Source organism: Pyrus communis, chromosome 17, assembly GCF_041283825.1.
Source record: "Pyrus communis isolate YQ-2024b chromosome 17, ASM4128382v1, whole genome shotgun sequence".
NCBI lineage: Eukaryota > Viridiplantae > Streptophyta > Magnoliopsida > Rosales > Rosaceae > Pyrus > Pyrus communis.
In genome coordinates this window covers 24,840,769-25,129,126 of record NC_142581.1, presented here as the reverse complement: position 1 = coordinate 25,129,126, position 288,358 = coordinate 24,840,769, and the positions used below count along the sequence as shown (strand labels likewise).

The 288,358-nt window shown below is 36.3% G+C and overlaps 15 protein-coding genes, 3 long non-coding RNA genes, 2 other non-coding genes and 6 pseudogenes across 34 annotated transcripts; 12 read left to right on the top strand and 14 right to left on the bottom strand.

Moving 5' to 3' along the window:
* The first annotated feature begins 5,392 nt into the window (after positions 1-5,392).
* Positions 5,393-5,503, top strand: LOC148689680 (small nucleolar RNA R71). Its single transcript, XR_015958867.1, has one exon. It is a non-coding gene; the product is annotated as a small nucleolar RNA R71 (small nucleolar RNA).
* Positions 5,504-17,181: 11,678 nt separating this feature from the next.
* LOC137708738 (uncharacterized) lies at positions 17,182-18,103 on the top strand. The gene has a single exon (XM_068447883.2). The coding sequence runs from the start codon at positions 17,278-17,280 to the stop codon at positions 18,019-18,021; it is 744 nt and encodes a 247-aa protein (XP_068303984.2). The 5' UTR covers positions 17,182-17,277; the 3' UTR covers positions 18,022-18,103.
* Positions 18,104-18,565: 462 nt separating this feature from the next.
* LOC137708592 (mannan endo-1,4-beta-mannosidase 2) lies at positions 18,566-23,450 on the bottom strand. Its single transcript, XM_068447706.2, has 5 exons — positions 22,419-23,450; positions 21,808-22,005; positions 20,764-20,886; positions 20,238-20,449; positions 18,566-19,241 (listed from the first exon to the last, which is right to left on the bottom strand). The coding sequence occupies exons 1-5, from the start codon at positions 22,809-22,811 to the stop codon at positions 18,836-18,838; spliced, it is 1,332 nt and encodes a 443-aa protein (XP_068303807.2). The 5' UTR covers positions 22,812-23,450; the 3' UTR covers positions 18,566-18,835.
* A 5,779-nt stretch (positions 23,451-29,229) lies between these two features.
* Positions 29,230-30,008, bottom strand: LOC137708830 (uncharacterized). The gene has a single exon (XM_068447985.2). The coding sequence runs from the start codon at positions 29,896-29,898 to the stop codon at positions 29,389-29,391; it is 510 nt and encodes a 169-aa protein (XP_068304086.2). The 5' UTR covers positions 29,899-30,008; the 3' UTR covers positions 29,230-29,388.
* Positions 30,009-31,043: 1,035 nt separating this feature from the next.
* On the bottom strand, positions 31,044-36,417 carry LOC137708179 (soluble inorganic pyrophosphatase 6, chloroplastic). 3 transcript variants are annotated; one of them, XM_088688909.1, is made up of 7 exons: positions 36,044-36,417; positions 34,859-35,152; positions 34,083-34,243; positions 33,766-33,866; positions 33,481-33,662; positions 32,951-33,049; positions 31,044-31,400 (listed from the first exon to the last, which is right to left on the bottom strand). In XM_088688909.1, exons 2-7 carry the CDS (start codon positions 35,111-35,113, stop codon positions 31,308-31,310), a joined length of 891 nt encoding a protein of 296 aa, XP_088545035.1. In that variant the 5' UTR covers positions 35,114-35,152; positions 36,044-36,417; the 3' UTR covers positions 31,044-31,307. The 3 variants fall into 3 exon arrangements, with proteins under 3 accessions (XP_088545035.1, XP_068303290.2, XP_068303291.2); XM_068447189.2 differs by having other exon boundaries at positions 34,859-35,185; positions 36,044-36,391; XM_068447190.2 differs by having other exon boundaries at positions 34,859-35,158; positions 36,044-36,313.
* Positions 36,418-38,779: 2,362 nt separating this feature from the next.
* On the top strand, positions 38,780-44,597 carry LOC137708207 (putative serine/threonine-protein kinase At1g54610). The gene is made up of 8 exons (XM_068447228.2): positions 38,780-40,102; positions 40,339-40,623; positions 40,816-41,133; positions 41,891-42,118; positions 42,426-42,526; positions 42,604-42,712; positions 43,442-43,915; positions 44,047-44,597. The coding sequence occupies exons 1-8, from the start codon at positions 39,683-39,685 to the stop codon at positions 44,242-44,244; spliced, it is 2,133 nt and encodes a 710-aa protein (XP_068303329.2). The 5' UTR covers positions 38,780-39,682; the 3' UTR covers positions 44,245-44,597.
* Positions 44,598-48,563: 3,966 nt separating this feature from the next.
* On the top strand, positions 48,564-49,743 carry LOC137707805 (L-type lectin-domain containing receptor kinase VII.1 pseudogene; annotated as a pseudogene).
* Positions 49,744-54,812: 5,069 nt separating this feature from the next.
* Positions 54,813-55,583, bottom strand: LOC137707471 (ubiquitin-like domain-containing protein; annotated as a pseudogene).
* Positions 55,584-63,895: 8,312 nt separating this feature from the next.
* TRNAG-GCC (transfer RNA glycine (anticodon GCC)) lies at positions 63,896-63,966 on the top strand. Its single transcript has one exon. It is a non-coding gene; the product is annotated as a tRNA-Gly (tRNA).
* A 14,444-nt stretch (positions 63,967-78,410) lies between these two features.
* Positions 78,411-79,957, top strand: LOC137709542 (uncharacterized). Its single transcript, XM_068448625.2, has 3 exons — positions 78,411-78,710; positions 78,922-79,150; positions 79,321-79,957. The coding sequence occupies exons 1-3, from the start codon at positions 78,486-78,488 to the stop codon at positions 79,749-79,751; spliced, it is 885 nt and encodes a 294-aa protein (XP_068304726.2). The 5' UTR covers positions 78,411-78,485; the 3' UTR covers positions 79,752-79,957.
* A 9,993-nt stretch (positions 79,958-89,950) lies between these two features.
* Positions 89,951-91,200, top strand: LOC137749404 (transcription factor bHLH162-like; annotated as a pseudogene). The gene is made up of 3 exons (XR_015958323.1): positions 89,951-90,190; positions 90,321-90,697; positions 90,813-91,200. The product of XR_015958323.1 is annotated as a transcription factor bHLH162-like (transcript).
* Positions 91,201-115,559: 24,359 nt separating this feature from the next.
* Positions 115,560-160,524, top strand: LOC137707485 (transcription factor bHLH162). 2 transcript variants are annotated; one of them, XM_088689045.1, is made up of 3 exons: positions 115,560-115,859; positions 115,987-116,334; positions 160,372-160,524. In XM_088689045.1, exons 1-3 carry the CDS (start codon positions 115,728-115,730, stop codon positions 160,522-160,524), a joined length of 633 nt encoding a protein of 210 aa, XP_088545171.1. In that variant the 5' UTR covers positions 115,560-115,727. The 2 variants fall into 2 exon arrangements, with proteins under 2 accessions (XP_088545171.1, XP_068302464.2); XM_068446363.2 differs by lacking the exon at positions 160,372-160,524 and adding an exon at positions 116,443-117,302 and having other exon boundaries at positions 115,566-115,859.
* On the bottom strand, positions 121,190-124,085 carry LOC137707483 (G-type lectin S-receptor-like serine/threonine-protein kinase At2g19130 pseudogene; annotated as a pseudogene). Its single transcript, XR_015958203.1, has one exon. The product of XR_015958203.1 is annotated as a G-type lectin S-receptor-like serine/threonine-protein kinase At2g19130 pseudogene (transcript).
* Positions 131,263-137,232, bottom strand: LOC137707484 (wax ester synthase/diacylglycerol acyltransferase 11). Its single transcript, XM_068446362.2, has 5 exons — positions 135,832-137,232; positions 134,472-135,026; positions 132,343-132,690; positions 131,831-131,968; positions 131,263-131,642 (listed from the first exon to the last, which is right to left on the bottom strand). Exons 1-5 carry the CDS (start codon positions 136,012-136,014, stop codon positions 131,475-131,477), a joined length of 1,392 nt encoding a protein of 463 aa, XP_068302463.2. The 5' UTR covers positions 136,015-137,232; the 3' UTR covers positions 131,263-131,474.
* A 10,199-nt stretch (positions 160,525-170,723) lies between the features above and the next one.
* LOC137707486 (wax ester synthase/diacylglycerol acyltransferase 11-like) lies at positions 170,724-175,674 on the bottom strand. Its single transcript, XM_088689044.1, has 5 exons — positions 175,159-175,674; positions 173,413-173,967; positions 172,231-172,578; positions 171,719-171,856; positions 170,724-171,163 (listed from the first exon to the last, which is right to left on the bottom strand). Exons 1-5 carry the CDS (start codon positions 175,339-175,341, stop codon positions 171,005-171,007), a joined length of 1,383 nt encoding a protein of 460 aa, XP_088545170.1. The 5' UTR covers positions 175,342-175,674; the 3' UTR covers positions 170,724-171,004.
* Positions 175,675-180,904: 5,230 nt separating this feature from the next.
* LOC148689679 (uncharacterized) lies at positions 180,905-182,032 on the bottom strand. Its single transcript, XR_015958806.1, has 3 exons — positions 181,885-182,032; positions 181,703-181,799; positions 180,905-181,545 (listed from the first exon to the last, which is right to left on the bottom strand). It is a non-coding gene; the product is annotated as an uncharacterized LOC148689679 (long non-coding RNA).
* Positions 182,033-182,223: 191 nt separating this feature from the next.
* LOC148689678 (uncharacterized) lies at positions 182,224-183,485 on the bottom strand. Its single transcript, XR_015958685.1, has 2 exons — positions 182,811-183,485; positions 182,224-182,719 (listed from the first exon to the last, which is right to left on the bottom strand). It is a non-coding gene; the product is annotated as an uncharacterized LOC148689678 (long non-coding RNA).
* A 5,241-nt stretch (positions 183,486-188,726) lies between these two features.
* LOC148689677 (uncharacterized) lies at positions 188,727-189,956 on the top strand. Its single transcript, XM_088688748.1, has 4 exons — positions 188,727-188,912; positions 189,033-189,131; positions 189,207-189,284; positions 189,367-189,956. The coding sequence occupies exons 1-4, from the start codon at positions 188,727-188,729 to the stop codon at positions 189,580-189,582; spliced, it is 579 nt and encodes a 192-aa protein (XP_088544874.1). The 3' UTR covers positions 189,583-189,956.
* A 3,991-nt stretch (positions 189,957-193,947) lies between these two features.
* LOC148689676 (uncharacterized) lies at positions 193,948-195,496 on the top strand. The gene is made up of 3 exons (XR_015958707.1): positions 193,948-194,284; positions 194,756-194,839; positions 194,931-195,496. It is a non-coding gene; the product is annotated as an uncharacterized LOC148689676 (long non-coding RNA).
* A 13,597-nt stretch (positions 195,497-209,093) lies between these two features.
* LOC137749465 (wax ester synthase/diacylglycerol acyltransferase 2-like) lies at positions 209,094-210,007 on the bottom strand (annotated as a pseudogene).
* Positions 210,008-212,645: 2,638 nt separating this feature from the next.
* On the bottom strand, positions 212,646-219,935 carry LOC137749464 (wax ester synthase/diacylglycerol acyltransferase 11-like). Its single transcript, XM_088689662.1, has 5 exons — positions 219,742-219,935; positions 216,400-216,955; positions 214,449-214,796; positions 213,937-214,074; positions 212,646-213,248 (listed from the first exon to the last, which is right to left on the bottom strand). Exons 1-5 carry the CDS (start codon positions 219,921-219,923, stop codon positions 213,069-213,071), a joined length of 1,404 nt encoding a protein of 467 aa, XP_088545788.1. The 5' UTR covers positions 219,924-219,935; the 3' UTR covers positions 212,646-213,068.
* A 6,620-nt stretch (positions 219,936-226,555) lies between these two features.
* On the bottom strand, positions 226,556-227,487 carry LOC148689675 (uncharacterized; annotated as a pseudogene).
* A 20,422-nt stretch (positions 227,488-247,909) lies between these two features.
* LOC148689674 (uncharacterized) lies at positions 247,910-254,447 on the bottom strand. 8 transcript variants are annotated; one of them, XR_015958105.1, is made up of 13 exons: positions 253,400-253,932; positions 252,869-252,917; positions 252,641-252,695; positions 252,480-252,566; positions 252,258-252,382; positions 251,519-251,644; positions 251,218-251,372; positions 251,057-251,109; positions 250,017-250,094; positions 249,738-249,831; positions 249,039-249,120; positions 248,726-248,959; positions 247,910-248,372 (listed from the first exon to the last, which is right to left on the bottom strand). XR_015958105.1 is itself a non-coding variant. In XM_088688411.1 (8 exons), the coding sequence occupies exons 5-8, from the start codon at positions 250,029-250,031 to the stop codon at positions 248,931-248,933; spliced, it is 249 nt and encodes an 82-aa protein (XP_088544537.1). In that variant the 5' UTR covers positions 250,032-250,094; positions 251,057-251,109; positions 251,218-251,409; positions 251,519-251,644; positions 252,248-252,357; the 3' UTR covers positions 247,910-248,930. The 8 variants fall into 8 exon arrangements, 3 of the variants coding, with proteins under 3 accessions (XP_088544537.1, XP_088544538.1, XP_088544536.1); XR_015958106.1 differs by having other exon boundaries at positions 247,910-248,959; positions 249,709-249,831; XR_015958104.1 differs by having other exon boundaries at positions 247,910-248,959.
* A 1,796-nt stretch (positions 254,448-256,243) lies between these two features.
* On the top strand, positions 256,244-263,212 carry SWI2 (switch 2). Of its 3 annotated transcripts, none has more exons than XM_068447316.2 (8): positions 256,244-256,922; positions 257,832-257,938; positions 258,930-259,857; positions 261,125-261,372; positions 261,764-261,890; positions 261,963-262,238; positions 262,334-262,601; positions 262,754-263,212. In XM_068447316.2, exons 1-8 carry the CDS (start codon positions 256,563-256,565, stop codon positions 263,089-263,091), a joined length of 2,652 nt encoding a protein of 883 aa, XP_068303417.2. In that variant the 5' UTR covers positions 256,244-256,562; the 3' UTR covers positions 263,092-263,212. The 3 variants fall into 3 exon arrangements, with proteins under 3 accessions (XP_068303417.2, XP_088545367.1, XP_068303418.2); XM_088689241.1 differs by having other exon boundaries at positions 256,273-256,922; positions 262,714-263,212; XM_068447317.2 differs by having other exon boundaries at positions 256,280-256,922; positions 259,212-259,857.
* A 75-nt stretch (positions 263,213-263,287) lies between these two features.
* LOC137708275 (F-box/kelch-repeat protein At3g23880-like) lies at positions 263,288-264,744 on the bottom strand. Its single transcript, XM_068447318.2, has one exon. It carries the CDS (start codon positions 264,654-264,656, stop codon positions 263,511-263,513), a length of 1,146 nt encoding a protein of 381 aa, XP_068303419.2. The 5' UTR covers positions 264,657-264,744; the 3' UTR covers positions 263,288-263,510.
* A 5,506-nt stretch (positions 264,745-270,250) lies between these two features.
* LOC137708895 (uncharacterized) lies at positions 270,251-270,968 on the top strand. The gene has a single exon (XM_068448057.2). The coding sequence runs from the start codon at positions 270,444-270,446 to the stop codon at positions 270,966-270,968; it is 525 nt and encodes a 174-aa protein (XP_068304158.2). The 5' UTR covers positions 270,251-270,443.
* Positions 270,969-288,358: the final 17,390 nt, after the last annotated feature.

Here is a 288,358-nt window from a genome sequence, read left to right as displayed (position 1 = left end):
CCTTTTGAGCCTTTTCAGCCTATTTTCTTTCTTAACCACATCACCCCTTACCTAGCCTAGAGTAGGACTTTCCTATACCCTTGTTCTTGAAGTATAGTGAGCATGACTTAAATGAATTCCTTTTGATTAATATGTTGCAGAAAATAAGTGTGGGGGAAGGGATTTTTGTGTGTATGTATGTGCCTAAGTCTTAAAGGAGGCACGGGAAAAAGAAAAAAAAAATGTGAGAAAAAGAAGAAGAAAAGAAAGAAAAAGAGTGAAAATAAGTGAGAATGGACTCACAAGTGTGATTGTTGAAGAAAGGGCCCAAAAAGTTTGAATATGGCCCTAAGTTTTGTGTGACTTCCCCTTGGGTGTTCAAAGTTGACTTCTGCGTTCTAAAGGGAATTCTAAGTGCCTAATTCAATACTTTGCTCACTATTGCTTTAAGAACCTTTGTTTTACTTTACCTTTCTTTGTTAAACCATTACCCTTAGCCCCGTTACAACCCTCAACTTCTATCTTGATGTTATGTGTTCAATTTGTGGAGTTTGAATTTGGTATGAGCTTATGGAATCACTGGTTCTCATTCTAAGTAGTAGCATTCCATTCATGAGATCATATTCATGTCATTATCGTAAATCCAGAAAATGCTTTCTTTGTTATAACATATGTGAGATACTAGTCTTTCATGTTCACATCAATCTCTCACATATAACTAGTGTAGGGTGTGTAGTCAGACAATCTGTGTGAAAATAGAGTGCATTCTAGTAAGGAATTGAGGAAATTCTCTAAAGCATGTTACTACATTCAAATCATGGTTTTAAATGCTTAATTGTGAACTAGTATGTGGTGACTATGATTAAGAATGTATTTAAGTGTAAAGATGGCTAAAATCTGTGGGAATAATGATTTTTACTTGTCATGTGCATTGGAAATCCGTAAGACGATTGTTGGAAGGTGTAGGTGGTGTTTTGTTCGTTTTGTCTAGTTTCGTGTTCTTTTGTTGTTTTGTTTTGCTCGAGGACTAGCAAAAGATAAGTGTGGGGGTATTTGATAGGAGCATATTCATGCGACTTAAATGGCTTGTTCTCGTGCATTTACGTTATGTTTCTTTAGTTATTTTAGTACTTTAAGCTATTTTCGTGTGTTTTTAGGTTCATATGGCTAAGGAAGCAAAAAGATGCATTTTGGAGCATTTTGGAGCAAAATTGGACTTGGAATGGATAGCTTATGTTTGGTGCAAAAGGAATGGACGAAATTGAAGGATTCCTAATCCATTGCAGCCACATGCACCCATAATCATTCACACCTTGCAGCCACATGCATTCACTCTTCATAAATCAGCCACATGCACTCATCATCATAACCTAGCTGTCATGTTTCCCCTTTCATCATTCCCTCACATTCTTTAAATCAGCCAACACATGCATCCACCTTTCTCCCATCAGATTTCCAACATTGCACATGCATTCCCCCTACAATTTCAGCCATCCTAGCTGTTTTGCACATGCATTCACTTAACCTAGCTGTCATGTTCCCTCTCCCATCCATTCATCTCCCTATAAAAACCATACACACTTCACACAACATATATTCATTCTCATTCACTCTTCCATATTCCAGAAATTCGTCAAAACCTCTCCACACCCTTGCAGCAGCCACCAAAACACTTTTCTCCTCCATTGCAGCCACTCCAACCACTCCCCAAACCATTCACACCATCAAATTATCCTTAGACCTTGTGCTACAACGAAGAGGAAGATAAGAGGGCCTAAACGTTCATACAATTCAAGTTTGAGTTGTTGGAATGTTTAGGTGTTTCTTTGATTTCAATGTTTAATTTCAATACTCTTTGTTTTGTACCATGAGGAACTAAACCCCCCTTTAGCTAGGGGGTGATTCAAAATATATGTTTATGCTTGCATTTTGATTTGATTACTTCTAATTGCGTTTCATAAGTTGTGGATTCAATTTGTTTAACCGTTTGATTGATAACTTATTTATGTATGTTTATTGAGAATGCGCGCTTAATTTTCATGCATGAATATGACGCTAGAATATAAGTGAGTTTCACCTAATAGTTACGAACTTATATTCACAAGTAGTGGAGGTTGCTTATAAACAATCGCGTTAAACGAATTCTTGGCATAAGTTTCATGCAATCCATAGTAACGAATGCCTCGTCAACACTTATAATTTTCATAGAGCGTAATGATTCTTGCTTGTATCTCTTCTATGCATTCATGTTGAGGACTTGTGGGGAATGTTTTGAATTGTCGCATGCATCATCCAATTCAATAACGTTAGGAAGATTTGAAGGTTAATTAGTGCATCACGGTTAACTTGGGGTGTTGAGAATTCATGGTTTATTGAAATGCAATTGGAAATCATTTTATTATGCAAGTGTAACATGTATGGAGATGAACCCCTTGGCTAGCATCCATTCATTCCATTTCATCAATTTCATTTTTACATTCTGTTTTGTTTAGAATCTGTGCATTTATTTCAATTCGTTCAAAACCTAAATCCCCCTTTACTTTAATGTCAAATTAGTTAGAAATCAATTTAGTTTGTGTTTTTAAGAGTTTTGATTCATTTTATTTCCCAATTTCGTCCAAATTCACCAAAGTGCTCAAAACTGCCCAGAAAGTGATTTTAAGGCAGTTTTGAGTGTTTTGGGTGATGTTTGAGTCTTTTGGTTTGTCTTAGTGTTTTAAAGCTTAGTTTTGCATTCTTTGAGTCTAAGTTAGTGTTTCATATTGTTATTTTACGTTTTTGAGTCAAATCCAAGTGGTTAACAATCCCTCCTAATCCCCGGTCTAGAACGATCCCTACTTACATACTTACTACAATTTGACGAAAAGAGGGTTTAATTTGTGTGCGTATAAATCTCGCATCACCATGTCAGAAAAGATTGCCAACATGCATCTTTGGAATGTTGCTGGAGCATTGCAAAGTCCAAAAGGCATTCTCCTATATGCAAATGTGCCAAACGGGCAAGTAAAGGTAGTTTTCTCTTGATCCTCCGGAGCAATTGCAATTTGATTGTAACCTGAGTAACCATCAAGAAAACAATAGTGTGAGTAACCTGCCAATCTCTCAAGCATTTGATCTATGAAAGGCATAGGAAAGTAATCTTTTCTAGTGCTAGAATTCAACTTCCTGTAATCGGTGCAAACACGCCAACTAGCCGTGGGCTTTGTGGGCACAAGCTCTTGGTTTTCATTCTTCATCACCGTGATTCCCACCTTCTTAGGTACCACCTGAATAGCACTCACCCATTTGCTATCAGAAATGGGATATATGATCCCCACATCTAACAACTTCAACACTTCATTCCTCACAACTTCCTTCATGTGTGGATTGAGCCTCCTTTGTGGTTCACGGGTTGACTTTGCTCCTTCTTCCAAAAGAATCCTATGCATGCACATGGTAGGGCTTATTCCCTTGATATCTGCAATAGACCAACCAATAACTGATTTGAACTCTTTTAACACCCTAATTAGTTTATCTTCTTCATTTGGGGTGAGGTCAGAAGTTATGATAACTGGAAGAGTTTCAAAATCAGCTAGATATGCATACTTTAGATGTGGTGGAAGTGGTTTAAGTTCAAGTTTTGGTGCCTTAACAGTGGAAGGGGTTAAATGTGACCTCGATGGTTCTAAAGGCTCTAAAAGAGGTAAAATATTCAAAGGATACGGTGCCAATGCTTCCAAGGCAGCTACCTCTTCCATGAGTGCATCTTCTTCATCAAACTCATCTTGAGATTGACTCAAAACAGTTTGTAATGGTTCATTAGATTGTGTCTGCAAGAACTTAGAGAAAACAAGCGAATCAAGCACATCAATGACATAACAATCAAGAGATGAAGAAGGATGTGAAAGAGACTCAAACACTTTGAATTGAACGGTCTCTCCTAGCACTGTCATAGTGAGGAGTCCATTTTGCACATCAATGATGGTTTTGGCCGTGGCCATAAACGGTCTCCCAAGCAAAATAGGCAACTCTCGGTCATGTATAGGAGCTTCTTCCATGTCCAACACTACAAAATCCGCAGGCAAGATTAGTTTATCAATTTGAACTAGAATATCCTCTACTATACCTCTTGGATATTTCACGGATCTGTCCGCAAGTTGTAATGAGATGGTGGTGGCTTTCAATTCCCCCAAACCTAGTTGAAGGTACACGGAATAAGGCATTAAGTTGATGCTAGCACCTAAGTCAAGCATCGCCTTCTCTACCTTCTTGTCCCCTATGGTGATGTTGATAGAAAAACTTCCTGGATCCTTGAGCTTTGGTGGAAGTTTTCTTTGCAACACGGCACTTACATTCTCGGACACCACTACTTTCTCATGTGGTCCATACTTCCTTTTGTAGTTGTTTAACTCTTTGAAGAACTTCCCATAAGCTGGCATGTTCCTAATGACATCAAGCAAAGGTAAGTTAACATTCACCTTACTTAGAATATCAAAAATCTCCTTAAATGACTTATCCTGCTTGCTCTTGGCAAGTCTTCCAGGGAATGGTATTGGTGGAGTGTAAGGTTTCTCGGCCTTGTGAAGATTTGGTGCTTCAAACGAGGAAGTAGCATGGCTTGGTTCCTCATTTTCTCCTTGAGTAACCCCTGCATTCACATGATCAGATTCATTAGTAACTTCATTGCCAACTCTATTATTGATAACCTTACCACTTTTAAGTGTAGTGATTGCTTTGGCTTGCTCTTGGTTCCTTTGGAGTATCACGGGTTGGCTTGGAAACTTTCCAACCTCTCTTTGGCTCAAGGCATCTGCAATCTGCCCCAATTGTGTCTCCATTTTGGTTAGAGCCGCCGAATGTTGTTGGAGAGTGCTATTGGTGGTTTGTTGGAATTGCAAGGTATTTTGGGCTAACAATTTAACCGTATCCTCAAGAGTAGGTTTTGGTTGGAAGTTTTGGAATTGATTGTTGTTCTTCCACGAAAGATTGGGATGATCTCTCCAACTTGGGTTATATGTATTGGAATACACATCATTCCTTGGCCTTTGATTGTAAGAATTCATGAGGTTCACTTGCTCTTGGACATACTCGGGGTAAGCCTCCCTAGATGGACATTGATGAGTAAGGTGGCTTGGTATGTTGCAAATGGCACACACTTCACTTGCTTTTGGCACCATGTTGAGCACGGATTCAAGCTTCTTTTCTAGGTTAGCTACCTGCAAAGAAAGATCATGATTAGAGCTTGTTTCATATACTCCAACTCTCTTACCCCCTTACATCTTTGTGTTGAGCATTAGATCCCAACATCTCATAAATGTTATATGACTCTTGAGCATTCTTTTTCTTCAAGGCTCCACCTGCTGCATTATCAACAGTTGATTGACATGTTTGGGTTAGTCCATCATAAAAAATTTGCATTTGTAAGTGAAAAGGTAACCCATGGTGTGGACATTGCAACAAAAGGCCTTTAAAGCGCTCCCAACACTCATTGAAAGGTTCTCCATCATCTTGTTTGAAGTTGAAGATTTGTCCCCTTAATGTGGCTGTCTTTTGAGTGGAAAAGAACTTCTCCAAGAACTTTTTAGCCACGGCATCCCATGTGGTGAGGGAACCTGGTGTTAGAGTCATCAACCAACTCTTGGCCCTATCTTTCAAGGTGTAAGGAAACACTCTCATCCTCAAATTTGCTTCACTTACTCCCTGCAAAGGTAAACCACTCACAACATTGTAAAACTCTTTAATATGAGCTAAAGGGTCTTCATTAGGTAAGCCATAAAAAGAGGGAAACATATGGAAATGTGAAGATTTAAGATCATAGTTTCTAGCTTCTGTGGGCAGCAAGATGCATGAAGGTGAATTTGGTATGATTGGTTGAGCAAAGTCCTCCAAAGCTCGAAGCTCATCTTCGTTGCCCGCCATCTCTTCTTCTCTTTCCCAATTAAATTGCTCAGATCCTTTACTTGTTGAACTAGGTGAATTCTCTTCCTCTTCTTCACGGATAATGGAGGAACTTGATGGCACAAAGTTGTCCAAAGTGTGGCCCTTTAACCGTTCAATTCTTTGGCCTAACTCAACAAGTCTATTTGACATATACTACCTGAAACAAAATAACACAAGTTTGAATGAAAATCAAGAATCTACCTACAATGAAAAGAACAAACTTTAAATAGCAAACAAGCAATTACAAGGGACTGAAATCAGTCCCCGGCAACGGCGCCATTTTTTGTTGTTGTCTTCCTTCCTAGTGCTAAAATAGGTTTAGTATAATGGCACAAGTAAGGGTGTCGAATCCACAGGGACTAATTGGACCTATATAATCACTTGTTTTGCAAGAACTCTTTACTAGAGAAATAAAACTAATCAATGTAGGCAGATTTGTTGTTGTAACTTGAAAGCATAAGGAAATGAAGTAGACACAAATAAATGAATCAACAATTAATAAAATTAGATAGCACAAATGGAGATGAAGCTAGGGATTCGGTTTCACCATTGCTAAGCCAAGTCCATGCTTGTTAAGTCAGATTATACTCATCCCTCTACCTATTTCTTGAGTTTGTTTCACTTTAGATATGATCAACCATATGATGTGTGGATTTGATCAAATGTCTTTAATCATGAGCCTAATTGTGATGTGCAACTTTGGTTCCTAATCAAGAATATGTAATGCACAAGAAACTTTCACAAAACCAAAGGGAACACTCGGCATGATGTTTGCAAAACATTCCCTTCATTCATTCACATATCCACCAAGATTATGCATGATGTGTGCTTTAATCTTGGCTAAACAACCTGTGGTTAATTCAAATGATGATCAAGCATTAAAATCAACACACTAAGTCACAATTAAATCGGAGAATGAAACAAGAAATAGATAAATTAAATGAGAATTCTGAATTAACTACATGGCAATCTTGCAAGGCTACATCGAATCCCTAGAGAGAGATTAGTTACACTTCATGTTTACAAAAGGTTTGACATAAAAATATATAACATGAGTGAACATAGGATTAAGAAGAAAGAACCCTTGAAGCAAAACTGATGTCGAAATCCCTTAAGAGTTGCCTTCGGTGTTGGTGCTCCAAGTGTGTTGTAAATGAAGGTGGAGCGGCTAAGGTTGAATGGTGAATGGGAGAGTGTATGGAATGGAATGAAACCTAGAAGAGATTGTGTAGAAATGGGAGGGGATTTGCGGCAAGGGGGATGTGCTTGTGGTATCTTGTGTATGAAAATGAGATGTGTTTTTGTGTATGAATGCATGGGTTTTTATAGGGGGAATAAGAGAATATGTGGATGATTGTTTAAGAGTGAATGTGGCTGTTATGATTGAGAGTGCATGTGGATGAAATAATGATGGAAAAACAGCTAGGTTGTTGGTGGAAAGGCAAGGGAATGCACGGCATTGTGTGTGGAATTGCATGTGAATGCTGTTTTGGTGCTGAAAATGCATGTGAGTGCATGTTTTGGTGCTGGAAATGCAAAAGGGAGTTGGAAAGGCAATGGGAGTGCACGGCATTGAGTTATTGTTGGTGTGTGAATGCATGTGTTGAATGATTAAAGTGCATGTGGGTGAATATGTGGCTGAAATGATGAAGTAGGAAGGTGGAAATGCATGTGAAATGCTGGAAAGGGATTAGGAATACACGGCATTGAGTTGTTGTTGGTGTGTGAATGCATGTGTTGAATTGGTGGTGCAATGATGAAAGAGTAAATGCATGTGTGTGTGATTGGTGGTAGCTAGGGTGAATTATGATGAATGCATGTGGAATAAAGATGGAGAAGGTGGTGTAATGATGAAGTGGAATGGCTGAAAATGCAAGGGGGAGTGCAAGGCACGACAATGGGTGTTTCTTGATGGTTTTGGGGTTGTGATGCATGTGAATGCATGTGGCTAAGGGTTGTTGATTGGGCTAGAGGTTTTGCATGGCTCAAAGGATTGTTTGATTGGGCTAGGCCCTTTGTTTTATGTCCAAAGTGCATACAAGGCTTTCAAATTCGTCCAACACTTTGGCTCCAAGCATATGCAATCCATTCCAAGCCCAAATTTGCTCCAAAATGCTCCAAAATGCATCTTTTTGCTTCCTTAGCCATATGAACCTAAAAACACACGAAAATGGCTTAAACTACTAAAACAACTATGAATTAACAACATAGATGCACGAAAACAAGCTAAGTAAGTCGCCTAAATAGGCTCTTATCAACCCTGCGACGTACTTGTGAGTGGGCAGTTTATTTTATACCTATACGTATTTATAGTTTCCCTTAATGCGTAGTTACTCCACCTTTACGCTTATATTGCCAAGTGATAGGAGCATATTCATGCGACTTAAATGGCTTGTTCTCGTACATTTACGTTATGTTTCTTTAGTTATTTTAGTCCTTTATGCTTCTTTTGTGTGTTTTCAGGATCATAAGATGTGTTTGTCGAAAGGATGCATTTTGGAGTAGTTTGGGGCATTAAATCGGACTTGGATTGGATAGCTTATGTTTGGAGCAAAATGAATGGACGAAATTAAAGACCAAACTATCATAACCACCTATCATCACTTATCATCACCACATATCATTCATTTATCACTTATCATAATCATTCATTTATCACTTATCATAATCATTCATTTATCACTTAACATATCATTCATTTATCACTTATCATATCATTCACTTATCACTTAACATATCATTCACTTATCACTTATCATAACCATACACTTATCACTTATCATACTCATAATCATCTACACATTTCAACCATTTAAACACATGCATTTCAACTCACATGCACACCCACCTCTTTCCACCTAATCCACATGCTTTCACAACCTAAAACACATGCACATTCACCCTAAATCAATCACATACACAACCTGCCATCATTTCTCCCCCCTTTGCCGTGCATTGCACATCAACACATTCCAGCTTTTCTCCTTCTCTTTGCAGCCACACTTCCACATGCATTCCCTCTTTTCCTAGCTGTTTTTCCATCATTATTTCAACCTAACATTCACCCACATGCACCCTTTAAACAAACCCAAACATGCAGCCACATATTCCACCCTTTGCCGTGCAAAGCATCTCCATTTCAGCACACTCCACATGCAATTCCAGCTTTCCAACCTAGCCACATTCACATGCATTCACTCATAATCATTCACCAAACTTGCAGCCACATTTCCACCTATTCCTAGCTGTCATGTTCCCTCTCATTTACCTATAAATAAGCATGCATTGCAGCCACAATTCATTCATTCCATTCACCACACAACACACAACACAAACACACATCTTGTGCCGTGCATTACCTTCCATTTCTGTGCAGTTTTTCTCCTCCATTGCAGCCACCATCCAACCACTTCCCATCCCTCCAAAACACTTCACACCATCACACAACCTATCCTTAAACCTTGTGCTACAACAACGAGGAAGAGAAGAGTGCCTAAACGTTCATACAATTCAAGTTTGAGTTGTTGGAATGTTTAGGTGTTTCTTTGATTTCAATGTTTAAATTCAATTCTCTTTGTTTTGTACGTATGAGAAATGGAAGAGAAGAGTGCCTAAACGTTCATACAATTCAAGTTTGAGTTGTTGGAATGTTTAGGTGTTTCTTTGATTTCAAAGTTATGAGGAACTAAACCCCATTTAGCTAGGGGGTGATTCGAAAATATGTTTATACTTGCAATATGAATTGATTAACTTTCGTTGGAATTTCATAAGTTGTGGATTCAATTCGTTTAACCGTTTGATTGATAACTTATTTATGTACGTTTATTAAGAATGCGCGCTTAATTTTCATGCATGAATATGACGCTAGAATATAAGTGAGTTTCACCTAATCGTTACGAACTTATATTCACAAGTAGTGGAGGTTGCTTATAAACAATCGCGTTAAATGAATTCTTGGCACGAGTTTCATGCTCATCATAGTAACGAATGCCTCGTCAATACTTATAGTTTTCATAATGCTTAATGATCTTTGATTGTATCTTTATTGTGCTGTTCACGTAAAGGACTTTTGGAGAATGTTGTGAATTGCGTTGCGCAAACCCATCCAATTCATTAACTTAAGGAAAACTTGACGGTTAATTTAAGCGGACCTAATTAACCCGGGGTGTTGAGTTTCATAATTTATCGAAAGACCAACTGAGAATCAATCTTGTATGCAAGTGTAACATGTGTGGAGAAGAACCCCTTAGCTATTCCATCATCCATATTTTCATCACATTCATATTTACATTTTGTCTTTAATTACAATTTGTGCATTTTATTTAATCTCGTCAAATCAAACTCAATCCCCCCCCCCATCTTTTGTTAAGTCTTAATCATTTGATTTGTTTTAAGTATTTTACGTTTGTTTAGTTTTGCATTCTTTGAGTTTAGTTTAGTGTTTTAAACTTTATATTACGTTGTTAAGTTTTGCATACTTTGAGTCTAGTATAGTGTTTTATATTGTGTTTTTACGTTTTTGAGTCAAATCCAAGTGATTAACAATCCCTCCTAATCCCCGGTCCAAAATGATCCCTACTTACATCATTACTACAATTGTCAAAAAGAGGGTTTAATTTGTGTGCGTATAAATCTCGCATCACCAAGTATTCGTTATTGTGATATTAAATGTGATAATTGTTGCTATATGTTTGAGATATTACTATTATGACATTCATACATATTTGTACATGCTCATCTTGCTGCACCAGTGTTAGTACTCGCCCCAGGGCCAGGGCTAGTCCTTCACGTGTATGTTCACATCGCACCATTCGCTCACCTTAGATCCAAGTTAGGTGTCAGTCTTGTCGGGCAGATTGCATTAGGCAATCCGACTTGTATGTGACCATGCTTTTGCACCAGCCTTCACGTGATCGTAGTATTAGAGCGTATTGATTACACCCAATCCTATTTGTGTCAGAGATTTTCTGTTCGAACTCGTGTGTCAGCTTAGATGGATGAGCACTTAGCTATACTTGATTATCACATGATTTTATTACTGTGGCATTGAAATATCATGACTTAGCATATTTCTAGTTATATTGTTGTTGTTTACATACCTACGTGCTATGTTTTAAGGAAACTATACTTGTTTTACGGCAAGGGGTTACTATATTCGAAAATAAATGTTTTCGTACAAGCATTATTTTGCCGACCTACTCAACTTTGTTTTTCGCCCCTTCATGACCTAGATAGTTGTACTATTTGTGGCATTCGAGGAATCTCGGCAGTTCTGACATTCTCTTTGGTTTAGAAGTATGAACTTTATCCACTGTTGTGTAATAAGTGTACTTAGCTACTTTGACCACTCTACGATAGTCGTACTGTCTATTATGCTCTGAATAATTGTAGTGGGTTATTCCCACGATTGCGCACTCTTTCACTGTTTAGTATAATTAGTTCTAATTAGTTTTAAATTTATCCACTTTTTCACATCACTTACCCTTATGGTTACGTCACCTCACGGTAATGGCCAGCATGCTTGGACCTTCCTAGGTTGGGGTATGTTAGTTTTGGGCCAAGGGTTCAATGGGTCTGGGCTACAAGGTTGGGTCTGGGCCTAGGTTTGGGTTTGGGCTTTAGGGCTATTAGACTTGGGCTGGGTTTAGTGGGGCGAATGCCTGGGTTTCCATAGCCCAAAGGCCTGGGTTATAACTGGGTTTCCGGGTTTAGGTCGGAACGATCTGGTTTTCAGGCCAAATTCGCAAAGGAGCAAGCTATAGCTTCCATAACTCCTTTTAACTCCGATTCTCCACCCTAGCATGCTATTTTCCCACCAAAATGAAGACCAGCAAGAGTAGATTAGGATTTTACCATTTTCAGGTCCAGTCGTGGTCGAGAAATGGCTCGAAGCCGCCAAACTCGTCGGAGGGGGCTGGGTAGCCTCTGTGCTTCACAGAGAATGAAGTAGGGAGAAAGTCGACACTGGTGGTGGGTGATGGTGGTGGTGTTGCCATTATTGTCACTGTATGGGTGGGTGATGTAGCTTGAGGAGAGGGATAGGAGGTTGGTGCGAGAGAGAGAGAATGAACTTGGGGGAGAGAAGAGAGAATAAGAGAAAATGAGGGGAAAAGATGAGAAATGTCCACGTGGCAGCCAAGAAGAAAGGAGGGCCGGGGGACAAAAAGGAAGGTGGGCTTCGCCCGACTTACCAATTAAGGCCCAAAAAAACAATCCCCAAAATATCTTTCACCTGAGAAATGTCCAAAATGCCTTAGTTCCAAAATCCGTAAATTTAATCGGGAGGAGTTGTTACAGAGAATGCTAAGAATTTACTAGGATTAATTTTTCAAAATTATGCCTTTTTTTTTTTTAATCATATTTGAGTTGGGCATCCTAGAGAAGAAGAAGATGGTACCAAATTCATATTTCAGTTGGGTGATAAAGATTAGAGTTTCGGATGGGTGTTCATATTGGTGGGCGTGATGTGGTTGTGGGTAGACAACATCAGACATCGAGTGGGTGATCTTAGCGGTGGTCGTGGCAAACGTTTGGATGTAGGTGGTGGTGACCGTTTTGGTTGGAAATTGGTTGGTTGCCAGTGTGCATAGAGACTGCGAAGGGAGGGAAGAGAAAAGGCCTTAGTTGTATTAGTAAAAAGGCCTTTCAGTTTCCCAAAGAAGGGAGAGAGAGGAAGGAGAAACTAAGGGTCCAAACTCCAATATATATTACTTTAAAGATGGACTGGTGTAAAAAATGTGTATAGGTGTCAAGTAATGGTTGATGGAATTCCAGGTCAGTAAATAAGCTTAATATTTGGAAAATTTTCTTCGCAATGAGTTAGCAATAATAAGGTTGGGTAGATGGAGTTATAGATGGAGGGGGAATGGTGGGTGCAGACGAGAGAAGGGAGGAACTAGGAATGGTCGGGAGGGGTGAGGGAGGAGACGACCAAAAACTTCTTCCTTTTTTTTTATTTTAATTTTTTTAATTTTTTAATATTCACGTAATGTTCAGTCATTATTCATGTGGACGTCATGTCACCAATTAACGGTTGATTTAACAGTAACCTTAACAAATATATAAAAGCGTCCTAAAATTATGACTTCAAGTACCACTCTAGATGAAAAAAAAATTGATTTACCAAATGTTGAAAACCAAGAAACTTCAAAATAACAAGCCAACATAACTCCAAATTTTAATTTGACTACACCATACAATTGTCACAATGTGGTTTCATATTCTGATATCATGACACACCTTGACCCAAAATGTCTACTAGGACTCTGAATCGAGCTATGCTGGCCGACACCTGGAAGGTGATGAAGCCATAAAGTATAGTGATGTGGAAAATGTGAATAAATTTAAACCTAACAGTGCCTAAAGACAAGAATGCGCTGTGAGCGGGAATGAACCCATTTTACACATGATGTCAGAGCATAAGTAAAGTACAGTAGTGTGGGTAAAGATCATACCCTCAGAGGTAGCCACCTATAATGAGATTTGCCAAGAATCCTCATCGATAAGAACTTTCAGGTATAACCTAGAAGGGCAAAAAATAAGGGTGAGTGGGCCTAAAAATAAAGTTTTAATAAAAACCTTTTGAAAACGTTATAACCCCTCGCTGTAAAACTCGTATAGTTTCCAAAAAATAATACTACTACATAGGTATAAAAATCAATGGCCAAGAGCAGCGAAAACTAAAGTATGCCATGTCATAATATCTCAGCAATAATAAATGTAAGCTAGGTGTGAAACCAATATAAAATAGTATGCCAGTCGAAGTCACCTAACGTGACATGTACGATTGGATCTGTAGCTCATCAATCTAGGCTAGCACACGAGTCAGAGTCACCTAGTGTGACATGTACAACAGGCTGGGTATAAATATGTACGCTCAAGTGCTACGATTATGTGAAAGCTGTGCGATAAATCACGGGTCACCTACAAGTCAGAACCACCTATTGTGGTATGTACGACAGGTTGACACAAGACTTGGATCCAAGGTGAGTGTGAAGTGCGGGAGAAGAACAATCACGTGAAGGCTGGTCCTAACCCCGGGCGCGAGCACTAATACTGGGGTGCAGCCATGATGAGCTCTAAATAAATGTGTGCAAACCAATGCAATTCAACCCATTCAATCACATAATACTCACTTGAAGCTTACCTGAGTCTCCACAGCATCACACAATACAATTCACAAGTGTAACAATGCAATATTTAAAATGTAACTTATTTACGACATGGCAAGCAAAGCATAGTTTCATATAAATAAATGTTTCTGGAAACTGTAAAGTTTATATATATATATATATATATATACTGTAAAAAGGAAAAAAAAAAAAAGATCCACTCACCTGGAGTCCGTGCTACAACTCCCGAGCACAAACATCGAGGCGTCACGAACAATCGGCGGCTGCTTGGAGTCCAAACGGTGGCCGGAGGTGGTTGGAAAATGGTCTGAAAGACCATCTGCGGAAAAAACTGGGTTCTCGCCAGAATTTCTGAGCAACCTTTCCCAATGACTAACTCACCGTGTTTTGGCTGGAAAATGGTCTAGAAGGTCACGAGTTCATCGAAAACTGTTTTGAGTTCAAAAGATGGCTGAAAATTGTTTGAATCACGCCTAGAAGTCTCGGCCTAAAACCTTGTTCTTCGAACTGGTGTTTCGGGTTCGTTTTCAATGAAACAAAAATCATAACGGAGTTTTATGGTGGTGAGGACATGCAAATAATGATGGTTTTGGTGTTCAACAAGCCAAAAAATTTGGTGGTGGTGGTGGTTTGTTTCACTGGAAGAAAGGGAGAGCCGAGAGAGAGTGAGAGAACTCTCTAGAGAAAGAAAGAATGGGAGAGAAAAGGGAGGAGAGAGAGAGTTCCTGAATTTTTTTGGGTGCCTATGTGGCACTCACCCAATAGTTAGACAAAAATATCACATGTACAATTAATTATCAATTTACCAAAATATCCTCGACGTTCAAAACTTCATAAAATCTTCGTTATAATTTCGAATCACATTCTGTTTGCGCCCATGCGTTCGTAGCAACGAATACTACAATGATACGCCAAGAAAATAGATCTTACATGACAGGACAAGGTGGTCAAATAAAGTCAACGCATTTGCCTTGAATAGCATTTTCATAAAGTTACTTATTAAAATTATAAAAACCGTAAAATTGGGAACGGGTCGTTACATATCATCAATGGTTCAAATAGGTAGTTAATCAATATTTTTTCGATACATATTAATCAAGTTATTATATCAATCAGCATCAAACAATCCACCAATTTTGTCTTTAAATTTCAATCGTGGATTAGGGTTAAAATTCCTACTTTATATAAGAATAATTGATTTTGGAGCAAGAATTAGGAAGGGGAATTGGGGCTGAGAGGTGCGCCAGCGAGATGTGGTGGTGGACTGGGTTTGGGGGTTAAAGTTTTGAAGGTTGAGATAGAAGAAGATGGAGGAGATTTGAAATTAAGAAATGGAGGGTCGATGAAATGGCGACTCATGTCTCTATATTTTCTTTCCTTCTTTTTATTTTATTTTTTAACTTGGCTTCAAATGACGACGATTAAACATGTCATTTAAAATACAAAAAAAGCTCAAGGTTAGCTGATGAAGCTTGTTGGGACCTTTCATAGAACAATTGGTGGGCATACCACTGGATCAGCTCGCAGCCTCGCTCCATTTTGCTGCGTGTCACCAACTTTTTTTTCTTTTATTTTTTACAGTTTTATTTTTACACACTTGTATTTAATTTGATTCTTTTTATTTTGTTTTTGACAAATGCCCTTAGGAATTATTATCCTTTCTTTTTTGCCTAGTTTTTTTTTTTTGTCCAAGCATGTTTCATTGAAATATAGGCTTGATTTTATACTAGTAGAGATAGATAATATATTGGCTTCTATGATTTGCATTAACTTAATTGTCTTGCACTCATAATCAAAGGAAAAAAAAAAAAAAAAAAAGGATTTTAGAGCAAGTCCAGCGTTGTGCATTGCCATGGGGACCGGCTGCTCAGAAACCCAAATCGCCGGCCTTCCTTATTCTAGCCCAGGCGAACAATTGGGCTAGGGGTGGGCCCATGGGAGAAGGGAGGCAGGAATCCACAGCCCGAGCGCCTGAGGCGCACTGAGGCAAAGCTGACGTAAGTCACGTTATAAAATTAATAAAAAGTGTAAAAATTTAATAACAAATAATAAAAAAAATAAAAAAATCCGAAAAAATTAATAAAAAAAAGATTTAATTTTTCTATAAATATCTTATCATTATCTTCCAACTTACACCAAAAGTTTATATTTTCTCAAATACTTTGGGTTGTAATTTCTTATTTAATGACACGTGGTACAACGAGATCGATTAAAAATCATATCCGAAATTACAAATAAAATTATTTTTTATTATTTTATAAAATAAAAAATACTAATATTTTATTGCCTATTGCCATGACTATTCAGTTTAGAGGTGGAGATACAAAAGACAATTACTGTTCATTAAATAAGTTACTATTCATTGGACGGGATTCAATAGGCAGTTGACTTGGGGGTGCCTTCCAACACTAGAAGTGCTCTTAGAAGGTAGGAGAAAGCTTTTTGAATCCACAACTGAGAAAACTAGAAAGTTAAAAAGTAAGAGCATCTCTTTGGAGATGTCAAATTTTGAACGTAAAATTTTTATTTAACAGAATGACCTATGTGGCACTTTAATAATGTTTAAAGTTTTATTCTCTACTCTCCTTGATATGTCTAATTAATGGGATGTGATATTTACACATCTCATTTTATTTCTCACACATCTTTTTAATTTTTGGCCGTCGGATCAGATAAATTAAAGAAGATCAATGAACATAAATTATCAAAGGGTGTGCGAGAAGTAAAATAGGGTGTGTAGATAGCACACCCCTAATAAAATAATAATAAAAATAATAAAATGCATTTAGCAATTAATTAAAAAAGATTTGAAACAATTTTTTATTTTTTATTTTTTGTACATTGATATATTTGACAGTTCGACTAAACCATACAATGATCAACTTAATTTGATATCAAATTTAGAAACTAGTCTTAGCAGTGCTGATTTAAACATTTTAATATCTCATTTGGAGGTTGCACTAACTCTGCATTTTGCCCAAATGATGGCGCCAAAAATATTTAGGAGATCTGGCTCCCTCCCATAACATCAGAACTTAAAAACCTCGAAAATTTTTAGCGCGAAAATTATGCCGCCCAAAAATTCCCGCCACTCCACTCACTCCCCGCCACACCACCTTCTTTATAACCCCCTTATCAAATCTGAAAAACTCCAAATCCATTAATTATATTGCTTCTTCCTATTGCACCCCCCCACCTGTTTGTCGAAATTCTCGAACCAACATTTCAGCCTATTCATTCAGCAGCCATGGTGATGAAGCTCAAAACAATTAGCCCCGCCAAGTTCTTCGGAAACACCCTCCCCCGGCCCCGCTTCTACACCGATGTCAAGTTCAATGACCACCGCGTCGACCCGCCTGCCGACGTCCTCGACCCCTTTCTCTCTTGGGCCAACGAGGCCCACTGGTCCATGGGCGGCCTCAGCTTCAAGCGCCTCAGGCTCCAGGGCCGCATCGAAGGCAGTGTCGGCAAACTCCGCGCGCAGAGGGAGAAGATCGAGAATGAGAAGCAAAAGCTTGCGAAATCTGCAAATGGGTCGGGTCGTAATCAGCCCAGCGGCAAGAGGGCTTCCTCCGATTCGCCCCCTCCGGCTCCGCGTGTGACAAAACGCCGGAGGTTCTTGGATGTGATCAGTGAGAGCGATGAGGAGGAACAGGAGGCAGAGGTTGTGAAGGGTAAGAAGCTTGTGAAGAAGCTGGCGGATGAGTTTGATAAGGTGGCTATGGAGGCTGAGAGGGGTAACAGCGTGAGCCCTTCAAGGGGTTTGAGTGGTGGATCGGAGGGAGTGGCCACAAGGAGGACTCGGAGCCGGAGATCCGAGGAAGACGAGGCTGGGGAGACTGTGCTGAAGGTGGCGGAGGAGGTGAATAAGCTGAGTTTCAAGGACAAGAAATTGAAGGGTAAAAGCAGCAAGGGGAAGGAAAACAAAGAGAAGGCCTCCGGTAATGTAAATGGCACTAGGACTTCGCCCAGATTGGCAAAACGTAGCTGAATGTTGATGTAGTTTCTTTGCATTTTCAGATGTATGAAAAAAAAAATCTGCTTTATATACATATTTATTTATTGGTGTTGAATTGATAAATTATACGGTTAGCCATTTTATTGCTCCTCTTTCCATTAAATTGGGGTTATGCATCCGGCAAACATACACAACGAAGTAGTATTGTTAATTTCTTCATGCTCGTTTCAAGTTACAAGTTGGAAATCTGCCCATTCAAATGTGTCGAATGCATTCGTTGGGAAGAAATAAGATTAGATTGTACCAAATGTGTTGTATGCATGAGTAGATGCTCTTCAATCTCGGTTACAGGACAAGAACGGGGGAGGTTGATGCCAATTTTTCATCTAACCAGTCAATTTTTTCTTTAGCATATGCACAAGTCATGACAGGAGGGAGATAGGCACACGGGAATAATTTCCGCGAAATGTATAATTTTCGTGTGATTGCATAACAAGAAGTATAATTTGCATCAATTGAAGTTCTGAAGACGAAATCCCACCAGAACTAAAGCGGTTGATCAAAAATCAAACCGGAGTAGAACAATCATGCAGGTTGGCTGTAAATATCAGATAACATTTCTTACAAGCAAAGCAACCTAATTCAACTAATGAAGTAGAACAATCAAGCAGGTTGGCTGTAAATGACTTTTCTTTTGGCTGTTAATCTGTACTCTTTCATCGTGAAAATCTTTGAGAACATCACAACCAATGCAGTTTCTATAACTCGTTTAAACACTGTCAAACCGTAAATATATGGACCCAACTCCCCAAGGAAACAAATTTTTCTGCTGACAAAAATAAGCATTTCACTGTCTTTGCGAACACAAGTCTTTCAAATTTCGCTGTTGTTGAGTTGGTCCCTTGAGTCTAGCCAACCTGCACGATTGTTCCATCATCATCTCATACTCAGACGGACTTTCCCACGGAATTATCCCAAACTCATCATTGTACTCGTCCATTCCTCCAACGAAAAACTGCCAGGCTAAAGCACCTGCTCCAGACTGGTTTTTCTTGGCAGATTTGTATATCACGTCTAAAATAGTTTTGTAAAACCTCCCACGCTGAGATGGTTCAAAGTCCTTGTTCTGGTTTGACAATCCATATTCGGTGAACATGACAGGTTTGTTCAGTTCACTGTCCCCGTCTTCAATGTGAGAACGCATCCACTTGGAGACAAATTTGAGGTTATTGTGAAATTCTTCATCATGGAACCTACCCACAAAGTGAGGACGAAGTGAGCACTCGTTAGATGTACCATTATACAAGGGCAAACATCCTTTCAAAAAATTATGACAGACATGAGGTTGGGGACGAGCTGAACTAAAGGATAGAAAAGACCGAATTACATTCTAGAATGAATCAAAAGAAATAGGGCACATTAGATGACTTAATACTGAACAAAATCTACAATAGACTACATAAAATACTCTTGCCAAATAGTTTGAGATATCATGTTAACCTTGACCACACATTCAATCACGAATCCACCTGGTCAATAATTTGAATTCGAAGTACGGAGAAAATGAACATGTTCCTATATTTATAATTACTCTCATAGTTCCTAGGAAGACTTGGAAAAGACTATAAGAAAAGATATGGAGTACTTGGAGCTGGCGCAAAACCGAGCAGTGGTGTTCTAGGATTCATACAGCGGACCCCATTTAGTGAGATGAGGCTTGGTTGTTGTTTATTTTTTCATAGGCCACTAAATCAGTTCATTCTTTTATACCGTTTCAAAATATGATTGATGAGTTGTATCACTGTACATCCCACCCGTTCATATCTAAATTAAAGACTTAGAGGATGGTACTTAATAAACCTTATTTGATATATAGTCATGATAAACTCATGGGTGTGCACAAACATCCATGTCAACTATTGGATCACAATTAGTTTACATTTATTCAATAAAGGTCCTTTTTCAAGATTTGAATTTAAAAAAGGTGGACTTAGATCCAAGGTTAGCATGGATTGTTTGCTCAAGTGAGCTTTTAAGATAAGACCCCAGTTAGGTATATGCATCTCCATCGTTTACTCAGTTAGTTAAGATACATCTATATATCCTCAAGTATCCATATCTGATTATGTACTTCATAGACAGGGACCGTGCATGCATTCGTAAGATTTCTAAAACGTTGGTAAGATGTGACGTCCCTCATATCGACTTGAGAAATTTCATGCAATGTAAATAAACATGCAAAAGCTTACCAATGGTCAGGGTAGACATGAACAGAGGCAAAATCAATATTGGGGATCTTGGAGTTGCGAATAAAATCTGAGCCAATTCTCGATGCCCACATTTCTGGATTCACAGTTAACCTTTTAGGGCTTTTAGGACCATAAAACCCTTCAAGGCCCACAGTCAGTAGATGGTTCTTGTCAATTGCTTTCACAAAAGCTGACATTTCTTCTATCCAATCCTGCAACATTATAACATACAATTAATTCATGTTCTAATAGCAGAGGTTACTGAGCCCCCCTCCCCCTCACCATCCCACCACATCCCACCCCACCCCACCCCCAACGAGGTTCGTTTTACACATACCAAATTTGGTTAAAAAATGATAATAAATAGATATATTTAATTAAATTATTGTAAAATGGTTAGTTATAGCCATTTTATTAGTTTTAGTTATGGCTATTAATTTAATTTAAAATTGATAATACTCAAATCTTTAATTTAAAATTAATATTCATAATTGTAAGAAGGCAGTATCGATAGTTGAAAACATACTTGGAGAGTGTCACCTGAAGCATCAGTTATGCAACGAGGTTCGTTTATTAATTCCCACGCGAAAATGGTAGGATCATTTCTATACTGAATTCCATTGAGAGTATTCTTCCTTGTTAGGAGAGTCTGGAGGAAAAAAGGGGAAATGAATTAGAATTGGCTATAAACCTGTAAATCTTCATAACACAAAAATTGATTAAAACAAAGTTTCTTGCGGTTTCTGTTATTGTAGAGACACAAATCACTGAAGGAAAAGTAATGACCTATTCAGGATACCAAAGGTACAGAATCATTTAACTCATAACATTGAAACACTTTAGAATCCACAACAGTTAAACATGCCCTCCATAATATTATGTTTACAAATGGCTACCAAAATCCAGAGACATGACATGTATCTCATAAATCTTAAATGCCACAATCCTATTAATGGTTGCTCGGTGCTTTAAAATTCATAATTTTCCTCAACTTCATGTGATCATGAGTAAAAAAATCTGGCACTCAGTTAGATCCTTCCATTTGTATCTTAGTAGGAACAGGGGAAAGGGAAGCATAAGAAAGTTAGATAGGCCAAAGAATGAAACATTTCAGGTTCTTCTATCCACACGATTCTGTATGAGATCCAAATGGAGATTTAGAACAATCTTTCCAACTGATCAGGACATTAAGAGGTTTTGCAGTCTTAGTAGTTATGCCTAGTGATCATTTTGTGACTAAAAAGCTTACGTTACATTATGTGAAACCAAATGTTCAGCAAGTAAAACCTAGTAGTGTTTAGTACGTCATCTTGGCAGCAAAACTTTTTCCCCATACCTCACCTTCATAGCAACATAAATACTTCTGGGTGAACTGAAGTATCCTATGAAATATTAGGACTCCCAAAGTTTAACCGCATACCTAAATTCGTTTCTTCATTTCAAAATATAAATAAATGTATCAATGGCATTACCATAAACAGTTTTCCATTAAGATTATGAGCTGTCCAAGTATAATCAAAGAGCAGTCAACTTTTTGTTCCTGGAAAGTAAAGCAACAAAACAAAATTACCTTGACGTAGTTCTTGAAATAATTGCGAATAGATGGATCGAAGAAAAATGAGTCATTGGAAGCGCTCAAACCAACACCTTCTTCCCATGCCCACTTTACATACTGAGTCTTCCCGCCATATGCTTGCAAGTTATTAACTAAGCAAAGAAGCAACCTGATGCCCTGTTGTCTAGCTTCTACAATGACATGATCCAAAGCCTGCCACCGGATCAAGCTGTTATGAAAAAGAACAAAATACGGAGAAATATCGCTAACTAATGGTACTTCTTAAGATAACATAAGGAATGTCAAAAAATAACTAGATATGGAACCGTAACTTTACTACTTTCGTTACACTGAACCGTAAATTTACTACTTTAGCAGCAAACCTTACTGATAATACATTCATGTATAGATATGGCAAAGCAGGATCACCACTTAAGTAAGCCCCCAAATTGCACCACCCAATCAAGTACGCAGAGAAAGGTTAGAACTCGATCGCAGTAAACAAAGTCTCTAAATTTATGTTCAATGAAATCCTAATCCAAAGGTTCCCACCTCCCACAAAACAGCAAATCAACATTTTAAATACGAAGAAAAAAAGATTAATATACATGGATTATTAATATTACCTTGAACACTTGCTCATTGAAGTGACCAGGGGAAATCTGGAGGGCATTGTAGTCGCCGTCGTTAAACGCCCAAGTCCGGCAGACGGTGAGGCCCATTTTTGCACCGGCTTGCAGTATCTGCCGGACCCTCGGCTTTCTATGCTCATCCACACTATTATCCATCAGCCAATAAGAATTCCACCCATTAATGTAAAATGCCTTGCCATCCAACATGAACTGAGTCCCATTCCTCCCCACAAAACTCAATTTCGTTTGGTTGCCAAAATTCGACCCCAAGTTACCGAAAGACATGTAGATGAAGGCCACACACGACGCGAATCCGATAATTGGGTAGAACAGGCCATTTCCTGCAACTACCATTTTCTTCTTCTTTGCAGAGGACCCCAAGATCATAAAAAGCCCCAAAATTTCGGCGGATTTGAAGGATTTCAGGACAACCTTTTGGCTAAATTTCAATAAAATTACGAAATTTATTGGTACCCAGATGAGATTATTATCCTCAGAACCCAGATGGGAACACCCAGATCCTTCTCTTGCTAAAAAATGTACATTGGTGTCCTGATATATATAAGTGGAAAAGGAGAAAAGGGAAGTTTATGCAACAAGCGTGGAGGAAGGTTTGAGGGCATGTGGGGAATATGGTAGAGAAATCAGAGCTAACATGTTCAACCAAGAAACCAATAGTCAAAAATGGAAAAATGGAAAATTTTTCAATGGAATGGAGAGAGAGAGAGAGAGAGAGAGAGAGAGAGAGAGGGAGAGCGAGGTGGGTGTGTGGGGTGGCGTGGGGTGGTGTGGTGTGGTTGCAGTGTTGATATCAAGCTGTTTGCAACTTTGCTGCTGAGTTGTGTTGTGTGTAGATCTGACTCGTCTGAGTACCTGAGTTCACTGCTTTTCTTGAATTTTAATATTTCTACTGAACAGGTTTGTCCTGTTCAACTTCAATCTCACCAACGCATAAAAGGAGGGCAATTAGCAGCAATACAATGGTTTGAAGTTTTGATCACAATTTTAAAATGAAAAATTAGATTCTAATCATCATCCTTTATTTTTTTTATTTCATTAATTAATTTTTTATTAAAATTCTTTAGTTTCTATCCACGTCATGATTTGAATAATATAAATTGCATATTTAAGTTTTATAATTAAAAATTATTTACGTTACAATTGGTATATTAATAGTATTTATAACTAAATTCTGTATCAAATATTTTACTTTTAAATTTGTAACTAAATTTACAACTATATTTTAATTTGTATCAATTTTTTTTTTAGTTTTAATTTGTACTCATATACTTAATATTTTTTTCTATGTATACTTTAAAACTTTTTTAATCATTTACTGTACCCATAATTTTAAATTTTGATATATACCCTAAATCAGGTCAGAGTATATTTTTGTGGGTACTTAACATTTTTTCCTTTCCACATTGAGATTGTGTAGATTTTTTTGAACAAAAATAAGAGTGGTGCATTTTTTTGACATGGAGAATGTGTATGGTGCATATATTTTTTGACATTGAGAACTATATATAGATGTGAGATTAATTTTTTCAGTTTTTATATCCCACAAGTTGTGGGTCTTAAATAATATCCCATATTTCCAATAAAAGAAAGAAGAAGAAAGGATATCCCATAAAATGGGGATTTACAAATTTCATAATTTGTAACTTGTCTAAGAAAAATTAATATGGAATAGATTACATTTAATATGCAAAAGTGTACAAAGTTAAAGAATTTTAATAAAACTGAAAACCAATAAGATTTCAGTAAAAACAGTGATGATTAAGGACCGCATTAAAAGTTAAAACATTGCTCTTTTGATCAAATTTGTTTGTGAAAATTCCATATTATCTTTCACTAATTAGAAAGAAGAAAAAATCGTAGCGACGCCCTAAAGGCACCCAACGAAACCCCCTGACACTGATTTCAAGACACCATACAACATTTAATTGAAGAAACTGTCTCCTCCTTCATTTTCTACCAAAACAAAACACTCAAAACAGAAACCTCTCTTCCGCAGGAGTGACGGACGGAGTGTAACCGTCCAAATCGTATGCTGTTGCATTCTACTATATTATGCTTTACCCACTATCTATTTTTGAGAATGATTCATTTTCATAATTTTTTAGTTGAACTCATTGAAAAACCTGCAGTTTTGGACCTTTGAATTTGTGTAAATATAGCATTTAGAAATGTAGTATGGTAGACCTTGAATTTCCAAATTGGCGACAAGTTTCGGAGTGGCTTGAAACGTTTGTTGTCAGTTTTCATGAAAGTCGAGGTTAACTAGAAGTACTGATATGTTTTCATGAGATGCAAAGTCCTACATGACATCTGTGAACAAATGCCATTGTTCAGCAGAAAGAGATGGAACTTCCATGCTGCTGTGTTACAATGGGGAGTTGGTTAAGGAGGAACACCGTTTTACATACGCTGGCGGTTAAGAAAAACAGTTGAAGTTTTCTGCAGCAGGAAGCAAATCAGTAGCACTTGAGGCTGTTGAGGAGTTCAAGATTTCTGCACAGTGCACCAACAGTTTGGCACACCGTTGTGATCATGGACATGTAAAAGGAATGGCGCAAGGTTTCGAGGTTTTTCGATAGTCTGCAAAGCGGGAGGTATTTTGGTACTATAAATATTGCTCTCTTTTAATCTCCTTAATCAAGCTGTCTTTAGTTTTTTATTATTTATTTATTTATTTTGTCAAAGGGTAAAATTCATTTTTGGAATCCATTTCAACATCACTCTGAAAAAACTCAAACCGTTACTCCCCAACAGTCTTACATAATGTTTAAGATTGTTAGTGAGTGTCACTACCAACACTCATCCGTTCTTTTTTCCTGCTCACTTTGTATGTATTTATCATAAACATTTACACTTATAACTGAGTGAGAAAATACGACAAGTGAATGGACACAGTAACACTCTTATCTGTGAAGTATACATGGCCTTATATTAACATTTTTGCCCCTCAAATGTTGATGAGGTGCACATCACGTGAACAAACCAAAGTGATGATAAGGAGACAAATGAGGCATTAAAAGAAAGTTGGAGAAGTATAGTATACAATAAAACCAATTTAGGAACTAAAGTGATAGACTGTTAATTATTAAGGCAATGTGCTGGAGTTGGTAGATGCTTTGTTCTTCATTGGAGAAATCTTTGGTCTAATTTAAAAAAAGAAAAAGAAAATAAGGATTGAAGTTGAGGGTTCTTTCCCTTTAGCAAAAGAAAAGAAAGGGAAGAAGAATGATTCCTTACTTCCTCCTAATTGTTATACATAATTTGAGCCCTTATTAAAAATTGATAATTGTTCCGTCCTAAATCCTAATCATTTTATTCCAATTATTAAGTGGTTACTGCCACTTAGCACTACGGTCTAGTGATATATTCCCTCACTTGTAAGTGAGAGGTTTTAGGTTTCATTCTCGCCAAATACGGATTTGAACCATATTATTGTTAGCTCACTATGAGGCTAAGCCCACCCCTCATTTCCCTTTAGTGCAGATAATATCGTTTATTAAAAAAAATGGTTATTTTTGAAGGAAATTTTAGAGGTTGAGGGTAGGAGAGGGACATCAATAGAGAGAGAGAAAGAGAAAACTCAGCACCTGTTCTCTTGTGGCTTTATGCCTTTATTTATACTAATCAAGTGGTCTTTACTTGCCTCAAAAGTAATACAAGTCATAAGAGATTTTATCCCCCAAATCCTATTTGGATTATATTTCTAAATTTACAAAATCATATTCCTAAATAATATTAACTGCAATAATTACTACTTTTTAGAGCTTGCGATTGCGATTTCGCACCTTTTTATATAACTTTGTGTGTTTAGATTTTAGAAAATAAATAATAAAGAGATGAGAGGTGTGATAGCCAAAAAATCATCTTTTTCATCCATGTTAAAAGAAAACATCACCTTCATCATTCCATTATTTTTCAGACAAAATAATTGGCACAAATTATTATCTCCATCAGTTTAAAAAGTAAGGCTAAGCTTACTACATATTTACACAATTATACAACATTTCAATATCGCATTGTGGTATAAGATATATTCAATTAACATTTGTTTTTTGAAAAGGGATGCAGCTATGTTGAATAGACAATTATTTCACTTGCAAACATATTTTGATGGAATACATATATGATGGGGTTGCTCGGTATTGTAATAAGCGTTGGTCACTTTATGACGCAAGACAAAATTTATGTTATTTTATGTACAGAAAAATCAAAAGAAAATGCGACATTTAATAAAAAAAAGTGTTAAGAATTGGTAATTCATATAAGAAGCATGAATAGGAAGCGAGAGCATGGGATTCGGGGATTCACGAAAACTCAAGCAACCTCTCTTTCTCGTAAGAACTAAGATCTAGTGAAAACGAAAGTCTTTTCAAAATTTTCTGGCAAATAGGACGGCGTTCTTTTCTTACATGGTGATTCGAAGCCGTTTCCTGTCGTGCCAAGCCGAATCCTAACGAGTTCTGCTGCTCTCGGTCCCACTTTAGGTCCCCGAGCGCAATTCGCCACTATTTTGACAAACTCATGCTTCATAGTAATTGATGGGTTAAAAGGTTATTTGCTACTAGTATATTCCAGAAGTGAATATTTTGACTTTTTAGGTTGTTCGGACTAACGTAGCTTTCGTTTGACGTGTCAGTTTTGAGCTCATTACATATGGATTCAAAGAAAACGATGAGATCTACAAGATAACAACAAGCCTAGTAAAAATTGGCCGAATTCCAGCGTTTACTAGCCCAAAACGTGATTTAAATATTTTTGATATTTTGTTATTTGTTTAATTTTTTTTCTCATTTGGAGTTAGGGTTTGCTAAGACTATTTAAACGACTTTTAGGGTTGTATTTTAATTATCTTATCATATTATTTATCAAAATTTGAGATTTTTTTTATTAATTCTCTAGTGTTCCAAAAACCTATTTAAGGGTAACCATTCATATCCTTTCTATCTATAACTTCCGCCGTGTTACTTTGAGAATTCTAACAATTTGTTTAATCAATACAAGTTGTGATCCAGATCTCGCAGATATTTCGATTCAAGCGAATGATGACCCTATAACTTTAATCCCATTAATTCTTAACAAATTAGTATTTGCAATTTGTGAGGGTCGGTCTAGCTATGTATGAAATTGTTGATTAAAAAGAACAAAATAAAAGAAATATATAAAAATCAACATTCAATGAGATACAATCATTGTGACATGGCAATTTTTACTCATCACTTATCACATTATATGTGATATTATATACACATAGGCAACAATATATTTATACTAAAAAATGAAAAAAATAACTTAGTATTCAAACCTAATTACAAGTAAAAAAATTATTGGCGATGAGGTTACTATTTTGTGATAATAGTACACTATCCACCCACCTTACCCAAATGCACCTCTATATCTATGCACCCTCATAACATTTGTAAATCTAAAATCGTGTGAAGAAGATATTAGGATCAGTCGTGCTCGCACACGTGTTGATCTGTCAGTCGAGAGAATGTGTGCCACTGATCCTATCATCCTCAACCAATCCATTCATCTCATAAAATAAAATTACCAACAAAATTAAGTTGCAGTAATGTAATTTGTTCACCATTACATTGTTTTGTACTGATGTATGCGGGTGACAATTTGGCAAGTAATATGATCCAGTGGTGGCGAAACTGCTCTCTTTCTGGTGCGTATTTGAGCCATTGAGGCAAGAGTGAGGTCTCTTGAGCCATTCAGATCCAGGGATTGATCCGTCAACAAGGATATTACCAAACACAAAGGCCAAAGGATGAGATGCTTTGTCATAAGACAGGTGACATGCTATGACTAGCTAGCATATGGAAGTTTCCATTGCCTGTCGGCATCATGCCCTACATTTGCACTAATGGCATTGCACTTTCAATGGCTCTCAGGCAGTGTAGCTTTAAGCTTAGGGAAATGATATAATTACTAATATTTCTTTTTTCTTTTTCATTTTTATAAATATAATAAGTTAAGTTAGAATCAATGTGATTCTCACCTGCAAGTGATAGATTATCTTGATGGTTAGAACTTTCTTCTTCAATTCATTGCATTCTGGTATCAAGCTCTCTTCTTTGAATGTAGATTAGAGTAGAATACCGGCACATGGGTCAGAGTTTTGGGCCTACTTCGAGGACAACAAACTGTCTCCGATATTATGTTATGTACCTAGTTCTAGGACGGCTTTCTTGAATTTGATAGTGTAAACTTGACTGGCGTTCGATACTCTAGGGCTTACCAGACTCGAATTGTCCTCGGTTGGTCATCGGGCACTGTCGTCCTCACATTATGATTCGGTAGTAATCTCTTGGTAATCAAGCGGTTCATTTCAAGGGAACCAAAAAACAGCAAGCAAGCACAGAGAGTGCTGGTTACCGATTACTGGGTAGTCTGTAATTCAACTCTACCTCCTGCGTTAAGCAGTTTTATACTGTTGGGGTTGGCTATGTTTGGGGAAGCTTCTAAGTTTGATATCTTTAAACTTTAAAGGCAAGAAAGACACAACAAATTCAACAAACTTCCCTCGCCCAAATCATTTCAATGCCATTTAACACATTAAAGTGACACCAAGTTCAATATTTTGGTCCATCGGATGTCGGATAACGAAGATTCGAGCCGGATATCATACTATCGGGAGGGAGATTTGAACTTGTATTTGTGGCTTGAAAGTTAAAACATTTACTCCCTTGCACGCTCAATTTTTCAGCACAACTATTCGAAATTTCCCAAAACACACAAAGCCTTTGTGTTATTATAAATTGGCCATAAAATTGCTAAATTTGGGAAGGATATAGATAAACACAACAAATAATTAACAGTCAGATACCACAGTAAAATCAAAACAACTAAATGTTATGTTACAAAATCCAAAACCCCAGATCCCTGAAATCTTCACAAATTAGAAAAAGACCCCGAACAACCAAATCAGTCAGTCACTTCACTCCCCATTCCTCCTAAAAAGTGCAAAATACCCCAAAACAGCACAACAAGCAGCCACCAAATTCCCTTCCTTCAACAAAATCCTCATCACAATCCCAACAATCTCTCTCGTAATCTTCCCCCCGTCCACCACCAACGCCCTCCTCGGCTTCCCGAAGAAGGCCAGCAGAACCACGATGGCGATCCACGTCACCAGAGTCACCGGAACAATCACTGCAAGCGCCGCGAACATCGAAAGCAGCCCGAAAACCACCCCCAGAAGAACCGAGGCGTAAAGGGCAGGCCATCCGTACGACGGGGCAGACTGTTGGGCTTGCAATTTGTGCCAGGAGAGCAAGGATTTGAGGAAATTCCATGAAGAAGTTAGGAGGAGGGCGTATACTAACACGAATATACATACCCATGTTCTCCTTTTGCTCATAATTCTCAGAAACACCGTGTAGTACGATGGCTGCGGCTGCGGCGGCGGTGCTTCTTGCTCTTCTTCTGCTGAGGTGGTGTCCGCCATTGAAACAGCTGGGATTTTTGGATTTTTTTTGAAAAGGAAATCTGCGGGGAATTATTCCAAAATCCTACCTGGCCTTTGGGTTGGTTTTGGGGATCTTGTTAAGCAATCTGTCTGTCTGAGTCGATCGGAGAATTGATGATGGAAAAAGGTTGATATTAAACATGGGGTGGGTAAGTGGGATGATAGTTTGAAACGCGCACTTGAAGAGCGTGGGGTTATTTCCAGACGATCATTGATTCCGTACGCGAAAAGCGTGCGGACGCGCTCCTTGTGTGTTTACAAGCCCAAGGGAAGAACAGGGTTTAGATTGGTTTCCAATGGAATTGGATCTTATCCGGATTCACTTAGCAATCTTAAAGATCTAACCATTCATCGTGTATCGTGTAATTAAAAATCATTTAACTTTTTTATTTAAAATTAAACACAAATAGTATCTGAAAAAAACTAACCACACGATATACAATGAACGATTAGAATATGAGGATCCTTACGATCCCCACAAAGTGGATCCGAAAAAAACCCTCTTCCTTAATGGATTGAGAGGATTTCTTTTTTAACATATAAAATTTCAAACTTTTGATTAAAATTATTAATATCATAAATCATTTTGTAAAAATTATCGTTATAAAAATAATTAAAAAAATATGAAATAAATGTATTCAGTAAAAGTATTATGGACTGTTTGTTTATTTGTTGAAATTGATTGACAAAATGATTTTTACAGAGGTATATGATATAAATGATTCCGATTAGAAACACAAAGATCTATGAATCGACTACGATGTAAACTGCAGATGAAGGAACCAAACATTCCTTATAGAAAAATTGCTAAACCAAATACTAATCTTTCTTAAGTTGCTTTAGTTGCAAGTCACAGTTCTAATCATATTATTATTATTTTTTAAAACAAAAGCGCAATAGCCAAATCGAAGAGAAAGCCTTCATGTCTTTATTTTGATCGAAGAGAAAGCCTGCATACCAATATACAATGAAAATCGGCGTCTAACGAAATATTATTTCATTAAAAGTAAAAGAAGGGTCTTCTTAGAAGATTAGTACGTTATTTTGGGTATCCAGAGAAAAGCGTTCAAGTAAATTGGGTGTCGAGAGAATCAATATGGGTGTAAACACAACAGCTCAAAAGATAAAAGAAGTGCATGGCAAATTAACCATTACTTAAGCACCAAGCATGATTACCGTATAAAGAAATAAGCTCAAGTGCCCAGTAATAAAACCAAGCTATTATTAAATTACTCACCGTGCTTAGTCCAGCTGAGTGACGAAAAAATTGACATCGAATCAATATTTCCATTTTACAGCACCACCGGTTCGCCAAAAGGAAAAATCTCTAATGAATCACCATGAGTGCAAGATGATAAACGCCTGGAATTCCAATTCTACCAATGCATCTATGCAAGTGACAGTTCTCCGGCAGGAATCGATCTCTTGACAAGCTTGGCCCATGATTCATTAGTTTCGGTTATGACCTTAAGAGCATAATCCTGTTCATCATACGAATAGTTTCTAAAATTAGATAAAAAGTACAACAAACACACAGACAGACGAAGGTAATTTGTGACAATAGGTGTTATACTACTGTCTAGCAGACAATACCGAACCACAATATATCCGAACACTAGATACATCTTTCCAGCAACAAATAGACAAAAGTATGAGCTAATAAGTAATAAGGTCGAAGTTGGAGCATCAATACTTAGTTCTAGGGGCAGAAACCCAAACAGAGAATTCTATAATCTGAAATTTATGAATATGCTGCACAAAGCCTCTTAGGAGGGTAATTACTAAGATATATAATCCTATCCATAAAAAGAAACAATAAACGATTCAGAAAAAGAAATAGGATGAAATTGGAATGTCGATCACTGAGTTCTATCGCAAAGATGATTTCGTTGGGGATAAGTTAGATAAGAATCTGAATTCAAATCCTCTTGAAACAGTCTAGTTATAGCAACCCAAGAATCCTACCCGTTCATTACTTAAATAATTATTCAATCCTCACCTTCCAAAATACTTAAATAATCACATTAACTGTTGGATGATTACTTAAACAGACTACGAGTATCATTATCATCTGTCAAACTAAATAAAACCTCATATTCAAACAAGACAGATAAAAAAGAAGAAACCACTAAAACCCAAAACTAACTAGAACCCAAAGCAAAGTTCGCTACCTAATTACGTGGCAGTTATATTTTCCTTCATGCCATGATTACCTCCCACTAATTCCACATCGATGCATGAATAGACTTGCAATTACTCCCCAGCTAAGGTAGATTTGTGTATCGTGTGTCAAATGTTTCGACCGCCTTCATGTTGTGGATCATGTGGAATTGTGTTTAAAGCATGCCTATTCCTAAATATTGACTCCAACGACATATCAAACGTATCAAAGTCAGAAATAACTGAACTGCATAGAAAACAAATACCTCACCATTGCTTTAAACCCTCCAAACTGCACCCCAATCCCACTGGCTGGTTTTTAAGTCAACTCGTTAATACACTCAAGTCCGAGTGGAATTGTGTTTAAAGCGTGCCTATTCCTAAATATTGACTCCTCCGACATATCAAACATATCAAAAGTCAGAAATAAATAAACTGCAAAGAAAACAAGTACCTAACCCTTGACTTAAACCCTCCAAACTGCACCCCAATCCCACTGGCCGGTTTTTAAGTCAACTCTTTAGCACACTCAAGTCCGATTACCATAAAGAGACATTCTTATATTAATTATGTATTATAGATGCAAATATTGAAGACTTTGAAATCAGAAAATCAGATTTTAATTGGACAAATCTTGTCATGCCTCCTTGCAACACTTGCATTTTGCATGAAGCACTATGCTACTAGGCCAGAGGGTAGGGCCCTTGAAAGCTAGTGACTGAATCGATAAAGGAACCAATCAGGAGATAAAGGAAAAATAGTAATTTGGCAGTCAAGATAAATTTAAAAAAAAAAAAAAAAAAAAAAAAAAACAAAATAGTACCCAAAAAGGATTCGTGGATAGCAACTGAAGAGGTAACTGTAAAATTACCTTGTTTGCTGCTTTGTTGCCAAGACCAAACTTGTTAGCCGGCTTTCCATCTGGTATCTTGTAGTCTCTAAACCAGTCCCTTATTGCAGTGAGAGTCCCCTGAAGTAAACCATACATCGCTAGCAATTAGTAAAATCCAAAGGTAATGTGGTTAAAAGATTCATTACGATTAAAATAAGATCTGATATGCACAACAAAGCCTTAAGTTGTTGTCTTCCACAAGAATTGTTTCCTCAAATACAGTCTCTGTGAATAACATTTATCATCATTTACTTCATTTCAGTACAAAATTTTCTCAAACCACCACACACACACTGTGTCCCTTCAAAAAAAACTTACTACTTAGTTCATCTAGTTTATGAAGATAGATACATTGTAACTAACTATCCATTCTCATTTAGTAAAAATATCATGTAACAACGAATTTAAAAACTGAAAACACCTAAATAATAAATACAATGATTAAAATGGCTATGGTGGTGTGTAATTATGGAAATCTTAATAGTGCTTGATTAGAAAACAGTACATACTGGGAAATGCTTCTCAACATCATCAATGTCATTAACGAGAGAAGCCCTTGGATCATCCAATGAAATTGCAATAATTTTCCAATCAAGCTCCCCTTCATCAATCATAGCTAAAGCAGCCAAAGGCTTTACTTTGAGAATCTCGCCAATCCTTCTCCGACTATTGCCTATCTCAACAACATCAACTACAAGTTGTAGCAAAAACAAAGGTTTTATTTCTCCTTCTAAAAGTGACACTTGCCTTAGGAAAAAAAGCGGCAAAAAAAAAAAAAGGACAAGCAAGCATACCTGGATCATTATCCCCAAAGGCTCCTTCAACTTCAGCATTAGCAAGGGTTGGGTCTTCCCAAGTTTGCGGAAGCAACCCATAATTCCAATTTATATTGTACCTGAGAATGATTTGCTGAAGGTATTCACAAAAAGATAACTTTAAGGAATTTAAAAGTAAATCAATAAATAAAAAACTAGCAACAACAGTGGCTTGCGTCTAATTCATGATGCACTCTTAGCCAAAAATTATATTGATCCGGGTAACATATCCAAGCACCAGGACAAGAACAAACACTATAAAATAACTTTAGGAAAAGAAAAAAATTAATTCTTACGGGTAGTAACGAAGTTTCCCCTTCTTTGTATCCTGCTTTATCGGGGTGTGTGGCTCATCAGTAGCAACCTCCATCTTTGCACTTGATTCTTTGGGTATTTCAACCACAAAGTTGAATGCACCATCACCCACTTGCAAAGGTATGTCAAGCCAAGGCGAAACCTATGTATAAACCAACAGATTGTTATAGCAAGTTGAGACAAAAGTGAACTAATTAGTGTGTAGAGACCAACCAGGACTCAACACCCCTAAATTTTGAAATTCCCTTTACAATTACATTTACATATGCTGTTTAAATACAAGTTCGAACTACGATTACACACATATAGTCAAGGACTTAATCTCAAACTAAGAAAACACATAAACATATTCCTATAAGCACAAACCAGGGCATTCCATCGGTCGTGTCTAAGGCCCTAACGTGGTTACTGAATGTCTCATTTCATTTCATCGACTCCATTTTCCCGAATCCCGCCAAAACAAAACAACATAATCTGGAAAATTGCAAATTTAAAATCAAGTTCAAAGTTTTGAAACAGAGAGGCCTCAATGAAGCAAACGATATATGCCACTTGAAATTAATATCAAGCCCTTAGCTGAAAAAATTGAATATCTATAAATATATATATATATATATATATGTAAACATTTAAATCCCTCAATCATAACCCCATATATGCACATATGGGAAGCTTTCACATTACTTACTTTTATCCTGCATTTTTCTCATAATCCAAACAAAACACAACAGAAAATGGAAAACGGGAAGAAGATAACCTTTTGACCAGAGCGATCGACGAAGAAGAGCCGGTAGTCTAGGGTTTCAGGCTGGCCTTCCTCCCTGATCTGAACTTCGGGTTTGTAGATAGCTGTGCAATTGAAGGACCTTCTGGAGGAAGACGACAATGAGGCTACTCTTCTTCTAGTAAAGCGAAGGCTGGTGCCGTAGGGACTCTGCTTCACCGGGCACGACGTCGTTTTGGAGAGTAAGCAGGAAGTATTGGAGACAGTCAACACTCTAGCGGTGGCCATGGCTCAAGAGATGAGTGAGCAGAAAGTTTAATGGAGACGCTGCAGCTAATTTAGGTGAGCAAAAAGATGACTCTGCGTGCTTGCACAAATGGTTGGGCAAATTTATCCATATACAGAAATGTTTTAGGCTATTTAGCCAAAATGTTTCTCATATTGGTACTCCTGAGATTAAAAATTAATAAATGTGTTTACATTTACAACCGTCAATTATTTTGATTATTTCGTAAACAAATTTCTTTACATAAGGACCAATATATTAACAACACTCTCAATTTTGTCAAATTATTTTGGCATATTGTTTATTAAATTGAATGTATATTTGTCATTTTGGTCCTCATTATCGAATACTTTTCATAGAATGATCAAGATAATTGACGGTGAACAAACTGACAAACCACTTGTTTTGATTTTAAATCTTAGAGGCCAAACTGATAAGTTATGTTAATCTCCCAACGGCTAAAATGCCAGGGTTAAAAGAAAATGGAATTAATGGCTCACACCACATTGAATTTTAATGATCCAAATCGTCTATTTTTCAAATTGCGTTTCATGAATCATTATTGCAAAATATTAACCAAATTGAAAATATTTGAAGTATCTAATTAAGTTCAAAAAAAATTGACGAATACCACATTTTAAGAAACATCTAAATTACATTATGACAATTAAATAGATAGATAATTTTAAATTGAATTGAATTTTTGCAAAAATAACTTATAAATCGTGTCTTATAAAATAAACTATTGACATGGTTGAAGTTGAATAAGCTGTAATTCTCTTTGTTTTAAAAAAATGGGGCTGAGGCCATGTATATTTATGCATAACCAATTCCCGGCGAATTTAACTCACTCATCATGCATTAACAAATCCCTAATTTCCACTGAAACCCCAAATCAATTTGAATAATTTTCCCTAAAAATAAACTCATACCTTTCTTTCAAATTTCAGGTAAGGCTGAGAGAGAGCGTCTGAGTGAGGAATGAGGATGAGAGAAGGGCAGAGACGATGTCGACGCTTCAAACTTCAAGTGAGAGACGACGGAAGACGGAAGAGATAATGGTGGAGGATGGGTGGTAATCGTAGAGTGAGACGTAAAGAGAGAGACGGTGGCGGAGATGGAACGAAAAGAAAGCAGTCCGGTCAAATTTAAACGCAGAGATAAGGACTTGTGGAGAGTGATACTTCTTGACCAGTGGCTTCGTTGAATCTTTACCAATAAAACGGATTGATAAACACAATTACATCATATTAAAACGGATTGATACAATTACAATTACATTAAATTTGATAAGCAAATTTAGACTAAATATCAATGTCGTTGATTATTAGGCTAAGAAAACTTTGTGGGTTAAAACTTATTTTTGGGACAAATTTAGGTTGGAAAATGAGTGAAAAAGATCATCTCCGACTCTTAGGTTAAAATTTAAAATTTTCAACTCATAAAATTTAGGTTTTAATTTAGAAACCTTCTGGGTTAAATTTTTAACCCGAGATTATTAAATAATTAATTTAGAATAAATTTTTTTTTCCTTAAAGTAACTTTAAAAAAAAAATTATGTAGACTATTCTAACTTAATTTTATGAACATTTTATTCCAAAAATATTTAGATTCCTATAAATATTGAAAACTCACTAAACCGACACCATGAAACTCGTAAAACACTACGAAAGAATATGAAACACATAATATAATTTTTTTTTAATTATTTTAGCCGTTGGATTTAAATTTGGACCATTATATATTTTTTTTACCATTGGATTTGATCAAATTAGATCTTAACCGTTGGATTCAAAGAATTTATACATACTAAAAAAAATATATACATATATAGTGGGTCAACCCCACTAACTCAGAAGGAATCATGGGCTAAATTTGACCCAAAAATGAGTTTTAAATTTTAACTCATATTTGTCTCAAGGGTTGGACCAAGTTGAGGTAACCTTAGAACCTAAAATTTAAGTTTTACTCCAAGGGTTGGAGTATGTCTAAGGATAATGGATGGAAACTAGTTACTGACGTTATCGACCACTTGTAGAAAGACGAATAGAATATTTTTGATTTGACAATTCACATGGTTGAACTGTTGGTTGATACAACAGTTCAAATTCAAATTCAAATTCAAATTCAAATTTATAAATACATTAAATAGAACAGCAAAGATCGACAATGAGATCAAACAGCTAAAAATTAAATTAAACAGTTAAAACAATTTAAAAAATTATTTGAATCAAAATTCATCCAAAAACTCTATAAATACTTATGTATTTGTTCAAACATCTACACAACATTCACTTTCGTCATACAATTCTTCCTTTTTCTTTCTACCCACCTATGTATTGGACGATGATTCTCTCCCCTCCTCTTTCCATCCCCTTCCATCCCCTCCTCTCACATTCTCTATTTTGTCTTTCTATAAATATATATATATAAAATGTTGACATGGCATAACCGTAACTGTTCAAATACGAGGGAAGAGAAGGGGAGAGAAAAAAAAGAAAAGAGAGAATCCTACTCCCCATGTATTTGTGTTTAATAATGGGGTAGTTTGTGCGGTTTTTCATGTTCTTTCATAGGTTTATTGATTTTTTTATTATTTATCAGAATTTAAATATTTTTAGTTTAAAATGTTCGTAAAAATAAATTAGGATAATCTATACAAATTTTATTTTTTAAAAAGTTACTGAATTAAGCTAATATCATTATGTAATAATCTTGAACTAAAATTTTAAGTAAAAATCATTGAAGAAGAAAAACTGTTTCTTGGTTAGAACCTAAATTTTATAGGCTACAAATTTAAGCTTTAACCTTAACCGCGAGATCAGTTTAGGGACATGACTCATGAAATCGTCAATAACAGATTCCATTTTGTCATAGTCCTTAAATGGTGACGTGAAAGTAAAAATCATTGAAGAGGAAAAACTGTTTCTTGGCTAGAACCTAAATTTTATAGGCTACAAATTTAAGCTTTAACCCTAACCATTGGAGTTGGTCTAAGGATAGTAATCCTTGTAAAGCTGGGAGAATTCTAGTGTAAGTTCTAAGAAAAGACTTTCTTCCTTGTAGGATGAAGATTGGGACGACTGTCAATTCCGTTATGATTGGAATTCCTAAATACTCAAGATACTTCCCTAATCAAGGTATGAATAGGTTTCCCTTTCTTGGTCGACAAATAGGTCTTCCTTAGGGAAACGGATCTTGCCTACCAATTCAAAGTGTATCAGACCGACATGCTTCAATACCTCAATTCGGTGAACCTAATATAGCTAGTGTGCTCACTCTGGTGCTTGCTAGCCAATCTGGTTACATTTCGGGATCTTAAAAATCATGATCCCACAATCGTCTCTAACTATCCTCTTTTAAGACGCATCCCCTTGAGAAGGGGCAATTACTTTCAGACCATGCCAAGTCCACTACACAATGATTTTCAAAGATCCCAGAGCGTGTTTTGTTAAAATGGTTGAATCTAGCCATATGCATTTCAGGTTCGACGCTGCACTTTGTAAATGAGACTTTCCAAATTCACGCTGCGTTACATCAAAATAACGATTATCCTTACTAATATACCCCTAAATATATTAGTCCTTGAATTTATCATTTTCGTAAAAATCACCCCAAGGTGAAACAGATCATAAAAAATGACCTTTTTTTTTTTGGCTATGCTCCTTGAACTTCACTTGAATCTCACTTTTGCTACTTGAAACTCAAGTTGAGTTGAGTGAGGGTTGTTAATCGTCGGGAGGGAGGGTTTGAATAAAAAAGGATTGATGGAAGCATTATTAACACCTAATTTGTTTGTTTCTTCCGCTGTTTTCTTCAGTTTGAGTAAGTAGACTGTAGGCCTGTTGATCTAGAAGAGAAGAGAGACAAGTATGCGTGCGTGTGTTTTGTTGACTGAGCAAAACAGGCGGTAAATGCCGTCTGTATTATGTTAATCATTTTGTATTAAATATTTAATCTTTTGAATGCGCGTTGAACAATCAACCCAACAATACGTCCACAAACCAACCACAACCCACAATCAAGCCTGCTGCTTCTGCTTCTGCACTTTCTTGGTAATTTAACACTCTTTCTTTCTCAATCGATTTCTCAATCGTTTTTTCATCTGTCTTTTTCCAAAATTTCCATACTTCAATACAGTCCTAGTCTAATCGGTATCCATAGCACTGAGCCCAAAGCCTTAGCCTTTCTGGGTTTTTCTCACTTTTTCATCTTTCATCAAAGAATTGGAGATTCTTCTGCAAATTCGAAATTTTGGATTGAATTTGGGGATATGGGTAAATTTGAATTTGTCAAAAAATAGCATTTTTGGGGGTTTTTCCCAAGTGTTGTATATAGGGTGAATATTGAATGTTTGTGAGGTGAAGTGGGTATAGGGTGAAGTATGAGTTCTTTGGAAGGTGAATTATGGATGGTTGATTCTTTGGTTTAGATTCTTTGTGATGGAGTTGGGTAAAGAAGGAGGTTTTGTGAAGGTTTGGATTGGTTTTGGCCCTTTGGGGTGGTGAATTTTGCTTTTGGAGGAGGGTTTTGTGTTTTGTGGGTGGTAGTATATTTGTTTCTAGTTCAACATGGGTTTAATATGTACCAAGCCGTCGGCAGTCGAAGATAGCCGGGAAACCCCACCAAAAAGGACATCTTCGATTTCGAGCAGGCACCACTCCGAGCTTAAGGTTTCGCGGTTCGGTTCTTCGAAAAGAGAGGATCCAGTTTGGATTAAAGATAGATTGGGTGGTGGTAGGGATGTGAAAGTTATGTTGGTGGATAAGAAAGTCAATGGTTCAATGCGATCATATGATCAGACTAAGAGTAAGAAGATAGACAGGGCTGAGGCTACTTTTCTTGATCATCTGGGTTCGGGAAGAATTCCCAACGCTACGGTGGCCGAGCAAACAGCGGCAGGATGGCCAGGTTGGCTCGCTGCGGCAGCTCCTGAAGCTATCAATGGATGGATACCACGACGCGCTGACACGTTCGAGAAGTTAAATAAAGTATGTTCAAATCTTCACTTGATACGTATATCTCTTGTATTATTGTATAACTAAGGCTATTGTCTAGGGAGTCAACTAACAATATTTCGAAAAAGAAAATTGGCGGTTTTCTAAATGCTGTGGCAATTCTTTCTCTAGCTACTATGATTGTGCGGTTAATTACTCTTGTTCATTTTAAAATTTATCAGTTCCTGATCTTTGTTCTTTTTGCATATTGTGGCATTTTCTTCTTTCAGATCGGCCAAGGAACTTATAGTAGTGTTTACAAGGCTCGCGATGTCACGAATGATAAATTTGTTGCTTTGAAAAAAGTCAGGTTTGATAATCTCGATTCTGAGAGTGTCAAGTTTATGGCAAGGGAGATCCTTTTCTTGCGCAGGCTTGATCATCCCAATATAATAAAGTTGCATGGATTGATCACAGCACGGTCATCTAGCAGCTTGTACCTTGTTTTTGAGTATATGGAACATGATCTTACAGGGCTTGTATCACGCCCAGGCACTAAGTTCTCCGAACCTCAGGTAGTCTATCACTTACGGTTCTCTTACGTTCTTATCTTTACGGTACTTTCCTCTAAAGGAGAAATGTTGGTAGATCTTTTTGATGGGCCTCTCTACCGCAGATTGATGCAAATAAAATAGCCCATTTATACAGAATGAAAACGAGGACCCTGTACGATACCTAATTTTAGTGTTGCTTTTATTTCATTTTAGGTGAAATGTTACATGCAGCAACTTTTAAGTGGTCTTAATCACTGTCATAGCCATGGTATTTTGCATCGTGACATAAAGGGGTCAAATCTTCTTCTTGACAACAATGGCATCTTGAAAATTGCCGACTTTGGCTTGGCAAGCAATTATGATCCTCGTCACAATGTTCCATTGACAAGCCGCGTTGTGACTCTTTGGTATCGGCCTCCAGAACTTTTACTTGGAGCCTCTAAGTATGGTGTTGCTGTGGATTTATGGAGCACTGGTTGCATACTAGGAGAATTGTATTCTGGAAAGCCTATCCTGCCAGGAAAAACAGAGGTAAGATATTGAGGAAATGTACCCTCTTAGAATCCATGCATTTTTATGTCCTTATGGTTTAGCTTGAATCATTATTGGACTTTTGACATGTCTTTGTGAAGTTATTACGGATTACATTGGGAATTGTTATTGGCACTCCAAAAATCTCATTTTGCACTCCTCACATGTGTATTTTTCTTTCTAAATATTGAAAGTTTGGAGTGCCAATAACAATTCCCATTACATTATACTAAAATGATAAAGAACTGATCTCTTAGCTCTTGATTTTTATTTTAAACTTGCAGATGATTTTGAGTATCTGACTAATCATGCCCAATTCTTTCATTGTAACAGTTTAATTTATGACGTAAATATGATTATCATCTTAGAATATTTGGAGTTTCTATATATTAAACACATCAGGTGAGAGAATAGCTAGAGTACAGAGGTGAGAGAATAGCTAGAGTACAGTCTTGATGTATCTCGAGGGATTTATATGAGCCATAGATTTGAGTTGCAATTTACGTCCTTGGCAAGTGTTTCACATATTCTGTGGACTTAGTGTGAGGCATTGGCAATGCTGCTTGTTCTTCACAGCTACATTTCCCCCACTGTTTGTTTGACTTTAAAGTGAATTTCTCTTCTTCCTCCCTCGTCTAACAGATAAACCATAAACACATATGTTGGAAAATATTTTGCTTAGCCTTTCCTTGAATGTGTCAGTAACTGTACATATTCAGATGGTGCCTATTAATTTATGTATATTTCCTTGTTAAAGGTTGAACAGTTGCATAAGATTTTCAAGCTCTGTGGTTCACCAGCTGAGGATTATTGGCGTAAATTGCACTTACGAAATTCAACAATGATCAAGCCTCCTCAACCTTATAGAAGATGCGTGGCAGAGACTTTTAAGGACCTTCCTGCTTCAGCTCTGCAGCTTATGGAAATTTTACTTTCTCTTGACCCTGCTGATCGAGGAACTGCTGCAATTGCTCTCAAGAATGAGGTGTGCACGCTTTATTTTTTGGAAAATGCAAAAAATAAATAAATAAATTGGTACCAACGCTGATATTTTAGTTATATAATATATATATGTGTGTGTGTGTGTGTGTATGTGTGTGTATCCTATTTATTCCTAAAAGTTTGTGTACCTGATTTAGGCTGGGAGAAGGATGTGTGGAACAGAATTAAATTATCTTTCAGAAACTGTGCTTACGATTGTTCCTTTTCCTTTAGAACCTTGAAACTGTTTTGTTTAATCATCTAAGAGGCCTATCCTTTCTCTGTTGTAATTATGAATGTTCTTTCAACAGTTCTTCACCACAAAGCCTTTTCCTTGTGATCCTTCAAGTTTGCCCAAGTACCCACCCAGCAAAGAGATTGATGCCAAATTGCGAGAAGAAGAAGCTAGAAGGTACGTCTTATTGGTAACACATTAATACTTTTTGACAAAGATGATACAAGGTTAATCTTTTTTTGCACTTTTTTTAGGCAAGGAGCCAGTGGAGGAAGGGGTCAGAAGGTAGACCTGGGCAGGAGAGCACAACCTGTAGCAGTTACAGGAACAAATACTAACTCCGAGTCCATTGCGTCATTGCAGGTAATTAAAATTAAGTCTTATATCTTCGTGTTTAAGGTAGGATTTTGTTTGACATTGAAGTGAGCTGCTAAAGACCAAAGTCATCTATAAGTCCTGGTGAAAATTGTAATTGTAGTTTTGTATACAAAAGGATATTTGAAAATGTCCACAATTTCAAAATTTACGGATTGTAGTTTTGAGTATCTTTTAGTTCCCCCATGACTCGTAATTAGGGCCCATTTCATAATGTCTAGAAGTTTGGTTTATAGTTTTCCTTTCATGTAAGGGAAAATATACGGAAAGAGGAAGAGGGAGATGAAATTGGAGACATGTGACGAAGAAGTGAAGGAAAATCCATAAAACTAAAACCTAAAAAGAATTATTTAGGAATTGTTGTTGTTTTCATTTTATTTTACGTACATTACATTGGAGGGTAGCTGCCTGTTCTACCGGCACATAATGTATTAACTGTCTGGATTCACTTTTGAATCAAGTAGTTCATATCTGCTTGGCGGAGGAGGAATTTATGAACTGTGTTTCAACATTGTGTGTTTATATTAGGGGACGGTTCTTACAAAAATATTTTGGATGTACATTTTTGTCGAACTTGTGAAGAAGTGCTTGCGAAGATCTTTCTTTTGAAACTGAATTCTCTACTCTGTTCACAATCACATACACTGTCATTCTTATATAAATGCTTCTTCTGCCTCTGTTTATTTCTTTATGATGACATTTGCTCTCCAATTACAGAGAGGACAAGGCCATTCCAACCCAAAGATCCGAAGTGAAATATTCAACCCTCATAGGGGGGAAACCCTTTCTGGTTTTCTGGTTGATCCACCCAAACATTTGCGAAGCGATAAAGACGCTAGAAAAGATTTCGCAGAGCAGCATAGTATGAGGGCTTCAGTTTCAGGACCGCTAATCCATGAACCTGGACGGGCTAAGTCTGGAAGGGAACACAATGATTCTTTTTTGAGTTCAAATAGAACCCACTTGTCGAAATTATCTGGTTTAGTAATGGCTAGGACTGCGATGTCCGACAACCAACAAGAAAAACCTGGTCCCTCAGGACCAGAAACAATAAAGCCAGTAGGCAGATTTCCGGGGTCATTTGATCAGGAGGAATCCGCAAAAAAGCAGGAGTGGATGCAGTACACACAGAGAGTTACCAGTTCTCGTCAGATGGAAGATGAGACGGCCTCTATTAAGGAACCAAATATGGTTAGTTTTGTTTTTCTCAATAAAACTATCTAGTTTGTGTCACAAATGTTGCATACTCTAGATCCTGCCAGAGCTCTGATACTTATTCCAGTTAGCTGAACCTAAATTCTTCTTCAAAATTCTTTCTGCAGCATGGTCGTGGGCCCAAGGGAAACAAAATTTACATGTCCGGTCCATTATTTGCATCTTCAAACAATGTGGATCGGATGCTTAAAGAGCATGACCGCCAGATCCAAGAATATGCTCGGCGTGCTCGATTTGATAAGAGCAGACCTGGGGCGCAATTGACAGAAAATCCAACCTTTTCTTCCAGACATCGAGCTGGATAAGCTATGAAATTACACATTTCTATTCATGGTCTTCTTGGAGCTGGATTCCTGGAACCCCATGACGTCGGCATACCACACATACACAACACAGAGAGAGACGCTCTTCCCTGTACAGTAAATACTTTCTTCAGTCCCATACTATTTTACTAGTTAGTAAATGAAACATCAGATGGCCAATTTTGAAGTGGATTTTTCATTAGAACATACTCTACATATACTTAAACCAGTATTCAAGTCCGGGTCCCTCTCGAAGCCATGTTAGGATGAATCTATTGTTGTCTGCACCAAATTTATTCGTCGTACATACAGTTGAAAAAAAATTATTGCTAATGTAAATTAATGTCTCCATTTTATTCGGTTTGTTGCAATGTATGCGAATTTTTGCTGTTCTTGAGAATAGGGTGAACACTGGTCGAATGCTCGACTAGAACTTCTGAAGAATGATGTGCACTTTTGCTACTCGTATGAAAACATATATGAACGAAAGGTTTATAACATGTTTTAGAACAAGGAAATAAGAAATCTGAAGTGTTTTTGACAGTTTAGTGTGTTCAGCGACTATGAATGCAGTAGACTGAGCACCGAAAAAAGGGCATATTCATCGATTGAGGTTTGTACGTAAAAATTAGGCTTATTTTTAGCGTTGTCGCATGTATTGTACACGAAATCTCATTTTATTCTTTACATTCTGTTTTGTCCGACTTTATCCACTGCTCATCCACCATGTCCAACTTTACCTCACCTCCATGTCTCATATTATCCTCATTCTGTCAACTGAGTTGAAGGAAAGTGTAGTTTCGTTGACATGAATGTGAAAACGGGCAAAGAAACTAAAGAGCTCCCAACACGTCAGCCAAACTAACACGTCATTTAACTCAATTGACGGAATGAAGTAAAGAGAGACACAAATAATGAGCGCATGGATTACATTGAGCAGAACAAAGTGTCGAAAATGAAGTTAGAGTTTACCTTTTTGAGCTACAAAATATAAGTGGTAAAATCTTCAAGCCCCGCCAGCCGCGTGCTGCTGGCACGAACAAGGGGAAAAAAAATGTAATTTGAAACCAAATCCTTGGATCCAAACACGGTCTAAAAGTAAAAGCTAAATTATCTAATACAAAATGGACATTAAGCACACAACTTGGTTGGTTTTTCTTTGGCAGCCGTCAAATTTGGCATGAAAGTCAACAAGGTCACCTTCAAATATAATTTAACCAAAGTTGAAGGCGGCCGCTATCAACCACGACCACACTGTCCAATTATTTGACACCAAATTAAACACTTGCTCCGTCTTTTCTAGAAATCCGATTTTGATCCCATCCTATTTTGACTTCTCGTTAATTTAATTTTGTTTTAGTTTAATTTTTTCAATTGTGATTATAAATAAGTAGTTTAGTTATTAATATAGCCAATCAAACCAAAACAAGAATCGATTTTCAGGTTAACATCGTCAAGGAAAAGTAATGGACCCATATCTTTTGAGCAGTCCCTTTCTTCTAGATCTTAGAGCAAGTCCACCGGTGCTCAAAATGCCCAAACAATTAGGTTTAATTACCCCTAATCCCACAAAAGTAGCTACACCAACCCAAAATGAAGGAGGCAATTAGTGGGCTCCGGCAAGCCCGTCGGACTGCCCAACTAACAACTGCCAGGCCTTGAGCTCGCTGGCAATGGGAATGTCAGCGCTGACGTCACCATGCAAACCTAGTGGGCTCCCATGTGCGAACCACAGAGCCTAACGGCTTCTTATTCCTTGTGCAACAGTCGTTGGATTTCCAACGGTTCGTTGATCTGGACTATTAGATTTCCGAATGTAAAAAAATTAAAAAATTCTCCTATTGTGCTACATGGCACAATTGGTGTATCTAATTGTAAAACAGTTTGAAAATCAACGATCAGGATTAATCCAACGGTAACAATATTCAACCATCTTTTTCATTTCCCCCTCACAACTCTATTCATTTTTACTACATCTTCTCTGTTTGTTTTCCACTTTCTAAATTCTATTTTTTTTTACCAAAAAAATGGGTGAGAAGGCAATTTGGTCGATTGCAGAAGACGTTGCTTTACTTGAGGGTTGAGTGTGTGCTAATCATGACGTGAACACGGAAAATAAGATGAGGGTGCAACAAAATGTAATTAACAATTTAACATGTTATAATTAGTTTGACCTTTATTGGAATCAAACAAGCATTTTATTTTCAAGAGATTCTACTTATAAAGTTCACACTTCAACAAAACATAAAAAAATAAATTAGCATAAAAAATAAAAAAATATTTGTGAATAGTAATTGCTCTTGTCATTGCCTTTTTTCTAAACGAGTGGAATTGTACAAAGGCAACTACTATTTAGAATGAATAGTAAAGGCAGCTTACATGTCATTGTCCTTGCCTTGCCTTTGCCCTTCTAAAATGAGTAGACTTGCTCTTAAAGTCTAAGCAAGTTATGGTTACTTATTATTCGATCTTAATCTAAAACGGTGGAGGAAAATAAATCTTCCTTTAATTATATTTATTTTACTTTCTTCTGCATTGTTGAATTAATACCTTAGGATGGATTTGTACATATGATTAAAAAATGAGAAAACTAATGAAAAGAACTTCAAATCTTTGCATTTTAATAAAAATCATCTACTAACTTTATTTAATGATAAGGACAAAAAGATTAAAACAAAGACACAAAAAACCCAACTTGCGTTGGCGCGTCCCCCAACCCCCCCCCCACCACAAACCCAAAACTCTCTCTTTCCACACTCCCCTCTTTTCTCCCATTGTCAGATACATTAAGAGGTTTTGTTTTTTTTGTTTTTTTGTTTTGTTTTGTTTTTGTTTCGTTTCTCTCTCTCTCTCTCTCTCTCTCTCTCTCTCTCCACACTCCCCTTTTTTCTCCCATTGTCAAATACATTAAGAGGTTTTGTTTTTCTTTTTGTTTTTTTTTGTTTTGTTTCTCTCTCTCTCTCTCTCTCTCTCTCTCCCTCTCCCTCCCCTTAGAATAAGGAAAAAAACATCAAATGGAATTACATTCCCCAATTTTATTTTTGTGTATTGTTTCCCAATAGTAGTCAAGATAACGAGAGATATTTCAATATGCTCGAAACACTAGATGGTTCACCACGTGTTTCTATACAAGTGATGAGATTCTTGTGTTAAAAAATGAATAACATAAAAAAATAAAAAAAAATAAAAATTTCCCACCACTTACATAATAACAAGTGATGTACCACTTGTGTTCCGGGCACAAGGAAAATTTTCTCAAAGATGGCACCCAAGATCAAAAAATTGGATGGAGAGCTACATTTATTATTGTAGATATGTTCAAAATGTGAGGGAATTTTAATTTGGTAATTGAAAACAACTTTTTAAATATAATTACTGAGAACACAATCTTCTCAAGGTTTTTATCTAAACGATCACTTCTGGGTTCATCGTTTTCAATGCAATGGGTGCTTTTATAGACCAAAAAGGGTTTAAGTTTCAAACCTTATGAAGCTGAACCAAGAATTAGACACTATTTATAAACCTTGACCAATAAGTAGACACTATTTATGAAATTAGACCAATAAGTAAACATTATTCATGAAACTTGAGCAATAAGTAAACACTGTTTATGAAACGAAACCAGGAATTAGGCACTAAAACTAAACCAATAGGTGGAGACTATTTATGAAACTGGACCAAGAACGAGACACTATTTATGAAACATGATCAAGAACTAGGCACTATTTATGAAAGTGGACCGATAACTAGACACTAATTATGAAACCGAACCAAGAAAGAGACACTATTTATAAAACTGTACCAATTATTATACACAATTTATGAAATTGGACCCAATAACTAGGCACTATTTATGAAACATAACCATGAACTAGATTACGAAAGTGGACCAAGAACTAGGCACTATTTATGAAACTGAACGAATAAATAGTGTAGTACCGTTCAATTTCATAAATAGTGGTAAGTTTCATAAACAGTGTTTGTGATGGACACACTTGTCCCTGTGCGTCAGTTTTTTTTTATATAATTTTAAATATATTAAAATTGTGTCATTTTCATTAAAGTTTAAGTTCTTTTGTCATTTTTATTAAAGTTTAAGGATTTTTCATTATTATTTAATTCTTATTTATTAAATAAAGTTATAGCATGGTTTTTTTTATTAAAATAAACTTAACCTAAGTTCTTTTCGTGAAAGTTCCATTAATTATGAAGTCAAATATCCTACACAAGACTTAAAATTGCGGCCATGACCACAACTTTCAAGTTCACGGAGGCCTTTGACAAGTGAGGTGGTAGATCTTTTTGGGGTGCTTTTGGGTGAAATGTAATTGGGGTTTTGTGCGGCAACTGGAGCATTGGCTTAGAGCCATAGGATATTGGCTTGGAGCTTTAGCAATTCTAATTTTTCCATCACCAACACTTTGGTGACTCAGAATTTTCCTTCCTTTGCAGTGTCGGAGAAAGGTCTATTTTCGGATCAAAAGGGTTTGTCATGGGGTTAGTATTGCCGAGTTTTTGGTTGCTTGGTGTGAAAGGAAATGAGGAGGATGTAGAGAAAGTTGAAGATTGGGAATCAGAGTATTGGCCTCACCCGATCGATTACAAAGAGATACATGCCACGAAAAGAGGGATTTTCCGAGAAGAAAGTGATCGGGATTGGAGGACATGGGAAAATGTATATGGGGTATTAGGAGGAGGAAAAGTAGCAGTTAAAAGAATCTCACATGAAGGTGAACATGGGTTGAAAGAGTTCGTGGCCGAGGTTTCAAGCTTAGGAAGATTGAAGCATAGGAATTTGGTAGGACTAAGAGGTTGGTGCAAGAAAGAGAAATGCAGTATAATCTCGTTTTATGATTACATGGAAAATGGTAGCTTGGACAAGAGGATATTTGTGTGCAAATAGAGAAACTTGTTAAGATGGGAAGAGAGAATTAAGGTGTTGAATTGTATTTGCATAAGGGTTGGGAAGCTAAGGTTTTGCATAGAGATATCAAAGCAAGTAATGTGTTACTTGATAAGGATATGAATACTAGGTCAGGGGATTTCAGATTGGTCTGAATGCACAAACATGGGGAAATGACTGGCACGACATAAGTGGTTGGGACGACAGGGTACATGGTGCCAAAAGTGGTTCGAACGGGAAGAGCCTCAGCTGAGATTGATATGTTTGGTTTTGGGATATTGGTACTAGAGTTGGTGTCTGGATGGAGACTAATGGAGAGGGGAAAATTGAACTTTGCGCTTGATGAATAGCTCAAGGTGAAGGGCGGATATAGTGTGGAGAAGTCGAGAAGTTGCTTCATTTGGGTTTGTTGTGTGCATATCTAGAAGCTAATGGAAGGCCAACAATTAGGCAAGTTATAAAGGTGCTTTGAAGGAGCAAGCGACGATGATGGCATTGATGGTGATCAGTCTCAAAGGGAAGGAATGCATCTAAACTTGTTGCACAAAATTAGAACAACTCTAATGTGGTCGGGTTATCCATGGAACACCGAAGGGTAGGGACACCTTACTTTTGAAGACATGAAAAATGCTTTATCTTCTACATCATTTTTGTCTGGATCATATATCAATAGAGTTGGTAGATGATAAATTTAACTTCACTTTGATTTGTTCTTTTTTTTTTATTCAACTTTTGTGTTCTACATTTAGTACTTGTATACATTCTTTCTTGTTAGTGTTTGATTAACTTTTACGCTAGATTTCTCTATGTATTTGCAATCAATTCAACCAGAAATTGAAATGAATTCAAAGCTTGAATATCAGAGATGAACTTTCGAGAAAAAGAGTACGTTGCTCCCTTCGAATCTATGTTAGATTCAATCCATGAAACTCGGCTATAAACCAGCTATATAGCTGTTGCTAATTCATCAAAGCACCGTGACTATGATCATGTGCAACACACATGATTTCAATTAAACATTTAACAAATTGCATATGTGTCAAGTTATACACCATTGATATGATATAATCTTGACCGTTTATTACACATAAATATATAGGCTTAATCTAAGAACAACACTTAGACAATTTTTGAGCTTCACTTATTCTTCCTTTCTTCAGTTCCACTGCATCAATAATTCAGTTGCCATGTTTATCCACCAACACTCCCTTTTAAGCTGGTAGCTGGTTTAACTCTAAGCCTCTTTCTGAGTGTGCAGAATCAATATTTTGGAAGTGCCTTGGTGAAAATATCAGCAAGTTGATATTCTGATTTGCAATAAATTAGCTTGATGATGTTTGGCTGCAGTGATTCTTGAATGTAATGATATCTTCTTCCACTATGTTTTGTTCTTTGATGAAACACAGGATTTCTTGTCATAGCAATGGCAGAGGTATTGTCACAGTATATAGGAGTAGCTTCACCTTGTTCTTCACCAAAATCTTGAAGCACAAACCTCAACTACACAGCTTGAGTGGTTGCTTCAGTTGCACTCATGTACTCAGCTTCAGCTATTGATAGAGCTACACTATGTTGTTTAACCGAGGCCCAAGAGAAAACCCCACCTCCAGATGAGAAAGCATATCCAGATGTGTTTTTCATATCAGTTTCATCCCCACTTCAATAACTGTTACAATAGCCTATGAGAATTGATTCTTTGCCTTTCTCATACTCAATCCTATAGTTTAAAATGCCTTGTATATATTTGGGCACTCCCTTTGTTGCTCCCAAATGCTTCTTTGTTAGTCCATGCATGAATCTAGTAAGTAAGCTAGCTGCAAACATGATATCTGGTCTGGTTGCAGTCATATACAAAAGGTTTCCCACCAATTTCCTGTATACATTATCATTTATTTTTTCACTCTCATCATCTTTCTTAAGTTTGTCACTCACCACCAATGAAGTACTAATAGGTTTACAGTTCTTCAACCCAAAGTTTTGCAATAGGCTAACTGCATATTTCCTTTGGTTAATGAAAATTGCAGATCCATATTGAAGAATTCCCATTCTAAGGAAATGATATAGCAGTCCCAAGTCTGTCATTTCATATCTTCTCATCATATCACACTTAAATTCTTCCAGCAACTCAATGTTACTGCCTGTGTAGATAATGTCATCTACATAGATAGAGACAATGATGCTTTCATTTTCTCCCATTGACTTCATATACAGTGTTACTTCACTTGGACTTCTGGTGAATCCATAGTTGTGTAGATGAGCATCAATTTCTTCATACTAACCCCTTAGTGCTTACTTTAATCCATACAAAGTTTTCTTAAGTTTGTAGACCTTGTCTTCTGCACCTTGCACAATATAACCCTCTAGCTGATCAATGAAGACTTCCTTTTGCAACACACCATTTAGAAAAGCTAATTGCACATCTAGTTACTACAACTTCCATTTTTTTGAGCTGCTAAGGCTATGAGTATTCTGACAGTATCCAATCTTGCAACATGAGAAAAAGTTTCATTGAAATCAACCCCAGGCTTCTATGTATACCCTTTGGCAACCAGCCTTGCCTTGTGCTTTTGAATTGTCCTATCCAAATTTAGTTTGGTCTTGTAAATCCATTTTACCCCAACAATGGGTTTGCCTGATGGTCTGTCAACCAATTCCCAGGTCTTTTTTTTCTCTATCATCTCAATTTCAGCATTCATTGCTTTCTTCTAAGCTATATTAGTGGCAGCATCATTGAAATTCACTGGTTCAATCATGCTTACATTACATCTAGCATAGATTTCACTAAGTGATTTCTCTTTGACTGGTGTAGCTTTAGCTGTGCTTGACTCACCACTCTCAGTTTAAGAGTCAATGAATTCATGTGTTACACACTTGATCCCTTCTAGCTAAATGCCATGATCAATCTCAGGTAGATTGAGATTAACAAGAAATGATAGCTTGTCAGAATTTTCTGCATTCCAATTCCAAGTACCCTTCTCATTAAGTACAACACTCATTAACAGAAAGATCTTCTTGGTACTCAAATCGTAGATCCTGTATCTTTTCTCCATCTTCCTATATCCAGCAAATATACCTTTCATAGTGGATTCATTAAGCTTTTGTCTTAATTGTCGAGCCATGTGTCCATAACAGATACATCTAAACACCTTTAAATGTTGAATACCTGATTTTTTGCCACTGAAAGCATCAAATGGAATTTTGTGCTCCACAGCCTTGGTTGGACACCTATTGAGTAAGTACATAACCGTGTTTACAGCTTCTTCCCATAATTCATAAGGCAAATGCTTGTCATGAAGCATACTTTTAGCCATTTCAACAATGGTTCTATTCTTCCTCTCAGTAACACCATTTTGCTGAGGGGAATAAGCCATTGTCAATTGTTTCTCAAGCCCCAAATCTTCACAAAACTAATTAAATTCATGAGAGTTATACTCTCCACCTTTGTCACTTCTTAACTTTAGAATTTTGTAGCCACTCTGCAATTCAACCATGGCTTTGAATTTCTTGAACACTTTAAACACTTTTGATTTGTGATTCAGAAGATAAACCCAACGTATTCTGGTTGTATCATCAATGAAAGTTAAGAAGTATATGTTTCCTCCAAATGTTATGACCTGCATTGGTCTACAAACATTTGAGTGGATTATTCCATAGGCTTGTTTGCTTTCCAAGTTAGCTCTTTATTGAAGGCATCTCTGTGTTGCTTTCCTGCAATGCACCCTTCACATACACCATATGACTTCTTGAGTTTTGGTAACCCTAACACTATTTCCTTATCTGATAACATCTGCAAGCTGTTAAAATTCAAATGTTCCAATGTGCCATTCCCAAGCATCACCCTCACAACTGGCTTTTAGTGTAGAACCATTCATATGTTCCATAAGTAATAGAAAACACGTATTGCCAGTCATTTGTATTTTAACAACATGACTCACCAAACTTCTATCCTCAAAGATTGCAACCTGATCATCTCCAAATAATAAAAAATAACCATGCTATATCATTTGCCTTACACTTAGGAGATTTTCATGTAGTCCTGGAACAAGCATTACTTCTTTAATGTGTCTGGTACCCTTCTTGGTTTCAATCACCAAGGTTCATTTTCCACAAGCTTGAACAATCTGTCCATTCCCCATTTTGATTTTTGTTGAGACACTTTTGTCCAAATTAATCAACAAAGACTCATGTGAAGTCATGTGATTGCTACATCCACTGTCAATATACCAAACATGCTCATTTTTGACAATTGCAACATAATTACAAGCAAAGAACATTGAAGTTTCGTCTTCCATTCTTTATGCAACTTGAACCTGTTAAACTGATTTACTTCTGCAATCTCTAGCAAAATGATTGAATCTGCTACAATTGTGAAACTTAGGCTTCCCTTTGAATTTGCATTTTCCATAGTGTATATTCCCACAGATTTTACATGCCTCTTTTGTGGGCTCCTTGTTAAACCAGGGTTTGACAGCATTTTGAGACCTATAATTACCCTTCTTATCTCTAAACTTGAAAGGTTTCTTCCTTTTGTACCCAATGGTCTGTGATCCACTTTTATTTTGGATACTAAGGCTGTTGAATGCCTTATCACTCACTTCCTCATCTTCAGTATGTCTTTTCAATCTCTGCTCAAATCCTTTCAGAGTTGTAACAACCTCATTTGGATCAATCTCATCAATTTCTTAGTTTTCTCAATAATAGAAACACTATTATCATATGTAGGAGTTAGACTAATTAGCATCACCCTTGAATTCTTGCTTAAGAACATTCCAAACATCATTTGCAGTATATTGGTTTTCAATTATGGAAAAAATCTCATCACTCACAGCTCCTTGTATCAGTCCCAACGCCTTTTCATCTTTGGTGATGAGATCCTGATCAGCAAGGATTTGCTTCTTATCTGTCTCATTCCCTTCCTTCGACAATGTGAAGCCATCTTCAACAAAGCTTCACAGATTATGAGACTTGAAAATTGTTTTCATCTTGATACACCAGAATTCATAATTGACTCCAATGAACACTGATGCACGAAGATAAGTGCTAGATCCAGCCATTTTTAAGCTTCTGAGTTATTCGTTGAAAACCCAAATAAACACTCACAAATTCATTAATCCACTCCCAGATTCAAATCCAACCTGGCTTTGAGGACATGTTAGTGTTTGATCAAAATTTGCATTAGATTTCTCTGTCTTTGTAATCAATTCAACTAGAAATAAAAATGAATTCAAAGCTTGAATATCAGAGATGAACTTTCTAGAAGAGGAGTACGTTGCTCCCTTCGAATCTACGTTGGATTCAATCCATGAAACTCGGCTACAAACCAGCTGTATAGCCGTTGCCAATTCATTAAAGCACTATGACTATGATCACGTGCAACACACATACATATAATCTTGACCGTTTATACATTGAACGCGTGTCAAGTTATACACCATTAAGATGATATAATCTTGACCATTTATTACACATACATATACATGCTTAATTTAAGAACAACACGTAGACAATTTTCGAGCTTCATTGCTTCTTCCTTTCAGCTGCACTGCATCAATGATTCAGCTGCCATGCTTATCCACCAACATTTCTTTTATTAATGCAAATTTATTTATTCATTTTTTTCCTTAATTAAAAGCTACGTAGTATTAAGAATTTCTGGACAAATTTGAGTTCAATATCCACTACGACAAACAGTCCCTTTAAATACATATAGGAGATCTCCATCACCAATATTATGCCATTTGAGGCTACAATTGTCGTGCATGATCCTCTGCTTGTGTATAAACAAATAATCATCCGTTGGGAGAATTTTCCTGCTCAAAAGTAATTGCCTCAACTTATTAACTGTTCTCAAGTCCTTCACTTCCAATGGAATCGTTGACGCATTGAGTAAACTTGACGCTGTTTGTACCACTATACTCAATGTTCTTGCTACCGGCTTATCTCTTAATCGACTCATAGTCTTGAGGAACACAACAATTTCTGAAAATGCATGTATCCCATACTCACTTAAATTGCGAAAATCTTCGTTCAACTCGGTTCTACATAATGAGAGAGGCATCATCTTGATGGGGGTACCGTCCATGATGTGTATTTTTTCTTTAAGGCTATGCACTGTTTCGGGTGTGTCAACCTCCATGGTAAGTTGCCTTGCTGAAAACTTGATGGTAATATGAATTTTACTACTAGCACGGTGTAAATTTAAAGGACTTCTGAATCCCGTCCATTTGATGGTGAGGTTAATTGTAGTACCCTCAGTGATAATTGGGTAATCTTCCATGTCTAAACCATCTATTAACTTCTATCCACAAACCGCAAGGGTTTGGGAATCCACAGGGACACCCAACACTTGTTTTATCTTCCTTTTGATTTCAACAATTGGTTCTATGACATGCACTTCTATGCAAATTTTGTTTCCTAGTGAAGAAATAATTACTTGCATCCTGGCCCCTGTTTATATGATTAAGAACACTAAAGAGTTTAGGGTTTAGGTTTCAGAAAACTCAAATCACCGTTCAACGGTTGGTAAATGAGCGGTTTTTATGTTTGGATTTGAGGGAGAATAAAATTTTGGTGTCAATGACATGTCAAAATAATGAGTTTTAATCTCATACTTTAATCACATATGCATGAATCCATATTTGTGGATGCAAATTTCTTCCCCCTTGCTCTTGGACAAAATTGCACCTACAAAATAAATAACACCTTAGGTTAAGACCAAGAGTCTTACGTGCCCATGATGAATGTTGGGGGGGAGGGGGGCTTTGGCAGAAGAACCTTTGATGCCAAAGTTAGAATTTTGACGGAAAAGTGTTTGGAGAATTTAGAGAGTTTAGCAAGAGAATTGGAATTGAGTTTTGGAGAGAATGAAAGGGCTTATATAGGGATGTGGCCAGCCACCTTGGGAGGAGATAGATCGGCCACTTGGATGGTTTTGTGGGTTAGGTTCTTGATTTGTGGTTAATTAGCTAATTAATGGAATAATTATTTAATTAATTAGCTAATTACTATAATAAAAGAAGAAGGATTTGGGGATTACCTTGTGGAGAAGATTCATGAGGATGGAAGAAATAGGTTGTAAATAAATATGTATTTAGGCACTTTTGACTTGATTGAAGGATGATTGTTCATTGCTCGCGCGTAGGAGTTCCGGTGTGTCTCGCCGGTAATTTTGTCGTTTTTTACCCAAAAATCCACATGTCGCCTCTTTATTATTTTTGGCTCCATAAATGCCCCCATACCTGTTGGGCTGCTCGTAGGAAAGGGCAACAGGTGTAGAGATCTTCTTGGTTGAGGAAACATAAGATTGTTTCCTATTTTGATGTAGATTCCTTCTTTAATTGGAAATTACATCATTCTAGGAAAGGGAAATAAATTTCTCTCAAAGCCTATTTAAGTCCAACTTAAGTGGATTATTAAATCAACTTTGGAGAGCGATTTATTCTACCTTACAAGAGAGAGAGAGCTTAAAGGATATTTGTTCCCTCTCCTTTAGCAATCTTTTACATCTTGCCTATGCAAATGATTGTCTTTCGTTGCTTGCTTCGTCTTCTCTGCGCCGCACTGAGGTAAGAAAAATTTAATTTTTCTTGTCTTTTTCTTGGATAGTGCTGTCTTTGGGCAGCCGTCGAGGTGGTGCGGCACGTCTGTTGGTAGAGGCTAGGAGTCGGCTTAGCATGGGCCGATGAGGTGTTGTGGTAGAGACCACTGCTTGGGTTGTATGGCTTGGCTAAAGCCAAGGGTAGCTTGTGAGGCTGGGGTCTTAGATTGAGGCGCTGGGGAACAGTGCTAGGTGAGCCGCATGGCTCATGTCATTTGGGCTCTTAGACCTGACGCGGGCTAGGCTGGTTATTGAGAGAAATAAGGAGGTCGCGGGCCTTATGAGTTGCTAGAATGCTGGGCATGTAGGCCTCATGCCTACGAGTTCGAGAGAAAAAAAAAGGGGGGAAAAACCAGTATGGGTTGATCTCCCTTGCTAAGTACTGTGAATGGTGTTTGCTGCTTAGTTCTCTTCGCTGGGAGAAAGGTAGGCTACTTCCAAGAAAAGAGGTAAAGAGGATCAAGGTGGATGCATTGGCTCGTCTGATCGCTGTTGTGGAGCCTACTATGAATGAAGATGGAAAGAAAAGATCTTCCCTGCCTGCTCAAGAGATACCGGTTGAGAAAAAACTGAAGACTTCCTCTGTCTACTGCCGAGAGTCCTGTGATTGATATGACTTCTTCTAATGGGAAGAAAAATGAGGTTGCTAGATCTGAGCCTGTGACGCCTGCCATGTTGAGAATGGCTAGTGTGATTGCTGATAAGATTGCTCAGCGTAGATGTCCTGTCATGCCCCTAGTGCCGATGTTTTACCAAGATGTCCGTTGAGAGCTAAGTTCGGTTCACATTTGGAGAGGCTTGCTATTATGAAGAGCGATAAAGTGGACTCTACTGCTAAACTGGCGCTAAGGCCCACTCATTTTGCTACTGAGATTGATTCGCTTGTTGGGAAAGATGAGACTGCTCGCGTGGGCAGCTGTGAGAAATCCACTAAGCCTGCTTCTGGGAAGGCTGCTGAGATCTATGTGCTTTTGAAACCAGATCTGCTTGAAGACATGAACGCTTGTTTCTCTGTTTCTCTAGAAGGCTTGCTTGCGTTTCCTTTTGAGGCTTCAATTAGTGAAGTAGTCGGAGAGATTAGTGCCTAAGCTGGAGCAGCCGGTGGTGAAGCGCTGGATGGTGTTGTTGCTGAGAATGTTGCAGCTGCCGAATGTGTGGCAACCGAGTAGTCGTGGAGTGCCTAAGTTGCTGAAGAGTAGTCTTTTAGGTAGTATTTAGGATTTTCCTTGTGTTATTTGTTGTTTTTGCTTTGCTCGAACTCCTTTGGTCTTTGTTAGTTGTTTATCAATTTTGCTAGAAAATTTAATAAACTTGTTTCCTTCATTTTTCTCCATCTTTGCTTCTTTTATTCATGCCTTAACCTTTAGACTCTATAGACCAGTGGCAGACATGCTACTTTTCTATAAGCAGACAGGCCGTGTAGCCTATGTAGCCATAGGTGTTGGTGTAGAACTTTGCAAAGTTTTTAGCCATAGGGTCAGCAGTCAGATGCCTTACTTACAGAAGCAGACAAGTCCGTGTGACCACTAGGCTGTTAACCTTGGCTTTCTCTAATTTCGTAGGTTGCGTAACAAGTATCACAACACTTTAGGAATTGGTGTAGAGCGTTCCGCACTTGGATAAAGCTTTGTATATGCATGTTAGCTTGTTTAACCTTTCATAAGAATATGCGGTTGTATAAGTCTAGCACGGCTTTACTGCTCGAAAGGCAAGCCGTAGGCGGTCTTCCGGAAATTGTAGGCTACCTTAGTGCACTTGGTAGCAGCTTTAGGGTTCTAGGGCAGCCGTCTATAGGGCGTACTGCGTAATGTGCCTCATCTGTCTCTGAGGCCCGATTCCCTATGGATTGGGCCAATAGACCCAAAATCCTTCATTTAGCTAAGCCTTGAAATAGACTATTGTGGCTACTTCTAGGAATCCCGGCGTAAGCCATCGTGCACCTAGTTATACCAGGGCAGCCTGACTCATCCACGTCTAGATATTCAGAGTATAAGTTTATCCTCCCGCATTGGAGAGCAGACCCATGTGGGTGTCGGGGAATTGGTTTACCCTTTCTCACTGGAGAGTAATTAGTTTATCCTCTCACACTCGAGAGCAAACCCATGTGGGTGTCGGGGAATTGTTTTACCCTCTCGCACTGGAAAACATGGTTCGTCTCTCGGGGGCGCAATTCTTACGATGAGTCCCTAAGAAGAGCGATATCTTCTTTTGAAGTGCAGGAGTGATCAGTTGTTGTAAGCATGCATCCAAACCAAGTTGTAGATTACTTCTGAATTCCTCATTGAAAAATGAGTGAAACGAAATAAAACTTTAGCTGTAAGGTAGGAATTACATAACAACTGGATAGTTCTTAGCTGGTGAGGTGGTCACACATGGCACTTCCTCATATTGTAGGCGTTCCATTGCTTTTCGATCTCTTTGTCGTTCTTGGTGGCATGGGTGTAGCTACTCTTGCCATATACTCTGTTAATCTTGTACGGAACTTCCTAGATGGGATCCATTTTTTTGGACCTTTTTTGCGGTCAATGATGAAGGTTTTTCTTAGGACTAGATTTCCAGGTTAGAGCTGTCGGATTTTGGCCTTTTTGTTGTAGCTGGAGAGGAGCTGCTGCTGGTAGGCTGCGATGCGGGTGATGGTTTACTTGCGCTTCTACTTTGCCAGATTTAAGCTTGTGACCATCTCCTTACTGTTCGGTTGCTTGTCTTTTGGTGGTGTGATATGGCCATATACATCTGGGGAGTTCATTTAGCCATTTTCCCTTCTTTTCTATTAATGATTTCTTAAGGCAATCGAGGATCGTCTTGTTGGATGCTTTGAAGCCTAGATTGATCGATTACTTGGGCATCGAACTATCTGGGGTGACAAGGATCACGCCTGCTCTAGAACCATTGTAGTTGGATATGCCGTTGACATTCAAATGCTAGAAGTCTCCATTGGGTGGAGTAGGTGGGGCTAGGGCGTGCTCGGCTATATCCGGGGCATCGTTAAACTGCTCTGTTGTGTCGTCTAGGCTAGGCGTGAAGGCGTAGTAAGGAGCCGTGGAGCTAGGGTCATGTTACACGCAGAAGGAGATGCTCAACTGCTGGTATTGGGCCACTCTAGAGTTGAATTATCAAGCAAGGGTCGGCTGGGTCTGTGTGACATATAACAGAGATGGTGTTTAACTAATGGTATATGTTGCTTCTATGTAGAATTTTTTGGGGCGATGAGGACAAAACTTGCTTCCGAGTGTGTCCTTCTAGTGTTTGTCTGCCCTTGGTACGCCTTTTGGGCTGAGTTGTTGTGTTTGTCAGAAAGCTTTGCATCTGCCAGTGTCTATGCCTTTATCATTGTGCGTGTGGATTGGGCGGAATAGTGCATCATGAGGATGACTGCGTGCGTCTGAAGGTAAAAATTGAGCTTTCGGGTTGCAACAACAATTGCCAAAGTTAGCTTTTGAATTTCTGGTAGAATTAAGAAGAGTTTTTGAACTGTGAAATACAGGTAGTCGGGCCCCCAGCTCTTCTCGTATGATGGTAGAGCTTATTGCTGCTTCAGATACAATCAAACATGTGAATAGGTCATCTGCTGCTTCTGGTTTGGATAGTAAGGAGGTGATGTAAGGTTCTTTTTCAAGTCCTTGCATCTTGATCGACGAGCCTTGTCCCAAAGTGCATGCTTGTCTGTCAGAGCGAAAGAATCTGCCAAAGTTAGATGATCAATTTTTCGAACAGCGGGTGGTCTGCTAGAAGTCCTTTTTAGAAGGCTGCTCTCTCTGCTCGATCTCGTCCGTGAAGGGTGACATTTTTATGTTGGTCATGTCTCGTCGTAATGCCTTGTCGGTGACCTAATTACGTTGGAAATCGCGCAATCACTTGGTCAAGAGTCTCTATACTTCTTCCTGAATTTGCCTTTATTGGAGGTAGCGGAGCTTTTGGTTGCCCCCAGTCGTGACCTGCTTGTCTAGGCTGCTCTTCCATGTATTTAGCTCGTCTATGCTGTGGTTGCAGTGTATGTGGTATGTTCCTAGCAGACGAGCAAATTTCTCATAGGCTGCCGATTGAACTGAGCTGGATTGAGTGATTGCTTCTCTTCATCCGTCGTGCTGCCTACTCCGATGTGAGGTGGAAGATGCCCATTGCGGGCTTAGCTGCGAATGAACACTTCGCCTGGAAGGTTGCTCATGTTGAGTATCAGAGTGTGACCCCAACCGTGAATATATGCTCGTCCGTGGGCTTAGTAGAAAGTGCACGTTCCTTCGCACACTAAGACAAAAGTTTATGCTATTTCGAGGGCCCAACCAGGAATGTACACTGCCCAAACGCTCGGTTCGTGGTTGGTCAAGTGGCTGCTTACCGGGATGCTGTTGGAGAGGTTCTTCATCTGCCCTTGACCTACTTCGGGACACCTCGTCTGGGGGACGTTGCATCTCTGTGCGCTGCAAGAGCTGGTTCACCAAGGTCGTCTATTGTGCGAGGGCGCTCGTTAACTCTATGACTTGTCGAAACAAGTGTTGTTCTCCATTTGGGTTGGAAGGGCTTAGAAGAAATGTATCTCCTTGAGCAGTGGAAGTGTGGTAGACTCTGGGTGCCAGATTTGAGTTGGGAAATGTCAAATCTGTAGAAAAATATGATGAAAATGTTCTTGGTTCGATTGTCGGTTTAGAAATTTGGAGTTGGGATGGTTGAACTATTCCTGGACCAATTTGGGCTACTTGGAACACCACGAGAGCAGGTTGGGCCACGGAAGCAGGCTAGGTCGCGGAAGCAAGCTGGGCCGCTAGAGTGGGTTGCTCGGTGGGAGTAGGCTGGGCCATGGGAGTGGGTTGGTCGGCATGTGGTGCATGTGGGTGCGAGGCTAGGGCTTGGCTTGGCAACACTTGGGTCTGCGTCGGGTTTGAGTGGCTCGGGCTGTCTTGCCTTGGCTTGGGCCCGTGTGGGCTTCGGCAAGCTTGGATGACACGGCTTGGGCCATGGTGGTTGCCATGATGGAGCCTTGTGGTGGTAGTGCCACTCCACTTATTGTCACGTTTACCCTCGTGGATCGTTGTGATCCCATCTCTTGAACATTGGAATTTTTGTTCGTTGAAGTTTCCAAATTTCTTGCCATTGTACTTTTCTTTTACGTTTTACTAAAGAATTTTTGCAAATAAAAAATTCTAAAAATAATAACGTATGAAAAATCTACAAATGGACAAGAAAATAGAAAACCTTGGATGCCAGAGTCATCTCCAAGTATGGGGCTCAACTCTCAATGAAAGCACCAATTTGTGGATGCAAATTTCTTACTCCTTGCTCTTGGACAAAATTACACCTACAAAACAAATAACACCTTAGGTCAAGGCCGAGCGCCTCACGCACCCAAGATGAATTGGAGGGGGGGCTTTGGCTGAAGAACTTTCGATGCCAAAGTCAGAATTTTGAGGGAAAAGTGTTTGGAGAATTTAGAGAGTTTAGCAAGAGAATTGGAATCGATTTTTGGAGACAATGAGAGGGCTTATATAGGAATGTGGCCAGCTACCTTGGGAGGAGATAGACCGGCCACTTGGATGGTTTTGTGGGTTAGGTTCTTGATTTGTGGTTAATTAGCTAATTAATGGAATAATTACTTAATTAATTAGCTAATTACTATAATAAAAGAGGATGGATTTGGGGTTACCTTGTGGAGAAGATATGATGAGGATGAGTGAAATAGGTTGTAAATAAATACCTATTTGGGCACCTTTGACTTGATTGAGGGATGATTATCCACTGCTCGCACGTAGGAGTTCCGGTGTGCCTCATGGGTAGTTTTGTCCTTCTATATCCAAAAATTCACATGTCGCCTCTTGATTATTTTTTAGCTCCACAAAGTTCATTCTCAATTTTCTTCAAATTCTCTCTCCCCTCACTCGAAATTGTGTCGCGTAAAGACAATTGTGTAGTTAAATTAAAGAAAAACACATATAGCAAGAGCAATGTGATTTTCTCTATACCCTAGTTCGATTCTCATTCGTTACAGTTTCAATTAAAGTAGAATATTGCTTGAATACACACAAAGAAAAAAACTAATCTGGAAAAACAAACGAAAACATACTAAGAAATACTTTCCTTTTAAGTAATGGCCGTCTTATTAGCCAAACCACCGCTGCTATTACTCCGGACGTTTCCGTGTTGTATTATATGTATTACCATAGTCATTAGCAAGTTTAATATACAAAATGTTCCTTATGCAACATGTTTATCACGACATTGGTAAAACAAAATTCAGTGTTATGTGACTTTATTTTAGTGTCATTTATTCAAGGTCGCTAAATATTTTAAAATTAATTCAATCGACATTTTGTGATTTTAAGGTTAAAGATGAGAAATTTGAGCAAGTGGTGTTAACACAAGGTCTTCTATTGCCCTATTAAAATAATGTGTAGTTGCAATCTTCTAAGATGAGCCTCAACAAAAAGCCTATAAAGGCCTACAAAATTAAGGATCAGACTACTAGGCCCATAAAGCAGCCCAAGAGCTTCCAACACAAATCAATGCATCAAGGACGACTGAAGGGCACCGCCACTAACCCCTTAACCATTAAACTATCAATCCTCATCACCGACCAAAAGAAGCGAGTGCTCAGCTTAAAATTCCGGGGACTAACAAAATCAAGCGCTTGGTTTGGCTACTTTCGACGCGGAAACCAAAGGAGTATACCTAACCAAATGTCTTCTATACACTTTGTGTGTTGTTCGCTCACAAGAGAAATAGCCTGCAACAGAACCGACATCTGCAACCCACTCACCAAGTAGGACGGTCTGAGAATTGAAGGCCCAAGACTTTTTGGGCTTAGGACATGCCTATATAAAGAGGAAAGACACTCTTTAGAAGGGGTTGGATCCTCAAGAGATATTTGTTACCTTGTATCGAGTATCCTTGTGACTCTTATCAAATTTGTAACATACATACTCAGTAGACGTAACGCATCTTTTTGGGTAAACGGCTTAAATCTCTTTTTTTTCCCTCACATTTACCCTCTCATTACACTCTTCCAGGGCCTCCCATTTTTAGAAAAAGTGATATTGACCTTAATTGGTGAGGAAAATTATATTTATTGACCTTAAATGAAAGAAGAGAATTCTGATATTTTGATTGACTTTACTTAAGTGTAAGTTCCTTCTTATATGATTTAAAGAGCCAACGTTCAACAAGCACCAGTGGTCTAGTGGTAGAATAGTACCCTGCCACGGTACAGACCCGGGTTCGATTCCCGGCTGGTGCATTTGAACGTTTTTTATTATCCCAATCTTTTTTTTCTACAGAATCCAAACAGCCCGAAAACCTTTTCGTTTTTATAGGTATCCCCGTTAACTTCAAAACCAAACACAGGCATCCCTCAATCCCAACTTCCGACATTTTGCATTGAACAAATTGTGTTTGGTCAGATCAATGGTAAGTTTTCAAACCTGGGTACCAATTGCTTTGGAGATGGTCTCGGTTTTTCAGAACATTTTGAAAGTTGTGTGTATGGGTTGCCATTGTTGATGATGTTTTGTTGGAAATGTCTTGTTTGATTTGCTACCTGGAAATTCTTGCCTTGTGTAGATTGTTTGCTGTTGCTGCTCAAAATGTGGGCTCGTTTGGGTTTATTAGTTTTACAAGTAGAATGAATGCATGGTGGGAGAACATGGTTTTTTTGAAAGAGTGTCTTCTTTCCCTGTTAATGTAGGACGTTCACAAGGAATGCATGGTAGTTTCATGTCTTTTGTCATAATACATATGGGTCTCGTTTTGTCTTTAGGATTGAATTGGATTGGTTAACTCGGTATCTTCGAGGTGTATTGAAAGTAAAGGTAAATGATCATTTTGAGGGGATTTGAAATGGATTATACATGAAGGAAACTTATCCCCTTTAATGCCTATCATTTTGTGAGAGATTGGAATGGATAAGGTTCCTCCTTAATGAGCAATAAGTTGGACCCATTTTTTTCATTTCTTGCTTCAAATACCTTGGAACATAATGGAGTGGATTATCCATTTCAATCCAATCCAAAACACCAAACGAACCCTATATTCGTGAGCTTAAGGAGTGGTTGGTTATCCATTACTTTCGCCTTCAATAATCTTCTGAATGCATGCTTCTTCTGCTAGTTTTGTACTTGTAATTGCTTAATTTTATATCAGTTGGATCCCACCCTAGGTAGCTAGAAGAATTTTAATAATCAGCTATTAAGCGGACTTAGACAGGTCTTGTTTGGTAGAAACGATTGGATTGGAAGGGATAATCCTCGACATTCAAGGCATATTCAAGGTAGATGAGAATGATTTTTCCTTGTGAGAGGATTAGACATGAATAAAACTTCGTCCACCTAATCCTCCCATTAAGGGGAGTATTGGAATGGATAACTTATCTTCTTGAGTAATCATTCTTCTATAATGCGGAACCAAAGTGAAGGCTGGCCTAAATCAATGGGTGTTTAGGTCTTTTAATCACTACGGTTTTAGTCTTTTGATTTCCTACTTTTATAAGGTTTAAGATTCTTCCCAGTTTGATTAGGTTTAGATTTAGTTTCGCATTCTATTTTGGTTTAGAATTTCTTTCCTATAATAAGTTTACTTTCTTGCGTTCTTTAGGTTCAAGGCATTATAAGTATCCTTGTAATTCAGTAATAAAAAACAGTAAATAATTTATTAATAGAAAAGTTCTGTTTGTCGATATTGAAATTCTTCTCCTGCGATGGGATTATTTTGGTGAGATGCCAAAAATTCTTGGTGACAGGATTACATCATCCTACTTCTAAGTTGGTCACAGTTTTTTCGTTTCTTCTTTCTAAATACATTTAAAATAATATTATCCATTCCAAATTAATCACGTGTACCAAACGAGGCCATAGATACTAGGAGACAGTTACTTCGGTTCAAATATTGCGATGACTTTATTTTTCTCTGGAAACCATATTGGATATTTCATCCTGTGAAGACCTGATGAGGTTGAAAATTTTCATGTATGGAATTTAATGCGCGCGGTCCTTATTCTACAAATGCTCGAAAGAGTTTTCGAATTTTTTTCTATCTTTTAGCAACCGTTGGTGAAAGTTGAGTGTGCGCCAATCTTGGTGCACAACATGCTACCATTTACAACTACTGAAAATGATCAACGTCTCTTTCCCTGCATCATCTGCAATAGCCAAGTTGTATTTTTAATTGTTGCATCTTCTTTCAACAACATATATTTTACAAATAGTTATAATTAGAACATGATTAGTCTGAATCTGTCATCGTCTACCCATTCGCGAGCTTTCAAATTTTAAATTAGAGAATGCTCTTTATAGTTGTTTGGTGACTAACCTACTATCAGCCAAAAAATACTTTCCAATGCCATTACAAGTAAAAAGCTGATGACTCACTACTTTCCAAGAACTTTCGGGCAAGAGCAATGCCCTGACCCACGAGCCAAATCGCCTATAAAAGGAAGAAGAGACAATAGAGATAAAGACACTCAACCAATCAAACAAACATACAAACTCTGCTATCAAGCCAGATTTTCATCCAAAAGCTGAAATCAACCCAGATTTAGTCCTTTTAGCGATAGTTCCTTAGAAAAGCTATCTCTTGTCTAGTATAAAAGCTCAGCTACCTCCCTTAGTGTTGTCGTATCGATTCTCTCGTGTAAACTTGTTTACCATCCACCCATTTTTAGCATAAAACCCCTGTAAACTCATAGAAAAGTGGCTGCAAGAGGTTCAACCTTGCCAGACAAGGTGAACTCTTGCCCGAATCTATTTGTTTGTTTTCTGAATTAGTAGATCTATTACTTAATGCATTCAAGTTATTTCCACCTGTTTTTCTATTTTAAGAGTCTCATTTGCATCTTTATCTGGTTAACTTAATGAATATTTTCATTAAGAGCAATTTGGAACCAAACGAATGACTTAAGGGGCTCTAGACTCCCTCTATTCAAACATACAAGATCATGAACTAAAAGTCCTTGTTTACAAGGCAAGAAAAAGAACTTAATATAGACCTAACTCATCTGTGACAATCCTTTGATAACAAGAAGTTTGAGTAATTTGGGACGCAAGTAATCGACTTAAAACACACTTGTTCTACATCTGCTATGCTGAGATAGCAGTGGCACGCTTAAGCACTTAGTTAGTTTTGATTGCAAGCCTCAAGACCTACACCTAAGGCCCCACAAAGGCACATTTTAGAACTAACTTCAAGCTCTTGTTGCAGCACATAAGGCAAGCAAGAGCCCGACTACCAAATATACACGTCCAAAGTGCCAATCCCTTGGGGGAGCTGTGTTGAGGTCTAGAGACCTTCTCCAGCGAAATCTTTGCACGCCCGATGGGATCTCAGTAGTCTTGTATGCCAAGAAGGAAGAAGAATGACAAAACCTTCAGGTGGAACATAGAATACAGGCCACCCCAATGTCTACCAAGGTCAGAAATGACAGATCATCTAGAAGATTTCCCGTCCCTACGAGGACCAGCCATCCTGGGAAGCTTGACTTCATCTTAGAAGTCGAGAGGAAAAGTGACCAATGAAGACTAACAAGTCACCATGGTGCAAGTGTTGAAGAGTATGGGAAAAATCTCTCTGGAGACCAGATGAGAGGTGAGTAGACTCTGTTCCTTAATAGGAAGTTTGCAGAGAAGACTAGATCTGGAGTACTCTACTCTAAAATACAATTATGCTTAAGAAATGATGAGAAAGGCAAGCCTTGAGAAGGAACCGGTTATTCCCCTATTTCCCTTACTCGAGGAAGAGAATGAGAGAGGAAAGGAGAAAGTAGGGCCTGGGGCTAGCCAACCAATTCTAGAAGAAATCTTGGAGACAATTTTGTCCAACCCACTACTGTCCTTACTAGATAGTAGGGGGCAGGCTGGGCAAGACAAGAAGAAGTATGGAATGAACCCACAAGTTGGAGAATCCAATGGAAAAGTTACGTCCACAACTGTGGGCAAGCCTTTTCCTTATAGGCCACCATCATCGACTAACAAGGGATGAGGGGCCAGATGAAGACAGCCTGAACCAAAGAAGGAGACTTTCTCGAGCAATAATCGTAGATTGAAGTAGGAACCTCTTTACACCCCTACATAATAATATAGCCAACCAGCAACTTAGAGATAAGTTAGTCGAGTTGAGAAGAATGGTGGTCCAGAATGCTCAACCCCAGGCCCGACTGCTATTTAGATCATATACCAGAAGCCCTACCCCTAGTATATTAATGAACAGAATCATTTTCCCCTCAACTTCAAGATGCCCGCGTTTCCAACTTTTAGTGGAGAAGATGGCAGTGTGTCATCTAGAAATCATATCTTCAAGTTTGCCAATTACTGTGTAGCATTTGAAAAAATACTAACTATAATTTAAGATGGTTTGAAAACTCGCTGAATGGCCTAGCATCTCAATGGTATTCCCTTTAGCCCCTAATTTCATTACTAATTGGGGGCAAATGGAGATGGCTTTCCATGAGCAATCCTATATGGTGGAGCCCGAGATGATTATCAACGATCTAGTTGAGGTGAAGCAATATGAGCATGAGTCCACAAAGGACTTCATGATGAGATTTAGGAAGACAAGGATGAGGTGCCAATTTCCTATCAACCATGCCGAACTTATATCCATTGCTCAGAAGGCATTGAGGCTGCCTTTAAGAAATAAGTTTTATGATGTACAATTCAGTGAGTTGCAAGAGCTGGCAATTGCTGCCACAAAGTATGAGAAGATGTTGAATGAAGAACAACAAATGAAACACTCATCCAAGGTGCCTCATTTCCACAAAAATAAAGCTGTAATTCACCATCTAGAGTTTGAAGAAGCAAAGCCAAAAGAAAGTGATTGTCATGGAGGAGAGGAAATTGAAATGTGTGCAGCAAAAATGAGTACTCCCTTTAAACCTTTGATGGTAAATGGGTTAATCCAGCCAATCAAATATCAGAAAGTGGTGATGAAAGATGGAGGATTTGTCCCTATAAAGCCTCCTAAATACCAGGGTTATTCTTTTGATTTAAGCAAGGCTTCAGAAATCTATGAATAGTTGGTGCGGGCAAGAGTAATTGTGCCCGACAATACCAAAAAGATGCCTAAACCAGAAGAATTAAGAGGAAAGAAGTATTGCAAGCTGCACTATACCTTCAACCATTCCATAACTAATTGTGTCATGTTCAGGGACTGGATACAAGACCTTATAGTCAAGGGAAAGTTGCTCTTGAAGAAACCCTAGGCTAATATGATGATTGATACAGATCCCTTCCTAGAAGCTCTAATAAACATAATTAACCTAACTTAGGCTGAGAAAGGGAAGGGAAAAGCCACTTGGGAAGTGAAAGCAAAAAGTCCTTGTTTACAAACATACAAGATCATGAGCTCAAAGTCCTTATTTACAAGGCAAGAAAACGAACTTAATACAAACTTAATCCATCTATGACAATCCTTTGATAACAAGAAGTTTGAGTAACTTGGGACGCAAGTAATCGACTTAAAACACACTTGTTCTACATCTTCTACGCTAAGATAGCAGTGGCACGCCTAAGCATTTAGTTAGTTTTGATTACGAGCATCAATGCCTACACCTAAGGCCCCACAAAGGCACATTTCAGTGCTAACTTCAAGCTCTTATTGCAGCACGCAAGGCAAGCAAGAGCCCAACTACCAAATATACACGTCCAAAGTGCCAATCCCTTAGAGAGCTGTGCTGAGGTCCAGAGACCTTCTCTAGAGAAATCTTTGCCCAAACAACAGTCAGTTCTTGGATTGCTACCTTTGTTTTACCCGAACTATTCTCCTTGAAGAAAAGTTTTTCCCAATACATCAAAGTATTATTCTTTTGGCACTTTTGTGTTAAAAAATGTGATGCTTATCTTGGTTTGTTGATGATGTAAGCTTTCCCTTGGTTTCAGATTATCATGGGATCAATTATATCAACTTGCTAAGGACTCAAAAACAAATTAGGAGAAGAAATACAATTTTACAATTATTTTTTATTAGTTTTCGTAAGACCAAATCTACTTGGTAGCATGCTATCTCATTGTACTATTGCAGGTTTACTGCAAATGTATGATCACTGTACCAAGCATTCGTTATCTTTCATTTTCCTTTTGAAGTTCTGGCTTCCAGAAAGGAAAATAATCTCTAAAATTAATTATTTGGAATGTTCGGTATTGAAAAGAAAATGAGAAGTGTTGGCATCTCAAGTTCATAACAAACCAAGAAAGTTAACCTGACTTTGTTACTATGAACATTCCAGCAGCCTCGTAGTTATTTGAACAACCTACATATTTTATTTAGACGGGTAACTTTTCTTGTCAATTTGTAGCCATCGTGTTTGACATTTGTGTGATGAAACATTTGATTTGTTATTAGGAATTCATTCGTGCTGACAGGATTACTAATAAATACTAATATGTTTCGAGTTCGACATCCTAACTAAAGTAAGCATGTCGCTGCTAAACATTGAGACACAGAGATGGCGATCGTATGCAGTGCTATCTAGGCAGCTAAATAATCTTGATTCGTATTATTCCCAGTTAGGGTTGCTTGTTGTAATTAATTAACAGTGAACAATTTAAAACGATATCACAAAACAACAAATGAAATATGACTACTCTGTCCCCAATCTTCGTTAACTATAGAGCATCAGTACATGATGCACCGATATATTTAGATCGATTTTCTTACATATTTTAATATTTCTGTAGGATAAAGTTATTGTAATTTTACTATGTAGGTTTACGCCGCTGATGTGAAGGATATGAATCAGAAGAAACTAACAGCAGGATTTCAATTTCGTATGTAAAATTTTTTGAGAGAATTTAAAGTAATTGCGAAAGTCTCCTGGAAATATTGAATTGCAGTGGCCCTTTTGCAGCTTGTCATGTACAGGAGGTTAAAAGCACAGCCTGTACGATGTGATTTGATTTTTTAAGACTTGTGAAAGTATTTACTTTCAAGCTAAAGCATCTAGAGAGTGAAAGTTAAATCTTGTAATCATTTCTAAATTAATTATTTGGGTTAAAAATAAAACTTGTCCTTATCATCAATGTGTGTGTCAGTGTGGACATTATCAATATTGTAGGCACTTTTGCGTTTGATTATTATCAAGTTTAGTGATTGTTCATTAAGTAAATGGAACCTGTCAATTTATGGCTATCTTTTCAGTTTTTTTTTTTCACATCTGCTTGGCCTCAAGTTTATTTTAAAGAAGTTTTAACGAAAAGTCTGTTGTACTGTTTACTTTAATGAAAAATCATATTTTTACACTAAAAAGTCAAACCTCGTACTATTCATTTTACCATTTATTTTGTCTTTATCGTTAAAACTCAAAATTTTCAAACCATTTTCATTAGTTTTCCTCCATTTTAAATGTCTACAACCTATCCTAATTGGCTCCCCAAATGGGCCATAGTGATCAAGTAGTATAGTGATCAAGTAGTGGTGTTTGTTTCAGACTTTCATTTACACTTTTTACCCTTCATTATCTTGAGTAACTGTCAGTAACTTATTTAAAATGACTTGTTATCATGTACCAGCAGGCTTCCACGGACTATACAGCTGTGTCTTTTTCAAGGTATCATGGTTCAAAATTCAGCAATAGGATCAACTTTCCGGTCACAAAATCAGTCGATGCCATAGTTGGTTAATTATACACCCCAAAGCCTTCTGCTGGAGAGACATGAAGGTTTGTCTGAGTAGTAGAGCAGGGTAGATAAAGAGTAGAAAAGGGTAAATAAAGTAAATTAATGATCCTGCTCTTAGTTAATGCTTATCAATTAATGGTGCTTAAAGTTTGTGGATCCTATGACATGGCCAGTAAAACAAATCTTTAATCCTAATTTAAGGTTTCCTTTAAAAATTAGCAAATCATATATGTACTCTGGCAGTTGTCTAGTGTTTACGGATAATGTATACCTAATTTTAATTTATCTTATTAGATTTCTTTGAGTTGCAAGTTGGCTAGCTTTGCGTTCCATGTAACGAGAAATTCTCTCAAAGTTATCAGTTTATCACATGATAAGTGTCTATTAGACAATAATTCACTCTTTTAACATGTGATAAATGTTTATTAAACAAGTAAAACTATTATGATTATATCTTTTTTACAAGCACGAATCATTAGATAGGGATTTATTATGATTATGTCTTTGTTACATGCGAGAACTGTTAGATAGGGATCTGTTTGTGGTAAAAGGAAAAAAATTAGGGAGTAGATTCTCTACCCTCCTATTCTCATCCCCTTCAATCTCCTCTTCTCACATATTGTTTTTTGTCTTATTATCTCTATAAAAAAAATCAATATAAGATGTTAACGAGACTTAATCGTAACCGTTTAAATAAGAGTACATGAAAAGGTAAAGAGATTAGAAGAGTAGATAATCCTCCTTCAAAAATTAGATCTCTGAGCTGTCAAAAAGTGCAGAAAGATATCGACTTGACATCAGATGAATTTTCTGTTTTATTATTTTTTATAGCTAAATAGTAAATTAGGCAAAGTTGATTTAAACTAATTTATAATGGTCATAGATTGGATTAGATCCGTATCTGTTTATTTTAAGGAAAATATGTTCTTTTGTGAAGAAAAAGAAAGTGTTGTTTGTTCTTTTACATTTTCTATATTAATCTACATGATCAAAGTAATAAAAGTTGTTTATGCGCACTTTTTACCGGAATATGAAAGAGAATATATACTCAAAAAAAATTAAAGGAACTAAAACTGATCAAATTTGCATCGCAATGATTTCATAATTTGGTTATGCTAGAATCAATCACATAGGATAAAATTTTATACGAGTTATTTATGTCAACTAACGTTGTATACTGGTAGAACAGTATAGTTGAAAAAATGACATGTATTATAAATTGATGATTAGTTTTTTACGCAATATCTTTTAATTGGAGTCACAAACTCACCGCTGCCGATGTTACACATTGTAAGAGTAGGCTTGTATAAAAGCATTTTGAATGGTGAGATGCAAAGACTACATCTACATCTTATCAATATTTTCGATATAAATTTGAAATTTCATTTACTTTTCTCTATTTAATTGGAGGGCTCACCTCCGTTCATTTTACACTCCCTAAAAAAACATGTCTATTATAAGGCTCTCCAGCCAACAAAAAACGTAAAATGTCTATATTAATTCACCTGTGGATGGTTGTGATTTTAGTTCTTGGAAGAGAGATTTTTTTAGAATAGCTTGGCTCTTTAATGCTTAGGAGAAGTTCCTCTTCAAAATATAGAACTTCGTGTTTATGATCAGAATTATTTATATTATAATTCACATTGTAAATATCATCTTTACAAAAAAAAAAAAAAAAAAAAAAAAAAACGAAAACGAAAACGAAAACTAAGGTTGTTTAGTCAATCAATTGTAGCAAATAGATACATGGTTTGTAACCTTTTTTTTCCTAATCCATCTATCTGTTTTTATACAATTCGACGATCAAATGATCTTAGGTTTAATTGATGTTTTGTAGAGATAAATTTTTACATAATGATTCATAATAAAACTATTCCATTCACAAACACGAAATTTCGTAAACAGGTCATGACATATTTTGAGGAGGAATTCCTTCTCAGTCCTTGAACAGCCAAAGTCTTTCTTATATTTGGTTCTGTTACATCAACCACTGAGAAGGACAGTAATTGTTTTGCACAAGAAACAGGAATGTAGGACGCCTTGGCAGCTTGGCTGATACATGCCAAATGCCATACAAGATTCCCCGAATGCGAATCATATGCAATATGCTTAAACAAACATCAATTATTTATACAGAGAGGATGATAGCATCAATCCTAATCCAGATTCACAGGATTCACAACCTACCAACAGGATATTTAATATTAGGAATGTACACATCAAGTTCTTCGTTTTTTATAATTCTACTTTATTGGTTTTGTACGTTTTTTCCACACTGCCCCAACACTTTCCCATTCATTTTCCATTGTCTCGTTTTCTTAAGACAAATTGTGGCCTCCTTGAATTGACTGAAAGTGAAATTCTGGCCAACCACATAGCTTTTGCATCCATCACTTCCACAAGTGTGAATAAAATATCAGGCATCCATTATTCTATCAAGGTTGGTTTCCTGGTCTACCTCTAGATGGTCTCATCATTTACCCAATGACTAATGTAGGTCAGATAGCAGAACAGAGTTAGTAAAATAGATCGAAGAGAAAGTCGAAAAGCGGAAATTAGATATCAAGAACAAAGCTCTATGTTTCGTAAAAAACAGCATCACACTAGAAGATATTATTTCAAATAGAAATGTTCACATCCTTTACCAGAACATTAAACAACTATTATAGGAATGTCATATCTCATTTATGGGAGACTTTATTGTATTTACAAGGAAATTTATTTAGATTTTTTTATTTTCTTTCTAAACCCAACTTATCATATTTTATCTTGAAATTCCGACTCTAGGCGACAATTCTCTTTCTACCCCTAAAAAGAAAAAAAAGAAGAAGCAATAGCTATGGCCACCCCATCTTTTCAAACACCAACACCCCCAACAATCCCCCCACCAACCCCCCCCCCCCAAACCAACAACAAAAACAAGCACCCAGCCATCACTCCTGACCTTTCGACCCTTCCCCCGCCACACAATAGCTCATCCTTCCACAGAGTCCTCCAACCACCCCCAATTTATGCTAGTAATGTAAACTTTTTTATTTGAAACAATAGAGACTAAATATGTGTGTGTGTAACTATTCTGGGTTCTCCAAGTTTGAAGTTGTTTTCTAAATGGGTCACGAGGTTTTAATTTTCTCAGATTGCACCTGAAGTTTTGAAAATGTATTAATTTACACCTTTTGTCTCTTTGAATGTCTAAATCTCCATTAAATTGACAAGCTTTTTTTTGTCAATTTGTTGAAAATCCGACTTACACCTTAGCCATACAAAGGTCTCAAGGTAACCACGTCATTAATTTAAAGAATTATCATAAAATTAAGGAGACAAAGGCACAATTGATATGCAAAATTAGAAAATTGAAAATTTTATGGCCAATTTTAAAAATCACTACAAACTTAAAGGGTGTAAAACGTAATTAACCAAACTATTTTTATAAGGTGGAAAATCTACTATCTTTATGCGTGAAACTATATGGAAATCTTACATTGTGTCTTACACTCGAAGTTAAATTGGAAGTAGTATTACATATTAGATTGAATGTCTAAATTTTATTAATTAGACTCGCTACAAGAATACATAAAAATAGAACCCAATGTCTTCTTTGATACAATGATATTCTACTACAGGAGAATTAACATTTAGGCTAAGCTACACAATAAGTCAATTATAATGAGGTATCAAGCTCGTCATTCATGTGAGTTGAACTTGAGACCTAACAAGGAATACCAAGACCACAATGCTAGTGGAAAAAAAAAATAGAGATTGACATTATATTTACCTAGTATCGATGGATAAAAATCTGGCCTATGAAAGACTTACATAGAACGGAGATGTCAAAGTGACGGTATTCTAAATTTATAATATGTCTTCATGCGTTTTAGCTTTATACGTGATATTACATTATTGGTTTGGGACACAATTACTCCAACGCCCTCACTTAATGTAATCCATCTCCCATCAGTAGTTAATGACCCAAATTAGCAACTGATATATCAAATTTTTTTTTTATCAAACGATAGATTTGTTAGATTACATGTTAGATTAGGAAGTTGATGGAATTCAAACTCACGCCGTAATGCAAATGCAACAGTCATTTCTACTATTATGGTAAAGGGTCACTTGCGCAAATGATATATCGTTAACCCACCCTATTAGCCACTGATAGCTTTTTATTGACATCATAATTTGCAACTAGTATTATTAGTTACTATCATCAATTTTTAAGGCTAACATGCAACTAAGTTTGGCCGTTTGACATCGATAAGCACGACAGAACTATGAATCGGTTCAATTTTTGAGACTCAAACTTGCATATCTCGTTGACCATAGCTGCTAGTTGGTGCCAAATTTGGTGTTTGACTGAGCTACAAACAACTCTCGAATTGACTTTACTTGGGTATTTGCAGTTTTTTCACCCTTGGCAACAGAAGTTCAAATTTTCAGGTATTACCATTTGCGACGGGAATTTTCTATCTGCGTCCACTTCTTAAATTTCAGGTACCGCTCAAATCCGGGGTTATGATGGGTTTTGGTGACAAAAAAAATAAAGTTTTTTTTTGTGGGCAAATCAAAGATCACTTCTATCGGTTTTTATTGTTAATGACCAAAGTAAAAATTTATGTTAGTTTCATGAACTATTTTATCTAAAAGGTCTAAAAATAAATCTGGTAATTGTGAAAGGAAACTTATACATGAATCCACTTTGCAAATTTCAGTTATATATTCGTCCAACAAAATTTGGTAGATTGAATTGGATCAGAATTTATTTGTTAATTGTTTTTCGGTTGGGTCCGATGAAGAAGGCAACAAACTTCTTTTGTACCCACTTTTCATATTTTAGACATGGTGTCCAATAAATTCGGTATCAGGAATTGCGAAAGGCTTTGCATTCACACAATACAACCTGTTATCTAAAATCCTTTTTTTAATAATCCTGATAAGATGATAGTATTAGTGATTAGATATTAGATTAGGGAGCCGACGAAATTCGAACCCACGCCGAAATGCAAAGGTCCAATTCCTTTCTTGCACTATTGTAAAAGGTCACTTGTTGTTAAATAAAATCCTTGACTAAATTTTACCTTGACTAAATTTTATGTTACATTGATACCCCTTAGATTACTAGAGAAGTAAAAAGTTTACAAACTGTTTACGAGACGCTTGACTATGTTGCATGCTCACCAGTACCATGTTGGATGAGAATAGCCTTCATAATAAATGAAGACAAGTGAACGACTTAGATAAATTTAACACGCTGTCATAGTAACATAATGTTACATGTTAATCTCATTCTATATCTTTATTTTACTAGATCAGAATGCCACTATATAAGTCATTATTAATTTTTCAAACTGCTCATGATACATAAAAGATAATATGATTACAAAAAGACCAACTAAGTCGTATTTTATTCACGTTGATAATGATTGCTCTATTCCTTTATAAGAAAAGAAATAATAAAGAAAGAGAAAGTGGATAGTATAATTTCATGATACTAAATTAGATGCTACTTTCCTTAATTTTCTATGCTAATTATCCCTGCACCCACGAATCAATTGCAGCACACTTTTGGAATATTCGAACAAGCTCAAAGCTTACTGAGGTTTGAAACTTTAAGACGAGAATAACATGCACAAAATGAATTAATTGTTACGAAACATTTTGAATAACTTGATTAAGTGATGTTGAAAAATATAAAAGAAAGTATTTTAGAGATTTTTTATTTAATTAAAAATTTGAGTGATTTAATTTGACTTAGATCTAAGGTTCCTTTCTGGTTTTTTTGCTGAAAAAGAGCATACATTAAAGAGAGTGACCCGAAAACAACTAGTTTGCATACAATCAAATAAAAACGCTCTATGAGCAATTTGGGGCAGAGATCTGTCCTAACTGTATAGACCATTATATTGAAACCCAGTGCTAGTAGTGTCATTAGCCAGAAAGTTTGCCTCTCTGAGAACATGACTTCACACAATCTCATCAAAGGATCCTGCCAATCTCTTAATATCGTCCATGATTGACTTCAATCTCCAAGGCACAATGGTGTCAATCACTAGTTTAGAATCGCCTTCCACAATAATTTTCTTGAATCCTCTACTCCTAGCAATCCAAAGGGCATCTCTAAGGGCTAAGGTTTCCGCAATTGAGATTGTATTGTCCCCCAGGCATCGAGCATCCGCAATAACAAGATTCCCATTTTCATTCCTAACAATGAAGCCTGCAGCTGCACCATGGTTCATCTTATGCACAAATATTTGATTTGATTTATTTTCTAATATTATTCATTTGTAATCTTAGAAAAACCTTCTTACGAAGAAGAATAACGTATTCCAAAATTACTTCTATACATAACGGTATATGTGGCATGAGATATCATAGTGAAATTCATTCCAATCTCTCTATTAGTTAAACATCGATCAACTTTAAACCAGATAAGATTAGGTAAAGCATCAACATTCTTCAATATGCACGTGTATTTTGTACTTCATCGTGCCCGCTCCGCTGCCCAGCTGACCGCCGGTCAGATTTTACCTCCAAGCTTCGGAGTGTTGACCAAAACCTCCATAAAAGCACCATAATAATCATGATAAAAACACACTATTATTAAATTACTAAAAATACGAAAAAGCAAGATTAGAATATTCGAAAATACCCAAAGGATAAGTCTAAGGGCTTGAAGCTCAAACCTTATTGGTTAACAGATGACGTGGAATCCAGCTGTCCAAACCCGAAATGCACCGAATACTTCCACCCAACAAACGCGAAAAGGATCTAACGCAGGTCATTTTCTTAGGAATCTTAGGGATTTCGTGATCATAATCGTTCATTGTATATTCTACAGTCAGTTTTCGTTAGATATGATTTATATTTAATTTTAAATTTTAAAATAATTTTTAGCTGCACGATATATGATGAACGGTCACGATCTCATGATCTCAAAGATGTTTAGGAAAATGATTCGTTCCTTTTCCCAACGAACGTAACAAGTAAAACGACAAAATCTTCATGTTCGTAGCGTCCTGTTAGTCCACGTCGGACGAGTGGGACCCATCCATGAACCTATAAAATGGACCACAGATTTCATTTGGGGTCCCCAAACCATTCTTTTTTGCCACAACCAAGTGAAGGGAGGAGGAGAGGGAGATTCCACAAATAGAATATGGCCGGAGCAATGGTTAGAATTCCGGTGATTCGCCGGAGCTCCGACGATATTTTTGAATTTCCCGGTACAACTGTAAGTCTAGCCGACATGGTTCTGGGTTTCATTGAGGAAGTCGAGGTGTCGCCGGAGAATACTACCTCTGGCTCCGATGAAGATGACGAGAATTCTTGCAGTGTGGAAGAGAACAAGGCATTTTGGGAAGAACAAGACCAACTTCTGCAGGTACTTTTTCAACACGACTTTTTTCTCTTTGTACACCTCCTGTTTAATCATCTCCATTGTTTCCTTTTGATTTATTATATCTGAACACGTCAAATAAAAGAGGAATATATGAGAAGTTAAAAATGATGTGTAAAATCAGCTTTCTTGATTGATTTCGTAAATATATTCAAACATCAACTTTCGTTCTAATGTATGGTATTTGGAATTGCAGGCAATATTGTGCAAGACCAGTAGTGTTGAATCGAAAATTCGACAAGCCACCAAGGAAGCATTAAGGGAAATAAATTCATCAAGCGCAGAATATTGCGTTTGCGTGAGACCTGTGGCCGGAGGTTGCCGGAAATGTTTGCGTACCGAAATATGCAAACGGCTAATTGATTCTGGATACAATTGTGCCATTTGCAAGTCTAAGCGGAGAAGCTCAACAAATGCCCCAGCAGGTACCCTCAAAAAATCCAACCTAGCTATTACCTTTCTTGTTTTTCGAATCAGGCACGAACCCAGGATTTTAAAATGGGGTTGGCTGGAAATATATACATGCTAATTGATTTTGTTTTTCTTTCTTAACTATTTACTAAATTAAATATGGTGTTTTTGTGTTAATTAACAGGGGAGCATACTTATTTGGAAGTGCTGGACAAAAGTTCAAAGAGAGGGGAGATTAGGGTTGTAATTGAGCTAAATTTCCGAGCTGAGTTCGAGATGGCAAGAGCTAGCGAAAACTACAACAGATTGATTAGCTGGTTGCCTGAAGTGTTTGTTGGAAAAGCCGATAGACTACGAGCTTTGATCAAGATTTTGTGCTGCGCTGCAAAAACATGTATGAAGGAGAAGAAAATGCACTTGGGACCATGGAGGAAGCACAAGTATGTGCAAGCCAAGTGGTTTGGGACGTTGGAGCGGTCAACGCCAGGGTCGTTGCCTGTCGGATTTTCGCACGGGCCGCCGAAGCCTAAGGCCTCGATTTTGACCTTTGATTTGTTGGAGGCGGCTATGCCTGCAGGCTTGCATTGCGCTGGTACTGCAGTTGAAGTTGTGTGAATGATGATGATGCATGAGAAAACGAAAAAAAGTTTTGTACGCGGTTTTGGTGTTATGCTTGCGAGTGAGTATATACATATATGTATATTTATATGTAATGGAGTGAGGTTAATTACTGAGGTTTTTTGCAAAGTGTGGTTCAATTGAACCCCTTGTTTTACTGAGTTAGCCTACAATTTAATAAACTCTTATTTCCTTGCCTTACACTTTTTTTTTTTTCCCGAAAAAACCACATTCGATACTTTAAAAGTGGTAAAAGTACAAGAAGACCTTAAAAGCAAAGGATTGAGAGATTGCTTTTTAGGGTAATATTAAAGGGATTAAATTTATAGACAAAATTTGTAAATTAAATGATGTGTCGCTAATAAGGATGAACATGTTTATCAATGCTTAAACAATAAACCAATCATCAACTTCCATGTCTTTTAGTTTTTAAAATTTTGTTTATAAATTTAGTCTCTCTTGTATTATCAATCTTTTTCATACATACGATTTTATTTACATTATGAGGTAGAAATTGAGCTAAACCTTATAATAATCAAGTCATAATAATATAAATACTATAAACTGTAGTACTTGATCGTATTTTTTTTTTTAACAAAATATAAACTATATAGCTAAGTTCTCAACTCATATGTATTAAGTCCATCTAAATATCACAGATCCAGGACTGAGGAATTAAACAATATAAAAAATAAATGAGCTTTTCTCTAGTGCACATAGTGCATCAAAGAAATTTCATAAAATAAACAGGTCACAAAAGCAACAGTAGTAGTAGCTCAAGATAAACAAAGGGAAGCCTGATCCAATACAGACAATTACTCAATAATTAAAAAATAACAGCTAAAAACCCTAATCCCCATCAAGGAAAAGCAACTCGTCGTCACTTGTTTCTCGAGAACGACCACTAAATTGGTCTCCATTTAGATTATCTTTAAAAGAAATATCAAATTATAAGAGTCAAATTACAATTGATGACTGATGTGGTAATCTGAAGCTTTATATTAAATTTTGTAATTCTCCAACCGAATTGTCAAATGTTATTTTATTATTTAAATAGAGCTTTAAATGATTGTAATTATTAAAAAAAAATGTTGAAATAAAATTTTTATTGGTTGAAATGTTAGTGGAATAAGAGACCCACTATTAAAATGAATTAAAAATAAATTTAACATTAAATCACTAAACCTTCAAATCCAGTCAGCAATTAACACTTCAGTTGGAGAGATTTTTGATCAAATATGCACAATGACATTCCACGTAGGATTTTGACATCTTTCTTGAAGATGCTCTTAGAAACCAAATCGATGGTGGATTAAGAGAGAGCAAAGTTGTCACATTGTGGACCCGGGATCGGTACAAAATTCCTAATCCGAAAACGCAAGGTAATATCAAATAAAAATAAGAAAAATAAAATATGGGTGAAAAAGATTCCTCTTATCATAAATCTTTTACAAGACTACATGAAATTATAAAAATCCAAGCCTAAGTGTATGAATGCACAATAACCATTCTTTCAAACTCATTATCCTAAACCCCAAAAAAAAAAAAAAAAAAAAAAAAGAAGTTTCCACCTCTCTTTTGCTAGTACTCTTGCCTAACTCTTTTTTGTCAGTTCTGAATTACCCTAATTTTATTGGCACTTTGGTCGTCGCTGCTGTTGCTACAATTTTGATCTGAGAGGCTGTGACAGGGGCCACGTGAGAGGCAACCGTCTAGCCTCCATTTTCTATAATGAGGAACGACAGAGCAAGGACGGGGCCTCCTTATTGGTTCCATTATTTGGTCAAAATCTAGGCACTTAGGAAGGACCGTTCGTTGTGGTTTTAGAATTTTCAATCATGTTTTTCTTTCCTAAGGCACACGAATCAAAGAATTAAAAAATTCGGGCATGGGGTGCGTTTAGAAAAATTAAACGAGGTAGAAATTTGAAAAAAAAAAATATTGCAAGAGCTTCTTTGAGATTTAAATCAAGCTCTCAATAAAAAGCACCAATTTGTTGTAGCAAAGTTCCGCCGCCTTAGGATTTGACGAAATTGTACCAACAAAACAAATTAAACTCCTTTAGTTATGGCCAAAGCCACACGCCTATTTGGGGGGAGGGAGGAGGGGTTAGTCAGTTTCTCTGAGAAGAAAGGGAGATTTTGAGTGGAATTGCATAGAATCAATTTACAGAGAATGAATAGGTGATAGGGTATTCATGGGAGCTAGTGGCCAACCATGGTATGTGGGAATGCCCACATCACATGTTCGCGTCCAATTAACCAAAGTGTGTCATATGTTGGATGCAGTAGGAATGAAAGTGGGCCTTGCCAATTAATGACGACATTTTTGTGAACTATGAATATAAGTTTGTATGTCAGCTTTGGTATTTTCTAAATTATTTTTGGCTCCACAATAAGGATGACAATTCAAAACGTTAAACCTGATAACCGTGGATAACCGTCCGAATGGAGTGGATTTGGGTATGAAAATTCGGGTAATATTATGGATATGGGAAAAAACCATGAATTTTGTTCAGTTATGGTTTTGGATATGGTTATAAGGGTCTCTAATCCATATACATCGCCGAATCTGAACTAAATTGTAAGATCCCACATCACCCAAGGAAGTGGATCATGTAAGCCTTATATGTATATTCACATCTCTACCTAGCACGAGGCCTTTTAGGAGCTCACTGGCTTCGGGTTCCGTAGGAACTCCAAAGTTAAGCGAGTTCGGGCAAAAGCATTCCCATGATAGGTGGCCCACTGGGAAGTTCTCGTGTGAGTTCTTAGAAACAAAACCGTGAGGGCATGGTTGAGTCCCAAAGCGGACAATATTGTGCTACGGTGAAGTTGAGCTCGGGATATGGTGGGGGCTCGGGCATGGATGTGACAATTTGGTATTAGAGTCAATCCTTGGTCGGAAGTATGTCGACAAGGACATCGGGTGTCATATCCCGGCCCCGGCTCACCATATCCCAAGCTCGACTCCACTGTAGCATGATATTGTCCGTTTTGGGCCCCGACCACGCCCTCACGGTTTTGTTTTTGGGAACTCACACGAGAACTTCTCATTGGGTTACCCATCCTGGGAATGCTCTCGTCCAAACTCCCTTAACTTTGAAGTTCCGATGAACTCCGAAGCCAATGAGCTCCCAAAAGGCCTCGTACTAGGTAAAGATGAGAATGTACATATAAGGCTTACAAGAACCACTTTCCTGGGCGATGTGGGATGCTACATCGGGCCCCTAAGGGGGGTGGATTGTAAGATCCCACATCGCCCAAGGGAGTGGATCCTATAAGCCTTATATGGATATTCACATCTCTACCTAACACGAGGCCTTTTGGGAGCTCACTAGCTTCGGGTTCTGTAGGAACTCCAAAGTTAAGCGAGTTTGGGCGAGAGCATTCTCATGATGGGTGACCCACTGGGAAGTTCTCATGTGAGTTCCTAGAAACAAAACTATGAGGGCGTGGTCGGGGCCCATAGCAGACAATATCGTGCTACAGTGGAGTCAAGCCAGGGATGTGGTAGGGGCCTGGGTCGGGATGTGATAGAAATGGTAAAGGAGAGGTTGTGAAAGAGGCTGCAGGTGATGGATGGGTGTAGTTGGCCTGAAAAAATGGTGAAGGTGATCGGAATCACTCCAGGTCGAACTACGTTGCCGTGCGGGTGTACGGGTCGAAGGTCGAATTGTATGTGTGAGTGAGTGTGTGTTTGAGTGAACCTATACCATTACTACCATATTCATTATTCACCACATAATATTTAGTATATAATAGAACAATATTCACTGAACCCTATACTATCATAATTATGCACCAAACATCATGCTTATGGAAGATATCAATAGCCAGCATCATCAATTTTTTATTCAATACTCTTATTTTTATACTCTATCAAATTCATTCATTGTTATGTTTTTGGTTAATTTTTTTTTTTTTTTTGTCAAACGATAGATTTTTTTAGATTAGTCACCCTACGTAGTCATGCAATGGCTTAACACATTTCCACCACTGTGGTAAAGGGTCACTTGCATGCTTTTTGTTATTGAACGTGGCTATTTAATGACGAAATTAGTATCTACTAAATTATTATGCGTCAATTGGATGCATATAATTTGATGGATATAAATGTTAACCAATGTGAAATCTGTTACCCGATGGGTATGGTTATAGACAATCCCCGATAGTTAGTTTGCGGTTATGAATATGGTTAATTTTTGTGGTTATGAGGATGAATATATCATTTTTGTTCCCAAACCAAATTGTTGCCATCCTTACTCGTCAGTGTTAGCTAAACTAACTTGCTTGGAGCATCCCCAAGGGATGTTGTAAAAGAATTAAAACTCTTTATTAAATGGCAAACTTAAAAAAAATAATAATAATAACAAAATAAAAAATAAAAAATCTCCAACAGACTCTATAAAAGAATCTTCAATATAGCAAAATGAACAATTACTCCTTAAATTTAATAAGCAACTCTTCATAAGCCAAATATTGAAAATAAAAGTTTAAACAAAAACTAAAATAAAGTTTTTGAGTTTAACAAAACTTAGAGCTTTTGGAGATGCTCTTAAGCAAAATAACCACTAACTTAAGGTTTTGTTTGGTAGCTCGGAATGTACTGACTATTTCAGTCAGATATGATATTTGTACATTGGATGGTTCTGACTAAATTAATTGAATGTTTGGTGTAAAATCAGACTAAAAACCGCTTGTGCAATAATGCATTATATTTTATGAAAGGCAATGTCAAAAATTGTAAATGAAATGAAAAATAGAAGAAAAAAATTGATAGAATAATCCAAAAAGGGGCACTGCCCTTTCTTTGTAGTTAATCCTTTGCAAACAATCCGTTGTCATTGATCTTTTGCACATAACCCAGAAAAGTCATGGGCGACTTGCAGATTGTCGAGTTTCAGATCCTTTGAAGGAAATCGATTAATTGAATTTTCATCGTGGTGGGTCGTCGCAACCACAGAAATTGAGCCAAGAAGCTTCATCTTCCAACCCAAATTATTTCACATAATTTAAATTTTGTCTAACCCTAATTAAGTTCACATAATTTAAATTATGGGGTTCAAAACCTTAATTTTGAAAGGAACTGTAACTTCACCAAAAATTTAGAGCAGAACATAAAGAAGAAGAAGAAGAAATCTTGGTGAAGACGACGGCTGAACGACGGCAACGGGAATGAGTTTTATGCACGATGTGAAAGAGAGGGACGCGACGGGAGAGAGCGGGAGAACACTGCGTGGTTTTCCTACCCGACTAATAATACAGAGGCTTTGGGTTGGATAATTTAGCAGGTGTATACCGTATAAGGATGTGGGCTCAGTTTAATTAATTCGGGTACTATTTAGTACAAACCTACATCAAACATTTGGTTTCGTACTATTTATCTTATCCGGTTCGCAATACGGCTTGCCAAACGAGACCTAAGAGACACTATTTTAACAACTAAAATTGAGTTGACACGCCTCCAATTTCTCATTGACATCTGTAAGCAAGAGTATGTTGACATGTCTATTACTCCCTCAAGACTCTTCAAAATATGAATTGAAGATCCCACCACCTATCAAAAAATTTATCTTATCCGGTTCGCAATACGGCTTGCCAAACAAGACCTAAGAGACACTATTTTAACAACTAAAATTGAGTTGACACGCCTCCAATTTCTCATTGACATCTGTAAGCAAGAGTATGTTGACATGTCTATTACTCCCCCAAGACTCTTCAAAATATGAATTGAAGATCCCACCACCTATCAAAAAATTTATCTTATCAGCTTGCCAAACGAGACCTAAGAGACACTATTTTAACAACTAAAATTGAGTTGACACGCCTCCAATTTCTCTTTGACATCTGTCAGCAAGAGTATGTTGACATGTCTATTACTCCCCCAAGACTCTTCAAAATATGAATTGAAGATCCCACCACCTATCTAAAGTTTTTGATAACTATTTTTATTCTCCGTTTCTTCTGTTGATTTTCTCATGCTAAAGTTTTTTTCCTATGATTGTTTCAAAGAAAAAATAAGTTCGCTTTCCTAACAAATGAAGTATATACAAAAATAAAAGTGATAAAAGAAAGAGTGTCCTTAACAACCCAAATGGATTCTTATTGACTCACATGCTGTCGTCCTTCTTAATGGAAAGACATTTTTTTTTTTTCCCAATAATGGAAAGACTTCAAAGTCCAAGTCATTTTGTTCTTCCGCCGAAATCTGCAGAGTCCCCACGCCATTGCTCTTCTACCATTAATCAAACTTCATCATAAAAAAACACACTGAGTTCGCGACTTTACGAAGAGAGATCCTCGCAACCGATATATCACTGAAATAGTATATATAATTTCAAGAGTGACGCAGCACAAGCAAGAGGGGTACACATTGTTGCAAAGTCACTTTGCGCGATGAAATTTTGCGCAACAAAACACACATCATGACGCAAAGTCACTTTACGCAACGAAACTTTAAACTTCATCGCACAAAATCTTTACAAAAATAAATAAAATAAAAAAGTTATTATTTTTTAAATATTTGTGCAACATAATCCAAAAATTTCGTCGTCTAAACCAATTTATTTTCGTTTTTTATTTAATTTTATATTATAAATTTTAAAATATAGTTATTTTCATATGTTTTTATTATTTTTTAAAAACTTTGGTCGACGAATATCAATATTTCGTCGCCTAAACCTTATTTACTTATTTTTTTATGTATTTTTATATTGTTAAACTAAATTATTTCTTTATTATTTTCTTTCTGCGACGAATACACATTTGGTCGCCTAAACCTTATTTATTTTAATTTATTTATATATTAAATTGTAAACTAAAATTATTTTCTTTTTTATTGTTTATAAAAATTATTTTTATAAATTTTGCACGACGAACAATATTTCGTCGCACAAAATCAATTTTTTTTTTAAGACTTTGCACAACCAATCATTTGTCACGCAAAACTCTAAAAATTTGGGCAGGCACAAAAAAAGGGATGCGGGAAATTTTTAAATTTTTTTTTAAGACTTTGCGCAACCAATATTTCGTCGTGCAAACTCGTATCTTTCGTTGCGCAAAGTATTTCGGTTTTTAAAACCAAAATAACTCCTCCACAATTTTCCCAATGTCTTTCTTTATTTTCTTACCTCTCCTCTCTCTTTCCCTCTCCCCAAATCTGACCCTCTCTCTCTCTCACTCCTCTCACTTAATCTCTCCTCTCGGATTTGGGGTATACCAATTTTAGAGGAGATTATGCTAATTTTTTGTTATTATTTTATATTGTTTTTTTTGGTTATTTGACCATGTTTGTTTTTTTGTAGGGAATTGTCAAGACTTTGACGGCTAAAGTTGAGGATTAGGATGCTATCGAACCATATCCTCTGCCACTACAACCATAATAGACTTGTATTAGGATTTTAATATTGTACTTGTTAATTTGTGTGTACATTTTGAATATATTATATATATTGGATAATTTGATCAATATTTTTCATATGTAATTTTATTTTAAATATGTCAATTTAAATTAAAGTAATTAAATAAAATAAAATCATACAATTAAATTAAATTAAAAAAGTAAAAATTTGAAAAATCTTGCGCTACCAAATATTTCGGCTCGCAAACAATTAATATAATTAAATTAATATAAAATAAATAATAAAAAAAAAGTCAAAAATCTTGTGCGACAAAATATTTCGTCATGCAAACAATTAATTTCGTCAAGCACAATATTAAATTAATTAATTTAATTAAAAAATAAAAAATCTATACGCGACGAAGATTAATTTTCGTCGCATAAACCCTATTGTCACGAGCTTTGCGCAACGAACCATGTGCGACCAAAATTTCGTAGCGCAAGGTTTTGAGCAACAAAATTGTACTTTGCGCAACAAATTTATTTTGTTGCGCAAAGTGTTTTTTGTAATAGTGGTACGAACATAAGCCCTTGAAGAACACAATTTCTGGAGTCCACCAGATTTTAGTTGAAAACCCAAAGATTGTTTTGTTTAATTCTGAATTGATGCTTACAAATGAACATTTGTTTAATTCTGAATTGATGCTTACGAATAGTCAAATGGCTTAAATAAATATAATACAATTGTTGGGACAACTCAAACGACTAATAAAATAAATTCGGATGACAAATGAAAAGTCAAAATTTTTATTACAAACTTAAAACTGCATTTTGAAGGTTGAAACGACCCCGAATGGCCGAAATCTATTGTATATCATGACAAAGTCGTGAGTTTGATTCATGGCTTCATTTTCTTTCCGAAAAAGTATCATGAGCCACAGCTCAGACGCCAAAAAGACAAACTCCCATTGCATCCTTTTGTCTTCCGCGTTCCATCGATTCTTGATTCATTCTGGTTTGTGTCTTCATAATAGATAGAGAGGCAGAGGCAAATGAATATGCACCACATGATGTATAAGAAAAGGCCAAGGGAGCTATAGTTCTCCACTCCACTCCACTCCACTCCACTCCATCATTGAAAATAAACCATTTACGATGTATTATCATCTTCATCATCATAGACATAGAGATCATGATCAGGTTGTGTCAATGTCAACTGAACTGAATGGATCGAATTTCTGTGAGTAATTTAACCACTTGCATTTCGTGAGTGATGAATTATTGATGATGCTGGCAACAAGAGATATTCGATGGCGATCCTTTTCATTTTTGTTTAAAAATACTCAATTGCTTATTTGACGTGGAGGAGTTATGTACAGAATTTTTTAGACAACTTTTTTATCCTTGTCAAGGGAAAGCATGACCAAAATAGCAATACAAACATGGACAATTTTAGCTGCACAACAGCTAACTAAAAACGTGGAGAATATCATGGTGCCCGCAACAGATAAGAATTGCCACTACTCTTGACAATACCATGCGTGCCTCTATCCTTCACGAATAAGCTATTTTCATGTTATAAATTTAAACAGTTTAAAATTTTAATCATTATTTAAAAATTATATTTATAAAAATAATCATTCAAAATGAAAAATGTGTATTAAATAAATAGGCAGTTCATCATAACATGTTACTTAATGTTATCTACACTTACGTTATGCTTCATACATTTGGATGACTGAAAAAAAATCTGAGTCAAATGATTTTTTTTTTGTAAAGATGATCTTCAAAGAAAGATACAAAAACAACAACAATATATGTAAAATAATTCTTAGATACTCAAAAGATGAGGAGAAATTCTACCTTAAAATACTTCATAAGCGTTCCACATAAATTCATATTTGTGTCAAACCAATAATATTGTAAATTATTATGTGAAGCTCGTCTATGTTGCAAATAAATTAAAAAAAAAATTATGTAATCAATAATCAATTGTAATAAATAAATAAAAAAATTTATATTATTTTTCACCCATTTTCATAATATATTTTACAGTCAATGACAAAATATCTTATATTTTATTAAAGATGACAAAATATATCGTATTTTATTAATAGTTTTTCAAAAAAATAAATTTTATAAAATAAATTATAATATAAAAACACAAAGTTTTATGTACCTTCAAGAAACTTTTTGAAGAAAAAATCTTCCTCATCATTTAAGTTTAGCAACAAAAACAATCATATCATAACCACCTTAAAATAGGCTTATGGGGGAAAAGGGGGAGGGCCCCCCCGCGCCGGAGGGGGAGAGGGACGGAGGGGTTGTGGTGTGGTTCTTTTTCAAAAGAAATGCAAGATGCTAATAAAGCCACGTGACAACATTACAATAGAAAATTCAAACCTGACGGCTGGCTTTCTGACTTTCTTGGAAAAGTAACAGTGCTCTCTGACCCTACTCTTTCATTTCCTATTGGAACATCATTACAATATACAGAGGACAGACTTGTCATCTTTCTTTTTCATTTTTAAGTTTGGGATCAAATGCAATCTTATATTTTATCTCTAAAACATTGTAATGTTATGTCATGCACAAACGTACAAAACTTACAAGTTCATTGTAATGTCATATATGCCTTATAATTTTCGTCAAATTTATAATTAGTTGATGATGTGGCAATGTGAAATTTTTTTCGTTAATTGATGACGCGGAGAATATAGATGCATGAAATATTACAACGTAGTCATAAGTTTGTGGGCGACGTTTAAAAGATGAGACATAAGGTTGCAATTACATATAAACTTGAGATTACAAACTGTAATATACCATATGTATAAATACATACCATGATCACACCTATACCAACCACCTATCTACCTTTTCCAATTATAAGAGAGAGTAGCAGCGCTAACTGGAAGTTGTTTCATGGGAATCTCTGTGGCCAACTTGCCAGAGAAAGTTCAATGAATAACAACCAAGCAAGTCAATCTTCTTCAACCAAAGTTGAAAGGAGGGTTGTAGAGAAGAACAGGAGAAATCATTTGAAACTTCTTTACTCCAAGCTCTACTCTCTTCTCCCTAACCAAAATCCTAAGGTCTCTCTCTCTCTCTCTCTCTCTCTCTCTCTCTCTCTCTCTCTCTCTCTCTGACACTATCATTGTCGGAATGAGAATCTGAGCCATTGATTCATGGCTAATGTTAAATGTGATGTTTGATGTTATGCAGGAGCAACTGAGTGTGAACGAACAAATAGATGAGGCCATCAACTACATAAAAAGCAAAGAGTCGAAGCTGCAGAAAGCAAAGGAGAAGAAAGAGAGCTTAACGGGCACTAGAAAAAGATCAAATGCTACAGCATTCGTAAACTTTGAGAGCATGGAACCGAAAACCTAAACATTGAGAGCGTAAGGAGCACAAAAGCACCCCAAATCCAAATCCATGAGACAGGATCCACAGTTGAGGTAGTACTGACTAGTGGCTTAGACAATCATCAGTTCATCTTCTACGAAATTATTCGTATACTTGACGAAGAACAGGCGGACGTCGTGCATGCTAGCTTTTCAACTGTGGGAGACACTATATTTCATGTAGTACGCGCAGAGGTATGGAAAATTAACCGAATTTTTCTCCCTTTGTTTCTCAAGAAAATATATTTGATATGATTCAGTACTTTTGGATCTTCATTTGGAGTACTAATTTGGCTTTCATTTCATGTAGATGGACAAGTCTATGTTGGATTTTGGGGCTGCTAGAATAACTGAAAAGCTTAATAGATTTGTGAATGGATCCATCAGCGACCAAGAATTACGGCAAGATTGCTTTTGGGACTTCAAATTCGAGCCTGCGGCAATAATAGGGGATCAGGTCTGAGAAGTAATCCACAAACAAATAAATCAATCGTATTTCCCCGCTGACCTATGTACATTGAACAAAACTATAAAATGGGGTCGTTTTTTATGCAATGATGTTAGGGGAGTGAGATTTCAGCTAAATCATATGAATATATGATGTGCCAGCTTAATATGCGGTTATTAGTCAGTTATAACATTAGATAGATTTGTATTATAAATAATCAAATTAAGGGTGATTATATGGTGTTTAAAAATACCCAAAATTACTCTCTTGCTAATGCATAGCTCCGCCATAATACAATGCGACCTTGAAATTTTTTCAACGTGTCGGGAACAAATTTCTGTACATCAAGTATCATAATACATATAATTAATTTTTTTTAAGTATCAAACCACTTATCTTATAACACAATGTACCGAAATATATTCTCGACACATTAAAAAATCTATCTTGACGTTGTTTAAGAGAAAGACGAATAGTAGTTTTTAATAACGACGATTTTTATTAATTTGGCAAAAATAATAATAGTAATAGGACGTGAAATTTAGCGAAGTGAATACTAGGTAGTAATATTTTGCATTCCGTAAGAAAGTATTGTATCCGAGTTCTACATTTCCTCTCCATGATGTTAAAGCATTTTATTGGCACGGATGCATCATATTAGAATCCTATATTATATTGGACAATTAGGAATGATCATTTATTTCAAATTTTAATATATATTTTTTCAAGTGTTTCTAATTTTTTAAGCTATTTTTCGTAAAAAAAAAAACAGTTGAGATCGATAGGTTGAATAACCGTTCACATCAGAAGGCTAAATAATGTCCCATGGCAAATACCGTTGTATTCCAACTTTTAATTGGGCCCCTCTGGCATTTCACACGTCTAACGTCATCCTTCCACAGCTGGCCTTGGGGCTCAAATTGCCATGGCAAAAACCATGGCTGCCAGTTGCCAACACTCGCATGTGTATTGGAGTGTTCTGTCATCTCGGAGTGATTTGTCATCTTGCCATATCTAGAAACAACGGGTGGAAGTGCTCGAATCTGTGAGGTCTAAATTGCCGTGGGGCTAAAACTGTCATGGCAAAAATCATGGCTGCCAATTACCAACACTCACGTGTTTTGGAGTGTTCCATCATCTTGGAGTGTTTTGTCATCTTGCCATATCTAGACACAATGGGTGGAAGTGCTCATGGACTAGAATTCTCTTCTCTTCTCCTTCTATTTCCTTTTATCCTCTTCTCTTACATTATTTATTTTGTCTTTTTTCTTTCTAAGAAGAAAATTAATATAAGATGTTGACGTGGTTGAATCGTGATCATTCAAATAGGAAGAGAGAGAAGGAGAGCAACGACAAAACAATCCACTTAGGGCCCAAACCGGAATGAAAGTGTAGGAAACGAAATTGCATGAATTCCAAGTTATTCCAACGTTTACCAAACCGTAAGGAATCAACATTCACGTGGGACCCACCCAAAATCCGGAATACAATTCCTTAAATTCTTGGAATTGGAATCTCGAATTGGAGGTGGGAATTGAGTTCCTGGAAATAGATTCATCAGGGATCCAAGTTTTCTACCAATATTATCCTCATGCTTTTTCGGTAAACCCAAATACCCCTCACAATTTCACCTCCTTAGTACCATGATCAGTCTATAGACCCATCTCTCTTCTCCCCAATCCCAATCCCACGAATTCCTAACGGAGGAGCTTCAACTCCAGGGAAATCCCAACCCCATTCTCCTTGCCTTGTTGCCACAGACTAGCAGACTATCCAAAACCTATGCATGAACTCACAAAGAGAGGGAAAAATGTGTGGCGTGGCTACATGATCATCTAAGAACAAGGGGATGGGGAGAGTTGTGATAAAGGTGGTTTTTTGGTTATTTATATTTTATATAAATTTGTTAATTATTTATTTTTCTAAATAGTTCTGGTTTCATGTAGCTAATTGTATATTATGAGCATATGTGGTTATCAAAATTAACCATTAACTAGCATATAAAAATATTATTTATAACAAGGGTAGTTTAGTAATCAAATAGGTTTCAATTCCGATTCATGTAAGTTAGTAAACAACTTTTATGTAATCAACATCATTTTTACTCCGATTTTAGATAGTTTAGTAAACAGCTTCAACATGAATTCAATTTTGATTCCACCCCATTCTATCTCCTCCTCAATTCAATTCATCCTCAATTCAATTCCTCATACTCTGATTACGGATCAGTAAACGAGTCATTAGACATGAATACATGGGCGGAGCCAATATAGCCTCATAGTGGTCTCAATTTAATTCCTCCTACTTTAATTACGGATTAATAAACGAGCCATTAGGCATGGATGCATGGGCGGAGCCAATATAGCCTCATAGTGGTCAATTGACCCTGTGTACTTCCTATCTTTTTGCATCAAGTTAACTTTGAGCAGACTACTGGTAATAAATCAGATGAAGGTGAAGATGACATCATATTATACTTTATTAAAAATTAATTTTGTACAATATATTTATAATTTGACCTTTCTGCCCACTAAAAATTTCTACCCCTGAAAATTAATTATGTACAATATGCTCATAATTTCATTATTTACATTTTTATCTTATATAGAATTACCAAATATTATACTTAAACAAATCAATTAGCAATTCAAATCTTAAATCTTACCTTCTATTCAGATGGTCCCTTTTTTGCCAATTGGTTTTGGCATCTCTAAGACAGCATATTTCCCTCTTTTTAATTCTTCTTTGAATCGGTGAATCATGTAATTAAGTAATCATTTGACTACAACTTTACAATTTTCTTTGTACAAAATACCATGAATTAGCTTGTTTCGTGTTTTTTTTGGGTTATATGTTGTTTATTGGGATGAGATTGTTTTTTGTCAGAGGATTTGTATTTTTATATGATTTTTTGTTATTATACTCGATCCGTATGGTTATTTAAGATGCTTTTTGAAATAATTTCTGCTTCTGCCATTGCAGAAGATGTGTCAATAACTTTAACATCCAACAAAATGTGAGATTTAAATTATAGGCATCTCTCCACTTAGTAATACATTCTTGTGTTTTTTTTTTAATTGTTTACTTATAAAATTAGCTTCATCGATTCTATTGATCATCTTCCTCTTTCAGTTCCTAGTGAGTTGGATGTTTCCAACTTATTATCTTGCTTGATAGGTCTGCAACACGTGCTGTGGTTGATGAATAATTATGTTTAATGTAATTCTTAGATATTAATGCAATTTCATGTCCTTTTAAGAATTGTTATTCGTGAATAAAACAAAAAATAAAACATAAAGTAAACGTTCCTCTCGTTTTGTTTTTGGGCAACCATTTCTGTGGAGCCAAAAATAATTAAAAGGTGACACGTGGATTTTTGGGTAAAAAATGATAAAATTACCCTCGAAACACATCAGAATTCCTACGCGCGAGCAGTGGACAATTATCCCTTAATCAAGTCAAAGGTGTCCAAATAGGTATTTATTTACAACATATTTCATCCATCCTCATCATATCTTCTCCACAAGACAACCCCAAAATCCTTCATCTTTTATTATAATAATTAGCTAATTAACCACAAATCAAGAACCCAACCCACAAAACCATCCAAGTGGCTGGCGCATCTCATCCCAAGGTGGCCAGCCACACCCCTATATAAGCCCTCTCATTCTCTCCAAAACGCAATTCCAATTCTCTTACTAAATTCTCCAAACACTTTTCTCTCAAAATTCTAACTTTGGCATTAGAGATTTTTGGGCCAAAGCCCCCTCCATTCATCGTGGGTGCGTGAGACTTTTGGCCTTGACCTAAGGTGTTATTTGTTTTGTAGGTGCAATTTTGTCCAAGATCAAGGAGGAAGAAATTTGCATCCACAAATTGGTGCTTTCATTGAGAGTTAAGTCCCAAACTCGTAGAAGACTCTCGCATCCAAGTTTTTTATTTTCTTGTCCATATGTAGATTTTTTGTACGTTCTTATTTTTAGAATTTTTTTATTTGCAAAAATTCTTTGGTAAAACGTAAAAGAAAAGTACAATGGCAAGAAATTTGGAAACTTCAACGAACGAAAATTCCAATGTTCAAGAGATGGGACCACGATGATCAACGAGGCTAAACATGACAATAAGTAGAATGACACCACCACCACAAGGCTCCATTATGGCAACCACCGCGGTGGCCACCACGGTAACCACCCACAACGAGGTCCATGTGATGCGAGAATTATACGCACACAAATTAAACCCTCTTTTTGTCAATTGTAGTAAGTATGTAAGTAGGGATCGTTCTAGACCGGGGATTAGGAGGGATTGCAAATCACTTGGAAACTGACTCAAAAACGTAAAATAAAGTTTAAAACACTAAACTAGACTCAAAGAATGTAAAACTAAACTTTAAAACACTAAGACAAACCAAAAGACTCAAAACAACACAAACACACTCAAATCTGCCTAAAAACCACTTTCTGGGCAGATTTGAGCACAAACACAAATTTGGACGAAACTAAGTTGTAACTTGACTCAAGACTCTTAAAAACACAAACTAAATGTATTTCTAACTAATCTAACACTTTAAAACACTAAGACAAACCAAAAGACTCAAACATCACCCAAAACACTCAAAACTGCCTTAAAATCACTTTCTGGGCAGTTTTGAGCACTTTGGTGAATTTGGACGAATTTATGTAACAAATTGAATCAAAATACTTAGAAACACAAACTAAGATACTTTCTAACTAAATTGGACAATAAAGTAAAGGGGGATTTGGTTTTGGACGAAATTAAATAAAATGCACAGATTTAAATTAAAACAGATAGTAAAGATGAAATGGATGGAATTGAATGGAATGAAGGCTAGCTAAAGGGTTCATCTCCACACATGTTATACTTGCATAATAAAATGATTTCCAATTGCGTTTCAATAAATCATTAATTCTCAACACCCCAAGTTAACCGTGATGCACTAATTAACCTTCAAATCTTCCTAACGTTATTGAATTGGATGATGCATGCGACAATTCAAAACATTCCCCACAAGTCCTCAACATGAATGCATAGAAGAGGTACAAGCAAGAATCATTACGCTCTATGAAAATTATAAGTGTTGACGAGGCATTCGTTACTATGGATTGCATGAAACTTATGCCAAGAATTCGTTTAACGCGATTGTTTATAAGCAACCTCCACTACTTGTGAATATAAGTTCGTAACTATTAGGTGAAACTCACTTATATTCTAGCGTCATATTCATGCATGAAAATTAAGCGTGCACTCTCAATTAAACATACACAAATAAGTTATCAATCAAACGGTTAAACAAATTGAATCCACAACTTATGAAACGCAATTAGAAGTAATCAAATCAAAATGCAAGCATAAACATATATTTCGAATCACCCCCTAATCAAGGGGGGTTTATTTCCTCATAACTTTGAAATCAAAGAAACACCTAAACATTCCAACAACTCAAACTTGAATTGTATGAACGTTTAGGCACTCTTCTCTTCCATTCCTCATATGTACAAAACAAAGAGAATTGAATTTAAACATTGAAATCAAAGAAACACCTAAACATTCCAACAACTCAAACTTGAATTGTATGAACGTTTAGGCACTCTTCTCTTCCTCGTTGTTGTAGCACAAGGTCTAAGGTGAGGTTTGGTGGTGTGAATGGTTTGGGGAATGGTGTTTGGATTAATAGGGAAGAGAAAAGTGTTTTGGTGGCTGCTGCAAGGGTGTGGAGAGGTTTTGACGAATTTCTGGAATATGGAAGAGTGAATGAGAATGAATGAATGTTGTGTGAAGTGTGTATGGTTTTTATAGGGAGATGAATGGATGGGAGAGGGAACATGACAGCTAGGTTAAGTGAATGCATGTGCAAAACAGCTAGGATGGCTGAAATTATAAGGGGAATGCATGTGCAATGTTGGAAATCTGATGGGAGAAAGGTGGATGCATGTGTTGGCTGATTTAAAGAATGTGAGGGAATGATGAAAGGGGAAACATGACAGCTAGGTTATGATGATGAGTGCATGTGGCTGATTTATGAAGAGTGAATGCATGTGGCTGCAAGGTGTGAATGATTATGGGTGCATATGGCTGCAATGGATTAGGAATCCTTCAATTTCGTCCATTCCTTTTGCACCAAACATAAGCTATCCATTCCAAGTCCAATTTTGCTCCAAAATGCTCCAAAATGCATCTTTTTGCTTCATTAGCCATATGAACCTAAAAACACACGAAAATAGCTTAAAGTACTAAAATAACTAAAGAAACATAACGTAAATGCACGAGAACAAGCTATTTAAGTCGCATGAATATGCTCCTATCAAATACCCCCACACTTATCTTTTGCTAGTCCTCGAGCAAAACAAAACAACAAAAGAACACGAAACTAGACAAAACGAACAAAACACCACCTACACCTTCCAACAATCGTCTTACGGATTTCCAATGCACATGACAAGTTAAAAATCATTATTCCCACAGATTTTAGCCATCTTTGCACTTAAATACATTCTTAATCATAGTCACCACATACTAGTTCACAATTAAGCATTTAAAACCATGATTTGAATGTAGTAACATGCCTTAGAGAATTTCCTCAATTCCTTACTAGAATGCACTCTATTTTCACACAGATTTTCTGACTACACACCCTACACTAGTTATATGTGAGAGATTGATGTGAACATGAAAGACTAGTATCTCACATATGTTATAACAAAGAAAGCATTTTCTGGATTTACGATAATGACATGAATATGATCTCATGAATGGAATGCTACTACTTAGAATGAGAACCAGTGATTCCATATGCTCATACCAAATTCAAACTCCACAAATTGAAAACATAACATCAAGATAGAAGTTGAGGGTTGTAACGGGGCTAAGGGTAATGGTTTAACAAAGAAAGGTAAAGTAAAACAAAGGTTCTTAAAGTAATAGGAAGCGAAGTAATGAAATTGACACTTAAACTCATTTTTAATGGCAGAAATCAACTTTTAAACACAAGGGAAGATTCATGCAACAACTAGGGTCAAATTCACTCTTTTGGACCCTTCCTTCAATAACCAATGCTTGTGAGATCATTCTCACTTATTTTTCAACTCTTTTTTTCTTTCTTTTCAACAATTTTTTTTTCTTTATTTCATTCTTTGGCCGTGCCCTATTATCTTCCCCCACACTTATTTTCTGCAGTATATTGATCAAAAGGAGTTCATTCTAAGTCATGCTTCACTATCCTTTAAGAACAAGGGGTTAACAAAGAAAATAAGCTTGAAAAGGCTCAAAAGGGTTAAAACTTACAACAAATAAGAAATATGAAAAGGGATAGGCTTTTTGGCTTTGGCTTGACTAACAACTTCATCTTATTGTATGTTATGCAAACAATATCATGCTTTGAATGAATTGGGCATGAGTTCTAGTATTTGGAACTATAATGAAATGCATTCCAAGTAGCAACCAAGCAAAGAATGATGAGATCATGCAACGACTTTAGAAAACAAGAAATCACAGAGAATAACTCTCCAAAGAAAGTAATGGCTCGAGTCTCACAGGGTTGTAGCGTTTGTTTGAGTTCCTTCCTTCAAGCATGTTACAAAAACGAATTTTTCTTTTATGATTGCATGTGAAGTCATATATTATAACCATAACCAAGCATATACCAAGAGTAAATCAAACTTTTCTCTATGTTTATAACTCTTTTTAACAGTCATGCAATTACAAACCAAATCCTTATCATTGTGTTGGAAGGTATCCTAAGACACAAACACACAAAAATGACTCAAAACACTCTTTTTAGGCTTTTCAAAACATATTTTTCAAATTTTTATGTGATTTTCAGAGTTATAAAAACAAAACATACTAAAACACTCTAAAACATCTTAAAAACACCTTAAAACAGCAAGGAACAACATTTGAAGTTATGGGTGATAAAATCCCACGAATTTGCATTAACAACATTAGTTACCCCCCCCCCACACTTAAATCAAACATTGTCCTCAATGTTTTAAGCATATATTCACACAAAACATAAGTAAACACACAAAAAGCAACTAAACATACTAAACATGGCAGAATGTAATTAACAAAGAGAAGAGTTTAGGGATGCAAATCTGGTTATAGAGTGTAAATTCCATCTTCTCCTTGGTAATTGCATTGAGGCTTTGATCTTTGTGATTCCACAGGCTTACTCTTGAACTGCGCTGCTCCCATCGTTGATTTTCCTTTGTGCTACTCTTGAACTGGGCAGCAGGCTTCTTTTGGTCTCCCCCGAAGGTCTGAGCTTACTCCTTTGGTCTGTTTCTTTGTTCAATCTTTCCAATTCGTATTGAAAAGGGTTGGAGGATAACTCAGCCTATGTTTGTCTCCACATGCTTCAATGTATCATTTTCACTTGCCTTGCTTGCTCCCCTTGCAGAAGTGGTCCCTTCTCCGGAAGTGTGTCAACCATTGAAGATGACTACTCGAGAGCAACTCTAGGTAAGCAATCAGGAATGGATTCCAGGCAGTCGGTTCCAGAACAGAAGACTGACTCCAAGTGCCTCTGATTGCTTTTGTTTACTTTGCCATGCGAGTAATAACAAGGGCAAAGGAAAAGATAGGGAAAGAGCATGATATGAGATACTTTTGCTTTAGACCTTGATGATATGAGATACCTTTGCTTTTGAAGAAGCGGTGAATGAATCAGCACATGTATTTGTTGTGCTGTTTCCTCCTGGGTCATATGTACTCCAGGCATCTGGTATCATCATTGGGGAAGAAGGAAGAATTGAGTATTTCGAAAGGCTTTGCTGGGAGTGCGACCTCAGAGGTGAGGAAGAGTTGGGCATTTTTTTCAGGTTTGCCTTGCCATAAAAGACGAAGGTCGACATATATAGAGATAATATCAAGTGGTGGTATTGTTCTTTTACCCGTGTCGACAAACGTCTCTTCGATTTCTGAACGGACGCCTCTTCGATTTCTGCACGACGCCCCTTCGATTTCTGCACAGGCGCCCCTTCGCTTTCTGAACGACACGTGGTAGTGCGGATGCGGCTCTGTCAGAGCTCTTTTGACAAAGTCGCACGCGTTTTCTGAAAAGCAGAGAAAGCGTCGCCGAAATTTACGCTTGTCGGCAAAAGTGTAGCTGCGATGATGACCTTCACGTGAACTTTTGACAAAGTTGAACGCGTCTTCTGAAAAGCCGAGAACGCGTCGCCTAACTTACGCCGGAAATTCCGGCTTTTTGAATTGATGGACGCGTCGCCTTGGCTTCTTATAGATGCATTGATCACCGCAACAAACACACTCTGAAGATTTCCCATTCTTTGAAAATCGACTCCGGCCCTTTGAGAATTCTCTCCATCCACCCCATCTCTTTGAACACTTTTGAAAAATGGCAAACCCATCGAACCTTAGCTTAGATTTGAGTCTCAGCAGCGATCCAGTTGCTCCCCGTCAAGGTAATGTATGGCGTCCTTCTTTTTTATCTTCTAACGGTCTTCTTACAGGTGAAGACTCCGTGATGCAGGACGCCACAACAGCTACAATAGTAGCTAGAAACCTCCTTACTCCAAAAGATAGTAGGCTGCTGTCAGGACGGTCCGATGAGTTGGCCGTTCAAGAGTCCCTCGCACTTAGTGTTCAGTGTGCGAGTTCTGTGTCCAACATGGGCCAACGCCTGCTTGCCCGCTCCCGTCAGGTGGAATCATTGATGGCAGAGGTGGAAAGTCTTAAGCAAGAGATCAAACTGCTTAAGTACGAGAATAGAAGTTTGCATGTGCTTGCAAACAACTATTCGACGGGCATGAAGAGGAAGCTGGATGAGCTGCAAGAATCCAATGGTCGTATGCAAAGTGACCGTCAAAGTGACCGTCAAAGGCTTGCGGCTTACTTCCAGAGGCACATTTTTCCTGGCTCGTCCAGCGCTTGGCCAAGTATTGAAGCCTGGAATGCTCTAGCTCCGATGCCTTCCGCTCCGATGGCTTCCGCTCCGATGCCTCCCGCTTCTATGCCTCCCGCTCCGACGCCTCGTAGTGGGGCTTCACGTAAACAACCTTTGTGAAGCTCCATCTTTCTCCATGTTTAGTATCCTTTTTTTTCTTTTTCTTTTTTTTTTTTTTTTTTTTTTTTTTTTTTTTTTTTTTTTTTTTTTTTTTTCTGAATCAATCGGCATGGAATTTATCTTTGAATGGGCGGTGATACTTGAAATGATCCGGTAATGGTTTAAATTCAAGATTGGATGCCTGAATCATTAACAACATGTTAGTATAAAAGAAAATTGAAATTGGAGGAGGTGGCTTACTTATGTGCTCCGACATGAACTCAAGGATAAACACATCTTCTTTGAACATTTCAGGAACTTTGCCCTTGGACAGATTTGATGTGAGGATTGGTCCTTGTCTTGTGTCATAAAATTCAACTTCTTTGGGGTTGTTTGCCTCAAGAACGTCCTCTTTGATGAATTCATGAAATTCCCTACTTTGCACCTTTGGAAGTGCTTCCAAGATGTCTTTTTCACTTTCTTCTTCCTTGGAATTCATGAACCTGCAAGGAATAGGGATATTAGGTGGAATGGGGTTAGAACTAATTAAATTTGGAACAACCTTACTTGAATTAGATGGCGTAGGAGCAATAGGTGCCTCCGGCAAAGGTGTTTCCACTCTTGCCGTGGGTTGGGTGTATTCCTCTTCCTTGTGATTTGATTTTGATGGTTGAGGGTCCGTTCCAACCTCCTTGTCACTTTTCAACATGATAGCATTGGTGGTTTCAAATTCTCCCTTCGGATTTGCAATGGTTGAACTAGGGAATTCGCCTTGGTCGCAAATTTGTTCTACAAACTCCGCTATCTGCCCAATTTGCTTTTCCAAGTAGTCCAACCTTTTGTCTTGATTTTCCCTCTCTTTGTTTTGAAGTTGGACTCCCTGCGTCAAAGTAGTAAGTAATTGAAAAATCTTATCATTATCACTTGAATTACCTACATCGCTTTGGGCAGGTTGTGGTGGCTGCATAGGCGTTGAATAGAACTCCTCATATGGCGGCCAATATCCTCCTTGTTGAGCCTCATTGTCTTGATTTTGTGAGCCCTGCACCAAACAAATTAATTCATTAAGCTTTTGATTATAATCTATTGACGAACTTGAGTTTGGTTGGGCATATTGAATATGAGGTTGTGGTGGCTGCATAGGTCTTGAATAGAACTCCTCATATGGCTGCCAATATCTTTCTTGTTGAACATGTTGAGGTTCCCACCACATAGAGTTTGAATGATCACTCCAATCCGAATTGTAAGTATTGGAAAACCCATCATTCCTTGAAAATGTACCAACGCTTTGCATTTGGGACCTTTCCATGAGCTGTGACAAAAGAGAAGCATTATCTAGTGCCATGTTGTGCTTTTAAAATCGACAAACAAAATACAAATCAAAAACTAAAACTGAAATACATAACAGAAACTAAAACTAAAACTAATAAGAAAACGAAAATAACAATCCAAACACACTCAAATCTGCCTAAAAACCACTTTCTGGGCAGATTTGAGCACAAACACAAATTTGGACGAAACTAAGTTGTAACTTGACTCAAGACTCTTAAAAACACAAACTAAATGTATTTCTAACTAATCTAACACTTTAAAACACTAAGACAAACCAAAAGACTCAAACATCACCCAAAACACTCAAAACTGCCTTAAAATCACTTTCTGGGCAGTTTTGAGCACTTTGGTGAATCTGGACGAATTTATGTAACAAATTGAATCAAAATACTTAGAAACACAAACTAAGATACTTTCTAACTAAATTGGACAATAAAGTAAAGGGGGATTTGGTTTTGGACGAAATTAAATAAAATGCACAGATTTAAATTAAAACAGATAGTAAAGATGAAATGGATGGAATTGAATGGAATGAAGGCTAGCTAAAGACTCAAAACAACACAAACACACTCAAATCTGCCTAAAAACCACTTTCTGGGCAGATTTGAGCACAAACACAAATTTGGACGAAACTAAGTTGTAACTTGACTCAAGACTCTTAAAAACACAAACTAAATGTATTTCTAACTAATCTAACACTTTAAAACACTAAGACAAACCAAAAGACTCAAACATCACCCAAAACACTCAAAACTGCCTTAAAATCACTTTCTGGGCAGTTTTGAGCACTTTGGTGAATCTGGACGAATTTATGTAACAAATTGAATCAAAATACTTAGAAACACAAACTAAGATACTTTCTAACTAAATTGGACAATAAAGTAAAGGGGGATTTGGTTTTGGACGAAATTAAATAAAATGCACAGATTTAAATTAAAACAGATAGTAAAGATGAAATGGATGGAATTGAATGGAATGAAGGCTAGCTAAAGGGTTCATCTCCACACATGTTATACTTGCATAATAAAATGATTTCCAATTGCGTTTCAATAAATCATTAATTCTCAACACCCCAAGTTAACCGTGATGCACTAATTAACCTTCAAATCTTCCTAACGTTATTGAATTGGATGATGCATGCGACAATTCAAAACATTCCCCACAAGTCCTCAACATGAATGCATAGAAGAGGTACAAGCAAGAATCATTACGCTCTATGAAAATTATAAGTGTTGACGAGGCATTCGTTACTATGGATTGCATGAAACTTATGCCAAGAATTCGTTTAACGCGATTGTTTATAAGCAACCTCCACTACTTGTGAATATAAGTTCGTAACTATTAGGTGAAACTCACTTATATTCTAGCGTCATATTCATGCATGAAAATTAAGCGTGCACTCTCAATTAAACATACACAAATAAGTTATCAATCAAACGGTTAAACAAATTGAATCCACAACTTATGAAACGCAATTAGAAGTAATCAAATCAAAATGCAAGCATAAACATATATTTCGAATCACCCCCTAATCAAGGGGGGTTTATTTCCTCATAACTTTGAAATCAAAGAAACACCTAAACATTCCAACAACTCAAACTTGAATTGTATGAACGTTTAGGCACTCTTCTCTTCCATTCCTCATATGTACAAAACAAAGAGAATTGAATTTAAACATTGAAATCAAAGAAACACCTAAACATTCCAACAACTCAAACTTGAATTGTATGAACGTTTAGGCACTCTTCTCTTCCTCGTTGTTGTAGCACAAGGTCTAAGGTGAGGTTTGGTGGTGTGAATGGTTTGGGGAATGGTGTTTGGATTAATAGGGAAGAGAAAAGTGTTTTGGTGGCTGCTGCAAGGGTGTGGAGAGGTTTTGACGAATTTCTGGAATATGGAAGAGTGAATGAGAATGAATGAATGTTGTGTGAAGTGTGTATGGTTTTTATAGGGAGATGAATGGATGGGAGAGGGAACATGACAGCTAGGTTAAGTGAATGCATGTGCAAAACAGCTAGGATGGCTGAAATTGTAAGGGGAATGCATGTGCAATGTTGGAAATCTGATGGGAGAAAGGTGGATGCATGTGTTGGCTGATTTAAAGAATGTGAGGGAATGATGAAAGGGGAAACATGACAGCTAGGTTATGATGATGAGTGCATGTGGCTGATTTATGAAGAGTGAATGCATGTGGCTGCAAGGTGTGAATGATTATGGGTGCATATGGCTGCAATGGATTAGGAATCCTTCAATTTCGTCCATTCCTTTTGCACCAAACATAAGCTATCCATTCCAAGTCCAATTTTGCTCCAAAATGCTCCAAAATGCATCTTTTTGCTTCATTAGCCATATGAACCTAAAAACACACGAAAATAGCTTAAAGTACTAAAATAACTAAAGAAACATAACGTAAATGCACGAGAACAAGCTATTTAAGTCGCATGAATATGCTCCTATCACCATGGCGCCACCACCACAGCCCAAGCCATGTCACTCCAAGCCCAAGGCAAACCTGCCCGTGCTGTCCAATTCCAACTCAAGCCCAATGCATTGCTGAGTTGAGCCCAAGCCTCGCATCTACGTGCACCACACGCCGAGCAACCCACTCCCGTGGCCCAGCCTACTGACGTGGTTTCCCAAGCAGCCCAAGTCGACCTAAGATTATCTCAACCATCCGAACCTATCATCGAGCTGGGGGCATTTTCACCATATTTCTTGGCGGATTTGACATTTCCTAACTCAAATCTCACGCCCGGAGTCTACCACCTTTCCACTGCTCAAGGAAGCACATTTCTTCCAAGCTCTTCCAATCTGAATGGCGAACAACACTTGTCCCGACAAGTCATAGAGTTGACGAGTGCCCTTGCACAACAGACGACCTTGGCGAATCAGCTCTTGCAACGCACCGAGATCCAACATGCCCCAAACGAGGTGTCCCGAAGTAGGACAAGGGCAGACGAGGAACTTCTCAAGCAACTTCCTGGCAAGCAGCCACTCGACCAACCACGAACCAAGTGTTCGGATAGTGTACATTCCCGATCGGGCCCCCGAGATAATGTATACTCTCGTCTAAGCGCGTAGAGGAGTGTGCACTCTCGACTAAGCCCACGAACGAACATACATTCACGGTTGGGGTAAGACTCTAATAATCAACGTGGGTAGCCTTCCAGGCGAAACGTTTTTTTCGCGGTTAGTCCTATAAGGAGCATCATCCACATCACATCAGAGTAGGCAGCACAACGGACGGAGAGAAATAGTCACTTAATTCGGCTTAAGTTCAACTAGCAGCCTGCGAAGAATTCCCTTGTCGGTCAAGAATGGACCATATGCACCGCTGCCATGGTATAGACAAGCCGAGAACGTAGAAGAGCAGCCTAAACCAGCAGGTCAACACCGGGGGCAGCCGAGAGCTCCGCTACCCCCAACAAAGGCAAATTCAGGAAGAGGTAGAGAGGCTCCTCAATGAGCAATTGCGTAATTTCCAAAACAATGAAGGGGCTGATGAAGCATTATGATGGGATATGACTAATATGAACAGGTTACCCTTCACGAACGAGATCGATCAGGCAGAGCGTCCACGCATGTTTAGCATGCCACACTTCACATAAAAGATGGAGATTCGGAAATGCACTTGAAGCACTATTGAAGCATGATGGTCATTTATCAAAGCAACGATGCCCTTATGTGCAAAATCTTTGCCATTACCTTACCAAGCCAAGCACAAGATTGGTTTCACACCTTGCCACCATGATCCATTCAGAGTTTTGATGATTTTTCCTTCGTTTTCACCAAAGAATACTCATCCTACCGCTCGATCAAAAGAAAGTTCAACCACTTGTTCAACGTGAAAAAAAAACCCAAAGGAGTCACTCCGCGACTATGTGAAGAGGTTCAAAGAAGAGAATGCGAAGATCGTGGGAATGCGACGACTCGAGAGCAAGCGCAACCTTCCAAAAATGACTCCCAGCAGACCACCCATTGTTCAGAGAAGTGATCATGAAAGAAGATCTAACTCTGGCAGAATTTTTTGCTTTGGCAGAGAAGCATGCACTTTGGGATGAGGCTCGACGAGTAGACAAGGCGCCTGAGCAACCTCGAAATGAGTCGACAATGGCTTAAAAGAAGGAGGATGATAATCAGTCCAGCAAAAGCAGGCAGGAGGCCAAACGTAAGGACAGACCCACGACCAAAGAAGACTTGACGACCAAAAACTACTCTAAGTTCTTAATTCCGATCCACCAAATCCTTCGCGACATCAAGAACGCGCCATGGTTCAAGCTGCCTGAACAATCAAAAGGAGATACTTCCAAGTTAGATCACACTAAATATTGCGCATTCCACCGAGGTCCCGGTCACACAACCGACGACTGCTACACTTGGAAGAACTACCTAGAGAAGCTTGTGAAAGAAGGCAAGGTCGACAGATACTTGGACAAGCCAACTGCACAGCCTAGAAGGAACGCAAATGACGATGAGGAGCTGCCACTTAAGATGATTCGAATCAATGACATCTTCGCTGAATCCGAGCACTTGGGGGCCACCAATAACTCCAAAAAAAAAAAAGATCCAGCAGGCTTTACTAGTCTTACAAGTCTAAGTAGTCGACACCAAACCTGGATCCATTATTGGCTTCACCGAGTAGGATGCAGAAAAAGTCGATTTTCCACACAACGACGCACTAGTAGTATCTGTCTAACTGGCCCATGCCATAGTTGACAGAATGATGGTTGATAATGGAAGTGCAGTCAACCTACTTCAACTCTCAGCATGATGGTTGACAATGGAAGTGCAGTCAATCTACACAATCATACGCCATTGGCCATATCACACTTGACATGAAAACACAAGCAGCTGTCTCAAAGTAGACGTTCACAATCGTAAGAACCCATATCCCTACAATGGGATTCTTAGGAGACCTTGGTTGATTAAGCTAGATGTTGTCACTTCTGTCAAGTTTCAAAAGATCTGATTCTGCACCCTGGGAGGAGGAGTCGGAGAGATCAAATCTAACTAGGCCGTATCTCAACGATGCAAAATGCAAGTATTGAATGAATCAAAGAAGAGAACTTTTACCCCGGTAAAGGTTACCAGGTCCAAAGGGACGAAGAAGCTCCCAAATAGCTATTACAGCAAGAAGATCAATAAGATGGCAGCCAAGCAGACGAGTCAGGATGGAAACTCGAAGAGGATGTCAAATACATCATTCTTGATCCCCAGCAGTTGGAAAAGACGGCTAGAATCGGCTTACATCTAAACCTAGCCGAGAAGGAAGAATTCACGACTTTCCTTAGGGAAAATCGTGATGTCTTTGCATGGTCACCTTCTGACATGCTTGGCATCGATCCCGAGATAGCTTGCCACAAGCTATATGTCGACCCCGCTGCCAAATCGGTGATCCAAGAGAAAAGACATTTTGCACCTGAGCGAGTAGTGATCATTGAGGCGAAAATTGACAAGCTAATGGAGGTCAGATTCATAGAAGAGGTAGCATACACAGCATGGCTTGCCAAAGTCGTGCTAGTCATGATAGATAGAGAAAGGCAAATTGAGGGTTTGCGTAGACTACACCGACCTCAACAAGGCATGCCTAAAAGATCCTTATCTTGTCCCTCGAATCGATCTATTGGTAGATTTAACTTTTGGGAACCAGCTGCTCAGCTTCTTGGAGGCATACTCCGGCTACAACCAAATAGCCATGTATGAGCCCGACAAGGAGAAAATCGCGTTCGTGATTGAGCGAGGCATCTACTACTACAAGGTCATGCCTTTTGGCCTCAAGAATGCGGGAGCCACTTACCAAAGGTTAGTAAACATGATGTTCAATAAGCAAATTGGGGTAACCATGGAGGTCTATGTCGATGACATCATGGTAAAGGGCAAGCAGCAGTCAGACCTCATTCGTAACTTGGCGGAAGCTTTCAACATCCTCAGAAAGTACAAGATGAAGCTTAACCCCACAAAATGCACATTCGGAGTATCTTCAGGCAGATTCTTAGAGTACCTAGTAACCCAACGAGGAATCGAAGCACATCCTAAACAAATCCGAGCGATCCTAGAGATGAAATCTCCTACTACCTTAAAGGAGATCTAAAGCTTGACTAGACGAGCAACTACCCTTAACCGCCCTTAACCGCTTTCTTTCACCGTTCATCGATCGATGCAAGCCCTTTTCAAGGCCATCAAGAAGGCACAACGAGACAAATAGGATAAAGAGTGCGAAAGAGTTTTCCAAGACTTGAAGAAGTATCTTACATCATTTCCTTTACTATCCAAGCTAGAAACAGTAGAGGACTTATACATTTACTAGGCAGTCTCTAAAGTAGTAGTGAGCTCTGCCCTTATACAAGAAGAATTAGGGGCCCAACTGCCGGTATTCAACACTTCTAAAGCTCTTCTTGATGCGAAAAAACAAGATATCCGAAGATCAAAAAATTAGTTTTGGCACTAATTGTTACGACTCGAAAACTCAGACCATACTTTCAAGCTCATATAGTCATTGGCATGACTTAATATCCTCTACAATCAATCCTACATGGTCCAGACGCTTCTCAACGAGTGATGAAGTAGGCGTTGGAACTTGGCTAGTATTGTTTAGTTTTCTGACCCCGCATGGTGATAAAGGCCTAAACCTTGGCAGACTTCATAGCAGAATTCACGCCTAGCCTAGGCGACGCAACAGAACGGCCCAACGACTTCTTAGAAGCAGCCAAACACACCTTAGTTGCACCTGCTTCCCCCAATGGATACTTCTGGCATTTGTATGTCGACGACGCGTCCAACTACAAAAGCTCGAGAGCAGGCATGGTCCTTGTCACCCCAAACGGTTCAATGCTCGAGTAGGCAATCACTTTAGGCTTCAAAGCATCCAACAATGAAACAAAGTAGGCAATCACTTTAGGCTTCAAAGCATCCAACAATGAAACAGAGTACGAGGCTCTACTGGCAGGTTTCCGAATAAAAAAAGACTTGGCAGCGAAAAAGCTCGCAATTCATTCTGATTCCTAGCTAATCATTAGCCAAGCTACTAGCGAGTACAAGATAAAACATCTAAGGATGGCGCAATACCTAGAGAAGGTACGCAAGCAGCTTGAGGCATTTCAGATTTACATTCTCACTCAAGTTCTGCGAGCAGACAACACCCACGTGGATGCGCTAACCGGTTTAGGCTCCGCCTTCGACCACTAACTTAAACACTCAATTCTGTGGAGTATTTAGACAAGCCAAGCATAGAGGCAGAGTCGACAAGCAATGTGTCACATATTAGTATAACTCCCAACTGGCAAAGTTGTATTATAGATTTCCTGGTCAACAGTACTCCCTGTAGAAAGGTTGGAGTATAGAAAGTTCCAAATAAAGGCAGCATGCTACTACATGTGGAATGGCATTCTCATCCGAAAATCCTACATCGGACCACATCTCCGCTACTTAGCGCCTTCCGATGACTTGAAAGTTCTAAGCTCAATCCATGAAGGCATTTGTAGAAACCGCTCTGGAGGCCGATCCTTAGCACATAAGGCTTTTAACGTAGGCTACTACTGAACTACCATGCACCAATATGCTAAAGAGTTAGTACAAAAGTGTGACCGCTGCCAACGCTATAAGCCAGTACCAGCATTACCTGCCAGCGAGCTACACCCGCAGACGAGTCCTTGTTCGTTCATACAATGGGTAATCGACCTGGTAGGACCTATGCCTCTTGCTACTGGGGGTAGAGGCATGATGATTGTGGCAACCGACTACTTCACCAAATGGGTAGAAGCAGAGCTCATGATGACCACGACTCATACGGACATAGAGCACTTTATATGGAGGAACATCATTTGGCGATTTAGCATCCCTCAATCCATCGTCATCAACAACGGCCTGCAATTCGTGGGCAAAGATTTGGCGAAGTTCTTCCAAAAGTATGGCATCAAGCAGCACATGTCCATGCCGAGATATCCTCAAGGTAATGGCAAGGCCGAAGCATCCAACAAGATGATCCTCGACTGCCTCAAGAAATCCTTCACCGAAAATAAGGGAAAATGGCTAGACGAACTCCCTAGATGTCTATGAGCATATCGCACCACCAAAAGACAAGCAACCAGTGAGACTTCTTTCTCTTTGGCTTTTGGTTCGGAAGGAATCATTCCTCCCAACATTATCGTGCCAAGCATCAGACTTTACTGCCAAGCATTGAGCAGAACAGTAAGGAGATGTCTGCAAGTTTAGATCTGGCAAATGACAAGTGCGAGCAGACCATCACTTGCATTGTAGCCTACCAGTAGCAGCTCATCTCCAACTACAATAAAAGGGCCAAGATCTGGTAGTTCCAGACCGAAGATCTAGTCCTAAGATAAACCTTCATCACTTCCCCGCAAAGAAGGTTCCAAAAAGATGGATCTCATCTGGGAAAGTTCGTACAAGATCAACAGAGTAGGCAATAAGGGTAATTACACCCTCGCAACCATGAACGACAAAGAGATCGAGAAGCAATGGAACGCCTACAACTTGAGGAAGTACCATGTGTGACCTCTCACTATATAAAGACCCGAAGACTCAAGCAGCTCAACGGGCACCACCTCGCCAACTGAGGACTATCTAGTTGTTATGCAATTTTTACAGTTAAGTTATTCGTTCATTTCATTCGTTTTTCAATGAGGAATTCTGAAGTAATTTACAACTTGGCTCGATTACATGTCTACAACAACTTATCTCTCCTGCATTTCAAAAGAAGATAGCACCCTTCCTAGGGACTCACTGCAGTAATTACACCCCCAAGGAACTAACCATGCTCTCATGTGCCAGAAGGTAAACTAATTCCCCGACACCCATATAGATCTGTTCTATTGGCCTAATCCGCAGAGAACCAAGCCCTAGAGACGGAGAGGGCACATAACGCAGCACGACTTATAGATGGCTGCTGTGGAACCCTAAAGTTGTTACCGAGTGTACTAAGGTAGCTTACGGTTTCTGGAAGCCTGCCGACGGCATGCCCTTCAAGAAGTAAAGCCACGCTAGACTTATACAACTGCACATTCTTGTGAAAGGTTAAACAAGCTAGCGTGCATATACGAAGCATTATCCACTGCTGACATGCTACGTAGTTGATAAGCTTAGCCACTGCCGAGCACGGAACAACCTACACCAAGTCCTAAAGTGTTGTGATACTTGCTACGTAACTTACGGAATTGGAGAAAGACAAGGTTAACAGCCTAGTGGTTACGTGGACTTGTCTGCTTCTGTAAGTAAGGCATCCGGCCGCCAACCTTATGGCTAACAACTTTGCAAAGGTTCTACACCAATACCTAAGGCTATGTAGTCTACGCAGGCCTGTCTGCTTATAGAAAAGTAGAACGCCTGCCACTGGTTTATAAAGTTTAAAGGTTAGGTTATGAACAAAAGAAGCGAAGATGGAGAAAAGCAAAGGAAACAAGTTTATTAAATTTTCTAGCAAAATTGATAAACAACTAGCAAAGACCGAAGGAGTTCAAGCAAAGAAAAATCAACAAGGAAAAACAAAGAAAATCCTAAAGGCTACCTAAAAAATACTCTTCAGCAGCATGGATATCCCATGATTACTCGGTCGTCACACCTTCAGCAGTCGTATGCCTTTAGCAACGGTACCATCCGGCGTTTCACCCTCAACTAACCCAGCCTGGGCACCAACCTCTCCGACTACTTCACCAATAGAAGACTTAAAAGTAAAGGTGAGCAAGTCTTCCGGAGAAATAAAAAAGGTCTCGAAGTTTTTACTAGAAAACTCAGACGGCCGCCCAAATAGATAATTTACATAACCCATCTTGTAGAAATCGGCTTGACTCTGAAAAAGCGAAGCCTCGAAACCAACCTTTTCACCCTTCAACTACTCATTTTTCTCGAGCAGATAAGCACGAACCCACTGCAGCTCATCCACTTCCTTCTTCAGATTGTCATTGATCTTCAAAGCACCTTGGAGTTCCAACACTTGAGGCTCAAGTCTATCAATAACCTTCTTGAAGTGGATAACTTAGTTGTAAGCAGTGATTAGTTTTTCATCCTTTGCATAAGCAGCGGAGCGAAATTCAGAGATGGCACGCTTAAGATCTTAAATCTGAGGTATGTAACACTCGATCTTCTTCTTTGCACTTTCATACTTTACTTGAATCGTGTTAAGCCTAGTCTTCAAATCAACGAACTCTTGGCGGGCGGTCTCAAGCTACAGAGAAGTGGAGGCAGAGATATTAGACCCCTTCAAAGCAGCAAGCTCAAATTCCAATTTCTTGACTTTCTCAGTCGAGGAGTTCAGATTGTCATTGATCTTCAAAGCACCTTGGAGTTCCAACACTTGAGGCTCAAGTCTATCAATAACCTTCTTGAAGTGGATAACTTAGTTGTAAGCAGTGATTAGTTTTTCATCCTTTGCATAAGCAGCGGAGCGAAATTCAGAGATGGCACGCTTAAGATCTTGAATCTGAGGTATGTAACACTCGATCTTCTTCTCTGCACTTTCATACTTTACTTGAATCGTGTCAAGCCTAGTGTTCAAATCAACGAACTCTTGGCGGGCGGTCTCAAGCTACAGAGAAGTGGAGGCAGAGATATTAGACCCCTTCAAAGCAGCAAGCTCAAATTCCAATTTCTTGACTTTCTCAGTCGAGGAGTAAGCTTCGGCTGCCACAGTTTTTGCCACCTCTTTAACAGCCTTGGTATCCTTTTGATCAAGAAGAATAGGCTCGGTTACCAGAATCGCTGTTTTCTGCATCATGGCCAACAGAACAGTCCTTCTATACTCGGTCGTATGCTTCGCAAATGAACTTGGGCCAACAACTCCTTTGACTCCATCAACAAACTTGGCACATACATTCATGTCCTCAAGCAGATCTAGTTTCAAAAGCACACAAATCTCAACAACTTCCCCATAAGCAAACTTGGTGGATTTCTCATGATTACCTGCACGAGCAATCTCATTTTTCTCTGCAGACAAATTGGTCTCAGCAGCAGAAGGATCGGGTTGTAGCGTCACTTTAGCAGGCAGAGGCACCTTGTCACTTTTCATAGTAACAAGCCTCTCTAAATATGAACTAGACTTAGCTCCAGACGGACGTTTTGGCACAAACTTCGGCATCGGAGGCATGAAGGAACTTCTACGCTGGGCAATCCTATTAGCAATTGAAATAGTAGCTTTCGAAACGGTAAATGCCACCGGCATAGATCTAGCAACCTTTTCTTTCTCGTCATTGGAGGAAGTCAAGTCAATCATAAGCTTGGAAATAGCCGGTGAACCTTCGCGAACTCCCCATGAACAGCGGAAAAAGTCTTCGACTTCTTCGCAGCAGGAGTTTTTTGAGCAGGCAGGGAATGCCTCTTTTTCCCACCTTTATTTGTAGCAGGCTCCACCACAATGATAGGACAAGCCAATGCCTCAGCCTTGATTCGTTTTATCTCCTCCCTCGGGGGCAACCCACCTTTTTCCCTATGAAGAGGACTAAGCAACCAACGCCACTCATGGTACTCAGAGGGTATACCCAAAGCAACATGCACTTTCCTTATATCCGAAGAAGTCTTAGGAGTGGAGTCGAATTCCGAATCTACAAAAATAGCAGAAGACAATCAGAAAATTAAAAGAGCAGCTTAGCACAAATACAAAGCAGCCGAGAGATTAAGCAGCTTACTTACTGGATATGAAGACTGTGGGAACACGCAGCTCGGGGGATGAATTAGACTCTCATTCTCCACTTATCTCCAAAGTCTCCTTGGCCCAGTCATGATCTCCCTTGCTCGAATTATCAAAAAGCCTATGGCGAGATTGCAGCTGCCCAACTCCCTCAATGTGGCCTATGTCAAAGAAGTACCAAAATTCGTTGACAGTCAAATCTAAGTCAAAGATTTGGCTAAGATTGTGGAATCCCACCATCACACGGACTGCATTTAGAGAACATTGAACGAGAGCACTTCTTGGAAGAAACGCGACATAGGAAAAGTAAACCTAAACACAAAATAGTAGGGGTGGAACTTGATGGCTCTCCGAGCCCCATCATATGGCTCACGGCTGCTACCATGCTTAACATGCTTCACACGCACTCCCAACGGAATGACATGCCAATATGCCTCGAGGAAGTCTCTAAACAAGTCATCAGAGCCAATCTTGAAGTGCGCAACCTTGAAGTAACCAACCTTGCTCAAAGACCCACCTTGACGATACAATGGCGGCACATCATCGTCATTCTTATGGCTTGAGGAAGACATGCTTGAAAAAGATCTACGAAGATACAAGAGGAATTTGTTAGAGGGTTGCAAAAAAAAAAAAAAAAAAAAAACAAGGAGCAACCTTTGGCCCAAATTGGTGGCCCACTGCTCTCCCATTCCCCACCTACTGCCATTTTCTACGAGCAACCCAACATGTGTCGGGGCATTTGTGGAGCCAAAAATAATCAAGAGGTGACACATGGATTTTTGGGTAAGAAAAGGACAAAATTACCCTCGAGACACACCGGAATTCCTTCGCACAAGCAATGGTCAATTATCCCTCAATCAACTCAAAAGTGCCCAGGTAGGTATTTATTTACAACTTATTTCATCCATCCTCTTCACAATGTAGCCCCCAAATCCTTTCTCTTTTATTATAATAATTATCTAATTAATTAAATAATTATTCCATTCATTAGCTAATTAACCACAAATCAAGAACCTAACCCACAAAACCATCCAAGTGGCCGGTCCATCTCCTCCCAAGGTGGTTGGCCACACCCTTATATAAGCCCTCTCATTCTCTCCAAAATGTAATTCCAATTCTCTTGCTAAATTCTTTAAATTCTCCAAACACTTTTCCCTCAACACCCCCCCAAAAAAAAATCATCGTTGGCGTGTGAGGCTCTTGGCCTTGACCTAAAGTGTTATTTGTTTTGTAAGTGCAAGTTTGTCCAAGATCAAAGAAGAAAAAATTTGCATGAAACAGGACAAAAATATCAATGCAACGATGAGAAAAACAAAAAATCACGTGGAAACTTATGAAATATGACAAGTTTAACTATAAAAGAATTTGTACTTTCTTCAACCAAAAAAAATAAAACTATAAAAGAATTAAAAACGTGGAGAATATCCACAAACCGCGTGACAGAAATCACACTGCCACGTATAGATATTTTCTGGTAGTGTGAATGCTCAGTAGGCCGCAGAAACAATTAAACGCATGCACGTGCTTAAATTGGATGCAAAATTCCATCTTAGCGGCGTTCTTTCTGACTCATAAATATGGCTGATGTAACTTGGATGACGAGTAGAGTAGCTGAGGTACGCGTTGACTCTACTCTTTGATTTCCTTGCCTATAACTGGAGAGTAAAGACTTCATCTTCCTTCTGAACTTTTCTCCCCAGACAGAATAATATTATATGTTTCTGTGTGTGTGTGTGTGTGTCTATTTATATATGGTATTTTTACTTATTTGTGGCCAACTTGCCAGAGAATGGATCGTAATCAAGCAAATGAATCTTCTTCAACCAAAGTTGAAAGGAGGGTTGTTGAGAAGAACAGGAGAAATCGTATGAAACTTCTTTACTCCAATCTCTACTCCCTCCTCCCTAAGCAAACTTTTAAGGTCTCTCTCTCTCTCTATCAATGCCAGAAATGCTCTCTTGTTACACTAGATATCTTTGTCGGACTGAGGATCTGAGACATTGAAATTCATAGCTAATACTGAATGTGGGTGTTTGTTGTGAATGCAGGAGCCACTAAGTCAGACAGAACAAATAGATGAAGCCATAAAGTACATAAAAAGCCAAGAGTCGAAGCTGCAGAAGTTAAAGGAGAAGAAGGAGAGCTTAATGCGCACTAGAAAAAGATCATATGCTACAGCATGCGTAAATGTTGAGAGCACAAGGAGCGCAAAAGCACCCCAAATCAAAATCCATGAGATAGACTCCACGCTAGAGGTAGTACTGATAAGTGGCTTAGAAAATCATCAGTTCATGTTCTACGAAATCATTCGCCTGCTTGACGCAGAACATGCCAACGTTGTGCATGCTAACTTTTCAACTTTGGGAGACTCAGTGTTTCACGGAGTCCGGGCAGAAGTACGTAGAACAACCAAATTTTTCTCTGTTTTGTTTATCAAGAAAATATTTGACATTAATCAGCAATGGATATTAATTTGGTCTATGAATTGTCTTTCTTTCATGTAGATGGGCAAATCTATGTCCAAGTTTGGGGCTGCAAGAATAACTGAAAAACTTAACAGATTTGTCAATGGATCCACCAGCGACCAAGAATCACAGCGAGACTACTTTTGCGACTTCGAATTTCAGCCTGTGACGACATGGGATTAGTTCTGAGAAGTACTCCGCGAGAAAGAAATATATGAAAAAATGGGGGATTTTCTTTTATGCAATTAACGATGTTAGGGATTGAAATTTAGGCTAAATCACATGATGGACCAGCCTAGATTGGCTATTAATTAGTTTGAAAATTACAGAGATGTGTGTGTGTTGTCAATAATCAAATTCATGGTGATTATTTTCGACAGTTTAGAGTAAAGACCCAAAATTACTCTCTTGCTAACTAATAGCAAGGCCACAGGGCGGAGCCACTGAGTGAGAAGGGTAGCCCTCCTGACGTCTGCGAAAGGTGTATAAAACCAACCAGCGGCCCGAAAGCTTTTTCTGCAGAGGTATGAACCCCATGGAAGAACATGGGCCAAACCACGTCGTTAGCTGTTTTAAATTTAAATCTGTTTGGCTGTTTGATAAAACGATGAGTTTGGTAGGGGAGTTTCCAAAAGAGACGTGCAATTTTGAATAGAAAAAGCAAACCCACTGCCGGTTCCATTCTCTCAGCTATAATTTTCTAAAGCAATTCACTGTCTTCTTTGTTTGCAGACCTCTTACCTTATCCTTCTTTTTCTACTTCTTTGTATTTTGTTTAGCCTTCTTCCACATTCTCTCTTAATTAGTTGTCTGGGTTTGTACATTTTATTCTTCTCACTATTAAATGTAAGAGATCCCTCGTTTAGTTTTGTGAAGATTACTCAAATTGCATATGTTAACATGTTATGAGTTCAATTTTATACACACACATATATATTTGAAAGCTCACCCCAATTTAGAATCCTGACTCCACTACTGCAAGGCCATATAGAATATGTGAAATGTGGTGAAGTGAATACTTTTTAATTTTTGGGCTAATAGTAAAGTGAATACGTTGGTAGCTAGACAGTTGTTGGATGAGCTCGTGCATGGAGTGCTATCTTCACGTCAACTAAAAAAACTAGATGATTGCAATACTATTGAAAAATAATTCTTTGATATGAGACATTATGGTTGTCTTATGAATAGGTATTGTTCCTTTAATTTGATGATACAACTTGCTATATGTGGATGTAAATTTCTGCATTCCTTTTTTTCGGACGAAAATGTACATGCAAAACAATTGACACTGGGCCCACGATGAATTTGTTTTTTTTTTGGGGGGGGGGGGGGGGGTTTGGCCGAAAAATCTCTAATGCCAAAGTTAGAATTTAAGAGAGAAAGTGTTTAGCGAATTTTAGAAGAGAATTGGACTTAGATTTTTAGAGAAATGAGTGGCTATATATAGGGGTGTGGCCGGCCCTATTTGGGGAAATAGGGACCGGCCACTTATGGTGGTAATTTGGCTTTAATTGCAAGATATTATGTAATAAATTAAATTTTGGTAATTAATCCCAATTTGAAAAGAATAGTTGGGAGTTAACTTGTGGGTGAAGATTTGATGAGGAGTGATGAGAGGGTTTAAAAGAATACCATTTGATCTCCTTTGACCTCGATTGAGCCGTTATTGTTCATTGCATGCGCGTGGAAATCCTGATGTGCCTTAAGGGTAATTTTATCCTTTTAACCCCAAAAGTCCATGTGTTGCTTCCATAATTTTCTTGATTATTTTTTATTCCACGCTATATATACTCAAGTTCTCGCATGTCTAATTCGTTGAATTCAGGATGTTATTCACGAAGACGTGTATTTACAAGATAAAAAATGGAAGGTAGAAGAATTTTGTAGGATGTATCATTTCAAAAGAGTCTGGGATACATGCATATTCGGAATTGTTATCTTCCACAACACTATGAGTTGTCTAAGAGATGAGCCGGCGGCGAGAAGACTGAGTGTGGTGGTGGTGCAAACATTGTCGAGTTTACTCAATGCGGCAACGATGCCGTTGGAAGTGAAGGACGTAAGCACGGTTACTGAGTTGAGGCAACTGCTTTTGAGCAGGAAAATTCTCCCAATGGATGATTATTTGTTTATACACAAGCAGAGGATCATGCGTGACAATTACAGCCTCAGATGGCATGGTGTTGACGGTGGAGATTTCCTATATGTGTTTACAGGGACTGTTTATCGCAGTGGATAAAACAATTAGTTCTAGTCTTATTACTAAAAGTCTGTTATCTAATATTTGTCAATAGTCACGTACTGGCTAACAAATGATTAATTATCACTAGAAGATAATGAACAAATAGAAAGAATAATTTTCCCGTTGAATAATACTTGCATTCTCTGCTGAATGAACTCATTCCTCCACTTGTAAATAATGTGTCTTTATTGTAATAAATTTATAATCGAAACTGTTCAATGTCTTAATCTTTGTTTTTGTTAAAAAATAAAAAACAAAAAAAAAGTCTTAATCTTCATTTGAAGATAATTTTTATAAAATAGATCGTTTAATTTTTCAAATATGTCAAATAAATCAACAGTTCATTATTAATGTTACTTAGTACCTTTACCATTGATTTATTGAATGTTCAACTATAAATTTTGAGTACAAACAGAAATTTCCTAACAATTATATCGCGATTTGACCATGTTCGCGACCAACTTATTATTGCGGTTAACAAGTGTATCCATGAGCTAGCTAATTGGACTCGATATTAACAACTTGGGTCGATGAAGGATTTTATTTTATTTTATTTTTTTAATATTTTTTTTTCGACCATAAACGATAGCATAGCCTTTCATTAGTTAACACGAAGCAATTATAGAGTGTCATTGGTTATATAATTCCAATGACCAATAAATTGATCTGGAATGAATTTGTACAAAGTAGACAAATAATTTAAACAAATAATTTAAACCCCCAGTAGACACTCACAAGCTCAGTCACACAGTTGCCAAGCGCACAAAACTACCAATACAGATATGTCACAATAAACAATAGTAGCAACAGAGAGATACCGGTAGACACAACGGTCATTGCCGAATAGCGAGGCCACAGAAAGTCATCGCAAAAGTGCGAGTCCACAACAAAGTCATTGTTAGCAGATGAGACTCACAGTAACAACGCACAAAGGCGAAGACCAAATTAACCACAACACCGGCGTCACCGCGGTGCAAAAGGGCGACAAGAACTAAACTACAATGAGAAAGATTCAATGAACTCAAAAGTAGAGGGACTGAGTTGGGCGCTCAAGCCTAGATCACCTACAAAATCCGGACAGTGGGATGTCAGCGTCCACGCTCAAGCCGAGCTGAGCCAAGCCGCAACGAGACAGACCAAGCCACAACAAGAAGAGCCGAGCTGCAACAAAACGAGCCGTAACGAGCTGACCCACACCAAGACACTTAAGCCGAGCCGAGCCCTAATGAGACGAACGAGCCAAGCTCCCAGACCAAGTCGAACCTCCAGAGCAGAGCACTCCGAAGCCGTGGAAGAAGGAGACACCACCATGGAAACCGAGTTGATAAGGGGGGATCCAGCCCACCTGCTGCACAGATCTAAACCTCACACTATGAAACGAGCACCAATCGAAGAAAATCTTGAACGGGCAAGGCCTGGGTCGGGGTATAGGGCATAAATCCATGTATATCTGCACCCAAAATGGTGGGAGAGAAGCAAGGGAGGGGAGAGGAGGAAGTGAAAGGTTGGGAATGAGGGGTCGGAGTGAGGTGGTGGGAAGAAACGAGAATGGCGAGGGGAGGAGGATGGCTGAGAAGGGGAAGAGGGGGGAGGAATGGAGGAATAGTTAGGAAAGGGAGGGGAGAGGCTGCCACTAGCACCAGCCATAGCCAGAGGCGGCGGCGAAGGGGGTGACGGCTAGGGTTTGTTGGAAGAGGGAGAGCTTTTTGGGAGAGGAAAGGGAGAGTGCAAGTATTATTCAACGGGAGGAATGAGCTTCTGTTGGGTTGTTTGATCTAAAGGCAACATACCTAATTACAAGTCATGTAATCCTACAACCGGGTTGCCAAAATCCATATGTGAACCCCAACCCGAAACGGAAAACAAATAAACCAAGGAGGAAATGAAGGACGTGTCAGAACTGTCAACGACATTGGCGGAAGCAACGATGTTCACTAATGTAGTTGTTAGACACATACATATTCGATTGAGGTTGATATGTTATCGATATTTAGTAGATATTGTTGATATGACGTCTATATTTAGCACCAATACCTCAATATAATATTTGATATTCGATTCAGATCATTCATGTTGTTCAAGCCATTTCATGTATTATAACACATCACTGCTTGTACTGTACCTTAATTTTAACATTTCAGCCGTGTAATTTTAACTAGACAGCCGAAATGTAAGAAAATAGGACATTGAACCTTGAAAGTTGAGTTGCAGTCCATGACATTTTAAACGTGTGGTCATCATTGCGGAGGATTCCGTGGTTGTTGACGTTACGTATATAACTCAACATTCGCCGGGATTTGTCAAAATACTAGAATTTCCAAAACATGTTTGGTACACTGTCCTTTCCAGTCCACGTTTTTCTATCGACTATCCTTTTTACATAGCACACTATTTTCTTTCTGTGAAAATACTATTTGCTGGAATTCCAAATGTCTGCAGGAAAGGAGTATGCACCATCGAGAAGGTTTGGGCCAAATAAGATTTTAATTGTTTATTCCTTTATTCAAGCGATATTCTAATTTAATTAGTGAAAAGAAAGAGAAGTACACGACACAAAAGACTGAAGTTTGGATAACTATTTCAATAATTTTTACATTGTAAAGCAAAACTACAGGGGAGGATGAGGGGACTCACAATCTCCGGCAAGTTAACAAAAATAAAGAAAATGGAAATTTGAAAGTTCGAAATTAGTTGCTTTTAAGTTTAAGCTCCAGATATAGTAATACTACTCGAGTAGCCACCCCTTGAATCCGAAGCAGTACTGGAAGAAATGTTAAGGTAATGTATGGACTCGACTAGACTCTTTGAAAACCGGTCGAGGAACTGTGGGATAGGAGGTATGCCGAGATCTATGACTCCTTCCAAAAGTTGAACAACCTGCCCCATTGTCGGCCTATCGTTCTCGTCATCTTGAATGCACCAACAAGCTACTTTGCATGCTCTCATCACTTCTTCTTTGTTTGCATTACCTTCTAACCTGCAATCCAACAAGGTATCGACATCTTCTCCTTTTGTTAATGCATTTGCAACGCGAGTGGGGAAGTAGTTTTGCAACCCATCATCCAAAAGATCTCTGTTTCTCCTTCCTGATATGATCTCAAAACACAACATTCCATAGCTAAAGACATCGGCTTTTGCTGTGATAGCTTCTCCTGATATCCATTCCGGAGCAATATACCCTCTTGTCCCTTGCATGGTTGTAATTATCCGGCTGAAGTCTCTGCTCACGAGCTTGGCTAGACCAAAATCAGCTATTTTGGGGGCATATTCTGCATCCAACAGAATGTTTTCAGGTTTGATGTCACAGTGTATGATGCATTCTCTGCAGCTATGATGAAGATATGCAAGTCCTCTTGCAGTCCCAACTGCAATGTGATATCTAGTTTTCCAATTCAAGATGATCGGACTCTTCTGGAACAAAAGAGATTCTAGAGAACCATTTGGCATGTAATCATAAACCAAGAATCTTTTTGAAGTTTCTGCACAAAATCCGCGGAGACGAACAAGATTAATGTGCTGGACCTTTCCAAGAGTCCTCACTTCTGTAAGAAATTGCTTATTTGCTTGCTTTGGACAGTTAAGCCTCTTCACTGCGATGGCGGTATAACTCTTCAGTGTCCCTCTGAAAACAGAACCAAAGCCTCCTTCCCCAAGTTTTTCAGTAAAGTTCTTGGTTGCGTTTCTTAGAACCCGGTACTTGAACATTGTCAAAGAGCCTTCATCTGCCTCAGACCTTTCCCCAGAACCGGACCATTCATTTTTGGCAATTACCACAATAACCAGTAAAACACCACACAAACCTCCAAGTACTCCAATGACAATCCAAAAGGTTTTATTCTCTCTCTTTGCCCTTGTTTCCTCCGATGCTGCAACCCGAAGATGCAACTCTTTGCCTACTGTCTTATCAGATGTAAGTTGTTTTACATTGAACAAATCCCCTTTCCAAACCAAACACCCACTGTCATAAGCAAACGCTGTACACGAGCAATCACTCAAGCACACCGATCTACACTCATCGATGTTCTTACCTGCTAAAGTCTCGGGATTCTCTGGGAAGCGCAAATCGGGTATCACCACAAATGTGTCATTTTCTCCACTGCCTGCACTGCATTCTAAAGGGGTTTTCCTCACGCACCCTTCCGTGTGATCCTCCAAGTCCCAGGCTTTTGGAGCTCGCGGTTCAAAGCCTTCCAAGCATACACAAAGAGGCACTTGTTGCTGGTTGCAAATACTAGAAGCACCGCAGAATCCATATACCTCGCAATGTCCGGAGGGTCGCAACCAAAATGAAGTCCACTGTTTATAGTCCTTCCCCCACTTGTAGGCCCTGAACTGCCCGGAGATATCAAGCATGTACCGGATAAAGATGTCGGGGAAAACAGCATCATAAGAAACATAACTTCCAAATTCATCGGAATTATAGCTGACATTCGTGACCAAATAATTCAACTGAATTTCCGGAACATACTTAAAAATCTTGCCTGTCCATGGCCCGCTGGTCCAATACATTTTAGTCCCATTATACATCAATAAAAAACTTGTTCCGTTTCGTTCGATCTCTAGAGAGAAAATCCCAGGTGCTGGGTTTTGTGAGCTTCTCCAGGGAGTGAGGGTTAGTTTCTCATTGGTCAGCTTGTTGTATCCAAGCTTCCCGCCCGGCAGCCAAGTGTCGGTCGGGTGATCGAAACTCTGCCATATGACAGCAGACGAATTCAAAGCATCTGTTATGACAAAGTTGCCATTGTCAAGAAGCATTGCTGCTACTTCACTGGTAGAATTAGAAGCAACTGAGGGATCACGAGTTGTTGACCAAATGGAAGATTTGGATTGGTCGAGCAGTATTAAGGTTCCGTTTGGGAAGAGTTGAAGGGAGGAAGAAAATGGATCGGAAACAGGGTGGTTTCTGTTGGCCACCCAAACAACGGTTTTTTGTAGTTTTTTGTACCAGATGCCTATGTAGTGGTTGTGGGAGTTACCTGGAGTGAAGAAACCAAGCTCGAATATGCCGCGTGGGGATGAGCTGATTGTTTGGTTGCCGGAAATAGATTGGCCTTCGGAGATGATGTTGCCAGACGCCGTCGACACATGGGCGGCTTTCAAGTTCAAGCATAACACAAGAACCACAACTGATGACATGTAACTGAGTTTGTTCCTGCTGCTATTCATCATATCCATCTCTCTCCAAGAGTAGGACTGAAGCTTTACTCCTCTCTCTCTCTCTCTCAAATGTTCTAGCCACCTTTTTGTTAAAAGAGTTCAGGAGATGGATAGATATTTCTTCTCTCGGACATTACATTTACATGTGTTGTGTTACAATATGGACTAGTTTTGTGGTCAACCGTTTTTCAAAGACAAGATCCCTATATCCTCACAGTGTTAGGTTACCGTCCAGGATGAAGGGTGCTGATTGATTCCATCCCCCCAACCATTCTTTTGTCTACATCTGAAATTGAAAAAAAGGAAGAGGTAAAGATGCAGATGGCAGATGCTCTCCCCATGTTCCATCCCATTTCTTTCTTCCCCTTTTGTTTTTTACTTTTTTTGGTCTCCTCCTCCAACGCAGAATAGGAGCAAGGTGGCGATGGGGTGTGATTAAAAGGCTCCTAATTGATGGAGCAGTTCAACTCATCTTGTCTTTAGTGGATAATTATATTTAGCGGATACATTTATTCCTTATCTTCATTTGGAGTTTTCTTATCTGATAACTTAGGTTTTCTTTTTTTTGGTTAGGAATGATATGTACAAGAAATCTTAAAAATAAGTGGTGAAATTAAATATAATTTATATTGCAAGTGGTTCATAATTCAGTTGGTTAAAAGCATTCGTTCATGCATGCACTTGAGGTTTTATGTTCGAATCTCATTTCCGTAATTTAAATAAATTTAATGTAAATTATCCTCTCATTTGTCAACAAAAAAAAAAACTATGGGGTGTGATATCCACACATCATTTTTTACTTCTTATACACTCTTCTAATTTTCAGATGTCGGATCTAAAATCTCAAAACTATAACTTATATTAAGTGTTATTTATTTATAATTGCACTGATACTTTTCTAATAAAATCGTCAGTCACACTTGCCGTGTTGGCTTTATAGTTCGAATTCATTTGGTTTAGATCTCAGGTCAACAAAACAACTCATTGTATCATTTATCATATTTACTTTGATCCAAATAATTTAGTAAATAATCTCAACTTGAATTTTACTATGAGTCATTCTCCTTCTTAATTTAATTCCTCAATTTCTAATTATAGATTAATAGACATAACATAACTCTAGTCGTGTTCCATCAACGCTATGTGTCAATTTACTTCTTAATTCAATTCTTCTAATTTTAATTACAAATTAATAGAAATAACATAACTCTAGTCGTGATCCATAGCATGTGTCAATTTGCACTGTCCACTCAGCAACAGGAGACTCTAGATCGGCCCTCGTTGTATTTTATCTTAAGTCTACCGTTCTTTATGCACATGGAGTTCCAACTTCCAATGTAAGAAATAGGTTTTACCCAAATATTCAACAACAAAATATAAAATAAAAAGGAATTTACCTAATAAAACAAAAGCTGCGACACTTAATTTGAATTAAATAAACGCATCAAATGTTTTGTATGATATCTTATAGTTTTCTCTCAAAAAAAAAAAAAAAAAAAAAGATATCTTATATTTGAACTTTGTCGCCTGCCAGTGGTAGTAGTGCATGTCTTTTTTAAACTAAAAGGTCGTTGAATATGTATCGATAATTTACAGAGAAATGTTCTTTCTGCTGGATCACAGCTGAACCATTTCCATAAGGAGTTGTGTGTAACGTATACACCACGTAGCAGTATATTTAACCACTTAAATCTCGACATTTGTTATCTTTTACAAGTAAACTGTCATCCGGCATACTACTTAACAACAACCAATTATTGTGCATATCATATTTACAACATTAGCAGCGTAGCCAACTACTGAAATCTTGACATTGGTCAATTTTTTACAACTGTCACGTGTAGACATTTCTTGCACTAGCTTAACTTTTGTTTTTTTTTTTTTATTGTTTTGTTATTTATACCAATGCCTAATGGATATATAGTCCTCGTAGTGATTGATTAGTAGGAAGATAGTTTATACAATAAAAAAGTCCAAATTTAAAGCCTTGTCTGAAGTCTAGGCACCGAGATTTATTTTTCTTGCGGATAGAACAAAAGAAATGACTTAAAATTTAGAAAAACTGGACAAAAGACTTCTAGGCAGCAAAGATTAATTGGCGAGACCCATGGCTTACAGTTGAGATTTATACAGAAATAATTCTAAGCTTTGCTAATTTAGGATTTTCCTTTATGGCTTTGTACTAGCAATGGAAAATAGTTGCAAAGGGGGATGGAGAAAAGAGCGATGAACAAAGGAAAGGGGAGAAATGTAATTTTCGACTCGCACTTGCATGCTAATAATAAAGAGAAAACAACATTTTTAAATTTTGTATGAATTCTAACAGATTTTACAACAAATGTTTAAATTTGATTTTTTTTTTTTTTAATCGCAAAAACTATCTTTCAACTTCTTTATTATAACTATTTACCCGGATTAGGACCTTACGTCAAGGACAACACCACCCAATTCATGCCTGCCTTTTTCTTTTTCTTTTTCTAATACAACCCTACCCACACCTTGTTCTTGTCAATGGAATCAACTATTTCAACAGCCACCTTTAAATATTGATACACCTTTTTAATATGCGCATGCACATTTTGCAATCCTTATGGAATATGAATATTTTTTCTTGGTATTTGTTTGAGTGTGGAATTAGTAGCGAACCCAAATTGACCAGATGGGAAATTTCAAAAGATAGAACTTCGTTTCATCATACAATAAAATATAAATATTAAGCAAATGAACAAAATTTAATTTTTTAAATCCTCCACACCCATGTCAAAATAATGAGATGACATTCTAAAGCTAAAGGAACTCCATTCTTGATCAAAGTTCAAACACTTAACAAATTGTCATCTGAAAAGCAAACATTGCAATATAACGAGCAAGAAAACATTATTTGACAACGAGTAGTGTCGACTCTGAAAAGGAATTGACAACGAACCAACGTCCATACCAATATGAATTTTATGCTCAACACCACTAGCGAAACTAACAAAAATAGCCTCCTAAACCCAAAAAGACCCGATAGCATACCAACTTAAAACTAAAATAATCACTAAGAGTGACTCAAAATAACCTCACTAAAGAGGTACTTATTGACGAAAATACTAAAACGAAAACCAAATTTGCATCAATTCATAAGAATAGGAAAGAGGAAGATGAGGGAAGGGGGAATTGGATTCCCTCCTGAGCAAATGGTGGGGATCCTCATGACTCACAAACACGGGTCATTGGATTTGATCCAACGGTTACAATTATTATAACTTTTAGAGTGACCTCCTATTTGTAGCTGTTGGATCAAAATTCAACGATCCGTGTTAGTGGGTCATGAGGATCCCCACCATTTGCTCAAGAGGGGATCCAATTCTAGGGAAAGGAGGAGGAGAGAGGCTACCACCATCCCCAAGCTAGAGCAAAAGTCCGCCTGGCTATGAATTTTTTAGATCTAGGGGTTTTGCTTGGTTAAGAAAATTATCTTTTGTTTTTTTTTGGTACAGAGGAAGGTAAACAAAACAAGAAAAAGCTAGGCAGGAAGAGCCCTAGAATGGGCCCGGCCCATAATATATTTGAAACTAAAAAAAAATAATAGCAGTGGTAGGAGGAGAAACAAGGACATGGATCATCTTTGGATTCAATTGTTCTAATTCACCTAGTCAAATTATTTGAGTCATTGAAATTTGATTTAATAGCTACAAACATGAGTCCATTTTAAAAGTTATAATAACTTTAGCCATTGGATTAAATTTTAATGACCCAGATGATTTGACTAGGTGGATTAGGACAACTGGATCCGAAGAGGATCCACGTCCGAAAAACAAAACCATGAAGACAAAGAGACAAGCCATGACCCAAGTCAGCAATATGGTCCTACTAGTTCTAGAGTATTTTTTTAGAGAGTTTTAACGAAACACTCTTAGTACTGTTCACTTTTAATGAAAAACCATATTTTTACTTTTTTCTGGTACTATTCACTACACATTCATTTGTCATTTTTCATTAAAACTAAAGTTTTTTTTTTTTTTTAAGCTTCGAGTTAACATAACGTCCTAGGTTTGATTTTTGAAGGTAACCACAAATGCTATTTGTAACAATCACAACACGCACACACACATTTTCGGTTACCTTAAAAAGTATGTGTGTGTGTGCGCGCGCGCTCGCGCGTGTTGTGATTGTTAGCTTTTTTTCAGCATCTCTATAATAGTTTTGTTAGGCTTATCACATAAAGAGTTAGAAACTAACCTATCTTTCGTTCATTTACTAATTACGCAACTATGTGAATAACTTTTCAAGATTATGAGTTATGTATTAGTAAATTTGGGTGATCGGTGACATAGGTGCTATTCTTTTGTAACAACATGTTTAGAATGATTTGTAAGGAATGGGTAGCATTCCTATTCCTATTCTTTTCCATCCCACACCTTCTGGTAATTGAAAATTCAAGGTATGAGATTATTGATAAGATTTTTACCACCTGCAAAAAGTAGAGATAAAAACATTTAAAAATACTTGCAAGAGTACAAGATTGTCGTGGTATAGCAGCTTAAGCAAGGTCATTTTTCATAAGGATTGAATGAATAATTTTTGCTTAAACTAATTCTTAATTAATTATTTGAAACAAGGTTTGAAAAAAAAATTAAAAAAAAACAATTAAAGAAATTAGCAAAGTAAAGAAAACAAAAGAAAGCGTTTTTGAAAATTAAAGTTGTGAAAGCCTAGGGTTCCGCCGTCACCATTAACAATCTTACACAATTTTACCAATTACTTATGAATTTCTACATATATGCTTTGAAGGTTAGGTTCTCCTATAGCATATTTTCCTTGTGATGTTCGAAAACGTATATCTGACATACAACCCGTCTGTGATGTTCAGATCAAATATAAACATGTAAGACACATTAAGTTTTGTGAAAACCCTTTGAAAAACCATGCAACCCTTAAGAGCATAATGTTCGCCTTAAGTGAACTTACAATTACTAATCACAAGAAGCCCTCCTCAATTTCAGGGTGATGTTCCAACAGAAATTGCATCAAATTACTTGTCTAAAAACTCTAATGATCGTGGATCATTAAGACAATTAGATAGTCTAATCGCGGTGATTAATAATTCAAAGTAAGCATGCATCCATTCATAAGCATATTAATAAAATCACATATTCCTTTCTCTCCTTCCCTTCTAACCCTAACGGCTAAAAAGTCTTAATTATACTACTACAAAATAAAACCCTTAAAAGTCTTAGAATAAAACTAGGAAACATAATAAAATAATAAAACAGAAAATAAAAGTTTTCCTATTTAAACTGAAATTCGGACTTCTCAAATAATCAAACTTTTGACCGACCAAAGCAACTCCAATTTGGTCCCAAAAGGTCTATTTTGAAAGCTGAAGACGTCCCCTACAAATTCTCAGAAGGAATCTCCATAAAATATACCATCTTGACCTCCAAAGTGCCCAAAACGTCCGTAAACATCAATCTAAGAAAGTTGCACGCTAATTCTTTATTTCATTGCCATGGTCAAACGGCTTGGTAGAAAAATCTAAAACTTTGATACAATCATCTTGAAAGGGTCACAAATATCCTTCAATTAAAATCACTCCAAAATTTATCCGTTTAATCACTTTTTGCTCCAAAGGAAGTTGAATATCTTACATTGAAAACATATAACAAAGTATCAAAATTCTACCAAAATGACCAATAAACTATAACTAAGAATAGGGTAAAATATATGGTATAATATGGACTCATCAATTATCAGGGGGTGTTCTTTTTCCCGTACTCAATCATTCATATCACTATTCTATCATATTCATATTCCTATTCCTACTTATGGTAAGTTAACATCCCTAATTTAATTAGTAGTTTATTTTGATAAACTTTAATTGTACGTGAAGGATGTCGACAAGACATCAAGATATTAACAATAAAAATAAAAATACCCAAAGGTAAAAACTAATGTGGAGAACAATCACATAAAAATAGCCTAAATTGCTAAATTTAAGCAAAACAAAAAGCCAATACCATAACAAAAACTCTAAATTAGCCCAACCCTAAATCTTGATTGCCACTATGATTGAATTCACACCTCCATAGAACTCATCTTATCTTGACATGAACTTGTGTATCAATTGACGGGTCAATGGACTAGAACTTGATGAGGGTAAATCCAATTGATCATGACTCAAATCATAGAGGCATTTTACACAATTTATGCACAATTCTACGTCTGCTGATCGAGTGGAACAAAAAGCAAGGAGTTGGGTAGCGTGAGGCCTTTCCCATTATACATTGATGACGCGATCTTATAATGGTACGCTTGACGTCTCTAGTCAGTAAGGAGATTCGGAACTGACGAGGTAGGTTTAGAACCTCATGTGTTGTTAAGTCTTGGGTCGAACTACGGATGGCTCGGATCTTATTAGTTCTGATATGGTTACAATCGAAACGATTGTACACCTGAGGGGTCAATCGGTTTTCGAGAGAGTGCGCGTGTGCGTGTCGTGTATTAGTGCAGCTAGTTTTACATGTATAATTTTTATGAAATGATGATGTGGGTTTAAAAAATTGAGAGTAACTTGCTATCATATATTGTATTGTTGTCACCCTTACGGACTTCACTACTTATCAGATTTTTTATTTTTTTTATTTATCAAGGGTAAATTTTCATTACCAAACAAGCATACATATACAACTGCCCAATTACAAATAAAGCAAAACACTAACAGATGGACCCAAAAGTTGAGCCCAGAACAAACAAACAGAAACAAAACCCAGCCCAAAGGTTGAGTCCACAACAAACACATAGAAACAAAACCCTAGCAACCCTGTCGCCGCTGCTACCGCCGATCGTCGAGCACCAGAGATCTCGCCAACAAGAACCCCAACATGAAGAAAGAAAAAGGTGACATCAACCTTGAAGACCCACCAAAACATCTGCCGCCACGAACTGAACTAAGAACCAAGGAAGCACGCAGGATGACAGATCCCACGAGCAACATCGGGGAGGACCAACAAGGGTTCACAAAGGTGATGGTGCGAACACCCGAGCCAAAGCTTTACACACCCTCCCATAGATTCGTGACAAATCACGGTGAACATTAGCAGTAGTCGAATGGAATTTCGTATGGCCAAAGAGATGATGGAGCCAGATGAATAAAATGATGGAAGGGAACGAAAAAAGGAGGATGGAGGACACGTAGAGAATGGAGTTTGTAACCTTCCGGTAATGATGAGTTACATTTGAATACCTATTTTTCCTGTGAACTAGAGGTTATTGTTATTTTTTATTCTATTGGAGGTTATTGTTAATTTTTATTGTATTGTATATCAGATCTAATTTACCTATGAGTTCTAGTCCGTTCTACCGAATGCGACTAATGGATCTTAAACGTATCTCGACATCAAAGCGTAATATCTTTTATCATTTGTACAATTAAAAACTTAAAAGAATAATTGAAGTTAATGATGGATCAACTCATATGAAGACGACGTGTTAATAAGAATACTCACAAAATAAGAAGTTCAAATACACCCAAGTAATAACAAAATCATAGTTATTAACCAACTATTACAAACGTAAGATTATTTTGTAAGTTTTCAATAACTTCTTAATGAAGTTATAAATTTCGACGGAAATGTGCATAATAACACTATAATTTGTTCTGTGTAATAGTAGAATTTCAAACAAGTGACTATTTTTCGGTGCTATTTTGCACAGGATATTTGTCCGAGGCATTTAATATCATATCATGGGCGTTTTCCATGCACAACTTCAGTTTTTGTGGATCTATGATGCCTTTTTTCATTGTTAAGGTAAGCCTCACTTTTCCCATATAACTTAGGACTGATATGTCAAGATCCTGCAGGTACACGTAAATTGTGTTACCTATATATATAACATGTCTATTCTATCATTAAGAAAACACACCTTGTATATACATGTGTGTGTGTGAAAGTATGTTTATATAACTTTTAATTTTATATGCACCTAATTTTCAAAACAAAACGATGCATATGGTTTCCAAAACTTTTGAGACCTGCTGCTTACCAGAGGTGATCCAACTATCATAAAGTATAATCCTTTTATTGGTTGGTTTGCCAATGACATTTGTTCCACGGGCCCGATCAAATTTGTAAATGCCATGCTCGAGTTCGTTAATGTTCTATGGATGAATCTTGATGCTGCCTGCACCACAAGTAGCATTCTAATTTTTAAGTAAATGTTGTACTTGTGTAATATCATATGCATTTTCTTAGGGCTCGTTTGATGTACATAATTGGATGGATTAGATACTAAACTAAAGATATGTTAAAAGGAGATATTATATAATTATGATCACCTAGAGAATTAAAGATGAATTACTCATGAAGAAAACTTGTTCATTCTAGTCCTCCATAAAATAGTACGATTAGAAAGAATGAATTTTCTTCATAACTAATCCTATTATGATCCCTTCCAAATGAAAATCATTCATTTTCGTCTTTAATATATCTTAATACGTAAGAATTATCTATTTCAATTCAATCATGTCTACCAAACCAGTCCTTAAATTTACTTACCTCGTGGCCTCCAAATCTGTTCAACATCTTCAATAGCCCACTAGTGAAATAAATAGCTAAAGAATTTCTTTTCGTCTTGATACTTTTTTGAGCCTTCCAGACAAAGTCAAGTGTGTTTGAGAATTCAGTCAAATTGGGAATGGGAATCTGCAAGAATGTAATATGATTTCCCCATGGGCTCTTGCTGTCGGGTTTGACCATTTCTTCAACCGAAGTATAATTCCCCATGACCCTTGTATTTAGTAAAATCAATGCAGTGCTATGGGCTTCCCTTGAGCTTTGGTTCATCTCTTGCATATATAGTCGAGAGCCAAGAAAGACCATCCCGGTAAGGACGTCATTTATCGTCTGTGATAGTAAATAAGTTAACTGTGTTACAATTTATTACGAATTTGACAGTATGGTGTTTGTTGATTTGCATGTTGTGTGTGTATTTTATATTCTATTTTTTGTTATTCTCCATTTTTAAAACCATGAGATGTAAGAGATTTTTATTACTAGCGATTAAAAGATCCATATAAATGTGTAATGTATGGGGAGTTTAAGGATTGAAGGTTCCCATTTTAACTGTTTCACCTTGGGCTTCAACAATATCAAGAGCACTTTGGTGAAATTTTTGATAAATTATGTGTTATTTTAAAGGATAGTTAAACAAATTTGAGCATTTGATAATCTGATACAGATCGAGGAAAAGGTTAATTTTGAAGATCATGGTTTCATGGCTTCTTCATTAGCTTCAATAGGTCAGATTAATGTTACATAGTTTGGAATTTAGGACGAGCTAGCCAGATTGGCTTTGCAAAAAGAAAAAAGAATTAGGCAGGTTTTGACTATCTTAAGTAAATATACTTTAAATTGTAGTGGCTAATCCATGCACGGGGTAGGCTTTTATTACGGTATTTTATTTTCCATCTATTGATCCGTTAAGTACTAATGAGGCTGTCACATATATGCCACGTGGTTGTCAAATATCTGCCACGTGGCAAAAATAATAAATTTTTTAAACCTGAATTTTCTCAAAAAAAAAAAAAAGAAGAAAAAAAAAAAAAAACCCTGTCTTCCCCCCCCCCCCCTCTTCCCCTCTCTTCTCCCCCATCTTCATCTTCCTCCCCCGACCCCTGTACTTTCAACCCAGAAAAAAAAAAAAAATTGAAACTTGTCTTCTTCCCGCAACCCCCAAACCCATCTCCCCCATCTTCATCTTCTTCCCTGCAACCCAGAAAGAAGAAGAAGAAAAACCCGTCTTCCCCCCCCCCCTCTTCCCCTCTCTTCTCCCCCATCTTCATCTTCTTCCCTCAACCCGTAACCCAAAAAAAAAAAAAAAAAAAAAAAACCCAAATCCCGTCTCGCCATCGCCGGGTTCGTGGAATGGATGTGGACTTAAGGAGTGGGGGGGTGTGCAGAGAAGGGAAGAGGATGGGTGCGGAGGGAGGGAGGGTCGCAGGTGGGGGAGATGCGGGCACCGGGGGGGGGGCGGGGGAGAGTGGGGAGGATGCTGGTGGAGTGGGGGGGGGGGGGGGGGGGGGGGTTTATTCTGGGTTTTTGGTTTTGAGGGGACAATGGGGATTTGGGGGGAGGGATGACAGGAAGGTTAACTTCAGGTTTTTATTTTTTAATTAATATATTTAGAAGATTTAGGGTTTTTAAAAAAAAAATTAAATTTTTTTTTTTATTTTGCCATGGGGCACACATTTGGCAGCCACGTGGTGGTCACGTCAGTGCTTAACGGATCAATGAATGGAAAATATACCGGATGTATTATTTTGAAATAAAATAGTACTTAAGGTATGAAAGTGAAATGTTTTGAAGATATTGTAAGGAGTTAAAATAGACTCCAAACCTGAGATATGAAAGTGTAATTTATCCTTTAAACATTTAAAAGAAAAGTATCATTAGTAAATAAAAAAAAATAAAAAAAGTGGTGCAAGACCAATGTCTAATTTTCATGATAAAATTTAACTATTAATTATCAATCATAACTATTACGTTAAAATTAACAAGGTTTTTTTTTCTTCTTTTTATCAACAAGAGATGGAAGATCAACATGAAAGCTTATTCCCGTGTTTTAGAAAGAAAAAACACACCCACATGCACAAACCAAAATGCTACATAGAAAACCTGAAACTTACCACTCCAAGCCTGCTTTTAATTAATTTGATGTGATCAAGAGAGATTGTCACAGTTGATACTGTAATTGGCGCGAACTCGAATCCAATGTTCGAGGATTTTATTGGTGATCGATCATCTTCCCCGGTGATGCTCTTTGAAATGCCCCACCAAATATCGGACATGGTGTTCAACAAGGATGAGAAAGTTCTGGTCATAACATTTTCATTCTTCGGTTTCGATGGCTGCCGTGAAGGAAAAGTTAGGGGAAGAGAAGGATTGTCAGCCCTTTGTAGACAAGAGAGAAGAGCGCCCATGAGTGAGTAGCCATCACCTAACGCGTGGTGCAACTTAAATACTACATTACCAGCTGCATTGCTATTTGGGTACTTTATAACATGAATTTCCCACAGTGGTTTGTCTTGTGGAAATCTCTTTGTTGCTAAGTTTGACAAATAGTCATCAAAATACTCGTCATATGATTCATTCGACAAGTTGGAAGGGAAGATTGGAGTTTTAACATGGTCTTCAAGCTTCACTTCAACCCTTTTCCATTGTTTCTTTCCATTTTTTTCAATCTGTTTCCAAATTAAATAATTACTGCTCATGAAAAAGAGGACATCATGTAAAGAGTACTCGAGAAGAAACTTCAAACGTGCTAAAAAACATTTAGCCCACGTCCCATAATGATGCAATATTCCATAATGATCTAGTACAATGCTTAGATCTAAAACTTTATCAAGCTTAGGGATATCATTCAATGGGAGAAAATAAAATACAACATATAGGTGTATGGTTCCACTCCTAATATTACCGAGACCTTTTGTAATAAAACTCAACACCTACCAATAGGTGATTAAGTTGAGACAAAATCAGTACGGTTAGAAGTGGATCAATGGCTCATCTCTCTTAATATTGAACAAGATCAAACATTCAAACCGACTAAAGGCATCAAGTGATCCAATTTTAATATATTATAGGGCAACCACTTAATACCACGATCTAATTGTATTATTTTGTATGAATTATTGTATTAAAAAAAAAAAAAATCCCTTCATGACCTTGTTTAAAATTCACTCCAAACCTGAAGAGTTTGAAATGTAGTTTGCCCTATAAACTAAACATGCTCACACGTGGAAAATATTGAAACCAATAAAAAAAAAAAATTGTAGTTGGACTCTTTACTTATAAGTGTTAAATCTTAAGTTCGACTCATCTTGATAGTTTATTGCGAGAATTAACATAAATCTCCAACCTTCAAGTAAACTATTCAAACAAAATTTGCGTTTGAAAAGTTGTTTAATAAGTAAAAGGAAGGAAACAAAGAGTATGAAAGAGAGAGAGAGAGAGAGAGAGAGAGAGAGAGAGAGAGAGAGAGCGTACCATGATAGAGGAGAAGCGTGGGTTGATCGGCAGGAACACGTTCTCGAGCAATGACAGAAATTGAGAGTCATCAATTGGAATTTCATATTCCAAAACAGCAAGAACTGATATTGATAAAACAGAGTTGTTGAAATAGTGGCCAGTAGGGCTCACTGGCTCTAGTCCCTCTTCCGAAATCTCCATCTTGGTTTATGTTCGAATTTTGCTTCCCCTTTTTCTCCCCCAATTTAATGAACTTGGAGTAATAAAACTTTAATCAATTTGTATGATCGGCTATGGATTTATAGAATAAAGTGACTAGCAAACGGATGTCTGTTGTGTTGTCAGTGTTAATAGCGTTGAACAGAATAATATCTTCTTAATAACAGGTCCCATAGAATTAGTTTCCTTGTCAATGTTAATTAATACCGTTGAAATTTTGTTCGTAAGGGGAGCTGTATAACTAATACAGGTTAACGTCAATTTTACGGTAAAGTGAGACTTTTTATGAACTCTCAATGTGAAACTCTCATAGAGTCTTTGTCACCTCACAACTTTACATTAATTTCCGTGTCAATATTATAAAATATTGAGCAAAAAAACATTCGATGTCAGATGGAGAGTCTCACTTTTGGGAGAGACTCCTTAGCATTTCTCAACAAATATAGTCTGTATAAACTTTGCCAAGAATATTAGAGCATCTTTAATGGGCTCCCTATATGTGCTTTTAACTAAAATTTAGTAAGAAGAAAAATTATTCTCCAATCGCACTTCTTATCTTGCTTCTAGAATGACAAAAGCTAAAGGAGCTCTTAAATTTAACCCCGGGTCTGTTGTCCCCAATTCCATATCCCTCTCCATGTCTCCTATACAATATTTCGACACGTGTCCTCTAACTTAACTTTGTTAAACGTGAGATCAACATTGTTATATTACCAGCGCCTCAGGCTCCGAGATGGCAGTCGTGAAGGAAACGTTAGGGAAAGAGAAGGATTGATGTACCTTTGTAGACAGGAGAGAAAAGCGCCCACCAGAGAGTACTCATCAACTAATGCATGGTGCAACTTGAATATTATATTAGAAGTTGCATTGCTATTTGGGCACTTTATAACATTGGTTGATCTAGTGGAAATTTTTTTTGTTGCTATATTTGATATATAGTCATCAAAATACTCGTCATATGATTCATTCGACAAGTTGGAAGTGAAGATTGGAGTTATAACATGGTCTTCAAGCTTCACTTCAACCTTTTTCCACCGTTTCTTTCCATTATTTTCAATCTATTTCCAAATTAAATAATTATTAATTGTTCTTAGAATGAATCATGTGAAGAGTAGTTCAAAGGAAACTTCAAACGTCCCTAAGAGCAGTTCCACCCCTAACATAAATGTGTCAGTACCTAGCACATTTATCCATTCAGTGAACAGTGATAGATCCCAATGAACAGTAATAGACCAAATGCATCTCCACCCCTAACGAAAAATAGCCTAGTCCATTTTATTAAAATATTATTATTATTTATTATAAAATAATGAAAAATAATAATTTTATCTTTAATTTCTTACTTTATAAAAAATAAAATAATATTATTATTAATAAAATATTTTTATTTTCTCATTCTCACCGCCCCTGCACTTCCCTTCCCGTTGACCTGCACTTCCCTTCCATTCCCACCATTGCTGCATCTCCACACCAAATCCCACGCCAAATCCACACCACAAAAAAAAGGTGGCTGATGTCACAGTGGCGTCAGATGGGCCGGTCCCAAGGTCTGTCAATTTTGGGTTGGCCTGGAGACCAGCTTGGGCTGGGTGCCAGCCAATCTGCTGGGCTGGAGAGGCTTCCCTAGGTGCCAGGCAATTTTTTTGGCTGGGTGTCGGCCTATCCCAACCCCGATGGAACTTCTCTAATGATCCGCTATGTATTTATATAATAAAGTGGCCATCAAACGGATGCCTTTTGTGTTGTCATTGTTTCTACTGTTGAACATTATTATCTTCTTAATAACAGGTCTCATATAATTTTGTTCACCACTTTAATTATTGTGTATGCTCATCACATACCGAATCATTTGTTATGTATTATTTCACCTAACTCTAGTTAATTGTCACGTTAAATGTTACTTTTTCAATTTAAAAAAAAAATTAGAACCAAAGTTAAGTAAAATGACACATATCAAATTACACTATATTTTATGGTTGTAAGCAAAAATGCTTCCTATTACACGTCTCATTTATGTCATTTTTTTTTTTTTGCCTTTTTAGTCAAAATGGTATCTGAGATTTGCATAACACATAACTTTGGTTCTTGAGATTTAAAATCAATAGAAGTGGTCTCTGAGATTGTCTACCATCCATTATTTTGGTCCTTATGTTAAAAAACTCCGTTAAGTTGAGGGTATAACATATAACTTTGGTCCCTGAGATTTGCATAACACATAATTTTGGTTCTTGAGATTTGTATAACACATAACTTTGGTCAATGAGATTGTCCACCACCCATCATTTTGGTCATTCCATTAAAAAGCTCAAGGACCACTTAACTTAAAGGAGTTTTTTAATGAAATGACCAAAATAATGGATGGCGGACAATCTCAGAAACCACTTTTACTGATTTTAAATCTCAGTGACTAAAGTTATGTGTTATGAAAATCTCAAAAACCATTTTGACCAAAAAACCCTTTTTTTTTAAGTTTTATTTTTTATTTTTAATAATTTTATTTTATGAACAAACGATATTATCTAAGCAGAGATGGGGTTAACAATAATATTGTTCAAATTTATCTTTATTGAGAATCAATCATAAGATCTCTCACGTACTAAATACCACTACAACGTAGTATCGACTGGCACCTGCCCAACAACAAAGAGCAAAGAAAACTGAATCGCAGACTCGGATCAAAAAACTCAGAAGCCACGAATGTGTGAGGTTAAATCGCAGCAACCAAAAACTGTCGAGAAGGGACACGAAGGAATAATAAGATGAAAATCAAGGTCTGAATATGAACAAATCACTGCCCATATTTACATTTAATAAGATGAAAACAAAGCTTGTCGGCGAAGTCGTATTTGCGTTCGTCGTTGTCGCTTAGGATCGGTTCAAATTCACCTGCATCCTCCGAACCAATTAATGCTTACAGCACCATTCTCAATGTCCTATGTCGCTTAGGATCTTTCCAGCAGCAGCTCTACGATCATAGTTATTTTGTTCCTCTTATTTGGTGTTTCAGCAAAACATTTCACTGATACTGTTTCACAAAATGAAACAACAAAATCTGGACGTATTTGCGTTCCTTGTTGCTGCTTAGGAAAGATTCCAACCACCATCCTCACCGATCGCAAAGTTTCTATTGGAGAACAATTCAGAAATAAACAAAAATAACAGAAATAAACAGAACTTGAAATTCTAATATTTTATTTACCAAATAAACTTGATGTGCAGAATGAAATTATACAATAAATACATAAACTAATATAACAATATCAATGATACTAACTTGATCACAGAAGGTAGAGGCCAGCGTAAAGCTATGTCCTTCGAACAGTATTTTCGTCCCACTCTTGTGCTTGTGGTTCTACAACGTCTGCTCAACCAGGATACAACTACCTAATTCTACAACCCGCACTGGATTATAGAACTCTGACGAATTGCTTTGTGTGTTTACTCTCTGAAAATTTTGTACGAAAGATAAGGAGGAAGAAAAGATGATTCTCACTTGGATACTGTGATTGCAAATATATAGGCTGTTTCACACCCTTTTAAATACATGTTCAGTTTATTTGAAAGCACACAACTCTTTCTAATAACTGTGTCTTTTAATAAAAAATTACAACTCTTTCTAACAGTTGTGTCTTTTAATCAAAACGTTTTTTTTAATTAATAAATTAATTAAAAAACTTAATCCGAAAATTAAAATTAATGAATCTGATTAATTTTAAATTCCAAGGCCCCAAGTGCCCCAAGGCCCAATGCCCTTGTCATGATTAATTAATATTAATTGTATTTAGGCTATATTATATTCAAGCCTAATCCACACACCATAAGGCATAAGCCTTCAATCCATTTCCAAATGGTCCAAGTTCTAATTACTAAGAAAATGGAATAAGCCTATATAAAGGCTTGTGAAAAAAAATACTATTGACCAATGTGGGACAATAAGGTCTTAAACGCGAATTGCTTTGTGTGTTTACTCTCTGAAAATTTTGTACGAAAGATAAGGAGGAAGAAAAGATGATTCTCACTTAAATACTGTGATTGCAAATATATAGGTTGTTTCACACCCTTTCAAATACATGTTCAGTGTATTTGAAAGCACACAACTCTTTCTAATAGCTGTGTCTTTTAATAAAAAAAGTACAACTCTTTCTAACAGCTGTGTCTTTTAATCAAAACGTTTTTTTTTAATTAATAAATTATTAAAAAACTTAATCCGAAAATTAAAATTAATGAATCTGATTAATTTTAAATTCTAAGGCCCCAAGTGCCCCAAGGCTCAATGCCCTTGTCTTGATTAATTAATATTAATTGTATTTAGCCTATATTATATTCAAGCCTAATCCACACAACCATAAGGTCCAAGCCTTCAATCCATTTCCAAATGGTCCAAGTTCTAATTACAAAGAAAAAGGAATAAACCTATATAAAGGCTTGTGAAAAAATACTATTGACCAATATGGGACAAGAGTGTCTCAAACGCGAATTGTTTTGTGTGTTTACTCTCTGGAAATTTTGTACGAAAGATAAGGAGTAAGAAAAGATGATTCTCACTTGGATACTGTGATTGCAAATATATAGGCTGTTTCACACTCTTTCAAATACATGTTCAGTGTATTTGAAAGCACATAACCCTTTCTAATAGCTGTGTCTTTTAATCAAAAAGTACAACTCTTTCTAACAGCTGTGTCTTTTAATCAAAACGTTTTTTTTTTTAATTAATAAATTAATTAAAAAACTTAATCCGAAAATTAAAATTAATGAATCTGATTAATTTTAAATTCCAAGGCCCCAAGTGCCCCAAGGCCCAATGCTCTTGTCTTGATTAATTAATATAAATTGTATTTAGGCTATATTATATTCAAGCCTAATCCACACAACCATGAGGCCCAAGCCTTCAATCCATTTCCAAATGGTCCAAGTTCTAATTACTAATAAAAGGGAATAAGCCTATATAAAGGCTTGTGAAAAAATATTATTGACCAATGTGGGACAAGAGGGTCTCAAACGCGAATTGCTTTGTGTGTTTACTCTCTGGAAATCTTGTACGAAAGATAACGAGGAAGAAAAGATGATTCTCACTGAGATACTGTGATTGCAAATATATAGGCTGTTTCACACCGTTTCAAATACATGTTCAGTATATTTGAAAGCACACAACTCTTTCTATTAGCTGTGTCTTTTAATCAAAAAGTACAACTCTTTCTAACAGCTGAGTCTTTTAATCAAAACATTTTTTTCTAATTAATAAATTAATTAAAAAACTTAATCCAAAAATTAAAATTAATGAATCTGATTAATTTTAAATTCCAAGGCCCCAAGTGCCCCAAGGCCCAATGCCCTTGTCTTGATTAATTAATATAAATTGTATTTAGGCTATATTATATTCAAGCTTAATCCACACAACCATATGTCCCAAGCCTTCAATTCATTTCCAAATAATCCAAGTTCTAATTACTAATAAAAGGGAATAAGCCTATATAAAGGCTTGTGAAAAAATACTATTGACCAATGTGGGACAAGAGGGTCTTAAACGCGAATTGCTTTGTGTGTTTACTCTCTGGAAATTTTGTACGAAAGATAAGGAGGAAGAAAAGATGATTCTCACTTGGATACTGTGATTGCAAATATATAGGCTGTTTCACACCCTTTCAAATACCTGTTCAGTGTATTTGAAAGCACACAACTCTTTCTATTAGCTGTGTCTTTTAATCAAAAAGTACAACTCTTTCTAACAGCTGTGTCTTTTAATCAAAACATTTTTTTTAATTAATAAATTAATTAAAAAACTTAATCCGAAATTAAAATTAATGAATCTGATTAATTTTAAATTCCAAGGCCCCAAGTGCCCCAAGGCCCAATGCCCTTGTCTTGATTAATTAATATTAATTGTATTTAGGCTATATTATATTCAAGCCTAATCCACACAACCATAAGGTCCAAGTCTTCAATCCATTTCCAAATTGTCCAAGTTCTAATTACTAAGCCTATATAAAGGCTTGTGAAAAAATACTATTGACCAATTTGGGACAAGAGGGTCTCAAATACGAATTGCTTTGTGTGTTTACTCTCTAGAAATTTTGTACGAAAGATAAGAAGGAAGAAAAGATTATTCTCACTTAGATACTGTGATTGCAAATATATAAACTGTTTCACACCCTTTCAAATACCTGTTCAATGTATTTGAAAGCACATAACTATTTTTAATAGCTGTGTCTTTTAATCAAAAAGTACAACTCTTTCTAATAGCTGTGTCTTTTAATCAAAACGTTTTTTTTAATTAATAAATTAATTAAAAAACTTAATCCAAAAATTAAAATTAATGAATCTGATTAATTTTAAATTCCAAGGCCCCAAGTGCCCTTGTCTTGATTAATTAATATTAATTGTATTTAGGTTATATTATATTTAAGCCTAATCCACGCAACCATAACGCCCAAGCCTTGAATCCATTTCCAAATGTTCCAAGTTCTAATTACTTAGGAAAGGGAATAAGCCTATATAAAGGCTTGTGAAAAAATACTATTGACCAATGTGGTACAAGAGGGTCTCAAACGCGAATTGCTTTGTGTATTTACTCTCTGGAAATTTTGTACGAAAGATAACGAGAAGAAAAGATGATTCTCACTTGGATACTGTGATTGCAAATATATAGGCTGTTTCACACCCTTTCAAATACCTGTTCAGTGTATTTGAAAGCACACAACTCTTTCTAATAGTTGTGTCTTTTAATCAAAAGTACAACTCTTTCTAACAGCTATGTCGTTTAATCAAAACTTTTTTTTTAATTAATAAATTAATTAAAAAACTTAATCCGAAAATTAAAATTAATAAATCTTATTAATTTTAAATTCCAAGGCCCCAAGTGCCCCAAGGCCCAATGCCCTTGTCTTGATTAATTAATATTAATTGTATTTAGGCTATATTATATTCAAGCCTAATCCACACAACCATAAGGCCCAAGCCTTCAATCCAATTCCAAATGGGCCAAGTTCTAATTACTAAGAAAAGGGAATAAGCCTATATAAAGGCTTGTGAAAAAATATTACTGACCAATGTGGGACAAGAGGGTCTCAAACGCGAATTGCTTTGTGTGTTTACTCTCTGCAAATTTTGTACGAAAGATAAGGAGGAAGAAAAGATGATTCTTACTTGGATACTGTGATTGCAAATATATAGGCTGTTTCACACCCTTTCAAATACCTGTTCAGTGTATTTGAAAGCACACAACTCTTTCTAATAGCTGTGTCTTTTAATCAAAAAGTACAACTCTTTCTAACAGCTGTGTCTTTTAATCAAAACGTTTTTTTTAATTAATAAATTAATTAAAAAACTTAATCCAAAAATTAAAATTAATGAATCTGATTAATTTTGAATTCCAAGGCCCCAAGTGCCCTAAGGCCCAATGCCCTTGTCTTGATTAATTAATATTAATTGTATTTAGGCTATATTATATTCAAGCCTAATCCACACAATCATAAGGTCCAAGCCTTCAATCCATTTCCAAATGGTCCAAGTTATAATTACTAAGAAAAGAGAATAAGCCTATATAAAGGTTTGTGAAAAAATATTATTGACCAATGTGGGACAAGAGGGTCTCAAATGCGAATTGCTTTGTATGTTTACTCTCTGGAAATTTTGTACGAAAGATAAGGAGGAAGAAAAGATGATTCTTACTTGGATACTGTGATTGCAAATATATAGGCTGTTTCACACCCTTTCAAATACCTGTTTAGTGTATTTGAAAGCACACAACTCTTTCTAATAGCTGTGTCTTTTAATCAAAAAGTACAACTCTTTCTAACAGCTGTGTCTTTTAATCAAAATATATTTTTTTAATTAATAAATTAATTAAAAAACTTAATCCAAAAATTAAAATTAATGAATCTGATTAATTTTAAATTCCAAGGCCCCAAGGCCCAATGCCCTTGTCTTGATTAATTAATATTAATTGTATTTAGGCTATATTATATTCAAGCCTAATCCACACAACCATAAGGTCCAAGCCTTCAATCCATTTCCAAATGGTCCAAGTTATAATTACTAAGAAAAGAGAATAAGTCTATATAAAGGCTTGTGAAAAAATACTATTGACCAATGTGGGACAAGAGGGTCTGAAACGCGGATTGCTTTGTGTGTTTACTCTCTAGAAATTTTGTACGAAAGATAAGGAGGAAAAAAAGATGATTCTCACTTGGATACTGTGATTGCAAATATATAGGCTGTTTCACACCCTTTCAAATACCTGTTCAATGTATTTGAAAGCACACAACTCTTTCTAATAGCTGTGTCTTTTAATCAAAAAGTACAACTCTTTCTAACAGCTGTGTCTTTTAATCAAAACGTTTTTTTTAATTAATAAATTAATTAAAAAACTTAATCCGAAAATTAAAATTAATGAGTCTGATTAATTTTAAATTACAAGGCCCCAAGTGCCCCAAGGCCCAATGCCCTTGTCTTGATTAATTAATATTAATTGTATTTAGGTTGTATTATATTCAAACCTAATCCACACAACCATGAGGCCCAAGCCTTCAATCCATTTGCAAATGGTCCAAGTTCTAATTACTAAGAAAAGGGAATTAGCCTATATAAAGGCTTGTGAAAAAATACTATTGACCAATGTGAGACAAGAGGGTCTCAAACGCGAATTGCTTTGTGTGTTTACTCTCTGGAAATTTTGTACCAAAGATAAGGAGGAAGAAAAGATGATTCTCACTTGGATACTGTAATTGCAAATGTATAGGCTGTTTCACACTCTTTCAAATACCTGTTCAGTGTATTTGAAAGCACACAACTCTTTTTAATAGCTGTGTCTTTTAATCAAAAAGTACAACTCTTTCTAACAGCTGTGTCTTTTAATCAAAACGTTTTTTTTAATTAATAAATTAATTAAAAAACTTAATCCAAAAATTAGAATTAATGAATCTGATTAATTTTAAATTCCAAGGCCCCAAGTGCCCCAAGGCCCAATGCCCTTGTCTTGATTAATTAATATTAATTGTATTTAGGCTATATTATATTCAAGCCTAATCCATATAACCATAAGGTCCAAACCTTCAATCCATATTCAAATGGTCCAAGTTCTAATTACTAAGAAAAGAGAATAAGCCTATATAAAGGCTTGTGAAAAAATACTATTGAGCAATGTGAGACAAGAGGGTCTCAAACGCGAATTGCTTTGTGTGTTTACTCTCTTGAAATTTTGTACGAAAGTTAAGGAGGAAGAAAAGATGATTCTCACTTGGATACTGTGATTGCAAATATATATGCTGTTTCACACCCTTTCAAATACCTGTTCAGTGTATTTGAAAGCACACAACTTTTTTTAATAGCTGTGTCTTTTAATCAAAAAGTACAACTCTTTCTAACAGCTGTGTCTTTTAATCAAAACGTTTTTTTTAATTAATAAATTAATTAGAAAACTTAATCCGAAAATTAAAATTGATGAATCTGATTAATTTTAAATTCCAATGCCCCAATTGCCCCAAGGCCGAATGCCCTTGTCTTGATTAATTAGTATTAATTGTATTTAGGCTATATTATATTCAAGCCTAATCCACACAACCATAAGGCCCAAGCCTTCAATCCATTTCCAAATGGTCCAAGTTCTAATTACTAAGAAAAGGGAATAAGCCTATATAAAGGCTTGTGAAAAAATACTATTGACCAATGTGGGACAAGAGGGTCTCAAACGCGAATTGCTTTGTGTGTTTACTCTTTAGAAATTTTGTACGAAAGATAAGGGGGAAGAAAAGATGATTCTCACTTGGATACTATGATTGCAAATATATAGGCTGTTTCACACCCTTTCAAATACCTGTTCAGTGTATTTGAAAGCACACAACTCTTTCTAATAGCTGTGTTTTTTAATCAAAAAGTACAACTCTTTTTAACAGCTGTGTCTTTTAATCAAAACTTTTTTTTTAATTAATAAATTAATTTAAAAACTTAATCCGAAAATTAAAATTAATGAATCTGATTAATTTTAAATTCCAAGGACCAAGTGCCCCAAGGCCCAATGCCCTTGTCTTGATTAATTAATATTAATTGTATTTAGGCTATATTATATTCAAACCTAATCCACACAATCATAAGGCCTAAGCCTTCAATCCATTTCCAAATGGTCCAAGTTCTAATTACTAAGAAAAGAGAATAAGCCTATATAAAGGTTTGTAAAAAAATACTATTGATCAATGTGGGACAAGGGGGTCTCAAACTCCAACAGTTCCTTCTCTATCTCTCTCCTCGAGATCTTTCTCTATCGAATTCTTCACTATATCTTCCATTCTCAAATTTCCAACTCCACAAAACATTTGTTGTTTGACTGGATGGATGAATGGATCACGATCTAGTGCGAGAATTCAAGAGAGAAAGATCTCGAGGAGAGAGATAGAGAAAGAAAAGGAACTTTGCTGGCGGTGAGGATGAGCTTCGGCGGTGACTGGGGGTGGTTGGAGTAGGTTGTTGTCCGGTGTTTATTTGACTGGTGATAGAGACAAAAATAAATGCAATCAGAAGACAGCAGACCTTGGCCTCAAAAAACGACGCGTTTTGTGTTGTAGCAGAGACCTTTGCCTAGACCTGGCAAACGGGTCGTGTCTGTCGTGTTCGTGTCGTTTTCGTGTAACACCTGTTATCTTAACGGGTCGTGTCGTGTCACACCCGTTATCTTAACGGGTCCTTAACAGGTCGTGTCACTTTACCCAACGGGTAAAGTGACCCGACCCGTTATGACCCGTTATGACCCGTTAAGAAAAAAATATATTTTTTTTAAAATTTGCACATACCACACATTGCGATTTTTCGTTTATAACCGTTAAATCATCAAAATCATCAAGGAGTGTAGTTATAAAAAATCATCAAAATCGGAGTTAAAATAACCGTTAAATCGTGATTTTTCGTTTATAACCGTTGAAAAGCTTTGTCCCGTTACTTGATCTCTGAATGTTTTTTTTTTGTGATTTTTTGCTGATGTGATCTCCAAGCATATACAAACAATTTTGACGGTTTGGATCGTTGAAATTAGTTTTGGAGAATTCGTAAAACGATAGATTGACTAACACTTAGAGTTTATTTATACTTTTATTAAGTATAACATAAGATTTTGTGGTATCCACTTGTGTAAATATTTTAAATTGAAGATTGAATTCATTCATTGTATTCATATAGGGTCAAGGAGTGTAGTTATAAAAAAATCATCAAAATCGGAGTTAAAATAACCGTTAAATCGTGATTTTTCGTTTATAACCGTTGAAAAGCTTTGTCCCGTTACTTGATCTCTGAATGTTTTTTTTTTGTGATTTTTTGCTGATGTGATCTCCAAGCATATACAAAAAATTTTGACGGTTTGGATCGTTGAAATTAGTTTTGGAGAATTCGTAAAACGATAGATTGACTAACACTTAGAGTTTATTTATACTTTTATTAAGTATAACATAAGATTTTGTGGTATCCACTTGTGTAAATATTTTAAATTGAAGATCGAATTCATTCACTGTATTCATATAGGGTCAAGGAGTGTAGTTATAAAAAATCATCAAAATCGGAGTTAAAATAACCGTTAAATCGTGATTTTTCGTTTATAACCGTTGAAAAGCTTTGTCCCGTTACTTGATCTCTGAATGTTTTTTTTTTGTGATTTTTTGCTGATGTGATCTCCAAGCATATACAAACAATTTTGACGGTTTGGATCGTTGAAATTAGTTTTGGAGAATTCGTAAAACGATAGATTGACTAACACTTAGAGTTTATTTATACTTTTATTAAGTATAACATAAGATTTTGTGGTATCCACTTGTGTAAATATTTTAAATTGAAGATTGAATTCATTCATTGTATTCATATAGGGTCAAGGAGTGTAGTTATAAAAAATCATCAAAATTGGAGTTAAAATAACCGTTAAATCGTGATTTTTCGTTTATAACCGTTGAAAAGCTTTGTCCCGTTACTTGATCTCTGAATGTTTTTTTTTTGTGATTTTTTGCTGATGTGATCTCCAAGCATATACAAACAATTTTGACGGTTTGGATCGTTGAAATTAGTTTTGGAGAATTCGTAAAACGATAGATTGACTAACACTTAGAGTTTATTTATACTTTTATTAAGTATAACATAAGATTTTGTGGTATCCACTTGTGTAAATATTTTAAATTGAATATCGAATTCATTCATTGTATTCATATAGGGTCAAGGAGTGTAGTTATAAAAAATCATCAAAATCGGAGTTAAAATAACCGTTAAATCGTGATTTTTCATTTATAACCGTTGAAAAGCTTTGTCCCGTTTACTTGATCTCTGAATGTTTTTTTTTTGTGATTTTTTGCTGATGTGATCTCCAAGCATATACAAACAATTTTGACGGTTTGGATCGTTGAAATTAGTTTTGGAGAATTCGTAAAACGATAGATTGACTAACACTTAGAGTTTATTTATACTTAGATTCACCACTTCTATTAATTTTCATTTTTCCCTCTCTTTTTTGTTTCCTTTTCAATTTTTTCTTATCATTTTCACTTTTCCCTCCAACATCTTTCCCTAATTGAATTCCCTCACTTTTTTGTTTTATTTTCAACTTTTCTTAACATTTTCATTTTCCCTCCATTTTTTTTTTCAAAAAGGGCGGCAAGTTGGCAAATGGCAATGGCAAGAAATTGATTATTGAAATTTGAGAATGGAAACAAATCACATATGAGTCCTGACGCATCAAATTTCAATGGATGCAAAATCATGCAAATATGCAATGCATGATCATGCATATTAAATTATTAATTAATAATTATTATAGTTTTTATAAAATTTAATATATATATATATATATATATATATAATTAGTATAGATAGACTTAATATTTTGGGGGTATAATTATTATAGTATATATAATTATTATAATTATTATAAATTTTATAGTTAATTTAATATATATATATATATATATATATATTTATTATAATTTTTAGGGGTATAAAATTGTAAAATTAATGTATATAATTATTACAGTATTTTTTGAGGGTTATAAAATTATAAAAATAATATTCTGCTTATCGTGTATCGTGTTTACCCACGTGTATACCCGACCCAACCCGTTATCTTAACAGGTGCTTATCGGGTTACCCGATAAGACCCGATTCGTTATCGTGTCGACCCAAACACCTGTTAATTTCGTGTCGTGTCGTGTCGGGTTATCGGGTCGTGTCAGAAATTGCCAGGTCTACCTTTGCCCCAAAAAACGACGCGTTTTGTGTTGTCAATGTTAATTCGTACAGAGACACATAACTAAATGCAATCAGAAGACAGCAGACCTTGGCCCCAGAAAACGATGCATTTTATATTGTCAATGTCAACACCGTTGAACAATAAAATTTCTTCTTTATAACGGCTCCCATATATATAATTAGTTTCCTTGTCGGTGTTAATTAATATTCAAGGGGAGCTGCATAACTAATACAGGTTTAGGTCAATTTTACGTCAAAGTGGGACTCTTAAAGTAAAGATTTTTATAGACAATCTGTAATCTTATAATTTTATATTAATTTTTGTGTCAACATTATTAGAAATGATAATGTTAAGGAAATTAAATGTGAAGATAAAGTTTTGAAAATTAAAGGACATAGAAGTTGATGAGTGATTTATTACTTAAACGTTGTAAACGTGCTTATTCTTATTGGTGACACATCATTTAGTTTGTAAATTTAGTCTCCATAGCATTACTCTATAGAATATTGAACAAAAAACATGAGCCGGCAGAAAGTTTATAAAGAGTTCCATTTTTAGGAGAGTCTCCTTAGCATTTCTCTACAAATATAGTTTGTAAAAACTTTGCTGACAATATTTAGAACATCTTTAATGGGCTCCCTATGTATTTTTAACTAAAATGTAGAAAGAAGTTGAAAAATTCATCTCCAATTGTACTTTTTATCATGCTTCTAGAATGACAAAAGCTTAAAGAGCTCTTAAATTTAACCCCAGGTCTGTGTCCCCAATTCCATGTCCCTCTTCATCTCTCCTATATAATATTTCACAAGTATCCTCTAACTTAACCTTGTCATACATTATCAACTTCAGGCTTCGACAGCAGTCGTGAAGGAAAAGTTAGGGAAAGAAAAGGATTGATAGCCCTTTGTAGACAGGAGAAAAAGGTGCCCACGAGAGAGTTGCCAATTTGCCATCACCCAACCCATGGTGCAACTTGAAAATGTGCTCATAGAATGTCGTCCACGAGAGAGTTGCCATCACCATGCCAGGAGGGTGACCCTCACCTAACCCCTTGTTTTACTCAGGTAGCCTGCATCTAATAAACTTTTATTTCCTTGTCTTACACTTTTTTTTTTCTTTTTTTGTTTTTTTTGAAAAAACCACATTCGATACTTTAAAAATTAGTAAAAGTGCGGGAAGACCTTAAAACTAAGGATTGAGATTTTTTTTTAATACATACGATGTTATTAGGACCAGTCCAAATATTTTGGAGACTTTGGGTAAAAATAAAAAAGGGGCCCACATGCCAACAACCACGCATAAGAAAATTTACATTTTTTATGTGATTTTTTTTTCCTTCTTTTCGACTAGGTACTTAAAAGATTTTCAATAATTTGAATAAGTATTTTTCTTTGTCGGATAATAAGTTTGTCATACATAAAAAAAACAAAGTTACATCGTAATATTTGGTCAATTGGTCATAAGGAAAACAAGATTATCATATAATAGAAAATACTAGTCTCTCTGTTAGTTCGTGTGAATGACTATCTTCTTATGTGCTTCTAAAATTAAGGTATAAATAAAATTACTTTCTTCATTCTTAATATTAAAGTATAACAAATAAGAGAATCAGTAAACAAAGATTATTTTATGTGTCTGCAATATAGATGATTGGTCATCATCTTCTTCCCGTTCCCAAAAACCCAACACACACCCTGACTCTTACAATGACACAACCATCAATCCAAACCCTGTAAAAACACACAATGCAATTACCATATGCATATACACCCACACCCACCCACCCACCCAACATTGACCACCTAACCCACCACTATCTCACCACCAACGCCTTCGTCTTCCTCCTCCTCAGCTCCCAACCTCTCCCCTCCATCAATGAAACCACCACCACCTCCACTCTCACCCCATCTGATCGACTCCAAGCTTAACCACATGTCCTCCCCAACCTAAATCTCTCGTTCCGCAATCGTATCGGCACCGTTGGCTTTGAATAGTCCAATCGGTCGCACCCCTGTTCTTGTGGTTCTCGTGCTATCCGGCATCGAGAATCCAAACTGAAACCTCTCCGTGTCGCTCAACCCAGAGGTGCAGTCGACAGGGTAGTGTGGGGCTATAGTGGTTGCTTGGTAGTATAGGAAAAAAGATGATGAACTTTTTTTTATTTTTTTTTTTTATTTTATAAATATTTTTTTGATTCACTTGGTAATATTTAATAGATTTGTGTGACTCATTTATGTGTCAAATCAGCATTTTACAGAATTTCTAACAAAATTGTAATGGAAATACCACATTGATTTGCGACACCCACTTTTAAGGACTACATTGATCGATTTTCAATTTCAGGGATCATCTTGATGAGATTGGTCAATTTCAGGGATTATTTGTGACAAAAACCCAAAAAAGAAACTGTATTTGGACCCAAAATCGTTTACTTAGTCAAGAGGAAGTTGACTATAAATCTAATGATATTTATATTCACGTATAAATGATAAATTTTAAGTTCAACTCACTTTGATAGTTTATGCGAAAATTAACATAAGGAGTGTGCTATCCACACACCCCATTTTACTTCTCACACACCTCTTGATAATTTTTGTCTGTTGATTTTCTTCAATTCATCCGATCCGACGGTCGAAAATTAAAAGGGTGTGTGAGAAGTAAAATGGGGTGTGGATATCACACCCCTTAACATAATTCTCCAACCTTCAACTAAACTATTCAAACAAAATTTGCTTTTGAAAAGTTGTTTAACAAGTAAAGGGAAGGAAACAAAGAGTATGAGAGAGAGTGAGAGAGAGAGAGAGAGAGAGAGAGAGAGTACCATTATAGAGGAGAAGCGTGGGTTGATGGGCAGAAACACATTCTCGAGCAATGACAAAGTTTGAGAGTCATCAATTGGAATTTCACATTCCAAAACACCAAGAATTGATACCGATAAAACAGAGCTGTTGAAATAGTGGCCATTAGGACTCACTGGCTCTATTTCCTCTTCACAAACCTCCATCTTGGTTTATCTATGTACTAGCAGAGAGCACACACTTTGTGTGTGTAAACAATTTCTCTTAATAAGTGCATATTTTTTTTATATTACATAATTACTGTTTTGTCCTCCTTATGTAAATATTGTGTATCAAAAGTGAGGGTAAAATTGGATAAATAAGTATATGATTGTCATTTTCTAAAAAAAAAAAGAGGGTAAAATAGGAAAAATAGGGATATGATTGTCATTTTGTCAAAAGGTACAAAATTACTATTTTGCGAAGTGAGGGCAAAATAGAAAAAAAGAGGAAAAAGTTGACAAGGAGGGTTCTCTTAATAATATAGATACTATTCAAATTATAAACCTTTCATCAGTTTGCATGAATGGCCATGTAATAGAATAATGTGACCAGCAAAGAGGTCTGATGTCAAAGCATTTTTGTTCACCACTATAATTATAGCGTATGCTTAGCACATATCTAATAATTTGTCATGTGTTATTTCATCTAATTCTAGTCAACTTTCACGCTAAATGTTACTTTTTCAATTTTGAAAAAAAATTAAAACTAAAGTTAAGTAAAATGACACATGCCAAATTATTAAGTGTATGGTGATCATATAACATAATTTATGGTGGTGAGCAAAATGCTCTCCCTAATTACATATCTCCTTTTTGACAAAAAAAAAAAAAAGAAAAAGAAAAAGAAAAACATGTCTCCTTTGTGTCTTTTTTTATTTATTATTTTTAAACGATATTCTACACTAAGGAAAGAGAAAAACCTTTGTAGGACTCAATTTGTCACTAGATCAAGTTGAGTGGCACTACTATATTCAAAACTTGCCATGTGTTAAACCAAACTGATGGAGGACTCTCCTTATTAAGTTTAACACATAGGAGGGTTTGTTAAGTTTAACACGTAGTAATGTTGAGTGGCACTACTATATTCAAAACTTGCCATGTGTAAAGAGGGAGAATTTATTAACAAAGAAATAGGAGGGTTTTATTTGGTCGGGTTTGGCTGTCACTTGTCTGTATATTTAATAAAAACATTCCAGTTAATCACCCACTAACAAAGATTATATCAAACAAATCTAACAAACTGTTCCGACTTTTCTTTTTCAATCACATCTCACAAAATCTTAAAATTATTCACATGGTGTACTATCTTATGTTCTAATCACATTAAAAAATCTCACCTTATTAAGGATAGAGGAGTGTACAGGTCAATAGAAGCCTTCTACGAATTAAAGGAAGACCATAAATGATTGGTTTGGGTAGTTGGATTGCTGTGGAGATGTACTGGTGATGGGGTATGTGTTTTTATTTTTCTATTTTTAGTTTTAGTTTTGAATAATCATTTTCAGTTTTAATGTTAATATTTTAAAACTTTTAATCAAACAAATGGCAAGTTTTCAATGAATTGTAGTGTCACTAAGCATAATTCAATGACAAGTTGAGTTTCACACAAGTTTTTCTCTTAAGGAGGAAGAAGGTGAGTTTAGCCTCACAATGCACTAGCGATAATGTGGTCCAAATTCGTTTTTGTCAAGAATCGAATGTAATTGTTAGAGGAACAAGTTATTCTCTTAAAGGAAGCAATAATGTTGAAAAGAAAGCAAAGAAAGCAGAATCAGAGACTGGGATCAAAGAAACTCAGAAGCCACAAATTTGTAAGGTTGAATCGCAGCAACCAAAAACTATCGAGAAGAGATACAAAGGAATAATAAGATGAAAATCAAGGTCTGAATATGAACAAAATCATTCGTATACCATCCCGTGTGACGGCCACGCTGAAAATTTTCCTCTCACCAACTGACCCCATCATTTAAATCCATTAATACACACATACCCCGAAATATATATCTTCTTTCATTCGTTAAACCTATAAAAACCTGTTAAAAAAAACCTTAGAAATACCTTGTTTTCCTCTAATGATCAGTGTCTTTTTTTTTTTTTTTTTTTTAGAATAAAGATACAAAAATTATTGTCGATGTGTTTTAAGGTTGTATAGAGGGAGAATTTGTTAAGAAAGAAATAGGAGGGTTTTATTTGTTCGGGGTTTGGCTGTCACTTGTCTGTATATTTAATAAAAACATTCCAGTTAATCACCCTCTAACAAAGATTATATCAAACAAATCTAACAAACTGTTCCGACTTTTCTTTTTCAATCACATCTCACAAAATCTTAAAATTAGTCATTTGGTATACTATCTTATATTCCAGTCATATTGAAAAATCTCTTCTTATTAAGGATAGTGGAGTGTATAGGTCAATAGAAGCCTTCTACGAATTAAAGGAAGCCCATACATGAATGGTTTGGGTAGTTGGATTGTTGTGGAGATGTACTGGTGATGGGGTATGTGTTTTTATTTTTTATTTTTAGTTTTAGTTTTGAATAATCATTTTCGGGTTTAATGTTAATACTTTAAAACTTTTAATCAAACAAACGGCAAGTTTTGAATGAATTGTAATATCACTCAGCATAATTTAATGGCAAGTTGAGCTTTAGACAAGTTTTTTCTCTTAAGGAGGAAGAATGTGAGCTTAGCCTCACAATAGATTAGCAATAATGTGATCCAAATTTGCTTTCGTCGATAATCAAATCTAAATCCTCTTAAAAGAACAAGTTATTCTCTTAAGGGAAGCAATAATGTTGGAAAGAAAGCAGAGAAAGCAGAAATGCAGAATAAGAGACTGGGATCAAAGAAACTCAGAGGCCATAAATTTGTCGGACAATAAGTATTTTTCTTTGTCGGACAATAAGTTCGTCATACATAAAAAAACAAAGTTGCGTCGTAATATTTGGTCAATTGGCCATAAGGAAAAGAAGATTGTCATATAGTAGAAAGGTACTAGTCTCTCTGTTAGTTACTATGAATGACTATTTTCTTATGCGCTTCTAAAATTAAGGTATATATAAATAAGGGAGTTTTAACGAAAAACCCACGGTACTATTCACTTTAACAAAATACCACATTTTTACACTAAAATGTCAATCCTGATACTATTTACTTTACCATTTATTTTGTCATTATCATTAAAACTCAAAGTTGTCAAGTCTTTTTCATTAGTTTTCCTTATAAATAAATTTATTTTCTTCATCCTTAATATTAAAGTATAAGGAATAAGATAATAAGTAAAGAAAGATTATTTCAAAAGATTATTTTATGTGTCTCCAATATAGATGAGTAACTCTTTCTCTTCCTTCAACAAAAAGAAAAAGCAAACCAACAATTCAAGCAGGCAAAACACATAGCAGCGAAACATAAACAAGCATCTATTAGATGAGTATCTGCATCGTTCACTTTTTTTTTTTTTTTTTTGTTGCATCTTCGTCTTCTTCCCTTGCCTCTGTTATTTGTGGCATTTCAAGTTCTGAATCACTTAGGAGTAATCTATCAGGAGAAATCCTAACGTCAATTAAGCAATACTTGATGTCTAAAGTGTATAAGCACGAAACTTTGACAATGCAATTTTCTAAGCAAAATCCTTGTAGATTTGGTAGAAGAGAAAGTTCCAAAATTTTCAGCTGAAAGTGATATCATTTTTTGAATAATCTTCGCTCTTGCCAAATTAAATTGGTAAAGACATGCATACATTAATTTGTTGAAGATTAAACTTAAATGGAAATGAATGTCAAAAACCTGCAACCCACTCCTAGCTAGTAATTATAATCAAAGGTAAAAAGTAATTAACAATAAGAAAAAAGTTAGTAAAAAAATCAAAGGTAAAAAGAATTTAACAATTAAACAAAAATAGTAAAAAATTGAAAAGAATAATAAAAAAATTGGTAAAAAATCAAAGGTAAAACGAAATTAACAATAAAAAAGTTAGTAAAAAATCAAAGGTAAAACGAAATTAACAATAAAAAAGTTAGTAAAAAATCAAAGGTAAAAAGAATTTAACAATGAAGCAAAAATTTGTAAAAAATTGCAAAGAAGAAATCAACAATAAAAAAAATTAGTAAAAAAATCAAAGGTAAAAAGAATTTAACAATTAAACAAAAATAGTAAAAAGTTGAAAAGAACAAGGCGCGCAAAGACCCAAATCCTGTTTCTTTTCAGTTCACAATGAAACCAGCGCCCCCAGATGTACTTATTGTTCACTCAATCAAACATGTTTCAATTTATACGCTTATGAAAACATATTTGAATATACTACCTTAATAATTTTTTTGTGGCCCCAATTTTTTGAGGTCCCGGACGGTCGCCCTGCTGGTACTGCGCCAGGGCCAACCTTAGATGTTATCTACAGTATGAGGTGGGGGATTGAGTTAAGCTTTAAAATGGGCTGGCCATAATAATAGGAATACTACTAAACCGTAGTGAGGATTGATAGACTTGATAGTGTCCTTTCTAACAAAATAGAAAGCATATAGCTAAGTTCCCAACTCTTATATATTAATTCCATCTAAATATCACAGATCCAAGGCTAAGGAATTAAACGTAAAATAAATAAATGAGTTTTTTTCTAGTGCACATAGTGCGTCAAAGAAATTTCATAAAATAAACAGACCACAAAAACAACAGTAGTAGCAGCTCAAGATAAACAAAGGGAAACCCGATCCGATGTAGACAATTACTCGATAATTAAAAAATAACAACTAAAGACCCTAATCCCTATCAAGAAGAAGCAACCCGTCATCACTTGTTTCTCAAGAACGACCACTAAAGTGGTCTCCATTTAGAAACCAAATCGATGGTGGATTAGCAGAGAGCAAAGTTGTCGCATCCCAGACCCAAGGTTGGTAGAGAATCTTTAATCTGAAAGTGCAAGGTAAAATCAAATAAAAAGTAAGAAAAGTAAAATAGGAGTGAAAATAATTCCTCTTATCATAAACTTTTACAAGATTACACGAAATTATAAAAATTCAAGCCTCCTATATATCTAAATGATATGTATGAATGCACAATCACCATTCTTTCAAACTCATTATCCCAAACCCGAAATACCACATCTCCCTTTTGCTAGTACTCTTGCCTAACTCCTTTTCGCCAATACCGAATTATCCTGATTTAATGTGCACCTTGGTGTTGTCGCTGCCATTCTTGCTGCGATTTTGGCCTGAGCTAACGTGACGGGTCACGAGAGGAGGCAATCACCCAGCCTCCATTTTCTATCACGAGGAGTGACGAAGCAAGGACGAGGCACTTAGGAAGGGCCTTTCGTTGTGGTTCATAATTTCCAACCATGTTTTTCTTTCCTATCGCACGTGAATTAAAGAATTAAAAAAATTCGGACATGGGGTGCATTAGAAAAATTGAAAGAGGTAGAAATTTGAAAAAAATATTGCGGAGAGCTTTTTTGAGATTTAAATCAAGCTCTCAATGAAAGCACCAATTTGTTTTTGCAAAATTCTGCCACCCTTAGATTTGACGAAATTATACCAACAAAACAAATTAACTCCTTTGGTTATGGCCAAAGCCATGCGCCTAGAGGGGAGGGGGGTTGTCCAATTACCTTTGATGCCTAAGATAGTTTCAATGAGAAAAGAGAGAGAGATTTTGGGTTGAATTGCATAGGATCAATTTACAGAGAATGAACAGGTGATAGGGTATTCATGGGAGCTAGTGGCCGGCCATGGTGTGTGGGAAATCCCACGCCACATGTCCACATCCAATTGACCAAAGTGTGTAATCCCTTGGATGCAGTAGGAAAATATCTTTGAGATGTTGAAATATCTTAAAGATATTTGAGAAAAGTCCTTACAAGTACTATTAAATATATGATAATATCTAAGAATTATATTTGGAGAATACCTTGATTGGATTTAATTGCATTTCTTTGAATAAAGGAACATGTTGTCAACTAGGAAAGCTTAAAGGTAGGAATTAGTTATTAGTTCTAGCTTTAATTCCCTTACCTTATCTCCTTGTTATGTGCAAATGAGCTTGGAGAAATATTAGTCTAAAGCTTAGGCTTCTTTGTTGGTTGAACTGTCAGTGGAATGAAATGTGGGCCTCGCCAATTGATGACAACATTCTTCTCAACTGTAAATAGAAGTCTACATGTTAGCTCTGATATTTTTTTGAATTATTTTGGCTTCACAGTGTTAGCTAAACTAACTTGCTTAGAGCTAGTGGCGGATCTAGGATTTTAAACTCAGTGGTCCTAAATAATAAAGGTTGAAAAATTTATAGACAAAAATAACATTGAAAAGAAATTATAATACATTTTATTAAAAAAATCATACACAAAACAACATTACAAGCTACAAAATCCTAATTAAAGCGTCCACGACGAGGATTCCAAGTCTGAAAATGTTTCATGATATCTTCATTACCATACATGAAAAAACATCTTTCTTAATGTAAACAACTAAACTGTCAATTAATCATTGATCTCCCATTTTATTGCGAAGTTGACCCTTAATGATATTCATAGCGGAAAATGCCCTCTCCACTGAAGGGGTTGCAACCAGTAAAACCAAAGCCAACTGAACAAGCAAATATACATATGCAAATGTTTGATGCAAACCTTTCTCCACCATTTTCTTAGCAAGATCATTGATTCTGAAATTGAGAAAAATCATTATCAGAACACACAAAATGAATATAAATATCAAGTTGATCTTGAAGTACCGATCTAACTTGATCCTTGAAATCTTTAGGATACAACTGAGCAAGGCGAACAAGCGTTTCTTTATCAAAAGCTATAAATGAATCATTTGGGCTCAACACGTGCCAAGCAAATAAGCAATGCAATATTACCTTCAACGAAGCGATCATCTAATTTTGTAAGTTGGAAATCAATGACTTCAAAAAAGAGTTCCACTTTGTAATGATACCGATTGATCTCTTTTGGAGCCTTACACAATGACTTCCCTTGAATGACATATGAACCATCCGTATTTGGTACCTCAATTTCATGTTTGACACAAAAACATGATACTTCATCAACCAAAAGATCAAATTTCTCATCATTCCTCATGCAACATAGTTGTTCTTTACATGTCTTGACTAAAGCCATTGCATTCACAACTCTTGATCTTTCTTTTGCCATGCTTGTGTCAAATCATTTGTAACTCCCAATATGAATTTCAATAAAAAGAGAAGGAATACAAACTCAAAAGATTGTAAATCCTTTAATAACCTTTTTGCTTCACCAACACAGTCATTGTAGCAATCTTCAACAATCATGTCAAGCACATCCATCACAAATGAGAACATTGTAATCAAACTAATCAAAGCACCATAATGTGAATTCCATCGTATATCCCCAACACGTTGGAGACAAGCTTCTTGATTTAATCCTTGCCCCCATTTCAAGACAATCATTTTCAATAGCTTTCATGAGATTTTCTTGTTGTTTCTCTCTAAGTGCATCACAACACTTACATAAGCATCCAACAACATTCACCAAACTATTAGTAAAAAAAAAGCGGCAACATTGGAGTTTTTCTTTGCTATGGCAACAAGAGCTAATTATAATTGATGAGCAAAACAATGAACATAGAATGCACAACTTTCTTCACCCAAATTTTTTTTTTAAAGGCCATTGAACTCACCTCTCATATATTATTCATGCCATCATAATCTTGACCTCGTAGGTTAGAGTAACTCAAATCATGTAGTTTCAAGAATTCATCAATGGACTCCTTTAGTTTACTTAAAGTTGTTTCGGTAATATGTTGGACTCCCACGAACCTTTCAATTACTTGACTTTTGTTGTCCACATAATGCAAAACCCTTGCCATTGCTCCTTTGTTAAAACATCAAGTGATTCATCTACCATTATAGAAAAGAATTTACTCTCTTTCACTTCCTTCATAATAACCTCAATGGTTTTGAAGGCACATGAATTGACAATATCTTTTTGAATTGAATGAGCTATTAGCTTGAGATTTCCCAGAGCATTTTCCAACACAACTTCCTTTATTTTCTCATCATGATCTGTAAGGAATTGCAAGAGCTTTAAATAATTCCCCCTATTATTCGAAGTGTCACTTTCATTGTGGCCACGAAAAGGAAGGCATTGTCACAACAGAAACTTAGTGCAATCTATTAATGCGTTCAAGCAAAGACGATATTTCGAAACCTGAAGTTTCTAGAAGCAAAAATTCTCTTTTATTAAGAGCTCTAAATAATTCCCCCTATGATTCAGTACTTTTGGATCTTTATTTGGAGTACAATTTGGCTTTCATTTCATGTAGATGGACAAGTCTATGTTGGCTTTTGGGGCTGCAAGAATAACTGAAAAGTTTAATAGATTTGTCAATGGATCCAACAGCGACCAAGAATTACATCAAGATTGCTTTTGGGACTTCGAATTCGAGCCTGCAGAAATAATATGGGATCAGATCTAAGAAGTACTCCACCAAACAAATAAATCAATCGTATTTCCCCGGTGACTTGTGTACATTGAACAAAACTATAAAATTGGGGTTGTTTTTCAAGCAACGATATCAGGGGAGTGAGATTTCAACTAAATCATATGAATATATGATGTGCCAGCTTAATATGGCTATTAATTAGTTATAATTTTAGATAGATATATATTATAAATAATTGTTATAAACTTTTTGTTAAGTGTGATTGTGTAAATCCTATATTAGATTTGATTCTAGTTATTCTTCCCTATTAGGACTTGTATTCCTTGGAGGAGAAGGATTTATTCTCTCTCTTATTATTATAAATAAAGGCACTGCGTAGGGGCAATAACAATATCCTCTACACAACCCTACAAACACATCTCTCTCTATGTTCTCTCTTTGCCGCCAGCCCTCCTTCCCCTGTAAGTTAAATATAAGCCACAACATGTTATCAGCACGCTCCTACTACTGCGCTTGGGAATCTGACGTGGAAGCTTTCTACATCAAACCAGTTCACCAATATCATCACGCAATCAGGTTCCTCCAAAACAACAATTTTTATCTCGATATTTTTGCAACCCTGATAGCATGAACATTCACCACAATGCATGACACAACTTTACGTTTTTCAAATTTTAGATTCTACATAAATTGTGCATGCATTATATCCATAATTGTTGAATTATGTGAATTTGATATTGCCATGAGTTGTATCAAATATATGTCCATGCATTAATTTATTTGAATACATATGCATTGAACTAATTGAAAAAAAAAAAATTAAAAACATGATTCCTTTCGGGTTCTTTGAACCCAGGACCCGAGCCAACCCTGTGGAGCCTGAAGCTCCACCCCCGTGAACGAACCAAAACGACACTGTTCCTGGCGTCGTCCCAAAACCCAGAAAACCCCCATCACCGTCATGAGCCATGATTGAACAGAATTCCAGAAGAATTCCTTCGAAATTTTTTTTCGAATCTTTGGTTCTAAATCTCTCGATCGAGAAACCTTTTCTCCATCACTTGGATTTGTTCCCCATCAAATTCACATATTTGCACCATGGTTTTTAACCAAGAACTTAACCGCTCGCAGCAGTGGCGCTGGTCTCCTTCTTCTGTGAAGCTACCTAGCACATGCTTAGGTGTTCTGGACACCAAAACCCAAAGCCCATATTGGGTTGGCCTGCTCAGATTGCGAAAAAAAAAGAGAATTTTTTTTTCTTTTAACTGGGCTTGCCTAAAGTGGCCCAACACCATGGCTCGGCTCAACACGTGACACCAGCCCGAGTGCTATGGTGTCCCACTTGCCCGCGATGCACCGGATCTCAGCCCTGTGCTGGTGCATCCATGTTCCACATACATGCGATCTCATCCTACAACTGAAGCATTAATGCACTTGAACCGTGCTGTATCTGATTAGTGCCCATCTGGGCCTCTGTTCTTGGACCCGGTTCTTGCAGCCCAAATTCTGTTTAGGGCCTGATCAGCTTGTGTCTATCTAAGTCTAGTTTTTGGCTCTAAACCACGATACAAATTTGCTTAGCTCACCCATGGGTTTATGGTCCCTATTTTTGGACCCCGAGTTTCAATTGCCAATTTTTAAGGTACTTTTTGGGTTTTATAATTTTTCACCCACACTTTAAATTTGGCCCGAAGTTCAAAAAATTAATTCAATTATAATTATAGACTTGAAGTTCTATTTGCATATTTTCTTGTTGCATATTTTTGTATATATATTTGTGTTTGCCTGCAGGAACATATGAACTTGAAGTTCATAATTATTTTGAAACCTGAAGTTTCTAGAAGCATGGTTTGTTTGAAAACCTAAAGTTTTCCTTAAAAACATCACCCATGAAAACCCGAAGCTTTTTCATGAACATTTAAACCAATACATGTCTATTAGAACCTAAATGTTCTAATCCTATGAATGGATTGATTTTTTTTCCATTACACTAACCACATCTTGTCCATTTATTTTATTATAGGAACATGTCGAATTTGAACAAACTCAACTTCACCGCTTTAAAGGTCTTTGGAATGAACTACCTCAAGTGGGTCCAAGATGTGAAACACCACCTCACCGTAAAGAATTTGTGTCCCGCTATTGAAGATGAGACGGACAACCCGGTTAGTGAAGCTGAGAAAGCCATTGCCATTATCTTCATCCGAAGACATATTCGTGACGCACTACAAACCGAGTACCTTGCTGAGGAAGATCCATGAACACTCTAGGTCACTTTGGCTGATCACTTTAATCACCAAAAGGACATCGTCTTGCCTGAAGCAAGACATGATTGGCAGCATTTGCACTTCCAAGACTTTATGTCTATGAATGAATATAATTCTGAAGTTTGTTAAATCCGATCAGTTCTTAAGTTCTGTAACGAGACATTGACCAAAGAATATCTCCTGGAGAAGACCTATTCGATTTTCTATGCTACTAATATTGTCCAACAGCAACAATATAGGGCTTAGAAGTTCACTAAGTTTTTTGATTTGATCTTTGTTTTGTTTCTCGTTGAAAAGCAGAATTAGTTGATAAAAAAAATCATCAAGCTCGACTTATTGGGGCGACTGATGTGCCTAAAGCACATTATAGCACAAACAAATGCCCAAAATGCTAGAATAGGCGTGGTAGGGGTGGCCAGAAGCCACCCCATCAAGGTCAACAGAGCCAAGGCCTATCTAAGGGAGAAAACCGAGCATATAAGTGCCCTAACCTCATTCCCAAGGCCCCAAACTTCAAGAATAAGGGCAAAGCACCTGAAATCATAGATGCAGACATTTGTTATCGCTGTGGTTCAAATGACCATTGGTTTCGTGTTTGCTGAGCTCCCCAGAAGGTTGTAGCTGAATATCATTCTCGTCGTAAGAAGTTTGAATTAAATTTTGTGCAAGTGGATGAACCGAAGAGTACCAAGATGGAGGTTTCTGACTTTCAAGAGGATACCACCCCTATGGAAGATTAGAATCTTAGACATAAACTATTTTTCTAGTTGAAATTTAGAATAATGGGGCCGAATTCCACCTAGTGGCCGAACCCCCTTATTTTTTGGTTTAATTTGGAACAATTTTCCTTTATGTTTGGATTATTTATTGGTGATTTGTTTTTGGATATTAAGTTTCAATTAATTACCATCCTTGAATAGTTAAATTATTTTGAATGGAATTTTTTTTTAAGAACTTTTATGCATGTGACCGATTCAAATTAATTTTACTTCCAGGTATGGCTAGTGGGAAAGTTAGTTGTTTGGCAGATAGTACAACCACACACACCGTTTTGCGTGAACACATCTATTTCACTAACTTCATACCTAAGAATTCACCTCTGACAACCCTCGCAAGCCCATCCAACATGATCGAATGATACGGTAAAACACATATAATGTTGTCCAGTGGTACAATTTTGACCATTGATGAGGCACTTTATTCTCCGCATTCTAGAAAAATGTTGTTGAGTTTCAAGGACATTAGAGATAATAATTACCACGCTGAAACCTATGTAGAAGACAAAGTTGAATTTTTGTGCATAATTTCCTACGAATATGGCTAGAAGCGTATTCTAGAGAAAATGGAGCATATCCCGAATGGTCTATATACTACGTCTATACGCCTTATAGAAAGCCACTATGTGGCCAGCCTTACCTTTGGGATCGTGCACGAAATTACACTTTGGCATAATCGTTTGGGACACCCTGGAAGAATAGCAATGCGCTGTATCCTCAAATCATCACACATGCATCCACTAACCCGAAGTTTAGGTTCGATTCGAGAAATCACATGTCAAACTTGCTCCATGGGAAAGCTTATTATTAAGCCTTCTTATGATAAGATTCGTTCGAATCCTCCTATTTTCTTCAAAGGATTCAAGGGGACATTCGTGGACCGATTCACCTCCATGCAGAGCATTTAGATATTTTATAGTTTTGGTTGACACTTCCACACATTGGTCACATGTGTGCTTGTTGTCCACAAGGAACATTACATTCTCCAAACTGTTGGCTTAGGTTATCAAGCTCAGGGCTCACCACCCTGATTATCTGATCTAATCTATTTGATTGGAAATATTGGCGCTTGATTAAGGAAGGTGAAAAGGAAGTCGAATGTAGGTATATTTTTTCTTTTTCTTACAAATTGTATAATTAGTAAAAGATTATAAACATAATTAATGAACTTTATATATATATGAATATATGTTTCTTACAAATTGTATAATTAATGAAGTTTTTTAATTTTTTTTTAATTATTATCAGTTTGAAACCGAGACAGACTTTTTATTTTTTTTATTAGTGGCTTGTGGTGTCGGTTATGGGCGACAATATAGTTGTTTAGTTTATTTATTAAATAGTTAAGTGGTGTCACTTGTATCTGATGTGAGTTTCAGTGTCACTTTTATCCGACACTACTATCCTTTTATTTTATTTTATATAGCTTTCTTTTTTCTTGGCGGATTAAGGGGACTAACAGACATCAAAAGCCTTTTTGTGACGCTAGCAATGGTGTCGGTTATTTTATCCGACATTACATGAGTTTATGTTGGATTTTTCCTAAATATCCGACATAAATGGGTTGTTCTGTAGCTTTTTAAAGTGACACTACTATGCTGACAAAATATTTTGTCACAACGTTGTTTTGGTGACGGGACAGTTTGACGACTGAGACTTGTCGCCTTAAAAATGAGCTGACGAATTATCAAGATTCGTCAGGAAAAATCTTGCACGACATGCTTTTTGATACAAAATTATTCGTCGGGAAAGACTCTTTGCCGACAATTTTTGACCTTTTTTCCACAAATTAATTGTGTCGGCAAAGTGGAAATTTCTAGTAGTGAGGAAAGATTGGACTTATAACATGATCTTCGAGCTTCACTTCAACCTTTTAATTTCCACCCCTTTTTTCCATTATCTTCAATCCATTTCCAAATTAAATAATTATTGAATTGTTCATAGAATGAATTATGTGAAGAGTACTTCAAAAGAAACTTCAAACGTCCCTAATACTTGGATGTTGAACAATACTTGGTCTAAAACTTATCAAGTTTTGAAATAGCATACGATTTTGCAGCATGTCTTTTTTATTTTACCGACAATGGCATGTTATAGACAAAATATGCTTGTGCACTTAGTTCTGTATTTGATTAATATGATAGTGTGTTTGTGTGGCTTTGCCCAAACTGCAATATAACGAGCATAAGGACACTCTCTGACAACAAGCAGCGTCGATTCCGAAAAGGACCATACTAGCTTGAATTTTATGCTCAACACCATTACCGAAGCTACAAAAATACATAGTAGACCCAAGATGGGCCGAGAACACAACAACTTAAAACTAAGATACTCACTAGGAGAGACTCACAAATAACCTCACTAAGGAGGCACTTATTGATGAAATACTAAAACGAAACAAATTTGAGCAATCCATAAGAACAAGAAAGAGGAAGGTGAGGGGAAGGAGGAGAAGGCTGCCACCAGCCTTAAGCTAGAGCAAGAGTCATGCCGACTATGAATTTTTTAGGTCTACGGTTTTGGTAGAGTTTCAAAAGTGTGACTGTTCTTCAGTGCTATTTTGCATAGAATTTTTGTCTGCAGCGTTGGATATCATATTGAGGGCGTTTTCCATGCACAACTTCAACTTTTGTGGATCTATGATGCTTTTTTTCATTGTGAAGGCAAGCTTCACCTTTCCCATATAACTTACGATTGATATGTCAAGTTCCTGCATGTCCATGTAAATTGTGTTACCTATATTTATATATACATAATTGAATTTTACGGCTTAATTTTCATGTATTGCATAATTGGGAATATAATACATACAATCCTTATTCTCCTAGGTAAACTAAAAAAGGACATAAGAAATATCTTCCTAATAAAGGACTCTAATATTTACACAATATTTACATTCCTATTCTAAACCAACTCACGCAGCACTCCCTCTCAAGTTCGAGCATAGATGTCACACATGCCAACTTGACAAGTGAGTCACCAAAAACTCTACTATACACAGCATGAGTGAGGATGTCAGCAAGCTACTCTTCTGAGTTCACAAATGATACTGACACAATTTTCCTCTCGAGCTTCTCCTTAATGAAATGTTGATCAACCTCCACATGCTTCGTTCTGTCATGTTGTACTGGATTCTCTGCAATTTCTTGTGTCGACTTATTGTCACAATACAACTTTATAGCCTCTTTTGGTTTGAAACCAAGACCCCAAAGCAACTTACGTAACCAAAGAACTTCACACACTCCATGCGCCATACCTCTGAATTCGGCCTCCACAGAAGACCTACACACCACATTTTGTTTCTTGCTTCTCCAAGTAACCAAATTTCCACCAACGAATGTAAAATATCCAGAAGTAGAACGCCTATCAGTCACATCACCTGCACAATCAGCATCAGTGAACCCCTTAATTATTAGATGACCAGAATTTCTATACAAGATTCCTTTCCCTGGGGCCGACTTTAAATACGCCAAGATACACATAACAGCAGCCATATAATCCATGCTTGGTGAGTGCATAAATTGACTCACCGCACTCACTGCATAGGCTATATCTAGACGGATATGAGCTAAATAAATTAGTCTTCCTACCAGCCTTTGATATCTGCCTTTATCTACTGGTTCTTGATTCGGATAAATCCTTAAGTGATGTTTCTCCACAATAGGCATATTGACAAGTTTACACCCCTGTTTCCTTTAACAAATCAAGAACATACTTCATTTGAGACAAGAAAATACCTTTGGATGAACGAGTAACCTCAACTCCTAGAAAATACTTTAAGTCACCCAAACTCTTCATCTCGAAGTCGGCACCAAGGTTCTTCTCCAGTTTGACAATCTCATCTGAATCATCCCCTATTATTATCATATCATCCACATAAATAATTAAAGCTGTTACTTTACCGTTCCTCCTTTTCACAAATAGAGTATGATCAGAATGAGTCTGATAATACCTATTCTTTCTCATGGTCTTGAGTGAATCTTCCAAACCATGCACGAGGTAACTGCTTTAGCCCATAAAGAGACTTCTGCAATCGACACACTCTCGTTTTTCCTCCATGATCATATCCTGAAGGAAAACCCATATACACTTCCTCATCCAAATGTCCATGAAGAAGCACATTTTTTACATCAAACCATTTCAATGGCCAATTCAAATTTGCAGCTAATGAGATAAGAACTCGTACTGTATTCATCTTAGCTACTGGAGAAAAAGTTTCTTGGTAATCAACACCATACATTTGGGTATATCCTTTTGCTACCAACCTCACCTTATACCTATAGAGTAAATCGTTAGATTTGTATTTAACTGTAAAAACCCATCGGCACCCAACTATCTTCTTCCCTTTCGGCAACTCCACTACTTCTCATGTATTATTTTTCTATAGTGCCTTCATCTCTTCATCCATTGCTTCCACCCATTCTTGACTCTTCAAAGCTTCCTTTACTCGAGTTGGCACTTGAATTGACTCCACATTGTTCACCTAAGCTTGACGTTCAAGTGAAAAGTTTTCACACGACACATAATTTGCTATGGGATACTTTACTTTTCCTTCTGGAGAGCACATGTCAGGAGGTACACCACGACTTTGCCTTGGTGGCAGTTTATATATACTTATAACATCATTAGTTACATGAGCATCACTAGTACTTACCTCAGGGATATTCAGAGAAGACGTATTGGACGATGGCACAATCGAGCTAGAGAAAGGGGGGAAGCTTCGGCAGATGCTTGTGGTGAGGCTAGCTCGGCCTCGGTAGCAGCTGGCTGAACACCATCTACATCATAGGGGCTCTCGGTACAAGTTTCCTCGGCAGCAATCAATGGCTGTCCATCTATATCATCTTCGGTAGGAAGCAACTGAGACCCTGCTTCCTCCCTTAGCACAATGTAGTCATCTCCCCCTGAATGACGCATATCTTGGACATCTAACCACCCAAACACACCATCAAGATCACAAATAACACCCTCCATCTTAGGATCGGAAGGTGAGAATATGGGAATATAAAAATACTTGGATTCAAAGAAAGTCACATCCATGGTGACATACATGTGGCGGGTTTCAAGGTGATAACATTTATAACCTTTCTATTGGGATGCAAAGCCAAGAAAAACACACCGAAGAGCACAAGGATCCAATTTACTACGATGAATCTTATGGATATGAACGTAAGCAGCACAACTAAACACTCGAGGAGTAAGAGTGTTAGTAGAGACAACCGGAACATGTTTTGTCAGAATTTGGAGTGGAGTACGGAATTTTACAACCCTGGATGGCATGCGATTGATGAGATACACGGCATACGTAACGATGTCCGGCCAAAAATTCTTAGGTACGAACGCGCCAATAAGCAATGCATAAGCAGTGTCCAAAATATGATGGTTTTTCCTTTCAGCCATCGCATTTTGTTGCGGGGTGTAAGGACAAGTGGTCTCATGGAGAATTCCTTAATCTCAGAAAAAATAAGAAAGCTCAGAGTTAACATATTCACCCCCGTTATTAGAACGAAGAATCTTAATAATGGAGGAATATTTTGTAGCCACCATCTGATAGAAAGACCAAATTATCATGCTAACATCACTTTTATGTTTAACAGATAAACCCATGTCATATGAGTGAAATCATCAACAAATGTAATAAACCATTTAATTCCTAAAGTAGTACTAATGGGGAAGGCCCCCACACATCAGAGTGTACTAGCGTAAATGGAGAAGACGTTTTATTCATACTTGGAGGCAATGAAGCACGATGACTTTTGTCTAAAATACATACTTCACATTTCAATTTTGAATCTTCAATACCACTGAACAAATCAAGTAATATATGTTTCAAATAACCAAACGATGCATGCCCCAAACGACGATGCAATAACAATACCTTCTGTAGATTACTATTACATGACGCAAGAACCAAATTAGCTCTTACAGGAACCACGTCATCCACATAATATAGCCCATTTCTCTTAGTGTCACGCCCAATGATCTCCTTTCTCTGAATATCCTAAAGCAAGCAAAATGATGGATACATTAATACAACACAATCCAATTCTTTAGTGACTTGAGGTACAGAAAATAAGTGATGGGACAGTGATGGAACCAATAAACAATTATGTAAGGGAATATAGGGTGTAAGAGACATTGTTCCCGCTCCAACAACAGCAGCAGTAGAACCATTGGCAGTTGCCACATACTTTCTATGAGGACCTATCATAGATTGAAATAAGGTTTTATCATACGTCATATGATCTGTTGCACCCGAATCCAAAATCCAACCTATATTCACCATTATAATAACTCGAGACACTAATACATGGCAATCACAACACCACACCAATTACAGAACCACAACACGCTGCAAGGAAAAGACAAGCAGCAGCACTTCAAAGCCAATAAAAAAAAAAATTAAAAAGAATTGGACTGCACGCTGCAATTCAAGCATCAGCCAATCCCATTTCCCCCCCTTTTTTTATTATCAACATTAGCAGCAAATCCTTTTGTCCATTTTATTTCTCTTTTGATCAACACAGCACGAATATAGTGCTAAATAGCATAATTAACAGGGCTGCAATAAGCAGCAGAGCACGGCACGATGATACTAGCAGCTACCCTTCTCAGCTAGCACAATACACACACGTACACAGCACGCAATAAGGTTTGTGCAGCGACACCAACTGAAGACCTGCTGTGAGTTTTGTTCCCCTTCGACAGTAATAATACAGCACACACGGGTAGCAGTCTTAGCTTTTAGCAAGATGTGGCAGAGACCACAGACTTGCCGGATATTTTTGGATATGACTCTTTGCTGATGATTTTTGACTTTTGCCCACAAACTAATTTTATCGGCAAAGTGAAAATTTCTAGTAGTAAGGAAAGATTGGAGTTATAACATGGTCTTCCAACTTCACCTCAACCTTTTAATTTCCACCATTTCTTTCCATTATTTTCAATCTATTTCCAAATTAAATAATTATTGAATTGTTCATAGAATGAATCATGTGAAAAGTACTTCAAAAGAAACTTCAAACGTCCCTAGTACTTGGATGTCGTACAATACTTGGTCTAAAACTTATCAAGTTTTGAAATAGCATACTATTTTGCGGCATGTCTTTTTTATTTTACTGACAATGGCATATTATAGACAAAATATGCTCGTGCATTTAGTTCGGTATCTGATTAATATGACAGTGTGTTTGTGTGGCTTTGCCCAAACTGCAATATAACAAGCATAAGGACACTTATTGACAACAAGCAGCGTCAACTTCGAAAAGGAATTGACAACAAACCAACTGGTGTCCATACTAGCTTGAATTTTATGCTCAACACCATTAGCGAAGCTACCAAAAATACATAGTAGACCCAAGAGGGTCCGAGGACACATCATCTTAAAACTAAGATACTCACCAGGAGAGACTCACAAATAAGCTCACTACAGTTTTGGTAGAGTTTCAAATGTGTGACTGTTCTTCAGTGCTATATATTTTGCATAGAATTTTTGTCTGCGGCATTGGATATCATATTGAGGGCATTTTCCATGCACAACTTCAACTTTTGTGGATCTATGATGCCTTTTTTCACTGTGAAGGCAAGCTTCACCTTTCCCATATAACTTACGATTGATATGTCAAGTGCCTGTAGGTCCATGTAAATTGTGTTACCTATATATATATATATATCTCTACTATCATTAAGAAAACATACCTCACATATATATAGATAAAAATCAATAAATTCATTTACTTAATGAAGATGCAAACTCATCATAAAAAATGTAAAGTTTTATTTGTTGTTTTCATTTTGCAAAACAATTCTTCAAATATCATTTTCTGAAATGCTACTAGAAGAGCTTTAAACGAACAAGACAATCACAGAAACACCACACAGCCCTTGTTAATCAACCAAACCTTAATTTATTATGTATCTGATTACAGAAACGGACGATGAATATTATTGTTTCCAAAACTTCTGAGACCGTATGTGTGTGCATGATATAGTAAGGGTAATGCTAGGGAGATTAAATTTGGAGACTAAATTTGCAAACTAAATGATGTATCACCAAAAAAGAATAAGCATATTTATCAACGTTTAAGTAATAAATCAATCATCAACTTTGATGTCATTTAATTTTTAAAATTGTCAACAAATTTTGTCTCCCTAACATTACTTATATAGTAATATTTGGTTTACCTCAGGTGTCCCAACTACCAAAAAGTACAACCCTTTGATTGGTTGGTTTGCCAAAGACATTTTTTCCACCGGGCCAATCATACTTGTGATCACCACGCTCGAGTTCTTTAATGTGCTACGGATGTATCTTGATGCTGCCTGCACCACCAGTAGCCTTACAATTTTTAGATAAATGTTGTATATATGAAATATCACATGCATCTTCGTATGCTGGTTTGGTGCACATGTTTGGATGGAACGAATATTAAATTAAAAGTACGTTAAAAAAAATAATAATAATACAACTATGATCACTGAAAGAATTGAAGATAAATTACTCATGAAGAAAATTTGTTCATTCTAATCCTTCATAAAATAGTAGGATTAGAATGGATGAATTTTCTTCATAGATAATCCTATTCTGATTCATTCCAAATTAAAATCATTGACATCCACCTTCAATATAGTTTAAAATTTGAAAATTCTCCATTTCAATCTAATCATGTATACCAAATGAGTCCTTTTTTACTAACCTCGTGGCCTCCAAACTTGTTCAGCATCTCCAATAGCCCACTAGTGAAATAAATAGCTGAAGAATTTCTTTTCTGCTTGATTATTTTGTGTGCATTCCAAACGAAGTCAAGCACATTTGAGAATTCAGTCAACTTGGGAATGGGAACATGCAAGAATGTAACATGATTTCCCCATGGGCTCTTGCTATTGGGTTTGATCATTTCTTCAATCGACGCATAATTCGCCATGAACCTTGTATTTAGTAAAACCAATGATGTGCTATGCGCTTCCCTTGAGCTTTGGTTCATCTCTTGCATATATAGTCGAGAGCCAAGAAAGATCATCCCAGTAAGAACGTCATTTATCGTCTGTGATAGTCAATAAGTTAACTGTTTTACAATTTTTTAGGAATTTGAAAATATGGTGTTTGGTGATTTGCATTTTGTGTGTGTACTTCATTCTATTTTTTTGTTAGTCTCAATATTTTAAACAATGATATGTAAGAGATTTTTTGTTACTAAACATTAAAAGATCTATATAAAAGTATAATGTATGGGGAATCTAAGGACTCAAAGTCCCCAATCTAACTGTTCACCTTGAGGTTCAACAATATCAAGACCATTATGGTGAAATTTATGGATAAATTATGTGTTCTTTTAAAGGATAGTTGAACAAATTTGAGAATTGAGAATCATAGTTTCAGGGCTTCTTCATTAGCTTCAATAGGTAAGATTATACTAGTTAGGAATTTAGGATGGAGTAGGCACATTACTTTGAAAAAAAAAATAGAAAAAAAAAAAGAATTAGACAGTTTTAGACTTTCTTTAGTATTTTTAAATGTACTTTAAATTTTAGTGGTTAGTAATAATCAAGCCCACCATGCATGGGGTCGGTTTTTGTTACGGCATTCAGACCTTTTTAGGTTTACATTAAGGCATTGAGATTGACTTGCAAGCAGACGGTTAGCATGGCTAAACATATATTCAGTTTAAGTCTTCTGCATGCCCTCATCCTATGAGCGCAGAATAAATTTATATTTAGTTCCGAGAATAAATGGCTTAAAATTAAGCGACAACATATACTTTTGTTTTAAACAGGACAAGGAAGGTCAAACATAAAAGCGTATTCTCGTATATTATAAAGAAAAAAAATTCATACACGCATGCATAAACCAAAATATTGCAGAGAAAACAGATACTTACCACTCCGAGTTTGCTCTTAATTAATCTGATTCGATCAAGGGAGATCATAATCGTTGATATTGTAATTGGCGCGAACTCAAGTTCATTTTTCGAGGATTTTATTGGTGATGGATCATCTTCCCCCCTAAAGCTCTTTGAAATGCCCCACCAAAAATCTGATATGGTGCTCAACAAGGATGAGATAGTTTTGTTCATAACATTTTCACTCTTCGTTTCTGATGGCAGCAGTGAAGGAAAAGTTAGTGGAAGAGAAGGATTGTCAGCCCTTTGTAGACAGGAGAGAAGAGCGCCCATGAGAGAGTAGCCATCACCTAATGCATGGTGCAACTTGAATATTACATTACCAGCTGCATTGCTATTTGGGTACTTTATAACATGAACTTCCCACAGTGGTTTGTCTTGTGGAAATCTTTTAGTAGCTATGCTTGAGATATAGTCATCAAAATACTCGTCATAAGATTCATTCGACAAATTGGAAGGGAAGATTGGAGTTTTAACATGGTCTTCAAGCTTCACTTCAACCTTTTTCCATTGTTTCTTCCCATTTTTTTCAATCTGTTTCCAAATTAAATAATACTGTTTATGAAAAAGTGCACATCATGTAAAGAATACTTCAAAAGAAACTTCAAACGTCCCAAAAAACGTTTAGCCTACGTACTATACTAATGCAATATAACCATAATGATCTAGTACAATGCTTAGATACTTTATCAAGCTTAGAAAATATTTAAATATGTTTTTATTATATAATTAAAAAATTTAAAATAAAAAAAAAAGAAGATGACTGTTCATCATCTTCTTCCCCTTCCCAAAAACCGAACACACACCCCGACTCCTACAGTGATACAGCCATCAACCCAAACCCTGTAAAAACACACAATGCAATTGCCATATGCACAGCATTGACCACCTAACTCACCACCTCTCTCACCACCAACGCCTTCCTCTTCCTCCTCCTCAGCTCCCAACCTCCCCCCTCCATCAATGAACCACCACCACCTCCGCTCTCACCCCGTCCGATCTTCTCCAAGCTTAACCACATGTCCTCCCCAACCTACATCTCTCGTTCCGCGATCGTATCGGCGCCGTCGGCTCCAGACAGTCCAATCGGTCGCACCCCGTTCTTGGGATTCTCGTGCTATCCGGCGCCGATAATCCGAACTGAAACCTCTCCGGTGTCGCTCGACCCAAAGGTGCAGTCGACAGGGTGGTGTGGGGCTGTAGTGGTTGCTCGGTGGTAGAGGAAAGAAGATGATGAACGGTCATTTTTTTAGTAAAAATAAAAGTTTTTTTATTTAAATATTTTTTGATTCACATGGTAATATTTAATAGATTTGTAGAACTCATTTACGTGTCATATCAGCACTTAATAAAATTCTTAATGAAATTATAATGGAATGATCATATTAATTTGCGACACCTATTTTTGAGGACTACATTTATCGATTTTCAATTTCATGGATCATTTTGATGAGATGGATTAATTTCAGGAATTATTTGTGATAAAAACCCAAAAAGAACTGTATTTGGACCTAAAATCGCTTACTTAGTCAAGAGGAATTTCACTGATGATATTTATATTCACGTATAAGTGATAAATTTTAAGTTAAACTGACTTTGATAGTTTATGCGAAAATTAACATAATTCTCCAACCTTCAACTAAACTATTCAAACAAAATTTGCTTTTGAAACGTCGTTTAATAAGTAAAAGGAAGGAGAGAGAGAGAGAGAGAGAGAGAGAGTACCATTATAGAGGAGAAGCGTGGGTTGATGGGCAGGAACACATTCTCGAGCAATGACAAAAATTGAGAGTCATCAATTGGAAATTCATTTTCCAAAATAGCAAGAATTGATACCGATAAAACAGAGCTGTTGAAATAGTGGCCAGTAGGGCTCACTGGCTCCAGTTCCTCTTCCCAAACCTCCATCTTGGTTTATGTATGTATACTATTCAAACTATAAACCTTTCATCAGTTTGCACGAATGGCTATGTACTTATAGAATAATGTGACCAACAAAGAGGTCTGATGTCAGAGCATTTTTGTTCACCATTATAATTAGAGAGATTATATTTATAACCCCAAACTACTTCTTTCACACATTTTTAATTTTTAATATTTTTCTATCAAGTGTTTGTGGTGTGTAGAAAATATTAAAAAAGTAAAAATGTGTTAGAGAAATAATTTGAGATGTGTGAATATAATCTCTCTATAATTATAGCGTATGCTCAGCACATATCTAATCATTTGTCATGTGTTATTTGATATAATTCTAGTCAACTTTTACATTAAACGTTACTTTTTCAATTTTGAAAAAAAAAAAAATTAAAGTTAAGTAAAATGACACATGCCAAATTATTAAGTGTATTGTGAGCATATACCATAGTTTATGGTGGTGAGCAAAATGCTTTCCCAAATTACATATCTCCTCTTCGACAAATAAAAAAAATAAAAAAACATGTCTCCTTTGTGTTTTTTTATTATTATTATTTTTAAACTATATTCTACATTAAGAAGAGAGAAAAACTTGTGTAAGACTCAATTTGTCACTAGATCTGAGTGGTACTACTATATTCAAAACTTACCATGTGTTAAACCAAACTGATGAATAAGTTTAACTTTAAATTAGAAAAAAAAATTATAACATAATTGATTAGTTAATTACAATCGAAAAACAAAAGACTGTCTCAAGTGCACCTCATCCCTCTCGTCGTCCTCACCAACCGACCCCATTATGTTTCTATTTTTCGTTTTAGTTTTGAATAATCATTTTCGGTATTAATGTTAATATTTTAAAACTTTTAATCAAACAAATGGTAAGTTTTAAATGAATTATAGTATCACACAGTATAATTCAATTGTAAGTTAAATTTCACACAAATTTTTTCTCTTAAAGAGAAAGAATGTGAACTTAACCTCATAACGTTTTAGTCGAGAATCGAATCTAAATTCTTTTAAAAGAACAAGCTTTTCTCTTAAGGGAAGCAATAATGTTGGAAAGAAAGCAGAGAAAGCAGAAGCAGAGACTGGGATCAAAGAAACTCAGAAGCCACAAATTTGTAAGGTTGAATCGCAGCACCCAAAAACTGTCGAGAAGAGATACAAAGGAATAATAAGATGAAAATGAAGGTCTGAATATGAACAAATCACTGCCCAGATTTACTTTTAATAAGATGAAAACAAAGCTCGTCGGCGAAGTCGTATTTGCGTTCGTCGTCGTCGCTTAGGAACGGTTCAAATTCACCTGCATCCTCCGAACCAATTAATGCTTACAGCACCATTCTCAATGTTCTCTGCAAGTCCTCTTTCCAGCAGCAGCTTTGCGATCATAGTTATTTTGTTCCTCTTATTGGGTGTTTCAGCAAAACATTTCACTGATACTGTTTCACAAAATGAAACAACAAAATCTGGGCGTATTTGCGTTCCTTGTTGCCGCTTAGGAAAGATTCCAACCACCCCAGTCACCGCCGAAGCTCATCCTCACCGACCGCAAAGTTCCTTCTCTCTCTCTCTCCTCCAGATCTTTCTCTATCGAATTCTTCACTATATCTTCCATTCTCAAATTTCCAACTCCACAAAACATTTGTTGTTTGACTGGATGGATGAATGGATCACGATCTAGTGCGAGAATTCAAGAGAGAAAGATCTCGAGGAGAGAGATAGAGAGAGAAAAGGAACTTCGCCGGCGGTGACTGGGGGTGGTTGGAGTAGGTTGTTGTCCGGTGTTTATTTGACTGTGTTGCTTTTATTTTTCTTTAATTTTTATAATTAGTAAATATATAACAGTTGTTAATTTTCGAACGAGTGGAGGGTCAAATGTCAGAGACAAAAATAAATGCAATCTGAAGACCTGGGCCCACAAATAAATGCAAACGTTGGCCCCAAAAAACAACGCGTTTTGTGCTGCAGCAGACCTGGGGCCCCAAAAACCGATGCGTTTTGCGCTGTCAATGTCAATTCGTAAAGAGACACAACACTAAATGCAATCACAAGACATCAGACCTTGGCCCCTTAAAACGATGCGTTTTATACTGTCAATGTTAATGCCGTTGAACAGTAAAACTTCTTCTTTATAACAGGTCCCATATATAATTTGTTTCCTTGTCGGTGTTAATTAATACCATTGAAACTTTGCATTAAAGGGGAGCTGTATAACATTTATGACATGACACGAAAACGATTAAAAAATAACAGATTTTGAATTAACACGATAACTAATCAGGTCATTATCGAATGATCTATTAAAACACGCAGTTAATCCGTCTTTACCCGATAAGAAAAAAATTATTTTGATAATTTTAAAGTTTAATTACTAAAAGATTTATTATAAAATATAATAGCCATATTAATATATACAATATATTCTATATTAAATATATAATTTTGTATTATTATTCTATATAAGTTAAAAAAAATATATATAGTCAGTATTTATCTATACTATTATATCTATTAATTAATGAAACTCTCTTTGTCAATCAAAACATTGTGAAAAGACTACTTAGTCTTCTATCACATAAAAAAAAATGATGAGCAATAATGCATTTTTGGATGACAAACGAAAAGTCAACATTTTTATTACAAACTTAAAACTGTATTTTGGAGGCTCAAACGACCCTGAATGGTCGAAATCTATTGTACATCATGGCAAAGCGATGAGTTTGACCCATGACGTCGTTTTCTTTCCGAAAATGTATTATGAGCCCCAGCTCGGATGCTAAAAAGACAAATTCCAATTGCATCCTTTTGTATTATGACGTTCCATCGATCCTTGATCTATTTTGCCATTTGTTCTACATCAAAAAGAATTTGTGTCTTCATAAGAGATAAAGAGGCAGAGGCAAATGAATATGTACCATTGACAGGGCCACATGATGTCCAAGAAAAGGCCAAGGGAGCTATAATTGTCCCCTCCACTCCACTCCACTCCATCACTGAAACGAAACCATTTACGATATATTATCATCTTCATTATCATAGACATAGAGATCATGATCAGGTTGTGTCAATGTCAACTGAACCGTGTGGGTCGAATTTCTGTGAGTAATTAACCACTTGCATTTCGTGAGTGATGAATTATTGATGATGCTGGCAACAAGAGATATTCGATGGTGATCCTTTTCATTTTTGTTTAAAAATACTCGATTGCTTATTTGACGTGGAGGAGTTGTATACAGAAATTTTTAGACAACCTTTTCATCCTTGTGAAGGGAAAGCAGGACCAAAATATCAATACAAACATGGACAATTTTAGCTACACATCAACTAACTAAAAACGTGGAGAATATCATGGTGCCCGTAACAGAAAAGAATTGCCACTGCTCTTGACAATACCATGCGTGCCTCTATCCTTCACGAATAAGGTATTTTCATGTTGTAAATTTAAACACTTTAAAATTTTAATCATTATTTAAAAATTATATTTATAAAAATTGTCATTCAAATTGAAAATTTTGTATTAAATATATGGGCCGTTCATCATAATATGTTACTTAATGTTATCTATACTTACGTTATGTTCCATACATTTGGATGATTGAAAAAAATCCGAGTCAAATGATTTTTTTGTAAAGATGATCTTCAAAGAGAGATTAAGAAACAACAACAATATATTTAAAATAATTCTTGGACACTCAAAAAATGAGGAGAAATTCTACCTTAAAATGCTTCTTGAACGTTTACAGACATTCGTGTTTGTGTCGAATGTGACATCCCACATCACCCAGGGGAGTGATCCTTATATGTATATTCCCATCCCTACCTAGCACGAGGCCTTTTGGGAGCTCACTGGCTTTGGGTTCCGTAGGAACTTCGAAGTTAAGCGAGAAGGGGGCTAGAGCAATCCCATGATGGGTGACCCACTGGGAAGTTGCTCGTGAGTTCCCAAAAACAAAACCGTGAGGGAATGGTAAGCCCAAAGCGGACAATATCGTGCTACGGTGGTGGAGTGGGCCCGGGAAGTGATCCGCCCCGGGCCGGGATGTGACATCAAACACTAGTACAAAAAATACTTTGGGTGACGTAGGTCATTCGTCGCGCAAAGTCAAAAAAACGTCGCGCAAAAATTTGCGTGACGAACCTTCGTCACGCGACAAGCGTCGCGCCACGCCTGTGAAAGAAGGTTTTGCGCGACGAAGAAGTTACATGCGTCACGCAAAGTGTCTTTGCGTGACGTAGTAACATGCGTCACGCAAAGTGGGTTGGCGTGACGAAGGTGTGCGTCACGCAAAGTGGGGTGGCGTGACCAAGGTGTGCGTCACGCAAAGTGGGTGTGGGGTGGCGTGACCAAGGTGTGCGTCACGCAAAGTGGGTGTGGGTTGGCGTGACCAAGGTGTGCGTCACGCAAAGTCTTAAAGACACTTTGCGTGACGCATACCTACGTCACGCAAACCCACTTTGCGTGACCTATGGAACTTTTTCGTCGCGCAAACTTTTTATGTTTTTATTTTTTTTTAATTTTTTTGACAAAAATATTTTTGATTTATTAATATTTTTGATTTAATTTTTAATAAATATTGTAATTCAATTGTAAACAATAAACAATAAACCAAGAAAAAATTTAATTATAAACCATATGAAAATGTGCATACAAGATGTCTAAACAAAAAAAGAAAAAACTACAACAAGTAGTCTTCTAGGTTTGAAAACTACTGGGTATCGGATAGGTGAGGTGGCTGGGAGGTCAAATGTGGAGTAAGATCAGGTGCTGGCAGCTGGATTTGGAGACCGGACACCTCTAAGGCCTGTACAATCATACTCATCTGGGCCCTCATCTGCTCGTTCTCAGCTCTCATCTGCTCGTTCTCAGCCTTTATATGCTCGTTCTGGGCCCTCATCTGCTCACTTTGGGCCTTTATCTGCTCGTCCTGGGCTGCAAGCTGACCTTTTAGGGTTGTCACTTCCTCCTTCAGGGCGTTGACCTCTCTTGTGGTCGATTTGGAAGAAGAGACACCCGTCTCACGAACCCGCGCCTTCCCCATACCCCGAACAACCTTGCCATGACGACGATTTTGCAAGACCTCCCCTAATAGTATATCACTAGCAAAATGCCCGCGCGTTGCTGCGAGACTTGAATGCATCAGCCTTAACTACATGAATAAGACACATTTAACCTGAAAAAAATTCAACAAAATCATGAACGAACAAAAGGGATAGAGGAGTGAATGGTGTAGGTAAGATAAGTAGCTTGACTTTTGTATACATTCAACCAAGCTGATTACAAAAGATGTGGTTGCAAAAAATGCTCTGATTCTCTAAGAAACATGCATTTTACACATATATTACCCTTGAAGTTAAGATGGCAAAATATATGTCCTGCAGGCCAGTCACCTGTTTTAGCAGTTAAACACAAAAAAAAAAAACATAAAAAGTGTTTCGTTCCTGTTTCAGCAGCTAAGCAACTAAGTAGAAGAATGTTTGTTCGAGTTGATGCAATGAGAGTTCTCCTTATACATTACCGCTAAGCAAAATTAACTGGGTTAGTTTGTTGATATCCAACCCAAAATTAACACTAATAAAAAAAAGCACTTGAATCAAATCTATAAGCAAAAACAAATGTTAAACATGAGAAAAATTACATGGAAAAGAAAACAATGTTAAATATCCTAGGTGCTCCATTTATAATTATTCTCTATTTCTATATATTTAAACTACCAATTATCAGCACAAATATTTCATTTCCTTGCAACTACCACAACTACATATAAAACATACTTGATAGAGCATGTAATTGCTTTAACGTCTTTATCAAAAAATTCGTTGGTTAGGAAATGCAGAGTGTTGCAATGGAAACATGAAGACCGAATACAGGAGTGTGAATTAAGTGTGCCGTATGCTATATCAATGTTAACATTTCATTTTTACTTAAAATAGCCCCAAAGAATATATAATAATACAGAACTCACCAAACCACTTACCCTAACAAAAAAATGCTGAGAATAAACATGTGTCAATATGTAGCTAAAGGGAGACATAAACTGCAAATCAACAGTGACTAAAAACAAAATCTCAGAGACCAAACATACATAAACATGCAGCAAAAAGAAAAAAAATGTCTGAAAAACTGACCTTTAATTGTGATTCTAACGTAAACAGCGAGGTTGATTGAACCTACAGATCATGCGCAACCCTCTCCTAAAACCAAAGCAAACGCAAGATAAGCTAAAAATAAACAACTTCATTCAATAAATTCACAAAATTAACTCCAAATCACTAAATTAGCCTCTTGAATTCGGCTAGAGATCTCATCACGAAGCCCAACATTTTTTTAGAATATGATTAGCATTCTCACCTGTCATTTTCAATGTGAATTTCACACTTGCTTTCGACTCTAGCATTGTCAACCACTTTTGTTCCAAATCTTGTATTCCAGTAACCGGTCCCAACATCTTGCAATTTAATAAAGGAGCATTGTAAGATTGTAGAGATGCATAGAACAGATAAAGCTAATGACAGAGAGCTAAGCTAATTCACCTCTTCCATAAGTCCATGTCTCCACCCAAGCCTAAACATCCCAACATTGCCCCGATAAGTGTGTTGTCCTGACCTGCAAGATTTATAAAGAAGAAGCAGAGAAATTGATGCATAACCACAGATTAAAAATTGCAGACAGAATAAAAGGAACAAATTGAAAACACTAAATAGAAACAGCCGACTGACATCAGAAACCTTTACCTGTGCTTCCCTTTTACATGCTCATTCTGCATAAGCTGCCTATAGTAAGAGGAATAGATGAGTGAAAGGGGTCGATAAGATAAGCAGCTTCGTTTTTATATACATTCAACATAGCTGATATGAAAAGACATTGTACAATTAACAGGACAAAATTGAACGTTCTTGATTACAAAAGACGTGGTTGCAAAATATTCTCTGTTTTCATAAGAAACAGAAGCAACATTCAACCAATTTACATGATAAGAACCGTAAATTGGCATTGCGACAAAAGGGGATCGACTAAACCAGGTTGAATCAGAGAACTACTTCAAAGTTCAGATAGAAGTAAAAAATCAAATGAGCTACAGGCTTAAGGTCATAACCACAGATGAATGAAGGGCTATTAACTTAAACATTTATAAATAACCGTCAGTCCCTAGCTATTATGCATGCCACTAATGAAAGGAGGGATCACCATTTGTTAAGGTACCTGGAATTCACCAATACCAGGATATTTCCAACCATGCCGTTCAGGATAAGAATGATACCATAGCTCTCCACACGGACCTAATCCAACTTCAATTTCTAATATCATTCCTTCCTCAAAAAACTAATCAAATTCAACTCTGAAGCTCCTCATGTAGTCGAAGTAAACCTGCATTGGTTCCATTATAATATAACAGAATAGAAACTCTCAGCATTAAACAGTAAGAATGCATAGGGTGCATTTCTCCGCTGCAACATACCCATAATACGCTGCAACATGCTTGCATTTCTCCGCACCAAGTGTGGTTAATCATGTCAGCATCCAGAATCACAACCCTGGGCCTGATAAATAAAGCCAACCAGATACTCGAGATCAAAAAAGGTGAAACTACATGCATAGAGAACTAAAAATAAGATAGAAGTCAGTTCTTTGCAAAACCAACAATTGCATTTACCAAAAAATGAAATAGAAATAAAACCCAACAACCAAAAAAGAGGAGCATGTGCAATAGCAGTCATGTAAGAGTTCAGTTCGAAATTTCAGATTAACCCATTACATCATTTCTATAAAAAATATTCCAATTATGGCATTATCATTGAGCAAAATTAACATGTTGGCAGAAAAACAAATCTTATGAAAACGGTGTGTGGATTTATAGTTAACCAAAGCATTGATTATAAAACTGACATCTAACTGAACAAAAGAATAATCTTTACATTGATAACATACAAATGCAAAGGTGATATCAAGTTTTTCAACTGCTTCCCCCAAAAAAAAAAAAAAAAAAAACATTTATAACTTGTAAGTGGTCTTGCTAACTACACCTTAGGTTAAGTCCCAAACTTACAATATTTGGACGTATGATGGTGAAACTGTAACATTGTTCTTTGCATCCAACATTAATTCCTTGAAATATATGTAGTAAAATTTGGATCTGTCTGTGTGAAAAAAAATGAAATAACACATGGGAAGCATTAGCTTGAAAATGGATAAAAGGGACATATATGTATATGCCTGTTCCTCAACTTCATCTGATAGGTAAAGTTCATCAGGCAAACCTTCTAAAGCCTCACCGAGTCTTTCATGAACCACATGAAATCTAACCATGATTGCCTCGCTTTCAAGTGCCTAAATTACCGCAACAACAAATAAATTAATAATTCACGGTTCCGAATTTGAACATCTATTAATTTTCAAAGGGAAAAAGCCTAACCAGATAAATTTTGCTCCCTGGACAAAACACCCACAACCCCATGTTTAAAAGTATAAAAAACCCTCCACAAATCAGATACCAGAAATAAGATCCCTTCAAATACGAAAAATTTTGGGATCGAAACACAACAATATCCAAGAAAAACAAACAATTCGAGAAAAACAGTGAGAATAAGGTACGAATCAGAGAAAGAAGTGAGATTTAATTACCTCTTGAAGGGATCGAAGGGATCACGAAGCAGAGATGGAAGAGATCGATGCGGACTGTAGGACGCATGATCGAAGTCGCCAACCCGTGTCTCCCTCCTCTGTAATTTAGGAAAAGAGGATAGGGTATATGATTAGGGAAAGTCTGCAATTTAGGCCGTGTTGCAAAACTTGGAAAAATTGAAAAAAAACGCCTATTTTTCGCTATGGACCGCCAAAATTCTCAATTGGCGTGACGTAGGTATACAATTTGACGTCGCGCAAAGTGGTTTTGCGCGACGATTAAAGCGTCGCGCAAGGTTTTTTTTTTTTTTTTTAAGTATTAAAAAAATTACCAAAAATGTGACTTTACTCCTTTCAAGTTCAATTTTTATTTCACATAAACCCCACAATAATATATTATTCCAAAAAAAAACCCATAATAATTTTTTTTACATATATATCATTCAATTTCTTAAGTGTTATAAGTACAAAATAAATAAATTAAAATCTACTTAGTAAATACATATACCATTGCACTTGATGGGAAACACATTGTACGAAACTAGTTTCAACGATCCAACCGTCAAACTTGTTTGTATATGCTTCGAGATCACATACGCCAAAAATAGGAAAAAAAAAACATTTAGAGATCAAGTAACGCGACAAACACTTTTCGACAGTTATAAATGAAAAATAACGATTTAACAGTAGTTTTAACTCAGATTTTGATAATTTTTTACAGCTACACTCCTTGACCCTATATGAATCCAATGAACTCATTCGATCGTCAATTTAAAGTATTTACACAAGTGGATACCACAAAATCTTATGTTATACTTAATGAAAGTATTAATAAATCAACCATTTTGATGGGAAACACATTGTACGAAACTAGTTTCAACGATCCAACCGTCAAACTTGTTTGCATATGCTTCGAGATCGCATACGCCAAAAATAGGAAAAAAAAAACATTTAGAGATCAAGTAACGCGACAAACACTTTTCGACAGTTATAAATGAAAAACAACGATTTAACGGTAGTTTTAACTCCGATTTTGATGATTTTTTACAGCTACACTCCTTGACCCTATATGAATCCAATGAACTCATTCGATCGTCAATTTAAAGTATTTACACAAGTGGATACCACAAAATCTTATGTTATACTTAATGAAAGTATTAATAAATCAACCATTTTGATGGGAAACACATTGTACGAAACTAGTTTCAACGATCCAACCGTCAAACTTGTTTGCATATGCTTCGAGATCGCATACGCCAAAAATAGGAAAAAAAAAACATTTAGAGATCAAGTAACGCGACAAACACTTTTCGACGGTTATAAATGAAAAATAACGATTTAACGGAGAAAAATAACGATCCAACTGTCATAGCCATTGTTTATCTACATAAGTATGGCATATGCTCACAAAAATCAACCCGCTCATTATTGAACTAAAACCTATTGTCTTAGCATTGAGAAAAAAGTCAATTAGTTTGCAGTTTCTACCACCCAAACTGATGAAGTAAAGGAGAAAAAAGTCGTTGACTTTGCGTGACGCATACGGCGTCGCGCAAAACATCTTTGCATGACGCAGGGCTACATGAGTCGCGCAAAACTGTTTTGCGTGACGCGACATACGTCACGCAAAGATGTTTTGCGCGACGTAAGTGCACGTGCGTCGCGCAAAGCTGTTTTGCGCGACTCATGTAGCCCTGCGTCACGCAAAGTCAACAGAAAAAGCGGTAAAACTCACTTGGTTTAGCGCCAAAAGCTTGCAGCACTTTGCGCGACGAAGATTGGTGTCGCGCAATACCGTTTTGCGCGACGTAAGAGCACTTACGTCGCGCAAAACAGTATTGCGCGACGCCAATCTTTGTCGCGCAAAGTGCTGTCGCGCAAAGGCCATTTGCGCGACGTTTTTTGTTTAGCGTCACGCAAACATACTTTGCGCGACGGATTTAGCTGCGTCGCGCAAACATGTTTTTGTACTAGTGAAACCATTAATATTGTAAATCATTATGTGAAGCTCATCTTTGTTGCAAATAAATTAAAAAAAAAATAATGCAGTCAATAATCAATTATAATAAATAGATAAAAAAATTATATTATTTTTCATCAATTTTCATAATATATTTTACAGTTCAATAACAAAATATCTCATATTTTATTAATGATGACAAAATATCTCATATTTCATTAATAATTTTTCAAAAAATAAACTTTTATAAAATAAGTTATAATATAAAAATATGAAATTTTATGAACAGCCAGGAAATTTTTTGAAGAATAAATCTTCCTCATCATTTAAGTTAGGGTGCATTTTTGCTCATCCACACTAACTATAGGGTATGCTCACCACCCCTTTTAATGCTTGCCATGTGTAATCCACACTAACTCTAGTTAAACCTTTTTTTTTTTTTTTTTTTTTGCTTTAATTAATAGATAAGAGAATCCTAGTTTTACTTATTCACTTCCATATATATCCTTTCTTTTTAAATTTTTAATTAAAACTTTAAACTCCCATTTTTGAATACAAACAGACTCAACCTTGCACACGCACCTTTTGGGTTTTCCATCTGCTACACATCTTCTGGGTTTTCCATCCGCTATTTTTCTTCAACTAGAAAACGGTACGCAATTCCCATTTATTTGCTTTTTAGGATTATTATAGGTAGGAATGGGCATTGAACACCCATTTCGTGTTAAGGATGAGGCGGTGGTGGGGTAACCTGATGGGATAGTACTACCCAGAGTCTACATCTTCCTCTTCATCATAAATACTTTAAATTATGTTCCATCATGGATTATAGGATGTCAATATATATGCTTTTCTTACGATTATTATAGGGTGTCAAAATATATGCTTTTTATGATTATTATAGGGTGTCAATATATATGCTTTTTAGGATTATTATAGGGTGTTAATTTAATTTAATATTAAGTAATTTGATACTTGTACAGATGGAACATCAAGATGATGAGTTTCATACTCCATCTTCCAGTGATGCCAAAGAATCAGTTGATTGTATACATTTAGATTTAGATTCTGAAACCTTTGAAGGCTTGGATCAAAATGAAGAAAAAGGAGAATTTACAAGCAAAGTTGGTGATATTTCTCTAAGGATGACTTTTGATAATAAGGATGATGCATATAATTACTACAATGCATATGGTAAAGGGTTGGATTTAGCGTGAGAAAGAACATAGAGAATAAGGACATGTCATGTGTGCTAAAGAAAAAACAATTTTGTTGTTCTTGTGAAGGTTTTTATAAAAAAATAAAAAAGAACTCCAAAGAAGAAAGGAGAAGAAACAAGATGTGGCTGCAAGGCAATGCTTGAAATCAAACTTAATTTAGAAAGGAAGTTTGTTGTGACAAATTTTGTTGTTGAACATAGTCATGTTCTTGTTCCGGCATCAAGTTCCCATTTATTGAGGTCACAACGAATAATAGAGCCTTCTCAAGCAAAATTGATAGATCAAATGCATTCTGCAAGACTACAGTCATCTCAAATCTTCTCATACTTTACCACAGAAGCAGGAGGGTCTCAAAAACTAAATTTTATTCAGTCTGATTGTAACAATTTGATAATGAGAAAGCGCATCGGGATTCTTAAAAAGGGCAACTCATAATGTTTGTTTTTTTGTTTTTTTTTTTTCGGAAAAAAAGGTGCGAGATTTATTACCAACAAACAACTAAATACAAGAGGTCCAAAACAAGTAAAACACAACCAAAAACAAAAGGACCCAAAGATACACAACATAAGGCCTAATACACGAGTTGAAGCCCAAAAACTAACACAGCACAAACAAAGTACCCTAGCTTTCTCGCCAGCGCAAACCAACGCCCTTTATCGCCGTTAAGCATCCACCTCCCAGAAATGAAGAAGAAGGTGGCTCCAACAACCTGCAACAACCCCATTGTCGATTGCAACCAGAATATGAAAGAAGCAGTGGAGAACCCAGCGATGACAATGCCAATGAAGGCAATCAAATAGAAAGTGGTGGTGTGTACACCCGAGTAAAAACTCTACACACCTTCCAAAGAAACCACAGCCAAGTGCTGTGAAGAAAGGAGATTGCAAATCGAAAAAAAGGAAGCAGCGAGAAGAGATAGAGCCAACTCGGAGTGGGACTGGAAGAAAATGGAAAAATAGAGTGAAAGGGATAAATGAGAGCCATGGAAATGGAAGGACAATGGAGGTAAAAGTAGATTGAAAGCGGAGAAAGGGTGGAAGAGCAAGGAGGAAAGGAAAAGTAGGCAGTGGAAAATTGAAGTAGAAAGAAACGAAAAAGAACAAGGAAAAAAAAGTAGAGGACTGTCATTGACCCTTGCCGGAGCTCGGGCCGACTGCTGGGAAGAAAAAACAATGATGAAAAAACTCACACAGAGAGGTGAGAGAAAGACTCAGGGGACCTTGTCGGCAATTGAAGATGGCGAAGGTCACCCGGGTGACCAACAGTCGTATCACAATCAGATACGATGAGCGACATGAAGCAACACCAACGACGGAGTAGCATAGTGCATTGGTCCATGACATTAGGCATGTCATGCGGACTTATTGCCATATGTGGTGGAAGTCTTGGAAGGCGATGTTGGAGGAGGTGAAGAACACAGTGCGCAATCATCTATCGATAAGTATTGCAACCTTTTTAATGCTTTTCATGTAAAATTTATATATTTATATTTATTAATTTCTTTTATTACTATACTTTCGTAATATTTGTTACATTGTAGACAAACTACAATTTCAATGACATCAACAAGGACATGTTGGCGTACCTCAATCGATTCTTCTCCGAACACTACAAGCAGTGGAACAGTGACCTGCACCAGTATTTCGAGATGTTTGATGATCCACACGTCACTCTCGAGGAAGGTTGCCCGAACGAGTTCGAGGACCGACAAGATAGTTGGGTTTGGCTCTGCGGTCATTTTCAGGAGCTAGGCTATGTGGTGTGTTTTTAATTAGGACTTCTTTCATTTTACTTTTTTAAATTTTTACTAATGTTTATTATGAATTTTTTCTATTTTCTTTAAATATTACAACTAGTACATTTATTTTGTGTATAACAGAAAAAGGCGAAGGCGAACAAGATCAATCGGGAGAAGAAGACTCTTCTCCACCATTCGGGTTTAAGGCCTTTCTCATATAGGATGGAAGCGTGGCGGAATGTATATATTACAGCTTTCATTTCCAATTTTAAAATGTTGCTAATAATGGTTTTTTTTTTTTTTCTATTTCAGGAGGGTTCAAAATTCCCGAAGATCGACGTCTTTGTTGACGTTCATGTTCGGCCCGAAGATGAGTTGACCGAGTCCCTTCATGTAAGTAATTCCTTATGCATTAAAGATTTATACTAATTATTTCAAATTGTTTGCTATTAATAATCCATGTTTTATTCCACAGACTACTATGGTTGAGAAGGGTCAATCGGTCCTTCAGGAGTCTGCCTCCCAGCTTCCCCCTGACACGCCGATCGAGTTTGTAGATCCCCCTGAGGATGCAGGGTTTGATATCCTTACAGAGACGTTAGACCAGACTTTCGGTCGGAAGCCAGGGACATATTGTTGGGGGATGGGAAATGCCAGGCAGCGAGAGAATGGAGCCTCTTCATCCTCATAGTCAAAGGGCGAGGTTACGGCTTTGACGCAGGAAGTCACTGGCTTGAGGAGTGAGCTCACATCGTACAAATCTCAAATGACATTGCTTGTACAAGCCCTTAGTTCCTCCGGGATCCATCTCCCTGGTTTTTCTGCACCACCACCGTCAGAGCCCCTTCACCCTAAGCATACACAGCAATCAGACCTGTCGACCTCCAACCCCGTCCCCAACCCCACCCCTACCCCTTTCCAGCAACAAGATTACCAAGCACCTTTGAACCACTTGCCCATAGATTATGCCTCATTTTTTCGTAGTTTTTTTCCCGCTTTCTTTTTAAACTTTGTATTTGTACGTACATTTTTATTTATATTATAAATAAATTATTTTTTTATTCATTAATTTGTTTTTTTTTTGGGTCAATTGTATGAAATATATTTTTTAATAATATTCCATTTATTCTATTTATTAATTTTTTTTATTAAAAATTACACTTGCGCGACAAAGATATGTCATTGTGCAAAACCTTACGCGTCTTACATGTTTCGTCACGCAAACATTTTTGTGACGAATTATAGTCGTCCCTAGAAATTTCTCGTCATAAAGCACACTTGTACCCTCTTACATCGTACGACGAAAATCTTTGTCTGTATACCTTTCTTGCAACGAGCAGTAAAGCATCGCGCAATCATTTAGTTGCGCGACGAATGTTCACTCTTCATGGCACAATGTCTTTCTTCACAACCTTTGTGAGACAATTTCTACGTCGCCATAAGTTTTGTGCGACCTGGAAATGCTTTGCACGACAAATACTCCTTCGTCGCGCAAAGTGTTTAATTTAGTAGTGTTGGCTTGACCTATTGCCTTCAAGAGTTATGTTGATTGTTTTTAGTAAAGTTTTCCATATCAAAACTCTCTTTCGCATAAACTAAGTATAGAAAAACCAAACATTATAAATCATTCAAATTATGAGAAGTTTACCAAAATAATTATGAAAAGAAATAAAGCAATAGTACTATACCATATAAAACTATATTACCTCATTTTTCCAAATTTTCTAATTTTAATATAAATAAATACACACACACACACACTAAGGTTATTTAGCTAAAGGTCAATAAAATCTTTACTAATAGTCATAAATCAATACTCAATTTTCTTTGAGGACATAATCAATCAAATATTTATAATAATTATTCATAGGTCAATGAAGCATGTCACATGGGTTTAAGCTAGTTAGAAAATAACTATTATACCCTTATACCCTTCTCTCATGACTTTATTTCTTTTTTTATTTTCTCCCATCTCTGATTCTTATCTACTCCCTATCAAAACTCGTTGCACAGCTCCAAATCCTATCAGCCCCTCAAGGTAGAACTTGATAAGGGTTCGTAACCACGAAAAGTAAAGCTGGCCAATGGAATCTTTTCATATTAATTAGAACCATATGTATGGCCTGTAGAGATATATATATATATATATATATATATATATATATATATATATATATGGCTTAGAAAATATAGATCACAAAATAGCCTAACTAAAGAACCAAATTTTCCATGAGAGGCTACATAAAACTAACAACACTTTCCATTGTGCAAATCATTAATATCCTCCCAAGTGCAAATCAATAATATCCATCATTTTCTCTTTAGCTTGTTTATGTATCCCTTTAACTTTTTTTGGGGACATGTTTCAACTGTAAAAGAAAACAAATATAAAGTTTCTATTAGTGATATTAGTACTATATGTCTGAATCCATTAACGTAAAAACACATAACATGAAATAGACACTGCAACGAAGTGTCTGAATTCACAAAACGTAGTGTCTGAATCAACAAACCTATTTGAATCTCAATGCACAATCACAGAATAGGAAACAGACACTGTAATGAAGTATTTGAATCCACAAAACAAGAAACAGACACTACGTTGCAGTGTCTGAATCCACAAACCTATTTGAATCACAATGCACAATCACAAAACAGGAAACAGACACTGCAACAAAGTGTCTGAATCCACAAACCTATTTGAATCCACAAACCTATTTGAATCTCAATGCACAATTACAAAACAGGAAACAGACACTGCAACGAAGTGTCTGAATCCACAAACCTATTTGAATCTGAATGCAGAATCACAGAACATGGGAAGTGGCGATTAAACTAAACAACATAACCACCATGAATAAACATACACAGAACCAACAAATATATTCCGAAATAGACTAAATTTGTTATATGCCCAAACCAATTTTAACATCTAAACAAACTCAAATTCAAAACCAAAAGGTATAATGTGCAAAATTACTCCAAATCTCTCAAAAACACAACTCAAATAACCTAAAACGTAAAAATTGAAGAACAAGAAGAAAATAGGAAGAAACAAATTACCTTGATTGTGATTTCTCAGTCACAAGTGCGAATTGTTCGTTGGAATCAGCACAAATGCGAATTGTTCGTCGGATGATGAAGGTGGTGGGATGCAATGGAGGTTGAAGGTGTTGTGAGGCCAAAAAATGGAGGTTGAAGGTGGTGGGAGGCTGGGGAGGTTGAAGTCTGAGAGTGTTTTATGGTTGCTGCGCGATTTACAATGAGGGAGATGGAAATGTTTGGTGTTTTAAATGATAATGGCATCATTTGTAATTTTAATTTGATTGAGGTATTTTAATGTATCTTAAAGTCTCATTGACCTATTTATAATTCCAATAAATTTGATTGACCTATTGTTAATATCATAACTTTTAATTGATTTTTATACAAAATTAATTATATATATATATGATTATGTATATAATTATTATAGTTTTTTAGGGGTATACAATTATTAAATTAATATTTTACTTATTGTATATTGGGTTACCCATGTGTATACTCGAATTAACCCGTTATCTTAATAGATGCTTATCGAATTACTCGATAACAAACCGATTTGTTATCGTGTCAACCCGATAACCTGTTAATTTCGTATCGTTTCATGTCAGATTAATGGATCCTGTCAGAAATTGCCACGTTTAGGTGAGGGGAAGGAGGAGGAGAGAGGCTACCACCATTCCCAAGCTAGAGCAAAAGTCTGCTCGGCTATGAATTTTTTAGATCTAGGGTTTTGCTTGATTAAGAAAAGTTTCTTTTTTGTTTTTTTGGTACAGAGGAAGGCAAACAAAACAAGAAAAAAAACTAGACAAGAAGAGCCCTAGAATGGGCCCTGCCAATAATATTAGAAACTAAAAAATTAGTAGTATTGGTAAGATGAGAAGAGAAATAAAAACATGAAGACCAAGGGAAAGGGATCCTCTGGATCCCTTTCACCAAGTTTATCAAGTCTACTCATTTAGGCCATTAAAATTTGATCCAACGACTACAAACATAAAGACCCTTTAAAAGTTATAATAATTTTAACCGTTAGATCAAATTTTAATTACCCGGATGAGTGAACTTGATGGACTTGGTGGAAGGGATTCGGAGAGGATCCCTTTCCAAGACCAAGGGATAAGAAATGACCCAAATCAGCTGTATGGTCCTATTAGTTTTTTTTCCTTTCTCTAGAGCAGTTTTTTTGGCTTGAGTTAAAATAAAGTTTTTAGCTTGAGTTAAAATAACGTCCTAGGTTTGATTTTTGAAAGTAACCAAAATGTGTGTGCGCGCGTGGTTGTGATTGTCATCTTTTTTAAGCATCTCTATAATAGTTTTTTCAGGCTTATCACATAAAGAGTTAGAAACTATTCTATCTTTTGTTCATTTACTAATTATGCAACTATGTGAAAAACTTTTCAAGATTATGAGTTATGCATTGGTAAATTTTGGTGATAGGTGACATAGATGCTATTATTTTCTAACAGCATGTTTACTTACAAAAATTATTTGTAAGGAATGGGTAGCATTCTTATTCCTACTCTTTCTATCCCACACCTTCTCATATTTGAAAAATCAAGGCATGGAATTACCAGGGGTGTTCTTTGTCCCGTACTCAATCATTCATATCACTAGTCTTTCATATTCCTATTCCTACTTATCGTCAGTTAACATCCCTAACTTAATTAATAGTTTATTTTGATAAAACTTTAATCGTACATCAAAGATATCGACAAGACATCAACATATATTTAATATTAGAAAGTCAAAAAGAGAGTTTAGTGTCTCAAGACTTCACCAAAAATGACTATAGAGCCCCCCGAACAAAAAAAAAGACTCAAAACTAGCCGAAAATAATAGAAACAAATTCGCAAGGGTAAATTTGTCATAAAAATAAAAATAAAACTAAAATTATTAAAAAAAGAAAAATGGATTAAAGCCACGTGGGTTAAGCTGTAAAGAGAAGAAATTTTGCGGAAAAGAGATATAACTGCCGAACATGGGATTCAAAATCAAAAAATTAACCCCTCACGTTCAACAAATTTTTCCATCAATTGGGGTTCTTTTCCAACTCAATTTATTAGGAGCGAATGATACCCCATAACTACCTCTCCCAATCAAGGTCCGCACAGCAATCCAAGAACAGGATAAAGGAATAAAGAACACATGCATGGAGTACTGGCATTGTTTAATTTCATTTTGGGTTTTTTTTATAGTTTTTTTTTTAAATTTTTGTTCGCTGCAGAAACGTAAAGCAAGTAAAGGCAGAAGAGGTTTGTTTACAAGATTTTTATGGGCTTTTGAAACTGCAATTAGCAGTTGCAATTGGTTTTATTTCTTTCCCGCAAAAACTAAATCGTCTTCACTCTCAGGTATGTTACTTTGATGTTTGATTTATTTTTAATTTCCCTTTCTATCATTAACTCCAGATTTGATCAAATATATAGGCTGATTGGTGAATCCCTAGTGATCAATGTGTTTTCAATATATGAGTTGGCGGTTTCATTCTTTTGGGTAACTTCGTTTAATTCTTTTTTCCTCCTGTCTATGAATTAATTTTAATTAATTTAGTACAAATGTTCATTTTTGGTTTTTGGGAAATTAAAAGGTTGAATCTTTTTTATTTGTGTAATCAGTTTTGAAGTTTGTTTCACAGGGAAAATATGGAAGAGGGAAGAGAAATAATTAACCATACAATGCAAGCCACTCAAACTAAAATCTAAAGACAGAGTTAATCGACAAACTATTTTGTGTTGTTAAAAGAGATTAGCCATCTACAGAGCTAGGGAAAATCCCCAGATCCAGTTTGATTTTTCACTCTTCAATTTCTTTGTTCCTTGTAGATTTGTGAATAAGGATTGGGACTACAAAGTAGAAGCTCTGAAAATTTCCGTTCTGAAATTGGAGATGTCTCGCTAGTGATTCAAGTGGGTATTGATGTCTTCATTTTCCATTTTACCCATCACCAATTCAATTCAAAACCTATGCCATGCTTAACTATTAATTGAAAAATTGCAGGAGATTATAAAGATAGAATTGAATCAGTGTGTTGTGAAGCAAAAACATTTCCCACAAATAGTTGCTGTCAACATCCCTTCCGCAAGTGCATGAGTTATGCCCACTTCCACCTCCTGCATCATCAAATTTTAAATAAGAAAGAAACCCTCTTTCTCTTCGTAAAGTAGTTTACAATTCCTTTTTTTTCTCACTCCAAAATCTTTTTAACTCTCGTACTAGCATCCAAAATCTTTCATTCTAACTCCAGTTCATTCAGCAATGCCCATTTTCTTTGTTCTTTGCAGATTTGTAAATAAGGATTGGGATTACAAAGTCGAAGTTCTGAAAATTTCCTTAGTCAAAAAAGATAGATTATTGAGGATGTTCTCCCTTGTGAATTGCAGCCATCGTCAGTAATTCAAACAGGTCACCATATTTTAGAGTTGTATACATGTCCATATTGTGTTACCTGTTCAATAGAGTTTTTGCCAAAAGAGAATGAATTTTATTTTATTTTTGAAAAAGAAGAAAAAATAAATCATCTCTACAGAAGAGGAATAATGCAGATAAGATAACAATCTCTTACATATTGCTTCTATCAATTCCCTCCATACTTGATATGTTGAAGTCCTCTGGAAATCTTAAAACTGAAATTTCAATTTGATGATTCTTAATAAAAGGTAAAATTGAAGAAAAATATGAAAATATAGCATTGAAATTCAACAATGGAAAATGATGCTTGCACAAATTAGATCACAGTTAAAAGATTCAAGAAATTGTACACGATCGAATTGACAGAGCACATAACATTGAGAATTTCGAAAAGGAAAAAACACAGACTAACACAAACTAATAGGAGGGAGCCAAACATATACCATCATAACCAAAATTAAGACAGTAGGCATAAAAAAGTGATGCATTTGACGGCATTCAAAGTAAATATTAAACATGATGTGCGATTGTCTACCATCTAACAAAATTAAGAATAAATAGGGAAATACCTTAGTAATGAAATGAGGGAAATACCTTACTAATGCAGTAATTATGTTTGAATGCTCCACTACTTCACTGCACGAAAGCATATTTAACCAAAAAGAAGTGAAGAGAATGTAGACAAGGAATTTATATTAGTAATGCAAACCACTAAATGAAACGCATATATACCCACTATTGATTAATAGTCCAAGTCCGTAATCCCTATTTAAGCTTGCCAAAATGAAACTCATAATGAATTATGGTAAGTATACATATGTGCACGTCTAAGTTAGATGATTGAAAACAATAAGAAATTGTTGTGATGGACACACACCCACTATTTATAAAATAAGCACTTAAGAAATATAAAAATATCTAAAACAATACATCTTTGGCACGCACGTTAGTACGTGCAGAGAGGCTACACTAGTAGAAAAACATGTTTGCGCGACCGAATTTTGCGCGACGGATCAACTTTCGTCGCGCAAAGTATTTTTGCGCGACCAAAAACACAAAACGTCGCGCAAATGCCTTTTGCGTGACAGAATTTTGCGCGACCAAGGATGGCGTCGCTCAAAACAGCTTTGCGCGACGCATCCGATCCTGCGTCGCGCAAAGGTGTTTTGCGCAGCGCCATCTTTAGTCGCGCAAAGGTTCGTCGCGCAAATTCCTTTTGCGCGACGTTTAATACGTCGCGCAAAGTCCTTTTTTTTTTTCTTTTTTGGCCTTTTCCTTTTCTTTTGGGATTCTTGCATTGCCTTTTTCTTTTGTAGTATCCACTTGTGTAAATGTTTTAAATTGACGATCGAATCAGTTCATTGTATTCATATAGGGTTAAACAATGGAGCTGTAAAAAATCATCAAAATCGGAGTTAATCCGTTAAATCGTAATTTTTCGTTTATAGCCGTCGACGGTTGGATTTTTGAAATTAGTTTGGTACAATGCATTTCCTATCAAATTCAATGGTATATGTATTTACTAAGTAGATTTTAATTAATTTATTTTGTACTCATAAGCAAAACGGGTAAAAAAAAAAAAAAAAACAGAGGACTTTGCGCGACGTAGGTACAACTGCGTCGCGCAAAACAGGCTTGCGCGACGTAATTGTACCTACGTCGCGCAAAGTCCTCTGTTTTTTTTTTTTTGTGTATTTTCCTTTTCTTTTGGGGTTCTTGCATTGTCTTTTTCTTTTGTGGTATCCACTTGTGTAAATGTTTTAAATTGACGATCGAACCAATTCATTATATTCATAGAGGGTTAAACAGTGGAGCTGTAAAAAATCATCAAAATCGGAGTTAATATAACCGTTAAATCGTAATTTTTCGTTTATAGCCGTCGAAAAGGTTTGTCCCGTTGTTTAATCTCTACACTCTTGTTTTTTACAATTTTTGGCGTATGCGATCTCAAAGCATATACAAACATGTTTGACGGTTGGATCGTTGAAACTAGTTTCGTACAATGCGTATCCCATCAAAACATTAGATTCACTAACACTTGGAGTATATTTATACTTTCATCAAGTATAACATAAGATTTTGTGGCGCAAAGTCCGTTTGCGCGACGTATAACACAAAACGTCACGCAAATGGACTTTGCGCGACGGCAATTTGCGCGACGAAGGAAGCGTTGCTCAAAACGCCTTTGCGCGACATAGGTGAACATACGTCGCGCAAAGCAGTTTTGCGCGACGCCGTCATTCGTCGCCAAACTTTTGGCGCCAAACAAAAAAGGGTTTACCGCTTTTTTCGCGACGGATGCCCACATGCGTCGCGCAAAGTCAACGACTTTTTTTATTTCATTTGATTAGTTTGGGAGGCAGAAACTGCAAACCCAGTTGCAGCAGCTACCTCCATCTTCCATCTCTCTCTTCAAAATCGTCTACCAGATCAGGTTTGAATTGATATTAATTCTTTATGTTTTTTCGATTGCAATCCTTCCCTTGCTCTTAAACATGATGTAAATTGAATTAATAATATGTAGATCCTTCAAAGTATATAACACAAAATCTTTAAATTTTCCGTCTTCAATCTTATTGGCTAAATCTTACTCTCTCTATATTTTTATTACGTACTTTTTAGTATGCCCAAGTACCTTTTCACCATGTCAAAATCTTACTCTCTCTATATTTTTATTACGTACTTTTTAGTATGCCCAAATCTTACTCTCTCTATCGTTTTACGAATTCTCCAAAACTAATTTCAATGATCCAAACCGTCAAAATTGTTTGTATATGCTTGGAGATCACATCAGCAAAAAATCACAAAAAAAAAAACATTCAAAGATCAAGTAACGGGACAAAGCTTTTCAACGGTTATAAAAGAAAAATCACGATTTAACGGTTATTTTAACTCCGATTTTGATGATTTTTTATAACTACACTCCTTGACCCTATATGAATACAATGAATGAATTCGATCTTCAATTTAAAATATTTACAAAATTGGATACCACAAAATCTTATGTTATACTTAATGAAAGTATAAATAAACTCTAAGTGTTAGTCAATCTATCGTTTTACGAATTCTCCAAAACTAATTTCAACGATCCAAACCATCAAAATTGTTTGTATATGCTTGGAGATCACATCAGCAAAAAATCACAAAAAAAAAAACATTCAGAGATCAAGTAACGGGACAAAGCTTTTCAACGGTTATAAACGAAAAATCATGATTTAACGGTTATTTTAACTCCGATTTTGATGATTTTTTATAACTACACTCCTTGACCCTATATGAATACAATGAATGAATTCGATCTTCAATTTAAAATATTTACACAATTGGATACCACAAAATCTTATGTTATACTTAATGAAAGTATAAATAAACTCTAAGTGTTAGTCAATCTATCATTTTACGAATTCTCTAAAACTAATTTCAACAATCCAAACCGTCAAAATTGTTTGTATATGCTTGGAGATCACATCAGCAAAAAATCACAAAAAAAAAACATTCAAAGATCAAGTAACGGGACAAAGCTTTTCAACGGTTATAAACGAAAAATCACGATTTAACGGTTATTTTAACTCCGATTTTGATGATTTTTTATAACTACACTCCTTGACCCTATATGAATACAATGAATGAATTTGATCTTCAATTTAAAATATTTACACAAGTGGATACCACAAAATCTTATGTTATAATTAATCAAAGTATAAATAAACTCTAAGTGTTAGTCAATCTATCGTTTTACGAATTCTCCAAAACTAATTTCAACGATCCAAACCGTCAAAATTGTTTGTATATGCTTGGAGATCACATCAGCAAAAAATCACAAAAAAAAACATTCAGAGATCAAGTAACGGGACAAAGCTTTTCAACGGTTATAAACGAAAAATCACGATTTAACGGTTATTTTAACTCCGATTTTGATAATTTTTTATAACTACACTCCTTGACCCTATATGAATACAATGAATGAATTCGATCTTCAATTTAAAATATTTACACAAGTGGATACCACAAAATCTTATGTTATAATCAATCAAAGTATAAATAAACTCTAAGTGTTAGTCAATCTATCGTTTTACAAATTCTCCAAAACTAATTTCAACGATCCAAACCATCAAAATTGTTTGTATATGCTTGGAGATCACATCAGCAAAAAATCACAAAAAAAAAACATTCAGAGATCAAGTAACGGGACAAAGCTTTTCAACGGTTATAAACGAAAAATCATGATTTAACGGTTATTTTAACTCCGATTTTGATGATTTTTTATAACTACACTCCTTGACCCTATATGAATACAATGAATGAATTCGATCTTCAATTTAAAATATTTACACAATTGGATACCACAAAATCTTATGTTATACTTAATGAAAGTATAAATAAACTCTAAGTGTTAGTCAATCTATCGTTTTACGAATTCTCCAAAACTAATTTCAACGATCCAAACCGTCAAAATTGTTTGTATATGCTTGGAGATCACATCAGCAAAAAATCACAAAAAAAAAAAACATTCAAAGATCAAGTAACGGGACAAAGCTTTTCAACGGTTATAAACGAAAAATCACGATTTAACGGTTATTTTAACTCCGATTTTGATGATTTTTTATAACTACACTCCTTGACCCTATATGAATACAATGAATGAATTCGATCTTCAATTTAAAATATTTACACAAGTGGATACCACAAAATCTTATGTTATAATCAATCAAAGTATAAATAAACTCTAAGTGTTAGTCAATCTATCGTTTTACGAATTCTCCAAAACTAATTTCAACGATTCAAACCGTCAAAATTGTTTGTATATGCTTGGAGATCACATCAGCAAAAAATCACAAAAAAAAAAAACATTCAGAGATCAAGTAACGGGACAAAGCTTTTCAACGGTTATAAACGAAAAATCACGATTTAACGGTTATTTTAACTCCGATTTTGATGATTTTTTTTATAATTACACTCCTTGACCCTATATGAATACAATGAATGAATTCGATCTTCAATTTAAAATATTTACACAAGTGGATACCACAAAATTGTTTTTATAATACTTTTTTTTTCCAATTAAATACTTTGCGTGACGCCTTAGTATGATCGTCGTGCAAAACAACTTTGCGCGACGTCGAATTAAACACCTACGTCGCGCAAGGTGTGATAATTTTGGCGGTATAGTAGTGAAAAATAGGCGCTTTTTTCAATTTTTCCAAAATTTTCCACTTTGCCCTCTTTATCTCCCTCAATTCGAACCCAAATGACAGCCCTTCTTTATCTCCCTCTCCTTCTCCTTCTTCTATTCGAACCCTCCTCCTTCTATTCAAACCTAACCCAACTGAACCCTCCTCCTTCTATTCGAACATAACCCAGAAATCTTGAACCATCCCTCTCGAAAAATATTGGGGGAATGTTCCTGCTTTTCGTGTTTTAAGGGAACTTATTTCTGTTCTCTAATTTGATGAGAGTTTTGCATCTTTTTAAACCTGGAGTTGTGGGTGTTTTGCCCAGCCTCATAAAATTGGTCTCTGTTTCTAGAGTTGCGATCGGGAGGCAAATATTTCGCAGTTTTTGCGTTCGTCTTTGTCTGGGATTCGCGAATCTTAGCCGGATCTGTTTCCTGTTTTCTTCTCCGTTTAAGCGCCGTTTGTCTTTAGATCGTTGGGAAATAAATTTTATACAACTGAGGTGTGATTCATAACTACTGTCTTTCAGTTTTTATTCTGTAATTTTGTTAGTTTGGATGAAACTGTAATAATTTTGTTTTCGGTTAGTTGTGGTATTCACAAGCAGTGCTCCGTTTGGTGTCGTTTTGAACATCACAAGATCTGCCTCCCTCCCCGCCGCTTCCAACGTCTCCTCTCCTTCTGAGGCCGACTGTGGATGTTTGTCTTTCTTCTCTCCTCTCTTTTTATTTATTTATAATTTTTTTTGGAAATTAAGATTGCCTGCTTACTTCTTTTTCTTTTTTTTCCTATTTGTTTGTTGTTTTTTTAGTATTTGCCACTTCTGCTGGTGCCCCTGGTATGTCATTATTATTATGTTAATGCTGCTTTGATATTTGTTTGTTGTTTTTTTAGTGCATGAGATCGATCTTTGTTTTATTATTATTTTTTTCAACTGTTGTTTCATCTTTCTTGCTACATCAATTCGAAGAATTGGCTAAGAAAAAAAAAATTAGAATGAGTTGGAAACTGAGTAGAAAAATATTGGAGAGAGAAACAGAGAATGTGATTTGATAATTGGTAATATGATCAATCCTTGGGGACATATATATTATATCAAGTTAGATTAGAATTTTTTGATTAAATTTGATTAAAATTTGATCATATAAAATAAAACAATTTATACATATTGGAAATATGCATTAAAAAGTTTAAGTCTCACATTACATGGATAAGAATGACTTTTTTAGATGTTTAAATGTTTTTTACTGAAGAGTGTTTTGTGTTTCTACTGCCGATAACCAAATGTTGTAACGTATACCTTAATATATTTTCTTGCTGGTAAGCAAAGAGGTTTTTCGTCAAAAATATTAGTTGCTGTTTTCGAGTTGCTCCATTTCTTTCAAAGTTTATTTCCTTAAGGGAATTAAGGTGTATGAAGCAACAAGTTATTATGGTTCTGATGCTTCTAAAATTTATGATTACAGGTTTCATTTGGCTGTTTGTTTTGCATGTTTCATTTTTTGCAAAGTAAAGGACATATGCAACACCTTCCACGATTTTAGAACACTTGAAGGTGAGACCTAAGAAATAAAATAGCGGTATGAAAAGTTGTGATGGCATATTAATGACTTTAAGAACAACTGTGAAAGATACAGAGTTGTTAAGTAGTTTGCATTTGAGAATTATGTCGTCCTCTTTCTGTCATGGGAAAACAGTTTTGAAATGGATATGAATAGGTTTCTCATGATTTTGGGTCATCCCATTTCTTTTTGCCTATCATTTTTCTCTAATGGAGCAGATGAAGGAGCAGCTGAGGGCCCAGGGCGAGGAGATGACGTCATATGCCGGGGCGTGGAGAGACCTTGTACAAGCCATACAGATGTCCGGCCTTCAAATCTCACTACCAGCACTTCATCTTGGTCCACCTTCGACCTCAGAGCCACCTCGCCCTGCTGATACCTAGTAGCTTGATGTATTAAACCTAGTTCACTTTTAGTTTTTTCTTTTTTGTTCGGATCTTGTATGTACATTTTCATATATTTTATAATTAAATACTTTTGCTTGGTTAATTAATTATTTTTTCGAATTTAATTACAATATTTATCAAAAATTTAAAAAAAAAAAAAAAAAGTTTGATCAAAACTACTCCCCACTTTGCACGACGCATGGCTCTGTTGCGCAAACCCACTTTGCGTGACTCATGCGTACGTCGCGCAAAGTGGGTTTGCGCGACGCACTCCGTTAGTCACGCAAAGTGGGTTTGCGCGACGCAGTCCGTAGTCGCGCAAAGTGGGTTTGCGTGACGCACTCCGTTGGTCGCGCAAACCCACTTTGCGCGACGCACGCCGTGACCGTCGCGCAAACCACTTTGCGCGACGCACGCCCCGTGGCCGTCGCGCAAACCCTAGCGTCTCAGACTTTGCACGACGATTAACGCGCGACGAAGGTTGTGTTGCGCAAACCCTTAGGCAACGATTTTTTACTTTGCGCGACGAAAGTACCTACGTTGCGCAAAGTGTTTTTTTTACTAGTGCTAGTTAACAATAAAATAAAAATACCCAAAAGAAAAAACTAATGTGGAGAACAATCGCATAAAAATAGCCCACAATGCTAAATCTAACACAACAGTAAGCCAAGATCATAATTAAAACTCTAAATTAACCCAACCCTAAATCTTGATTGCCATTATGAATTCACATTGCCGTAGAACTCGTCGTATCTTGAAATGAAGAACATGTGGATCAATTGACAGGTCAATGGACTAGAACTTGATGAGGGTAAATCCAATTGATCAGGACTCAGATCATAGAGGCATTTTACATAATTTATGCACAACCCATACAGGAAAGGCCTCACGCTACCCAACTCCTCAGTTTTTGTTCCACTCGATCACTAGATGTAAAGTTGTGCATAAATTGTGTAAAATGCCTCTACATTAAGTCATGATCAATTGGATTTACCCTCATCAAGTTCTAGTCCATTGATCTGTCAATTGATGATTGATCCATATGTTCTTTATTTCAAGATACGACGAGTTCTACGGAGGTGTGAATTCATAGTGGCAATCAAAATAGGGCTGGGTTAATTTAGAATTTTAATTATGGTCTTGGCTTTCTGTTATGCTTAAACTTAGCAATGTGGGCTATTTTTATGCGATTGTTCTCCACATTAGATTTTTCCTTTGGGTATTTTTATTTTATTGTTAATATCTTGATGTCTTGTCGAAGTCTTCGGTCTACGATTAAAGTTTATCAAAATAAACTATTAATTCAATTAGGGATGTTAACTGACCATAAGTAGGAATGTGTTTGGTTACAGAGATGGTAAAGTCCTTAGATTGACAGATGTTTTCAAATTATTGAGCCACATAGATTGATGCAGGATAGAACCAAGGGTATCAAGGAGAGGGGAGTAGATGATCAGGGATTCGCTCAACCAGGGGCAACGGAACTTGCTCACGTCACTAATCATGGATTCGCTCACACGATCAAACCAAATGCTTGATTTTATAAGGAGAAACAACTCACTTCAAATGCACAAAGCAAATAATATTTTAATTCATTCAAGTCTAGCAATGGCTTCTAATACATCAATATTGAAAGGAACTAAAGATAAAGAAGTATAAATAGACCACAACTTCCTAAGAAACCCTCTAAAAATGACTTAACAAGTTACTATGTCATTAAAGTAAATCACAATGCCATTATTATTTGAATTTCCAATGCCAACAAGAAGTTTTCAATTTTTTTTTTTTTTTTTTTTGAGCCTTTGCTCCCGCATCATTCTCCCCTTCTCGAAGAAAACTCATCCTCGAGTTTCATTTTGTCTTCCTTGATCTTTGGGATGACCTTGCAGATTCTTCCACAATAACCACAACAGTAAAATGAAGTTCACGGCGATCAAAGTGTTCCAAGCCACAAAATATTCAAGAAAAGACCATTTCCCCATTCTTTCAAACATTGTAGGCCCTGGTTCCTTCTTTTTGATTGAAAATGGCCTCTAACCACTAGAATGCATCTTGAAACCCCTTAGAAAGTTCTTTGTGATAAATCTGTAAATCCAACCTATCTCTAAATCCCATTCAGTTTTGTCTTCATAACTGCAACTTATCACATGAGTGGCCTCTTTAAGCATCACCGATGGGCTTGAAGAAGGAGGGACATTGCCTTGTTCCATCCATGTTGAAGTCACAAAAATTGTAGACTGTCTGAAATTCTTTTCAAAATTCATTTGGGACATCAGTAGCACTTTGCCATCATCCATTCCTGTAGGTTTGAAGCATCTCCATTTGCATCATGCTTGGAGTACTTTGAAAGATCCTTGTAGCATCCAAAAGACGAATAGTAGTAACAACTTACCATCTGATGCATGGAAGGCTGTCTATTATTAACTTCATTCACAAAAAGATTATTGGCTTCGTCTTCATCAACGTACTCATCGTAAATTGGTGGTGAATTCCAATCGACAAAACTAATCTCTTCAACGATGTGATCTTGAAACGAATTGATAATCATAGCCATGATCTTCAATTCCAGCAGAAAACCTACTTTGATGCCACTTGTTGTAGGACATAACCAAGGGTATTGAGGAGAGGGGAATAGATAACCTGGAATTCGCTCAACCAGGGGCAATGGAACTTGTTCACGTCGCTAATCATGGATTCACTCACACGACCAAGCCAAATGCTTGATTTTAGAAGGAGAAACAACTCATTTCAAATGCACAAAGCAAATAATATTTTAATTCATTCAAGTCTAGCAATGGCTTCTAATACATCAATATTTAAAGGAACTTAAGATAAAGAAGCATAAATAGACCACAACTTCCTATGCCTTTATTATTTGAATTTCCAATGCCAACCAGAAGTTTTCAATTTGTGTTTTTTTTTTTTTTTCTTTTTTTTCTTTTTTTTTTTTTTGAGCCTTGGCTCCCGCATCATAGATGGTCAGTGAAAATAATAATGACTGGTCAGTACCCATGTATTGTCCTTCCCATTGTACATTGACGACGTGACCTTTAATGGTACACGTGCTTTCTCTAGTCAGTAAGGAGATTCAGAACTGACCATGTGGGTTCAGAACCTCGTGTGTTGGAAGTCTTGAGTCAATCAGTTTTTTATAGAGAGAGAGAATGCGTGTGCGCTGTGTGCGTGCGTGCGTGTTGTGTATTAGTGCAGCTGGTTATATATATAAATTTTATGAACTGATGAAACTGAGATTAACTTACTAGCATATATTGTATTGTTGTCACTCGTCTCGCTACAATACACCATTCTACAGTGTAGGTTTTTTTTTTGTCTTCGCAAAGTTACAAATAGCAATTAGATGCGAGTTACTTCGAGTTGTGTAGCGGCCTTGGTGGGCAGTCTGCTTAGAGAATGGAGTTAGTAACCTTCAGGTTATGATGAGTTTATTTGAATACCTATTTTTCATGTATGTCGAGATGTATATTACTTTGAGAAGCGGAAGCCAGGCAACCTAATATAGTCTAAAAATAAAGTAGCATGAAGCGCCATTGGAGGAGAATCATGTCATACTAAAGTTGAAGAAGACAAGCTCATATTAGTAAAATTGTCCGCAACTAGTTGATTCTACGTTTGTTGTACCACCATGTCCTAATGCCACTTGTCGATCTTAAACATATCTCGACATCGAGGCATAACATCTTTTATCATTTCACACAATTAAAAGTTTAAAAGAATAATTGAAGTTAATGGTGGGTGAACTCAAATAAAGATGACATATTAATAAGAATACTCCCAAAATAAAAATCTCAAATACACACCAAGTAATAACAAAACAATAGTTATTAACCAACCATTACAAATGTAGTATTATTTTGTAAGATTTCAATTATTTCTTACCCAAAATTTTAAATTTCAACGAAAATGTGCAGAATAACACTATAATTTGTCACGTGTAATGGTAGAATTTCAAATCTATAACTATTTTTCAGTGCTATTTTGCATAGGGTATTTGTCCGAGGCATTGGATATCATATCTAGGGCGTTTTCCATGCACAACTTCAGTTTTTTTGCGGATCTATGGTGCCTTTTTTCATTGTTAAGGCAAGCCTCACCTTTCCCATATAACTTAGAACTGATATGTCAAGATCCTGCAAGTACACGTAACATACATACATACATATATATATATATATATATACACACACACATAACATGTCTATGCTATTATTAAGAAAACACACCCTTATATATATGTGTGTGTGTGTGTGTGTGTGTGTGTGTGTGTGTGAAAGTATGTTTATATAAATTTGAGTTTTATATGCATCTATTTTGAAAACAAAACGATGCATATTGTTTCCAAACTTTTGAGACCCTGTGACTTACCTGAGGTGATCCAACTACCATAAAGTATAATCCTTTAAAGGAAAACTAATGAAAATGACTTGAAAACTTTGAGTTTAATGATAAGGACAAAATAAAGGGTAAAGTGAATAGTACCAGGATTGACTTTTTAGTGTAAAAATATGGTTTTTCATTAAAGTGAACAGTACCGTGAGCTTTTTGTTAAAACTCCCATCCTTTAATTGGATGGTTTGCCAAACATTTGTTCCACAGGCCCAATCATATTTGTGATTACCATGCTTGAGTTCTTTAATGTTCTACGGATGTATCTTGATGCTGCCTGCACAACAAGTAGCACTCTAAATTTTTAAACAAATATTGTACATATGTAATATCACATGCATTTTCTTAGGGTTCGTTTGGTGAATATAATTGGATGGAATAGATACTAAATTAAGGGTACGTTAAAAGGAGAAATTATATAATTATGGCCACCTAGAGAATTAAAGATGGATTACTCATGAAGAAAACTTGTTCATTCCAATTCTCCATAAACTAGAAGGATTAGAAGAAATGAATTTTCTTCAAAACTAATTATGTTCTGATCCCTTCCAAATGAAATTCATTCACTTCCACCTTCAATATGTTGGAAATTATATATTATAATATGAAATATTATAATATATAATTTTAATAATTGAATGAAAAATATTTTTAACCAATTTCTTAGAAAGGTTATGTTGTTTAGGTGTATTCCCTTGATAAGTGATGTGTACTTATAGATGAAAGTTTTCTAGTCTAATGATACTTTTCTTCTAATGATACCTTTAATTAGGACATTGCATTTATGCAAGCCTCAATCTTCAAGTTTGTCAGTTTTTCTAACTTTATTTCTAGTTGTTTATATTAATCTTGTATACTATTTAGATTGTTATTTTCTTTATGATTATTATCATTGGAATTCTTGTGTTATTTTCATATTTTCTAATATTGCTCCAACACAATATACCTTAAAATTTAAGAATTCTCTATTTTAATCTAATCATGTGCAACAAACGATTCCTTGATTTACTAACCTCGTGGCCTCCAAACCTGTTTAACATCTTCAATAGCCCACTAGTCAAATAAATAGCTAAAGAGTTTCTTTTCTTCTTGATTATTTTTTGTGCCTTCCAGACGAAATCAAGCGCATTTGAGAGTTCAGTCAACTTGGGAATGGAAACCTGCAAGAATGTAAAACGATTCCCCCATGGGCTCTTGCTGTCGGGTTTGATCATTTCTTTAATCGACATATAATTCCCCATGATCCTTGTATTCAATAAAACCAATGTTGTGCTATGCGCTTCCCTTGAGCTTTGGTTCATCTCTTGCATATATAGTCGAGAGCCAAGAAAGACCATCCCGGTAAGAACGTCATTTATCGTCTGTGATAATAAATAAGTTAACTATGTTACAATTTATTTTGAATTTGACGCTATGGTGTTTAGTGATTTGCATGTTGTGTGTGTATTTTATTCTATTTTTTGTTAGTCTCCATTTTTTAAACCACATTATATGTAAGAGATTTTTGTTACTAGCCATTAAAAGATCTATATAAATCTGTAATGTATGGGGAGTCTAAGGACTGAAAGTTCCCATTTTAACTGTTTCACCTTGAGCTTCAACAATATCAAGACCATTATGGTGAAATTAATTTATTATAAATTATGTGTTATTTTAAAGCATAGTTAAACATATTTGAGCATTGAGAATCTGATACAGCGGAAAAGGTTAATTTTGAAGATCATGGTTTCATGGCTTCTTCATTAGCTTCAATGGGTCAGATTTATCTTACTTAGTTAGGAATTTAGGATGAACAAGGCAGATTGACTTTGCAAAAAGAAAAAAGAATTAGGCAGGTTTTGACTTTCTTAAGTAAATATACTCTAAATTTTAGTGGCTAATAATAATCACGCACAGGCATTCAGATCTTTTTAGGTTTACATTATGGCGCATTAAGATTGACTTGCAAGCAGACAGTTAGCCTAGCTAGTATTTATTCAGTTTAAGTCTTCTGTGCCCTCATCCTATGAGCGCACAATCCCTAAATTATATTCAGTTTCAAGAATATATGGCTTAAAAAGAAGTGACAACATATCCTTTTTGTTTCTCGATCAAATGGCAATGGAGATTTTTGAAAATTTAGAAGAAAAGTATCATTAGACTAGAAAAAAAAATAAGTGTTGCAAGATCAATGTTTAATTTTCAAAATAAAATTTAAATATTTATTATCAATCATGACTTTAATGTTTAAATTAACAGGGATTTTTTTTTTCTTTTTATCAACAGGAGATGGAAGTTCAAACATGAAATCTTATTCCCGTGTTTTAGAAAGGAAAAACACACCCACATGCATAAACCAAAATACTGCAGAAAAAACCTGAGACTTACCACTACAAGCCTGCTCTTAATTAATCTGATTTGATCAAGAGAGATCGTCATAGTTGATAATGTACTTGGCTCGCACTACTCAAGTCCGTTATTCGAGGATTTTATTGGTGATTGATCATCTTCCCCAGTGATGCTCTTTAAAATGCCCCACCAAATATCGGATGTAGTGTTCAACAAGGATGAGAAAGTTTTGGTCATAACATTTTCTTTCTTTGATTTTGATGGCTGCCGTGAAGGAAAAGTTAGGGGAAGAGATGGATTGTCAGCCTTTTGTAGACAGGAGAGAAGAGTGCCCATGAGAGAGTAGCCATCACCTAACGCATGGTGCAACTTGAATACTACATTACCAGCTGCATTGCTATTTTGGTACTTTATAACATGAATTTCCCACAGTGGTATGTCTTGTGGAAATTTTTTGTTGCTACGTTTGAGATATAGTCATCAAAATACTCGTCATATGATTCATTCGACAAGTTGGAAGGGAAGATTGGAGTTTTAACATGGTCTTCAAGCTTCACTTCAACCTTTTTCCATTGTTTCTTTCCATTTTTTTCAATCTGTTTCCAAATTAAATAATTACTGCTCATGAAAAAGAGCACATCATGTAAAGAGTACTTCAAACGTCCTCAAAAACATTTAGCCCACGTCCTATAATGATGCAAATACCATAATGATCTTGTACAAGGCTTAATTAGATCTAAAACTTATCAAGCTTAATTAGGGATATCATTCGATGAGACTAAATCGGTACTTTACAAGTTTATGTGGTGCAAATATGACCTATACATTAGTCCATACAAGGGTTCTCATATTCATCATGTCATCAATTTTAATACATTAGGGGTATCTGTTCAATATTATGGTTTGGTTTAGTCTTATTGCTCAGTAAAAATTAATATGTCGTTGTATAAAACAAAACAAAAACCCCATTTTGGTGCAAAATAAAATTTATATATATATTAATACTTCATGACCTTGTCTGAAAGTCATCCCAAACCTAAAAAGTGTGAAATGTAGTTTGCCCTATAAACTAAATGCACATGTGGAAAATATTGAAAGAAAAAAAAAAATAGATTGTATTTGGACCCAAAAATTGTTTACCTAGTCAAGAGGAATTCTACTATTCTAAACATCTCTTTTATTATTATTTTTTTTTTGTTGTGTTTTTTGACAAAGCATTTTTTTTTTTTTAATATAATGACATATTTTCACTATGGGGTGCAGAATAAATTTATCTAATTAGCCATACATGAGTTTCAAACCTAAAACTTATCACGTACAAATGAAGAAAGTATCACTAAACCATATTATTAAATAGCTTGATAATACGATATTGTAAGACCTCTTACAACTTAAGAGGTCTTTCGTTGAACTTGAAATACTATTGGCCACCTCACTTCTCCATAGCATTTGTTGTAGATAGATGACGCTTTACTACAATGACAAAATGTAATCATTCATGCATATGTACACTAGGTAGATTTGATTTTCACCGATCTTCTTCCCCTTAACAACTAACAATTTAACCCACTAACACTATCGTTGTCAAAAAATTATCACAATGATGTAGCAAACTGGCTTAAATGCATCAGCCTTCTCTTAATCTTCACTACGACCTAGTAATATTGTTGCATAAAAAAAGTTGAAAAAAAACAAAAGCTAGATAGTTGTATCATTAGTACTACAATCTAATAATATTTATATTCACTTATAACTGATAAGTTTTAAGTTTGACACACTTTGAGAGTTTATTGTGATGATTAACTTAATCACCAACCTTCAAGTAAAAAATCAAACAAAAATTGCTTTTGGAAATCGTGTTTAATAAGTAAAGGGAAGGAAACAAAGAACATCACAGAGAGAGAGAGAGAGAGTGTGTGTGTGTGTGTGTGTGTGTGTACCATGATAGAGGACAAGCGTGGGTTGATGGGCAGGAACACATTCACCATGATAGAGGAGAAGCGTGGTTTGATGGGCAGGAACAAATTCTCAAGCAATGATAGAGTTTGAGAGTCATCAATTGGAATTTCACATTCCAAAACACCAAGAATTGATATCAATAAAACAGAGCTGTTGAAATAGTGGCCAGTACGGCTCACCGGCTCCAGTCCTCTTCCCAAATCTTCATCTTGGTTTATGTTCAAATTTTGCTTCCCCTTTTTCTCCCCCAAAACTCGAAATTCTATAGCTTTTCAATTTGCATGATTGGCTATGTATTTATATTTATATTTTATTTATATGGAATAAAGTGAACAGCAAACGGATGTCTTTTGTGTTGTCACTGTTAATACCGTTGCACAGAAAAAATATCTTCTTAATAACAGGTCGCATATAATTTTGTTTCCTTGTCAGTGTTAATTAATACCGTTGAAACTTTTTGTTTAAGAGGAGCTGTATCACTAATACAGGTTTACGTCAATCTTACGTCAATTTTACGTCAATATAGGATTTTCATAGACTTTCAAAGTAAAACTCTCCATGAACTTAGACATCTCACAGTTTTACGTCTATTTTCGTGTCAATAATATAAAATATTTTGTCAAAAATATGATGTGAGAGATAATCTATGGAGAGTTCAACTTTTAAGAATCTCTTTAGCATTTCTCTACATATATAGTCTGTGAAAACTTTGCCAACAATATTAGAGCATCTTTAATGAACTCCCTATATGTGCTTTTAACTTAAATTTAAAAAGAAGTTGAAAAATTCTTCTCCAATCAGACTTCTTATCCTGCTTCTAGAACGACAAAAGCTTGGTTCCCAATTCCATGTCCCTTCCCATGTCTCCTATATAATATTTCAACACATAACCTCTAACATAACCTGTCAAACTTGAGGTCAACATTCTTATATTACCAGCCTCAGGCTCCGATGGCAATCGTGAGGGAAAAGTTAGGCAAAAAGAAGGATTGATAGCCCTTTGTAGACAGGAGATAAACTCGCCCACGAGAGAGTAGTCATCACCTAATGCACGGTGCAAACTTGAATATTACAGTACAAGCTGCACTGCTATTGGGGTACTTTATAACATGAATTTCCCACCGTGGTTGGTCTTGGGGAATCTTTTTGTTGCTATGTTTGAGATCTAGTCATCAAAATACTCGTCATATGATTCATTCAACAAGTTGGAAGGGAAGATTGGAGTTATAACATGGTCTTCCAGCTTCACTTCAACCTTTTAATATCCACCGTTTCTTTCCATTATTTTCAATCTATTTCCAAATTAAATAATAAGTAAATTGTTCATAGAATGAATCATGTGAAGAGTACTTCAAAAGAAACTTGAAACGTCCCAAATACTTGGATGTTGTACAATACTTAGGTCTAAAATTTATCAAGCTTAGGAATAGCACACGATTTAGCGGCATGTCTTTTTTATTTTACTGACAATGGCATGTTATAGACAAAATATGCTCGTACACTTAGTTCGGTATTTGATTCATATGACAGTGTGTTTGTGTGGCTTAGCCCAAACTGCAATATACAAGTAGAATGACACTCTTTGACAGCAAGCAGCGTCAACTTCGAAGAGGAATTGACAACAAACCAACTAGTGTCCATACTAGAATGAATTTTATGCACAACACTACTAGTGAAGCTACCAAAAATAGGGAGTAAACCCAAGAGGAGCCAAGAACACACCAACTTAAAAACTAAGATACTCACTAGGAGAGACTCAAAAATAACCTCACTAGGGAGGCACTTATTGACGAAATACTGAAACGAAACAAATTTGAGCAATCCATAAGAACAAGAAAGAGGAAGGTGAGGGGAAGGAGGGAGCAAAAGTCTTGCCAACTATGAATTTTTTAGATCTACGGTTTTGGTAGAGTTTCAAACGTATGACTGTTCTTCAGTGCTATTTCGCATATAATTTATGTCTGAGGCGTTGAATATCATATCGAGGGCATTTTCCATGCACAACTTCAACTTTTGTGGATCTATGATGCCTTTTTTCATTGTGAAGGCAAGCTTCACCTCTCCCATATAACTTAGGATTGATATGTCAAGGTCCTGCAGGTCCATGTAAATTGTGTTACCTATATATATGTATGTTATATATCTACTATCATTAAGAAAACATACCTCATATATATACACACACACACACACACACTATCATTAAGAAAACATACCTCAAATATACATATACATATATATATTTATATATGAAATTATATTTATATTAAATAATGCTTTGTAGTTAAATTTTTAAAAATACAATAAATTCATTTACTCAATGAAGATGCAAAGATGCATTCTTTCATCATAAAAATGTAAAGTTTTATTTGTTGTTTTCATTTTGCAAAACAATTCTTGAAATATCATTTCGTAAAATGCTACTAGAAGAGCCCTAAACGAACAGGACAATCACAAAAACACCACATAGCCCTTTGTTTATCAACCAAACTTTAGGGAGACCAGATATTCTGCACCTAAAATTGGTGTGACCTCTATGTGTCCCCAATAAGTGTTTGACATGTATTAAATTTATAACAACAAAATTAAGACAAGATATATAATAAATACGCGTCAGTCACTTATTTGGGTCATAGGAAAGCCACACCCATTTTAAATGCAGAAGATCCATCTCAACTTTAGGTTGTTATGTAAATGATTAGGAAACGGAACGATGAATATTATTGTTTCCAAAACTTGTGAGACCGTACGTGTGTGCATGATGTAGTAATATCTGGTTTACCTGAGGTGTCCCAACTACCAGAAAGTATAAGCCTTTAATTGGATGGTTTGCCAAAGACATTTGTTCCAGCGGGCCAATCATATTTGTGATCACCATGCTCGAGTTCTTTATTGTGCTACGGATGTATCTTGATGCTGCCTGCATCACCAGTAGCATTATAATTTTTTAAATAAATGTTGTATATATGAAATATCACGGGCATTTTTCTTGGGCTGGTTTGGTGCACATGATTGGATGAAACGGATATTAAATTAAAAGTATGTTAGAAATAGAAATAATATAATTATGACCATCTACAGAATAGAAGATGGATTACTCATGAAGGAAACTTGTTCATTCTAATTCTTCAAAAAATAGTAGGATTAGAAGAGATGAATTTTCTTCATAGCTAATCTTGTTATGTTCCCTTCCAAACGAAAAATCAATAACATCTACCTTCAATACACCTTAAATTTTGAAAACTCTCCATTTCAATCCAATCATGTATACCAAACGAGTCCTTATTTACTAACCTCGTGGCCTCCAAACTTGTTCAGCATCTCCAATAGCCCACTAATGAAATAAGTAGCAAAAGAATTTCTTTTCTGCTTGATTATTTTTTGTGCCTTCCAGACGAAGTCAAGCACATTTGAGAATTCAGTCAACTTGGGAATGGGAACTTGCAAGAATGTAAAACGATTTCCCCATGGGCTCTTGCTGTCGGGTTTGATCATTTCTTCAATCGACGTATAATTCGCCATGATCCTTGTATTTAGTAAAACCAATGATGTGCTATGCGCTTCCCCTGAGCTTTGGTCCATCTCTTGCATATATAGTCGAGCGCCGAGAAAGACCATCCCGGTAAGAATGTCATTTATCGTCTGTGATAGTAAATAAGTTAACTATGTTACAATTTCTTAAAAATTTGACAATATGGTGTTTGGTGATTTGCATGTTGTGTGTGTATTTTGTTCTATTTTTTGTTAGTCTCAATATTTTAAACAACGATATGTAAGAGATTTTTGTTGCTAGCCATTAGAAGATCTATATAAATGTATAATGTTTGGGGAGTCTAAGGGCTCAAAGTCCCCAAGTCCCCGATTTAACTGTTCACGTTGAGCTTGAACAATATCAAGACCATTATGGTGAAATATATTGATAAATTATGTGTTATTTAGAGAATAGTTAAGCAAATTTGAGAATCATAGTTTCATGGCTTCTTCATTAGCTTCAATAGGTCAGAATATTCTAATTTGGAATTTAGGATGAAGTAGGCACATTGACTTTGAAAAAAGAAAAAAGAAGGGGTTTTTGAATTTTAATCCTTCAAGAAGATTAAAATTTAAAAAAAAAAACTTGGGGTTAGATTAATTATTGATTTTAGACCCTTAATGTGTACTTAATTCAAATTCATATTATATTTTTGTTTTTATATTTAATAGAATTTTTTTTTTTGTCAAAGTTTTTATATTTAATAGATAACTTATTTAATGTTATTACATTAAATTTTAAATTTATTATTATACAATTTTATTTAACTTTCTCCAATTAGTGTACCTAAACATCCATATCATAATATATTTTACTAAATTAGTGTATCGAAATGCCCGTACCTAAATATATTATAGTGAATTAGTGACAGATAAGAAAATATGTAAAAACATAAGTGTACCAAAATTCCGTACCTAATTATATGATACTAAACTAGTGTACCAAAATGTCGGTACCTAAATATATTATACTAAACTAGTGTATCGAAATGTCCGTACCTAAACATATTCCATTATATCGAAATGTTCGTACCTAAATATATTTTTATGAATAAGTGGCAGATAAGAAAATATGCAAAAACATAAATGTACCGAAAAATCTCTACGAAAATATTTTCTTATATAAGATGCCTACCATAATGAGTATTAAAATTTATAATATTTTCATAAAATTTAAATTCATAAAATTATAAATAAAAAAAGAAATATTGAATACATATGCTAGCATTAAATAGAGTCCAGTGACTAAAATTAATTTTTAATCTTGTATAAGATATTTTTCTAAACTTCATCTTATTTAGGGATTAAAATCTAGTTTTCTAAAAAAAGAATTGGCAGTTTAAACTTTCTTAAGTAAATGTACTTTAAATTTTAGTGGCTAATAATTAATAATCATGCCCACCATGCACGGGGTAGGATTTTGTCACGGCATTCAGACCTTTTTAGGTTTATATCAAGGCATTGAGATAGACTTGCAAGCAGACAGTTAGCCTAGCTAAACACATGTTCAGTTTAAGTATTCTGCATGCCCTCATCCTATGAGAGCAGAATAAATTTACATTCAGTTCCGAGGATAAATGGCTTAAACATATACTTTAGTTTTCAACAGGAGATGGAAGGTCAAACGTGAAAGCTTATTCCTATGTTTTAGAAAGAAAAAAGCACATACGTACAAGCATAAACCAAAATATTGCAGAGAAAACCCGAGACTTACCACTCCGAGCTTGCTCTTAATTAATCTGATTCGATCAAGAGAGATCATCATAGTAGATACTGTAATTGGCGCGAACTCAAGTCCATTGGTCGAGGATTTTATTGGTGATCGATCATCTTCCCCCACGATGCTCTTTGAAATGCCCCACCAAGAATCGGATATGGTGTTCAACAAGCATGAGAAAGTTGTGGTCATAACATTTTCACTCTTCGGTTTCGATGGCAGTCGTGAAGGAAAAGTTAGTGGAAGCGAAGGATTGTCAGCCCTTCGTAGACAGGAGATAAGAGCGCCCATGAGAGAGTAGCCATCACCTAACGCATGGTGCAACTTGAATATTACGTTACCAGCTGCATTGCTATTTGGGTACTTTATAACATGAATTTCCCACAGTGGTTTGTCTTCTGGAAATCTTGTTGTTGCTATGTTTGAGATATAGTCATCAAAATACTCGTCATATGATTCATTTGACAAGTTGGAAGGGAAGATTGGAGTTTTAACATGGTCTTCAAGCTTCACTTCAACCTTTTTCCATTGCTTCTTTCCATTATTTTCAATCTGCTTCCAAATTAAATAATTATTAATTGTTCATGAAAAAGAGTACATCATGTAAAGAGTACTTCAAAAGAAACTTCAAACGTCCCCAGATACATTTGGCCCACGTCCTATAATGATGCAATATTACGTACCATAATGATCTAGTACAATGCTTAGATCTAAAACTAATCAAGCTTAGGGATATCATTCGATGAGACTAAATCGGCACTTTATAAGTTTATGTGGTACAAATATGGCTTATACATTAGCCTATACAAGGGTCTTGTGTTCACCATATCATCAATCGAACGAAGGATTGAGTATAACTCCCACATCGGAAAATTGAGAAAATAAAATACAATATATAAATGTTTGGTTCCACTCCTAATATCACGAAGGTCTTTTGTGATAAAACTCAATGCCTAGCAATAAGTGGTTTAGTTGAGACGAAATCAATGTTGTTAGGAGTGGGCCATCTGACATGACCAAACAATCAAACCGACCAAACCCATCAAGTGATACAATTTTAATTTTTAATATATTATGAGGCATCCACTTAATATTATGGTCTGATTGTATTCCTTAGTATAAATTAATATATCGTTGTATAAACAAATTCCTTTTGGTGAAAAATAAAATAAAATAAAGGGATACTTTGGATGCGGTCTCTAATCTTTAACATTCTTAGATTAAAACTTTAGTAGTATTCAAAGTTTGATCAAGGTTCCTTGACTTTGTACACCTCATTATATTACTATTAATATTTATATTTTTATAGTTTTGACATTAATTGTTTGATATTTTATGAGATTTATAATCCTATAAATTTAAAATCCCTCATTATAATACTATTAGAAAGGGTTACAATAAAAACATTCAAACATTTTGATTGCATAAATGCATAAAAACTATGTAAAAATAAGAAATAATAAATGGCAAAAGAATGAATCCATAGTGTTAAAAAAAATTGGTACATTTCACATATAACAAAGTGGTACATTAATAAAGAAGAATAGGTACATTATAAATAAATTAGGGTACATATAACAGATTAAAAATTATGAGTACAAATGAATTTTTAAAAATATAGGCGCTAAAAGAAATTAATACATGGGCACAAAATAAAACTAAAAAGAAAATACTACAAATTAAAAAAAAATATTGCAAATTAAAAGTGGGTACAAACTAAAAATATAAATATATGATAAATATACCATATGTGACATCCCACATCGCCCAGGGGAGCGATCCTTAAATGTATATTCCAATCCTTACCTAGCACGAGGCATTTTGGGAGCTCACTGGCTTCGGGTTCTGTAGGAACTCCGAAGTTAAGCGAGAAGAGGGCTAGAGCAATCCCATGATGGGTGACCCACTGGGAAGTTGCTCGTGAGTTCCCAAAAACAAAACCGTGAGGGAATGGTAAGCCCAAAGCGGACAATATCGTGCTACGGTGGTGGAGCGGGCCCGGGAAGTGATCCGCCCCGGGCCGGGATGTGACACCATATGTAATTTTTCTATCATTGATTAAATATACAATGTCACGTGATGGTATACACATAGGTACAAACACAAATAAAACTTTAAAAAATATGGGCACAAAAGGAAACTAATATATGAGTACAAATTAAAAATGAAAAGAAAATTGGTACAAATTAAAAAATATTTGCAAATTAAAATAGGTACAAACTAAAAATAAAAATATATGATAACAAATTTAGCCATAAATATAAATATACTAATTGTAGCATTTTTAACACTAACGGAATATATTTAAAAATAAAAATATTTTATTATTCAAATAATTAATGATGTTATTAAAACCCAAGGACCTTAATCAAAAATTCAAAATGAATAGGATTTTAATCAATAGAGTAACAAAAAGAAGGATCTTAACCTAATTTTCATGACCTGTTTGAAAATCACCCCAAACCTAAAAGGTGTGAAATGTAGTTTGCCCTATGCCCACATGTGGAAAAAATTGAAAGACAAAAATAAAAGAAATCGTATTTGACCAAAAAAAAAAAAATGTTTACTTAGTCAAGAGGAATTCCACTATATTTTGAACATCCCATGTTTTATTTTTCTGGTCTTTTTACAATGCATTTTTTATATTTAATGACACATTTACACTAAGGGGCTAGAGAATAAATTTATTGAATTAGCCATACATGAGAACTGAACCTAAAACCTATTACTTACAAATAAAGAAAATACCATTATACCATATTACTAAATAGCTTGACAAAGCGATATTGTAAGACCTCTTACAATTGAAGAGGACTTTCATTGAATTTGTAATACTCGTGGCCATTTCATTTCTCCTACATCACTCGCAGGTGACACTTCATCGCAATAGCAGAAAGAAATCATGCCCATGCACCTAGTGCAGGTTTAATCTCAACTGATCTCTCTTCTCCCAAAACAACTAATAATTTAACCCATTAATGCTATTGTTTGTCCAAGAAAAAAAAAAAAAAAAAAAAAAAGTATCACTCTGTCGTAGCGAATTGGCCTAAACACATTAGTCCTCCCTTAACCATCACTACAATCTAGTGATATTGTTGCATAAAAAAATTGAAAAAAAGCTAGATAGTTTTGTCACCAACACTATGTATGATCTATGAGACTTACATATAACTGACAAGTCTTAGATTCGACTGACTTTGATAGTTTATTGTGAGGATTAACACAATCTTCAACCTTCCTAGTAAAATATTGAAACAAAATTTGCTTCTGAAAAGTTGTTTAATAAGTAAAAGGTAGGAAACAAAGAGTATGAGAGAGAGAGAGAGAGAGAGAGAGAGAGAGAGAGAGGAGAAGCGTGAGTTGATGGGGAGAAACACATTCTCAAGCAATGATAGAGTTTGAGAGTCATCGATTGGAATTTCAAATTCTAAAACACCAAGAATCGATATCGACAAAACGGAGCTTTTGAAGTAGTGGCCAGTAGGGCTCACTGGATCTAGTCCCTCTCCCCCGATCTCCATCTAGTCCCTCGTTCCAACTAACTTGAAATTGTTAAGCTTTCATCAACGTGCATGGGCTATGTATTTATAGAGTAAGCGACCAGCAAAACCTTCTCTTTAGCCTCTCAGTCTCATGCTTCCACCTACTTAACTAGACCTAACAGAGTTAATTGGCACCACCCTCCATACAATTACAAATAATTCCCAAACCCCCCACCCCCCAAACAACCAATTACTAATAATTGCCCACCACCCTCCATTAAACAGGAGGTTCAATTACAATTAATTGCCCAATTGCATAAATCTTCCCAGCAACAACCCAACTAGTCTTCTCTCAAAGCATTTCCACCCTTAAAAAGTCATCGGGCTATAAGCAATTTAATCCCCCAGATGAATAGTAACTATCTTTACTACACAGTAATTGTCCAAGTACATCTCTATCCCTAAACTAAATAGTCCAGGTAATTCGTATTAAAATATTATTATTTTTTTTTTATAAAATAATAAAAGATAATTTTATTTTTAATTTTGGATGATAATAAAAGATTAGTTGAAAGTATTTGAAAATATTTAAATGTAGTGTAAGGTGGAAAAACATGGTTAGATATTTATAGAAAGAAAAAGATTTTTTTTTTTGTATTTTTATTTAATTTTTTAATTATAACTGACGTCCGTCTTGCATCACATGACCTAAGGGCTGGGCTAGTCGACTTTAACCTAGGTGAGAGAATAGGCTCCCCAAAGCCCTGGAATAGCGTGGAGGAGTTTTTGGGGAAAGGAGGGGATTTGATCCATTATCCCCTAGGGATTTGAGAGGGGTGGAGGTGCTCTCATTTTTGTACTCATTTACGCCTACAAGCTAATAATGTAATTCACGGACTGACTCGTTATGGTTTGGCGGTTTTGGTGGTTTAGCGGTTTTGATTGTTTAGCGGTTTTATGGCTGGCTTTTCTCAGCCTCTGTTTTTGTCTGTATTTCTTCCTCCTGAAAGTTGTCATTGCAATAAGATAAAATCACTCTAGGTAAAATGAATTGAGTAACGGAAATGCTAAGTAGAACAACTGTAAGACTATATTTTTTACCTCTCCAGAACAGTTAATCTATCTACTCATTCCGTCGATCTGTTCCTCTTCGGTGGAATTACATAGTGTTGTAGGAAAATTCTTGGTACATTGCTGAGCAAAACTTCAGAGTCTACAGTTCTTCGGCTTCGAGAGCATGTGAACCATGGCGTGTTCAGCGATTAACTAGAGGCAAGAAATTTAATTTCCTCAACCGTTCAGCTGGGGCAATATGTTTGGACCCAATTTTACACATTGGCTCCTGCGATCAAGGTCATTGAATGAAAGGGTTTAGGCCGTTGGATGAGACAAATATTAAGGTGATTTCAATTATTTTATATTATTACGGTTGTGATAACAATAATAATTATCTTCTAAATAATTAGGATTATCCTGGTATTTTATTGATAATTACCTAGACAAGGTGTTTGAATGCAATCACATTTGATTTAGGATATTGGTAGAATGTATCCGAAGTGAGTTGTAATTGCTTGAGATTTGTAAGGTTAGAACAAAATGTGGTGCCGAGGCCACTTAATTGGGAACCTAAGATCATGCATGTTGTTGCTAAGATCATGCATGTCATGCATGTTGTGGCTAGTTATTTGATGATTATCCTTTGGATAAAGGATTGAATTGGTTGGTCAGCAAAGGTAGGATAATGCTTCAAAGGTAGGATTGCAATTGAATTTTAATTTGCTTTATGATTGCATGGATGCATCTGAACAAACAAGTTAGAAGGGGAGTCTTTTGGTTACGACGCAACATTCAAGGGCCACATGATATTTCATTTGAAATTAGTCAGCGTGGAAGTGATTGGTATTATCAGGTGGAGCTGCATGGCTGAGCAATTCAATCACTATAAGTATAAGACATTTCGCAATGTAAAAGGCCCCCGAACACAATAAACAAACAACTCAAACGCTCTAGGTGAAACTTTCTCACAACCCTAAGAAAAATACTAATTATCCTAACCCCTTCGTTATTACATATTCAGTTCGTTGGAACATAACTGGAGCCGTAGAACTAATCACTCTTGGAGTACCTTCAAGTTGGTGGAATAGCTAGCACTACTTCTAGTTCGGTCGGGTCTCTACCCAAATCTCAACCGGCGAAGAGTCTTGCATTTCTGCACCTAAAGATGTCATTTCATTAGTTTCTCGGTAAATTGAGGTGTTACCAAATTACTTCGTGTTTGGCACATTGAAAGCCAAATTATTTATTAAACTTCACATTGATCTAGCAACCTTGTCTTCAAAATCTAGAACTCAAGGCTGAGACGTGTTCCTTTCTCGGCTGGAGTGGCTCAGGTGTAGAATTCAACAGCATATTCTATTATAACCAATCAAATGTCAAGTGTATAATATATAACAATTTGCACAGTTTTATTTCAAATGAAAAATTCAACAACAAATACAATATATCAAAATATAAACACTTAATGAAATTGTATATAAAATCATAAATCACTAACTGTTCTTTGAAGATAGAGGCTTGCAAAAGCAATCTCCTAAGACAGAAATTCGTCCTTACACCAGTGCAGCAGTTCAATGGACGTCTATCTTGTAGGATACAACTATCTAACCCAAGTTCTTGCACTTGAACTTGGATTCTTGGCGAATTGGTTGTGATGTTTCTCTGTGAAGTATGAAGGATACGATGGAATTGTTGTATCTGTTTTTGATCTGACGGCCATATATATAATGGCGTAATAGAGCAGTTAAAACCATTCATATTTATCTTTAAGAACGGTTGTAACCGTTCATGTGCTCAATTTTATCCTTTCAGAAAAAACTGAATGCAAAAATCAAAAACGTAAAAACGATAATTGTGTTTTTCGTCCATCCGAGCCCAAGAGGCCCAAGGCCCATCTTTGACATTTAATATATGCACCCAAACCCTCCAAGTCTAAGGCCCAAGGTCCATGGCTTTGGCCCAATTCATTTCAAACTATAAGTGAGTGAACTCACTTATAAAGGTGAAGTTCTAAAAAGGTTTGGGCGATGTGGGACTTAGAGTCCCACATAAACACAAGTTCCAACAATACCCCACATTTTCTATTCAAACTCTAGCAATACCCCACATTTGAATAGAAAATAAGATACTAGCTAAATTAGTAACGTATTTCCAGAGAACTTAGATATGATACGCATCAAGATAGGTGTCTTTTGGACTTGAACCTTCTTTAGTGAGTACTTATCAGATTTACCTAATGAAGCAGTGAATTTACTATCTTGAACTGATCATTCTTAGTAGTAAAATCGAAACAATAAGTATCACACATATCACATCTTGACACACTTCAATTCATACGGTTGTGTTCATTTTGGTCCTGAACATATCCTGATTTCATGAGACCTTTAGAGAATTGTAGCCATACCAATTCTCAAAGATGCGACCCCACATCAATTTCATATGGGTAATGCTAATAAAGAATATCCTGCTCTATTCATCTTAACCATAAGATATTAGCATTATTAAGAATAGTTATTCACCCTATTCGTCTTATAGGCAACACATTGTTTTCTATCATAAGAATGAGTAAAGATTGTGTGTTTCTTACTTTGAGTTTTCCTCAACTAGTTTGCCTATTGAATCTAGACCATGGGATCTCCAATTAGCTAGGTTAGGTTTCCGTCAAGTTATAACTCATTGAGTTGGCTTTAAACCCATTCCCCTCAATGTAATATAATCAATGGAAATAGTTCCATTCTTGAGTAGCTGTCTAATGGCCTTATGTCGTCGCCTTATATGTCTTGACTTCCCATTATATTCAGCGTTTTTGGCTCGACCTTGTGCAGCCATGCTGTCACAATGTATACATATTGCAGTCACACGCTTGGGCCATAATGGAATATCTTCCAGAAAATGTTTAAGCCATTCAGCTTCATCAACAGCTGTATCTAAGGCTATAAACTCTAATTCCATTGTCGAACGTGCTATACATGTTTGCTTGGATGATTTCCATGACACAGCTGCTCCACCAAGTGTAAATACATATCCACTTGTGGATTTACTGTTTGTGCTTCCTGAAATCCAATTTGCATCGCTATATCCTTCTAATACTGGGGGATATTAAGTGTAATGCAAACCATAGTTCATTGTAAGCTTTAAGTATCTTAATACCCTTATTAAAGCATTCCAATGATCTCTTCCAAGATTACTTGAATACCTACTTAGTCGGCTTATTGAATAAGCAAGATCAAGTCTTGTACAATTCATAATGTACATCAAGCAACCTATAACTTGGGTATACTCCAATTGAGATACGCTCTCTTCTTCGTTTTTAGTAAGTTTATGAATGGGATCAAAAGGAGTTACTGTAGGTTTACAATCATAATGTCCAAACCTTTTTAGAACCTTTTCAACATAATGTGATTGAGTTAGAACGTATCCATCTGAATTCCTTACAATACGAACTCCAAGAATCACATCAGCTAATCCCATATCTTTCATATCAAAGCTAGAATTTAGCATTTTCTTTGTGGAGTTAATCATATCTTTGTTTGTTGTCATTATAAGCATGTCATCAACATATAGACATACAATAACACAAGCATTTTTGGTTTGCTTAACATAAATGCATTTATCACTTTCATTGATTACAAATCCATTCGTAATCATATTATGATCAAATTTTTCATGCCATTGCTTAGGCGCTTGTTTGAGTCCATATAATGACTTAATCAACTTGCAAACTTTCTTTTCTTGACTTTTGACAATGAAACCTTCAAGTTGTTCCATATATATTTCTTCGTCTAATTCACTATTTAGATATGCAGTCTTAACATCAATTTGATGTATCTCGAAATTGTACACAAACGCTATAGCTATTAATAACCTTATAGATGTTATTCTAGCTATTGGTGAATAAGTGTCAAAGTAGTCAAGTCCTTCTTTTTGACGATACCCTTTGGCAACTAAACGAGCTTTATACTTGTCTATGGTACCATCCGGTCTCAATTTCCTCTTGAAAATCCATTTGTGTCCTATTGGTTTATTTCCAGGAGGCAAATTAACCAATTCCCATGTATTATTTTGCATGATGGATTCTATTTCACTTTGAATAGCTTCTTTCCAATAAGGTGCTTCAGATGATTCTAATGCAGCCTTACAAGTTTGAGGCTTTTCTTTGGTTACAAAAGTGAGGAAATCAGGACCAAAATCCTTTGCAATTTTTGCTCTTTTACTCTTCCATGGTTCCAAATCTTGGCTTTGAACTCTAGAAGTTGAAGCATGATTATCATCATCATTTCTTGTAGTAACCTTATGTACTCTTTTGTTCAAAACATATGACCTATCTTTATAAGGAAAAATTTCCTCAAAGAACTCAGCTTCTGCAGATTCAAGTATAGTATTTATATGAATGTCTGCAATTTCAGATTTATGAACCAAAAATCTATACGCCGAACTATTATTGGCATGACCAATAAATATGCAATCCACTGTTTTTGGTCCAAGTTTTTGTCTCTTCGGAAGAGACACTTGGACTTTTGCAAGACAACCCCACACTTTCAAGGTTTTATATGTAGGTAACCTACCTTTCCAGATTTCATAAGGAGGGAGATTGATTAGTCTTCTTATGTGGAATTCGGTTTAAAATCGTGTTTGCAGCAAGGAGTGTCTCACCCCATAAATTATATGGTGCACCAGAACTGTTCAACGTGGAATTAATCATATCCTTCAATGTACGAGTTTTTCATTCAGCCACTCCATTTTGTTGAGGAGTATATGGAGCTATTGTTTGATGTATTATTCCATGTGTCGAACAAAATTCTGCAAAGTCATTAGATTCGTACTCAGCACCTCTATCCGATCTTAAGACTTTTGTTCTTTTGTCTAGTTGATTTTCGACTTCGGCTTTAATTGTCTTAAACACGTTTAAAGCTTCATCTTCACTATAAATCAAATAGACATAACAGTACTTGCTGCAATCATCAATGAAAGAAATATAGTAGTTCTTTCCTCCACGAGTTGGTGTGTATTTGAAATCACAAAGATCACTATGGATTAAACCACGTATTTCCTTGGATTTTTCCACTGATTTATATGAGTGTCTTGCATATTTAGATTCTGTGCATATCTCACATTTAGATACTTTGTTCATGGAACATTTGGGTAATAGGCCTAAGTTAACCATTCTTTGAAGAGAACAAAAATTAACATGACCTAATCTTGCATGCCATAATGTAGAGGACTCAATCAAGTAAACAGAAGAAGCACTAGGCTTGTTATTATTATTAATAGCATTAGTATAAAGTACATTTAGTTTGAAGAGCCCCTTAGCTAGGTAGCCCTTTCCCACATACACCCCACCCTTGGTGATTACAAACTTGTTAGATTCAAACACAATTTTGAAACCTTTGTTACTCAGAAGCGATCCAAAAATCAGGTTCTTGCGAATATCAAGAACATGCAAAACATTGGTGAGTGAAAACTCTTTTCCAGAAGTGAGTTTGAGTGTCACTTTTCCCTTCCCCGTAACGGCAGATGCAGTTGCATTTCCCATGTACAGATTTTCTCCACCATCAACAGATTGGTAAGTAACAAATAAATTCCAATCATCACACACATGCCTTGTTACTCCTGTATCAACCCACCAAATCATTGGAATTAGTCAATAAATTAACTTCAGTGACAACAACAATAATCGTGTCTTCTGCAACATTTGCTTGATTGGAACTCCCAGAATTCTGATCGTTCTTGTGGCGGCAGTCATTTGCCCTATGACCTGTGTTTCCACAAATCCAGCAACCTCCTTTGATTTTCTTGAAGGTTTTCCCTTTCACAGCAGTCAGTGCTTTCTTTGCAGCATCTTTGCCTTTGTTTTTCTGATGGTGCCTTGCCTTATGTGAGTCACCTCTTTCCACAACATTGGCTTTTGCCTCCAGCAGTGAGACATTATACTTCTCATTTTGCGATGATCCTTCTCCACACGCAGTTTGAGAATCAACTGATCCATGCTCATGTCTTCAGTTAGATGCTTCAGATAAATCTTAAAGTCCTTCCAATTCGAAGGTAGTTTCTCTATAATAGAGCCAACCATAAAACCTTCTTTCAGACCAAGATTTTCTTCATCTAATTCATGAACAATCACTTGGAGTTCTTCAACTTGCTTGACAACAGACTTGGTGTCACTTATCTTGTAATTCAGAAATTTTCCAATTACAAACTTCTTGGAACTTGCCACTTCAGACTTGTACTTCTTATCCAGAGACTCCCACAGTTCTTTCGTTGTCTTATTTGATGAATAAATATCATACAGAGAGTCATCTAAAGCATTCAGAATATATTTCCTGCATAGAAATTCACTGTGAGTTCAGGCTTCTACAGCCTGCAGAATTTCGGCAGGCATATCTCCCTCTTCTGGTGCTTTAGGGGCCTCAGAAGTAATCACATGACTCAAGTTCAAAGTTGTTAAGTAGAACAACATCTTCTGTTTCCAACGTTTGAAATCAACTCCCTTGAACTTCTTAGGTTTCTCAACGTGTTGCTTGACGACACCAACATTTGATTGATCCATGGTTTCACAAAGAAATTTCTGTCCTAGATTGTTAGAACCAATCAAATGTCAAGTGTATAATATATAACAATTTGTACAGTTTTATTTCAAATGAAAAATTCAATACCAAATACAATATATCAAAATATAAACACTTAATGAAATTGTATATAAAATTACAAATCACTGACTTGTTCTTTGAAGATAGAGACTTGTAGAAGCAATCTCCTAAGACAGAAATTCGTCCCTACACCAGTGCAGCAGTTCAATGGACGTCTATCTTGCAGGATACAATTATCTAATCCAAGTTCTTACACTCGAACTTGGATTCTTGGCAAATTGGTTATGGTGTTTCTCTGTGAAGTATGAAGGATACGATGGAATTGTTGTATCTATTTCTGATCTGACGGCCATATATATAATGGCATAATAGAGCAGTTAAAACCATTCATATTTATCTTTAAGAACGGTTGTAACCGTTCATGTGATCAGTTTTATCCTTTCGGAAAAAACTGAATGCAAAAATCAAAAACGTAAAAACGTTACTTGTGTTTTTCGTCCATCCGAGCCCAAGAGGCCCAAGGCCCATCTTTGACATTTAATATATGCACCCAAACCCTCCAAGTCTAAGGCCCAAGGTCCATGGCTTTGGCCCATTTCATTTCAAACTATAAGTGAGTGAACTCACTTATAAAGATGAAGTTCTAAAAAGGTTTGGGCGATTTGGGACTTGGAGTCCAACATAAACACAAGTTCCAACATATTCAACACCATCATAAATTCTACTCTCGCGATCAAGCTCGAATGTGAGTTGGTACACCTGCATTCACAAGGATGACATAATTATCTTATTGTTACTCGACTTAGCGATTACGTAGGTTTTGTAATTTTTAGGAGCAACTGTTCCAGAGTGAGTAAGGTACTCCGTATGTTACTACAATAACGCGTCAATAAACGGTGGTTCATAGTAAGATATTCTAAGTCACTTTGTTGTTGAAGTCCAAACAGAACCACACGATCTGCTACATCGTAAGGTCTCTGATTAGAGTAAGTATCGAAGATACCTCATGTCGTACCTAACAACTCTCACTCAGATGCCATTAGTCACCAATCAAATCTCAACTGTTAAACCCAATTGTAGATTTAATTAGTCAAACTGATGACGCATGTTGTGCCTAATACAAGTTGTCTTATCCCATGCTGATGATGCAGCATGGCACAACATCTTACCTTGACTTCAACTACTCAGACGAATTGCAAAGCACTTAAACTGACTTCTCAGGCCATCTCTAACCGAATGATTGAGAGGGTAGAGGGTCGAAAATAGCCCGAAAATTGTCTCCAACTAAGGGTTAGGCTAAAAGGCTCGTTGGTCCCACATGACAAAAAAGGGCCAATCGGCTGGCCTAATCCCAGGCTGTGCCACAAATTTGAATGTAATGGCTAACTGATGTCAGCTAGCCGTTATATTTGAATTTTTTTTTATTTTTTTTACATTTTTTTTCTTTCTCTCTTTTTTTTTTTTTTACAAAATTTAAAAATTCTTGTTTTGTTTTCTTTATTTTCCTAAGCCATTAAACAACATTAAGTAACATTAAGCAACATGAAACAACATTAAATAACATTTAACAACATAAAAAAAATATATTTAACAACATGAAACTTAAACAATGTTTTTAAAAACATTTAACAACATAAAAACTTAAACACATACTCCATGCTTCTTTTGTCCCAAAGATGTGCAACAAGATCCTATTGTAGGCACTTGTTTGTGGATAGGAACTTATCATCCTATAGCACATCATGTACTCATTTAAAAAAATATTACCAATTCTTGGATTCAAAGGCAACTTAGGCCCATCATATATTTTTGCACGATCACTTCTTTTCCTATAAATTTAAGTTATTGTAGTTTTTAAATTTAATTTGTAGTTTTTAAATTTAAGTTGTTGTAGTTTTTAAATTTAAATAATAAATTATGTTTGGCCCTTTGGCTCTCGGTTGGAGATGGTTTTTTGTCACAAGGCTATGTTTGGCCTTATGGCCCTTTGGCCCTCAATTGGAGATGGTAAGAAATATGGTCATGTACTGTTCATTAAAATATTAATTTCTTGGAGGACAAGAGGGCTAAAACGAGCCCTCTGGCCCTCCTTCGATTGGATATGGCCTTATGATTGAGTCCAAAACAAAAATATGTCATTGATATGGCTTAATAGCAAAAAATTTATCGATTTTTGACTAAATTACCTTATTTTAATTTTTCTAATAATAAATAACCTTTGCCTGATGAAATATATTAAATATTTTAATTTCTAATTTTTTTTGTTTATAAAGCTAACCCGATGAATTTTTCGTTGGATAAATTTTTTTTTTTTTTTAATTTAACTTTTGCCTAAGGAAATTTGTTCGTCAGGCAAGAAATATTCGTCAAGTCTCATTGGTCAACGCAATGTTGCCGACGAAATCTCGTCGGCATACTCGTCGATAATGGATCGTTGCCTGACGGAGTCAAATTTTGTCGAGTGAATCTTCTAGCGATGGCTTTTGTGCGACAAATTTTGCTCGATGGATGTTCGTCCCAAAAGCTTAGATGACGAAAGCCTGTTTTAGGAGACGAATAATTTTCATCTCGTAAGAGGGTGTTTTTTTGCAGCTAATGGGTCGACACGATTGTGAAACAAAACAACTTCAACCAACCAAAATCTGTTTATTCCATAATTTTCTACTCGAGTTATCATGGTGTGTCCAAAATTACAACCCTACAAGTTGCTTTCATGCAATTTGGAATGTTGTCAATTCTTTATATAAAATAACCAGTTAATAACGAAAGAAAGAACATACACAACACAATTCTCAGCCCTCCCCCCACCTCCGAAAGAATGTAACACATAACCACTAAAGGGACAGATAAGAAAAAAATGTAACACATAACCACTAAAGGGACAGATAAAAAAAGAATGCAACACATATCATAGAAAATAAGAGAAATAAGAAGATTGAGAAATGGAAAAAAGAAATAAAAAATTACTCCTTTGTACTAAACAAGTCGACCAATGTCTGACAAAATAATTTGGATTCTCGTAATATATGTATGTCGGCCTTAAATCATAACTAGTACTCAAACTGAAATTGTACCACCTTAAATCTTAATCGACGATGCTTGAAGTTCATCCGTCCCTTGCACAATATGTAATCACACTGCAGCCACGATGGTAAGGATTGACCTGTCCAGATGTACCACAACTATAATAAGAATTGCCTCGTCGATCGCATGGAACATTATCCCTCTTTAGGGCTCCATAACTTATATACCTTATGGTTTTAGCTTCTTCCGTGTCCTCGTAACCCTCCTCGTTGCCCTCCTCTTCTTTAATATTCAGGCAGTCCTCACCCAACAGGCCATCGCAACGATCCAGTGGTGAAGTTACTTCTACTTCACCGGCATTACGCCTCATGCTTGAGTATTCGATTGACTCCACCCCTAATGTCAAGGTCATGACAAGGAGAATAATTACTGAAACTGTAATATTATTCGTCATGACCACATATGACAGATATGAATTGGGAAAAACTGAGAAGAGAGTTGGTAGAGGATGGCGATGGATGATGAAGCCCCTGTGAGTACAGTCAGCATAATAATTTAGGCTTAACTAGCTAGAGTTCTAATTAATCTGTTCAATTGATGATCTAATTATAAGCTTGTTTTATGCTTTGGTGTGACACGTGCAGTGTGATGCGCCCGATTCTCACTCCTTATTTCATAAAAATGTTGTATCTGTATATACTTGAAGTCTTTAAGATTAGTTCAAACCATACTGCCATGCATTTATATACTCCAATTTTATAGGATCCACTTCAGGATGTATCTATACTTACAAGTAAAACCAACAATGGGGTGGGTGGGGGTGGGGTGGTTGGCCGTGTGTGAACTTCCTCATGTAGGTCCTTCAAGTTAAAAACTGATAATTGTAATCTAACATATCATACTCCCCACATCATTGTTGTCCCTAGCGTCCATTTTGGTAAAACATTTTGTTAGTGTGTAGTGTACAGTGCATGAATTTTTGCCGCTACTTAATTTGGCCACTCCACTACTACAAAAACACTTTGTGCGACAAAATAAGTTTGTTGCGCAAAGTACAATTTTGTCGCGCAAAACCTTGCGCGACAAAATTTTGGTTGTGCATGGTTCGTCACGCAAAGCTCATGAAGATAGGTTTTGCACGACGAAACATTTCATCATGCAAAGTATTTTGTTTTTCAATTTTTTAATTAATTTAATATTTTGTGCGACGAAATCAATTGTTTGTGCGACGAAATATTTTGTCACGCAAGGTTTTTGATTTTTTGTTTTATTATTTCTCTTATATGAAGTCAATTATATTAATTGTTTACACGATGAAATATTTGGTAGCGCAAGATTTTTCGAATTTTTATTTTTTTAATTTAATTTAATTGTATTTTTTAATTACTTTTAATTTAAATTGACATATTCAAAATAAAATTACATATGAAAAATAGTGATCAAATTATCCAATATATATATATATATATATATATATAATATTCAAAATGTACACATAAATTAACAAAGTACAATAATAAAATCCTAATACAAGTCTTGTTGTGGTAGTGGCGGGGGATATGGTTCGATAGCATCCCAATCCTCAACTTTAGCCGTCAAAGTCTCGACGATTCCCTACAAAAAAAACAAACATGGTCAAATAACCAAAAAATAACATAAAATAATACCAAAAAATTGGCATAATCTCCCCTAAAATTGGTATACCCCAAACTCCACCCCTCACCCAATACTCCACCCCAAACCCTGCACCAAACTCAAAATTAACTCCAAAAACACATATTAATGAAATAAAAATAAAAATTTGGCGAGAATATACCTTTCGGCAAGATTGAGACTGAGTGAGAATGAGAGGGAGAAGTGAGTGTGAGAGAATTAGAGGAGATAGTGAGAGAGAGATGAGAGAGTGACTAAGAGTGAGAGATAGTGAAGAGAGAGAGAAGAGAGATTAAGTGAGAGGAGTGAGAGTGAGAGAGAGGGTCGAATTTGGGGAGAGGGAAAGAAATATGAGAGGTAAGAGATTAAGTGAGAGGAGTGAGTGTGAGAGAAAGACATTGAGAAAATTGTGGAGGAGTTATTTTGGTTTTAAAAATCATATCACTTTGCGTGACGAAGGATATGAGTTTGCGCGACAAAATATTGGTCGCACAAAGTCTTAAAAAAATTTTAAAAAAAATTCCCGCGTCCCATTTTTAGCATCTGCCCAAATTTTTAGAGTTTTGTGCGATGAAGTGTTGGCCACGCAAAGTTTTGTGCGACGATGTATTGGTTGTGCAAAGTCTTTAAATTTTTTTTTTTTTTTTAATTCCCGTGTCCCATTTTTTGCTCCCGTCCAAATTTAAGGATTTTGCGCAGCAAAATATTGGTTCGTAGTGCAAAATTTAAAAAATTAATTTTTATAAAAAAATAAAAAAGAAAATAATTTTATTTTACAATTTAAAATATAAATAAATTAAAATAAATAAGTTTTAGGCGACCAAATGTGTATTCATCGCGCAAAGAAAATAATAAAAAATAAAGAAATAATTTAGTTTAACAATATAAAATATATAAATAAATGAATAATATGTAAAGGTTTAGGCGACAAAATATGGATATTCATCGCGCAAATTTAAAAAAATAATAATAAAAACTTATGAAAATAACTTTATTTTGAAATTTATAATATAAAATTAAATAAAAAAAGGAAAATAAATTGGTTTAGGGGACGAAATATTTGGATTACGTCGCGAAAAGATTTAAAAAAAATAATTTTTTTTTTATTTTAGTTATTTTTGTAAAGACTTTGCACAATGAAGTTTCAAGTTTTGTCACGCAAAGTCACTTTGTGTGACGATGTGTCACATCCCAGCCCGAGCCCCACCACATTCCGAGCTCAACTCCACCGTAGCACGATATTGTTCGCTTTGGGCCTCGACCATGCCCTCACGGTTTTGTTTCTGGGAACTCACACTAGAACTTCCTAGTGGGTCACCCATTCTAGGATTGCTCTCACCCGAACTCGCTTAACTTCGGAGTTCCGATGGAACCCGAAGCCAGTGAGCTCCCAAAAGGCCTCGTGCTAGGTAGAGATGGGAATATATATATAAGGCTTACAGGATCCTCACCCCTGAATGATGTGGGATGTTACAATCCACCCCCCTTAGGGGCCCAACGTCCTTGTCAACACATATCTGGGCAGGGATTGGCTCTGATACCAAATTGTCATATCCCCGCCCGGGCCCCCACTACATCTCGAGATTGACTCCACCATAGCATGATATTGTTCACTTTGGGCCTCGACCATGCCCTCACGGTCTTGTTTCTAGGAACTCACACGAGAACCCATCATGGGATTGCTCTTGCTCGAACTCGCTTAACTTCGGAGTTCCGATGTAACCCGAAGCCAGTAAGCTCCCAAAAGGCCTCGTACTAGGTAAAGATGGGAATATACATATAAGGCTTATAGGATCCTCACCCCTAGGCGATGTGGGATGTTACACGATGTGTGTTTCGTTGCGCAAAATTTCATCATGAAGTTTAAAATTTCGTTGCACAAAGTATGTGTGTTTCATCGGACAAGGGGTTTTTTTTACTAGTGCTCGTTGGCAACTGAACCCTTTATGTTAAACATTAATGTTAGTGTACACTACCCTCTACATGAATTGTTGCCGCTACTTCGGCCACTCGAGTTTTATGGTTACTGGAAATAATCGAACACTGGACGATGGACTTATCCTGACTAATCCTACCCAGACATGTTATAGCTATCCTAACTCATTATTCCGCCTCCCGCACTACAAGAGCACTAAGGCTTTGTCCATCAAGTTTTCATTGTATGCTAATTTTAGCAACATTTTGTGTAAATTGTATTTTTTTTTTTTAAGTAGAGCGATTGCATGAGTGGGTTTGATAGGTAGTTGTTTAGAGGAGGAAAATTGATAGGGATCAAAAATACACCATGGTGCATAAATATAAATGTTTTTCGTTACTGTAGTAAAACGCCATTTGTAATATTTAAAATATAGAGAAGATATATTTTATAAATACATGCATATATCATCATCAATGGTATCAGATGCAACCCTGTATGGACACTAATTTATTGATAGTACCATGATCTAATGATATTTCTCTTTACTTGTATGTGTCACTTGTAAGTGATACGTCTTATATACAAATCTCGTGAATGGCGAGTTCGTTTCCAATTTATTCTTCATTATTTAGAGTAAATATATCGTTGTATCACAAAACACTAATATCTTCTTCTTTTTTTTAAAGAGAGAATTTTCTACTAGGATAGCATTATAGTTTAGTCGTATTTTTTTCACTTATAAGTAAATGTCCCATGTTCAACTCATAAATGGTGAGTTAGATACGTAATTATCATGTGCCCATTATAGAAACTAGCCCAAATTAACAACCAAATTTATAAAATTAGAATCTTTTTCTAATACAAAACTTATAGAAATTGCTATCAATAATTGGCACTAGATTATAGGTTATGGTATTAAATTAAATTATAACTTTTGATGCATTTCCCAGTAGCTTCGACCTCGCAATATAACAACAATTAATCACAAAATTATAAGTAATTAAGCGCCATTATTGTAACGACCAGTTCCAAAATATGTTGGCTTTTTATAATTTTAAAGCATGAATTTACGAAAATGCTCTTCAAGGCAGAAACATTGACTTTTGTTGACCACCTTATCGTGTCACATATGGCTCTTTTCCCTGGTGTATCCTTGTAGTATTCATCGCTATAAAGGTGTTGGCGCAAGCAGAATCGAATTTGGAGCTAGAATGTGGATTTTATGGAATTTGAAACGCAGAGGTATTTTGGTAATTTTACGTCCCGCAAGATATTTTCTCGTTTTGTCTTTTCTCACATTGGTTGGGGTGTCTGTGGGGCCCACCCCTATTTTGGGTTTGTCTCCCAGCCCACTTTTTTCTTCCCTTCCCGTGAATTCTCTTTCTAGAACATTTTTTCTCTCTCCTCTCTCCCCCTAGCTCGCTCATCTCTCTCAACTCACTCCCTCTCTTCTCTTAAACCTATCTCATACATTCTTTACTTCCTTTGTAACTAAGCCTCAAGAGGCCGAATACACACCAGACCACCCTACAGAAGTGCATGCAACGGTGGAGCCACCATTTTCTCTGGCGATTTAACCTGAAATTCGACAAAATCGAGTTGAGTTTGACGTGAATATGATGTATCTCAGTTTCTTGTGAGATTTTCTAGTTATCTGGATGGTTTTTGAGTTGAAAATCGAGGGTTTTAACCATATTCATACATGATCTTCCTCTCCCCAGTTTTCTAGTGAAAACTTGACGGCTTGCGAACCATTTTTTGGCCAACTCCAGCCACGGCTGATCCGGGGAAAGGTATAATCCTAATCTACACTTTATCTTCACTTTGGTAGGTAAAACATGGGAGATGATTGAGTTTTGAGCTCGATTTGGAGCTCTGGTTCGCTGCCCAGATTCTGACCAAATCCGAGTCGACCTGACACGCAACCCAATAATCGGGCCCAATCCAATAACCCAGCCCAAACCTTTATGCCATGCAACCAAAAAATTTGGCCCATTAACCCTAGCCCAAATCCAACCCAACAACCGGCCCAACCTGGCAACCCAAAGCCTAAATCCAATGCAGATCCAACCCGACCCAGACCTAATTCCCTGTTTCCTACGATTGGTGCGTGGGTGCGCATAAAGGGATGTCCCTCTTTAGGTTTTTTGACATGCCGAATCCAAATTCGCTGTCCGTTTTCCTAAATTTGATCGTTTTCGTAGAGTTTTATTAAATGGTCTCTATTTGTGTTTAGGTTCGTCGGTTGGAAGTGACCCCGTCTTCCCTAGTTCAAGAGGTTCCCAGTAGTGGAATATCTGTGAGTGGACCCCTTCTTAACTTGCATGTTTTTATAAAGTATTAGGCTTGCATTCACGAAAAGCATGCTTTTACTTTGTAAGCATTATTTATGATTTATTGAATTTACGTTTTACGAAAGGTTATGAATTATTGGATTTTCGTATATGAAATTATATGGATTACGAATATGATTTGTTTTATGGATTTATGAATATATTTATATATGGTTTATGAATTGATGTTTTGAGCATTTGAGCTCTGGTGATTTGATATAAGATCTTGAGATATGTTTTATGTGCTTATCTAGTAGGTTATCATACAGCACATCCACATAACACGAGTATGTAGATGTCTATGGCCATAGGACACAGTTGATGATATTTATGACATGCTCTCAGCTTCATTGGTGAAACCAATGTCAGACAACTTCACTAGCCACGGCTAATGTCGATGTGTGATGTATATTCTTCTCCGGCGTAACCTAGAGTCGTACAGCTTCACTGTAATGGACCCATTACATATACATATATGTTTCTTCTCTGGCGTAACCCAGAGTTATACAGCTTCACCTTCGGGTGATGGACCCTATAATTCTTCATAAGCGTAACCCAGTGTCGTACAGCTTCACCTTCGGGTGATGGTTATGCCTTCGAGCTACTATGATACCCCTAGTTAAGTACATCATTGATTTGAATTACAGATGTTTTACAAATTTACGTTCAGGCGACTATATTACCATTACTGAGCAATGGTTTACAAGTACTTGTTTTACAAATGTTTCTCATGGCATGCTAGAGTTTTCAGAAAACCTACTAAGTAGTAATAGATGTGTTTTCAAAATAGGGGGTTAGTATGTTCAGAAAGAAAATGGTTTTCTTACTATTAGTATTATATTATAAACTTTGGTCCACTTACCCTTTGTTTTGCGCCTCCTTCAGGAGTTAGAATCAAGGCATTCAATCCTCGCGTTAGGGCATTTCCACATAGGTATCTTCGAGTATTCTCAGTGTTAGACCCATTCTTTATTCGTACATTTTTATATTAATTCTTTCACATTGTTCTTGATTAGTTGTATACTCTGAACACGTTTCCACATTGGCATAATTCTTTCGAATTACATATTTTATTTGTATGCATGTTTAAAATGGCTTCATCACCCTCGGATGTTGGTTAGCACGTGCCTATCCTGATATTTGAGATATTGAGGTTGGGGCATATCAGTTTGGTATCAGAGCAAGGTTTGTTCAGAGCATACTTAAGATCTTCTCCTACTTTAGTAGTGTGTCGGCCTTGATATCATTTGGATGTCATGGCTTCTGTTTATTGATGTCCTTCGGCACGGTTGTGCAATCCTCATTCTGCCTGAATAGTCACATCCTATTTGAAGTATAAGAAATTTGTGTCAGGATTGTGCCTCAAGTTTAATGTAATTGATTGACGAATGACTTTCAACATCCGACCAATACTCTGCGTCATGCGTTCCTTAGGAATGGCGGGCAGAGTCGATTCTACATAGAAGTGACATGAATTAGAGGAAATCTTAGTGGGATGAAGTCTAGTTGGGACCAATTGAAGATCGGAGGCTATAATGGTACCCTGCGACTTGCGTTCCTTAAGAATGGCAGGTAGAGGCAATACATGTTAGAAGATTACTTAAAACATCCAAAGTTTGCATTGGAAAAAAATTAAGAAAGCACCAGTTGTAGATCGAATTAATTTCCTCAGGCTTGTTGTTCCAGTGAGGGAATTAGCGTGGACCCTCAGGAAATTTCTCACTGGTTATTTTAACGATAATATCATTATCTACTTCAACCACGAGGTCAGTTTAATAAACATCAACAGCCAGCTTTATACCAAATTCCTCAAATGTCGACCTTGCTTAGATTTCGTACCTTTCTTGAGAGACGTGGGTGTAGCCAAAGGTATTTTTACCAAATCCAATATTGTGAAGGTTGGAAATCAAAAATCCTCTTGAGTGTCGTGAATTACGAAATACCATCAATCTTGTCGATTTCTAACAACAGTTGTTAACGATTATGTGACCATAGTCCTATTTCCATTTCCTTTTGCTAGGAAGAAGTTAGTTTTGTTATGATGTTAAATGTGAACGAAGTTTCTAACAACTGAAGTGTTGTCTCACCCGACCATTGTTCCTACACCTTTCGATGACATCGATCAATTTCAAATCCTACGGTGATGTTTTAGTTATGCGTTGATGTAGCATGATAATGAATGTTTATGTCTTTCATCATTGGTACTGCTTGAAGTGAACCATCCTATCTACGACCTTGAGTCATCTGCTACTATCCTGGCTTGAAAATCTAATGACACCTTCCCTTGGGGTAACGCATCAAATCTTTGTCAACCTTGCAAACTTCTTAGTTATATCTTCACTCAAAATGAGCTAAGTCCCTGGTGGCGGTGATTGATAGAGCATATCAATGTTTATGACTATACCATCACGTACCACCCCGATTGTGCAAACATAGTTGCTAATCACCTCAATAGAAAGACACATCTATACTCGAACATTCTTCAATCGGTCATATTCCCACCTTATGCAGAACTCTCAAATACTTTTGCAACCTGACTTTCGATCACCAGGAAACTGAGTTAGCCAATCTTCCAGTTCGTTCATTTCAAATTGTTATTACCCAATCAAGTTTGGTACTTACACGCATTTAAGCATCAAATTGTATATTCGATCTAGTTATCTTGTATTCTAGATTAATGGAGTTAAACTCTTGAGTGTTCTTTTAACTTTCTTGACATGGTTTCTCGCTAAATCTATGAGGAATCCACGATGGATCGGCTTGCTGAGGCATGTGGGAACTACATTATTCGATTTCGTGGTGTTGTTGTCACTATTGTACCTCATCGGGATGCACGTTTCATTTCTAAGTCTTCGAAGCCCTCTTGAAGGTCATGGGTACTAAGTTATTGTTTGGTACCACATTTCATCCTCAGCCTGGTATCCAGTCTGAATGAACTATCCAGACCTTGGAGAACTTACTGCATTCATATGTTCTGCAATTTCAGTGTGGTTGGTACAGACACCTACCTTCAGTAGAGTTTTCCTACTATGATATTCATTATTTCGGGTTAGGGTATGGCACCACTGGAGGCGTTATGTTGTATGGAGGTCTGTGGGCAACATAAGATAGACCGAAGAGTATGAAAAGCAGTCAATCTAAGGATGTATCAGAGATATTGTTCCTCTATTATAGGTTTCAAATCTTATACCTCTCGATCAGAAGAGCGATCATCGTGGATAGTCACGGAAGAAATGTTTTAAGACAAAGTGTTCGCCTCTACACATTTTTCAACTATTTCATTCCATAACCTTATTGTTCGTGTGGACGTGGATGTCGAAGCACTTCTAGCAGCTATGATTGATGCGCTTTGGGGTAGTGCAGGAGTGCAATCGAGGCATAAATCGAACAATGTGTGCACATTTTCACATTGAGGGGCAAAATGGTATTGTTGCACCCTCGGGGATTTCTTACTTGTTTACCGAGACAACAATGAGTTTTCGACATTACGGGCTGCAAACTATAATATCGATGGCTTATTCATTGGGTTTGCTAAGTAGTAATATATGTGTTTTCAAAATAGGGGGTTAGTATGTTTAGAAAGAAAATGGTTTTCTTATTATTAGTATTATTATTATTAACTTTGTTCCATTCACCCTTTGTTTTGTGCCCTCTTCAGGAATTAGAATTGAGGCATTCGATCTCAGCGTTAGGGCATTTCCGCATAGGTATCTTTGAGTCTTCTCAATGTAAGGCCCATTCCTTATTCGTACATTTTTATTGTAATTCTTTCACATTGTTGTTAATTAGTTGTATGCTTTGAAAACGTTTCCGCATTGGCATAATTCTTTTCTATTTACATATTTTATTTGTACACATGTTTAAAATGGCTTCGTCATCCTTGGGTGTCGGTCAGCACGTGCCTATCCTGATATTTAGAGATATCAAGGTCAACACATGTCAATTATCTTGGTTTATCAAACGTTAAACTTGAAATTGAGCCGATTTGCAAACAAAACAGAAAACAAAGTAATCAAGAAAATGACCTTTTTAATAGGACAATGAATTCTAAACTTTTGATGACTATTGGGTCTCTTGCACGTCACCACATGCAAACCCTGAAAGGATAAGGTTATAAAGCTTGTTGAAATGCCTAGCGACAGAATTTATAACACGTATCCAATTTCCAGCAATGATTTTCATGTAATCCCCCCATTTTTGGAGAAATTTTTTATTGTGACGGAAATATGGGTGTTTTTATATAAGTGGTGGGAAATTTTATATTTTAAATTATTAAGTTTTTAACACACATATCCCCCCATTTGTATAGTGACACGTGGTGTACGACCCTGTGTATCGGTCATATTGAAAAATCTCTCCCATTTTTGCATGCTTTTCAACGGTCACATCCTCCTCAATCTCTATATATATATGTTCTCACATAGCTGTACCCAGCACTCAGTTCTTACCAATCCCATTTCTCTCATTCTCTCTAGCTAATTAATCAATTTAGTTGCAGAAAATGGGGTTTGAGAGACTATTTGTGAGCATTTTTCTTGTTATTTTGGTGGTGGCATTGGCCAGTAACTCTTCTCAATCTTACAAGTGTTAGGATATAAGTGTATGATATAAGTGTGTGGAGGATATAGCCATGTGTCACAAATGTCTTGGAGTTAGTTATGAGTGTGTGGTATTTAGAAGACAAGTTGGACATAATTGAATGTAATGAAAAGTTGATATTCTCCCTCTTCTTTCTCTCTCTAAATTTGTTCTCTCTCTCCTCAATACTTTTTCCTTTCATGGTTTCTCTGCAATACATATAGTAATACTGTTGACATGGTATCAAAGCCGCCAACAATGGTTGACGTCGTCGTCTAACTATCCTGGTGCTTCTGTTTTTGTTCCTTCTTGTTCGTCGTGCTCTGTTACTTGCTCGAAGTTGGTTATTCTCTGATCGAGGTCGGTTACCTCCTCAAACCCTAGAATTTGGGGATTTTTGGGAGAAGTTGCAGTTCATTGTGTTAGTTGAAGGTATTTGTGGCTTTTCTTGCATTCTTGCTTATATTTGTCAATTTTGCTATGAATCTTGTTGTGCGTTGCGGTGTTGGTTGCTTAACGCTAGTAGTCGGTTGTCGATTCTCTAAAATTGTAGGTGTGTTTGTTGATTTCTTGAAGAATTGTTGGTGTGTTGTGACACTTTCTGCTTCTTACTGGTCAATTGCGGTGCCTATTTTGTATGCAACAATCAGTTCTTGTCTATGGTACTTGATTTCTTACAGTGCAAGCGAAGATTGTTTCTTGGTGTTTTAATATGGTGACTACTGCCCAATTAGCTCTTACTCAATCGCCTATTTCTTCCCTGATACCAAGTGTTGGCAACACTGTTACAATCACGTTAGATGATTCTAACTATGTTACTTGGAACTTTCAAATTGACTTATTGGGGTTTCTTGATGGTTCTATCCCCTGCCCTACGAAACATACTACAGTTGAAACTGCTGATGGTACTATAATTGATACCTCTTCTGTGACTGATGATTATAAAGTTTAGAAAATTCATGCTAAAGTCTTGATGACTCTTATCACTGCCACTTTGTCTCTTGCTGCATTATCTTATGTCATTGGATGTCAAAATTCCAAAGAAATGTGGGTTAATTTGAAAGAGAGATTCTCGAGCATGACAAGAACAAATATTGTACAAATGAAAATTGATTTATAGAACATTAAGAAAGGGGCATAATCCATTGATCTGTATCTTCAAAGGATCAAAGATGGCAGAGATCAGTTAACTGCAGTGGGTGTAGTCATCTCTGATGAAGACATTGTCATTGTTTCTCCATCTGAATACAGTACCATTAAAGCTATTATTTGAGGCAGAGAAAGTCTTGTTTCCTTGAAGGAACTTAGGTCCCAATTAAAAGCTGAAGAAGCAACACTTGAAGAGGGATTTCAACAGTCGTTGATAACTGCAATGTATGCCAATAATTCAGGCTCTATGCATGAATTAAGAGGGACATCTGGTATAAAACCACCTGGCAACTTTCCTATTGGTTCTTCAACCTGTCAGATTTCTCCATATTCTCAAATGGTCCAAGGTGTTCAGATGCCACATTTAGTTAAAATGCCTAATATTGCTCCAATGGGTCAAGTGCCTCAATACACACAGTTTTTGCAGTTGCCTCTTTCTTCTCCCACTAGACCTTATGCATTTGTGTCACAAACATGGTCTGGTACTTACAATAATTTTACGAGGAATAATTTCAAGTACAAAGGCAAGGGGAAGAAATTTCACTCTGGATTTCAAGCTTCTAATCCAACAAATGCTCAATCTCAGTATCAGAATAATTTTCAGAATTTTAGTCCTCAGATGCCATCCATGCCACCTTATAATCCTATGCTCATTTGTCAGATTTGTGACAAAAAGGGCCATTTTACGCTACATTGTTTTCAACGTGGATGTCAAATATGCAATCGAGTGGGTCACACTGCAACCACATGTTTTGATAGGGGTAATTCTTCCATGTCTATGTCTCAACCTATGTATTGCCAGCAGTTTCAGGCTTCTGGTTCTCTAATTCATCACCCAGTTCAACATGTGACTCCACAGTACATGCTTACTCCATCTACGGCACAACAAGCTTCATCCCTTGTGGCTTTCACTACAAAAACCAGTCCTTCACCTTCTGCACCACAGCAAGAGTTTTGGCTACTAAACTCTAGTGCCACCAATCATATGACCTCTGATTTGTCGAATTTGCAAGCTGTTACACCATATCCCTCTCATGAAACTGTCACTGGAGCTAATGGTGAAGGTTTACTAATTTCTCATATAGGACAGTCTTGTCTTCTTACTTCTTATCATAAACTTCAGTTGAACAAAGTGCCATGTGTCCCACAACTATCTCAGCATTTACTTTCCATGTACCAGCTATGTAAGGACAATAATTGTCGCTGTATTGTTAATGAATTTTTTGTGTGTATACAGGACAAGGTCACCAACAAGGTACTCTTCCACAGACTGAGTAACAACGTTGTTTACCCTCTTCCATTGTTCAAACAACCATCGTTCAAACCTGCAGCATATCTTGGACAGAAAGTGCATGCTACTCTTTGGCATTGCAGATTGGGTCATCCAACTAATTCTATAGTCCAATTAGCTCTTAGTAAGTCAACTATTTCATTTCCTTGTAATTCCATGCCCCAAACATGTATTTCTTGCTTGAAAGGCAAGTTTACCAAATTGCCATTTCCATTAGTAGCAGCCAAATCCAATGTACCCTTTGAAGTCATACACACTAATGTGTGGGGACCTGCACCTATCATGTCTATAAAAGGTCATAAATACTATGTGTCCTTTTATAAATGAATGTACCCGGTATACATGGTTTTTTCCCATAATGAATAAAGCTGCAGTTTGTGAAATTTTCATTCAGTTTCATGCTTTTATTCATAATTTCTTCACTGTTAATATCAAAGTGTTGCAAAGTGATGGTGGTGGGGAGTTTGTTGGGTATGTCCTCCAAAAGTTTCTCAAAACCAAAGGTATTTTGCATCAAATGTCTTGTCCCAATACTCCTGAACAGAATGGGTTGGCTGAGAGGAAAAATAAACACATAGTTGAGACTGCAATCTCCCTACTTCAACAAGCATCCCTTCCTTCTAAATTTTGGTTTCATGCTTGTGCCACAACCACTTATCTTATTAATCGAATGCCTACACCTGTCTTGAAAATGCAGTCTCTTTTTGAAGTATTATATCACTCTCCACCTAGACTTGATCATCTAAGGGTATTTGGGTGTGCTTGTTATCCTACTTTGAAACCATATAGACAAAATAAGTTGGCCCCAAAAACCACACAATTCATATTTTTAGGATATGCAGCTCAATACAAAGGGTATATTTGTTATGCTATTAGAGATCATAAGCTTATTGTCTCTAGGCATGTTGTCTTTGATGAAGATAATTTTCCCAGTGTACCAATGCATTCATCTAGTCCACCATCACATGTGTCACAATCTTAGGTTACTCATCCTAATACTTTTCAACATCCCTCCCTTATTCCTATTCCATTTCCCCATGTTAATTTTTCCACTTCACCTCCCCATACCTCTGTAAACCATAATGTTACTCAGTCCTACTCTCGAATACATGGTGATCTTGTCCCTGCTCCCAGTTCTCCATCTATGGACACATTTCCATAATCAGTGGAACAATCAGACATTCATCATGATGTCACCGATTCTCAAGTCCCAAAACTGCAACATGTTTCAGTTTCTCAAATTAATACACATCTAACGCAAACCAGGTCAAAGTTTGGCATTTTCAAGAAAAAGGTTTTTCTTGCTCAGGTTCATTCTTCTTTGGTCAACGAACCATAATCTTTCCCAGCTGCTGAGAAGTTTATTGAGTGGAGGAATGCCATGGAAGAGGAAATGGCAGCCTTAGTTAAACAGAAAACATGGCAGTTGGTCATTCTTCCAACTAACAAGAATTTGGTTGGTTGTAAATGGATCTACAAGATCAAAAATAATCCAAATGGCACAGTTGCTCGATACAAGGGCAGGTTAGTGGGCAAAGGTTTTTCCCAAGAAGCAGGCCTTGATTATTATGAAACTTTTAGCCTTGTGGTTAAGCCAACCATAGTAAGGCTCATGTTATCTTTAGTTGCAACTAAAGGATGGAGATTAAAAAAGCTTGATGTTAAAAATGCTTTCCTGCATGGGTTTCTTGATGAAGAGGTGTATAAGTGTCAGCCCCAAGGCTTTATTGATCCGGATCACCCTGAGTTTGTGTGCAAATTGGAAAGATCTCTCTATGGCCTTAAACAAGCCCCTCGAGCTTGGAATGAACGTTTTACCAGGTTTCTTCTTACCTTAGGTTTCAAGCCTTCATATGTTGATCCTTCTTTATATGTGAAGCATGATGGACAATCTGTGGTTGTCTTATTATTGTATGTTGATGATATAATACTCAATGGTGATAATGAGACTAAAGTTCAAGCTGTGATTAATCAGTTAACTAGTGAATTTGATATAACGGATTTAGGACTTCTCCATTATTTCCTTGGTCTTCAAATTGAATATCAACCTCATGGTTTAATTGTGCATCAATCCAAATATGTTTCTGATTTACTCAAGAAGACCAATATATTGGATAGCAAGCCTTGTACTACTCCTTGTCATCCAAACCAAAAATTACTCAATCATGGCAGTCCTCCGTTTCATGATCCCGGGCTTTATAGAAGTATTGTTGGGGCATTTCAGTATTTGACATTTACACGATCGGATATTGCTTATTCAGTCAATCAAGTTTGCCAGTTCATGCACTCACCTCTAAAGAGTCATTTTGTTGCTGTCAAACAAATTTTGCGATATCTTAGAGGTTCCATGTCTCTTGGTTTATGTTTTAAACCTGGTATGTTGGATATTAAAGCCTAGACGGATGCTGATTGGGCGGGTGATCCCAATGACAGGAGATCCACCACAGGTTTTGTAGTGTTTTTGGGGTGTAATCATATCTCATGGAGCTCTAAGAAGCAGCAGACTGTTAGTAGATCCTCCACAGAAGTTGAATACCGTGCTATGGCAACCACCACTGCAGAGGTGGTTTGGTTACAACAGTTGCTCAAGGATTTACATCTTCCTTGTAATGATATTCCTCTTCTTCGCTGTGACAACATCTCTGCCATGGCATTGGCTACGAAACCTGTCTTACATTCCAAAGCTAAACATATAGAAATTGATTGTCATTTCATCCGTGAACGTGTTTAGCAAGGCTCCATTATGTTGCAGTTTGTCAATTTTGCAGATCAGCATGTTGATATTTTTACCAAGGGCTTGTGTTCTCCTTTGTTTAGTTTTCATTGTTTCAATCTTATGCTTGGTAATACCTCCCATAAGATTAAGGGGGAATGTTAGGATATATAAGTGTATGATATAAGTGTGTGGAGGATATAGCCATGTGTCACAAATGTATTGGTGGCTCTTGGAGTTAGTTATGAGTGTGTGGTATTTATAAGACAAGTTGGACACAATTGAATGTAATGAAAAAGCTGATATTCTCCCTCCTCTTTCTCTCTCTAAATTTGTTCTCTCTCTCTCTCTCTTCGATACTTTTTCCTTTCATGGTTTCTCTGCAATACATATAGTAATACTGTTGACAACAAGTTCCCTGTGGGTGGCAAAGATGGTTGGGTTTTAAACCCTTGCGAGAGCTTCAATCACTGGGCGGAAAGGCATAGATTTCAAGTCAATGATACACTTTGTGAGCCTCTCTCTCTTAATGTTATCATAGATTTGTCAACATGTAGGACCTTATATCCAAGATCTAATCAATTAAGTCAAAACTACAAATGCAGTAAACCCTAAAGTTACTCGCCGGAGAAGACATCATGGATGTCGATGTGAATTGATCTTCTTTTCTTTTGTATTCAGAACTGCTCTCATTTTCAATAGAAATTGTGTGTTTTTTGAACAATAATACTGAGAACAGAGACCAACCCACGTATTAGGGTTGTCAGTCATTATCAGTTTATTAGAGTTTGTAACCAACTCATCTATTTCAAATTTTGAGCTCTAATAATTCCCTCCATTAGTTCAGTATTATTAAACCTTACTAAGTCAGAATTAATCACAATTCTATTAACTTGTTATCCGACATACCAACACTAATGGTTTGGTTAAGAATTACGTAAAAACATATACACACACAGCATATATGTATATATAATTGAGCTTTTTATCTTTTGTTTTGGTGGATACATATATGCTGTTTTCAAGTACAAAAAAGGGTCAAATTCTGTGTTGGTGGTGGCAAAAGAGGATCACGACTCATACAACACAAAAACTCCAAAACAGTCTTTAACAGATGGGGACTCAATCTTCAAGTTCGGCCGATCAGGTCCATTTTTCTTCATCAGCCGCAATGCTGAAAATTGCCAAAAGGGTCAGAAGCTCATAGTAGTGGTTTTGGCCGTCAGAAACAAAACCCAACACCATACGGATATTCTCCTTCCCCGTCACCATTACAGCCTCCGCTTACTGTCTCGCCGTGTCCGGCGGATTGGGATCCATATGCACCAGTACAGCCTCCGCAGGATAACTCAGCACCAGGATCAGACGCTGCGTTAATGGTTTCCATATTTATAATTAGTATTGGTGCGAGTACTTTGGTTCTGGGTAACTTTGTTGTTTGAGAAAAAAATTTATTTGTAATTCTCTTGAATTTAATATTCCAGCGTATAAAATTTCTGTCAGTAATACCTCTTAAATTTTTTGTTTTTGACTATACTAGTAATATAATATGCCCGCGCGATGCTGCGGGACTTGAATGCACCAACCTTAACTACATGAATAAGACACATTTAACCTAAAAAACATTCAACATAATCATGAACGAACAAAAATGATAGATCTAGGAAATTATAAAAAGCATTGTAACCATATATCCAGGAAATTATAAAAAGACAATCCAGTCGAGACTATAATAATTGCGGGAAGATGACTATGCAATCAAGAATGTAAGATATACTTGACTTGCAATTCCATTATAATTGCGCACACAAAAAAAAGAACAAAGTTTGATTGAAACATCAAACAAAACAATCTCATCTATTACAGATTGGACCAACTAAATAAAGAATCTATCGATATGATTTTCAACCTAACTATAAATAAAAAATAAAAAAAAATGAGAGATGAGTACAAACTTGAACTCTAGAGCTTGGTTCACCAGAATCACTTCCCATTCCTAAAATTAGGCAAATTCCCAACAATAACAAAAAACCTGTTAGTATTCACTTTCACTTAATCATAGGCATCTCACCTTGAGACAACAGAGTCCACTGTTGCTGCCTCGGCAGCATCTTGAACGGGAAGAATACCAATTAACCCCTTCTCTTCCCGCTGTCATAACCCATGCGCCACCAATTTGACACTACCTTAATCAAATTCCCCAATTTTATCAATTCAATAATCCACCAGTTAGAAAAATCCAACTTACAAACCACATAACGATCAATTACCTAGGAAAAGGAAAAAGGAAAGTTGGCATTTGAAATTAACTCTGACAAAATTGAAGAACAAAATATGCAAAATTTTTGCAGCAAAAAATAAACGACACAGTTTGGGCACCAAAAAGCATAAAAAGGAACATAATTTCCGAGCAAGCAGAGTAATTGCAGAGCTATAAAGTTAGTGCTGAGCTAAAACAGCCAAGTACATACAAAGTTTTCTCAGGATTCAAACAGAAAAAACAATTAATCAAAAGACAAATTTTAAGGCTCAAAGGTACCTATCGGGTGAAGTGCAGTGAATTTGAAGATGGCGCAGGGTAGAAGGGCCTTGTTTCATAAAGGAAAGATGTCTAGGCGAGTGGGAAGCTCCACCGATTCCACCATATTTGGAAGTTGCACAAAGAGAAGAAGAAAAAGAAAAAAGAGTCAAGAGGAGGAGGTAGAGAACAGAGGCATTACCATATAAGTGCCTAACCCATAAACCTATGATGCACGGATACTTCTGTTTGGTCCTGTATCACGTATATGGTAGGATTAAAATAAGCATCTCCAAATAGAAAGACAAAGGATATAATACAACAGATAGCTCACCAAAAAGGTGCAGCCCTTTCACAGTGGTGATACATTTCCGCTTATTAGGCATGGCTTTTTCAATTGTAGTTTCTTGCTTCTCCTGCCAGAGCTTCAATTCCTGTGAAACCACCCTTCTCTCAACCCTTGGCGACAAATTCTTACATCATCTATACCGTAAACTTGATCAATTAATCAAAGATTTATAAACCTTTTGAATTCTAACCTTATCTACAACAAAATTGATCCAAATCAAAGTTGAAGAATCCTAATAAGACAAAGGCGCTAAACTATAGAACTTGGGTATTTCTTAAAACCCCTAACCCATGATATTTTAAATCCTTAAATTTTTTGAGCACCGAAACACAGCCCACAGGTAGTTCCTAAAATCCCATCATGTTTTCAATTCCAAAATTTCTCGTCATTTAGGAAAACCACTAAGCTTGTCTACCCTGTACTGTGCACCTAATAATAGAGAAAGGAAAGATAAAAAAAATACATAGCTATTCAGCCATAACTGCATCTTATCTAAAACGCACTAAAATGCCAGAGATAACGTCTGGAACTCAGCATTGTACAACATTTAAAGATGACAACCAATGTCAATTTGTGAAAAGCGAAACCACCCCATTGTTTTGAATGTCGTTATTTTGGGAAACCTTGGAAATCACAATGAATAGCATCTGATAACCTTAAATATGGCCGAGAATTTCAACTCACCATCCTCCCTTAACATAGAGCAACTCGCTTCCTTAGCAAAGTAACAAACCGGAATAACACGCTCCTGTTGAAGAATGTATCCATTGCCACACAGCTGAACATCAAAAATAAAATTAAACACAAAATTCAACATTCACAATGCAAAAATCCAAACTAAACAAAAAATCAATGCTTTCAAAGTCGTATGGCATGCTGGCTTATCACAATTGTTTAGTATAAATTTACACACATTATATATGGATAAATTTAAATAAAAAATAAAAGATAACCAAATCATACACTCGTAGTCTCCATATTCCCCCAGCAGGCAAACCTTGATGGGCTCCCCTTGAAAGCTTAGTTAGTGAACGCACCCACCTGCACACGCACTGCAGAACTTAATTCATACACATAGGAGAGAGAGAGAGAGAGAGAGAGAGAGAGAGAGAGAGAGAGAGAACCACAAAGTCCCGATTTTCAATCCCACTGCGGAGAGAAATCGATCAGATCCTCATATCCCTCAATAAAATGTATAAGAATATATTAAAATTTTGTTAAAACTCATAAATTTTTTCCGTCACTGTAAATTTTAACCATTCATTTGAATTCACAGACCCGAAAATTTCACCAATTCACTGAATTTACATACAAATGGAAGAAGTACAAAAACAAAGACAATGGCAGAAATTATACCATAAAAATTACACTACGAAAAATTTAGAGACCAACATCCTTGTTAACAGAATTTATTCACATTAAATGACACTTACGGTTCAAAAAACTATCAAATTTAAACTCTGATATCATAGATAAAATCTTAATTAAACTCACAATCTCAAGAAGTCGAAACCATGCTAAGTAAAAGAAACAAATTGAAAAAAACAATGAAGACGTACTGATATTTTACACTGATAGGACAATGAAATATCGGAACCAGCAGCAACAAATAGAATTAAGAAAAAAAGGGTTCAGGTGGGCTGCCGATTTAAAGTTTGCGTTAGTTTGGTTGGGTTCCGGCCGGCTAAAGCTAGAGACTTGAGAGGGGAGGTGGGTGTGTTGAGAAATAGGATAAATTGGATTGGGAATATTAGGGTTTTGACGGAGAAGAAGAAGAGGAAGGGGAGAGAAACCCTACACCCACCTCTGTCACTCTGCAAACTGCCCTCAATCCACTCTTATGGAGACCGACGGAACACCCTTTCTGAACTTCCGAGAAAATACATACAATACCTCCAAAAACACTTAATTTGCATGGTTCACAACATAAAGGGTATAGATGCACCAATTTCACTCTTAAATTCAAGAGGAAAAAATTAGGATTAGAGTTTGATGGTTCTCACCCAAAATTGGTTGCTATCGAGCACACTCACACCAACGTCAATCAGACCATAGGCTGAAAATATCAACAACAAAAAAACTGAGCATTGTTATCCATCGTAACAAAATCAACTGTGGAGTATTAGACAGTGCAATTACAAAATCGGTATGCGTTCTCAACTACCTTCGTTGTCCTCAGGTCTAAAGACATGGTCAAACTTGAACAACTTTTTCAAGGAATCATAACAAATGACATGCAGCTCGTTATCTAGGGAGGATTCGAATTCAACAACGAAACCAGATCCGCTTGAAATTTCAGTTTGATTTAAAGGTATACATCTGCAGAAAACTCGGATGTTGCCCTTAAGCTCAATCACTTCATTGTAAAGTCAAAAAAGGAGAAGAAAAGCGTGAGAGAGAGAGAAAGCAGACCAGCGGACTGAGGAGGGAGGGATAGAGAGGGGGGCTAAACCACATTTAAATACCTGATTCTCTTTACTTAGGAATATGGCATTTTCCATGATCTTCAAACATTTCAAAAGCAGAACCAGGCTCCGCACCATGCCGTTTTCATTTTCCCAAATAGAATGTGAGCTATCTTTTAGCCAACCCTGCATATTAATTTATGGTTCTTAGTAAACCAATTTCCCCAATAACAATTGAGTACCATATAGACCCCAGGATTCAAATGAAAAAGGTAAGTATATAAATGAAAAAGTTATATTATGTCTAAGAAATTTTGGTTATCATCACTCAATGCGTGTGATATGCACATAATAAGTAAAGAAAACAAATCAATGTGATATTGTTAGCATGCAAAACCACTCATGTTACTCCAAGAAGAAAATCAGGAACTACAACGAACAATAAGGAAGATGACGCTATCCAAAGGCAAATAGATAACTGCCCATTTGTTACCATAAAACAACCAAAGTGTAGTCAGTGTTGCTCATAAACTGAAGAAATATATAGGTTACAGAACAGAAGAACCTTGTGAATCTAGATACAACTAAGGCTGCACACCATCATTTTGGTTCTTTACCATCACATGCATTATTTTTTCACAGAAATTTATTATTTACAGAGTGAACCAAGAAATTATTGTTGAAGTAGCATAGTGAAGTAAATATCTTTCATAACTATTTAAAGCATTACGGTCCCTTGGTATTCTTTTAACATTTAATGAAACACAAAGTGAGATCAAACAAACATACAGGTTCACACCTCCATATTGGAATGGCAATCCATGGTCACCTCAAATACAGCATCAAGACCTCCAAGCTCCCGTAATTTTTCCTTAAAGTTGCCCCCCCCCCCCCCCCCGACTTCCTTTACTGCACCAGTGGTTTCTGAAAGTACAGCCCAAAAGCTTGACATCCTGACTAAATAATGCATAAAAATATGTATCATGACCAGAAAATCGTAAGCTTCAACACAGACTCAGACCTTCAAGAGAGATAGTAGATAAGCAAGCTTTCTCCGTAGTCAGCAAAGCTATCCATTTTGGGCATAACTCCGGATTCTCCATTTCTCCTTTATCCGCACAACTCAGTTCAGTAGCAACAATTCCTAAATTTATTACAAAAAGAATTGCAGAAATTACCCACCTTTGTCGCTCACATCACTGTCCACCTTGCTTGCAATCGTCTCTAGGGTTTTAACCGAAGAAAAAGAGGGATCAAATCAAATCAGAAAATCTCCAAATTCTACATTTTCTTGGACTGGAAAATAAAATTAAAACTATAAGAAGCAGTAATCTTCGAATCCGAACCTCAAATTCAAACTTTTCTTGTAATTCAAAAATTAAAAAAAAAAGGGAAATGAAATTGTTTACCTTGAGCATAGAGGGCTTCCTACAACCAATTGTCAAGATTTGTGTTTGATCTACATACATGTCAAGAATAAAGTTTAAAACTTTATCACAGAAATACATAAGCAACCAAGAATTGCAAAAAAAAAATCCATCAACAGAGGAGTAAAACAATAAGTAAAACAACCTTCTAACTTCCTTATCACACAAATACAGAAGCAACAAAGCATGGAGAAACAATCTAGCAACAGAGGGATATTCAAAGGATGTAAAGCAGAAAAGGAACCTCAATTCGATTTGTTGAGAAGAAAACAGCAGCTAAGCGTGAAGAAACACAGAAATGAGCACAGTGCAACCCCCTAAGTAATAAGGACACGAACCTGACTCTAACAGTGTACGAAACAGTGCACTAAACAGACCAATCTTCCAAACGCCCAACTAAACAGCCTATAAACATCCATTACAATTTTATTGAAACAAAAAAATGTCAATCACAGTTTTAACAAAGCAAATGGGAAACCAAACAATAAACAATGATTTCTGAACAGTGTTTTACCTGTTGAATCAGAGGACAAAAATGAAAACCCACTCTCTCCCATACCTCCCTCAGACATCCTCTCCTCACCAACCCCGTGGGGTAACCCGTTAACCCCAAAAAATGCACGGCATGCTCTCTCTCTCTCTCTCTCTCTCTCTCCCCCTGTCCATCGTCTCTCAAAAAGTGGGAAAAAAATCTCTAAATATCTCTCCCACTCAGTTGAAACCATGCTTCTCTCTCTCTCTCTCTCCATCCTTGTCTAAAAAATTCAACAAAATCCCTAAATCTCTCTCCCACCCAGTCGAAACCCCTAGCTCCCATCTCTCTTCAACCTGTCAGTCCCTCTGTACCCCTCCTCTCCTCCCCCAACGACCCTCTGACGGATGCATCACCTACAGCCACACCCACCAGCCCCCGAGCCAAAATTCCCGGTGATCCTCTCCCTCCAACACGTCAACCCTCCCGTCCATTTTCCGTCTCTCTCCCCGAACGGTTAGGGTTTGGTCCAAAGTAACAAAAATCGAAAATAAAAACTCAAATACAACTATTATAAAATCTACCTGAGTTCGATAAAATTTGTTTCACCACGATTTGAAGACAGGCCGCTCCCACACATCGTGGGCAGGAGGAAAATTCGATATGGGTTCGTGTGGAGGTGCATCGATGATTGTTCGACGGATTTAACTGAGATGATGAAGAGGAATGAGGTGAGCAGCGCTAGGGCTAGATTGAGAGAAATGGAGAGAGAAGTCTCTCGAATTTGAGAGAAATGAGAGAGAAACGGTGCTAGGGTTACAGAGTGAGAAAAGGGAAGAACGGGGGATTTGATGGATGGTTATCGAGAGAGTAGGGAGAGATAAAGAGGGAAAAGAAAAGGCGGTGGCAATTTTGTAAATAAAGTGAAATTCGGCTCAATCCTACGGACACAATTACCCCCTAACTTTTGGGAATTACCTTCCCAACCCAGCCCAGATCTGATGGTTTTTGTTGTAAATAGCATGAAATCGAGGGGCAAACAATTGACTGTAGCCCAATGAACAGTCAATTGCTCCCTAGTTTTAGAATAGATAATGATCCTACTTTTCTTTTTCAAAATTATTAGGTGCTGTTATGTCTGTTGTGTTTTTGTTATGTTATTTTTGTGTCGTCGTATGATCAATACGTATAAAATCTTTATTTAAAAATGATAATTTCTGCAACCAAATTTTAATAAGTTATCATTACTGCTAAGTGGCCATCACTATAAACATGACATTTTTATTGAAACATTTTAAGATATAAAATTGTTTTTCTTCAATAAAACATGTAAATTTTAAAATGAAACTAAAATGCTATCCACCTTTTTTTTAAAAAAAAAAACTTTGATAAAATACATTTTCATTGATTGCATAAATATAATAAAAGCAAACAGCAAAAGTTAAACCATTTTCCTAAAAGAGATGAGTTTCACACTTTTTTTTTTAACACGCCCTTCTTTTTTTGGGCTGTCATATTGAATTAAAAAAAATGAAAATAACAAATAAAATTAAACAAGAGTACGTTAGAAGTTAAAATAGTGTAAGTTTAGAATTCAATTCGGCATTTATATGCATGCCAAAAATCTGAGTCTCTACATTTAGGCTTCGCGCGTATACTTACATTTTGCTAAATTTCAACCATTATAATAATCCAACAATTGAGGATATGACACACTAAAGATTGGTTTTAAAAATATTTTCACCAAAAATGTTTTCAGTCATTTTAAAAGTACATCCAAACAAGTTCTAAATTTTGGTTATTTTGAAGAATTAATCTCCATCTTTGCGGACGTGGTAAAACACACTATGCAACAATCCAACCAACTTTACAATCAGCAACTACAATCCTCACAAAAAACCTCTGTCATGCACCACCGACCCGAATTTTAAAAGTACATCCAAACAAGTTCTAAATTTTGTTATTTTGAAGAATTAATCTTTATCTTTGCAGACGTGGTAAAACACACTATGCAACAATCCAACCAACTTTACAATCAACAACTACAATCCTCACAAAAACCCCCTGTCGTGCATCGCCGACCCGAAAATGGCACTTCAACAACTCTATAAATGGTCAAGTACTCGAAAACAAGCATAAAGGCCATCCCAACCCTCTTCTTGAACACCTCATAGCTCCTCTTCATGAAGGTGAACCTGTATACAGGCTTGAGCATGGAGACCACGCGGGTTAAGTGCCAGAACGCAATGATGTAGACATGAATGACCAACAAGAGGAGGAATGTGACAATGCCGAAGAAGCGCAGTAGAATTAATGAGAAGGAGATGAGCTTGGAGGTGTAGATGGTGGCAATTCTCATTTTTATTTGGATAATGCTAAAAAGATTAAATTTATAGGCAAAATTTTGTAAACTGAATGATATGAAAATTGATAATTTAATTATTACTTAAATAGGAGGAATGTGACAATGCCGAAGAAGCGCAGTAGAATTAATGAGAGGGCCGGAGATGAGCTTGGAAGTGTAGATGGTGGCAATTCTCATTTTTATTTGAATAATGTTAAAAAGATTAAATTTATAGGCAAAATTTTGTAAACTGAATGATATGGAAATTGATAATTTGATTATTACTTAAATAGGGAAGTGTTATTGGCACTCCAAAAATCTCATTCTACACTCCTCACAAGTCTATTTTTCTTTCTCAATATATAAAGTTTGGAGTGTAGAATGAGATTTTTGGAGTGCTAATAACAATTCCTCTTAAATATTGATAAACGATAATTTGATTATTACTTAAATATTGATAAACGTGTTCATTCTTACTAGTGACACATCATTTAGTTTGCAAATTTAATCTTTTATTTTAATTGAAAATATCAATTTTCATTATAGTTATCAAAAACTTAAAAAATGGAGTATAATTCGATGTAATTTACAATTTTGGTTAACCAGAGCTTTCATCTTCATCGCGAGTAGAGCAGGTCGGGTCGGGGCACTGGGATCTGAATTCCGAGTTTAGCAGAAGGAATTGCGATTTGGTCAATTTGGGAATTAGGTTTATCCTGATTCGAATTGAATCGGGTGAATAGTCCGTCTTCTGAAAGGGAAAAAAAAAAAAAAAAAAAACCCCCACCCCACCGACTCTCTCTCTGCGGCCGTTTTGCTCTCTTCGTCTCCCGTTTCTCTCTCTCCCCCTGCCAATATCCAATGTCCCTCCAGTCCTTCAAAGAAGCCCTTAAACCCTGCAGAAACTCATCATCCTTAACAACCCGATCACAATCCTCAATCTCCCAACCCGTAGAAGAACCTACAATCCCAAGACGTCCCCCCAAATCGTCTCTGTCTCAGCAGCTTCTGAGACTGCAAGACCCATTGTCTCTGCCGCCAATTCAAACCAAACAAATCCAGGACCAGAATGGTAGTGAGGATGAGGTTGATGAAGAAGAAGAAGACGACCCAGAACCAGTGGCCTGTGGGAGCTCTAAAGTGGGTTTCTTTGAGTTTGATCACACAGGACCATATGAGCCCTTGGTCTTGTCCTGTGAGGGAGAATTTCCGCTTGTACAGGTAATTAAACTTTGTTTTCCCTTTCATAATTGTTTCAAATTTATGCATATGTGTTGCGTTTTCGCGGTAATTTTGGTTTTTAATTTACGATGATCATTATTTAGTTTAGTTTGCATAAATGTATCCGCTTGGTGTATGGAACGTAAAGGTACATTCTTTCTGTTTGCATTGTCTCACAAATTCACAATTCAATCGTTATATATTGACACGCGCCACACAAAAGTTTCCGGTCAGTGTTTGCTCCTTACAACTAAAGTAAATATGTGATCGTAACAGTTAGGTTCATAATTGGGAGTTCGAATAGTAATATGACTTCAGGGACCATGGAAGTGCTTGATAAACCTGGATATTATGTATGTGATTTGGCCAAATTAGTGGAGCCTATGGTGGCTATTATTGGTCAAAGAGAATTTTAGTTAACTAGTAATTAGGAAAAATCTAACATTGGCTTTTATTCCAAGAGCAATTTTTATTAGACCATTTTCTTCTTAGTTCCAAAGTTGTGTAACGGACAGAGTAATGAGGTCATTATTTAGCGTTACCGGCTAAGGGAAGGTTTGGAAGTTTTAAAGTGAATGAAATGGAAAGGAAAACAGTAATGAAGTGTGGTGGAATGCAAAAGAAATAATTAGGCTTTTCCTATGTGATTTGTTATCTTATGGATTCTTGTTGGTCACTTTGTTGAGACATTAACTGCCTGACACAACTGTATTCCTATCTTGTAGTTTTCTTGTCTATAAGGGATCTGTAGAAAAGTATAAATCACTGGTTTACATCTTCATAAAATAGTTGAAGTTCCATAAGTATAACTTTTGGGTCTTTACAATATGAATGGTTTGCATGTATGAGATATAAATTTGTTGGACTCTTTTTGTGTAGTTACCATATCACTTCATTTTCCCGTTTCAGGTTCCTGCATCCGTTAACTGCAGGTTGCTTGAACATCAGAGAGAGGGAGTGAAGTTTCTTTATACTCTGTACAAGAACAATCATGGAGGTATTCTTGGTGACGACATGTAAGTGGTACTGGTGAACTTTCATCTTATATAGTTCTTAAAGTTCTGACCTTGTACTTTTAGTTGTGTCCTCTGGACTCTTGCATTTTCATTGTTTTTTTGTTTTTTATTTAATTGTATTGTAATTTAATTTTGAGCATTATCCATTTCATTCAATGTTGTAATTGATTAGTGAAAAATGAATGTTTGGTTTTGGGGACATATCACCAGCAGATTTTACTATGCATTTTCCAAACTGTAGATGAAGCACTTGTTCTCTCAGACTCAGACTGTGAACCAAAGATACATGAGTTTCTTTTAACTTAAGAATATACCTAACATGGAAAGGGGCTCTAGGACTAATTTTCGTAGTGGAATTTTTCTCTTTAAAACAGTTGGTTGCTGCCACTCTCGTTGGAAGTATATTTTAACATGGAGAAAGAAAAAGCCAAAAGTTAGTTTTTCTTCCTCTTTCCATTGTCATTTTGATAGTGTGCCCAGTGCATGAGTAGTTACTCTTGAGAACAGCATATTGATTGGGACTATAATTATTTGGTCGAGATCTTGACTTTGCATTATCATAGGGATGATTTTTACCCATTTGAAATGTGAATGTTTCTTTGATTTCCTTATGTTGCTGTATTGTAAAGTGCCCATTATCATAGGGATGATTTTACCCATTTAAAATGTGAATGTTTCTTTGATTTCCTTATGTTGCTGTATTGTAAAGTGCCCATTAAAACATTTCCTTGTGTTTTGCAGTTATTTTATATGGTAAAATGCCTTCTTTTTTTTTCAAAGGATGTTTTTGTTTTTGCTAGACAGTCCACTGTAATATAGATTGGCAATCTGACGTACTATATATCTGACAATCTGACGTACTATATATCTGACAAGGATAACATTAGATATGAACACATATATGCATTTGTGTTTGATCTCTAGCAACTCAGAACTTGTACATTCAAGTTGCTAGTTGGCAAGTTCTTGATTTCTCTAACACGTTGAACAGGGGACTAGGAAAAACCATCCAAACAATTGCATTCTTGGCTGCTGTGTTTGGGAAAGATGGGGATTGCATCGACTCCACAGTACTGAAGAAATACCAAACAGCTGAAAGAGCCCCTGTTCTCATAGTTTGCCCTACTTCAGTTATCCACAATTGGGAGAATGAATTCTCTAAGTGGTCTAACTTTAGTGTTGCTGTTTACCATGGTGCAAATCGTGATTTGATTTATGATAAATTAGGATCACATGAAGTTGAGATACTTGTCACAAGCTTTGACACTTACAGAATATGTGGCAGCCAGTTGTCAGAGGTGAATTGGGAGATCGTGATTGTTGATGAAGCACATCGGCTTAAAAATGAAAAATCAAAGCTCTATATAGCATGTTTAGAATTTAAAACCTTAAAGCGTATTGGTCTCACTGGAACCATAATGCAGAACAAAATCATGGAACTTTTTAATCTCTTTGACTGGGTTGCACCTGGATCCTTGGGAACACGTGAACATTTTCGCGAGTTTTATGATGAACCCCTCAAGCATGGCCAAAGGTCAACTGCCCCTGAAAGATTTGTTCGTGTTGCTGATAAGCGAAAACAACACCTAGCGGCAGTTCTTCATAAATATATGTTAAGAAGGACGAAAGAGGAAACTATTGGGCATCTTATGATGGGGAAGGAAGATAATGTCATATTCTGTGCTATGAGTGAATTGCAAAAACGGGTGTATAGGAGAATGTTACAGCTACCGGATATCCATTGCCTAATAAATAAGGACAACCCATGTAGTTGTGGAAGCCCTCTTACTCAAGCTGAGTGCTGTAAAAGGACTATCCCGCATGGAAAGCTTTGGCCATACTTTCACACGGATAACCCTGACGGTTGTGATTCATGCCCCTTCTGCATTGTCCTTCCTTCCCTTGTCAAGCTCCAACAGGTAAATGAGATTTTTAGTTTTTAAGCCCTTAGTACTTTGATTATTTCACCTTAACTCTCTTTTTATTAGGAATGAAGTCTTTGGTTTTCAGAAGTTTTTTCACATTTATAAGTTGTAACTATTCAAGTCATAGTTTTTTGAGCATGAGTTTAACTGTTTAAGGTGCAGAGGCAACGCTCATAGGATTGTTTCAGTTTTTTTCCTAATCGTATTTCTTTAATATGGGATTGAATAATATGAATGAGAAAACAAATAACTGTAAAGAAAGGCATCAATTGTCTTGAAATTTTGAAAATCAACTTAAAGTCCAAGTTATTATATTTTTCTGTGCTGTGTGTTTTCGGTATTTTCACTTTCTGTGCGTTATTTATACGATAACAAAAGGTCATTGACTTTATTTGGAAGTCTCAAGTCTCAGATTCTTCCAATGATTTGTTTCTCGTTAATCATTTAATGGTAAAATAGATTGGTTGTCTATTGTTTCAAGTGCATTAGGAATCTATGACATTGTAGTGGATAGTTTTGTTGCTGGATTACTTGATATTGAAGGAAATTAAACTATTAACCATGAAGGGCTACAAAATTTCTGTTACATTCTAAACAGTTTAGTAAGATTACTCTCTTCCTATTGAATGAACTAGGAAGTAGCGTTTTTTTAGATTCCTCTGGTGCTTTTGGTATTGGATTTTCTGTTTGTGCTTGTCCATCCATATGCAATTTTTCTATTTATTTTATTGTTTACTCTCGAGTTTTCTTTAGACGGACCTCTGGTTTAACGTTTTATAGTGTTTCCACTTGATAAACAAAACCCTCTCTTACGCTATTGAACCGTCGTTGTTCTTATTTGTTTTAAAGAATTGAACCTTGTGTGTCTAGCATGTGTAGGGTGCACATTTACATACACAAGATAAACATAAGACATGAGGCTGGCTTCTCTTGAATTTCTGGCACCTTGAGACATTGATCTCCTTGGTGGCTGTTAAATCAACACTGCTCTGTTACAGAGCCCTGCATGTGCTTAACATCAGCATTAAGAATTTTAGAAAACTGTGCTCAAGTGAAAAATGTTCGAAAAGTGAAAAAAAAAAAGAAAAAAAAAAGATATATGTTAGAATGATAATGTGAGAGGGGTGATGGATTTTTGTATTTTATAGGGCATGTTTTACTTTTATGGTGAGAACTGTGGATTGATTTGTCCGTAATGTATGCCTGGTGACTGTTTATCGCATTACTTTTCCTAGTTTTATGGTACTGTTGTGCTTTACAGATAAGTAATCACTTGGAGCTGATTAAGCCTAATCCAAGGGATGACCCAGATAAGCAAAAGAAAGATGCAGAGTTTGCCACCGCTGTGTTTGGCGAAGATGCTGAATTGGTGGGAGGGAACACCCAGAATGAGAGTTTTATGGGCCTGAGTGATGTTAAACATTGTGGCAAAATGCGAGCACTTGAAAAGTTCTTGTTCTCATGGATTTCACGGGGTGACAAAGTTCTTTTGTTCAGTTACTCTGTCAGGTGACTTGAGAACCTTACTGGTTAGGCACTCAAGTTGTTTTTTTTTTTTTTCTTTCTATTTTTCATAATAATTGTCTTCTTTTGGGGTTTAAAGATGTTAAGTAATTTTATAAAGTTTCTGTTTAACACAGGAACCATGTGCATTGTTTAGGGTATTTAATACATTGGTCAATTGTCAATGTTTTAATTGTCCAGTACATGTCTTTCTTTCTCAGAAAGAAAAAGTGTTTAACCTGATCTACTTTCTGCATTCTCATTTTTAAATAAATGGATTATATAGTCAACGTTCTTTTAATGAATATTTTCTTGGGCAAATGTCCGTGCTTGCATTTCTCCTTTTGGATATCAATCTGGATAATTATTATTTTTGAACTAGAATTACTTCTTCCAGGATGCTGGACATACTGGAAAAGTTTCTCATACGCAAAGGCTATTGCTTCTCAAGACTTGATGGTTCAACACCAACCAACTTGCGTCAGTCTCTTGTTGATGACTTTAATTCAAGTCCTAGCAAACAGGTATGTTTCAAATTCATATGAACGGAGAAGTTTGTGTTTAAACTTCTGTTTGACATTCATTTATTGCTTTAGGTGTTCCTTATATCAACTCGAGCTGGTGGGCTTGGGTTGAATCTGGTCAGCGCAAATCGTGTGGTAATATTTGATCCAAGCTGGAACCCTGCCCAAGACTTACAGGCCCAGGACCGGTCATTTCGTTTCGGACAGAAGAGACATGTTGTGGTTTTCCGTTTTCTTTCTGCTGGTTCCCTTGATGAGCTTGTTTACTCACGTCAGGTGTACAAACAGCAGCTATCCAACATTGCTGTTTCTGGAAAAATGGAGAAAAGATATTTTGAAGGTGTCCAGGTATAGAAACCAATCTCTTTTTGCTTTTGGTTGGTTCTGGAACTTTTCTATTGGCATTCAATTACAATATATTTGTATCATTGGCTTACTTTCAGGATTGCAAAGAATTTCAAGGGGAACTTTTCGGAATCTGCAATTTATTTCGTGACCTTTCAGATAAGCTCTTTACCAGTGAAATCTTCGAGTTGAATGAGAAGCAAACGCAAAAAGAATTGTATAGGACAAAACAAGAATCAACCAAAGTTGGTAGCGATCATGTTTCATTAAAAGAAGTGGATGTCGCCTCTTCATCAGTGTCTGAGGCCAGATCAACCAATGATTCTGAGAAGCGTTTAACAAGTCAACCTGTGCTCAAAGAAGTCGGTAAGTTTGATATTTAATTGGACTTTTGTTCTTGTGTTGCACTTTTTTCGCATTTTTCATATCATTGTGCTTTCTTGTCATTTTCCTGTTCTGAGGATATTTGGTTTGGCAGATGTAGGCTGTAGCAACTGAAAGTGTCTTTTACTCCTCAGGTATTGTGTATGCACATCGTAATGAAGACATTGTGAATTATGGATCTGGAACTCAAGGGACGACAGAATTGACCATCCCTAATGGTAGCCTCGTGGACCCAGGCATTCATGTCTCGCGGAAGAAGAAACTAGATGGTATCGGTGGGAAGGAAAATTTTCCTTCACCCATGGATCAGAAAAGGATCCAGTACAGCCGCCTTTCTAAGTTCATGGGTTTGGGAGAGCTTGAATTTAGCAAGTGGGTGATATCTGCCACACCAATGGAGAGGGAGAGAGTGCTCGGGGACTTCAGGAAGAGAAAGAAGAAGACGCTTGAAAACATTATTTTCGAAGTTTAGTTTGTGCGAAACAAAAGCAGGTTGGCCCCCTCATTGTACAATTTTGTATATCCTAGAGTTGGTGATAGAAATTTCTCTACATTTGTATCTTCGACAATTGAGTCAGACCTTCGTTTAAGAATCGTGCTGCCAGGGAGTTCACTCTCAAAAATCCACACACACACACACACACACACACATTAGCAAAGCAAGCACAAAGATAACTTTCCCTGATCTTCCCCCTTCTTAAACTCACATGAAGACAGATGAAAACTCTACCACCATAGTGGAGCAGAAGCTCGATCTCATCAACGAGAGACAAACACATACAAAGATACTCTAATTCTATAAGGATTTATACAGTATAATATATCACGAAACGAAAAATGAAAGCTATGGCACCTAGGTACTTTTCAACGATTCTTCGTTTTCTTCCTCTTTCATGGAATGTGCATCAACTCGCTCGCTCTATCGAGTAAAGCTAGGCTCTCCGTGTAATATTCAATACATGAATACCCTGGATCTGTATGAATTCCTAGAAATTCATTTCTGTTGTTCTCAGGATCATGAGAGACCAACTCTCCAGTCTTCCTTCCATGGTCATACATTTCTAACAGAAACTCGCCATTCTTCCTGCACCCCATAATCTGTACAACTCGGAAATTCGGGATGACATGTGTATCAATGGAGAATTTCTTTGTCCATGAATCCACCACCCCATACTCTCTCATAATCCAAACACTATGTATGTTTTGATCATAGTGCTTCACAGCAATAGACTTTCCAGCAGCTGAAATGGCCATGTACTTGGTCGGTAACACACAAGCTAAATCTTCTGGCAACTCAATCTCTTTAAAAGTCTCATCACTCACATCAAATGACAAAATCACATTGCGGAGTCCATTTTCTTTTCGACGAGACGCAATCCAATGCACAGCTCCATGAACAAAAACTTGAGACCAAAATGTCTGAGCGATGACGTAATTAGGAGCAGTTGCTGTGATGGTTGTCCAAGACCCTGAATTTAGTGAATAAAGCCCAATTTCAGGGCAAGCTTGGCCTTGATCATCTTGGCGGAGATACACCAGTTTCACTACCTTGTAGTCATTTTTCTTCGAATCAAAGCCGAACCCGCAAATAGAATAACATGAGGAGGTTGGTGCATGAGGCCTTGCAAGTGAGACGAACTTCCTTATTGAGGGGTTCCATAGAATAAAAGTGTTGGTTTCTGTAAGGTAATCGTCGGAGAGGAGAAGTAATCCGTTGCAGGAGCCCACAACTCGGAAACACTCGTTGAAGCTCTGAACTGGAAGCTGTGGCTTTGAGTGTTCCAGGAAGGAGTCATTGTCTAAATGTAGAGAATACTGCTCAACTGTGGGGTCCTTGAGGGGGCAGTGCCTGAGGAGGATGGAAGGGGTATTATTGCTGGTTTTGTTTTGGTTAACGTTGAGGTGTCTGTTGATGAAGCTAGTGTGTTTAATGATGGAGTTCCAAGATCTGCAGACACAGGTGAACTGAATCAAAGGTTTGACGGGAAGCCTAAGAAGAATTTGGATAATAATTTCTTCAGGAAGGTATTCTGACATCGTTAGTCGATTTCCTCGGGATATAATCTGCGATGCCTAAACTCCCAGACCATAATAATTGTTCAAGAGCTCCTCAGTTAAAGCAATTTGGTCAGGGCATCATTATCTTGCCAGTTAAGATCTGTGGACCAACAAGAAAGCGTATTCAAACTTTGCGGCTGATGTTGATGTTCAACCAACACAAGACGACACGTTTATCAACTGAGATTCAAACTTCCAAATGTTCCGTCGTGTCACGTGAAAGACTAGATTCATCCCAGCAAAGCCAAATTATATTCTAGAGCAATCAAAATCAAGTTCAGTAAATAACGGAAACTCTTCCTATAGTAGAATATCGTTTGTACGAAAAAAAAAATACGTAACCAATGTTTTAAAGGGCAAAAGTGAACTCAAGGCGTTTCATGGATAGCCTCATTTAGACGATAGTCTTATGGTATCTAAATTTATTATAATACAACATATATAATACTTTTGTAGAACAATCAAACTAGCATGACAAGCAATCAAATATTTGACTATTATTATCTCTCTAATTCACATCAGAATGTCATACTAAACTAATAGAACTTAGTTAGAAACAAAAAATAAACATGAATTTGATAAGACCTCTGCCCAAAATGATGTTGTTTGGGTTTGAGCTGTTCTTTAAAAAAAAAAAAAAAAATTAATAATTCAAACCCCTAGGCTAGTCTATAGCCCATTTTCACTAGGCAAAGGTATTTTCTTTGATAGCCCCGTCCAAAAAACTGCCTAAGCTAGTCTCAATACTAGTTTTTTTAAAAACATTATGTAACAAATATTAATGGAAAATGTTAAATAACTCTTATTGGAAAAGAAATACAGGTTGCACTAATGCTCAATGCATTGTCATGCAGGAATTACAGCACGCAGTCATTAAATTCCTTTCTCTTACTTATATTAGGGAATTTTAACGAAAGGCCCACGGTACTGTTCATTTTAACGAAAAACCACATTTTTACACTACAAAGTCAATCCTGGTATCATTCACTTTACCCTTTATTTTGTCCTTATCATTAAAACTTAAAGTTTTCAAGTCATTTTCATTAGTTTTTATTTGATATTAAAACAAGACTATTTTAATGCTGTCCTAACAAATCAAACCAACAATGAAAGACATCCATACAAGTCAAGTCCTAGGCAGATTTTGCATCCACACTTTGAGGTTCTAAAGCACATAGGACTTGCAAATGAATAGAGAGCTTGAGCGATCATCCATTTGGTTCAGATTAAGACCAAATTCTAGCTGGTAACAGTCACAATTCCATGTACACTTTGGATAAATACACAGCGATTAAAGTAGAAGCGACATTATACTTACAATGACCTTAAAATGACCGAGGCTTTCTGTTTGTTTAGTCCAACAGAAGATAATTGGTTCAGATTTTTAATTATCCAGTTCGCCCGAAGTTGGTCTACACTGGAAGAAACGAAAAAGAGTTTGACAGATCTTACGAGTAGGAACAAGAAGCTCTGTAAGTGATTGTTTCAAACAAAAATGACGTACAATGTGCATGAAGAAAAAAAAATGTCCTTTTGTTGATTCATTATTAGTTTTGCAAATTCCTCGATGTGATTCTTTCTTTTATGTAGCAGAGACAACTCCCAAGTTAGGATTTGGTCAGAAGCTAAGAGCAAAACACACTTCCCTGTTAATTCTCTTAAACCAGTGCACTGAGTTGCAAGACGTAAGGTATAAACTTCCAAAAAGAATATTGTGCCACAATTATCATCATATATCACCATCTAGAAATACAATGAGAATTAACAATTGCTTAACAAAATGCACCTAACTAATCGCTATTCCACTACCAATCGCAATGAGAAACGTCTCCAACTTACTCGCATAATTATCAACATCAGATCAATAAATTAGTGAATTTACCACTGTTTAAGGTGGAATAGAAGATTGCTCCACTGGCTACACATACCATGTCAAGCATATTCATATATGTAACTCATATTGATCAATAACTTGGCGGAGAATATTAAATAACTCTTGTTGCAAAAGGAAATACATCCAGGGCCAAATGAATATAACTGTTGTGTTCACGTGGGAGGTATACTAAAACGCTAAAACAAAAAAGGTATTTTAAATACAGCACGTAGACCGTGAATATTTAAGCAACGTTATTATCATGCATGTATAGTAAGAAATCAAACCAACAATAAAACATCCAACCCTAGTAACATATAATGACATAAAAATTAGACATCCTTATACACGTCAAATCTTAGGCAGACAAGCAAGGACATTGATTTATTACTGTTGAAGGGAGGGTACGTAATGCCAAAATTCACAGAAAGCTTATATATGTTTTGTATGTATCTTTTCTACTTTAAACTTCTAAATAACATAGGACTTGCAAATGAATTAAGAGTTGTGGACCAACAGCTAGGTTCAGATTAAGACTAACCAAGCTGGTAACAGTCACAATTCAAAGTATATTTTGGATTAATACACACCGACTAAAAGTAGGCGCGACATCTTACTTAGCATGAAGAAGTCTTTGCTCTCTCTGTTAAGACCACAGCAGAAATTTGTTCAAAGTTCATACAGATCTTCACTCATCAAGTTTGTTCTCAGTCCGTCTATTCTGCGAGAAAGGAGAAATGGTATAGACAGATCTTACGAGAGGTACATAATTGTTTCAAACTTTCAAACAAAAAAGAGAACAATGTGCATGGAGAAAATTTTCCTTTCAGTGATCCATTATCAGGTTTACAATCACAGAATTAGAGCTCATGAATAACTAATCGTCTTAATTAAACTATAGCCTATATTTATAATTGAATAATGTTTACAACTAGATATAAACAATGTCCTCCTTTTCAGATGTTTGCTTCTGATCTTTCTCTTTAACTGAGATTGTCTCTTGAATGCTTTGTTGTTGTTATCGGATGATTGGGTCAGAACTCAGCAGAGTCTCCTTGAGTCACAGTCCGCCATTCAGAGCATGCGCTTGCACTTCAGTCTTGACGGCTCTCGCTCTACGACCCTCTTTGTCACCGGTGCCATTCTCCGAAACAGCAGAAGAGATTTTGCGGTACCGGATTCCTGAAGGGTGGTTCAGCGGTTCAACTGAGACCCCAAAACAATGGTGTTTGTTGATCAGACCACGCTCATCGAGATTTTCATCTGTAATTCCAAAAACATAAAATCACGTAGATGAAATTAACATATGCAGCTGATCAAAGTTTTAATTAATATATATATGAATCCTATATCCTCAAAGGCTAATTTGCTAATTTATCAAAGGTTTGTCGAAAAATTAAGATGAAGGTCAAATTTTAATAAAAAATAAATCTACCTGATCTGGTAAATCATGGATGCGATATGTTAAAACCCTACGAGCACCGTCATCCTCTTCATCTTGGCTTTCAGATGCCTCACAAACTTTCATCTCTCTCTTTCTGAAACCCTAAACCTAATGAGTAATGAGTAATGAGGGTGTCAATATGGTCAGTTTTATAGGTGGAGAGGAGGGTGCAAACGATGGGCGCATTTCAAATCCAGGGGCTCATGCTGCTGCTGGTATTAGGGTTTTAAAATCACAATTGGATGTTGTCGTCAAAGATGGAAAATGCGTTTTCTTTACCTTAAAGAGATTACAGATAAGATCCCAACTTCCAGGTGCATTGTATAATTCCCAATAGCCCACAAGAATGATCCAGGAGCAAGTCAGTGGTCTGGAAACCAATTGGAAGCCCTATGAACGACCTGAGAATAACATATTCTCAGTCACTCGGTGCTCAGGAGATAACAATAAATTATCAAAATCTTAATGAAAGCACACAGTGGGGGCCAACATAAAAAACAACAAAAATTATAATAAAAAAATCCTCTCTTTCATCCTTAACAATGTAGCGAAAAAAACCATAACATGTTGTGCATTAAGTCCTTAATTAAAATATAGATCGATGTTTTTTTAAATTTCGAAAGTCGTCCAATGATTGAATTTATGCTAAATCTTTCTAATAAACAGTGAGAGTCGACTAGGGTTTATGGAAGGGTGGACTGAAGTGTAAGAGAGAGACTAAAAATGTGCAACTTGAATTGAAAAATTAAGAAGTTTTGTATAAGGTGGAGTTGATTCAAAATTGGTTTGAAAAAGTTGTGCAGATGCCTGAAATGGTTTGTATGTTTGAAATGAGAAGTCTGAAGCTAAAATCATTTCAACCATCTGCATAAAATTCCTATACCAATTAAATTAATATCTACATTCACCACATCTAGGGCAAGTTTGGGATTGTTACACTTTTTTAAAAATTGCTTATGTTGTGCTTTAAGAATAAATAGATGTACAATAAAGTAGTTGAGTGTTTGATGCACTGTATTTTTAAAAACGATGTGAGTATAAAAAACAATGTAAAAGCATTTGTTAAATTTTAATGTAAAAGTGATACAATTTGTACAATGAAACAAATGGACATGGTAGTGGGGGTGGTGGTGTGGCAAGGGCAATGGTGGTGGTGGTGGCAGCAGTGCTGATGGCAGCGACAATGGTGGGGGTATGGTTGTGGTGCCAATATTGGGGTGTAGAGGTAACAATGGTGAGAGGGTGACAGTAGTGACGGTTGACGGTTGTAACGACTATGGTTATGGTGGTGATGGTGGCGGTGGTGGTGATGGTGGTGGTGGTGGTGATGGTAATGGTAATGGCAGTGGTGGTATAAGGTTAGTGTTTGTAATAGCGGGTAGTGACAATTGATCACTTTATTCACCAAGAAATAAAGTGAGTATAGAACGTTAACAATGTGAATTTTAAAAACTAATAAGGATATTATAGAAATTAAAAATATAAATTAAAGATTCAACTCCGTTTTTATTAAAGCAGCTTTTAAAAGTAACTCACATGCTGCTTTTAAAAGCTGTTGTCTGAGGTCATTGCTTTTAAAATAAGTAGGATATTTTATTTTTACCAAACATGTTTTTGTATTGCTTAACTTTAAAGGAAGCCGTTTTTAGCAGGAAAAAAAAATATCAAATGGGGCCTTAGTCGGGTAAATTGTCGATATACATGCATAATGTTATTTCTTTATGTGTATTTTACTTAATATAGCATAAAATAACGGCTTAGAGTATCTCCAATAACCTAGCTAAATGAAACTTTTTGGCTAACATAAAGTGCAAAAAATAAAAATAAAAATAAAAATAAAAATAAAATAAAAATAAAAACTCTAACAGGCTAGTTAAACGACTAGTTATCTTAACTTTGTGAATAGTAACTAGCTATATTAGCTAGGAGGAGAAAGAAAGCAATTTTTTTACTAAACATTAAAAAATATATATTTCATTGTGTGGGCTTCAAGAGAAGAAAAATGGCTTCCGTTGTTAAGTTTAGGAAAAAATTAATATTAAAATGTTTTAACTTGTTAGAAATGGTGGCTATCCAAATTAACATTTGAATCATTTAGCTAGCTATAATAACATAAATTTAGCTGTTTGCGAGAAGATGCTTGATGCAGGAGTCTTGCCTGATGGTGAGAGACTCGGTCATATCTTGGTTTTGCAATGGCAAAAAAGCTAAAGATGCCCATTTGTTTTATTCGTCAATGAAGGTGAAGACGCAGGACCTGCCTCGCTCGCCAGCTAATCTTTTGATCAGTTCACTCTGTAGGGAGGATGAAACTGTCAATTTAGCTCTAGAGATATTGGGTGATTTATCTGGAGAAGCACGGAAATATGGGATTAAGCCGTTTTCAGCTGTTGTTCAAGGATTGTGCAGGATAAAAGATGTTGATGGGGCCAAAAAATTGCTTCTTGAGATGACAAGGGAGGGCCCACATCCAGGAAATGCAATTTTCAATTTGGTTATCAATGGCTATTCTAAGGCTGGGAATACGGGAGAGGCAATGGAGATGATGAAGCAAATGGAGAGTAGGGGGTTGAAACCAGATGTGTATACTTACACTGTTATTATGAGTGGTTATGCAAATGGGGGTCTGATGGAGGAGGCTTGTAAAATATTATCCCAAGCCAAAAAAAAGCATCCTAAACTGAGTCCTGTGACTTACCATACAATTATCCGTGGATTTTGCAGACTGGAAGATTTTGACGAAGGTTTAAAGTTGTTGGGTGAGATGAAACATTTTGGGGTCCAACCTAATGTTGATGAGTACAATAAGTTGGTCCAATCTCTCTGTCTTAAGGCTTTGGATTGGGGAATAGCAGAGAAATTGCTTGAAGAAATGAAGGATAACGGGTTGCATCTCAATGGGATTGCAAGGGGTCTTATAAGAGTAGTCAAGGAACTACTGGAGGGGGAAATAGAGTTAACCTGCAAAAGGTAAACCTGCAGATGAAATCAAAAGGAAGCAGAGAAGTGTGAAGAAATGAAGACCTTACTAAAATTAGAAGGAGTCTTTAAATTCAACGACTAGTTTCTTTTTCTAGTTTTAGAAAGATTATAGCTGGTGTTCTTATCTTTTTAATTGTACTGAGCATTCTCATCTTCTTCCAAGTGGATGGATGATATCCTCCGATAACCATTAATAGCCAGAGAGGAGTACTAGGTCCCTATATGTAGGATCTGGTTTTTAGACTAGCTGTGAAAGATATAGTCTTTGTAATTTGTCTTTTGAGATATGAAAAATACAGACTGACTTTTGCTCTTCCTTTTCTCTCTTGAAAAACAAACACAAATTTCTTCAAACCATTATTCAAAGTTTCAATCTTTATCAACCAAAAAACAACATGCCTGATACCATTTCAAACATGGTATCAGAGCTCTGGGTCTGATTCCGAAGAAAGGGCGTGATATTGTGAGAAAGATCCATCTCCGGAAAAAAAAAACCTTAAAGGTGGTACCTTTATAACCATTTGAGTGGTGCTGTCTGAGAAGATGGCTGGATCAAGCTCTTCCGGTGGTGATTTACGAACACCACAATTTAATGGCTCAAACTACGATTTTTGGGCCGTAAAAATGGAAACCATTCTCATAGCCTACGATCTATGGGATGTGGTTGAAGTTGGTCTTGTTGGACAACAAACTTCCACAGAGGAAATCTCTGAGGAAGAACGAGAAAGCGAGTCAGAGCACATTCCAGTTGAAAGACCAGTCTTTTCAAAGGAGGAAAAGATCAAGAATGCCAAGGCTCTAAGCCTCATTCAAGGAGCAATCACTGATGAACTTTTTCCCAGAATCCGAAATGAGAAGACTGCAAAGGGTGCCTGGGAAATCCTGAGAAGAGAGTTCAGAGGAGATAAAAAGGTAAGAGCTATGAAATTACAAGCCATTAGAGCTGATTTTGAATATCTAAGGATGAATGAGGAATCTCTAGATGACTACCTGGCTCGGTTCTTTGAGATAGTAAACAACTTGAAATCTCTAGGAGAAGATGTAACAGAGAAAAGAATTGTTCAAAAGTTGTTGATGAGTCTAAGTAGGAGATATAAGTCCATAGTGTCAGTCATTGAAGAAACCAGAGATCTAGACACTATTAGAGTTGAGGAAGTCTTAGCTTCAATGAAAGTCTATGATAAAAGAGAAGACTTACATGAGGAAAGAGAGAAATATACAGGTACTGAGAGAGCTTTTAGCAGCCTTAAAGTTGGAGGAAATGGAAATGGCACTGGAAGTGTCAACGGGTCTCAGTATAAGACAAACCCAAAATGGGGTCAGTATAAGAAGGGTAAGAATTGGTCTCAAAACAGCTGGAATAATGGCAGTGGTAGTGGCTGGAACAACAAATTTACTGCACACAACAAGCAATCAAGTGGCAGCCAAGGAAATGTGAAACCGTTTTGTCAAGTATGTGACAAATACCATTTTGGTATATGCAGATATAAAGGAAAACCCAAGTGTGGAAGATGCAGTCGATTTGGTCACTTATCTAAGGATTGTGACAATGGTAAACAGGTTGCAAACTGTGCAAAAGAAGAAGATGCAATCACAGGAACAATGTTCTATGCGTGTCATGCAAGTTCAATTGCATCAAGCAAATCTGTGTGGTTTGTGGACAGCGCATGTAGCAATCACATGACCTCTCAAGAGTCCTTATTGATCAATCTTGATAAGTCAGTGACCTGCAAAGTAAAAATGGGCACTAGAGACCTTGTTCAAGCTACAGGAAAAGGGACACTTGTAGTTGAGACACAAAAAGGGAAAAGATACATAAATGAAGTGCTGCTAGTTCCTGGATTAGATGAAAACCTACTGAGCATAGGGCAAATGATGGAGCATGGTTACTACATTCTGTTTGGAGGAAACTGTGCATTAATATGTGATGATAGTAGTCTTGATAATGTTGTTGCTAAAGTTGCAATGACTGGAAATAGATGTTTTCCATTGTCCATGGAATCTATCAACTCAGTGGCAAGGAAAGCAGCAATACAAGAAGATCCATGGGTTTGGCATAGAAGATTGGGTCATTTGAATTTTACTAGCATGAAGAAAATGCAGCAAACACAAATGGTGCTTGGTTTGCCTGAATTATCGGAAATGAAGGAAATATGTGAGAGTTGTGTTTCTGGGAAGATGCACAAAGAACCATTTGATAAAGAAAAAGTGTGGAGAGCAAGTCATCCACTAGAAATGGTGCACACTGATGTATGTGGACCAATGCAGAATGAATCTATTGGTGGCAACAGGTACTTCATCACATTCATTGATGATTTCTTAAGAATGTGTTGGGTGTATTTCCTCAGGAACAAATCTGATGTGTTCAATGTGTTTAAAAAATTTAAAGTCTTTGTGGAGCTACAAAGTGGTTTCAAGCTTAAGAAGCTAAGAAGTGACAGAGGAGGTGAATATACCTCTCATGAATTCTTAGATTTCTGTTCTAACACTGGAATGGAGAGGTAATTAACAGTTGCATATTCCCCTCAGCAAAATGGAGTGGCTGAGAGAAGAAATAGAACCATTGGTGAAATGGCAAGATCAATGATGGCTGAGAAGAACATCCCCGTGGTTTTTTGGGCTGAAGCTGTTGGAACTGCAGTATACTTGCAGAATAGGTGTCTTACAACCTCAGTGAAGGGCAAGACTCCATTTGAAGCCTTCACAAGAAGAAAACCAGGTGTAAAACACTTGAGGGTGTTTGGAAGCATTTGTTACAGTCACATTCCATCAAATCTTAGACAGAAATTTGATGGCAAAGCAAACAAGGGAATCTTTATGGGTTATGGCAGCTGTGAGAAAGGCTACAGGATCTATAACCTTCAAACTGAGAAGATTATACTCTCAAGAAGTGTTGTATTTAATGAGAACAAATCCTGGAATTGTGAAAACAAGCAGGTTGAAACAGTTTACATGCCTCTCATTTTCGGAAATGAAAATTCTGAGATAACTGAAACAGAAGAATTCTCTCATGAAACTCAAAGCACTGACTATTCAAATCCCATTCAATTAGTCTCAGCTAATGAACATGTCTCTGGAAGCAACACTGGCAGTACCAGTCAAGAGTCATCACCGAGAAATACACCAATAAAGTTGCGAAGTTTGGAGGACATTTATGCAAGATGTCATATGACCATTATTGAACCTGAAACTTATCATGAAGTTATTGAAGACAAAGCATGGAAGGAAGCAATGAATGCTGAGATTGAAACTAACCAGTCATAGAAGTCAAATGGGTGTTCAAAACTAAGTTGAATCTGGATGGAACAGTTCAAAAACATAAGGCTAGGCTTGTGGCAAAAGGGTATGCTCAGAAACCTGGTATTGACTATAATGAAACCTTTACCCCAGTGGCAATTTTAGATACAATTAGAACCCTGATTGCACTTGCAGCACAAAGGGGTTGGAAGTTGTTCCAATTAGATGTTAAGTCAACCTTCTTGAATGGAGTACTTAAGGAGGAGGTTTACACTGAACAGCCAGAGGGTTTTGAAGCGGAAAATGCAAGTCATAAAGTCTATAAGTTAAAGAAGGCCCTCTATGGTTTGAAGCAGGCTCCTAGAGCCTAGTACAGTGAGATTGACACTTATCTCACTAGTTGCAATTTTAAAAGAAACATCAGTAAGGCCACCTTATATACCAGAACTGATGAAGAAGGAAAGCTGATCATTGTCTCTATATATGTTGATGATATAGTTTATACTGGAAGCAGTAATGCATTACTCAGTGAGTTTAAAAGAGACATGATGCAGAAGTATGAGATGACAGATTTAGGACTCTTACATCATTTCTTGGGAATGGGAGTTCTACAAACTGATAAAGGGGTGTTTATTCATCAAAGCAAGTATGCAAAGTCCTTACTTGTAAAGTTTGGCCTAGAGGATTGTAAGTCAGTGACAATTCCCCTACCCACTGGTGAGAAACTGAAGAAAATTGATGGAAGTGAGCTGGCTGATGAAGGTTTATTTAGGAAAATTGTTGGCAGCCTATTATTCTTAACTGCAACCAGGCCTGATATAATGTATGCAGCCAGTTTGTTATCTAGATTCATGCATGGTCCCACGAAGAAGCACATGGGAATAGCTAAAAGAGTTCTCAGATATATTCAAGGTACTCTCAGCTATGGTATTGAATTCATGAGGGACAAGGATGCTGTTTTGATTGGATTTTGTGACTCAGATTGGGCTAGCAGTGAAGATGACAGTAGAAGCACATCAGGATATGCATTCAGTTTTGCAAGTGGTATATTCTCATGGACCTCAGTGAAACAAAACACAGTTGCATTGTCAACTGCAGAAGCTGAGAATGTCTCAGCAGTTGAGGCAACAACTCAAGCTATCTGGCTAAGATTTGTGTTGGATGATTTTGGTGAAATGCAAACTGAAGCAACACCATTGTTTTGTGACAACATGTCAGCAATATCGATGATCAAAAATCCAGTCTTTCATCAGAGAACCAGACATATAAACAGGAAATATCATTTTATTCGGGAAGCATTGCAGCAAGGATCCATTGATGTGGTATATTGCAGGAGTGAAGAATAGTTGGCAGATATATTTACAAAAGCTTTGCCTAAAGATCAATTCAATTACTTGAGGATGAAGTTAGGAGTGAAGCCAGTAAGCAGCTTAGGAGAGGCTGTTGAGAATTAAGCTACCTCCTAGCTTTAGAGTTAACCTACAGAAGGTAAACCTGCAGATGAAATCAAAAGGAAGCAGAGAAGTGTGAAGAAATGAAGACCTTACTAAAATTAGAAGGAGTCTTTAAATTCAACGACTAGTTTCTTTTTCTAGTTTTAGAAAGATTACAGCTGGTGTTCTTATCTTTTTAATTGTACTGAGCATTCTCATCTTCTTCCAAGTGGATGGATGATATCCTCCGATAACCATTAATGGCCGGAAAGGAGTCCTAGGTCCCTATATGTAGGATCTGGTTTTTAGACCAGCTGTGAAAGATATAGTCTTTGTAATTTGTCTTTTGAGATATGAAAAATACAGACTGACTTTTGCTCTTCCTTTTCTCTCTTGAAAAACAAACACAAATTTCTTCAAACCATTATTCAAAGTTTCAATCTTTATCAACCAAAAAACAACATGCCTGATACCATTTCAAACAATAAGAGCAGTCAAGGAATTACTGGAGGGGGAAATAGAGATTGCAGAAGCCTAAAAAGGTTATCTGGTTTTTGGTACGCGGATGCTACTATGAAGACTTGCGAAATAAAAGTGAAGCTTTGCAGTTTGTTTTGTTCGTGATGCTTGTTAAACATCTCCGCTTCTCAATCATATAGAAAATGAAGATTGGATTTTTTTTTTTCTTTCAATTTTTTAGTGGCCACTTGGGTAACTTCATAGCTAAGCCAGAGGCACGCCCCTGAAAAGTGGGGACTAGGTCCCTTTCATTGCAACATGCAAGTGTGCTCTTATTTTCTGGATGCCCATTTGCTCCATCTTGATGTCAATGGGGTAAAATAGCTGCAGTCTTTGACTTCGTTTTTACTATGAATTTTATACCTTTTAAATTTTTTTCTTGTTCGGATTTTGATGTGATTTATGTTCTTAAACGCCATTTGAAGGTTAATGTTATTTGTTTAGATGCAGTTAAAGCTCAGGCGAGTTGTTGGAGCTTCAGTATTTGTTCTGAAAGAGGAAATTTTGTTTAATTGTGCCTCCAGCTTCTTTTATTTCAGTTGCAACCCTGTCCTCAAGTGGTTCCTCTTTTGTGTTCTAAATGTGCACATGAGTAAGCTTGGTCTGGTTATTTACGTGATTTTCTTTTCGAGGATCTGAAATCTGAAAAGCATTCAAACTGATGGTTCATCATACAGCAGAGAACAGAAATGTTTCTCTTAGGGCTGAAGAAGATGTCTGCGAAGCTAGGTAGTTCAAGCGAGATAACAGTAGATAGGTAGGTCCAATGCAAGTTGATTTGTTAATCAATAACCTATTTTTCTTGGTCATATGCTTTGAATGTTATAGAGCAGAACAAGATAACACATGTAGTCTCACTGTGATAAGCGTTGCAGTAGAGATGTCATTCATTAACTATCAGCAGCATGAAGCTCGATTTGGACTCAATGTCGTTCGAGGCTCGGAAATTGTCGTCGTGACATAATTACAATGAGGAGCTTTGCTCTCCTGCGCATCAAGGGACAAAAAAGAAGGGTTGGGATTTAACTGAATCTCTTTTAGTTAAATTTCAACTATCCTCTATATATATTGAGTTACAATTCGATCCATGCGCATATATTGTAGCTCAACCAAGAATTCTTACATTCAAGTATAATTTTAGTAAAAAAGACTACAAAATTATTTTATGGAATCATTTTCAAGATTTCGGAGAGAGGGTCATTAGTTCCCTACTAAGCACACTAATATGGTCTCTCTACTTACATTTTACCATCCGTACAACTCTACAAGTGTAAAGTTTTTATTACAAAGAGACGTTGGTGCTATTAGGAACTTTGCGTTTATGTATTATATTTTATTATGCTAAAATCCGATGTGAGATTTTTAAAATTTCAACAAGCCCTCTCTTGTGAGACCACATTGTGAGTCGCATGTGTAACAATAGTAAGTAAATTCGCGTATAATACATGTTTTATACACGTTATACGTATTTTTCAAAAAAAAAAAAAAACTGCTTTCCATAGAAGTATTACTGATTCGTTAAATTACACGTTTTTTTTAAAATCTAGTGTACGATACACGTATGTACATACTTTTCACGTTAAAACACGTTATTTTCACAAATTTTGTTTTTAATAATACATATAAAATTCACGCATTTTACTCATATTTTAACATATTATTGAATAAAATCAAATTTTAAAAAAATGGCCAAATTTTTTAAAGTATTATTTTAACAAAGTTGCCGAATAATACACATATGTATTTTTTTCACGTACTTTACCCGTTCCGTATTTTGCTAAGTATGCGTACAATCAGACTCAATACTTCAAGCAAGGAAAGAAAAGTAAATACTAGCTAACTCGGTCCTATTTAATCAATCCTCTTTGATATTCTGTTAAAGTTAGGGAGAGATGGATTAGCATTTTTAATGTTAACCACATCAATATTGTCCATAAGAAGCTCGATGCAATTAAAAGTAGTACCATTCATTGTATATTGTCAATTTAGTTATGCGGATGCCAAAGTGAACATGTATATATCGATAGTGTATTGAGAAAAAGAGAGTAAATATTTAGTCGTTAGTTCCTTAAGAGTGAAGGAAGGCAAGGGTTTAGAACTTTAGAGTTGGGAGTTTGGAGGGGAGACAAAAGGCACGAAATTAAGGAAGGTGGGAAGAAAAAGATGTAACAGGGGTTGCTACTGATGAAACGTTCTTTTTTCCCCTTTTTCTCTATCTCCTACCTATTCTTTCTTTTTGTTTGTTTTGTAATGGAAGTTTGATTTATATAATATATATATATATATATGTATATTTATAAATATAAATATTGGAAAGGGTGTTGAGGCCAAATTCCAAGAAGGGGAGGCTGTTGAATTAAGTAAATGGTAGAAGAGAAGTAGAGAATAGTCAAGACTCAAGACCCTGCCCTGCTGATGCCTGCCTGCGCTGTCTGGAATAATACTTGCTGATTGATCAGTGTGGGCTGATGATTAGTCATCTCATATTCATGCCGGCCTGCCTACTGGAGAGAGAGAGAGAGAGAGAGAGAGAGAGAGAGAGAGAGAGAGTCTGATGGATGCATGGATGCATGGATGCATGGAGGAGGAGGAGAGAAGAAGGAGAGAATAGTGTTGGAGTTGGCACTGTCCAATAACTGCAAAAGGGTTGTGTTAGGCATTGAGTAGTAAATACTGGATGGATTTTTCCTTGAATTACACATGGGCATCCCATTCGTGCTTTAATGGGGTATTATTATTTCACTGCGGTGAGCCTGAGGCAGAGGGACAACCCGGAATAAATGCTAAATATTTACACCTTTCTACAATTTGTTTGCATGCTTATATACTGATATGATTTGCCTCTTTCCTCAACTAGAAAAATAGATATTTGAAAGAAAAAAAAAATCGTGAAAACTGCAAATGTTAGAGGGACTATATTTTGGTCAACCACATTACATTATTTTTGAAATAAAAATAGAATTCACCAGTACAAATAGATTTCATCTTTATTAAGGAGATGATATAACCTCATCTCCCTAATATTTCTCTCGAAATACCATTTGCCCCTTTATCTTAAGAAGAAGGACTTGTATGGCATAGGTAAATCGATATGGTGACATTCCGTTCAATTAATATAAGGATTGCCAATAAGGACATTCTAGTCCATTGTATATTCTTATCCAAGACTTGAATTATTTGATGATGTCGTATGAATAGTTTGAAACATGTAAAGTGTACGGCTAACCCAATAACAAAAGTAGAATATGTGGAAACAAATTAAGAAACAGCAGTCTTTGAAATTTCGGAGGCCATATGCTAAATTTATGAAGGAGCCTTCTTAAGATAGTCTTCCAATTTAATTTTTTTTTTTAATATCTATTATCCATTATATTGATACTAGACAGCAATAATTAAAATCCAAACAAACTTTAAAACTCATGCTAATTATGAGTTTCCAAATTTCATTATATAATAAGTAAAGAAGGCTACAAAAATAATCATTACTAAATAATCAACAATCAGTTCAATCTTAAAAGACCAAATAAACAAAACCTAGAAAAAGTACAACATTAAAGTTTCACTTACAGATGGATCTCCGTGTATTCTTTGTTGCAAAAGTATCAATTAATTTATAATTGTAAGGCCCAGTAAAGTATTATTAAATTGTTAGAAAAATAAAAAAAGTGGAAATGTTTTTTTTTCTTCCGAAAAATGAGGAATTTAGGTCTTGAATTTCTCTTTTATTTTTGTCGTGTTTAACTATGTAATTTTATTCTTCAGTCATATTCAAATATAATGTTGTTATTTATATTAAATAACAAAAGTTTTTTGGGCGTTTCTTAAACTTTAGGTATCTGTGTGGCCGAACATTTTGTTCCTCCCAATCGCGACCCCGACCCCACCCCAACTTGTCCTTGTACTATTGACACGAAAGGCCTCACGTCAACCATGCATCATCCATTCGTATATCGCCGGACACAAATCATTTCCGAATCTAAACCTAGGAATCAACAGATCTCAATCATTGAAATTTGATTCAAAGGTTACAAATAAGAAGTTTTTTTAAAAAAATTATAATAATTACAACCGTTAAATCAAATTTTAATGATCAGAATCTATTGATCCCTAGGCTCAGATCCGGAGAGGATATGTGTTCATATATTGCTTAGGCCATCTTGAGCTTGAGTTGACTCACACCATCACATTCACAATTATTTCATCGAGGCGATTCCTAGACAACTTCTAATCCCCTTTGATTTCTATGTAACTCTGCTTCTTGAAGTCTAAGATCTAATGAATCAATTAGTTAGTATATATATCATTCCATTTGTCCTTCGGGTCCTTTTTTTTTTTTAACAGTACTGCTGGTATGTATATAACAACTAGACCAATTTATATATACACTGCAAATTGGTGCCCTGTGTTGCATCATGTCGTCTTAGCTAGTTAATTAAACGATCAAGCATCCTTAATTACCACAATTATACTTCAAATAAGGTCCATCTTAAATCCACTCCTAAATACGAGATAATTAGATATAGAGCCAGTTTAGTTTGTCATCAATTATTAGATTTATCATGAAGTTTATGCATATCAATCCAAGTCTATTGGCTGTCTTATTTTTATGATAATGTGTTAGCCTAATTTTTTTTTTTTTTAAGCAAACAATATTATCTATACTAAGGGGTGGAGAATGGATTAGCCTCATAATAGGTTAGCAATAATGTGGTTTAAATTCGCATTTGGCGAGAATCGAACATAAAATCTTCACACAAGTGTAGAATACCACTAGACCCTAGTACCAGTGATAGTGTTAGCCTAATTTTAAAGATGTGTTTTGTATTTTATTTTTTCCGAGTACCCTATATACCCTTAGGCTATATTTAGAAATCTAAATTCTTGTGTTAAATTTATGCACGGTTTCGCGATCTTAATGCTCTTGATTTTGAGTACTTTGTCTCTTTGTTTACCTCACTTGACTTTCATTGTTTGAAAGCTATTGAGACATTGTATGCATCGGGATTATATTAATATATTTAGACTTTCTTGTTAGTGTGCTTCGGACCTTGATTAGAGGTATCATATATGAAAGTTTTGGTTTGCTTTGGTAAGTATGTTACACTCTTCTAATTTGTGTTCCTTTGGTACTCTTATTGGGGGACTGGCGAAAATGGGTCTGTTCATCAAGATCAAGTGTTGAGTAAACTTGATCTCTTATGGTATTTCGATGACATCCCTTTGTAATATGGTTTAAATAACTCCAAAAACAACGTCATGCACATCTTTATGAAATATAAATTATTCTAATTTGGTTCCTCATCCTCAATATAACACGGCAAAATTTCGACAATGGTCTAATCTAACTTGCATCAAGCTTAGAGTAAGGAATAAACTATGCATAAAACTGTTACTTAGTAGACTACGCTGATAGGGCCATTAACGTTGATAGGTTCACTAACAAGGAAGTTTCACGTGCTTAGGTTCACCAACTAAAGCAGAAAAGTAAATCATAAAAAAAAAACGCACTTTCACAATCAAAACCATTAACCACATATCCAATTACCTTAACTGGGGACACAACTCTAGCCCACAGGTTTACTAATTATAGGAATATACGTTAAGTAATGATAGAATTGGTACATCTGGTTCACTGATTTTTATAACTTATTACACAGGTTTTTGGTGTTTACAAATATGAAGGGAGGGAGCTGGTTTACGACCTGTAATTTGTAATGTTAGAGTTAGAAGTAAACGCTGGCAAGGATTTAATTAGGGATTGAAGGAAGGAGGCTTCTGTTTAGGTCGAGCGGCTGGTTAGTAATATTAGAAAATATCAAACATGACTAGATAATCTAGGTGGCAAGGTTTTTATTTAGCTAGACCCCATTTTTTGTATTAAAATGAATAAATAGATTAGATCCAAACTAATTTACAAAAGCGGACCAAATATTATAAGCCCTTGTAAATACGTACATGGGCTAGCACTTAGCATACACACATATGCATGCATATCTACGTACATGATATGATGAATACTGCATCCGAATATAATGCAGTATTGCAATAGCATGAGTGCAAGAAGCGTCAGAGGATTATAGTAAGTACGTACCCCTAATCGCTGATGAATACATATTAGATCATAGGATTAGATAGATAGATATATGGATTATTTCACACCCATATATATGTAATACTAGGGAAATTAAAATTTTAAATTAATTTGTAAACTAAATGATATGTCACCAATAATAAATAAGCACGTTAATCAAGACTTAAGTAATAATCCAATTATGAACAGCCACATCATTTAGTTTATAAAATTTAGTTTAAAAATTTAGTCTCTATAAAGATAAAATAATATATATGACATCCAAGTGTTCTTATTTAATCAAAAGGTTTAAAAAGTGTGTAAAAGTATTTGATTATATGACATCTAAGAGTTCTTATTTATTCATTAAATGACATGAATTCCTATGTGGATTTTAATTACTATTAAAGATAAAATAAAACTGAAAAAAAAACAAACATAAATCTGGAAAATTAAAAATATAATTAAAAAAGGAAGATAATTTAACTAAAATTAGTTCTTCCTTTCCCATTTCAATCAAGACTTGGATTCAGACTTTGAACCCTAATAGAAATATCATGAAACTTCTTCTTTAAATTCATATGCTTGTGCGATTAAACACATGCCTGATTTCACCCATGTATTGAAAGGTTCTCGCAAACAGACCTGATATTATCAAAGAAGATTATATGAACGAACTGTGCATTCTTCAAGATGACGTTCCTCCCTTTCCCAATTAGGTAAAATCTCAATTTACCAAAAGGTTATTGGTTCCAGTTGCTTGCATTTGCGATGAGACACTTCTACTTTGTGGGGTTTGCTTAACTTATTATAGCATACGACATGCATTGCTTCAGGTTGCCTTCGACATAATAGAAGAAGAAATGAAGCGACCCCTCGGAGCTGTTTTCAGTAAAGTTCCATGATTTTTTTTTTATTAGAGTTCAAAGTCTGAATCTGAATCTTAATCGAAATGAGAATGGGAAAACCAATTTCAGTTAAATTATTATTAGTTTTTAATTATATTTTTAATTATCTAGATTTTATGTTTTTTTTTCCAGTTTTATTTTTATCTTTAATAGTAATTAAAATCTAAATAAACATCCATGTCATTTAATGAATAAATAAGAACCTTGGATGTCATGTAATCAAAAAGCTTAAAAAGAGTGTAAAAGTATTTGTAAAAATATTTGTCCGTTAATCTTATTATATATATATATATAAGTAATGCAATGTAGGCTAAATTTTGGACTAAATTTGTAAATAATTAGTCAACTAATCATCAATTTTTATGTTATTTAGTTTACAAAATTTTATCTATAAATTTAATGTCGGTAAAAATACCCTATATATGTATGTAGGAATATGCATACGAGAGAAAGAGGGAATTTATGAGGAGAGACACAGACTGGTGGCAAATGGCAAATGCATTGAAGGCCAAAGCCATCATTGCACCAGTATGTCATCATTGCCATGGATATCCTTTTTCGTTTTGATTTGATTTGATTTGATTTGACTACGTCCGTTTTTGACTGTGGAACCAAATAACGAATTGGGAAGGAAGCAAGGGATATAGAAGCATGGGTTTTCGGTTTTCACCCACGAGAGTCGAGACTATGAAGAGCACCTTTTATGTAATGAGTTTATTATCATTTAGGTTGATCCAATAAATATTGTTATTTAGATAAAAAAAAATTATATATGATAATACATTATTAATAATAGTTTTTATCTTTCGTTGTTGGGTGATAGCCTAGCTTAGCTATAAAATTAGAGAGCCCGTAGACTAAGCATCTGCCTGCCACTAACATATTCAATTAATTAAGTTCATGTTTATCTCGCTATGATCTCTGTCTGTCTACATCTTCTCCTCTAATCTTTTTGATCAGTCTAGCCAGCTAGCTAATCTCTTTTTCGTGCAGGTTGATTTCTATTATTGTTTTACCTGGGATTTTATTAATTAGTTCTTTTTTTTTTTTCGTTCTTTACATAAACTATTAGTGAGTATTCTGTACCGAGGGTAGTAAAGGAGATGGATTGTATTGTATGCTCTTTCATTTTCATACTCTTCATATGCTTATTTGTTTGTGTGGTCATGATTAAATCACGTCAACATTTTATATTTCTATTACTCTCCCCATTCCCATACCCTTGACCGTGACCACACATTATAAGAAAGTATGAAAAGAGTATGAAAATAGAAAGGCAGACAATCCACCTCTAAATGGCCATGACATCTTCTCTGGAATGGCCTTTCATGTTTCTGGCAGAAAGAGAAAAACTAGGCTCACACACACATACACGCACTCTCTCTCTCTCGGTTGAGGGTCGGCTTAATTAATTTCTGCCATCCATCCACCTATCCGTCAGTCAGTCATTTTGTCTTATTGCGTTGTCTTCTGCCTTTGTCCGGGAACGGAAGAAATGCCTTATGCTTGCTCAGCAGTCTCCATGACTTCCAAACTAATTTTGCCCAGACATTTATCATCCGTATATATCTATATATACTCTCTACAGTGTGTATATATATAAAAATTTCAAAATGCATATATATATGCTGGCTAAACTATTCCTTTTGCCGCGTCTGTCTAATTAAACTACTAGGACAATATATATATATATATATATATATATATATATATATATATATATATATATATAAGCCCTAATATTGGAAAAAGGACACCTGATCGATTAAACTTGATTATAACTAAAATGGTAACTCATTAATCATTATATATTGATGACTCCAAAACTTATGGCCTAGCCTGCTCTTCGATAAAACTATTTCACACACAAAACTAAGGATAATACTAGGTAGACAAAAATTTTAAATAAAATTTACAAACTAAATGATGTGTCATCAATACAAAATAAGTACGTTAACAACACTTAAGTAATAATCAAATCGCCAACTTTCTTGTCGTTTAGTTTACAAAACTTAATCTACAATGCATCCATCTTTTTGAAACTTACCATATCATCATACGGGGATATTATGCTTTAACATTATTATGATTTATGATCATGCATATATTATATATGAAAGATTTTCAAATTTCATAACCAAATTAAATTTAGAAATGACTTAGCTATTATAGGAATAGGATCATATATATGGGACTACTGCAAATATATATCTGTCTCCTAATTTTACTGTTGAGACAGAGTGCAAACAAATCCTCCAGATCCATGCACTATGTCTCCTAATTTTACTGGTGAGACTGCTGCGAATTGAAGGACACTTTCTGGACAAACTTGTTTTCCCTTTTTCTTTATTTTTGTTGGGCATGTTCTTGTTCTTTTTTTCCCCTTTTTGTTTCTCCTTAGAGGACGGAGGAGGATTGCAATACTAATATATATAGGGGTGTGATATCCACACACTCCATTTTACTTCTCACACACCTTTTTAATTTTCGGCCGTCAAATCGGATGAATTGAAGAAGATCAACGGACAGAAATTATCAAAAGGTGTTTGAGAAGTAAAATAGGGTGTGTGGATAGCACACCCTTATATATATATATATATATATATATATATATATATATATATGCAAAGAAATATATATATATATATATATATATATATATATATATATATATATATAGTTGATATATTATGTGTATGAGAAAACAATTTCCAAGAGACATAAATTAGATATAATTAAATTGTCTGTAAATAGGGTGTTTGATTAATCAAATTAAACTGTCACCTCTTCCACCATCTCTCTCTCTCTCATCGTACTGTTTCTTTTGGCTTTTGAAATCTCTCGAACTTTTTTTCTTCTTGATAGTTAATATACCCTGCATATCTGTGCCAAAACAAATGGATAGAAAGAGTTAACAAAATCATGAGTGTATGGGACTATGCATGTATCACTTATAAAGAAAAACCTAATTAATCACAAAATTATTTAGCTAGCTTTTCGCATGAGTAGAGATTGTCATACAATACAACGGTGCGCAATATAAGGCTGTTTGCATAATGGTTGCTTCCAGCGAATAGTCCGAGTCCGGACTTCGGGTAATATATATATATATATATATATATATATATACAGTCCCAAAGGCTGTTTTTCTTTTGTTGTAAAAAAGTCCTAAAGTCTGTTTTGGGTATAATCATTTTTTCTTTCACAGTAAGAATTTATTTTGTTTTAAATGGGGAATTGTATTGTCTTTTTTTTTTTTTTTTTGACAAACGATAGTGTAAATGAGTTAAACAATTGGCGGTAAGGGAGAAAAGGCATCTGTGGGAATCGGAACCACACGAGAGTGCTTAGACATGATTGTTTTTCGCCATGGTGATAAAACGTCATTTTTTTATTTATTTTTACCTTCATTAAGTTGGACTCTTCTTCGGATGTGCTCACTTAAAAAAATTTAGAGTTTCTAAAAATGAATAATTATTTAGAGTGGGTTATAGGCACTCACAATTTGTTGAATATACTAATAATTTAGATGTACCACTGTAAAATACTATTTTGGGTCGCATGGTTATGTTTGGAGGAAGGATTTTCAAAGTCCCAAGCCTACCGTGAAATAACATCTACACGCCAAGAGTCTTTTTCTTCAAACTCTCGTACATGCTCCCACCCTTTATTGTGGGATCAAATAAACCCCTACCACTGGTGACGGAAATACTCACACACACTTGGATACGGTTAATTTGACAAATAGAATACAAAATCGACTGTTTACTGCATATAAGATATCTCTTTTGTTCCCATTTTGCCTCATTTGGAACAATGTCATAACGCTGGTCAAACCCTAAACCACGAGACAGTATTTTATTAGATATTTCTCTTAATTATGAAGATATGTTGGTAGATCTATACCGAAAAAAAGTGAAGACATTTCGATAGATATCTAAAAAAAAAAGTGGAGATATTCATTTAGTACATACTGATTTTTAAAACAATTTAGGTAAGCACCTCCCAAAACACTACCTCAGTACATTTTGCGAAAAATTCAACACGGTTTCAGCATAACTTGGCTGAAACTTTACTCACTTTCGGTTGGAAGCTATCGACTTTTTAAAACACTGTATTACTAGGGAGTGCGGGTGTAAGAATAGTTTGGTTAAGTTAAGCGGCTGTAAGATTTTAGAATAGTTTGTGTGGGGCTTTACTTGTCACTGGATTTTGCTAAGTGGCACTACAACTCAATCAAAACTTGCCATGTGGCAAGTCTTAAATATTATCTTTTATTTTTTTTTCTTTAATATTTAAAACTTTCATAATTATATTTCCTATTAATTGATATAAGATTAATTCAAGATTTCATTTTTCCTTTGATCTCCTCTGTCTTCCCTTTTTCTTCTCAAATTTTCTCTCTGCCGGCTTCTTCCCCACTCTGTGCATTTCCTTCCTTCATAAGAATATGGGGCAAAAACAAAGTCATCTTCTCCAACTATCATGAAATGGAAAAAAAAAAAAAAAAAAAAAAAAAGGAAAATCCAAATCTATACTTCTTTTTTCCTTTATTTTTATTTATTTATTTATTTTTACAAAAGCTGTTTATTAATTTTTTTTTCAATTATAAGCACAATTTCATTGCCCAACAGCTCGTCCTGTTTTATATATCTCTGAGTTGTAATTTGCGTGTTTATGTTTCTCCTATAAAGGATTAGAATATTTTGTAGCAAACTCTAAATACAATATTGCAGACTCACTCTATACTATCGAGTTGATCGTTTCACAATTTCGTGGTTATCCTTCACTTAATTTTGGTTGAAGTACAACTATTTTGGTTGATTATCCATCTTTAACATGATGGTGGAAGTGGGAGAGAGAGAAGAAACTGAAGACTTCCACGGCAAAACATAAAAGTACCAAAGGGAAAATTTGGGAAGAAAAAGAGGGAGGGGGAGAAGAAAAATATACATCAAATTAATCTCATGATGTATATTAATTAGTAGGAAAAATAATTATGAGAATTTTAAATATAAAACAATGATAAAAGATAATATTTAAGACTTGCCATGTGGCAAGTTTTGATTGGATTGTAGTATCACTCAGCAAAATCCAGTGGCAAGCAAAACCCCACACAAATTTTTCTCTTCGTGTTTATGGTTAATTTGAGTATTTTACAGATCACTTTAATAGTAAACAATAATAAATTACTTTTCTGTTGAAAGAAGAAAAT

Coding starts and splice junctions, on each gene's coding strand:
- LOC137709542 (XM_068448625.2), top strand. CDS start 78,486: ATGGCCGGAGCAATGGTTAGAATTCCGGTGATTCGCCGGAGCTCCGAC. Junction 78,711..78,921: donor AACAAGACCAACTTCTGCAG/GTACTTTTTCAA, acceptor TTGGAATTGCAG/GCAATATTGTGCAAGACCAG. Junction 79,151..79,320: donor CTCAACAAATGCCCCAGCAG/GTACCCTCAAAA, acceptor GTTAATTAACAG/GGGAGCATACTTATTTGGAA.
- LOC148689674 (XM_088688412.1), bottom strand. Junction 249,121..249,708: donor AATTCTCGGCCATATTTAAG/GTTATCAGATGC, acceptor AAGCTCTGGCAG/GAGAAGCAAGAAACTACAAT. Junction 248,960..249,038: donor GAAAGGGCTGCACCTTTTTG/GTGAGCTATCTG, acceptor TACGTGATACAG/GACCAAACAGAAGTATCCGT.
- LOC137707486 (XM_088689044.1), bottom strand. CDS start 175,341: ATGGAGGTTTGGGAAGAGGAACTGGAGCCAGTGAGCCCTACTGGCCAC. Junction 172,579..173,412: donor TTAAGAGCAAACTCGGAGTG/GTAAGTATCTGT, acceptor TGACTATCACAG/ACGATAAATGACGTTCTTAC. Junction 171,164..171,718: donor TGGTAGTTGGGACACCTGAG/GTAAACCAAATA, acceptor ATGGACCTACAG/GCACTTGACATATCAATCGT.
- LOC137708830 (XM_068447985.2), bottom strand. CDS start 29,898: ATGGCGGACACCACCTCAGCAGAAGAAGAGCAAGAAGCACCGCCGCCG.
- LOC137708275 (XM_068447318.2), bottom strand. CDS start 264,656: ATGTCAGAATACCTTCCTGAAGAAATTATTATCCAAATTCTTCTTAGG.
- LOC137708592 (XM_068447706.2), bottom strand. CDS start 22,811: ATGATCTTGGGGTCCTCTGCAAAGAAGAAGAAAATGGTAGTTGCAGGA. Junction 22,006..22,418: donor TCAATGAGCAAGTGTTCAAG/GTAATATTAATA, acceptor ATCCGGTGGCAG/GCTTTGGATCATGTCATTGT. Junction 20,450..20,763: donor CTTCAGGTGACACTCTCCAA/GTATGTTTTCAA, acceptor ATAATGTTGCAG/GATTGGATAGAAGAAATGTC.
- LOC137708738 (XM_068447883.2), top strand. CDS start 17,278: ATGGTGATGAAGCTCAAAACAATTAGCCCCGCCAAGTTCTTCGGAAAC.
- LOC137749464 (XM_088689662.1), bottom strand. CDS start 219,923: ATGGAGATCGGGGGAGAGGGACTAGATCCAGTGAGCCCTACTGGCCAC. Junction 216,956..219,741: donor TCACGCTTCTCCTCTCTCTC/TCTCTCTCTCTC, acceptor AATTTGGAAGCA/GATTGAAAATAATGGAAAGA. Junction 214,075..214,448: donor ACAAGTTTGGAGGCCACGAG/GTTAGTAAATAA, acceptor CTGGTGATGCAG/GCAGCATCAAGATACATCCG.
- LOC137708179 (XM_088688909.1), bottom strand. CDS start 35,113: ATGGCCACCGCTAGAGTGTTGACTGTCTCCAATACTTCCTGCTTACTC. Junction 33,663..33,765: donor CTTTGGGGATAATGATCCAG/GTATGCTTGCTT, acceptor TACAACTTGTAG/TTGATGTTGTTGAGATAGGC. Junction 33,050..33,480: donor ATGTTGAGAAGCATTTCCCA/GTATGTACTGTT, acceptor GGTTTACTTCAG/GGGACTCTCACTGCAATAAG.
- LOC137708895 (XM_068448057.2), top strand. CDS start 270,444: ATGACAAGGGAGGGCCCACATCCAGGAAATGCAATTTTCAATTTGGTT.
- LOC137708207 (XM_068447228.2), top strand. CDS start 39,683: ATGGGTTTAATATGTACCAAGCCGTCGGCAGTCGAAGATAGCCGGGAA. Junction 40,624..40,815: donor CTAAGTTCTCCGAACCTCAG/GTAGTCTATCAC, acceptor ATTTCATTTTAG/GTGAAATGTTACATGCAGCA. Junction 43,916..44,046: donor CTATTAAGGAACCAAATATG/GTTAGTTTTGTT, acceptor TTCTTTCTGCAG/CATGGTCGTGGGCCCAAGGG.
- SWI2 (XM_068447316.2), top strand. CDS start 256,563: ATGTCCCTCCAGTCCTTCAAAGAAGCCCTTAAACCCTGCAGAAACTCA. Junction 261,891..261,962: donor ATTCAAGTCCTAGCAAACAG/GTATGTTTCAAA, acceptor TTATTGCTTTAG/GTGTTCCTTATATCAACTCG. Junction 262,602..262,753: donor ACCTGTGCTCAAAGAAGTCG/GTAAGTTTGATA, acceptor TTTACTCCTCAG/GTATTGTGTATGCACATCGT.
- LOC137707485 (XM_088689045.1), top strand. CDS start 115,728: ATGGATCGTAATCAAGCAAATGAATCTTCTTCAACCAAAGTTGAAAGG. Junction 115,860..115,986: donor TCCCTAAGCAAACTTTTAAG/GTCTCTCTCTCT, acceptor TTGTGAATGCAG/GAGCCACTAAGTCAGACAGA. Junction 116,335..160,371: donor TTCACGGAGTCCGGGCAGAA/GTACGTAGAACA, acceptor CATTTCATGTAG/ATGGACAAGTCTATGTTGGC.
- LOC137707484 (XM_068446362.2), bottom strand. CDS start 136,014: ATGGAGATTTCGGAAGAGGGACTAGAGCCAGTGAGCCCTACTGGCCAC. Junction 135,027..135,831: donor CACGCTTCTCCTCTATCATG/GTACGCTCTCTC, acceptor ATTTGGAAACAG/ATTGAAAAAAATGGAAAGAA. Junction 131,969..132,342: donor ACAGATTTGGAGGCCACGAG/GTAAGTAAATTT, acceptor CTTGTGGTGCAG/GCAGCATCAAGATTCATCCA.
- LOC148689677 (XM_088688748.1), top strand. CDS start 188,727: ATGTTGGCGTACCTCAATCGATTCTTCTCCGAACACTACAAGCAGTGG. Junction 188,913..189,032: donor TTCAGGAGCTAGGCTATGTG/GTGTGTTTTTAA, acceptor TGTGTATAACAG/AAAAAGGCGAAGGCGAACAA. Junction 189,285..189,366: donor AGTTGACCGAGTCCCTTCAT/GTAAGTAATTCC, acceptor TTTATTCCACAG/ACTACTATGGTTGAGAAGGG.